The following is a 288,358-nucleotide window of genomic DNA, read 5'->3' on the forward strand; positions in this document are numbered from 1 at the left end:
TAATTAAAGTTTACACATAAATTGTTGTTTTCATACAATTCATTTAATATTTTCTTTTGTTTTATGATTTGCTGGCTGATACAAGGGAATATAGAAAATAAAAAGTCACCTAAAGAACTTATCTTGACAGCATTAACAAAAGATTGTGTGAATTGAAGACCAATGACATTTTAACCCTTATTACAGAACTTTAAGATAACACCCAAGGCTCAAGTGGGACTCTAGGGGCACATTCCTGCAGGAGCCCTTTTGACCTCCATGTAGCCACTGGTCTGCCTAAAGGTGAAGACATTCCTGTGTAATGTTCACACGCACTTCAAGAATCTTCTGACCCTCCTGCTGGGCCACTTCACATGCCACCAGCCCACATCCATCCCAGCCCACCCACTCTGCAGTCATAGTTCGCAGGCGCTGTAGATGCATGTCTTTCATTAATGAGGATGGAAAAAAAAAATTAACATAAAGGGATTCTTATTGTGTGTTCTTTCATGAATATGTTCCTCTATCATTTATTTCACAATGTCTTATTTGTCAGTGGAAACACAGCCTTATTCACACTGATCACACTTGAGTCACTTTATAGCGTGGAAAATTCACGTTCACTCACAGGAAGGTGGCTTACAAAAGAGGTAAAAGAAAGAGCAGAAGCCTGTGGTAGTGCCAGAGCCTAGTCATCTAACCTGCGGCCGTCATTCTTAACATGAATGTATAAAGAGGGAAGCTCATGATGATTTAAGTTGCCCTCAAGCTTGGGTGAGGCAACATCTATTTTAGGGTTTTTAAATTATTAACTTAGTGTGAATTTTTTTATGTTACCAGTGATACAAAGGCTACCCAGACTGCCACACAGTTCTACAAGACTGGGTTTGAAGCCCAGCTCAGTCTTTGTCGGTATGGAGTTTACAGTTTATATCCTATAATACAGTGTCCTCCCTTAGGGTTGGAACAAAGACCCATTTTTCCTTGATTTACCCCTTTCTCCATAGTTTAAAAGTACAAATCAAACAATTCAAATGTGATTAAAGTGCACACCGCAGACTTTCATTTAAGGTATTTGCATACATTTTGGTCACACCATGTAGACATTACAACATTTTTTTTCTACATGTCCCCCATTTCGGGGCTCCATAATTGTTTAGGACATAGCAATTAGTCCTTTGTTGCATATGCCTTACATGCAAAGCCTGCTTGAAGTTTGTGATTCATAGTCATCACCATGTGCTGAGGATCTTCTCAAGTGATGCTCTTCCAAGCCTTTGATAAAGGCATCTTAAGCTCTGGCTTGTTTTGGAGGCTTGTCCTCTTAGGTTTTCTCTTCAGCATATGGAAGGCATGCTCAGCTGGATTTAAAGTGGATGTCTGGCTTGGCATTTCAAGAATTTTTTTTATTTTTTAGCTTTGAAAAACTCCTGTGTTGCCTTAGCAGTATGTTTGGAATCATTATCTTGTTGTAGGATGAAGCATCATCCAATGAGTTTAGTTATTTACTAGAACTTGAGCAGATATGATGTTTTTATACACCTCAGATTTCATTGTGCAACTGCCATCAGCAGTTACATCATTAATGAAGAGACGTGTGTCAGTACCTGTGGCAGCCATACATGCCCAAGCCATAACACCCCCACCACCATATTTAGCTGATGCGGTGGTAAGCTTTGGATCTTGTTTGGTGGTAAGCTTGGTCTCTGTATTTCTGTTGTGATACAAAGTAGGGCGTCAGCAAGCCCCAACCCACAACACAAACACACTAAGAGTCCCGGGTTCAAATAACAGTGTGTTTATTACACACACTCCTCAAGAAAATTAACAAAATGTAACACAAAGTTAATACAAGCACAAGATTCTCTTTTTCTCTCTCCCCACAATACTTCTCACCACTGCCGCAATGCCTCCTCCAACCGAGTGTTGCCCCACATCCTCCCAACTCTGACTTGCCTGGGTAAGGGAGTGTGGTTCCTTTTATTAAGGACTCGGGAGTAATTCAGATGACAGGGTCAAAGCCTGTTGGAAGTATTTCTGGGTCAGGTGAAAGTCCATTTTAACAGGAAGCTTGCCTCCCAGGTGACACCAGAAGGGCTGCTCTGCCGGACTACATCTCCCGTCATGCCCTGCTGGCTTCCTACTGGGCACTGATATCCAGGGCTGCTTCCATCTAGTGTACCGGAGGAGTAAGAAGCCCCCAGTGACATCCTCCCTTTTTAGTGGGCTGTCTGTCCATCCCTTCTGGTCTTTCCTTTTGGGTCTGATGTCCTTCTCCTCCAAGGCCTGGATGCCTATTTGCCTGTTAGGAGCCTCCCGTCCGGGTAAGGAACCATCCCATCTTCTGGCCATGATGCCCGTCTAGCCCATGTGGCATCTACACTGTTCAAGTAGTCTTCTGCAGATAGTAGTCTCTTACACATACTCCTGAAGACTGTTTCTGGACTGCTGGACAGACGTTTTCTTTATCATAGTGGGGATTCTTCTGTCATCAGTAGTGGAGGTCTTCCTTCGCCTATTAGTCCCTTTGCAATTACTGAGCTCACCGGTGCGTTCTTTCTTCTTAATGATATTCCAGATGGTTGGAGCATGCATCTGTGACCATCACCTGGGTGGCATGTCACGCAATAATGACTCAGTCATAATACTCTTCCTCTGTAAAACAATATCAATTTGCTAGTTGTTGCATTTTCAAGAGTTAACAGTAAATGGGCACTCAACTGAAATGTCCACAAAAACTGAGGAAAATTGGATACTGCATGAAAAGAAGGAAAACATGTTTTTACTGTATAGACAAAGGATAGTCTAGTCAAATATTACAAATATTAGAGCCTACACTGTAAAATGTTTCACGTGAAATGGAAAGAGAACAAAGATGAGCAAGGATATGGTTTATTACAATATGCACAGCAGTTAAGTACAAGATTGGAAACCATAAGGAAGAGTCAGGAGGGAATCTTGTAATCAGTTACCATTGTTGTTCACAGGGACATTGAGATTCAGCAAATGCAGTTGTTAAATCTGTCATACTGTCCACCTAGAACTCATGTCGAGACTTGTAATGTGACACCAGCTTTATTAGAACATTTGAACATTAGAAAGGTTGTGACGAGAACAGGCCATTCAGCCCAGCAAGCTTATGTATCCTATTCATCTAGATCAGAGGTTCTTAAACTTATTGGAGTTTTCTGCATTTTGGTCGTGCAGATTTGCAAAGGTTTGCAAAGTGTCCTGTGATGGGTGATCGTGGGCAGTTTAAGCAAATGCCATTGCTCTGCTATGGTATGGTGGTCGTTGACAATTCTCAAATGATAAAAGGGATGATTGCCAGGTGGTGGTTCTAAACGGGGGACAAACCCCTCCAAATCCCCCAAACCACCCCGTCCCCCAGTGGCAAATCTCCAAGGGAAACATTGAAGCATGGAAGGAATAAAAAGTTTATAGACCACTGATATAGATTGTGGAGATATGAAGGTCCATAAAGTCCTGCTCTCTACCATACTACTTGATAAGCTTTTCTGCATGTCTTTGGTGATATAAGAGGAAATCCTGAGAACCAGGTGGAATGCTCAACCAGACAGGAAAAGGACGTCTAAACCAGGCACAATATTCAAAACCAGGGAGCTGGGTAGATGAAGCAGAAATGCTACCCACTGAACTCGATCAGATGTTGTTTTGGAGGTTGTGTAGGATTGACAAGCTTTTATGGGCTGAATGGCCTGTTCTCACCAAAATTTCTTCTAATATTTTAAAGTCCCAGCTACCTAAAATTAGTAAAAGCATACAGGAATTGTAGACATACAGTATGTTCATTTGTAAGTATGCATGGTATCAAAAAGGGAGATCCTCTAATCTGGATGACTCAGCACTTGTCGTGTTTCATATGCAAGACTTATAAGTGTATTGAAAGTGCAGAAATAAAAAATTGCCTCACTGTGTAGTATATGTTACTTTTATTTATGATAGCAAAAGGAGTAAAAGATATAATCACTTAAATTTATAATGGATTACTCTGTAGCTCATCTTGAATAAAAACATCTGATAAATAAATAAATAAATAATAACACCAGAATGTTGCAAGAAACTTTTTAATTTAATGTTGCAAAGCAGCATATGGAAATATGATTAATCTATTTACATTTCTCCTGTCAAGATTCCAAAAACTATATAAAATATTAATGTAAAAAATATTGCAATCTCAGTAACACAGTAATTGTGATTTTTGTTTCATTTTTAGTTCATGTAATCTTAATATATCAAAAAGATTTAAAAAAAGCACAATTGCAGTAACAGAGTAATTTTTTTCATCATCACCACTCCTCAAAGTTTTAAGCCTAATGTTGAACAGTGGCATATATGTTAGTGTATACTGGACTTCATTTCGGAAGCTGAGATCTTAAGAATATATTGTAGGTTTATGGCGTCAGTTTATTCATATGCTAATAAACATGTTACACATGAGTATTACTACCTTAATAAAAAAAAACATTTTTTCTTCCTTATATGAAACATTTATAACTTTAACATGGTGATGGTGAATCCCAGTTTTGTCAAAGAAATACCTGAGAGAATTGTTCAGATCAGTTGGGCTAAGTTTGCTCTACAAAGATATTCCAGTGCAAGCTATCAAACATTCTGATGGAATCAGTGGAAACTACTGTCTTAAACAGACATCTAATAAAGATATAAAGGTTAACCATAAAGCAACAAGTTGACAATAGACACAGAGCAAAACTTGTGTGGCTGTCAAGGTGCATTGTGCAAATACTTTGGTGTTTTTGTAGAATTATTGCATTGGTGTGCAGCACCCATATTATGATTTGCTTTTAGTAAAAGTTACCAACATAGTAAAAATCAATCATGGCACTTAGAAATCAATGAGAACATACGACAGGTCAGAAATCCGTGAAAGTAAACATGCCGCCAAATATATAATGCGAAAAAAAAATGGCCTAAAATGTGAATTACCTCATTAAAGACACTGAAAACCAGACTAGCTCTCAAAACAGTATGACATGGATAATGTGTTTAAATAAATGTTATTCTCAAAACCAGTCAACCTAATTTCAATGAGGTGGCAACACTGGGAACGAGGCAGGAAAAAGCATGGCAGAGAATGCCAGCTCATCGCAAGGCCCACTCACACACACACACCCATCCTCAGAGGGGTTTAATATTAAATCACCAGTTAACCCAACCTTTGGTACCATGAATGTAAGAGTGGAGTAATCCTGAATTTGGAATTAATTTGGTGAATGACAAATATGATATACGTATGACAATTTATAAAAGGTCTGGGTGCTCTGATTTCCTCCCACAGTCCTCAGACATGCAGGTTAGGTGAATTGGCGATCCTAAACTGGTCCTATTGCGCATGTGTGTGTGAGTGTTGGTGGGTGCGTCTGTGTGCGTGTGCATGTGTGTTCGCCCTGTGATCAACTGGTGCCTTGTTCAGGGTTTATTCCTGTCTTGCGCCATATGCTAGCTGAGACAGGTTCCAGCAGACCCCCATGACCCTGTTCAGGACTAAGCAGGTTAGACAATGACTAAATTTATAAAAGCATTAGGTTAATTGAATACAGCTCTAAGAAGAGTATACAGTGCAATATTGGGTTTCAGCCTTTATTTAAATATATAAGCCTTTCAAAAAGCATAGCTACAGATTGGTCTTTTAGCATAAATATAATACAAATAGTAATGACTGCATCAGCAGGAAGCCAGGCAAATTCTGAAACCAGAGTACAATAACTAATATCAGCTCCTAAATACTGGTACAGCTCATAGGAATTTAGTGAGATACTAATCTTCTTTTTGCTTAAAAGTATTCACAGAATATCTAAATGCCCTGTTTTCCTAAGAAAATAATTTATGTTGCCATCGTTGCAAAAGAAAAAAAAAAAGCTGAGTGTGAGAAATGAGCCTAAATGATTGTGCCTAGTGCGATTAATGATCACTTGAAGCATAAAGAGATTTTACATCTTTCACCTCTTGACACACTCTAATAAATGTCATGCAATAAAGATGGCACACAGAAAAATATTGCAGGGCAAAAGTAATTTGTTGAGAAAGAAAAAAGAAAGTGTAGTTTCCCATCAGTTTTACTGCCCTGACACTTCTGGCCAATGATACTTGGCAGTTGTCTGTCACGAGTGATTAGTTCACTTCACTTTACAACAGCTGTTGTTCACCGGGGTCACTTCCACCTAGTGACTGTCAGATCTGGGATTATATGACGGGTCACCCAGGGGTCTTGGTTTGAGTAGACAGGTGTTCTTGTCAGGAAAGCACTGCCTGAATTTTAATGACCTGGACCCCCTGTCGCTACCAGGAAAAAGAAATAACTCAGTTGAAGGTTACATTTCAAAAGAAAAAGAAAACAGTTTGGGGGCAGTACAATTACTATTTTCTTCATTTACATAAAAATGTTATTATTATATATAAACTATTCATTGATACGATCTATGCCAAAGTATTGTTTGGCTTTTTATTTTGTATTAAAACTGTGCCAGAGATGACAAAGGCTAGAATAAGTTTAATTTTGTGAATGAGGTAACATAATATTCTTAAACTCACATAATACAATTCAGTGTTGCAGGGCATTGGTATATGTAATGCTGTACAGGCATCGCCAAAAGTTTTGAGAGTATTAGTTTTCACAAAGTTTGCTGCTTCAGTGTTTTTAGATCTTTTTTCAGATGTTTCTGTGGTATACTGAAGTGTAGTTACAAGTATTTCATAAGTTTCAAAGGCTTTTATTGACAATTCCATTAAGTTTATACAAATAGTCAATATTTGCAGTGTAGTGTTGGTCCTTCTTTTTCAAGACCTCTGCAGTTTCTCAGAATTTGTGAGCTTTTGTTTGTCCACCTGCCTCTTCAGGATTGACCACAAGTTCTCAATGGGATGAAGGACTGGGGAGTTTACTGGCCATGGACCCAAAATTTTGATGATTTGTTCCCCGAGCCACTTAGTTATCATTTTTGCCTTATGGCATGGTGCTCCATAATGCTGTAAAAAGGATTGTTCATCACCAAATTGTTCTTGGATGGTTGAGAGAAGTTGCTCTCGGAGGATGTTTTGGTACCATTCTTTATTCATAGCTGTGTTCTTAGGCAAAATTTTGATTGAGCCCACTCCCTTTGCTGAGGAGCAACCCCACACATGAATGATCTCAGGATACTTCACTGTTGGCATTACACAGGACTGATGGTAGCGCTCACCTTTTCTTCCCCGGACAATCTTTTTTTCTGGATGCCCCAAACAATCGGGAAGGGGATTCATCAGAGAAAATTACTTTACCCCAGTCCTCAGTAGTCCCTGTCCCTGCAGAATATTATTCTGTCCCTGATCTTTTTCTTGGAGAGAAGTGGCTTCTTTACTGCCCTTCTTGACACCAGGCCATCCTTCAAAAGTCTTTGCCTCACTGTGCATGCAGATGCACTCACACCTGCCTGCTGACATTCTTTGTGGTGCCCCAATTTGGCAGCTGAATCAGCTTTAGGAGATGGTCATGGCACTTGCTGAGATTTTTTGGGTACCCTGAAGCCTTCCTCACAACAATTGAACCTCTCTTTTCTACCTCAATCAGCATGACGGAGTGATCTCCAGCCTTGTTCTCCTCTTCACTCGCACCCGTATTAAGGAGAGGATCAGTGAAATGACATCAGCAGGTCCTTTTGTGGCAGGGCAGTGGAAATGGTTTTTTTTTTTGGGATGAAGTTGATTTTTATAGCAAAGAGGGACTTTGCAATTAATTGCAGTTCTTCTGATCACTCTTCATAACATTCTGGAGTATATGCAAAAGGCTATCATAAAAACTGAGGCAGCAAACTTTGTGAAAATTAATATTTATGTATTTCTCAAAAAAAGTTGGGGTCCCCTGCACTATGGCATATGCAGATCCATAGTTAATATCCAAATGTGCCACAACAGCGAACAATATAATACATCTGTCTTTTCTGATGAAGGCATTTGCCATGTCAAAGTAGTCTTGTGTGCACGATGTTGATGGTCAATCAGATCAATCTTTCTTAGCTACACTTGTTCTTCCTGCTTTGAACCTTTTCACCCATTCATAAATGCTTTGTTGAGTCATGCTGTTTTCACTTCCATACTGAGCCAACATTCTTTGGTGAATTTCAGCAGGTTTTACTCCCTCTGCCCAAAGAAATCTCACTATGACATGTTATTCAACCCATAAGCCATTGCAAATGTATCGTACTGCATCAACTTGTGTCTGTTGCAGTTACTGTGTAATTTCCAAATTGCCTTCACTTTTTGATTTACCTGCTGTCATGCACGTGCATCTAAGGATCTCCACCTAGCTTGTACAAGGTATGTAACAACCCACTGGGACAAGAGAGGGCGCTATCGCTAATGGTACTTTCTTCATTTTCCTCTGCAGCAACTCAAAATCACTCGACAAGGACACTTGACCCTGCCCCTTCTGGCACATCGCCTTAAAAGAGCGGGACATCTGAAGGAAAATGTCACTTAACTGATGTACAGCCTGCAAAAATGAGCTCAGGAAGCACAGAGAAGCCTGCATTTGTTTTATGAGACTATTTGACTCTTAATCCTCTTGTTTATTTTCTGTGAGCTCTAACATGGGTCTAATACGTCAAAATGAGAGTCAGTTTCTTTTGCTTTGGCTTCTTAATAAATTGACCAAACTATTGACCAAATCTCTTGTCATTCCTGCACTTGGCCATACCTCGTATATCAGATTGTTTGGTGGGACCATACACACACACAGACATTAGCATTTTATTAGGTAAGAAGACAATGCCGCTATACAGTAAATAATTTCACAAAGTGATTTAATAGCCAATTGCAGTACAGTCCAGTAGGAAGTGAATACATTTGAGGGAGGAAATAAGTAGTGACACAAGTTCTTTTAGTTATTGAAACATTTTAATATAGATATTAAGCACCAAAGTACACTGATCTTTTTGAATGTGCTTGACAAAAAACTCGTCTCAATTCCAGGTTTCCTGTGACATGGACCATAATGACCCTGAGTGGTAAACCTACTACCAGTCAATCTGTCAAAATTTACTCTTCTTAAACGCAACCAAATAATTTTATTTCCTGATTTGTTTAAATCTTAAAAGTAGAGCAAGCCTGATTTTAGTAGCCCCCACATTTTGCTCATCCCTTAGGTAATCTGCTCTAAATCACAGCTGTTCTTCAAAAAGAATTAAGTTAAGGGCTTTCTAACATCTGTCGAACATCTGTTCTTGTCCAGCTTCTACTTCTCAAACCCATGCTCTTTTTCATTTAACACCTGGTCTACACTGCTTTTATTCGCCTCTCTATTTTGAAAATGTCTGTTGAATCTTCACTAATTAGATTTACCTCTTAATTCTCACCTGATGACTCACACCCTCAGTCATCTTTTATTTTCAAGGCTTCTCATTGTGAGAATTATTGCAAAAGCAATTACTAAACAAAAGGATTTAAAATGCATATTAAAAATAAAATAAGAAATGGGAATATTTGTTAGAGAAGGTAGGGTTGAAAACCAATATATTTCTTTTTCAACCTGATGTTTCTGGGAAAGAGGCAGGAACCAGTTCAGGTTGTGATGTGTTACACACACTTCCATCATAAGATGAAAAGTATAATTAAAAAAAGAACTGGTAGTGTGAACATACAGTGGAAATCAGATATTTTATCAGCTGAGAACAGATGGAGGTATGACAACATCAGTGATAGCAAAGGTATGAAAGAAATGTGACCCGACATTTGCACGATAGACATATGCACGTCAACAAAATAGCGTTGATTAAAACGCACTGTCAAAATCGCGCCGACAAAATCACGACAGTTTCATTAAATATCAATTACTAGTTTAAAGCATATATAATAATGTTTATTTTAGAAATCAATATTATGAGACACGGCATGCCATCAGCACGGCACGCAGATAGTCCTTAAGATCACGCCCTGCATATGTAGGAAGAATTGCAGCAAGGGCGTCCCACTCTCTTGGCCTCTCTCGCGATTTTGTCGTGGTGATTTTGTCTATCATGCTTTTGTCGGTGAACCGAAAGAAATCTATAAATGTTCCTCTGTCATAGAAGGGTTAGGCTTATGTAGGCTGTGTGAGGAGTGAGACATTCCTGAAAAAAACTAGAACAGAAATTAGAATGAGCAGGTGGATGTGTGGAGTTTCATGGGGTGAAAACAGGATGAACACTGTATTGAAAGACTTGGATTAGAGACGATGGGTGCAGTACTGAGGAGAAACAGACTATGGTGATTTGGGCATGAGGGGCAGTAAGATGGAGGTGGCGAGGATGAGGCCAAAGAAGTTTCTTCCCAAAGTATGCCCAGGACCTGGGGTCAGATGTATAAAACTTGAGTATGCACAAAAAGAGGCCCAAAATGTGAGTATGAAAGATTCCATGCAAAACTGATTTCTAAAAGAAAACTGGACAGAAGGGCTTGCAGATATTTATGGCAATTCAGACCCATCCTCAAACAACATTTTGGAAAAACTGGGATCAAGTAGAGAAATGCAGCCAAATTCAGCTGAACCAGCTAAATGACGACTCGTGTGCATAATAATTCATAACACCGATCCGTTATTATACTGTGCTTTGATCTGACAAACATATTAAAGCCTTAAAGTGATGAATATGATGTACATTTTAGTTCCTTTTTAAGAGGGCCAATTCTGTGTATTTGCACTGAAGTTTGCATACAGTAACCTAGCTATCTGTTGGCACTTCTCAAGGAACTGGCCAACAGGTCAAGAATATCTCAGTGAAGCTTCACTCCAGACGTTGGCACTTTACGCCTTGCCTTGACCCCCGGGATGAAGAGGAGAGGCGAAACAGTGCCACGCATGCGGTTCTCCAGTCAGTTGCGGAGTGCATTATAGGACTTGATGCGCCAAGAGGAAGGCTGCTGTACCAGCCAATAAAGTTCTGCTGCATCGTGACTGCATATGTGTGAAATAAATTAGCATGGTCCATATGTGGTTGCTTTAGGGTAACAAATACATATATTTAAAAAATGATTGTGAGTTACAAAGGGTAAATTGTGTAGAAATGTGCAAATGGCAGGTTTTAGAAATCTAAACTTATTTTGGCAGGCACATTTTCCTGTTTTTTGGCATTTATATATATTTTCAGCCTTGAATCCATGCAAGGTTGAACATCAAGGGAAAAGTTTTAGTAATTACCTTGAAAACCTGGGTAAACAGTGAAAATAACCATCAAACAGGTGAAGGTGATGAAGATGATTTGGAAATCAAGATTACAAAGAGTTATTACAGACCTTGGATACTTAAAGATGAGAAGTACCTGACTCTTAGGTTGCTCATTGTTAATTTTATCTAAATCATTTACTCCACAAAATGGCCTTCATAGAATTTGGAAAAGGTCTCCTAAATCACAACCTGTTTTCTGTACTTTATTCTTTAATTATCTTTTGCAGTCAATTCAAATTTTTTATAAAATACAAGATACATTTTGGTTAAGCTTTATTTCTGAAGTATATTTTAGGGGAAGTATTGAATATACTCACGTATAAACCCGAAAAATTGATCATAAAATCAGACTCCGACTTATACACCCATTCAAAAATGCAACACTTAATTTTTTTTTTTTGTTACATCTTCTTGCTTCCTTCAATCTCGCATCAGTTTCTCAGACACATCGAATTTTGTTGCAGCAGGAACAAGGACGTTTAATTTAAAACCAGCTTCATATTTTCTTCTGATCGATCACTCTATCATAGATAATGGATGCTTTTACAATAAAGCTGTATGAGGGTGTGAGATACGAAAAACACAAATCTGTGCAAACGTTGCTTCAGAATAGTTCGGGTATTACCATCTGGTCACTTGGCACAATAGAGAGAGAGAGAGAGGTTAGGAGCATGCGCTGATACTGCGCATTGCCGCACCCATATAGACAAAAAATGCAGTGTGCTCCGTGGTTTCTCTCTCAGGTGGGCGTTATCATATCATAATCCCTTGGACAAATAGTGTGAGTTTTCAACTTATATGACCGACATTATAAAATACCAGAAATTACACAGTAAAATCAAGTCCTGACTTATCCGCGGGAGTATATATGATATATCTCTTAAACCTTAACTTCCCAGCATTTAACACAGAGGACAAAGAAACCTTCTGTCCATCTTTTGATCATTTGCCATTTTTCTAAACCCACTGTATTGAGTGATGATGTACCAGCCTAACATCAACAATAGGAGGCAAAAAGCAACAAAAAAATAACCCATCCTTCATTGAACCTCCATGCCTAGATCCATCATATTCTGCATGTACTGAAGCAGCCTTTTCCAACTGTCATTCAAAGGAACCCAGAGCCTTTACTGACAGTAGTAGACACTGTGCAAAAAAGTGCACCTCTATCAGTCTGTCCATCCATCCAGGTACCTTTAACTGAAGACATTTTTCCCATATTGAGTTCCAGTGTGCTGTTGTTTCTTTTTAAAGCCAGTAGAGCATTATATTTAATTGCAACTTTGATTTTCAAGTTGCCAAGATGGGGCAATGTACCCTGTTCTGCTCAAAGTGAGAAGAGTACAAAAAAAAGTACCAGGCTCATCAAGGTGCACTACATGAAAACAAGTACCCTTTCTGAAACAGGTAAAAAAAAAGTTTATGTCACAGATACAGTAACTCTTATTATTGTCTACATAACCAATTTGGAATTTTTTTTGTCCTCCCACCACTCTTTGTTATGGCAGTATGCCTACAGAGGACAAGAAGTAGAAAGAGCAATGTGCACCACTTCCAAAATCATTGGCAGCCACTTCTCCACTCTCGATTCATTCTACTTTTTTAGACTTAAACACAAAGCCTTAAAGATGTTATCTCGTCGATGATATCCAGTCTATTCATCTCTTTTTGCAAAGATTACAATCAAGTCCAAAATTACCGGATTCCATAAACGTTCAGACCTACAAGCCATGAGACTCATGAACTTGATATCCACAGTATCAGACTCATCTACATTGATCTGATGAGTGTATTTAAGTGTGTTTTTGTTAAATTGGTTGGGCACTATTGGAGAATAATATTTGTGTTGACGTTTTATTTGTATGAGTGTCAGCAGATCAAATTCAATGTAACTGCAGTTCAGAGAGCCACATGAACAAAAAGAGCATTATAGGACAGAATATCATGTATATTAAAAATTGAAAAGAAAAACAGAACAGAGGGAAAGGTCCCAGAGGCTGTTTTACATGAGATCTAATGAATTCTTGCCAAGTTCTGAATAAAGGAGAGTTGTTTTTCTACTTTTAAATAATGTAAGACATGACTTTCTTACTCGGTTATAGAGAATGTGTTTAGATTTTCCCCAATGGTCATTGTTAGGGCAATGGAGCAAACTAAATATGTATTTTTCTTACACATTAGTGGTAGTAGTCCAGTAGTTTTGTTGTCACCTGCAAAGAGCACAATGCAATTCTGACTTCCATTTCAATACAGCTTGCAGCATAGAGCATCTCCACTGGCTGGTGCCATGATAGGTGATCTGTATAGGTAGAGATGAGCTGGTATGTATTTGTCAAAACACGGATTGGCTGGCCCAGTACTGGCTCAACTGTGGAATAGCCAATTGGGAGAGGCAGCATGATGGCCGAGGTCTCCAGGACTCTAAACAAATCCAAATTGCATTATGTGATATCATCTCCTGTTGAATTCTGCTCTGTACTTGTAATATTTCTATTGCACTATTCATATTCATATTGTATTGATGATTACTTGTATTCTGCTCTGTGTACAGTATTGTATCATATTTACCTCCTTTTTTTGGACTCCCATTGCACGTCCAACCAACCTGGAAAGAGGTCTCTCTTTGAGCTGCCTTTCCCAAAGTTTCTTCCATTTTTTCCCTACTAGGGTTTTTTTTTTTTTGTGGGAGTTTTTTCTTGTCTTCTTAGAGAGTCAAGGCTGGGGGGCTGTCAAAAGGCAGGGCCTATTAAAGCCCATTGAGGCACATCTTGTGTGATTTTGGGCTATATAAAAATGAATTGTATTGTATTGTATTGTATTTGTGTGAACGAACATCTCTTAACTGGTGCTCCCACTCTCAAACGTGTTCCTGTAAATCCTGCTTCTCAGACTCTCATTATTGACTCAAGTAGCTTTTATACTTTCAGTCTTTGAAGGCAACTCTATCAGTGTGTGTCTTACACCTTTACTAAAGCTCCCTCTCTCAAACACATTCACATGAAGCCTGCTTCTCAGTCTCAGTCGTCACTTTCGAGGCACCTTTCTCACATCATGTCCAGTTTTATACTTTCCGTCTTTGAAGGCGAGTATCTCAGTGTGTGTCATACTCCTTTACTAAATCTCTCCACCAGTGCTCCCTTTCTCGAGCTCATTCACATGAAGCCTGCTTCTCAGACTCAGTCATCATTTTTAAAACGCCTTTCTCACCTCGTGTCCAGTTTTATACTTTAAGTCTTTGAAGGCACCTCTCTCAGGATGCCTCATGCGTCTTTACTCCTCCTCGTGCATCTCTCACTCAAACTTCCACTTTCATCGTGTCACCAAATCCAATCTGACCAATCACACCAAAGCCAAACTGAATCAGATTGCTCAGTGGGACTAGACTATAGTAGATAGTGCCCTTCACAGAGCATATCATGTCAAGTCACTTTACAACCCAAACAACAGTGCAGTCCAAAATAGCAGAATAAATTACATTGTAAGATCATTAATCCATTTATAAATTAGAAGGACACATCAGAGCATTAAAACAATCTACATAAGAACAGGCCATTCAGCCTAACAAATCTCGCTAGTCATATTGAATTAATTCTTCTAAAACAACATTAAGTCAATTTTTGAAATTCCCTGAATATCATATTGTCTATGACACCACTTGGTTAAAATTCCATTTGTCTATGGTTCTCTGTGTAAAGAAAATCTTCCTAACGTTTGTGCAAAATTTACCTTTATAGCAAACACAGAAGAATCTAAGAAAGCATGTAAGAAGTGATGGCTCATGGGCATGGGTTGACAGTACTGTATAGGCTGACCATCAGCATTTGAACCAAAAGGATAGAAAAGTCAAACTGGGGAATAATTATGTGTCACCACAGAATCTGTATTCTGTAAGTATAATGTAAAGTTGATTGACCGACTCAATCACTCATTCACCAACAACAACCCTTTTTCCCATTTAGTTAAAAAGCTGCAATTTGGCAAGAGGGTACATCTAGGTCAGTAGGTATAAGCTAAGAAAGAACAATTCAATATATCAATATTTAGGGTTAAGAAACTCCTACAACAGATAAAGTAAATACCCTAAAATCGCAAAAAAGCTTTGACTGGTTTGATTGAAATTTGGTGACATTATAAATTAATTTCTATTTCTTGATATTTATTAATATTATTAAAAGTACCTACTCTGTGCTGCATTGAGAGTGGGCTTTATGCAAATAAAGGATGTAGTAGAAGTGGTTTACAGGCTGCACAAACAGTGTTCTGGACAGGAAAAATGAGGCATGATCAAGTTTGGAGTCTACAGTCAGATGTGAAATGAAAGGAGAAAGTTTAATAAAGCTCAAGTAAGATGCAAAGCTCAATAGTTAGCAAGTGCGCTAGAAACCTCTAGTGAAGCTGCCAGGTGCTGTGACTGTGAGCAGGTGTTGCTTTGCTGGAAGCAAAAAAGAAGTGAAACAGAAGTACAGATGGAACTGGTGTCCTCCGATCCAAGACAAGCCTTGGCCAAAGGCATCATTTTAATCTTAATGGGTCCCCCACGAGATACTCCATTGTAATCTACATTCACATCTATGGACTTTGAAAGGGGACCGCCACAACCGACCTCTGAAATCATTTACATTTATATCTACGTCTGCTTACTTTGAATGGGAATGCCCCTCTCCCAGTCTCAATTCAAAAGAATTCATTTTCCTGTAAAATTGTGTTTTGCAATGACTATCAATAAAAGTCAAATCACTGGACAAGCAGGAATTGATCTAATGCAAGAATTGTGTTCAGCAAGCAAAGGTGGTATATATATATATATATTGTGAATAAGGTGCTATATACAGTCCCAAGCACTTAAACACAGTCCAAACACTCTTCCCCTGTGGGGCACGTCTTCCCCGTGAACCCCACAGGTATAACACAGTCCCAAAAGTACCTTACTGTCAACACAACAATCTTTCGCTGGCACCACCACTCCTCTCAGGCAACCTCATCCTCTTCCTCCCGATTCTGGCCCTGAGTGGTGGTTGCTGGCTCCTTTTATGGGCCTCCTGAGAGTGCTCCTGGTGCTTGCTCACCTGTTCCCAATTGCACTCCCGTGTGGGGCCGATGATCAGCTGGGCTTAACAATTTCTGCCATGCCCCCAGGCGGCCATCCCAGGTCCCCCCCAGGGTTGAGAAGAACTCCATCTCCAATGAAACCCTGCAGGAAAATGAGGCATCATCATCAACCAGGGAGGCTGCCACCAAGCGTCCCGGGGGAGGTACTGAGGAGACCATGGCTACTCCCCCGGAATATAAGCAGAAGAGACGTTCCGGCCGGGCAGGGGACCCGGCGGCCCATTAGAATATATATACAGCATTGTTAAGATCTTCATCTGTGCATGTAGGGTCTCGGGAACATTCATGGAGAATGTGGAGCATTGTTTGGGTGGGGTCACCACAGGGACATTTAAAGCTTTTTGTGTCCCTTGTTTTGCCCACCTTTGACCTAGCTTGATTAAGCGTGACCCAGTCTTTCCTAGAGAGGGCTGTTCCATTGGGTAGATGCTCTTCAGGTTTAGGTAGAGCTTCATTAGGAGGGCTATGGTCGGTCTCTCACCGCCTCTCAAGCCTACGTATGTGTTGTGGGCTTCTTTGGATTGGGGGGTTCCACTGTGGCGAAGCTCTGACGAGATGGTAGTCGTCAATTTACTTCCTGGTGGTGGTGGAGTGGGTGTCTGGAGTCCATCAGTTGCTTAAACCTTTCTACTCTTGAACTGTTTTTTCAACATATATGGGGAGGTGCGATCCCAGCCATCCTTTGTAAAGCAAGAAGGCACATTGTTCGCAATGTGCCAGTGATGATTCGGCATGCACTATTTAGCTGAGGGTTAATCTTGTTGGCATGGGTTACATTTCATGTTTTCTTGTGTAAACATGACTAAATAAAGAAACCTTAAACCTTATGGGTTGACCTAGCCCACACTGGTGCGCAATATTCTGCAGTTGAATGACAGAGTGCCATGGCTGTTGATCGCAGGGTCTTAGGCTCTGCTCCTCAGGATGTTTTTGCTAGTTTGTGATTATCCCTGCTGGATATATTCTTTTTGAGTTTAAGAATATGTTCTTTAAAAGAGAATGTCCTGTACAGGGTGATGCCTAAGTAAACAGGATGTTTGGTGCTATTCAATACTTCGTTGTTCCATCTGATCTCTAGAGTTATGTTTCCTTGTCTGTTGGTAGGATGGAAGGTACACACCTGTGTCTTCTCTGGGTTGGCATTAAGGAACCATCCTCTTTAATAAAACCCCTGTGTGCATCCAGGTGTCCGTGTGTGTGTGTCTTCTGTTGAAGTGCACATGCGCAGGGCCACACGGCACGTGTTCAGTCTCTTCCTGTACATTCCCTGTTAGGAGAGAGACAGACACACACACAGGCGCGTGCGAGACAGAAAGACACACACAAACGCACAAGCGCGTGCGCGACAGACACACACACACACAGGCGCGCGCGCGACAGACACACACACACAGGCGCGAGCGAGACACACAGACAGACATGCACACACACAGGCGCGCACGAGACAGACAGACACACACACAAAGGCACGTGCGAGACAGGCACACACACACACATGTGAGAGACAGACACACACACACGCAGGCCCGTGAGAGAGAGAGACACACACACACAGGCGCGCGCGTGCATTGTTGCAATGTTACTTTTCTTAGTTGTTTATTAAATTGCAGATTTTTCAAAGGTTCATTTTTTTCCCTGTGCTTAAAACTCATTAAAAAAAAGTGTTTTTAGCGAGCGGGTCGTAAGGCTATAGCTCGAACTCTGTTGTTCAAGGTTTTCTTAGTGTTATTCAATGTTTTTACATTTAGTTTACTATTACACTGTGCATTCAATGGTATAATTAACTATATTTGTGCTTAAAAACTTAAAAAATATATATATTTAACATACAGTTCATACGGTCTGGAACGGATTAATTGTATTAACATACAATCCTATGGGGGAAATTACTTCGGTTCACGACCAAATCAGGTAACAACCAGAGTTTTGGAACAAATTATGGTCGTGAACCGATGTCCTACTGTATTATTGTCGGACAAAATTACAGACATTTTATGGAAATACAAACCAGTATTACTGAGAGAGAAAATTAAAGGCACACAATACAGTGATGCATATTACAGCCACATACAAAGTCCCTTGCCATTTAATATAGACTGTTCATACAAATGTTTATGCACTACTGTTCTAGCGGCCGTTATTGTAACAGGCTTAATGTCTAGTTTAATATAATACTCTGATAGGATGTTGAGGGTATTGGTAAGACTTTTTTGGATATTTTCAAAGGAAACAGACTGGGAGGCAAAGCAGAGATCATCTGCATAAATGAACCTCCTCATGTTGGTGAACAGAGGCTGGTCATTGGTATAGATATTGAACAGAATGGGTGACAGCACTGAACCTTGAGGAAGTTCAATTTTTCTGATTCTTCCAACAACTCTTTTTACCGTCCATTTCTACGTAGAACCTTCTGTTGACAAGTAGTAACTCGATTATATGAACCAATGGAATGTTTTGCATGGTTTTAGCACATTTCAGAAGAAGTTCACTGTGGGCTCACTGTATCATAGGCAGCGGGAAGGTCTACAAACACTGCCTCTGTAATTAGTTTCTGCTCAAATTCATCTTCAATGTATTGAGTTAGTTTTAAGACTTGGCCTTAACAAGATTGACCGGGATGAAAGCTCACTTGGTCTGGTGACATTTGATCCTCAATGGTCGAGGATATGTATGTCAGTATCATACTTTCATATACCTTATATAAGATGCATACAGTGAAATTGGACAGAAACTTTTTGGATCTTCTGGGTTTTTTCCAGGTTTCAGTTGTGCCACAACCATTGTTCTTCTCCGTATCTTCGGGATGTGATATGATGCGGCACAGATTACTGTTGAGTAACAACTGGTGTGCCACCTCATTAGGTGTTACAGTTGCCGTATGTTTGGGAGGTTTCTTAGTAGAGTTTAATTTCCTAATTGTAGCCCAGGCCTTATTGCTACTACTAGTCATGCTACTACTAGTCATCGATGTTCATTATGACTTCCTTCAACTGATCTTTCCTTTCACCACTTAACAAGGTCATTAGGGTTTTCCCGAGCTCTATTGTATTCTCAGCAAAGGGGTCCTCATTATATGCTTGGATGTAATCTCTGTAAAGAGCCTTGCTTTCTTCGTTGAGTCCTAGGATGTACTCTTTCCTACAGCCCCTTGGGATGTTACTTTTGGAACACTCCCAAACAGTATGCTGGAATTCTGTATAGCACTGTGGGATAGGTCTAATATTTAAGATGTTAGCTTCCAGGTCTGCTGTAAATTTCTCTCAGTTGGCTTTCCGAAAGTTAAAGTTTTCAATTGTGTCTAAGTCTTATTATGGGGTAGATATCAATTAGGGTCAGTCAGTGTTGGGATTTAGGTATGGGATTTATGGTGGACTTTTCAAAGTTTAGGTAATGTCTTGATGAGGCAAAAATCAGGTCTGGACAGTACCCTCATTTCCACCGAGCACTTTGGAAGGATGGCTTGTCTTTAGCATTATAGAGAATTGTGAGGTTATTAGTTAATGCCTATTCTTCCACAGCTTCACCATCTTTATTGGTTTGACTGTATACCCAGATGGTATTGTGACCTACTATGAGGTGAGCTTTTGGTTCAAGCTGGACTGCCTGAGGCCAATTAAATGGGGTTGGAGGTGGGTTTTACATCAAGTTGATTTTCATGTGTTCCATTTCCACAGCCGGGATCTCAATACCCTCTTTTGTAAAATCTCTGCTTGCCAGGATGGTGGATTTGTCCCGGACATACTGTATACCGCACTTCCGTGAACTGAGCTTGGATGGAAGATGACAAGGTCCATTCCTTGTATTGTGGGAGGTGCAGAGGTCTTATGGGTCTCCTGTAGGCATATAATGTCAGCACTGAGTGAATTAAAGAGTTGCGCTTTGTTGGCAGACATACCTGCAGCACTGAAGGTAACAACTCTAAACTTGGACATCTTCAGGGCCATGGGTTTATCCTTTAACTACCCCTGGATGAGTGCAGTGGACTGCGTTGTGTAGCAATTGGTCTCCGTCTGGTAGGGCAGATTAACAGGGGCAGAACAGAAGGTTTACTACATGCCCCTGGGCCGTGTAACACAGCTAGTAAAAAATATAAGGTCATGTTATTTTCTAACCTACATCATCCAGACCAGGCTCGTAGGAGCCTATCCCAGCTAGCAAAGGGTGCAAGGCAAGAACAAACTTTGGACAGGGCATCAGTCCGCCACAAGGTGAACCCACATACTTAACCACACACACATACACCAAACACACACTAGGGTCAATATGGCATCACCAGTTCACCTAGCCTGCATGTCTTCAGACAGTGGGAGGAAACTGCTGCACCCAGAGGAAACCTACTCAGAACATACAAACTCCATGAAAGGAGGGCCCAGGACACAAACCCTGGTATCCTTACTGCGAGACAGCAGAGTTAACACTGTGCCAACAAAAATATAAGGTGATGTCACTTTATATAACCGACTGGAATTCAGATTCTCTGATTTTGCGGAAGTGTACAAATTTTGATTCAGATGAGAAAGAGAAAAAGCAATGGCAAACGTGGAAAGTTATACCTGAGACATATTCAAAGAAAACCAATTTATACTGACTCTGTATAGTGGGCTGTGGGGTCCTTTTGAAAGTTTCTCTTTTTGTATGGGGATAGTAAAATGTAAAAAGAGTCATCTCTGTCATCTCAGTAGCTTGGTTCTGTATAACATATCAGCAAATCTGATAAATAATCACCTACTGGAAACTGGCGGCCTTCCAGGAAGATCACTGCCTTGTGGCTTAAGACAGGGTCTGCTTAAATTATTTAGCTTCAGATTTATAAACGCTGACTCAGGTGTGACATTTCCTTAAAAGAAGATCTTGAACTTTTAATAGGAAATGAGGGCTTTCAGACTTTATTGTCCAAGATTTATGTCTTGTTTGTGACAATGCAACATTTGAATTGTTATAATGTTATGATGTGAGCACTTGCAGTTCCTCATGCAGAATGTGACTGAATGCAAGAGAAAACTACTGTACAATGGTCTTATTATATAAGGATTAACATATATAAGGTATTAATTAAAGATTTTATTTTGGGGAATTACTCCTCTTGAATGATTCATTGGCTGAAATTCTTCAATGTTAGTTTGTCATAGTTGTTCTCAGTTCTGTCTTTATTATTCCCTCCACTACCAACTCTACTGCTACTATTGAATACATTTAGTTTTAATAGTTATAGTGGCAAATGAAAAAGTCCAATATGATGGTCAGATAGCCAAAGAGGAGAGGAGAAAATAAACCTCCAGGAGTTCCAATACCAAAAGACGACCCCAGCCCCTTTAGAAATTCTACAAAACATAAATGATTTAAAATAATTCATTTTTGATATGATGCATCCTCAAAAAACTAGCTTCCATCTGTGACTCTGTACTCATGTTCAAGAACTTAATTTAAATTAACAACTGGAATTCATAGTTTCAGACATTTCTGTTATGTCACTTCTTAAGCTGTGTTTGGTTAAACTGAAAAGATTCAATTTCTTCAGTCCTCATCACTGTCCTGCACTGTAGCTCATACCATGTAGTCCCAGAATAAGCATAAATGCTTAGCTCTGGACTTTCTTAAGCACTAATACGGAGACTAAAACTGCACACAGAGCTCCATATGAGGCCCCACAAGTGTGTTGTACATCTTGAAAATAACCTCCCTTGACTCATCACATCATGCTCTGTAACTGGAAATCCTCTCAATCACTTTTGTATCTTGTATGGAGGTGGGCAATGGTATGCTCACTACAACTCCTAGGTTCTTCTTATAAGTGCACTTTACAAATTCAGAAAAGCGATTGTGTACTTATTCATGAACATTGCAATATGTTAAAAGATAGATAGATAGATAGATAGATAGATAGATAGATAGATAGATAGATAGATAGATAGATAGATAGATAGATAGATAGATAGATAGATAGATAGACACTTTATTCATCTCAAAAAAATTGCACACTACAGCCTCCTCAGGAAATCGTCTGTATATCTATCTATATAATATGCTACTGCTACCGTGGCTATTTGCAAACTGTTTGACATCTACTATCCACTTTCGGGGTGATGATTGACCTCCAAGGTTATCCTCTTTTCATTTTTATTTTATTTTATTGTAGAATTAACTCTTGGCAGCGTTCTCATCCCTACCACTTCGCTACTTCCCTACTACTTCGCTGTCACTTCACTTACCTCTTCATATCTTAAATCAACCTTGAGACAGATTGAAGACTTAAGTGCCAGCTTGAGTGAAAAATTAAAGAAAATGTACTAATTGCAACACAAACACTGACTTAATCAGTTTTAACACGAAAAGATGCTGATGAAAGAAGAGAAGAAGCGGGCCGCTAGAGTGGAGAAAAGAAGAGCTGCTCAGGAAGCAGCAAGCGCATCAACCTCTGAGCAAACGAATGCTAAATGTACAGAGAAAGAGCATGAAAACTATGAATGCTCACGTCAAGTGTATTCACTGCACATTATCATGCAGTGCACCATTACTGGTATATATATATATACTGTCTGCATTGGTACTCCACTCAAGCCTGTCAATCAGATGCATCCAGAAGTATTTGTATGTCCTCACCACCTCCATATTTTCACCATCAATGAGAATATGACCTTGAATGACTTTCCAGAAGTCTACAACTTACTGATTTTGAGGTGCAGGTGGCTCACTTTGCATCATTCAACAAGTCCTCCACAAGTGTTCTTATTCATTTTTCTGCCCACCACTAATGCACCTCACTCTGACTGTGTCATAAGAAAAACTCTGCAGATGTCCCGATTCAATAATATATCTAAATTCTGAGGTTTACATGGTAAACAGGATTGGAACCAGTACAGTCTCCTGTGGAATCCTAGTGCTAGTCATGACAATACTTGGTCCTTAAGCCCCAATACACAGTTCTTAAGCCTAAAAAGGCAATAACAAAAATAATTTATAACCACACAATTAGAGTAAACAAAAACAACACGGAAAGCTGTTAATTTTTTTTAGGTTGTGATTTAATTGTTAGTATCTACTTACCTATTACAACAGCACGCTTTAGCTGTCTTTTCAATGTTTCACTCCCTTTGTAATCTATTTATTTTAAACAGAACATGGGTTGAAGTATCTGCATTTGAGTTGTTAACTTGTGGCAGTCATACTTATCTTCTCAAAAAATGATTGTGACCTCACACATGCTGCGTCCGTAATGTACACATCCAAACGCATGTAAGTAGCCTTTGCTTTGGAGCTTCCCCCAGCAAGCATGCCATGTACAACTGGCCAGAGCAGACGTCTCAGTAGCAGTACACTTAGTAACAGTAAAGTAGAAGAATTGTTTTAACATTACACTTTAAAAATTCATCTAAAATTCCTGAAAACCTTTGCCATTTAAATGGATATTTAAAAAAAAAATTAAATTACATTCATATATGCTGCGTGGGAACACTTTGCCAACAGCCACTCATAATGTCCGTTAGTAGTGGACAATGTGTTATTCAGACTGCCTTTTATATCATATTTGTCCTTATGTAAATCTAAAAATACAAAGCATTCTTTGTTTTTCTCCTGTTAAATTACATGAAAAGTGATCCAATATTTTCTAGTGAAAAAACAGAAAATCAATGCTATATCATCTATCTCACCATAGGAATTAAATATATTTGGTATTCTCTATTTCAAAAGTGTACTGTATTTTAAAATGCTATGTTGGTGTGATATAATGGGTTCTGTGAGACTGTGATACAAAGATGTGTGTATGCTGGTTAACTTAGTAGTGTGTACTGTGTGGTAATCCAATGAAGAAGGCAGACCTTCTTTGCACCCCCTATTGTTTGCTGCATTATTAAATATGATGGTACCCTGGACATGATAAAAAGTATAGAAGTGGTAACATTCTCAATCCCTCTTAATTCAATTCAGAATTATAGAGTAAAGTAATACATGATAAATAAAGTGAATTAGATCAATATATATTGCCACCATTGCTTAATATGCAGGACAATTTCATCTTTGTCTTATAATCTATGCACATGCATAACTTTAGTAGTTTGGAGAAAAATGATCAAAAAGGAGCAAGAATGTATCTATGTGGTCAGAGCGTCATAGAAAAAACAAGTGTTTGCTGCCTGATGAAGCAAAGAAACTTTAATTCAGTAGTGACTAAGTAGAGTGTCACAATCTGGACTTTATTTTATATTTTTGTTCAGTCTTTTCCTTGGCCTCTAACAATAATGGAGCTTTTGTTCTGAGGGTTATAGAGGACAAAGAATAAAACCGTCAGATTTTGTTTTTTGATTTTAGAATGTTTTTGAAGCTGTTATTTTTTAAAGACATCTTCATGTTGTATCATTTCATTTTGTTTTTGTTATGGGTGCTGTCATTGTTTGCTGTTTGGTGATGCAAGGTTGACAGGCTGTTGCTATGTAGGACAACTGGGAGTGTCCAATGCTTGACAACTTTACCACGATGGTATAAAGATCAGCGTCATATACTTCATAACAGTCCAAGTTTGTGGATAAATCAAAATAAAACAAATAAACCCCACGTTATTAATGTTAAGATATCTCTGGTTAAAAATGACTTTCTGTTCTTTGACATGTCTCACATTTTGGCTTAGGCGAAGTGAAATATTCTGGTTATTGGCTCTCTTGCTACGTCTCTAGTTCTACCATCTTGTCTCACACCCTGGCCTTTGTTATTTAATTCCTGCCATCCTGGTTACAACCTTGGTTTGTGATTTCTTCTAATTTCATTTTACTTTAACTTCTGCCACCCTGTGCTGTCAGTACTTAGAGAACATAGACAGAACTTGTGGCCTAAATGGACAGATTTGAAAGCATCTTTAATGGACAGAATCCACTGAAGGGCTTATGTTTACAATCTTAAGCAAGAGAGTGAAGGACAGCTTAACATAAATTAAGCTGTGCCTCTTACACATTGTGGAAGAATGAATCCCTTCTACGGTTGACTTCCATTCATTCTGTTTCAGATCATCTATAGATGCAACAGTGGTATAGTCTTGAGATTCCTCCTTTATTAGTATTATAAGTATACAATAAAACCTCTATAATGGTTAAAGGGAAAATGTTAGACCTTTAAGCTGTTTTTAGTCTATGTCTAATATTGCACTTAAAGTACATTTCCTTTATATTAAATAGTATATTTTATTGCAAAAGTGAAATAAGTTTGTAAGATGATTAAAATAGCATTTCTACTCATATCTCCAGCACTGACACAACATTCTTGGGGACTAGTGAACCATCAGATCATGGCTTTGTTGCAATTTATAGTTGATGGCACATTCAACAGGTTTTGTAAAAGGGCACCAGTGAAAGATCTCCTTTACAATCATTGCCATACAGGTGGAAGTTCAAAGTCATTCATCTCAAAATGTGGATATTTATTACTGCTAGTGAAACTGAAAATTAAAAAAATATGCTATATACCGACATATTTGTAATCAGTTGTATTACAATGTGATGCTAGAAATGGTTTCCTTTTTCTGTCAGACAAATTTCATGTTCCTAAACATACCAGCAAGCGTCTCTGGGGAAATAGCAGAAATTTCATGTTGGATGTTTTCCTTTAAATCTCCACAGTGTTGTTGTTCCGATAGACTTTTCCTTTGAACATACCCCAAAGGAAGAAATCTGGTGGTGTCAGATCTGGTGACCATTGTGGCCAAAGCCCCTTTGGAATTACCCTGTTGCCAAAGGACTTAATTTCTGCCATGCTCCTTGCCGATGTGTGACACGTTGGTTGGTATTTATCAATAGCACCTGATGACCCCGATTCTATTGATTTACTAACACAATGTCTGACTTGTATCTCAGAATGGATGAATAGCAACTTTCTTAAGTTAAATAAAGAGAAAACTGAAATCTTAGTGATTGGCAACAATGGATACAATGCGGCTAATAGAAATAAACTGGATACAATAGAATTAAAAGTCAAGAGGTAAAAAGCTTAGGGGTAATTGTTGACTGTAATCTGAATTTTAAATCGCATATTAATCAGATCACTAGGACAGCATTTTTTCACTTAAGAAACATAAGTAAAGTTAGACCTCTTATATCATTGAAAGATGTTGAGAAATTAGTTCACGCATTTGTTTTCAGTCGACTAGATTACTGTAACGCACTCCTCTCAGGACTACCCAAAAAAGACATAAATCGTTTGCAACTAGTGCAGAATGCAGCTGCTAGAATCCTAACTAGGAAAAGAAAATCCGAGCACATCTCTCCAGTTTTGATGTCACTACACTGGTTACCTGTGTCATTCAGGATTGACTTTAAAATTCGTCTTATAGTTTACAAAGCCTTAAATAATCTCGCCCCATCTTATATATCGGAATGTCTGACACCTTATATTCCAAATCGTAACCTCAGATCCTCAAATGAGTGTCTCCTTAGAATTCCAAGAACAAAACTTAAAAGAAGTGGTGAGGCGGCCTTCTGCTGCTATGCACCTAAAATCTGGAATAGCCTGCCAATAGGAATTCGCCAGGCTGATACAGTAGAGCACTTTAAAACACTGCTGAAAACACATTACTTTAACATAGCCTTTTTATAACTTCACTTTAGCTTAATACTGATACTCTGTATGTTCAATTCATCATAATAACTATTCATGGTGGCTCTAAAATCCGTACTGACCCCTACTCTCTCTTCTGTTTCTTTTTCTGGTTTCTTTGTGGTGGTGGCCTGCGCCACCACCACCTACTCAAAGCACCATGATGCTCCAACAATGATGGATGGATTAAAAGCCAGAAGTCTACGTGACCATCATCATCAAGTCCTTCTGTGAAAACCCTAAATCCAAAGAGGACTGTTTCATTTATGTGAGGTAGAATGCCCAGAGGGGACTGGGTGGTCTAATGGTCTGGAATCCCTACAGATTTTATTTTTTTCTCCAGCCCTCTGGAGTTTTTTTTTTTTGTTTTTTCTGTCCACCCTGGCCATTGGACCTTACTCTTATTCTATGTTAATTAATGTTGACTTATTTTATTTTCTTACTGTGTTTTTTATTTTTCTATTCTTTTTTCTGTAAAGCACTTTGAGCTTCTTTTTGTATGAAAATCTGCTATATAAATAAATGTTGTTGTTGTTGTTGCCCATCTTGCTGGAAGTAACCTTCTGTTAACTCACGATCATCCAGTTAATTCTGACATCGATTAAATGAATTGGTGACCCAATAGACTCGCACCATGAAGATGTGCTGCTCAATACTGTACACCACCATCGTGATGAGAAGTCGAGTGACTGAGTGAAGGGGTACAGGTGGTATGCACCAAGAAGTTGCAAATGGAGGTTAAACGTTGTGACAGCTGTCTGGCGCCTACCTCACACAGTGACATCCCGGCTTCTTCGAAGTTCCTTATACTAAGAAGCACGTTGCACGTTGTTTTGTTCAGATTGCTTCATCCTAGCGAGACTTATTACAGAATATACGGGGCCTCTTTTGAGTGAATCTCCTAGTAGACAGACAGACAGACAGACAGACAGACAGATAGATAGATAGATAGATCGATCGATAGATAGATAGATAGATAGATAGATAGATAGATAGATAGATAGATAGATAGATAGATAGATAGATAGATAGATAGATAGATAGATAGATAGATTTTACTTAACTTGCTGCAGGAGATTATTAGTTAGTTTTAAATTTAAATACTAAAGATCTATAAACAGATGTATATTTGTAACCCCTGGCTATGTAATCTAATACAAAACAATTACAGGAGACTGTTCAAATCTGGAAGCCGTAGTTGGAAATAATATACTTTTGCTCAAGTTATTTTCAATCTCTTATGAAATTGCTCCATTGCATTTAAAACACATATGCAGTAGATGAAAGCATCACAGTTTTGTAAACCACCATACGGTCAACCTTGTTCCAGTTCCTCAGTTTGGAATTCCTAGAATTGCTGGGTGATTTCAAAAGTACGTAGCTTTCATGATTTGGAGGTCTTTTCTACATGATTATGAGTATTTTATCACATTAACTCATTTGTCCAATTTTGGAATGTGTTGCTTTTGATTGTCTTGGTGCTGATCATTTTTATCTTTATGACAGTGACATTACTCCTTCAGCACTGTGGGCATTTCTTTGTGGTCAAGTTTGCCTCCTTTTTGTGTCTGATACTGTGAACACATCCAGTTTGATTCATAGTAACATATCCAGTCATGGTCTGTGAACTATTAAAGAAGACATTGTAGTAGGTGCAAGTAGCTCAACAAGGATTCAGTTCATTATCTCCATCCTTGTAATCTATGCTCATCCTTCACATGGATTCATAACAGCCTCAAGTAGCTCAACTGCAGAAGTGAAAATATATGAGAGAGAATGCATTCTTTCTGTCATAATGCCCAGAGTTTAAACACAGTGATATGATCGGTTTCAAAGGCTAACACTAATTTTACATAACTGGTAACTTTAAAGGCAGTATCTCTCACTGTACTGGTGAGGTTAACTTTTTAAGGTGATAGAAGAACGAGAAAAAAAGAAAAAGAACATGTTTCATCTTGACTTGTGAGGTTGGGCATTAAACCAAAAGAAGTGGGAGTTCAGGGTGCTGTGTGTAGATAGGTACAAAACTTGCCCAAACACAAGAAGCAGAGGGTTATGGTGCAAAGAACCTTATAGGAATTGGCTGACATTAAGAGTGGTGTCCCACAGGCGTCAGCGCTAGGGCCACAGCTATTTTTAATATATAGAAATGATTTGGATAGGAATATAAGTAACAAGCTGGTTAAGTTTGCAGATGATACCAAGATAGGTAGTTTGGCAGATAATCTAGGATTTGGACAGCATACAGGTTTGGGCAGATTTGTGGCAGATGAAATTTAATATCAGTAAATGTAAAGTATTACACATAGGAAGTAAAAATGTTAGGTTTGAATACACAATTGGCGGTCGGAAAATCGAGAGTACACCTTATGAGAAGGATTTAGGAGTCATAGTGGACTCTAAGCTATCGACTTCCTGACAGTGTTCAGAAGCCATTAAGAAGGCTAACAGAATGTTAGGTTATATAGCACGATGTGTGGAGTACAAGTCACAGGAGGTTATGCTCAACCTTTATAATGCACTGGTGAGGCCTCATCTTGAGTACTGTGTGCAGTTTTGGTCTCCAGGCTACAAAAAGGACATAGCAGCACTAGAAAAGGTCCAGAGAAGAGCGACTAGGCTGATTCCAGGGCTACAGGGGTTGAATTATGAGGAAAGATTAAAAGAGCTGAGCCTTTACAGTTTAAGCAAAAGAAGATTAAGAGGTGACATGATTGAAGTGTTTAAAATTATGAAGGGAATTAGTACAGTGGATCAAGACTGTTATTTTCAAATGAGTTCATCAAGAACACAGGGACGTAAATTTTGCACAAACGTTAGGAAGTTTATCTTTATACTGAGAACGATAGATACTTGGAATAAACTACCAAGTAGTGTGGTAGACAGTAGGACTTTAGGGACTTTCAAAACTAGACCTGATGTTATTTAAAAAAAGAATTAATTGTATAGGACTGGCTAATTTTGTTGGGCTAAATGGCCTGTTTTTGTCTAGATTGTTCTAATGTTCGAATGAGCCTTTTGCAAAGTTGCCAAACTGGAAAAGAAGAGTTTAGATAGTAGTAGTAGAAAGCACACCTTAAGCCAAGAAGCTAACATGGCAAGTTTTGGTTGGCATAGCTCAGTGCATTGAGTCTTTGGATAAAATCTATTGTTTATCAAATTTAAATACATTTATTTTTAGGTAGCTGATGTTTTTCCCCAAGTGACTACCAAATCTAGGACTAATCCTGCCTTCTAAAGTTTACATTTGAATCCCTTAACAACTAATCCACCACACTGCCTTGTTTTTTCCAAACCTTCTTTTTCCAAGTCAGAGTATGAGGTAACCGGGACTTAGCTATGAGTGAAACAGGTAAGTTTCATAAAATTGGCAATATAATTCATTTTGATGGGGATCTGAAACATAAAACTCACTAAAAAGAGATTTTTTTTTTTTTCGGGGGCACTGGTGGTAAACTTTTTTGGTGTACAAAACAAGGAATATTGCTTCCTAAAGACTTGTCACACTTTTTTTGTGTTTTTTCCCCCCCATAGCGTTATAATACAAGTTATTGCTTGCACACCAGTAAAATCAATTCTTTTTGTACCTATTGTTCTCATCTCCATGGAGGTGCACTGTGCTTTTTAGAAATGTGACATGCTGCATATTTTCCACATGAGGACACACAAAAAAACACCTCATCATGCAAATTATTGTGTTTTCTCCACTGGAAAACTCACTACATGGAAAATGGCTGTACCTAGCAACTGTCCTCTCCTGTTTCTTGATTTCTGCAGATGAGGGTTTCTTTTATGTTTCCCTGTTGTTTGTTTTATATCCTTTTTGTCCATTTTTTAAATCTTTTGTTTACAGTAATATCACTTGTGTTTATTATTTGTATTATTTGCTTTTTATTACATCTATGTATCAGTGCCTTGTTAATGTTCCTTGTGTTTAGCAGGTCATCCCCCAGGAGGCGGGGTCACCCGCCAATCACTGCTAGGAACTGCCCACTGTTATTTAAATCTGGGAGGAGGGAGGAGCAGTTCATTCAAATCCAGTTGGCAGTTTTGGTGAGTTTCTACAGTGTTTTTAGATATTTCTGGATTTTTGACCATCTGCCCTGTGTTTTCACCTTGCTTTGAATTTGTGATTTTTGGAATTGTATTTGCTTGAGATTGCCTTATTGTCTCTAATTTCTGTAGAAATACAACCAGTTTTTTAATAAAATTATATATTTGTCCTTGTTACTAGCCAGGTTTTATGGTTTCCCCATCTAGTGGGCATTACTGGAAGTGTTTTGGGCAATGTGCTTTGGAACTTATTGGGACCCGCACGCTTTGGGACTCTTAAGTCACAACAGTTTCATTTCTGCTGCTGATGCATCTTTAGGACTGATTATTACCAAAGGTTTCATCATAATTGGCAAAGCTGGCATCATTTTACCAGTACAAACATAGCACACATCTGATGGCTCAACAAAATGTCAAAATGTGACAAGAAATTAGTCCAGTGTTTTTTTTTTTCATTACAGGTCTTTATTTCAATCCTAAATGTCAGAAAGATGCATGCAGAATTAATATATGAAAACTCTTTCAGACAGGAAACAAGTTTTTCTTGTGTCAATGGTATAAATTTCACTGGAAAAGAAATGGCGTTCGTTTCATGTTTTTTTGTAAAGCAAAACTTTCACTGCAAATTCAGTTTTTTTTTAATCATTTCACTTATTATTACAGGGAAATATATGTAAAGCAGAAACCAAGCCCAAATGAAAACAAGAATACTCACTCAAATATGGCCACTATGGGGCATACTCATTTGGAGATAGGGAGAATGTGTAAAATCAACACAGACAGCGACTGGGCTAGGATTCAAAGCTGTGTGTTCATTTTAGGGTCTAATCACCTTTCGATTAACTTACTTTTTCTTTTTATGTACACATACTCATTTCTTTTCAAAGAATTTTTGGTAAGACTTAACATTAAGTGTCCATAATTACATTGTAACTACTATGTAATTAGCTGTAAAAGTAAGTGTAACTGTGAGTTATTACTCTGCACTTACTGTGTAATACAAAGTAACGTTATAGTTAATTACTCAGTTGTCATTGTTATTCCACAGTTTATATAATTACAATGTAACAATTTATCACTGATCCAAAAACAAGTGTACTTACATAGTTACATCGTATCTGTACTTTCAAAATGTAATAAAAATATCAGGGTATGTAACTACAACTATGTAACAGATGTGCAATGGTCTGTAAAATTGTAATGGAGAATTGCAGTGATAACTGCATAGGTTTTCAATGATATTTCAAGATCTGTTTTAAATGTAAAAACGCCTTTGCAAAATGGTTAACGCTTTTTTCCAAAATCTAGACAGGCACTTTCTTGAGATGTTTTGCTTAAACAAGCATTTGTCACATTCTCGTAGTTGTTTTACACTATTTATTGTTGAATTTTTTGGGCTATTACTATACCCATCCCTAACATAATACTGCCAAACTTGGATCAGTCAATCAAGGTACACAGGGTCGCACAGCCATTCCAAGCATCACCGGGCACAAGGCAGGAAACAGCCCAGGATGAGGAGCCATCAAATTAGAAGCCCACTGACAAACATACCAGCACTCACGCTCTTACACATATGGCCATGTAACCCAAACTACATGTCCCTGGGTTGTGGCAGTTAAACCCATGAAGAAGACATAGGGACACATGAGTAAAACGTACAAATTTTACACACATATCCATCCATCCATTATCCAACCCGCTATATCCTAACACAGGGTCACGGGGGTCTGCTGGAGCCTCCAGACAGAATTCCATCTCAGGATAATGGATCTGTGAGGCAAAAGTGTTAACTATTTTGCAAAGGTGTTTTCACCATTTAAAACAGATCTTGAAATATCATCAAAAACCTATACAGTTATTACTACAATTCTCCATTACAATTGCCCAGACCATGGAACATCTGTTACAGAGTTGTAGTTACATACCCTGATGTTTTTATTACATTTTGAAAGTACAGATACAAAGTAACTATGGAAGTACACTTGCTTTTGGATCAGTGATAAATTGTTACATTGTAATTATATAAACTGTGGAATAACAATGACAACTGAGTAATTAAGTATAACGTTACTTTGTATTACACAGTAAGTACGGAGTAATAACTTGTAGTTACACTGTACTTATACAGGTAATTACACAGTAGTTACAATGTAATTATGGACACTTAATGTAAAGTGTTACTGAATTTTCCCTTAATTGGTAACAATAAATTCACCTAGCATGAGTATTTATACTGTATGTGTAGGTTGTAATGGATTTCAAACCCATCCAGTGTCTACTCGTGCCCTGAATTTGATGCTGCTATGATAGTCTTGGTTTCTCCACAACCTTTAATGGAAAAATGCTTGTAACAAGGATTATAGAATGCCATCCCATAAAGGACCACATCCTGAATCATGTTTTTGAAAGATGAAAATGAATGGATGGATGATGACATCAATATGGGATAGATATTTCATCTATGAAAAGACCCTGCCTTATTCATTTTGTTTTTTTGCAATGTGCTTGCTACTGACAGACAGATGGGTTGCAGAAATGAATGCATTTTTCATTAACGCAGTTAATTTCAAAGGGATATGACAATGTTGCTGAAGAAAACAAGGGTGCTGAGTGAGTTTCAGAGCAGGTTTGAAATGACCCAATGTATTTCCTCCTCCTTCTTAAATAAACGGTTCATTAGTTAATTACGTGGGATCTGCCCGGATAGGACACAGCTTGTTTTTTAAGTGTAGTGTTTCATTTAGATTAGCTAAGCAGAGAATAGGGGAGAGAAGCTAGAAACCAAATGATGTAATCCCCAGTGGGAGGAAAAGGCTTCAGTTATTGCAAACACTCTGGGAACAAACGCTCACTAGACGTACTAAAATATTTAAAGCCTCTAGACAGGTTCTGAATGCTCTCTCCTGTGTTCCTGCTGTCATGCAGCCTTAATAAGCTTTTACCTTTTCTTCCGGATTGCCGCTGCTTGTTAATGGACTCCCTTAATGTATGAGTGCAAGTGTTCCAAGCTGGATGCTTTATGTGTTTGAGAGATGACTTACAGTACAGTTCCTCCGTCTGGCTTGCACACGAGCCCAGACTTCACCTTTCTCATGGGTGAACTGCACAATGTCCTGTCAGCCTGGCAGCGCCATTCACGTTTTGACCCTGGCTGAATTTCAAGACGGCAGGTTTTAACCGGTAACTCTAAACTCTCGACTGAGCGTTCATTTCCGCGGGTGAACAGGCAGTATTTAATTACCAGATCAATGAGTAATTTTAGCAAGAAAGGAAGGAAGAAGCTAATGAGAACAGTTTTAAATCATGGTAGCAGCAACTTGCGCTATCTTTAGATAAATGAACTGGTGAATGCTGGCTGAAAGACAGCCGGCAGGGCAAAGTAAAATTCAGGGCTTATCTGCAGTATTTCTCTGCTTGAAGCATGTGGCCAAACTGCCACCGTGACATTTCCCTTTAGTCCCAGCTGCCATATACGACTCAGTACTGGGTGAATGCATGCTATCTTATGAAATCATCAAATATGGCATATTTTCACTTATGTTTTACAAGTAAAGAGTTTTAAATGGTTAACTTATTGGAATTTGCAATTTATGAAGATAAAATTAATTCTGAGACATTACCTTGAACTTCATAGCAATTAAAAAATGAGGGTCATTCAACTCACAAAATATGCTTTTAAATTACTTTACAAGCTGAGATAATGATATATCAGGCCTTGATCAGATGACTTTTCTTATTTTATCTACACACCATGCACCAATATAAGATACTTTACAGCTGTAGTTTTATTAGAATTGGAACAATTACGGTCTTTGAATAACATAAGGCAAGGAGTAATGGGTAAAGAAGTGGGCACATGTGGAATCTTAGGAAAAACTACAGTATTACCTACACCTACCTATCATTTGGCTGCCCTCCTTAAAATCTAGAGGGTCCCAGGACTCCACTCTTGGGTACCAACATTCCCAGCATTTGGAACATTTTGCTATTGTCCAACAAGGAAAAATACAAGAGTCCTCTCCAGCTTTAAATCCACTCTAGTAGTAGTAGAAGACCCGAGGGCTCCCTGCTCAAGAAAAAAATCACCTGCCTGTCTTCTACAGTGGAGACTTCCTGATAACAGACTTATAAATAATTAACTTGTTGTTATTCCTTATAAATATCATTCCTTGTTTATGTTTGTCAATGAGGCCCCACTAATCGTAATATTTACCTAACCAAGCCACATTGCCCTCCAAGTCTTGCATCACTTCAAACCTTGTTGTTCTCAGGAACATAGATGACTTCTTTCATTCACCAGGTGATCAGGTGAAGGGAGAGATGGGGAAGCCACCACACAGGCAAGATTGTAGTTCATGATAGTATCACAGCTCCAAGGTGCTCAAGCTCTGTGCCCTCCAAATATGTGGAGTTGTTCAGCAAATATTCAGTTTAGGTTTCTGTCTGGAAAAGGAGTCATGCTTCCTGCTTAAAGGGTAAAAGAATGGTAACCCCAGCAAACTGATTTACTATAGACCTTCATGATATTCATACTTGACACCATGAAAATATTGTACTCAGCCAACTCAGAACCTTAGTGAAAACAGCACTGGACCTCTAAGGTTTGTCCATCAGATATACACTGAGGCAAATACACCATCATACAGGAGGCACTTTCCATTTGCATTCTGAAGTCTTTAATACCTATAACACCAAACTGCTGTTATTGCATGAAAGTGAGGTAAAAGCAGTGCAGATGGATGACCTCTTAGTGCCTTGGGTTGCTGACTTCTTGACAGGCAGACCACAGATTTTAGGCTACGGTGTTGTCTTTCAAAATGGGTGGTCATAATGACAAGAACTCTCAAGGAACCATTCTATCTCCTGTTCTGTTCCTCCTATTCATGTCAGACTTTAAGGACAATTTTGAAACAAACAATCTGCAACTCAACATTAGTAACATCAAGAAGATAATGGCAGCAAAAGCCAACCTCCCTGAGTACTGTGTTCATGAAGGGATTAGAAGTACTCTATGTGCAGTATATAAGAACTTTTAGATACACCTGGACAGAAATCTGGGCTAGGCTGCTAACACAGAAACCATATACAGAAGGGGCCAGAGCCAACTGTGCCCTGAAGAGGCTCTGATCTTTTTACCCAGGACAACATTATCTGCAGATATTCTCTCAGTCTGTGGTTACAAGATTGGTAATTTAGGAGGTATTAGTCTCAGAAAGGTGACACCTACCAACTCAATCAAGAAGGTGGCATGGTTCTGGGCAATGTACTGAGTCTTTTATAGGCAGTGGCAGAGAGAAGGATGGTGGCTAAGTTACTGGATACAGTGAACAATGCTTCATACACACGGTATAACATGCTGGTCAACCTGTGGAGTCAGAAGCTATGAATTTGCCATCCATTTTTTGTCCCGACAGTAGAGGGTGGCAGTAGTTCTGAAAGGAAATGAAATCAGAAGAAAAGGAAAAGTTTAAACTAACTAAGGTCACCTACCAAGAGGCTGATAATCTACAAAACAAGTTCAAAATCGTAGTTGGAGGCATAACAAGAGAGTTGAAAACCAGGATATGAATGTAAGCTGAGCGAAAAGTAAGACAAAAGATGTTGAACTGACACAAACCTGCACAAAATTTGTACAATGCTGACCTTTTATATTGGCCTGGTAATGAAATCATGTGTCACCCACTCCCCGCCCTCCTGTCCAACTATGAAAACAACTGATTAAAACAGAGTCTCAGAAAAACGTTATTTAAATGTAACAATGTTAAAAATGTATCAGATCAAGAAACACCCCAAGCAAAGTTTTAATTGCTTTAAACAAATCACTCTATTATATAAAAAGACGTGATGTTCTTGGAAAGACACTTTGAAGTCCTGCGAGAGGAGAGATCGCATTAGCGCAAACAAACAAAAATTATTACTCAGTGAAATAACAGAACAGTGAAAAGAGATTGAATATATAATTCGGATTTAAACTTTAAGTCAGAGACTGGTAGATCGTCTAATTTTAATTCCATGAGAATTAAAAGATGAGATTGTTGTTGTCCCCGTACAGTCTCGCAGGGACTTTTAACATGAGATTCTTTCAAGTCACGCCCTACTTACAACTATTTTCAAATAAGATCATAGACATCTAACCGTGACATCTCAGTCGTGTAAAGGCTTTTATCAGACACACATCCTATGCTTTCAGCTCTTATAAATACTAGATGACACGTCAACAACTAAGTGAAGAAGAAAGATGACATGGCACGGCAGCAGCAGACCAGCATCTGATCGAGCAAAGAGGAGGTAAAAAAAAAAACCACTGTATTTTTTTCCCATTGTAGCACCGTTTTAGAAGGGGTTTCAGAGAAGTGACCGTGTCTCCTGAGGTGCGTTCAGCCCCCCTCTTCACAACAGTGCATAGTTCTGGTGGGGGCAGGGTGGTTGGAGCGGTTGGCGAACGAAATGAGTAGGGGGCAAGGCCCCTAGTAATAAAAAAGAACAAGAAGTCCAATAATGACATTTCTACTTAGACAAGGTTTGTCTGCCTTTTTAATATCCTACCATTCATATGCTATTATATGCCAATATGTTAAAAACCTAACCTTTCTTGTACTTGCAGATCTACAATTCCACTATTTAATCCTTTGTATTGGACTCTTGTGGTCAGCTTCAATGCCATTGACTCAGTTTCTACTGCCAATCAACCCTGCTATGTATGCATTTCGCTATTTTATACTTCAGTTTAATGTCAGGACATCTGCAGTCCCTTTGCCTCTAGTGGATTTGATTGATCTGTTAACTCACCTTCTGTTGCTTCATACTGCATTTTTGCTTGCTCTCTAAAACAAATACCTGGTGATAATGTTCATGGCAAAAGGTGCAAAGTAAAGTCAAACTTGACCTGCCAGTTTTTAAAAGAAGTCTACCTTTGGGGTTGCAAATGTAGCACTATTCATGATTTTCCATTTGGCAGCATGCAAAAACTCGGTCACCAAAAATTCAATTAACTTCCTCCAGCCTGTTTTAAAAGAGCGAACTATGAAATACATCAATCAATGATTTTTTAGCCACAGCTGTGTCACTGACTGACAGGAATTCCCTCATCAAATCCTGCACAAATATGATTTGTGTGCATGTAAATTGCTTGGCGATAGCCTAGGAAGAAATCAGGACTCCCCTTTTTAATTATATTGATGTACATTGAATAAGCCAGCCTAACAGATTATGACTACAGGGCATGAGGGAGCGAGAGACTGAAAGAGAGTGAGCGTGAAAGAGAGAGAGAAAGAGAGAGCCGCTGCTCACTCCTTTTTATTCATGAGGATCGTTTCTGTGAATTTCTTCAAAGCCATCATACGTGTGGGCTCTTCATTGCTGAGCCAGTAATGTTCATTCAGCAACTCCTTCATTCAGAAACTGCAGACATGCTCTCATTCACAAGCAGCCAGGAAGCCTCCCTCGATTTATGTGAATCAACTGTCACTATGCATTTTTGGCCTTTGCTTAGCAACCCGTGCATTGCAGAGAAGCCAGCCTAGTTTCCGTGGCAGCCTTCATGCTGTTAAACCAAAGCAGAAAATATATCTAAACCTGTTTTTGGCACATCTTTTGTGATTTTTTTCCTTTTTTTAAGAGATAGATGTTAAAGCCAATGATGGAAAGCAAGGATAGGATATGTAAATTGGGAGTTGCCACCGACTCTGACTTCGACTGTGTTTTTAAACGTTGCTGTAAGGTTACCCCAATGAATGAGTTTGCCTTTAGCATGGAACACTGCAGATAGTCGAGTCAGCTGTCATTTCTCACTTGGGTTTGTTTAATGAGCTGTCAAAGACTTCTGTCTCTTTATTTCACCTTATGTGATCTCATTCAGGAGATGATAAGCTGAGTGACCAAATGACATGTCACTGAATATGACCTGGTAAACAAAAAGAGTTTCACTTCCCAACTCTCTTCCCCTCTCAAAAAAATGTCTATCTCCTCCTGGGCCAGCTTTTTTATTTAACACGCTAAAGATAGCACCTTTCTTGAAAATGCTTCAGAAAGCCACCATGACGGCTTCTCGCTGCCGCTTCCATTTTGGGAGCCTTTTGAACCCGACACCTTTGATAGTCATGACCTGGATGAGCCAAACAGATGAAGACAAACACACCAGGCAAGGGGATGGTGAAAAATGCAAGGGCTTTTATTAAAAAAATCAATGTATCCAAAAAAGTGCAGTGCTCCAAAATGTCAATAAATAAAAAAATCCATAAAATAAAGTGCATGGTGGAGGTTAAAATATTCCAATAAATAAATCCATTAAAATGAAGTTAAAAGCCAGAGACAGACTATAAAAAAGTGAGCCCCAATGCTTCCCTTTAAAAACTGGTATCTCCTCCATTTGTCCCATTTGGACCTTTTAGTGTAAGGAGACACATGCCGGCAGAAGCATTAAACTTTCTCCACTGGGCCCCATTCCCTGATGCTCTTCCTTCGGCATATGCAGGGCAACATTATGAGCCCCACATGTCTCTCCCACTGCTCACCTTCGGCCCTTGCAGGGAGATGCCGTCACTCAGGCCACTCCGCCCAAGAAGTGCGTAGTAGGAGCACCCCTATCACTGCCGATGGTTTCCATGGCCCCTGAGGCTCACTCCTGGCCACTTGCCTCACTCGATAAGCTAGGGTGCTCTCTCTCTCTCTCGTTCTCCATTTCTGCTTCCCTTTCCACCCCCTTCTTTCTTTCTCAGTCACTGGCCAGGCTATTTTCCTCTGATCTGCTTTTTATTTTCTCCTTTTCCCTTCCTGCACTCGTGCTTCTCTTTTTAAAGCGGGGATGTGACACAGCTGCGGCAATCAGTAGCTCCCAGCGCCAGTTAAGGTCGTGGGTGATCCTGAACATGAGCACTAAGAGCCATTCGCTCCCGCATCGTGCACAGGAACCGCACTTGCTCCTCTACCTCGCCCCCCACACAAAGACACAAGTGTGCCGATTATTTATTTAAAACCTGCCAAACAGCCATGGACCTCACTTTACCACACCAAGAATTAATGATATTTGAGATGGTTGCTTATCATCTGTGGACGGTGCACACTTCTTTCCTTTCTCATCTCAGAGTGGATGCTTGACTTTGCCTACAGAAGTGTAACCTTTAAATCTTGTGGAAAATGTAGAATCTGGCACAGCACCCCATGGCATCTCCTCACACCTTGGGTAACACCAAATGGAATCCAACTATTAACCAGTGGTTTTACATGATCAAAAACAACAAAACAAAGAAATAAATAGAAGAATTTAAAAATGTAGAAAAACTGGGGGTAATACATGAAACATTTCAGTGCTGATGGAGACAATTTTTAAACGTCTTTCATTAATCATGTCTTGATATTGAATGTATAGCTGAGAAACAGTGTTCTTGTATGTAAGAATGGAATAAGGTGAATACGTTTACCTCAATAAATTTCTCAAGAACAAACTGTAACAGAACTGCAAGAAAGCATGTGTGCAGTTGTGATGAGAAGCTGCAATATACGTCACATATCCCTCCTGTCTTTCCATGTGATCCCATTTCATGCATATGCTTTTATTTATTTATTTATTTTATTTATTTTTGGAGTATGCCAAGTAATTATTTTGCAAGCTCAATTTAGCATCAGGGAAATATTACTTACTATTGTATATCTTCAGTTTATTACTTTGACTAGAAAGAAAGAAAGAAAGAAAGAAAGAAAGAAAGAAAGAAAGAAAGAAAGAAAGAAAATATATGATAAAAAAATCTAAAAGGCACCATATAGATAGATAGATAGATAGATAGATAGATAGATAGATAGATAGATAGATAGATAGATAGATAGATAGATAGATAGATAGATAAGAGTATGAAATGCACCATCTACTACAGTATATAATAAAACACTAAGGTCTGGGTGTTCAGTCCCTCAGAGTAATCTGATTAGTCAGTTTAGCTTGGGTGTGATTGGTCAGTTTGGCTTTGATGATGCAATGAGAGAGGAAATGCTAGTGTGAGATGCACAAGAAGAAATACAGGTGCACGTTGAGAGAGTCACTTTCAAAGATGGAAAAGTCTAAATCTAGAACTGAGGAAAGTAGTACTAGGGTGTTGTGCCGTGTTTGCCATAATGAATGTAGAGAAAAGTCAAGCAAAATGACAGGGCTGGTTCTCAACTGAATAAAGACTTCTGGCTTTGTGGCAGCTTATATGGCAAGAGACTAGAAGGGGCACAGCAACTGGTGGACGCAGAACTGAGTCTTTGGTCCTCTGTGGAATGAGCCCTGGAAAAAAGGAGCATAAAGTTAGTGATAGTGCCATCTCACAGTCTGGGTTGGAAGTGTTAGAGTCAGCAGAGCATTTAAGATGACCCCCTTTAGCTCATCCATACTGGGACGTGTGGACCTACCCGAGAGGTTGTGGATTCGAGAAACAGAACACAACAAAAGAAAGTGCGCAGAAAATTAATGGGACTGAATATTTTTTTTAATCCATAGTAACTTAAAATACATGTCCTCAGTTTGTTATCTGGTTTTGATTAATGAATATTGCTTGCACTCTCTCTAATAAATGATTTCTCAACACATGTCCACAACTTAACGCCTGGCTACCACATATTGCTGTGATGTGCTTTTTAACTTAATACAGCTTGACTTCCACTTCATATTTGGTTAGCATAGCTTACTGGTGCATTCTCTTGACTCAGTGTTTGGTCAGGATGTTTTGCTGTCAAAATGTTATTTGACTTAAAATCTGATTATGCTAGTGTTTATCCTACATTTACAAGTTGTACTACTTAACATCTGATTAGCAGATTAATGCATATCTCTTAACTTGATTTCTGGATAACTTAGAGTATGTTCTTAATGTTTGGTTTGTATAATTTGTTAAAGATTCATCTCTTTTTCGTATCTGGTTAGCATTTCATGCTCTTGAGCCTCACACAAAATTGCAAGCTCTTTCTTTTTAACATTCATGGTTCATCAGAACATTATATGTATGCTGTATCAGACATTTTTAAATACACAGATATATTCTTAACTTAGCATAAGAAAAATAATGAAAGGTTACTTCTCTATGCTTTTTCCTATTTGTGAATATTCAGTTTAATATTCAATTCAATTCTTTTTTAAATAGCCATGTCACAGAAGGTTGACTCAAAATGATACACAATTGCTGGATACAAAGCTGAGTTTATCCCCACAGCGTCAGATTAAAAGCGAACTACAAAAGCTGAAAGAAGAATGGAAGATATTTTCATTTTCACTTCCTCTGAAATGATTCACAGAGGTCAATGAATGCAAAACAACCTTCATCCTTGAGTCAGCTGCTATAAACATGTAGTCCCAAGTGAAAATGTTGGTCTGTTCCTCTTTTTAATATCTGGAAAAACTGGAATCATTGGTTATGGTCTATGATTTGGTCATGTATTATGTCCATGCTGAAATTAAAGCTTTAGACAGATGTCATTTAGTAGAAATATTGTAAGCTATCCCATTTCTTTTCATGTAAAGCATATAGATTTTTCTCCAAATTTAGCATTAAGCCATTTTTTTTTGTATTTTACTTTAGTTTTGAAAACAAGAATATTACAATGGCATGTTACTCAAGGATCAGCCCCTCCAAGTCTGAGATCATGGTTCTCAGCTGGTAAAGAGCGGAATGTCCTTTCCAGGTTGGGGATGAGGTGCTGCTCCAAGTGGTTGATTTCAAGTACCTTGAGGTCTTTTCCATGAGTAAAGGAAGAAGGGAGCAGGAGATGGACGAATGGATTGGAGGAACGTCTGTAGTCTTATGAATGTTGTACTGGTCGGTCATGGTGAAGAGAGAGAACGGGCAAAGCTTGCAGTTTACTAGTCGATCTACATTCCTACCCTTACCTATGTCCACAAGCTTTGGGTAGTGCCAGAATGAACTGTAAGGTTTGTAAACTCTTTTGGGACTCCCCCCAACAGGACGACACGCCGAACAGCGTCCCTTAGTGTAAGCGCCATGTCTGTGGAAGACAGCCTATCAGTTGCCAGGGAAACCGCAGGCTTCTAACGCTGTAGCAGCTCGCAGTGAAAGCAAATCAGAGCCATTGTGTTTGCGCTATAAGTGACTGTCATCAATGGGTGATGCAAGGAGCATTATAAATGCAGGGAACAGTATTACTTGGTCACTAACCTGGCCAGGACCCAGCCTGAACCTTTTTTTTTTTATTTCAGGCATGGTGTGGTTGTAGTTCATGTCATTTACAACAGCAGTAACACATTGTCATTTAACATATTTGCGCTTGTTTCTAATACCCGTTCTTAGGCCACCAATTAAAGGTTCTCTGTATGCCTCTAATTTAGAGATGAGAACTTATATCTCATGTCATGTAGGAGGGTGCTGTACCAGCCAATGAATGTCTGCAGCATCGTGATTGCATATGCATGAGGTTGATTAGCATGGTCCATATATGTTTTTTTCAGGGGTGGAACCCGGGAAGAGTTTGAGGCACGTTCGTGAATGCACATTTACAAGATGATTATGATTTATAAAAGCTGAATTGCACAGAAATGTGTGTACACCAGGTTTTAAAACTCTGATTATTTTTTGGCATACACATTTTCCTGTAATGCACTCCTAACAGCAGTCACTTTATGTTAACAAAGGTGGACCAGAGTAAATAATTTTTCAAAAAATCCTAGAAAAATCTCACGTTCATCATGTTGCATAATCCATATATCAACAGAAAAAAAGAAAAAGAAAATCTGAGCATATCTCATCATTCCTACCATCACTGCATTGGTTATGTGTGTCCTATAAAATTGACTTTAAAATACTACTAATGGTTTAAAAAGCCTTAAATAATCTTATTCCATCCTATATTTTGGACTGCAAGTCCGTCTACACTCCACATCATAACCTTAGATCTTCCTATGGAGGTGTGTTTGTAATTCCAAGAGCCAAGCTTAAAAGAAGAGGTGAGGCAGCCTTTTGCAATTATGCACCCAAAATCTGGAATAATTTACCAATTGAAATTTGCCAGGCTAATACTGGGGAACATTTTAAAAAACTGATTAAAACCCAATATTTTAATTTGACTTTCTCATAACTACATTTTAATTGTATTCCTAATAGACTACATAAGCTTAGAATTATAATATTTTTCAGGGGTCTGCAATCTTTACTAATCTGTATTTTTCTCTGCTTTCTTCTCCGGTTCTTCTGTGTTGATCCATTTGTTTTGCAACCACATCTGATGATGGAATGAAGTTGGGTGCCCGGGCTTTCCATGAGACCAACTGTATCGAATCCTCTCAGACAAACCCAGGAAACAAAAAGGAGTGACTTATAATATAAATACTTTATATTAGGTAGAATGCCCAGTACCCAGGGTTGGGTGGTCTTTGGGCCTTGGAACCCCTGCAGATTTTGTTTTTTTATGTAGCTAAACTGGAGGGATTTTTTTTTGTTTTTTCTGTCCTCCCATCCATCTTATCTTATCACTGGACTCATCCTTAGAGACTTTCTTCATGACTTTGTATATAAAGACACTACTCTTCTAGCTAATATTTATTTGTTTTTTAGATTGTTTAGATTTATTTGTTTTTATATTTTTTCTTTCTTTGTTACTTAACCTTTAATAGTCTTGTCTTATTTTATTTGTTTTTGACATCTTGTAAAGTACTACATTGTTTGTATCAAAATGTGCTATAGAAATAAATGTTGTTGTTAATGTTGTTTTTTGGCATACACATATTTTCACACTTGAATCATGCAAAGTTTTATAAATGAAACCCCAGGACTTTAGTCTACTGTTACAACATTTTACTTAATTTACCTCATTACTCGCCAATAGAAATACAGTAATCCCCTGTTCTATCACGGTTCAGCTATCACGCCCCCACTACATCGCTAATTTATTAATACTATTATTATCATTAGGGGGCTTGGCCCCCTGCTCACTTCGGTCGCCCAACCCCTCGTTTGGTTTACCGAATAAACAATTTAAAGAGATTGTTATTTTCATGGGAATTGTTACATATACATTATTTTCATTTTTACTTTAAAACTTTTGTAAAAACAATATTTGTCCTTTATTCCCTGCCCCGGGCGTGGTTAAATCTCTTTCTCGTGGCACTTATAACGCTCCCTGCATTGTGAAGGAGGGCGTCAGAATGCACGCTAAGCAGAAGTGGACAGATCCACTACTGGCTTTGTGCTGCTTCTGCCAAGATTGCTGTTCTGTTTACTCTGTGCATTCTGAAGGAGGAGGACTGGGGTGTGTGTCTGTATGTGTGTGTGTGACGGCTGAACGCACGCTAAGAAGAAGTGCTCGGATCTGGTCACGTTTGTTTCGCTCAAACCCCACCCCCTCCCCGGAGGCGCGCTATGCTCCTGCCACTTCGTTTTAAGAAGGGGGGGAGCTGAGTGCACGCTAAGGAGAAGTGGACTTTGTGCTGGCTCTGTGCTGCGTCTGCCAAGATGCTTTCTCAGCTTGTCGCTCTGCGCGTCAATCATTTAAAAGCCTGTAGAGCAGCTCACTGCCTTGTCTTGCGTGAAGTTAAAATCCTTATCCCATATCCAAAGTGTGTTTTAATAAGTTTACATTTGTGTAAAGTGTGTGGGATGGGTATTTTAAGGCTTAAACTATAAAAAAAAAATGTGGTCTTTCAATATCGCGGATTTTCACCTATTGCGGGTGGGTCTGGAACGTAACTTCCGCGATAGGCGGGGGATTACTGTAAAAAACATTTTTCTGAAGACTTAGAAAAATGCATATTTACTTTGTAATTACATTTTTCATCCACAAACTGTGTGCTACTAGGGTGGCTCCAAATGTACAAAAAAGGGTTAGGTCAAATAACAAAGACCTCACTCTCAATCGAACACATATGCACATAGTACAAGTTCTGTCCTGGGGATCCTTGTGGCTGTAGGTTTTTGTTCTGACCAGTTTCTCAATCAGTGACTCATCGTACCTCAAGTAAATCTAATTTTTTTAACTATTTGAGCTTATTTTTTTTCTCTTATTCTGCATTTAGAAAAGAGCAGTAGTGCGAGATTTACATTCCTAAGATTTTTATATAATAAATTCATCATTTCCAAAATATTCAGCATTCAGGATCATATTTTGCTCACTTTTAATTGTCATTATTAACATACAATTAAGGAAGAATATCCACAGAAAAATGTAAATTAATAGAAAAGTTAAATCTATGGTAAAAATAAGAGTACTCAAGTGCAGCAGAGATGAGCTTCCACTTCTCATTGCTTTTTTCATAAGAATCATAAGGGAGAGTCAAGAGGCTGATTCACAAAGTGTTGTAGGATTTTTTCTAACTAGAATTGAAAGTCAAATCTTTCAAAATCAAGACATTTTCCCACAAAGGTTTTATATTTCTCTTTACTGCTTGAGTCCTTCATCAATATAAATGGTCTTAAAGGAATATTCCACCCAACCATTATAATTTACTTACCTCAGGTAGTTTGTAGCGATGGCCAAGATAAATTTTTAATATGATGTTGTCATGAGACAGAAGATAACACAATTTCTGATAGAATTGGGAGTCTATAGAGAACAAAGATGGACCACAGCAAACAATTTAAAAAACATCCTAGAAAAATCTGACGTTCATCATGATGCATAATGTCAAGTCATTCAGTCATATACTCACAATTGGCTAAACACATGCATTTTCGTTAAAAGATTGTTAAACACTTTTAGAAAACGCTGAGGAAATGCATCCACATGGGATGGATTTTGGAATCGAAGACCAATGAATTACGGGAACAGGCAGGTCCGTTTGCCATGAAAATATGAGATTAAAATTTTGTTTTGACTAACAGTGCAAACCAGACAGACTAACACATAAAAAAGTATAATTTTTGAGTCTAGTATTTGTTTAAAGTTTGAACGCTTCCCTGCGTGTGTAGCTTTCTTTTAAAGCTCAATCGTGCTGATGTTACATTGCCAAAAAATGTTGGCAACGAGGAGAACAAAAGAAAAATTGTGAAATAAAAAATAATAAAAATTTCATTTTGAATAACAAAACAAAATAGGTCATAATGAAGTCAAACTCGTTTCTAACCATTTCAACCCCACACTAGGTCAGAGGTTAACCTTAAAGTCTTATGTCATCTGAAGAGTTTTGCTCCATTGATCTCAGGTAGAAATGCATTCTTGTCTTAATATTGTGTAACCAAACACTGAAATCTCACATTTCCTTTACCATTCTGTTGTCATTCTTCAGGTGACTTGCTTTGCTATTCTGTTTTTTTTTTGCCTTTCTTTAGGTGATCATTTTTCTTTAGTTTAAATTGGTGACTTGTAAAGCCTAGGACATCAATCAGTATTAGGCTCCAACTGTCTGTCTCACCTCTTACATCACCAAGATGTATTAGAGTGGCTGCCAGGAGTCTCACTGAAGTGTTTTCCCAATGGAAGCCTGTTTATGTGAGCACATCCATGCCCTAGTTTGAGCTCTGCATTATTTGTATATGATTAGTTGTGATTGTCATCAGGGAATTTTTATACAGGTTAATGTTTCTCCATTAAAGGTCTGTAGGTCATCACAATGCAACATATGATTTGACCTCAGTACAGTAAGAAATTAAAGTGCTAATAGAGTTTAGTAACTGCATATATAAACTGTTGACATATATATTTATACAATCACTGCACACAGGGGAAATTCCTTAAGACTGTAAACTAGCAACTATTATCCCATTATATGTAAGGGGAGATCTGGCTGTCAAAAGTAACTATGCCATTCAGCTAAATGTGCAATGAGAGAAAACTAATGGAAGGAATTACTAAGTAAAAAATTGACGGTCACATTAGCCAAAACAGTTATATTAACTAATATGCTGTAATTCTGTGAGGAAGTCGCAAAAGGATATATGATGAGAGAGGAGCATATGATATTATTTGTCTTGATTTTTGTGAAGCTTTTGATAAGTTACCACATCAAACCAAAAGAAGTAGGAATTCAAGGCAAAGTGTGTAGAAGGGTGAAAAATTGGCTCAGTCGCAGAAAACAAAGGGTCATGGTATGAGGAACCTGATCCGAATGAGGTAAAGAGGAGCCCCTCAGAGATCAGTGCTGGACTCATTGCCATTTTTAATTTACATTCTGACCACATCTCTCTGTTTTTAGCTCCGGTATAGAGACCTGTTATCAACATGATCAAACCAACTCTAAAATACATACAGATGTGGCCAGTGGGAGCTTCTGAGCAGCTCCAGGACTGCTTCTGTTGCATTGACTGGACTGTATTTGAAGATGACAATATTGATACATACACCTCTGATGTACTGTTCTATATATAAAGAGCTGCATAGACAATGTCACTATAACCAAACAAATCTGTGCTTTCTCCAACAATAAGCTGTGGATGACAAGAGATTTATGACTTTTGCTAAAGGCTTTCCACTATGATAATAAACAGCAGTACTGTGTTGTCATGTCATAGCTAAAGAGGGACATTAGAAAGCAGCCTACAAGCAGAAAAGTGAGCATTATTTTGACAACTCAGGCCCCCACCATAAATGGCAAGGTATACGTCATATCACTAAATAAAACAATAATACCAACCCAGGTACCAGTAGCAGTAGTTCCTCACTGGCAGAGCAGCTTACCCATTTCTTCAGATTCCATGGGGAGGAGAGACCAGGAACTGTCACAACCACCATTCTTGCTCCAGCTATCAAAATCCAGATACTCAATATACAGTCTGCTTATGTTATACGCACATTCTGGAATATCAATGTATGGAAAGTGGCTGGCCTAGATGGTGTCCCAGGACTGTGCTGCAGAGTTAATGGAGGTATTTACAAATATCTTCACTTGATCTCTATCACAGTGCCATATCCCTACCCTGCCTGAAGACATCTATCTTAGTACCAGTTCCAAAGCAGACTGCAGTAATCTGCTTCAATGATTACATGCCAGTAGCAATAACACCAGTTATCATGAAGTGTCTGGAAAGACTGGTCCTGAAGAACATCAAGCCTACACATCCATTCTAGACCCTCACCAATATGCACATACATCCAATAGTTCAATAGACAATGCCATTTCAGCTGTCCTCCACACTGTACTGCTCCACTTGGAACAGAGAGGAACATATGCAAGGCTGCTGTTTGTGGATTACAAATCCAGCAGACTGCTTTCTAAGATGTCTGACATAGGCCTCCAGCATAGCATCTGCTTGTGGATACAAGACTCTATAATAAACTGGCCACAGTCAGTCAGGATGGTCCCACACCGCTCCACCACTATGTCACTCAACACAGCAGCACCACAAGGCTGTGTGTTGAGCCCATTCCTTTACTCTCTGTATACGTACATATGACAGCATACCAGCCCACAACACCAATACTATCATTAAATTTGCAAACGATACAACAATAGTGGAGCTGATCACTGATGGAGATGATTCTGCCTACAGGGAGGAGGTATGTTGACTGATAGAGTGGTGCATAGATAATAACTTGATACTTAATACCAAAAAAACTTAAGAACTGATCATTTATTTCAGGAAGAAGCAGGATGATCAATGGCCACAGTATATAAACAGTCTATAGTTTTAGATTCTCAGGTACCTACATCTCTGAAGATCTCACATAGTCAATACACACAAAGTCACTGGTTACAAAAGCACAACAGGACTTAACCTCCTGAGAAATCTCAGGAAATGGTTGGCAAAATGGCTCTGCAGAAACATAAAAATAGCACAGAAAATTACAAACACACCTTTGCCTACCTTGAAAGACATCTATACCTCTTGATAGCTGAGGAAGACTACCAGCATCATAACAGACTTGTATCACCCAGCACACAAACTGTTTTAACTTCTCTTCTCAGTGAAGAGATATACTGTAGATCCATTAGTGCACAGAGCAAAAGACTGATGAACAGTTTCTACTCCAAAGCAATTACTACACTAAATTCTGTAATGAAATCACACACCTTATAGACATAATTGTTAAATATCATATTCATCACTATTTATTTATTTGTTCGTTTATTTATTTTTTCTTTACTTATGCAATATTTTAGAACAACATTTACTTCTTTTGCATATGTTGACAATTGTGTAATGTGTGATTGGTCTATATGAGATTATTACATGTGTGGCTTTTAAAACAATAGTTTTGAGCATCACTTAATGTGCTATGCAATGACAATAAAGGAATCCTATCTAATCTTATCTTATCTCATCTTCCCTAGCGATTTGGACAACAAACTGGTTTAGTTTGCAAATAAGAGGAGTGGTAGATAACCTACAGTAAGATGAATTATTGCAATGGGACTTTAATAGCACACATGTTTTGTAGATTTGTGGCACATCAAATTTATTTTAAGTATTACACGTAGGAAGTAAAAATATTAAATTTGAATATACAATGAGAAGTCTGAACATTGAAGATACTGCTGAGGAGAAGGACCTGGGTGCTATAGTGGACTTATCACCATCTACATGAAGAGAATGTACAGAAAAAATCAAGAACACTGATAGGATGTTACATTATATGGTATGTCATGATGTGTGGAGCTCAAGTCAAGGGAGACTATTCTAAACAATTAATGTATAATGCACTGGTGAGGCCTTATCTAGACGATTGTGTGCAGTTTTGGTCTCCATATTGCAAAAAAATACATAACAGCACTTGAAAAAATACAGAAAAATCCAGTAACTAGGTTCATTCCAGAACTGTGAAGTTTAAACTATGAGGAATAATTGAAAGTGCTAAACCTTTTCAGTTTAAGCATACGGAGATTAAGAGGTGACATGACTAGAGCTTTTAAAATAATGAATGAGTTAATAAAGTGGAATCCTAGTTGTTATGTTAATATGAGTTCTTTAACAAGAACACAGGGGCTCAGTTGGAGTCTTATTAAGGGTAAATTTCAAGTTTTTCTTGACTTAGAGAAGTACTGGCATCACATGTTATGTGGTAGAGAGTATGCCTTTAGGGTCTTTCAAAAGTCAATTCTATGTTATTTTTGGGAAATAAAGTAATAAGAGCTTGTTACGCTGAAAGGCTCATTCACATCAAAACTGTGCCAATGTTATAAATAAAATAAAGGGCCATGTATCATTAACCACAATAGACAGCTTGTTTTATAAGCACTCCCTTTGGGTTTTAGTAAGCACACTCTTCATGGCCACCCAGTGCCTCCATAGAGGTTAAAATTGCTTCCGCTATCCTCCAAATGTTGTTGTTGTTCTCCTGTTGGTAAAATTGGAGCAATTTAAATGAAGTATCCATCAGAAAATCTACCTGTTTCTGCCCTTAAAGACGCCCCTGCTTCTGCGAAAAGAACTTTAAATTAAACACTGCCATCCTGATGAAAATCCTAAAATGGAGTCTCCATGCAGGAACTGCTTAAGTCAAGAAGCTGAGTTCACTTCACTAACTCTATGTCATATATAAACATGATTTCTTGTTTGTTATGTGCTGGATGATAGCTTTGTTATTGTGGAGGAGATATTTTGCAATGTTTTGAGCTATTTTTGACTATTTGGACAAAATTTAATTTTAATTTTTCCATTGCCATCATTTGTTAATGTGAAATGTGTAGACGTATGCAGAAGTTGTGCTATGAGTTGCTACTTGTTGGTGAGTAACTTCTATCTAAAACCTTTCTAGAATAGTTAGTTTATTTATTGAGTAGGTTTAGCACTTGAGTGTTGCTTTAATTTTTGACTTCCTTCTGTTCCTGACTTCTCTCTTGATTTGCCCTTGTGTTTTTTGGCATATTATTTATGATTATTTAGGTTCTAAACTTTGCCTGCCCCTCATTACAAGACTCCCTGAGACATCTTCCTAGTCTTCTTGCACCTCATAATAATTTCTTAAGAGATTTTCTCTACACTAGTAAACACCAGATTTCCTAGTGGTTCATGCAAAGATTGGGTTCAAATGTTGGCCTGGCCACAGATTTGATGGAGTTTGCACCTTTTCTGTTTTCTTACACCAATGATTTACTCAATACTTAAATGGTGACTCCCCCATGATTGGAGTGCGTGTAATTCTATTGACTGGCATCCCCATTCAGAGTTAATTTCTACCTTCTATGTAGTGCAGCCATGAAAACAACCCTTTGATTGCATTGGCTGTTTTCAAGTAAATAGAAGAATGGATTTATTAAATCACACATCACCCCTCAGCCCATAAACAGAAGCATAGAAGAAAATATTAACAGTGTGAAAAAATTCCACTGATGAGCTTCAGTTTGACGCGTGTGTGGGCTGCCTACTGGCATTGTGCAGTTTATTTTTACCTGTTTGCTTTTTTCCCCCATAAATGCTAATTACTATTTTTAATCCTTTTCAGAACAGTGTGTGGGCTCTTTGAAGGAAATATGCACAATATGATTCATTTTTAATTTGATCTCTGCTAGAAATGGAGGCAATTCATTTACAGTTTATTAAAAAAAAAGTCTTATGCAATTTTTGAACAGCAGTTTAATACAATTTAGAGAAAGGATGTTGATAAGCTATTTGATAAGCCTTGAATATAAGATTGTAAATTCAGTAATGTATTACATTTGCTTTTTACATTTCCGATTACAACTGAGGAAGATGCAGAATCAGTCACAAGGTAGGAACCCCACCGGATGGGACTGAGGAGAATGTTATACAGATCAGCCTGCGCTCACTTACAACAGCCTGGAGGCTAAAACGTTTCGGTGATAAATGGCACTAGTGCCTGCTTCGTTGTGTCTGTCGATTAATTTTGTAAACCTGTTTGACTTTATTACAGACCCCTATCCCAGGACCAAAAATGGCAAAACAAGAAACTACTCTGGGTGGTAGAATACTGACCTTATAGATATTTTCCAGATTCTACATAAAGCATTACTAGGTCATTGTCTAGCTTAAGAATAGGCTCCCTTGATTCATGCTCTACACAACGTGCTATGTAAGCATTTTAATATAAATATTGTCCATTTTTTTTTCAGTTATGTTTAATTCTGGTTGCAATATCCTATATTAGTCTTGTCACACATGTGTGCATGGGAGGCAGCTAAAGGGCTTGAGTAAGGGCAATTCTGAATCAGACCGGGATATGGCTGAGTGCACTGACTCTTTTTCTCCCTTTCCTGCAGACCATTCATGACAGAATCCACCTGGCTCTCTTGATGTCAATTCTGTGTCTGAGCCTATGGAAGAAGACCTTGCCGGCTCCGGCCCCTTTGATGTCACGTCCGGGCTTGAGCCTATGGCTGAAGACACTTACCAACCCAACCCTTTTGACCTCACTTCCTTTCTTCCACCTTTTCCCTATTCTCTCAGTTCTGTTTTGGACTCAGTTTTCTGCACTTAAGTGCTGTGTAACATTTTTATGATTTTCCAGCCAAGATATCAATTAAACGGGTTGCTGCCCCAAATCTTACTATGACTTGTGATCAAGTTTGTGACAGTCTATATCACAAGAACTACAAGCTCATATGGATTGGCATGATGGCACAATGGTTAGCACTACTGACTTATGGACTCAGCATGGGCATTCACATGTTGTGCTAAATCACTCTCCATTCAGTTTACATGTTCTCTCAATGCTTTTGTTGCATCAAGCCTTCCTCCCATATATGAAAGACATGCTGGTCAGATTAAACAGTGAATCCATAAATACCCCTCTGTAGGTGTTTATGTGAGTAGGCCCTCTAATGAACTGGCACCCTGTCCAGGGCTTGTGCTTGGTGATGCAGAAATAAACTTCAGCCCCCTACCATTCTGAATGGAAATTAAGAAGGTTTGACAATATAATGTAATGTACCATTCATACCGCTTAACTTGTTCGATACTGTATGTAGTATGGGAGAATGTTCAGTAAATAGGTTGACATTTCAGCTTTCAGAGGCATCCTCGAGCATGATTTCTAGTGTGGTGTTTTTTTTTTTTTGTGCAATATTTACAGGGTGCATACTATATTTAGACATAGATTTAACTGCCACACATTGACACATATAAAACTGTTTCAGCTAATGAAAGGAACAAGAGACACTATGTGAGCCACACAGCTAGAACCTTTTGAAATATACACATTTAGAGTCAAGCTAGAAACAAGATTAGAACTGAAGTCCTTGTACAAATCATTGATATAATGAAGACCTTGATGGAAATGTCTAATCTATATATATAAAAGTCAGTGTATGCGTTTGTGTATGTACTGCATGTATCTTCCAGCATCACTTCTGAACGGCTGGAGCGATTTTCATGAAACTTGGTACACATGTTTCTCAATGGTTGACTAATAATACTGTAGGGTGAAATCAGCCACTAACCCACCCCCTTCTAGGTAGGGTGGGGGGGATGATCTCACGGTCTTGTATGCATGTTCTCATCCAGTTGACATTCGGAACGGCCACCAGAGGGGAACTGGAAGTGACTGCCAGCATTCTTTATGTTTGAGCACCACCACTCCCCTGTCGCTTTTGAAATTAAATAGAGTTGGCCGTTTCCGAGAGTCAGCTGGATGATAAAATACATACAAGACCACAAGACAAGCACATTAGTGAGTCTTTATTGTTTGTTAATTTATTTTTAAAGTTGGCAATGCTGGGTATTTCAGCTAGTTATGGATAAAAATAGAGAGAAGAAAAGGTATATATGGAAATGTTGTTTTTATTGAACTACTAGTTGTAAATAATTCTTGCATAAGAACGTAAAAACAGTTGTGACAAGAACAGACCCATCCGCTCAACATATGCTTGTCAGTCCAATTCACTATAACTTTTTGTAAATATGGCCAAGATTTGATAACCCAAAAAGTAAAACTATGAACATTTCTGAGCAGGGATATAGGAGAAGGGTGTATTTCTTAAAAATGTATCAAATGCCTACAGTCTGGTTAATCGGTGTGCCAAGTGCTATTGTGCTAAGTTGATCAAGTGTGTATTTCTGGTGTTTATTCTACAATCACATAGATGATTTCAGCTGTTTTTTTTACTCCATGCCACAATGGCACATTTTCAAGTGACAGTGATGATTGCGTTTTTTGACATCAACAGACTTGTTCATAAAGAGTTTGTTCCTTGTGGACAAAGTGTTAATCAGCAACATTACATTGAACTGTTAAAATAAAAAGAGAACTGGCACGCCTAAAACTGCATTTAGCACCAATGTACCTAAACCCATCGCATTGTCAGTCAGAGTCAGAGACCAAAAACAACGGGGTTGTTGATCTGAACACCTCATAATTACCAAATCTCGCTCCCCTGTGACTTCTTTTTGTTTCCAAAATTAAAACTGAGACTGATGAGAAGAAGATTTGTTACCATGGAAGAAATCTAAGAAAAAATGTAAGAGGCTGTAGATGTGGTAACAAAATATGAGTACAGGAAATGTTAACAGGAATGGGAGAAGCACAGGGACAAGTGTATTGCGTCTAAAGGAGAGTATTTAAGAGGTGACAAAAAGGAACTTGCTAAAGTTTTTTTTTTAACCATTCAGGCATATCAATGGTATGCTATCTAAAGAATACTACTCTATCTGTGCAAAATTTAACCTAAGTTCTCCTGTGCCTTGGTATATGAATTTACTTTAAACTAAGGACAGGACCACACTGCATTAATTCCCCTCATAAGTTTAAACACTTCTATTATGTTACTACTCAATTTCCATTTGATTAAACTGAAATTCATTCAGTCATTTTCTAACCTGCTTAGTCCTGAACAGGATTACCCGGATCTACTGGAGCCTCTCTCAGCTAGCATAGAATGCTAGGCAGGAACAAACACTGGACAGGGCACCAGTCCATCGCAGAGCGAACACACACACACACACACTAGGGCCAATTTAGGATTACCAATTCACCTAACCTGCATGTTTTTGGTCTTTTGGAAGAAACTGAAGCTCCCAGATGAATTAATAAGAAGGCTAATATGATCAGCTAATTAGCTGTGAACCACCCAGTCTCTCTAAGATTGCACAGGTGGTGAACCAGCTGAGGGTAGGGAAGGCTGCAGGGATCTGCTGTATCCGGGTGAACTTCTCCAGGCTGGTGCTAAGGCTGTCCTCCTGGCTTTGCAAGCAATCTTTGCTTCTATTTGGAAGACTGGCGTCATCCCAAATGACTGGCAAACAGGACTTGTCGTCCTTATCTGGAATGGGAAGGGTAATCACCTGGCTTACAGCAACTGCAGGGGGATAACACTGCTCTCAGTGCCAGGTAAGGTCCTTGCCAGGGTTATCCTCAATAGGATCTGTGATCAGCTACTTGCCTACCAGTGACTGGAACAGTCTGGTTTTACAATCCTGAAAATGTTCCTTTCACCATAACCCATTGAATTCAGTGTTTAAGACGATTTTGCAGTCATATCGCTGCAACTTGAATTCCCATTTCTTTTAGTTTGATCACAAGCCCCTTATGTGATACATCATCAAAGGCTTTTTGAAAACGAAACATAATATCATTTGCACCCGTTTCTTCAAATGTTTTCAGTGCTTCCTCATAAAAGGCAAATATGATGTTTGACAATTAATTTATCGGGGTGCTTCACTGTCTGGTTCAAGCTTAGCTGATCGATCATAAAATATGAATGCAATAATGTTTAATCTGCTTTTCTGTAAAAGCTTTTGTTTCTTTATGTTTGGGGATTTTTGGTCATTTAAGCATTGTGATTGTGTTTTCTTTAAAAGATGCCATCTACAATTGGTTCACCGACAAAAGGGAGATAGACATATGCGCCCCGACAAAACCGCGACGGACAAATGAGCGCCGACAAACCCACTAACTGGTTTTTGACAAATGCGAGCCGACAAAATCGGCAAGAGAGGGGGACGCCCTTGCTACAATACTTCCTACATATGCAGGGCGTGATCTTAAAGACTATCTGCGTGCCGTGCTGATGGCATGCCGCGTCTCATAATATTGACTTCTAAAATAAACATTATTATATATGCTTTAAACTAGTAATTCATATTTATTGAAACTTTCGCGATTTTGTCGAGGCGATTTTGTTGGCGTAATTTTGTCGGCGCAATTTTGTTGCCGCAATCTTGTTGGCACGATTTTGACAGCGCGTTTTAATCGCCGCTATTTTGTCGGCGCGCATATGTCTATCGCGCAAATGTCGGGTCACACTACAAATTAATGTCAAAAGATCAGCTAGCAATATTTAAGATAAACTGAAGATTTTCTTATTTGATAGCAGTACAGTCCTATACTCACTTTAATCAAAAGACTTGCATTCTGGGAGTCAGGGTTATTTTTAACATGTATAAAAGGGAAGACTAACCTATGGTTTCTATTCTTCTCCCAGATTAGTTTTTCTCCTGCCATCAGGCAAACAGACAAGTCAGTTAACTTCTAATATTCTGACCCTGCCTCAGCTTTACTTCTCTGTAATTTTGTCCCCAGTAGGGCTAGATTAGTAGTAACATTTTTGACACTGTTTATCTATCTGTCTGAAAAAAAAAATACCAAATGAAACAGCTAACACATAGATTAATTTACAGTGGTTTCAAATTAGGAATCATTTAACAAAATAAACAATTTCTTAGCCAGCTTTGTTCAATATCAAAAGTGAATTGCATGTTTGTCATTCAGATTCTTCTTTGTGTCAACTTTTCACACATATTTGAGTCAATAAAGATTAAATACGTGGGGTGCTTTCCAGTGCACTGCATTATTTACAGTAGTTATTACATAATGGTTTAAGAACAAAAAAAATACCACAGCATTTTTTTCATGAATCTCAGATTAAAAAAATAAATAATTGCCATAACCTGACAGCAGGAAGATGCTTTGCCTCTCAGTTTAAGGTCGCCTAGACAAATAATTTCTCAATGAATCGTAATAACTAGGTTGCTGCAGGGCTGTCACCGCTTTGTTGCTCTGCTTCGTGATTCATTTCTTATTGTTTCATTCTCTTCAAAGGAGCTAATTTAATTTGAAGAGCTTCAGCTGCCAGAGGATGTTCACAGGAAATAGGCTTATGTGGAAACAGAATCAGCTCCAATTTTGGTTAAACTCTTGCATATAGGCAATTTAACATTGCACCTATCAGTAGTATACCTACAGAAGATGGAGAAGTGCTCAAGAGTCTTAAGAGGGCATTAAACTTCACAATGTCATAAACATACTTCCCAGTTGAAAGAGCCAGCTAGCTGTGTTATGTTATTTGTTTTCTCTGTTAAATTCAATATGACCTTTGGTGATCCTGCATGTTGCACACTGTATTTTCTGCCAGGTTCTATTCAAATTATTTTACAGTTCTGTAATAAAGGATTTTTCAGCATTTTGGTGTATTTATGTTATTAAACACAGTCAAACCTTCACGTGGGACATAATGATATATAAAATGAGCAAACATGGTATGATTTAATTAATAACTTTGGAGGGCAAAGTAAAATCTGCCCCGACTTAAAAATAATCTCTTTATTCAATTCAGGGTTAAGCAACACTTTTTAATTATGACATACTTCAAAGTAGCTTCCTTTAACCACTTTTATTTTTATTGTAAATATATTACTATTTTAATAATTATTTTGGTGATGTGCGGTGGGTTGGCACCCTGCCCGGGATTGGTTCCTGCCTTGTGCCCTGTGTTGGCTGGGATTGGCTCCAGCAGACCCCCGTGACCCTGTGTTCGGATTCAGCGGGTTGGAAAATGGATGGATGGATTTTGGTGATGTTTCCGTTTTAGCATTTTGTATACTAATTTTGATCACCATTTTCTATATGTTCAATTGGTGATGGCCATATTAATGTTAGCGAGTACCCGTACGGTCATAACTTAGACCTTCTAATAGCAGTCTGCTTATAAAAGAAGCTGTGAGGCAGCCTTTTGCTTTTACTAGAATACCGGAATACTTTACCAATTGAGATACGCCTGGCAAACACCAGGCAAACACCTAAAAACACACTTTTGTCATTTGTTTTTTTAGAAGCTACATTTCAGTTGTGCTACTATTATACTGTAGATGCATAGAATTAAATTTAAAATAAATTTTAATCTTTTCTTTACTCCACTTTCTTTTCTAGTCTTTCTGTGTTGGCGTATTGCACCACCACCACCCGATTAAAGCAGCTATCTTTTAATGCTCAAATGAAGATGGAACAACCAGTTGTCCACGAGACCCATTGCATTTTTTCTTCTGTGATGAAGCCTCACAACAACTTAACATTTCTGTTGGGTAGAATTCCCACTGGGGGCAGGGTGGTGTTTTTGGCCTTGGCACCCTTGCAAATTTTGTTTATCTCTCCAGCTTAACTGGAGGCTTTATTTTTATTTTTTTTTTTCTGTCCTCCCAGCCACCTGACCCTATCATTGTTCTCATTTTTAGAGACTTAGAATACGATACTATATATAAGAACTCTCCCTATTTACTAATTATGTATATATGAGGTGTGGCAGAAAAGTAATGAGACTGATTTTTTATTTACCAAAGTTTTTATTTTTTTCAAACATCAATGTTATCCCCTTCAAAGTATTTCCCTTGGGCAGCTACACACCGATGGAGACGTTGTTACCACTGTTGGTAGCCGCGCTGGAAGTCTTCAACCGGTATGGTCTTCAGCATGTCCGTTACACTCTTTTGGGTGTTTTCTAAAGTCCTGAAATGACGTCCTTTGAGGACATTTTTCAGTTTAGGAAAAAGGAAAAAGTCACATGGACTGAGGTCAGGTGAATAAGGGGGCTGGGGAACCACAGGAATGCGTTTTTTCGATTGTCCTTCTGCTCAATTGTGAGGTTTTTCGGCACCATTTTGGCACAGACCTTTCGCATGTGCAAATGTTCAGTCAAAATTTGATGAACGGTAAATCTGTTCAAATTTAATTGTTCACTCAACATTCTTAATGTTAAACGACGGTCTGATCTCACAACAGTGTTCACATGTTCGATGTTTTCATTGGTTTTCGAGTTGAAGGCCTCCTGAAAAACTTGAGCTCGGGATAAAGAATGTTCCCCATAGGCCTGTTTTAACTTTTCAAACGTCACACTTGCCGATTCTCCAAGCTTAACACAAAATTTAATGGCACAACGTTGCTCCAAATTCCGCTGTTCCATTTTGCGTGACGCACAACCAAAAACACAACTTCGCTAATAGCAGTCATAAAAATCACGTAGTTAACGGAAGGAGTTGAAACTCGCACTGAGCCATGGGAGGGTACCGATACACGTGCTCTATCAAGGAGAACAGCGCAGCGTTGCCAGATCGCTTGCAGTGTTGCCAGTCTCATTACTTTTCTGCCACACCTCGTATTTATTGTAGCAACGTCCCTGTGAAAGGTTAGAAAATGAAGAAACCCAGCAGAACAATGAGGGAAATGAAGAACAGTTTACTGGTACAGTCAAAAAAAAAAGTACATGAATGTAAAAGGACATCTTTACACTTGAACTATTTACAATTACAGTATCTATGAATCTCTCATTGTTATATCAATCAACGGACTAAAAAAACCTTCCAGTTTCACAACCGTAGCCCACCTCACGTACCCAGCTCAACTCCCTCTCCCTCTCTCTCTCTCTCATCCTACATCTTCTTAGCTGTTCCCCAGACCATCCAGAAATCCTTGTCTCTGTTCCCCGCTTCTCCATTCAGGGTGTCGTCCCTTTTCTTCCCTTTACTGTCAATCAAATCTCTGATGTCATGTCCTTCACTCTGTTATTTGCCTTCCTTGCTCATCAGTCACATTCCCTTTTGGGGTTCAGCCAAGTCAGGACACTACAATATTTTTATGTAAGTTTGCATTGATTTATTTTTGTTATTTATTCATTTTTATTCTTAGGAAACTTAATTTGTTTTTCTTTTCTTGAAATTATTTATTTCACATCTTGTAAAGTATTTTGAACTACATCCTGTGTGTGCTATACAAATAAATTTTGTTGTTGTATGACACTTAAAAACTAGTGATCTAATATGATCAAAGGATATGTGAAGATTCTACAATGAAGGCCTTTGGATGCACGAGGAAAAAGATAAATTGGTTTCATCTACGCCACCTGAGTGAAAGCAGAGCCTTATTTATTTCCACATACAGTATAAATGAGTTTTTTCAAAAGAGTGTAGTACCTAGTTAATCTGAAGCAGGGATTGTTAGAATTTCAGAGGATGAGTGGAAAGCTGCTGTTGATTAAATACACTCTTCTTAAATTTGGTCAAATTCAGCTTCACATTTCTCAGCTCAGAGTATTCAAAATGTATCCAGGTTGAGAACCCAATTGTGGACAATGTCATCGGGCACCTAACTCACTTGGCCAACTATTATGGTAATGTATGATAGCACAGTGTTATCAAATGTGCTTAATTGAGGGTTCATCTATTGCAGCAGCATTTGGGCACAAAACAGAAATCAGCCCTAGACAAGGCACCAGTCCACAATGGGGCCCACACATGCATACACCCTTAGTTGCACTCATAAAGGGGTCAAACAATTAATCTAACCTGCACATCTGTGGGAATTCTGGAGAAAATATGCAGTATCTGAAGGAATACCCATAAAAACTTTGGAAAAAAATGCAAGTTCTGGCAATATCTGGACTAAGAATTCCAACCCAGGATGTATGATGCATGAGATAGCTGCAATACAACATCACATTATTTTACATAGCTGGAAAAAAAGTGAAAAATTTGTTTTGCACTTCATAACACATAATTTACCTGAATATAAGCATATTCAGGACCGGCCAGTACTTGGATGGGAGAACATGTAGTTAAAGCTTGGGTCGCTACTGGAAGAAATGCTAGAGAGGCCAAGAGCGGTGCTTACCCTGTGGTCTGTATGTGGATCTCAAAGCCCCAGTGCAGTGACGGGGACACTGTGCTGTAAAAATGGCAGCATCCTACAGATGAGATGTAAAACTGAGGTCCTGACTCACTGTGGTCATTAAAGTTCCCTGGGCATCCTTCATAAAGTGCAGAGTGTTTCCTGGTGTCCAGGCCAAATTGCCCTCCATGGAAAAGTAATTCAGGTCATTCAGGCCCCCTAATCATCCCCTGTCTCTATTTGGCTGTCTGTCTCATCCCTTAACCAGCTAACAGCTCATGTGTGGTGAGGGTACTGCCATAAAATTGCAGCCATCACATCATCTAGGTGGATGCTGCACATTTTTGGTGGTTGAGGTGGCTCCCCACTCAACGTAAAGCACTTTGAGTAGTGAGAAATTTACTGTTATTATTATTATTAGCCCATCTATCATAACCGAGGGGAAAGCAGATGCCCTCTTTTACTTCAAATTAATAAATAAAAGCAAATTCCCTTTACTAGGAACTACCCAAGATTTGTTTAGATTATTGCAGACATTTATTAATGATGTCTTTGATTAATGAAGTTTAATAAATCTATACTAAATCTTAGGAATTTTATATGATTACTTAATTAATAAATTATTCATTAAATAAAAAATTGTATGTTTTCTTGGAATCAACAATACAATAATACAATAAATGTGTCAAATTTGATTTGATTAAGATGCAGTATTTATGTTCAACTGACTTGTAATTCCCTCATAACATGCAAGTCTCTTTTATTAAGATCACTTTTTCATTAAACAAAATCTGAACAATTAGAGAAAATATAGAGTGATTAACAAGTATAAAGGTAAAGAAATCCAATCCTTCTCACCCTCTTCCAACCTGAGCCAAGGGGTTGTCCACAGAAAATAAGTAGAATTCATACCATGCCATTAGAATAAAAAAGATCAGAAATGACGAAAAACTGTATCACGGAAAAGTTACAAGCCAGAAAATAAACAATTGAGCTGATATAGTCTTTATTTTAATAAATTTTCTAGATGCCCCATTAATCCAAGACACAGACAATTTAAGATTAATTAAATTGAAAAAGGAAAAGACTAATTGTCTATAATAACAAGCTCAATGGCGAGAAGCAAGAAGTAGTTTGCTTACCACGGCACTAAGACAGAACAATTTAAGTGTCAGAGTTAAAAGGGAGCATAGAGAGGTCTAAGAGAAGGAAGAATTGAAATAAACATTTAAGGAAAGAAGAGAAAATAATGTGTGACATTCTGAGACCGAAAAGAAAAAACAGAACATGCCAGGTATACCAAGCGGGCATAAATGGTGGCGTGGATCAAGGGAAGTCCATCACATGGTGTCTACCGAGGGTGGGATAGAGTCCATAAAGAACTCTGAATTGAATTCTGGAGCAGAATCTAACATTAGAAAATACAGAGTAATAAAACCTTGGTTGACCAATGTCATGGCGAGTTGTTGAGTTTGATTTGGTAGTTAGGTCAATACAGAACCCATTCACAAATACATCCATGCTTAGCCAATTTTGGAATAAGCAGTTCACCTCAACAGCACATCTTTCTGGATGCAAGGGGAGCTCTGGAGTACCCAATGCAAAATTCACACAGCCATTGGTACAAGCAAACTACACATAAGCAATTGCATTACTGAAAGTGGACACTAGACTCAAACTGTAAAAATCAACATCAATCGATTAGTTAAAAAATAGGGTATCGATGGTATTCAGTTAAACAGACCTCAATTGACAAGCAGTGACAGACCGTTACGTGGTTGGCAGTTCTCACCATTTCTGACATGACCTTATCTTGTCTTAGCTTTGCTGTGACATATACAAAGTTTATACTGAAAAATGCAGCCATATCCATTAATGAAGTAGAACAAGATGAATTTTATTGAACTTGGGCTTTATTCAGTGCTCAGCATTACATCCTTCAGAGGTATTTAGCAGCAGATTTACAGGTAAGTGAGTATTGAATTAATTTTATAATGCAATATGCCGACTGCAATGCCCAAATCAGGAGTGCTAAGGTGATGGTGCTCCCACACTGTTTGTCTTCCAACTTGATCAGTTCACTTGATTGATTTGTTATGAGGTAACATCTGTTCATTCATTCACTCATTCATTTAGATCTACTCTGTCCTTTTTAGGGGAAATCCTTCATGTGCAAAACATGAAATGATCCTAGATGGCAAAACATTTGTGCACAACCACTCATTTGTGTCATGCCAGTTTAGAGTCACTGCTATAATTGATCTCTATGTCATTAGATTGCAGATCAAAAACTGGAAATAAAACCCACATGAATATAATGGGAATGAACAAACTCTATACAGGTAGTAAATACAGCAAAAAGTGAAAAAAAAAAATCCATCAAAAGCTTGCTTTTTCCAGTATAATATAACAGGAAGATGAACCTATTCTAGAAGCATTGATTTCTATGTGGGAACACATCCAAACTCACTCATAACTGCAAATGTTAACAGTCAACCTAACCTCCATTTCTGTGACAGGTAGAAGGACACTGAAAAACATAAATTAAGCCTATGTGGTGATGGGAAGAACATGACAGCAGCTCATAAATAATGAGCATGGCAAAAATGAAACCAAGATGCCTTTTGTTATTTGGCAACCCTCACAAGCAGTCATTTCAAATTTAAATCTACATTGAAAGTCCAAAGAAGGGATTACATATTTTACTAGAAACAGATTTGACATAACATTCTCGACCAAATCCAATTTACAGGACCTGTTGGGTGTAAGGCAGGAATCAGCCTTGAATGATATGCCAGTTTGTTGCAGGGCTCTCACAAAAGCAACCACATAAGGCCAGTTTGGACTAATTTGGGGATGTGAGTATGGAGGAACGAGCAAAGTCCCGAGAGGAAAACCCACACAGTCATGTAGATAATGTGCAAACTCCACACAGACAATGAATAGGAATGGAATTCCGAGTACTGCATCACCCTGCCGCGCCACTACACATAAATTAAAATAAATTATTTTCAACTTTCATAATTAATTTTTTCTCTTTTAATTACCTTAGAGTAAATAGTCAAAGCTACAGACTGGTCTGAGCAGATTAATTAGCAGGAAAGTACATTAATAAATAAAGCAGATGATTTCAAAACATTATCACCGGTATGGTATTTAATTATTAGAATGCACAGAATGGGATTCGTTTTTGACTTCCACCCTACCAAACTGATGTTACAAAATAATTTCCAAGAAATTTAAGCATGTATGTGTAAACAGTCTGTAAAAGCATCTGCTTGTAGGTAGCACTTAACTAGTTGCCATGGAAACTATGCTAAAAACTGGTCGGAGTGAGAAAGCTAAAAAATTCAGCTTTTTAATCAACCTGCTGTCAAGAATAACATATTGGATGCTACCAGCACCATTTACTATGGTAATGTATCATTTAATTGCATTTACTAGTAACATTAAAGCACAATTAAATTGTTAGTGCAGAAATCTTTGCTTTCGTTTCCAACATTTGTCCATTATGAGACTGTGCTGCACAATAAGATGGAAGCAAATCTAAGATGTTTCGTTCCCCCCCGCCACAAAGGGGTACATGTTAAGTGATTACCCATATGAGTAAGTGTACGTGGGTGTTTGTTTGCCCTGTGATGCACTGGGAGCTAAGCTGTGCCTGTGACTCTGAAGTGCATTAAATGGGTTATAGAATTGAAAGAAAATAGTTTTTTTATGGGGGTTTTCTTATTCCTAAGCTGCAATAATATAAGTTACACTAAATGGGTTCAGCATTTAGATAAACAACCAATTTGAGCATTTAATCAGTGCTAGAGCTGAATCTTCTCACCTTATTTCTTCCTACACAGTTGAAGAGTTAGGCAATAATAAGTAGCATAACTAATTCAGATTTATTCATTGACAAATCCCACACCACATCCCAACCAAGACTGTTTATAAGCAGGTGAGCTTAGTAACTCCAAAGCATGAACTTCAAACTACTGGAGTTTGTGTGACAACACCTCAGTCAGTCTCCCTTTCATTATACAATAATCACTGTCGAGACTGTGTGCACAATAGGAGGGGCCCTCAAGTCAAATCCAAACCCTGAATAAGAGGAGTCTAAACTTACTGAAAAAGGGTGTTTAATTAAAATAAGGGACACAAGGAGTAAACTAGCACCCACATAAACACATAATAAAACCCTGCTGCTGCTCTAAATGCCTACCTCAGCAGGGGTTTAACCCGTCTCTCCTGTACTGTGTTTAGAACACTGGCCCAGATGAACACACCATTAAAAAAAAGGTCTTCCTTCTTTGTCTTTCACATCTTCATACATTTCTCTTCATTCTCTGGTCTCACCTCCTTTAACCTACTCATCTCTTGACTCCTGGCCCAAAGTAGCTTTTAAGATCCAATTATAAACTGCTACTGGGATCAAGTTCACCCACAGAAACTCTAGGAAACTTCCTTCTAGAACTCTATCTAGTGGCCCCAGATAACACCCTGGCACACAAATAGTGGGCTAGGTATGCCCAAGTAGGTCTGTTCACTATAACACATAGGAGGAACCGTGCATACTGTAACACACCACCATCTTTTGATCTATCAGAGAAGGGGACGTCTGTTAAATGAATGGATATTTTCTCCTTTCAGAGCTACCATTAGAACATACATTTAACAAATGAACGGAGACCATTCAGTCCATCAAGTTCGCTTGTTTGGCTAATAGCTAAGCTGTCTCAATATCTCATCGTGATACTTCTTAAAGTTTGTCAGCATACCCCCTTACAATCTTTAACTGAACATGCTCTCTTAATGCATACATTCTAGTGCCTTCTAGAGGTGCTCCGTATGTCTTCATGGACATTTTTTGCACGTAGTACTGGTCTTTATCTGACACCGCATTAAAAATTTAGCAAAAATGATCACAATATACAGTAACAGCAATATAAAAAGGAAGGCAGTTTAAATACAAGGTAAATTAGTCATGTCAACACTGCTGATTGTGATGCTGATGAAAGCTGATCCTGATGGAATTGCGGTGCAATCATATGCAATTGCAGGAGGTAGTTCAACCACACCTCACCCTCTTCTACAAGAAATTTTAAATTGGAAAAACATGATTGAATCCATATATCAATAAATAATCCCAAACTCTTACTTACTTGGTGTTCTTCTGTTCTGTTCCTTTTTGTCTTTCTAATTGAAGGTGAAATAAGTAACTTTTTACAGTTTTTAATTACAGGAAGTAAATTCAGTGAGCAGTGAGTTAACAGGGCAGGCTAGGCCTAGCGATAGTGCAACACCATCTGGAGTGGTGGCTCTGAGATTAAAGATCTGGCCTATATCTGGATGGTTGCTGGTTCAAATCCCTGTTACTGCCAAAAGAGATCTTACAGTGCTGGGCCCATGAGTAAGCCCCTTAACCTGCAGTTGCTCCATGGGTGCTGTACAATGGGTAACCCTGTGCTCTCACCCCAAGGGGTATGCGAAAACTAACAAATTCCTAATACAAGAAATTGCATAAGGCAAAATAAAAAAAAAACTCAGCACAGCTATACAGTAGATCAGGCTGTGCTGTAAATGCCCCTTTTTTATTTATTATTATTTTATCCAATATCAGGTCTAACCCTAATGTAAATAACACATAGTGGAGCTTAGTAGACCCCAGAAGTGTCTTGATATCTGATCAACTCATGAAGCAATTAGTATTGGTGACTTCTAAACAACCTTCGGAGATGCATAGTGATATTAGTGGCTTTGGTTTTCCCACATCATAGTGATTATAATTAGGTTTCATAGTGTATTAAGGATACAAATTAGACTTTTTCATGGTTTATTAAATAATACTCATATTATTTAATTTGTGTGTTTTTATTTTAGGAGAATTTAGATTAGATATAGCCTTTAAGGGAATAAACTGTGTGGCCAAGACTATAACTTAATTGTAAACCTCATAATGGAAAACTACCATTACTTGTGATTGTGTGTGTTTAAGCAGGAGTTTAGAAAAAAATAAATGCAGGCACGTAACAGTTTAGTCACTGACAGAGAGGTGATTACTAATGACAGAATGAGGGGAGAAGCTGCAGAGGCTGAACTGTGAGTGAAGAAAAGTATTTGAAGGACTACTGAGGGAAGTAAAAGTTTTAGAAGACATTATAGACCAACTTTGAGACCACTTTAGAAAAGGGGACTGTTAAATCTGTTCTTCTTTTAAACCATTAGTTAAACAAATTGATGGGAATAACAATGTATTTGAACAGAGTGTTGAACTCTGTGATGCAAATAAACATTGTAATACAGAGAACTCTAGTAAAATATGCAAAGGTAAAGCAAACATTAGGAAGAATTACTGTTATCTATTAGAATGTTTATGTTTAACTTCAGATAAACTAACCAGTGTGTATATGACTATAAAGAGATGTGAAATATACTCCTTTGTGAAATTTTTTGTTTAACTTTTATCTCATAATCAACCTAAAAAAACTTCAGGTTGACAGGACAAAAGACAAAGGAAACTCAGTTGTCCATTTTTGATTGATGTAATTTATTAACAATAGCCATCAAACCACAATATAAAAGAAAGCACCTCTATCAGAGTAATGCAGACCCTATGCAGATTTTGAGAGAAGCAGATGCTATACAGTTTTTAAGAGCGATAGATGACATATGGCTTTTAAAACGGAAAAAGAGATAATATGAGAATACAAAATTCTCATATTAGAAAGAGACAGTTAGGCAATTCTGAACACACATCATGCTATCAGAGTACAGGGGAAAGGTCAAAGGCTGTGCCATGAAATCACATACTTTAAAAGAATGCCTTAGTTGGATTAAGAAAAATGGACTCTTTAAATGACACAGACCTCCCTTTCTCTTTCTCTCTCTCTCTCTGTTATACAGAAGCAAAACTTACGGACACTGATTTGAAGCGTTCAGGTTGTATGTTTTGTTCTACTTTTTATTACTAGCATTTAATTTCTGGTTTCTCTACAAATAAATATAAACAATGATTAAATTAAAGATTTAAATATTACCTCACTGAAATTTGCCTTGTTTATTGATATTATGTGCCCCAGTGTTCTTGTTTGAGTGATTTGTTATTTGTTTAGCTCTTTCAAAGCCAGAGATCAGAGCACTAAAGAATTATGGTAACCTGGCAGGAGAATCTCCTGGGATTGTTAGACTATGTATTGCATATTTGTTCAGGTGCGACCTGTGCTCGATCTGTTAGATTTGCGCAGCCCTTTCAAAGGTAGTTACCTGGGAAGTCCCTGTAGCAGTTCAGCTCTTGAAGTGTGAAGGCATTGATGTCTGTAATGAGAATGAGTGATGAGTGAATGTCACATAGGTATGTAAGCATGTAAATAAATGGTAATAATTTAGGATTTTTTCTATATTAACTGGACTGTCAATATAAAAAGAACCTTAGAGGTTCAAAGATATTTTGTGAACACTTTCACACTATAAAACATATAGGAGACTCTTAGAGTGAAATGAAGACATGATACAGATAGATCATTTATGCAGATAGCCACCCAGTTGATGTCAATTCAGGCTCATCCCATGATATCATAGACCATCCATTCATTTTCAAATCAGATCAATCCAGTTCAGCGTCTTGGAGCCTGGATTCTCTTTTGGGAAACAATGCAAGGTAGATTATGGACCTCATTACAGAATTCTGTGACAAAATACAAATTGATAATGGATATTAGACACCATGGACTCATTCCAGAGGACAAGGTAATTAGCAGAGCGCTTAGACTAAAATAAACTAATCTGACTGTATGAACCACATGCATGGGGACTAGTGAGTCATATACCAATGAGAATAAATTAACCTTAGTTTTATACTCCATCCCTCCCTGTGTGTTCTACAATGATCATGGAGTATGTGCACCAGGAGGTATGTGCCACTATTGGAAAACCAGACCACATTCATACTAGAGTCACCATTTATGTTTGAGGGAACTGGAGAAAAAGCTCACAGACAAAAAGTGGTGGTGCAAATGCTGAACAGACTAGGAAGTGAACCCAGATCACAAGAGCAGTGAGGCAGCGGCACTAAACATGGGGTCGAATATGAAGGTGGGGGGGGTTAAACATAATCTCTTATTTTATGAAATGATAATATTCGATTTTGTATATGGTTTTCAAAGGTAGAAAGTATGATACGTTTCCATGGAAATGGATTGAATTATATTTGAGAGTTTCTGGTGTACACAGAAGGAGAGCAATGTAGTCATCTATTTTTAGAGCCCTTCACAGTAATGTAGTATTGGTTTAATGTGGGCTTGCTATTCTCATTCATTTTGTATAAAAGACATGATACTAGAATTTCAGTAGTCTGGGTCAGAAATTAAGGAATTGAGGTCAATACCACAGTTAAATAAGTGTCACCTATTTTTCTATTCCATTTCATGTTTCAAACATAAAACCCTTAAATGTCTATATGCAGAAAGTAAACACAGCAGAATATTCATGTTTTGTAATCCAGGATTGCAATAGTTACTTTAATAATGTTGTCTATCGTTGGCTTTAACAATAAAATTGTGTTTTATCTGGAATCAAAATTCTTTTAACTAGTTTGAGACCACAAGGACTCAGATATGATTGAAAAGCAAGTTTGTAGCTTGTTTTGTAGAAGGCAGTATGATGAAAAATACTTTTATATTTGATCTCTGATATAACTGATAACTTATTCATACAAGTTTAATGGATAATAAGATACACCGAGAAAGGCACTATATTAGATAGATAGATAAAGATATGTTCCATATAACATTCTGATATACCAATATAAAAACCCTGAATCATGTCGTACAAACCATATACAGTACATAATACGAAAGCTAAAGAGTGTTATCACCGTTATTAAAAAATAGGTGTCCAGATGTCATTAAAATTTTGACTTAATTCAGCTGAAAGGCTGCTCATATCTATCTATCTATCTATCTATCTATCTATCTATCTATCTATCTATCTATCTATCTATCTATCTATCTATCTATCTATCTATCTATCTATCTATCTCATGTAATTTCTGTGGTGCTGCTGTTATGCCACTGCCACCTGTATAAAGCCCTCTGTAGCCGACTTGGATACAGAGAAAAATATGGATCCTAGAACTGTTGATTAGAGTGGTCATATCAAATCTATGATTAACATTGGAAATGTCTTTTCTTCCATGAATGCAATGATATCAATAAAACTGGAATCAACAAAGACAAAAACTTTCTGGGCCACAGGCTGAGTCTTATTCAGATCAGTTTGAAATACAAAGGTGTTCTAGAGAGTTTAAGGATGGGTTTCAGACATGAATGTTGCAGCTGCACTGTGTTTTGTTGCCAGGACTAGGTCTGTATGGGTTAGCTACTAGACAAACGGATGTTCACCTCTTCCTTTAGCTTTTCTCTTTTTTATTTATTTTCCAAATGATGTTATTTTACTTTCCATTCAGTCCTCATTTTTGGCCTTTTTCTGCTATTTTGATTGATTTCAGGGTAACTTCCACATTCTCCACTCAAATGCACTTTCCATATATTAAAATAAATTCTTTATGTTTTGTGTTCAGAATGTGTATATTTGGGAAACGAATTATGCTGTGAATGTAAAATATAACAGAATATGTGCCAAGTTATACAATACATTTCCCAAAGATGTGTTTTTGAATCTGTTTTTTTTCTTCAGAAATGCTGGAAAACTCTGCTTAGAAATGGAAATGTAAATATAATATGGGACAAAAATCTATGGAAGAAATGGTTGTAAAAGGTCACAAAGTATACATTGTGCATTTCATTTTAGGTCTATTGCACCCTTTTATGTTAGTTTAATGCTATTCAGTACATTTTCATGTAACATGTATACTAAATGATAACAGTTCTCAACAAAGACAGCTGCAAATATAACTTTTTAAACCCACTTAATGCCATTGATGATAGTCATGTTTAGAGGGCAATGCGGTCTCCTTCATAGAATATAGCAGTATGTCATGTACAATATACTGGTCCTCCTGGCTGCCATTCTCTAAAACATAACTCTACCGTGCTCCACCTTTATAACCCTTAGTTGCCTTCTCTGATCCTTACCTGGCAACCCTTCATACTATTTATGTATAAGGCTTTGGGCTTCCTACTTGTATGTGAAGGAGAGTCGTAGCTTGTCCTTGTTGTACTATTCCTAATTCTATCTCTTATATCTGTACCAGCTGTGTGCCCTTTTTACATTTGATACTTTGGCCTCTACTGGCCTTTTAAAGACTAGTAGACCGAAAGGTGAGGCTTTCAACAAAACCACAAAAACCAGGCCAGAATCCTAATTGGCCTGTTCCAAAACAGATTTCATCCCTCTGGAGCCTGACCCTGGGAAACTGAGAGGCTTCAGAGCTATTTAGGCCTCAAAATGGAGAAAAGTTCAAAATTGACAAGAAAGTCTCAAAATACAATACAGTACAATGCAATTAATTTTTTGTACACCCCAAAATCACACAAGAAGTGCCTCAATGGGCTTTAACAGGCCCTGCCTCTTGACAGCCCCCCAGCCTTGACTCTCTAAGAAGACAAGAAAAAACTCCCAAAAAAACCCTTGTAGAGAAAAAATCCTCAGGAAAGGCAGTTCAAAGAGAGACCCCTTTCCAGGTAGGTCTTGCATGCAGTGGGTGTCAAAAAGAAGGGGGACAATACAATAAAGTACAATACACAGAACAGAACAAATCATCAATACAGTATAAAAATAAAAATTTTAGAAGTGCAGAGTAGAATTTAACAGTAGATGATATCACATAATATGATTTGGATTTGTTTAGAGTCCTGGAGACCTCATCCATCAAGCTGCCTCCCCCATTTAGCCATTCCACAGCTATAGCGCTAATCCAATGAAAGGACCCCTCTTTCCCATGATTCCTGCGATCCCCCATCAAGGATGACTTTACCTTAGGCAGGCAAAACAACTTGGCAGGTGGGCCGTGGCACCAAGTGCCACATTTGAGTACCGAGAAGAGAAACAGAATAGGTGAGGGTCAGTATCCAATTATAACTATCATGTTACTTATGTTTTAGTGCTAATGACTAACAACAAAGATGCAGTCTGTACAGTAAATTAGCAGCTCTAGTCAGGATATGCTAAACTGAAGTAGTGAGTCTTCAGCCGGGATTTAAAAGCTGAGACCGAAGGGGCATCTCTTATAGTAGCAGGCAGACCATTCCACAGTTTAGGGGCCCTGTAACTAAAAGCTCGACCTCCCACTGTTACTTTATTAATCCTTGGAATCATAAGCAGACCGGCATCTTGAGATCTTAATGTGCGCTCTGGTTTGTAAGTCATGATAAGTTCTGACAAGTAAGCCGGACCTTGGCCATTTAATGCTTTATATGTTAAAAGGAGGATTTTGAAATCCGCCCTAAACTTAACCGGGAGCCAGTGTAAGGATTTAAGAACTGGAGTTATGTATTCATCTTTTCTTGTTCTTGTAATAATTCTTGCAGCAGCATTTTGGATTAACTGGAGGCTGTATAAAGAACAGTTCGAACATCCAGTGAACACCGTATTACAGTGGTCAACCCTACTACAAATAAATGCATGAATTCATTTCTCAGAATCCTGTTTATTTAGAAAGCGCCTTAATTTCCCAACTTTTTTAAGATGGAAGAAACATGATTTGGACAACTTTATAATATGCGCTTTAAAGGACATGCTAGAGTGAAAGATAACTCCTAGATTACGGGCTGATTCAGTAAAATTAATGGTGATTCCAACCGAGTTAAATGATGACAGAATATTGTTGTGATCAGCGCCATTCCCATCAACAATTAACATCTCTGTTTTATCAGTGTTGAAAGAGTAGTTCTCATCCATCCACTCCTTTAATTCATTAACACAACTAATTAAAGACAACATCAGAGAAACTTCATTTGATCTAAATGAAAGGTATAACATGGTGTCATCTGCATATGAGTGAAAATTAAAAATAAATTATGTTTCCTAATGATAGATCCCAGTGGAAGCATGTAAAGTGAAAACAGTAAAGGTCCCAGTACTGAGCCCTGCGGGACACCATATTGAACTTCTGTGTATAATGATGGAGTGCTGTCACCACATTTCTGTACATATTGGAATCGATTTGATAAATAATAACTAAACCATGCAAGCACGGGGCCTGTAAGCACAACATCATTTTCTAGCCTGTGCAGTAAAATAGAATGGTCAATGGTGTCAAATGCTGCACTTAAGTCAAACAACATAATTACAATGGAGTTTCCTTCATCAGAGGATATCAGATATGTCTTACAATAGGGAGAACTATGGACCTTCAATTTGTAGAGGGAGAGGTCCTAGTAAAGTCATAACAAAAGGAAGATTTATTAACATAATTGCAAAAAAAAAAATAACAAAATACTCAAAAAAGAGACAAAAAGGATTTATCTACAGGCAATGCACAACCACAAATACCCAGATCCACAAAACCAGTAAATGTAATACAAAGAAAATCAAACAAAGCAAATATTGACAGAGGCAAATCTCTTCTACACCAAAGTGCATTAAAATGCAATTCCCATCAGCCTTTACAGGATGGGATCAGTTCCTCAACAGAGACTGACAGGTGGCCCATACTCTAGGGGGACCACCCACACAAACACAAGGGACATCGCAGAGCAAATTTAGACACACAGAAACTACATATGAAACAAAACTGACATAGAATACATAATTAGGTACATAAAAAATGATATTAACATAGACAATGACAATCAACGAACTAAAAATGGTCAAAATGCACATAAAAATTTAAGAGCAACCCAAAGGAAATTCTTCCTTACACATAACAACTAGGGCAAAACATACCCAGAGCCTTACTTCTAAATGGCAGTATGGGCTAAGCATGGATGGTTTTTGGGCTTGGTGTACACAGAGTACTGGAGTTTCTTTGTTTAACATTGCAAAACACATCATTATTGCAGATCTCTGCCTGCCACATACCACATATGCATGTAATAGTTCTCCACAGGTGTTTTCTTGCCATTGCTTTTCTTTTTCAGGTTCCAATTGCTAGAATCCCAAATGCTGATCCCTTCCTAGATTCCTGAGTTCCAGGTTACAATATCAGCAGGTCATTCTCATGCCAAGGTGCCAGCTTCATCTCAAAATTACATTTAGCTGTGCTCTAGTGATTGGTTATTACAAATAAAATGCCATATATTTCATAGCAAAACATACTCAAACTTGTTCTGTCTACTAAATTACAGAAAAATGGGTGTAGTATGAGAAATAAACAGTTTTATTGTTCCATGTAAGCAGCTTCAGTAAGGCATTAATTTGTGCTAATGATGGGAGCATCCCTTTTTCTGTCTCACGCACTCCCACTCCCCCTCTCTCTGTATCTGCTGTTTAATCAGCAGGTTCCAGACATTCAGACAACTCGCATCACCATACTCAGAGAATAATAACTGACATTGTTTCCTCCTGCATTCCTTCACAGATGCAGTAACAGCTACATGCATGACTGGACGCACTTTGAGTCATTCATTACCCAGGACCGGATGCGATTTTAGTTATGGCCCCTAGGCTGGTTAAGTTACAATCATTGACCAGGACAAGGTCAGTTACATATTCCTTTAATGGGCAGGTTCAGCACAGCCCACTGGCTCCAAATTTCTCTCAAAAGACTCTTGTCCTATATTTCTTTTTTTTGACCACAATGTACTTTCTCATCACCTTTCTCTTACAGTATTATGTCTTTCTCAATATGCCAGCATCAAGTTAAATCTTACAGTGTTAAAGTAGCCCTTAAATGTGTACATATTGAAGCTGTTTACGTGTTAATCTAACACTAGTGATTTTTTGGGGGAGAAATGAAGGGCTACAAAAAGTTTTATTTCTCTGTCATCTGTATAAATTTGACTTTTTTTCTTTCTTTGCTTTGCCAACAGGCCTTACTCAACTTCAAGGGCTCAGCACAGTCATATTTTGAAATGGAGACTAGAGAAGTACCTGTGCAACTGACAATGTGAGTATATGGGGACCACCAGAGTTTTGTAAGTACCTTTCCATTGGAACAAAAAAAATCTCTGAGCCAAAGTTGCTGTAATCACATGGGAGAAATTATTAGTAGGAGTGGCAGACTTACATTTTTGGGGCCATCAAGCTTGGACTATTATGGGGACTCCTTCATAACCAATCACAAGGTCTGGGTAACCACTGTTATTTTCTTTAATAGGGTTGTTCTGTGACAGATCACTACAGATTTTTTAAAAATTCAACCACAAAATGTAGAGGTGCTAAAAAATCATTCTCATACAATAGACACCTAAACTTTTTAAGAAATGTGGACTAAAGTTGCTTCTGGGGCACCTCCGGTATTAGGGGTTAGGCGTCATTAGTTTCATAGTAGATCTTCCCTTGGTTAGTAGTGATGGAAAAATTAACCAGGACTTGGATGGAGCTTAAAAGGCAAAACTGGCCCATCAAAACTAAAAGACAAAACAAATGTTGTTTTCTGATGATACATAGTAAAGTCTTAATTCAAACTTTTCCTCTAACTTACTCTAATCATTTTTATTTATCCTTTGCCTTTGATCCAATAGTCAAAGTGCTGAAACAGTGCCCTGACATCTTTTAAAGACAAAACGAGATGATCTTACTTGTCATGCAATTTTTGCGTCACAAGACCACCAATGGACATAGCAACTTGTATGCAATATGGCAGCTGTAGCCATGGAAAAATAGTCGCAAAGTTCCAGACAATCATATAAAAGAAAAAAATGGCATCTCTAGAATAATGATAAAATTGATATACATGTGAAATAAATATACACAAATTGCAGAATTTTAATGAATTGGATTTGAGATGTCAAAATTTTTTACTTCCTTTACTTCCTTAGATGTCTTAAGAAAGTCCGGATATCTCTATCAATACTCTCCAACTTCTATAGTTGAAAGGTGTGATGTCCTAACTGTCTGCATAACATTTTGGTATGTCATTTGCTCAGCTCAGAGGCTAGTACAGGCAGCTCAGTATATTGCTGGCACACAGTTACCTTCTTTACAAGATATATAGTATATATCACATACTGTCTTAGAAAAGCTAATGACATTAAAAACCTAAGCAGTTTCACCCAGTCATTTCTCCCTGTTCCAATTCTAGGGAATACCACAAAACCATTAGCACTTGCACCCTTAGGTTCAGGGACAGTTTTTATCCACTAGTTAGAATATTACTTAAATGCCACTAATGCTGTCAACTGCAAGAATGTCTCTTGTGTGTATGTACAAATATATGCAGAAATTAAGGTCTGAGATATGGTTTGCATATTTGTAGCTACAGGTCCAGAAAGGGAGAAAATGAGTCATATATATATATATTGTCACAGGCGGCTGGGGGTGGAGCTCAGCCGGGATGCCTGAGCGGACCAGAGGAGGGCTGGTGCCTCCTCCCGACCACGAGGGGGCGACCGCCCTGGTTTTGTTGGTGGCCTCGGGTAGGGGGCTTGGAAGCCCAACCCTGTAGGGGCCCATGGCCACCGCCAGGCGGTGCCCCGGTGCCTGAAGAACCCTGGAGCCCAGCACTTCCACCACACCAGGAAGTTCTGGGGGAAAGAAGAATGGGGATACCCGGAGGGCTTCCGGGTGCGCAGCCGGCAGTTCCGCCACACGGGGGCATGTCCAAGGAGGAGTGCCGGGAAGCAGCTGGAGCCAATCCAGGGTGGTATAAAAGGGGCCGCCTCCCTGCATTCGAGAGCGGAAGTTGGGTGGAAGAGGACGGAGCTGGAGAGAGGACTGGAGGCAGCCAGAAGAAAGGCATTAGAGACTGTGAAAGGCCCGGACTTTTGGGGGATCGGTGCTGGAGGCACTGGGACGTGCACTAAAGCCTGTAAATATTGTATATAGTGGTCGTGTGAATAAACGTGTGTGTTGGGTGCAAAACGATGTCCGTCTGTCTGTGTCCGGGTCCCATTCCACAATATATATGTCATCTTATGTTTTATTTAATCTGTGATGTATTTATTGTCTATTGTTGGTACTGTACCACTGTCACTACTCCGTGGGGGACATGCAGCTAAGAATTTCATTGTACAATTTACTGTTATGTATGCAAGTAACTCCTCCCCTTTCTGCCCTAAGAGCTATAACAATCTGACATCCCTGAATGGGAGTGTCTCATTGTGACTCGGACTGCACTGAGGCCACATTAGAGAAAAGAGAGAAGGCTATTTATGTTAGATTTTGCCCCCTCGAGTGCCTGTTTTAATTTTCATTTGCCACTACAATTAAAAGGGATGGCCTGGCTGGTACCCCAACTCTTTGCAGAGTCACTCTGACAAAAAAATTTGAACTTGAACTTGAAATACAAGTAAATACGTTAAGAAAAACGAGTAAAAGAGAAACATAGCAAGAAGCTTGTTGGGTTTCCTAAACTCAGCCAGCAGCCATAAATGGTTTCCCAAATGGCTAAACCATATGCAAGTGGAACTGAAAGATTTACTTTGGATTTGTCTTCTTCATTTATTTTGATCATTTACATTTTGCTTTTGTTTTGAGGAAAGAGATGATCTGCTGTGGCAACTCCTAACGGGAGCAGCCGAAAGAAGAAGAAGGCAAAAAATAAACGGTAGTTATGTATCAAAAATACCTCAGGAAAACATAAGGATAAGCAGAAGATTGAATGCAACTTTGATTAAATACCATGCTTACAAATATTAATATCAAAAATAAATTCTGTGACAATAAGGAGGCACAGTGTGGAGTGTTTGTGTGGAGTCTGCACATTCTCCTCGTGTCTGCAAGCATTTTCCCGTGGCTACTTTGGTTTTCCCCCGGTTCTCTTGAGCCTTAATCAGATCAATGAGGTTTAAGTATTATATGTCCGATATGGTGCAGCACATAGAGTTTTAGTACACAAAACAAATTCATAATAAAAAAATAAATATTACTATTTAAAAACTGAAGTGAATTAACTATTCAAAAACATGTAAAAAGTACAATTATTTTTAGTGTAATGCCAGCAGACAACAGTATTTATTGATTTATTGATACCTGCAATATTTAATATGTAAAACATTACATATGGCCATGTTTCTGTGTGTCAACTAAAAAAACAACTGTGGTGATGAAAAAGAACATTTGGTAGTTAACTGTCCAATATTCCTTAAACATTAAGGTAAAGATAAAGTTACCTTACTTGTACACAGGCGTCTACATCTTTGCAGAAATGTTAAAAAGATGTAACGGAAGAATTTAATTACACATCGGAATTCAACCTCACATTGATGTATTGAAATAAGATGCTTACAGCATTTCATTTTGATTAAATATTTTTGCTTGTTTAAATCGAATTCCATTTGACCTCTTCAATCAAAATGTTGTATATCATAATGAAGAAAACATCAACGGTAAAGTTCTTGTATGCAAACTGTGTTCAGTCCTGTCAGTCTTCATTAAAATAGAAATAACTTCTCTCCATTAATCATATTCTTTCAAATCACTGTACAATGCAAAAATTGTCATTTGCCAAAGTAAAAGTTGAATTCTTTAAAACTTACTTGCAAGACAAAATCAACATCAATTCAAGCAAGCCTGACATAACCAAAAATCAAACCTGTCTTTTGCTTGATCAAAAATTGTGAGCCAAGAATCAAAGTCAGAAACAGAATGTAAATACTTGTAGCACTACTATAAATATGTATGAAAGGTTTTTACTTATCTATCTGATATGGATTTATCTAATGCTGCAGTCTGTATCTGATTGCATTTTTTAATTATACAACCATCAGGATGGAGCTCCATACCAACTATTGCCCCGTCTTGACAATGAGGACACAAAATTGTAGTGCCCTGGGAGAAACACTAGGCTGATGAAAACAACACAAGATAATTCTTGATAACTAAACACAGAGACCAGATTTTAAATAAATGCCAAAATATGAATCTTACATTAACAAAAAATAATGTGAATTAAAAATTTTAAATAAAGCAAAAAACAACTACATAAAAATTTTAAACTAGACAAATCATGAAAGTTTTTATATAAGTCTGAAAATCATATCAAGCTGACATCTTATTGATCCCACAACAAATAGTTATGGTCCAGTTTCCATTTATCTCTGACACATGGGTTTCAACTTTGAAGGTTTAGAAGGCCTCTGTGTTTTGTCAGTATATTTTATTTAGCCGCTGTCTACACACACATTTGATCGAAGACCATACTAGAAAAATTCCCAATCCCTGAATACTAGCCAGAACATTCTGAAACAACCCATTATAAGTGATTACAGGATAACTTAATAGTAATTCCTGTTGATAGGGTATGGCATTATTTCATGTTCATTACATAGGGGAAGTCTGCACAGAGTCATTACATTATGGTTCAGTTAAGATAATCCAGCTATCCAGTACAGGTCTAAGGGGGGAATACAGTGTAAGCATTAAGATAATTACAGAGAAAACCTTTGTTTTCTTTTTCCCAAATTGATAGCAGAGTTAAAGATGCTAAGATTTGCACTGGGCATGACGAGGATGGATAGGATTATAAATGAGTACATTAGAGGGTCAGCTCAAGTTGGATGGTCGGGAGATATAGTCAGAGAGGTGAGATTGCATTGGTTTGGTGGTTTGGACATGTGCAGATGAGAGATGCTGGGTATTTCAGGAGAAAGATGTTAAGGATAGAGCTGCCAGGGAAGAGGAAAAGAGGAAGACCTAAGAGAAGTTTCATGGATGTGGTGAGAGAAGACATACAGGTGATGGGTGTAACAGAACATGATGTAGAGGACAGAAAGGTATGGAAGGAGATGATCCGCTGTGGCAACCCTAACGGGAGTAGCCGAAAGAAGAAGCTAATGAAGCACCTTCACTTTGTTGGCCCAACGACATTTTATCTCTGGCACTGCAGCTTCACCTGCTTCAACTCAATTTGTAACTAAGGACAAAACAACCAAAAAACCAACCAAAAAAAAGCTACATTACAGTATAAGCTTTATGACTTTACCGATAGGTGTTTTAAATAAAAAATGTACACTACATGCTTTATGAAGAGTAAATCGTTCAGTGTGAGAAAGTGGTGTCCTTGCCTTACTTTTTATTTTTCATGTGAAGATCACAGGCTGGTCAGTGATGGTCTGATGTGAATATGTCGTTCCAACCATAAAATAATGCTGGATGTGCTTATTTACAATTCTTAAGCTTCATTTAATCTGTTTTTCTACAACCCCAATTCCATAAAAATTGGGATGCTGTGTAAAATGTAAATGAAAACAGAATGCAATGATTTACAAATCTCATAAACCCGTATTTTATTCACAATAGAACATAAAAAACATATCATTTTGAAAGGGAGACATTTTACTATTTTGTGAAATTTTTCAGCTCATCTTGATTTTGATGGCAGCAACATATCTCAAAAACGTTGGGGCAGGGGAAACAAAAGGCTGGAAAAAGAAACAGCTGGAGAAACATTTGGCAACCGATTCAGTTAATTGGCAACAGGTCACTGATATGATTAGGTATAAAAAGAGCATCTTAGGAAGGCAGAGTCTCTCAGAAGTAAAGATGGGCAGAGGTTCACCAATCAGCAAAAACAAACTGTGTCTACAAATTGTGGAACAATTTCAGAATAATGTTCCTCAACATAAAATTGCTACATTTTTAAATATCTCATCATCTGCAGTACATAACATCATCAAAAGATTCCAAGAATCTGGAGAAATCTCTGTTCATCAGGGACAAGGCCAAAAATCAGTATTGGATGCCTGTGATGTTCGGGTCCTCAGGCAGTACAGCATTACAAACAGGCATTATTTTGTCATGCAAATCATAGCATGGACTCAGGAATACTTCCAGAAATCACTTTGTGAACACAGTTCACTGTGCCATCCACAAATGCAGCTTAAAGCTCTATCATGCAAAGATAAGCCATATGTGAACATGATCCAAAAATGATGTTGTCTTCTCTGGGCCAAAGCTTTTTTTTAAATGGACTGAGGCAAAATGGAAAACTGTTCTGTGGTCAGACAAATCAAAATTTGAAATACCTTTTAGAAAACATAGACTCCGTATCCTCCGAACTAAGGGATCATTTGGCTTGTTATCAGCACTCAGTGCATCTCTGATGGTATGGGGGTGCATTAGTGCCTATGGAATTGGCAGCTTGCACATCTGGAAAGTCACCACCAATGCTGAAAATATATACAGGTTTTAGAGCAACATATTCTCCCATCCGGACAACACCTTTTTAGGGAAGGTCTTGCATATTGCAGCATGACAATACTAAACCACATACTGCATCTATTACAACAGCATTGCTTCGTAGCAGACGAGTCCCTGTGCTGAACTGGTCGACCTGAAGTCCAGACCTTTCACCAGTTGAAAATATTTGGCGCATCATGAAACAAAAAAAAATTACAAAGGAGACTCAGACTGGTGAGCATTTTGAATCCTATATCAGACAAGAATGGTACAACATTCCTCTCCAAAAAGTCCAGCAAATGGTCTTCTCAGTTGTCAGATGTTTATGGACTTTTGGGATGGTACAGTGTTCAACCTGGCCCTGTCCCAGCTTTTTTGAGATGTGTTGCTGCCATCAAATTCAAAATGATCTTATTCTTTTCTTAAAATTATATATTTTTTCAGTTTAAGCATTTGATATGTTCTCTGTTCTGTTGTGAATAAAATAAGGGTTTATGAGATTTGCAAATCATTGCATTCTGTTTTTATTTACATTTTACTCAATGTCCTAACTTCTTTGGAATTGGGGTTGTATATACTGTACGCTACTGTGTGGGACTGGTTACAGTTCTCCACAAGGAGAGTTTCAAAAAAGCCTTTCAGGGCACATTCCTATTTCTTTAATGTTTCAAAGCGGCTCTATCTTCTCATTTTCCATACCTTTTTTTTTTTTGGTCCTGGATGGGACTTCATTAGAATGGGTGGCGTTTTTGACCATTCTTTCAGGATGTGGCAAATCTTGGATGTCCATTTTCAGGCTTCTTGATGAGAAGAGATTATTATTCTCTGAAACTTCTAGAGATCTTTAGTCCTTTCCCAATGGTTTTCCATTTGTTCCTAGTAACTCACAGTAGTCAGTATAAATAGTGACATTAGGGCCATAGGTTGGATTTGGCTTTTGTGCTGAGGGGAGCAACAGATAATGCCTTTTTAAATGTATATGCACACACAAATGTGAAGTACAGATAGGTATGTGAAAATATAAGAGGATATATACAGATATGCATAGACATGCAAAAACACTGATGGCATGAACATTTCATATAAAAAACATTATAATTCTTATCACTGTTTTCTAACAGTTATTGCTAACAACAGCTAACTAATACCATGATTACAAGGAAAATAAGATACCTGGCATAAATGTTCACTTTGAACCTATACAGACTTGAGCCATAACTAAGAAGTTACTTTGTGATGTTCCAGGGTGAGTCCCAGTTGTAGCAATTGAAAAGGGCACTGTTGGCTGTCCTTCTTCTGTACTTCCTTTTGATATTTCTCAAAGGTGATAGGCAGTGTGATTCAAAGATGGAAGATCTTTGATTGTCCCTTGATCATAGCATTGCATACCACACTTAGAACCACGGTTTCATCTGAAAATCTACCAATCAGTGTCTAACACAGGTAAATACAGATGACATTGAACTATATGATTTGTTGACTCCTAATGCATCTCATCATTCCCATTTCACCACCCAATTATGGTCGCCCCTATTTATTTGGTCAGGTGAAGAGGCAGTCCCAGGATTCTTTTCCATTTTGTTATAGTTGGTGCTCATTCTCTGCAGGTGATTAAATCCCTGCCACATCCTTAAAAAAAACCCTTTCCTCTGGCTCCAGACTCCATTCCATGACTCCTCTTCCTCTCTGCATCACTAGATTTGTGCTCACAGGCCCTTAACTGCAGAGGCTGCATCTTCCAAGCTGTGTACATATACAGCAAAAGGTTATTTCATTTCTAATTTTCTGCAGTTGAATGTTGCCATATTACTTCTAGAACATGATATGACTAATCAGTTATAAGATTACAAACTCATCTTTCTACCCCGCTGCTTCGTGGAAGTTAGAACAGTCAATTAAATAAACCAATTCTTCCTTAACATATGATGTGTAACATGTAACATGCAAACTTTATTACTGAGAAATACTGAAAAATGTACTGGACATTTCCTCATAAATTTACACAGTGCATTAAGTTCAATATGGAAGTTTCAGCTTGTGAAAGTGAAATAGTTTTGCTGTACGACTTTGAAATCTAGGTCATGAGAAAAACAAAATTCATTTTTAAGGGCTTAAGGGCTGGGGTTATAGTAGAACCAGAGGTTGCCGCTGTGTTCTAATGCCTTCTCTCTTCTTACCTCTGCAGAATGAAACATTGACAGTCGTTCCATCACTGATGTCAATTCCATCATCCAACAAGGACCCACCCTTCCTGCAGGAACCCATATGACTAGAAGTTAGGCCATTTTGAGTTCAGTTCAATTTTGAGCTCCCGTCTAAAATGACATTACCCACAACTTGTTGCTTGTTTTTTCATTATTGCATTTTTCCAATTATACGTAGTCACCAGAGTGGTACCCCTACACTTTGACGTTGTTTGGTCTCCTCTTTACTCACATATAGCTAGATAATTGCCTCTTACTTCTCAATCCATGCCTTTGCACTGTTGGCAGAAAAGCAAATCTAGTTTAGCAAGAAATTTTACATTATCAATGATTTCTGCAAGTACTTCCTAATTTTTTCCCAGACTACTTGAGGACAGTTAAACAGTTTTGCTGCCAATGATCCTGATATCTCTGCTTGATGGTTTCCCACATCTGCATGGTGGTTAAATGTGTTTGTGATGATGAATGTTTAGCAAGCTTCTCTGATAGTATTTTCCAATTCTTAATTCCCACTTTTGAAAAGAGTTTGTTGGTGTTTTTTGAAACAAATATGGTGACAAAACATGGATTCCAGTCAAAAAGAGTGGTTTAACCATGAAAACTTGAATAACAAGAAACAGAGATGCACGATTAGTTTTACCAATTAAATATTTAGGAAAAACAGAAAGCATGCAATATCCGGGGCCTATGTATTTTTCCCTAATGTTGTTAATGCCTCTGAATGCAAGCTTAGCCATGAGTCCAGTTAGTGTAACAGAGGCAGCCATTGTCACAGCTGATAGCTTAAATGAGCTCCAACCTCAGCTGAACTTCCATCAATTTCCTCAGGAAATTTGTTCGTCTCATGAGTAAAGGTGACATCTTCTGTAGCTAATATTCTGCATTTAAAAAAAAAACAATAAATATCCATATTAGTTAAGACACAATGTACCTGCTTAATAAGTGAAAACAGAACAAGAACCACCCAAGACTGTGGGATTATGGGCCTGTAGGATGGAGAGGTGCTTGTGCAAAGCTAAAATGGAAGCTGTTGTTTTAGGATAATAATCAGACATTAGTTTAGCTGTAATTACACCATTCTACTGACTAAAATAAACAAAAATTAGACACAGTACTCATTTTGTTGTGTTCATACAGTAAAAATTATGTTTTCTTTGTCTGGGGCATTTTAACTCTCAGGTACGAGAAGACCCCATTTTTGAGTCATTTTGGATGATATTTTGTGCATGAAATTACACCCTTATGATAAAGAATAAACTTACAGGTATTGTCAGTAAAAATGATCAGAAGGACTTGAAGCTGTGCATGCCACATCATTCAGCCCCAGGGGTTCAATCCCTAAGGGTCATAGTTATTCCTTTTCACAAAACTTTGAAAAAATTGGAATCAGTATTATAGGCATGTGGAATGTTATTTCATGCAATATTGAGGTTGCTGATCACAATTATAATAATATTTTGATATTTCATTTTTTACCTCCCATGAGGTTAAAAATGAAAAACTTCAAATATAAGCATGTGGGGTATCATTTTCCACTAATTCAAGGTCATTGGTTATGAATATGATGTTATTTTTGAGTTTTGATCCTTCTCTAGCGATCTAGCCCTCAACGGATCTCTATCAGAGGGTGAAAAATGACAAATTTCTGTTTCAATCAGGAATATTTTTACTTTAAACATTTAAACTGAAGCACATATTTTAATATTTCAAATACTTGATGAAACTGTTCTTGTTTATTGTGTACTTCTACCTCAGGAAGTAAATCATTACATTTCTTCTGAACACCCAAATCAGGGTGGCTTATGCTAATTCAGACTTTTTTTAATTTTATTGACAAGTTTGGCTATAGTTAAAGTAATTTCAGCTCAGGCCACTGGTGGAAGGTGACTTGTATTGTAACTGTAACTGTAACATGAAGGACTGTGTGTGTGTTCTGCAATGAAATAGCATTAAACCCAGTCCTTGTTTCTGTCTTATGATGCCAGCGATGCGAAGCTGAAGACAGGTTTGAGCTCAGGTGTAATCCTAAAATGATGGGGTGGATAAGAACTATCCCTAGATGGTGTACCAGTCCATTAAACTTTATAAAATATGTAAACTATTGGTTTCTAGCAGGGGCTTTTTTACATTTTGGTTTAGAATGAATTGTTTATAGACTGACTAGATTGTCTGGAGGTGGACCCAGGAAATGTCTGTGAGGGGTTTTCATGTTTTGTTTTTTTTTTCCACAGCCATACTGCATTTTCTTTTTCCTTCCACATCTCAGAGACCAAAGCCTTAGTTTGATTGGCTCTTTTAGTGTGAAGCAGTCTGAGTTGCTCCCTATTAATAAATCAATGTGCTGTGCGATAGGATGATGGCTCCTTTAAGGGCTGATTCTTGTCACGTTCCCATTGTTTCCAGACTAGGCTGTAATATCCCACCATAAATGTAAATGATTAATTAAATATGTGAAAAAAATCATTATTTCCATATATTATTTTTAGAAAATGAAAATGTTCCTCTCAAAAAATGTGCAAAGCAATGAACCAGTACTTGCCCATAGGTCCCATTTAGGACAAAGACATTAGCATTTTTCTCTTGTCATGTAAAAGTGTAGGTTCCCCAGAAAAACATCTGTTAAAGAATAATAGTAAATAACAAAATAATAAACACATAAATAAAATGGAAGTTCCCAGCACAGAAAAAGTTATTCCTGCCTACCACTACAGCAATCATTGACTCTGGAAAGATGAAAAGTAGGCAATTTCGGTACTCTGTAGGAAAACATACATGAGAGCAGATTGGCAATTCTTCCCTGAAGCAAAAATCTGGGCATACGCTGAGCTCAGTGCTCATGATATAGAAATTCATCTCTGGTGCTGCAGTCCATTTCATCCTCTGGATGCTGTTGAACACAAGGGCGTCTCCTCAGCTTGTAGAAAAGGACATGTCCAGCCCTTCTAGCCACATCTCTGAATAAGTGCACAGGACTATGAGGTGATACTGCTTCATTACAACATCCACTCAAATTCAACTCAGCTTCATTCAGTTCCATAGACATCTGATTTTTGAGTCTCATTTTTCCTATACAAGTAATAGATAGATAAATCATGAAGCAGTCAAAATCACTGATTGGAAGAGAAAATGTAAAAAAGAAGATGTCTTGGCTTTCAGCATCCCATAGAATTGTAAGAAACTGTCTATTCTGAGAACAAAGTGCTATACAGCCCTCAGTCAACCCTTTTCATGATCTAGTCTGGAAAATTATTTCTCGGTGTAGTTTCTTTGTCATTCAGTTTTCAATATGCATTGTTACTGTGATGTGTATTTTGAAGACTGTGGAATACTTTTTTAATGCTTATTTATAATTGAATAATTTTGTTAGTAATACTAAAAATGAATCTCTGTTCTAACACTTCCTAGGAAAGACAGATAAGATTTTAATGAAAGGGATCAGGAGAGAAAATTTCAAAATGAGCCAAGTCAGAAAGACACCATGCAGAAATTCAAAAATGGTAAAAGCTAGAGAAAGGCAGATACTTTGTTATCTTTTTGGAACACATCTATAAATTTGGATGTCCAGAAAGTACAATATTCTGACCTTTATGCCACTGCTTACATGACATTACAGGTCACCCACCTCCAGCCATCTTAATTTAGTAACAGAGTAGCAACCACTAACAAAAATGTCCACAAAATTGCAGCACCCATCAAAATTCAAGATATCAATGCAGGAAGAAACAAAATGTTTTAAATATCTTCAGAATGATGTGTCATTAACCAATAAATGAAAAATGTGCATTCTGCATCCTCAAAAACATTACAGAAAATAAGTGTTATCTAAAGGCAAAGGGAAAGGCACAAACATTATTTTTAAAACTAACCATTCATAGCAATCACATTCTCCTGCTGTACCATTTTGTTTTTTCTAAAAGAACTGCCATTTTCAGCAAGATCAATGCAATGTTGCTTAAGTTGGCACTGCACTGTTCAGCTTGTCCAAGATTGTGGAATAACTCCAAACATCTGTCATTCCTTTGTTGTTTTTCAAAGTACAGTTAAAGAATTATGGCTCAATTTTTAACTACAATTTAAGAGTAATGTGTTGGCTGTAGTTATGTGCTATTTTTCTGATACTTAACTTGCTGCCTCATTGATTGACTATGATTATTGTCACACATATTGACCCATGATTTTTTATTTGTTGACTTCCTGGTTATGACTTTTTGCTTGCCACTTGGACTGCAATATATCTCCTGTGATGGATGGCTGGGGCCCTTTCAAAGCCCTGGAGGCCATCGTAGTAGAAGGACTGAGAGAGCAGATATACACATGGCACTGCCTCCCACAGAGCTCTAGATGGCAACTCCCCTAGGTTGCAGTGGCACCTTGGATCCCCACACGGCCCCATGGGAGTTCACTGCAGCCCTGTCGGGTTCCATTGATTCTGCCAGGCAGAGCTATGGAGGTTACAGAGCTCAACTACACTGTGTTTTCACCAAACCTGGGAGTGATTCCAGCCTGGCTAATGAGCTACGTGGAGCACTCCCAGGAACAGAATAAAAAGACCCAGCTGCCACTACTCTGAGAGCCAGAGTCAGGAGGGAGAGGACAGTGCTTTCTGTAGGAGGAGTGGTGGCGACTGAGAGGGAAAGAGAGAAGAAGAAGAAAAAAGACAAGAAAGTGCTGTGAACTGTATACTGCGCTGCTAAGGGGAAGAACAGGAAAACATTCCCCACTTGAATAAAACGTGTGCTGTGTGCTTAAACTTGTGCCTGTTGTGTCTGCTTGTGTCGGGTTAGGGTGGTTGGAGCACCCTGTCTTGTCACACTCCCAATTCCAATTTCCAATTTCATTGTGCTGTCATTACAAGAGAGAACATGGTAAAAAAAAAAACTTTACACTCCAAACCATTTATGGAAAAAATGCTTCTTGTGTCAGTATATGCCAGAGCACACTGAATGTTGTTGTTTTAATCATTTATTTCTTGTTGTATTGTCTGTCTAGAGATCTCTCTTCTTTCGCGGAATAACAGACAGATGTAATATTATGATACTGAGCACTGAGTATGGTGCCATGAACTATGACAACAGCCTTTCTTCCCTATAGTAAGAGGCCTGGAGACACGGCAAGATTGTCAACACTTCAGATTTTGATAATAAGGAATTACAGTTTCAGCCTGTTGTATCTATCTATCTATTAATTTATTTTCTATATTATAGTTTTTTTTTGCTTGTGTTTTGTATATAGTATTTTGGGACATTCAGAGTTTGATCTCCTTGGGCTGTCTTGACTCTTTAGTTATTCAACAATGTTGTGTTACTGCTTTCATTAGAAGCTATCTGGTATATTCAGGTATTTGAGCTAATCGTGTAGATTAAGGCAAGCAAAGCAAACTCTTCAGGGCTCGTTTATAAGATATCAGCTGCAGTTTTCATGGAAGCAAGATGAGCTGGTAAGAAATTTAAACTTTCTGGAAATTTTAATGTTTTTGTGTTTATGAGCTAATCTAGAAAAGAATGGTGATTACTTGTTTGCCATACCAAAGCATTGCTTCCTCCAGCATATTGAGAGTTGTGAATATATCTCATGGACATTCCTGAGCTTATTAAACTATTTTTGTGTGGTCATTGCAATTTCGTATTAATCTCTGCACAGCTGCTCTTATGCTGTTTATAGTTGATCTGCCAGTTATCAGTCATATGTTTCAGGGATCACGTATTGTAAATTGTCATCTTGTTCAGCCTATATAAGATGGTGGCACCAAGCACCATACCTCCAAGTATGGGATTTCTTTCCAGAAGCATCTTTCCAACAGTTCTTTTGCCTCTAATCACCTCTTTTGCTTTTTGGTCTTTGGAACACATTCCTGATGGCTATTTTCAGGTATTTCAACTCTAGCTGGTTCTCCTGACTACATTTTAACATGCTCCTACTATCATTAATCATTCTCATGGTTTTTCCAGGCTCAATTACAACCTTCTACTCTTGTTGTCACCTACATGTTTAGTATGTGTTTATTGGCCCCTAACATTTAGAATGTGAAATGTAAACAAATAGAATCACCAAAAATTACAGTTTTTCTCGATTGGTTTGGCTCATTTCTTGAAACCGAGATGACATTCTCAAAATAACATGGACAGATCTCCAAACCACCTTGCAAATGTTCACAACAGAATGGCATTTCTCATTGATTTCATCAAATTGCAAATGCCTTAGTACATGTCTCAAGTGTCTCAGTGCATCTTTGCAAATGGTTAAGTACAAGTAGCCTGCAGTTAGCACAATAAGCCCACATTTAGCACATTTTCCAAATAAATAGATCTTGCTGATCTAAACTGATTAGTTGATTCTCAGTCTAATGGTTGTTCTCTCCAAAACATGTCAGCATGATTTCATCGTGTAAGTCATCATATGCACAATAGTCTGTTCAATTGTCAAAATTAGTCAAGAACATAATACCATGAACACCATATATGAATTTCTTGGAACATTTGATAAATTCATGACAGTAATTGACAATCAGGTGAAATTAGAACTTGACCAACGAAGGAGGAGTTTCCCACATCTCAGATGACCAACCAAACAGTTTGTTTAGTTACCTGACAGGTGCTGTCTATTGTTGTGAATGCTGCCAAACGTGTATATATAGAGCTTGGCTAGGGCCAGTACCATTTGAACATGGAGGTACCTCACCAAGTAAATCAAGAAGGGCAACCTCCTGCTCGAGGAAGAAGAAGAGGAGGAGGAGGAGGAGGAAGAGGAAGAAGAAGAAGAGGCGGAGGAGGAGGAGTGAGGATGCGTGGTGGTGGAATAGGGGGAAGAGGCCGAGGAGCACGAAGACACCATGCTGTCCCGGATGAGATTCGGGCCACAATTGTAGACCATGTGGTTAACCATCGCCTGACAATGGCAGAGGCTGGGCCGAGTGCAGCCTAATGTGCCTCGCTCTACTGTCTCCTCCATCATCCAAACCTTTCGCAGGGAAAACAGGTATGTACTCAGTCAATGATGGAGTCATTACAGTATACAGTACTGTGCATACTGTAAAGCAAGACATGTATAAACTCTTCATTCCGTGTGTGTGTGTGTAGGCCCACAGTACTGTAATATATTACCTCAATGTGATGTTGCAATATGATGTTACAGTACAGTAACTCATTCTGTAACAAATACGGCATACATTACGAATTGTCATACAGTGTTGTCCTTTGACTTCTACGTCTAGGATTGGACGACAACCTCACATGGGTGGCAGAAGAAAACTTCTCAATGAACAACAAGAACAAGAGATCTGTAACATGGTGATTGCAAATAATGCTCTCACTTTGAGACAGATCCGTGATGCAATCCTTCAAGACAATGCCATATTCCAAAATGTCAACTCTATCAGCATCTCCACAATAGACCGGGTATTGAAGAAGCATCAGATGACCATGAAGCAGATTTACAGGGTACCATTTGAGAGGAATTCTGACAGAGTGAAAGAGCTGCGGTACCAGTATGTGCATGTAAGTCAGTTATTGGTTGTCTATTATAGTAACATTACAGTAAGCAGTGGTTCCCAATTTGTTTGGTTTTCAGTATCCTCTTTACCTTTAGAATCCAGCTTTATCTGACTACAGCATTTTGCCTAAAAACTGCAACAGTGTTTCTCCCTCTTTGTGTCAAATACTCCCTGCAGTGCCTCTGCATAGGCCTGTACCCCAGGTTTGGAACCACTGGAGTAGTGGCCAGTAGCAGGCTATATTGAACTTGTGGAGGAGAACATAGAACAATCCCATGTAATTTTCTATTTCTGTTGTGTATGACTCCTCTATATGACTGATTTGATTTTTTTTACTCTATTGTAGAGAATAATGGCATTGGAAGGGAATGAAACATCTCACATCCTTGTATTTGTCGATGAGGCTGGTTTCAACCTGGCCAAGGGCCGCAGACGTGGCCATAACATCATTGGTCAGCGGGCCACGGTGGATGTCCCAGGCCAGCGAGGGGGCAATTTAACAATGTGTGCTGCCATATCTGAGAATGGTGTGGCCACACACATCCCCAGTTTAGGCCCATATAACACTCAAAAGCTCCTCATTTTCTTGGACCGTCTTTATACACATCTGGTCCCAGAAAATGAGAGAGGTCTCGAAGGGCCTCACCTACCACACTATGTGATCGTGTGGGACAATGTAAATTTCCACCGTGGGCGCTCATCAGGGCCTGGTTCACCACCCATCCAAGGATGCTCATGGAGCTACTACCACCATACTCTCCTTTCCTTAATCCCATTGAGGAATTTTTTTCCGCTTGGAGGTGGAAAGTCTATGAACATCAGGCTCAAGACCAGAGATCCCTGCTCCATGCAATGGATGCTGCATGTGAGGACATTACAGGGGATCAGTGTAGGGGATGGTTGAGACATTCGCGCCGTTTCTTCCCTCGCTGCATCGCAAGGGAAAATATCCGCTGCGATGTGGATGAGAATCTATGGCCAAACAGAGAGCAGCGTGGATGGCCAGGAGGATGAGGATGGTGGCCAGGAGAGGGACGGTGACGACAACAACCAGTGAAAGTTACCTTAGTTGTGAAACTTTATTTACTGTAAGCCCTACTGTAGGCTAGATATAATTTTTCTTGTTTTTTGTTTGTGTTTATATTTTGTACATGTACAGAATACTGTATACATTTTTATGTACTCTAATGTATGGAAGTTACTTTATGTGTGTCAATAAAAATGATTACAATTTCCTTGGAAGTAGGAGTGCAGTGTGTCTGATGTCAAACTTTGGAGGCTGCTCTTACTGTAAAATCCTTTTTTTTTCAGTTTTATACATAATTGTATTCTGTTGGCTAGACCTCTGCCATAGTGACAAAACATCTAGGCATTTTGACTTGCAGTGCTTACACGATGCCAAAGGGACGATGCATTTTGGGGGCACTAACTATTTAAATGGGAAAGGAATTTAGTTTTGACACATGGGTAAACTATTTTGGGAGAGATACGAGCTTTTGCAGGTGATCCATGGTGTTGTGCTAAACCATCCAGGTTATTTTGGAAAAACGCACTAAGTGAATGCAAATGAGCCAACGCAATTGAGAAAGATCTTTGACATTTTGATGGTACTGACTCTTTATATGGGAAAGGAATCTATTTTGAAGCATGTATGAACAGTTTTGGGAAAGATATGACCTTTTGCTAGTGAGCTGTAAAGTTGCGCAGAACTGTAAGACTGTTTGGCCAAATGATCTTATAGTTTTAAGAATGTAATTTCTGTTTCAAGAAATGAGCCAAACCAATCGAGAAAAACTGTAATAAATATGAAATATGTCAACAATCATAAAATCAGTCTCAGATGTTTGCCAAAAAAATGAATACATGAAATAGAAATCATACCTGAAATACCTGAATTTTGTTTTACAGAAACATGAGACAGCATGACAGGAGAACTGAAGCAAAGTTATTCATTTATATATTTATGTGTGTATGTTTAGATATCCAGCAACCTTGGCTGGATCCTGCAAACCCTCTGGATGTCCCGCAGGGCAGCTCAATCAACTGAGTGATCACTTGTGGCTGGCCTGTACACTGGCACTGTGAGTGCTGTGCAGAGTGGAGGCAGGACCTCTGCGTTTTTCCCAGTTGATTCTGTGGTTCGTCAGGAGTGTGTTCTTGCTTCTACTCTGTTCAATGCTTGTATGGGCTCGGTATTGGGCAAGGTAGTGGGGTCTAGCAGCTGTGGGGCATCTCTTGGTGAAGAAAGATTCACAGATCTTGACACTGCTGATGATGCTCTGTCAATGGATGCTCTGATCGGGGTGCTCAAGAGACTGAGTGAGGAGTCTGAGTGTCTGGGCTTGCGAGTGTCCTGAATAAAAACCAAAATCCAGGCCTTTAATGACCTTGGGCACAGCCATCAGCAGTGTGTCTGTTTGCGGATGGAGTGTTGACCTTGTTGAGAGGTTTACTTACCCTGGTAGTGACATTCATGTCTCTGGTGACTCTTCCTGTGAAGTCAGCAGATGGATTAGGAGAACATGGGGGGGTCATGAGGTTGCTGGAAAGGGGTGTGTGGTGCTCCTGATATCTATGCAAAAGGACGATGGTCCAAGTCTTTAGAGTCCTGGTGCTTCCTATCTTACTATATTGTTGTGAGACATGGACGCTATCCAGTGACCTGAGACGAAGACTGAACTCCTTTCATACTGTGTCTCTTCAGAGAATCCTTAGGTACCACTGGCTTGACTTTATGTTGAATGAGCGGTTGTTCATGGAGTGCCGAATGAGGCACATTACCTGCATTGTAAGGGAGCGTCAGTTACGGCACTACATTGTTGAGGACCCAAGTGGCTAGACCAGGCCAAGGGGTCGCCCACATAACACCTGGCTGCGGTAGATAGAGGTTCATTTCCAGAGGGTAGGACTGGACCGCGTGTCTGCCTGGGAGGTTGCCAACTGGGATTGTGAGTTGTTTCGACGAGTAGTGAGTGTGGTAACGCACTGTACCAGTGCATGCTCCCCAACTTGACTTGTTTGGATAGATAGATAGATAGATAGATAGATAGATAGATAGATAGATAGATAGATAGATAGATAGATAGATAGATAGATAGATAGATAGATAGATAGATAGATAGATTTAACAAACATTATTTGTCCCCAGTGTGAAATTTGGCTAAAGAACATTGACTGAATGAATTGATTTCATTCTTCAAATATGAAATGCAAGTGAATGTCCGTCATTAGCCCATCCAGCCATCCTCTAATCCATTTCTCCTAATTTTGTCACTCTAAAATAATGTAAATGGTATGAAAAAGCTGTGTGTTTTAAAGATATCACTAACAGTATGATTGTGAGGCAGACAAAGTTCTTCACAAAAGTCATTAAGGTCAGTTGCACTTCAGGAGAGCCATGTTAATTATAATACATTTAACCAAGCGTATCCCTGCCTGAATTGTAACCCTAGAAGGTGAGTGCTTTGGATAATGAGAAATTATTCAGGCTACAATTTTCAACATGGGTGGCCCACTTAAATCCAATGTTGCTATTAGTGCTCTAATAATTTTTCACATCACTAGCACACCTTTCAAGCTGGTCATCTTGCTTTAATCAAGATGTCTTGCAGAGTACTTATCTCCATTAGCACAAGTTGCTTAGTGTTCTTAATACACACCGTTGGTTCTAAGGGTAACCATGGTAAAGTCATGCCACGGGTCATGGAGCCTGGTTCTTTCACTGTTTTCCAATGCTATCCTTTAATTGTCGTGAAGACTTGCAATGTAGAGATGTCTTGGATAAATATGCTGTATCTTGTATTCAGTTCATAGATTTGCTTCCCCAAGACATTTTTTTGCAGTCCCCTGTCTGCCATCTTCACAGTACATATATATTCAGCTGCTGACCTGCTCTTTCAATCACTTACTGTTTTAAGAAGCTGTGTTTTGAATTATCAGACACATACTCCTGATCTAGTACCTTACCACCCAATGCATATAAGCCATTATTTCTATTTTATAATATACAGTAAGCTGAGTGGCTATATCCCAAGTGCATGGCTTAGGAAAGCTGCCAACCACTAACAGCAGAAGCAAGTTACCTCACACCGTGTCTTTTAAAACCTTCTAAACTCTCATGGGTGGCAGAAATTAAAATATGGAATTATCAGGATTTACTGGAAATTAAAGAAATGCTCACCAAACCACATCCCACCGGTTTACATACTAGCATATGTCTTGTCGGGTATACTCAATGCCTGAATTCCTGGCTTCTTAGAAAAGTAGTTTTGCTTGAAGGTTTAAACTTCTGTCTGTGGAGGAATTAATTGCACTGTCCTTTAGTAAGACACGCCATAGCATCCTGCCTTCAGATGTGTTACTTCCCTTTCATGTTAATGCCTAAGGGCAGCAGGCCAGAAGACACTTTTAACTGAAGAGGAAGGATGAAAAAAGCAACAATGAAAAAATGAGATACGAGGGGAAATAATGTGGGCATGGCCATCTGTTCAACGTGAAGAACTGCAGGAATGTCAATGCCGGATCAGCAAGTAAAAACAGATTATTGACCTATAAAGAGGCAGTTGGTGCTAAAATTATCCATGGCTCATGTTGTTGGACAGAAGAAGCCACTTGATCTACAGCTGGACAGGAAATTACTAGAGGCACAAGAAATTTCCCCATTCAGACAGCTGTCAGGGAGGTGGGTAGATACAGAAACTGAATGCTGTGGATTAACGCCTTGCCTTTAATCAGTTGAGAAAAAAAATCCCAGTGGCCACCTTTTAAAATAAAGGGTGTGAAGAATGCATAAAAAACTTGAATGTTCCTGGATTAAAACTCAAGTGACCTGATAGTGCAAGCAACTTACAGAAATTTAACTCAGAAGAGTAAATTACATGCAAAATGAAAATCAAACCTATATTCAGAATTATTTGAGTCACGAGAGTGTGAGCATGGGTGAGTTTACATGTTGATGGACCAGCGTCTTATTTAAGCTTGGTTCGTGTTTTGAACTCCTGCTTCTGTGCAACCTGCAGGATTCATTCCTTTGAAAAGGTTAATAATTTTTCATTTTGCCTTAACATTTGTTTATGACTTTACTTTTATGATGGTGATGTCATTGTCAAAGCCATTTTTTAAAGTTATTTTTCCTTAGGATCACAATTTTTCTGAGGCTGCTCTTCCTTGTGTGGTCTCTACACATTGCTCCCACTTTTTTAACCACTTTATATTTTTCAGGATCCTTCAGAACTTTCTCTTCAACTTATTTTGTTGAGGGTCCATCTTCATACCAGAGAGTGGAAGATCTTGTAACTGTTATTTAATTCCAGTTGCAAATAAAAACTTGACGCTGTTGCTCCACTCAAAGTCAGAGGCCTAACCTCAGAGCTCAGTAATGGGGCTCTTACTTTTTTGCCTGGAGAAGGGGCCTGAGTTGCCTCGAAAGCTTCCATATTATAATCTTTTTAGTTAGCCAATAAAAGATGTAATTTTGCTTGAGATCTCACTAGGCTCATAAAAGAAATGGAAGAAAGATAAGCTCCAGATTTCCTATGAAATTTTAAAAACATGTCTGGTTAACTATCAGAAATAAATTAAAACCATTATGGCACAATACTTTCCTGATATCATCTCCAAACATTCTCATAGTCCTAAAGTGTTATTTAGTTCAATAAATTCATTGTTAAACTCTCCCTCTACTACATGTCCTAATGCAACTATGGAAAACTGTAAAAATTTCAGAACTTTTCTTTTGATAAAATTGCCATGGTTAGGACTAACATCTTGTCTTCCTCTCAAGACCCTTCTGAGCTGAAAGTATGTTCCAATGTCTTGAATCACTTTTAGCCTGTGTTTCTTTGCAGTCCAACTGATTTAGTAATGCATTTAAGGCTGCCCACCAGGTCAGTGGACATTATTCCATCATGATTTCTGATGGATGTAATACACACAGTAGTGCCTGAAAGAGAATCAATAGCTGCTCAGTAAAAGGTACTCTTCCTTCTTATTTTAAGCATGTTGTACTAGCATCTATTATAGAAAAGCCTAATTTATCCATTCTCCAACCCACTATATCTAAACTACAGGGTCATGGGGGTCTGCTGGAGCCAATCCCAGCCAACATAGGGCACAAGGCAGGAAACAAACCCCAGCCCACCACAGGGTGCACACACACACACCAACCAAGCACAATTTAGAATCGCCAATACACCTAACCTGAATGTCTTTTGACTAGAAACTCATGTAGACAACATGCAAACTCCACACAGGAAGGACCCGGGAAGCGAACCCGGGTCTCCTAACTGCAAGGCAGCAGCGCTACCCACTGCACCACCGTGCTGCCCTAATTTAGATCCCTAAATTCAAAATCATTTTAGACCATAACTAAATTGCCATTTTCATGCAAAGTATTGGAAAAAGTTATTTTTTCTCAGCTTTTCTCGTTCGTAACTAAATATGCCATTTTTGACACTTATCAGTCAAGTTTCAGGGCGCACTATAGTACAGTATCAGCCATCTTTAAAGGTTAATGAATTTGTATTGGCTGCCAATTCTAGATGTTGTGCTGTTTTGATTTTGGAAGACCTAGATGCTGCCTCTGATATAAACAGTACTTTTAAATGTCTCATTACCTCTCCCTCCTTTTACCTGTAAACGTCACATTTCTTTCTGAAACCTTAAAAATATCTGTCCATGTATCCTTACTAGACCCCTCTCTGATCTTTTCCTGTCTTCCCCTATTCCATCAACACTAGATAATCTTGTTGATGACTATAACACATCCCTTCTTTCAGCATTAGATAAAACAGCTCTTTTAAAACATAAGGAGGTTTCTTTTAAATGTTCATCTCCATGGTACAATTCAAAATTACAGTCTATGAAAGCAGCTGGTCAACACCTTGAGAGAATGTCACGTTAACACTGGCCTCACTATGCATATCCAGGGTTTTTCGGACCACCACAGAGCTTACTGGGATGCACCAACTGCAGCCAAAAACACACATTATGGCAGAATAATAGAAAGTGGCCAACTTCACCTACATCTGCCCAATTACCTCTTCTACTGAAGTCTGAAAAGTCCCTCTACTCTTTCCATAATAAAGCTCAAAATAATTCAACTAACATAAATCCATTATCCATTTATATCAGTGGTTCTCAACCTGTGGGGTGGGCCCCCCTAGGGGGGCGCGAAGTAACAAAAAGGGGGGTGCAAAGATGTGAAAAAAAGAAAACAAGAATTAAAAATTTGAAAAAAAACATCTGTTGACACCAAAACAAATTAACTTAAACTACATTCTGATACTAGAACAATAAATATAGAGTTAGATAAATGTCTATAAAAGTTAAGTAGATATAATAAAGTATGCATCTGTATTTCAAAAAAATGTTAGGGGGGTGCGATTAAAACTATTATGAAAACTCGGGTCGCAAATACTTAAAGGTTGAGAAACACTGATTTATATCATACTCTGTCTTCCCACTCCATCCTGCTCCTTTTCTAAATTCTCATCAGTCACATCTACATTTGTTAATGATCTTCTTGTCTACTGGACCCCATCCCCACCACACTTCTTAAATCCTTCCTTCATGCCATAATCCTGACTGTTATGACAACCCTTGACACTGGCTTTGTGCCAATCATTTTTAAAATTGTTTTAGAATCCCATTGTTAAAAAAGTCTGGTCTTGATGCCGACATTCTTAACAATTCTCGGCCTATCTCTTACTTACCTTTTTTGTTAAAAGTTCTTGAGTGTGTTGTAGCCTCTCAACTCACCAATTACGTAACTTCTAATAATTTGATGGAACCCTTTCAGTTTGGTTTCAGGGAAAACTGCTGTTTCATGTAACTAATGATTTGCCTTTGGCAGCAGACTCTGAACAAACCAGCATATTAATTCTGTTAGTTCTTAGTGCAGCATTTGACACTGTCAGACATGACATTTTACTGTCCAGAATGGAGAACATGCTGGGTATCTCTGGCACTGCCTTCCAGTGGTTCAAGTCCTATCTGACCGACAATCAAGAGTTTGTTAGTCTTGGCAACAGCAGGTCCAGCTCAGCACTGGTCACACAAGGAGTTCCTCAGGACTCTGTCCTCGGCCCTCTGCTCTTCTGTATCTGTATGCTTCCCCTTGGCCATATTGTTCGTAGCTATGAACTAAGTTATCATTTTTATGCAAATGGTGCTTAACACTATGGAGCGTAACTCTTTAAAATTAAATTGCAACAAAACTGAGTTCCTGCAAATTGGCACTAAAGTGCAACTTAAGAACTTTTCATTCACTCTTGATGGTGATCTCATCAGACCTTCTTCTAATGCAAGGAATCTTGGTGTCATTTTTGATTCCTCCCTTTGTTCTTTCCAGCTTCTTTACATATCTTTTCTTTGCTCATGCCCGTCCTTTTCTACTGTTGAGAAACTTGTTCATGCTTTTATCACACCCTGCATCTATTATTTTAATTCCCTACTAGAAGATTCCCCTTCAAATCTTAAAACTCTAAATATTCAAAACTCTGCTACAAGAGAAATAGCAACAGCGGGGACATAATATCCATCCTCCTTTGTCTTCATTGACTCCCTGTGTCTTACAGGATTGAATACTGTATAAAATTTTATTAACATCCCATAAACCTTTAAATGGTTTTGCACCAAACTACATCAGTGACTTTCTCTATCACTATGCTCCTGTTCACCACTAAGGTTCTCTGTTTCTGGCACTCTACGGATGACAAGGCCTTCAGCTGTATAGCACCCAGACTAATTAGATCAGCTGATTCCATTCTTTGAAAAAACAACTTAAAACTCCTCTGTTCAGGAAGGCATTTAACTTAACCTGACATTCGGAACCTTCTTTCATTTTACCTCTCTGTCCAGATGTTCCTGTTATTTTGTGTGTGTTATATTACAAATTATGTTGTGTCTAAAAATATTTTTCTAGCATTGAATTATTATTTTACTCTGGTTTATTGTTTTATTCTGTTTAATGGTTTTTATGTCCTGTTTTTATGTTTTAGTGTTCTATGCAGAAAATGTTGTTACATATACACTGCTGTTCTTTCTGAGGGTCTGTGAAGGGCCTTGAGCATGGAGAAGGCTCTATATAAATTATTATCTCTCAATCCTCTTGGATCATCTTATGAATGTGGTGGGTATTTATGGTACTGCTTTATAGTTGTTTAGTTCATAAAAAAAATGAGAGGACTTCTTTAGCGAGGATTAGTAGCTTTTTTTCTTCAGCATCTATTGCCTGTGGGGTTCCTCAGGGTTTCATTTTGGGTCCTGTCTTGTTCTTTTTTGTATATGCTTCCTTTAGGTTATTTTTTTATGGTTGTTGTGCATCATCATAGTCAAATTAGATTTGTTGCTTATAATTACATAACATTGAACAAACTGAATTATAAATCTGACGTGCATTGTATTAATATTTACATATTTCTAAACCTGGGCTATTTGGTGGTAAAGTGTTCACACTTTAAGTGAGTAGTGAACTGGAAAACTTACAACTTTAATTATATGGCTATACTTAATAAATAATTCAGTTACACTAAGCTTTTATTTACAAGGTCTTTTTTATTTTCACTATATTTTTACTCTGGTTCTATTGTTAAATATAGCAACAATGTGTAAATACCATAAAAATGGAAAATATTAGGCTTGGTAATTTTTCTCCTCAGAAAACATTTAATTTAAATAAATAATAAATAGTGACAAATGCAGAACAGGTCCAGCAAATGCGGGTTGTGAAAGCATCCTTGATTGGTGAAAAACAGCCAGGGGAAAAGAACAAAGGCAAGTGAAAGGGCCATGACAAAATTCAGCGTGGGAGAGAATGACCTTTGCTTGCAGGGAGAAAGAGAATGTCTTGGTATGCTAAAGTACAAGTAGGAGTCTGTCTTATGCTATGCCTCGAGGTGCAACAGGCAGAAACATCAAAGTAGATGGGAGAGGCAATGGAGACTGGACAGGAAACTGAGTAGAGTCCTGCTAGAGGGTAGATGGTCGAGCAGATATTGGTGGTGCTTGATTTTCCACTTTGAGAGAGAAAAAGATGACAGAGAGCAAACACGAAACCACAAGTTGTCCTGGGTGATAGATGCCAACACTTCAGTTCCAAGAGTGGAAATAGTGACAGGAAGCCTATCTAACAAAACAACTACATTAGACTAGAAAGAACCCAGAACTTTTCTAGCTAAGGGACAGCAACACACATTTCCTCATGTGAGGGAGGTAGAAGATGCTCCTTTTGTTCAACTCATTCCGGCTCCTCCTCGGAATTCCCAGACATTCCCAATTCGGCTGGTAGATATAATCCTTCAAGCACGTCCTGGGTCTTCCCCTGAGTTTCCTCCAGTAATTGAAATTGTGCCAGATTTTTGCATCCACATCACATTTCTATGTGTTTACCACATGCCTAATGTGTTTTTCCTGGACTATGTGTAGTATTATTTTTGTTTTACATGAATATATATTTCTAGATTCATTAACTATTTATTGTCTTTGTATATATATACCTGCTGTAGCTTTTTTCTTCTTTGAATGAATTGGATATGCAAGTGACCTAACCAAAAACCAACAAATAGCTTCAGTGTGCCGACTTGAAAGAATTTCCTTTTCTTCACCCTGCTGCATCCACCTTTGTGACTGTTTTCATTGACATGGCTTTACATTGTATTTACAGTACTAAGGTGTTGTACCATGTTAGCCATTATGAATGTAGTGAGAAGTCAAGCAAAATGACACCTTTTATTGGCTAACTAAAAAGATTACAATAGGCAAGCTTTCGAGGCAACTCAGGCCTCTTCTTCAGGCAAGATGTACTGAAGAAGGGGACTGAGTTGCCTCGAAAGCTTGCATATTGTAATCTTGTTAGTTTGCCAATAAAAGGTGTCATTTTGGTTGACTTCTCACTACATTTTATTTATATAAATTTGAACACACCACCATGACATTCCGGAATTCACACCACAACTAATGCTGAAAGTAATTATTAAGATAACATAATATCATTTTTCAAGTAAAAGTAGCTGCTTCATTGAGAGAAGCTTCAGTTTTTAAGACATAAATATCAGTAGGTTTTTACTGAAGCTCTTGAGAGGACAGAAAAGACAGTATGGGGTGAAGTGTTAGGGTTTCATGGAGGTTATCATTTAATGACAAATATTCCAGTATTCATCTCAAGCTAAATGCAGTAGAGATGAACACTTTTGTTCCTGAATTGCTCATACAAGTAGTCTGGCTTCAACAGTCACCATAGAAGGAATGAACACCAACTTCTGGTTGGTTTGCTTCTCTTATAACCAGGTGGTGGGATTTCTGGGGTAGACCAGAAGCATCATCACCAGCGTTCCTAGGGCTCCTCCTGTACTCTAGGGCTGGAAGAGGAAGAGTGGTTAGTAGCTGTGTGTCTCCAAACACCAAACAAGAAAGAGCAAACATTGAGTATGGTGGAGAGGCAATGGTATGCATACTCCTTCTCTCTCAAAACATACAGGTAAATGAGTTTGTACATTCTTACATTTCTATCTAAAAATATGTTAAAAAGTTGTTTTCTAAGCAGGCAAATGAAAACAATATAGATAACAAAAAGAGTTCTGTCTTCATTAGGGTGAAAAAGAATGTTCATTCAAGATTAACAAGCTATAAATGATGAGCATAATTGAAATTAAGAAATGAAAACTAAACAAAATTACATCTGTCATTTGAGGAGATGGCGATTGGTTTGAATAAATTAGTTATATAAGATGACAAAAGAAAAATAAAACTATTAAGGAATCAGTAGAATGTATGTAAAATTTACTATATAAACTGTGACCATTTCCATAAAATTGGCTAAATAGATATATTGAATGTGGATGGTGACGCCTTTGTGGTGGCACAGGTAGATTCTCCTTGATATTCCTGGCAGATCATGATCTACTTTGTAAGTTCTCCCCATGTCAGTGTCAGTGGTGAAATTTCTTCTCATATTTTATAAATGAAAATGCTGAATTTCCTTTTGCTTGATATGATTAAGCGAGGGTGAGTAGGCATTCTCGGTGACGTGGCACTGCCCAGTTCAGCGCTGACCAGTGCTTTACACCTAAATCTTCTGAACATAATAATAATATTCTAACAATCATTTCAGTTGTTTATTATGGAGGAATATTTCTGGCAAAATATATATACAAATAAATTAAATGCATTGTGAAATGTGACAATAAATAGATAATAACAAATTGGTGAGTATGCATAAATTATTAAATTGATCATAAAATATGTTTGTTTTTTTTTGTTTTTTTGCTTATTTTGAGCACACCCTCCCGACTTTAATGGGTGAAAATGACAGCTTTTATTTCAAGGCATATTTTATGCTATGTTCAGTGACACTGAAGTAAGAAATAATTATTTATTACATAAAGAAATGAGTAAATTTCATGACTCATTTAATTATTTAAGTTCATGTATCAGTTGGTATGCAGAGTACAGTGAAATTTTTACACGCTTGTCCAACCAACATTGCAACATATCATCACTCTCTATTACCAAGATAAACAAGAATGTATTAAATGCATAATCATTTCAAATGATAGAAAATCAGTAACCTGCTTATCTCATCTTTACCTCTGTTTCTATGGAATTTGTTCAGACAGTTCCTGTTAGAAAATAATGTCACATTAAAAAACCCGCTTGACCCCGTTGTGGAGGTTGTGGAATGCTGGAGCCTACCCTGGCAATGCTAATCACAAGGCAACCCAGGACAGAATGCCGAACCTCTACAATATTGGTAGGTAAATCTAAATAAATGTATCCCAGCAAGGGGATACTCAAGTAGGCCAACTTGGAATGCAACTAGACTCTGGATCCCTACGCCAGCACTGCTAACCAATGCAAGCCAATGACACGCTGGCCAGTATAAGGTTTATCTATTTTACTAGAGATATTTTAAGTTGAAATTCACAACAATGAGTCTTTCATGGTTATTATTTTTATATTCCTCATTGTTTTTAGCATCAGATTGCCGTTCCAAAAGTTCAGTGAGAAGGCCTTTATTTAATAACATAACAAATGAAACAATCTGGGGAAAGTAATTCTTGATTTAGATGAAATAAAATCCAGCAGATGCAGACTCTCCCCTGCTGTCTGTCTGCTTCTAGTTTGGATGTAATGGATAATAATGAAACAGAAGCTTTTGCTCAATTAAGTTAGCCTGCAGCTAATGCAAACAGGGGAAATTGGATTGTACAGGGTGGGCACGACACTAAGATGACGACTTCTTTGAAAGGCTATTTTAGATTCACCTTATAATGTGTGTTACCTGAAGGGGAAGAAAGGCAAATGCTATAAATTTGGAGAGTGTCACTTAGTCATATGCTGTACTTACAATGGTAACCACCAAAAGCTTCATTTTCCAAACCTGCCTCAGGCCTCATTAAGCTGATTCTGATAGCACTACATGGAAACTACGTACACAGCATTCTTCAATTGATTATTCACACATATTTATAGATCTATTTATGCCTCCCTACAGTATCCAGATAGAACTTGTAACATGATCCAAGGGAAGGGCATTTCATATCATTGTGCACGCCCTGTATAGATGATATGACAATAACATCCACTTGACTTGACTTGACTTGACATGTTATGCCTCCTGTGGAAAGATCAGCCTTGACACAGACAGACATGACACCAGATGTCCACAAGACCTGTTTTTATTCGCAGTTCTCACTTCCTCTTACACACGGTGCCTTAACCACCCACAATACTCACTGTCCTTTTCCACTCTTCTCTTCTGCCACCTTCACTTCTCCACACACAAGCTCTGTCTTCTTCCTCCTGACTACGCCAGTGTAAAGGCCAGGCCTGACACAGACAGATGTAGGGCACAGGTTCAAAGCACACAGTGCTTTTATTTTCCTTTTCCCCCTTGTGGAAACGTCTTCCCCATTCCCACAAGCATAACAACACAGTCCCAAACACAGCACAAATAATATTTTCTCTTTTCCTTTTCTTCTTCTTTTCTTCCTCTCCTCTCCGGCAAGCTCAGTCCTTCTCGTCCCGACTCTGGCTCATCTAATGGAATGAGGCGGCCCGTTTTATACTGCCCTGGATGTGCTCCAGGTGCTTTCTCATCGCACTTCCTGGTGTGGTGGAAGTGCTGCATGAGCACCTGAAAGCACTCCGATTGTGCCTAGAATCTCTTCGGGCAGCACTTTCAGTTGTGGCAGAAGTGCTTCAGTCCAGGGCTCCATGATCCTCCAGGTGCCCCCTGGTGGTGGCCATTGGGCCCAACAGGGATGAGCTTCTATGCTGCCCTCTCATGGCCCAGGGAAGGTATTGTCCCTCTCCTGGTCCTTCCAGGCGTCCTGGCTGGGCAGGATCCCCAGCCACCCACCACACTCCATACAATTCAGTAAAATGATTTATTTGTATTTGAAATCTATTTGTAATACCCTCTTTTTCAAATTTAACATTTAAGTGGCCTCAGTCTATTCCAAACAACAATGACGACAAGACAGAAAGCAAGAATAAAACTAAAAATTAAAAAAATATATATATATATATATATATATATATATATTGTGGAGGACTGCCGGCTTCTCATGCCGGTCCTCATCCCCAGGCCGCCAGGAGGAGCTCTCCCGACAGCAGGATAGTGCCCCGAGGTCCAGCAGGGCCTCATGGACTTTGTAGTATTTATACACAGCCTCGCTGGATACCTTGGGGGCCACCAGGAGTGGCTGTGGTGGGGCTTATGGGCTCTTTTGTGCCTTATGACCCGGGGGTACGTCACGGTCATGTGACGGGAAGGAACGACATGCTCCCGGGTTGAAGTAAAGACTGATTGCCCTGACCCGGAAGGAAAAAGGAACTGTGGACTGTTGGGACAGAAACACCTCCGGGTCAGGGGCTATAAAAGGGCGGTGCCTCGCTCCAGACAAGATGCTGAGTTGGGAGGCAGGGTGGCTAAGCGTCTGGGAGTGGAGGATTGTGATTGAGTATTGTTTATTTGGTTTATTGAAGAATAGTGGAGTGGTGGTGCTTTGTGCACATTATTGATATAATAAATATCATTATTTGACTTTTACCTGGTGTCTGACGTGGTGTCTGAGGGTGCAAGGGTGCGAGCAAACACTTAATCTGTCACAATATATATATATATATATATATATATATATATATATATATATCACCTATATACTGTATATATATCACCTATATACTGTATATATCACAGAAATTCAGAAAGAAAACAGGGCATATTTAACATTGGATACAAGTAATATTCACATAAAACGCTGAATAAAGATAAATACAGGATATACAAAGTATTGCAATAGAATAATAGGCATTAAACCAGAATAACATACCACAATACAAAATATTACAAGAAAACCCAGAATAAATAACATAATGTGTGATACAGATACAAATTATTCTGAGCCCCTGGATAGAGAGTGTAAACTGAAAGAAGGGTCAGAAAGTCCAAGTTAGTTAAATGCCTTCCAGAACAAATGAGTTTTAAGTTGTTTTTAAAAGAATGAACTGAGTAGGCTGAACTCATTAATTTTGGTAGGTTGTTGAAAAGTCTAAAGGCTTTGTCTCCCAAAATACACATATTAGTTTGGAGCACAATGAGATTGCCAGAATTGGTGGACCTAAGTGAGTAGACAACAGCATTGTGATAGAAGGGGTTACTGATGTAGATTGGAACTAGACCATTTAATTCTTTATATGTTAGTAACAGAATTTTAGATTCAAATTTTGCAAGACAAAGGAAGCCAGTGAAGGCAGAGCAGAATGGGTGTTACTGTATATGCTCACTGTTGTGGGTCTGTGTAAGAACTCTTACAGCAACTGCAGCTGTGATAAAAGATTTGAAGGAGCACGTGCCAGTAGTCGAGTTACAGTAGTCGATGCAGGATGTAATAAAAACATGAAGACGTTTTTCAGTGTCAGAAAAGGAGAGAAATAATTGAACATGGGTTATGTGGTATATGTGAGTAGAATAAGACAGAAAGGAATCAAAAAGGACCAAGATTCCTAGGAGAAGAAGTCTGATATGATCACCAAAAATGATTGAAAAGGAGCTCATTTTCTTTAACTGAGTATTAGTGCTAATTAAGGTATTGCTGTTTAGTTTTAAAGAGTTTGCTTTCACTCAGTCAAGTTGTGAGCTGAGCAAACTTTGTTGAACTTTCACTTTCGTAACACTGAAGTAGACTGAAAAAACACTGAAAGTAGCCTTGGGTATGGTGCCAGTTTATCACTGGGCAAAATCTCATACACACATAATCCGGAGTCAGTTTAGGTTAGAAAATCAGTTTAACTTAGATATTGTAGACACGGTGGGTGAAACTGGAGTACCAAAAACACAATTCGGTACGCAGAACCGTGTTAACTTTACAGCACACTGGAATTAGAATATGATTTGAACCTAAGACTCGAGCTGCTAGGCAGCATTGCCAACCACCATTTTTACCCCCTAAACAAGCTTTCATTAAAGTTTCTTAATTGCTATGGAAATAATGTATTTACAAGATGGAAGAAATTCCAGATACCTGTATCTCCTAAGTTTTAAGTTGGGCAGCACATTTTAACATTAAAATGTTATTTTTGGGATTGGAGAAAAAAAAACGTATTGTTGCTGATAATCTGCAGTCATCCCAAAATGCAGATTGTATAGTAACACTGAAGCAGAGCACTGGCATCAGAACCACATACAGAAAAACAGAAAAGTTCCTTTGGCTTAATCACTCTTGCTCCACTGTGGTTTGGCATTCATTTAGAAACCTGAATCAACTTGTTCTATTGGTGCACCCATAATTTGCACTGACTTTCAATTTAAAAATCCAAACTTTTCTGTATAGGTAGCAAAGTAGTTAGTGGAATCCCAACTTTTCTTCATATATGCCAAAGTAGTCAGTGCTGCTGCCTTGCAGATAATGGGGACCATGTTTGACAGCTGGTCTGGTTATGTCGAGTTCGCTTGTTCCCCCATATTGTTCTCCAGGCACTTCAGAAAATGCAAACTCCTTGAAGTGTGCAAAGACCACAACCTGGTCTCAGGCCTTGCGCTTGATTTTTTTGAGATGGAGCCCATCTCTCAACAGTATCTACCATTGGATTTAGGTAACTTAGTAAATGGATTAATGGACCAATTCCTTAAAGTCTGAATGGCTGCAGTTATTGAATTCTTCTTGGTCAGCGGCTTGCTGTTTTCTAAATATATCACAAAAGCAAATGCTTAAGAGAAAAACTTTAGTTGACCACCCCTAGGAACTATACATTAGAAGAAAACTAATCACAGTGGTCTTTAGAGAAAAGGGTGTTATACAATCACATATTTTAAAGGGGAATCCTTTTAATGTGCCTCCCCCTGTAGCTGACACAATGACTCTCAGCAGGTATATTTAAGGCATCAGGTAAATTAATCAAGAACACTTCTGTGCAGCCCAGGCACCAACAACTGTATATTACCTGCATCTTCCATTTATTTTGTGAACCCTCTTACAAAAAATGATATACATGTAAAATATACACTCACTAGGCTAGGGATCTGCGTGCGCAATTAGGTTTCCAGTTTTAATCCATTTCACTGTGATTCCCCTCTGTTTGGGCCCTTGAGGAAGGTCTTTAACCAGCAATTGTTCCATCCTGGGTATGACGTTAACCTGCATCCAGCCCTGCAAGTAGGTCCTCCAAATTGCAGTGAAAACTTGGAGGTTGGTGGCAGGACTGGCACTACTGTCACTGTAAAAAAAACCTCACACTTGTCCATTCCATTCAAACTACTGTGGTGCTGAGGTGACACTCGTTGCACTGCTAACTTGGGTCCTAATTAGGGATCCTGATGTGGTTTGCTGTGTGGTGGGTGCAACTCCCAACTTAGTAAATTATTAGGAACACTATACTAATACTGGGTCTGGCCTCCTTTTGCTTCTGTTCTTATGTAGCATGGATTCCACAAGATTTTGGAAACATTTCTTTGAGATTCTGTTCAATGTTGACATGAATGCATCACACAGTTTTTGCAGATTTGTTAGTTTGCACATTCACACTGGAAACATCCTGTTCCACCACATCTTACAGGGGTTTTATTGGATTCAGATCCAGGAACTGGGCAGGCCACTGAAGAACACTGAACTCATTATCATGTTCATGAAACCAGTTTGAGACACCTTGTGACATGGTGTATTATCATGAAAGGAGCCTTTAGAAGATTGGTAAATTGTGGCTATCGACATGGTCAGCAGCAATCCTCAAATAATCCATGGCATTCAAGCACTGATTGATTGGTATTAATGGGCCCAAAGTGACCAAAAAAAAAACAATTCTCCACATAATTACACCACCACTGCAGCCTGGACTGTTGACACAAGACAGGTTGGATTGGTGCTGCTGGCATCAAATTCTGATTATACAATCTGCATGCCTCAGCAGAAATCGAGATTCATTTGACCTGGCTATGTCTTTCTAGTCTTAAGCTGTCTAGTTTTAATACACCTGGGCTCAATGCTGCCTTAGTTTTCCGTTCTTGGCAGACAGGAATGGAAGCAGATGTGGTCTTCTGCTCTGGTAATCCATCCACCTGAAAGTTTGATGTGTTATGTATTTTGAGGTGATTTTCTGCTCACCACAGTTGTAAAGACTAGTTATTTGAGTTACTATAGAATATCTGTCAGCGTGAACACGTCTATACAGTCTCCTCTGACCGCTCCCATCAACAAGGCATTTCCATCCACAGAACTGTAGCTAACTGGATGTCTTTTTGTTTCTTTTCCATTCTGAGTAAACCCTACAGACTGTTGAATGTGAAAACCCCAGGAGATCAGCAGTTCCAGAAATACTCAAACCAGCCAGCCTGGTACTAACAATCACGCTGTGGTCCAAATTACTGAGATTATATTTTTTTCCCCAATTCTGGTGTTTGATGTGAACATTAAATGAAGTTCCTGACTTGTATCTGCCTAACTTTCTGCATTGCACTGCTGCCATATGATTCGCTGGTTCTATAATTGCATGGATAAGCAAGTGTACCGGTATCCCTAATAATTTGCTTAGTGAGTCTATTTTCTAAAATTTACATATACTACTAGAATATATTTTTGAATATTTTATAAAATACTTTAAGGATAATTATAGTATAATATCTGGCAGCATGATGTAACGTATTGTTAGTGATGTTTATTATTTCTGTCAAACTATTTTCCAATATGTTTTCCAAAATAAAATATGTATTTTATATTTAAAAACATAAACAACAATATAAAGTAAGATGTATTTCGGAAAATGATTACAATAAATTTTAAAATACATTGTGTTACTTATGCTATACTGTACAATATAGTTTAGAGTACACATTTTAAGATATTTGTCATTTTTGTGTATTTCAGTACAGTATATTTTTGAAATGTATTAAACATACATTGAGAATATCATCTAATACATTACTTATAGGTTTTCTTATATTAAGATATATACTAAATGAAACTGCACTGTGACTTTGCATAAGTTATAAACCTAAACTGAGTACAATTAAGTTATAAGGTTGTAAATTGAAGCCTGTTTATGCTATTAAACTACCTTCTTAAACTTCTTCACTTCAGTGAGTTACAAGGTGTTCAAAAGAAATTGGAATCTTTGGGAAGACTGTGTTCAGCTTTTTCCTGCTAAAAAGATAAAACATAACAGAATATGTTGCTACCTCATATACAAAATATTTGGAAATATATTTGTTACAATATACTAAGGAGCTACAGCTTCCTCTTGACCCATATCTGGATAAGCATAAAAAGGATGGATGGTTAGATTTAGTTTCTGTATTATTTTTAACTATTTATTAAGAATTTCAAAAACAAATTACATCACTTCATTTATGATGCAATTTTCCCAGCATCGTACCAACTTTTTAATGCCCAATTACTACTCCTTCCACCTTCATGTTTCCAACAAAAATATAAAAGTGCGGAAACTTTTTGAACGTCCCCTGTATTAAGAAAATTACTGTATATGTTTCATTATATTTCAGATATTTCTTAAAATATTTCTACAGTGTATATGAACTATATATATGTTTCTTTATATTGAAAAAATGGTCCCATATTTTTCAGGTATATTACAATATATTTTATATTCATAAGGACCTGCTTATTCAGTATCAGGTTCAGAGGCAGGGCAAGGATCAATGTTAGACATGACATGAGTGCATTGCAGGACACACTCTCATTTGCTCATTCACTCACACACACACACACTCACAAAGGACCTGCATGACTTTGGAATTTGGGATAGAACTAGAGTAGTTGGTGAAAGCTAATGCAAACATGTATTTTGTTTTTTTTGGATTGCTTTGTACTCTGTAGGACTTACTACTTTATGCTATACCAAGTTAAAAAGGGTTGATTGATGTTATGTTATGTTATGTTCTCCATGACCCTAAAATTGATTAAGCAAGTTTGAGGATGTTATATTATAGTTGATTACTTGGTCAAGACAAATGAATTTCTCTTGGCATATAAATAACAGAAAACTGATTAGCATTTGAAATATTAGACACTGTTTTGTCTAGTTAATAATACTTGAAGAGATGCATCATATTATGAGAATAATATCTTTAAACCTGCTTAACCCAATTCAGGGTTAGGAGAGAAAGGAGCATATCCAAGTAACCCTTGGTGTAAGTTAGGAATCAGACCACTCCCCACACACAAGGCTAATTTAATATCGATAAAATAAACCTAAAAGATACATCTTTTAAATATAAAATTGATGTACCTGGAGAAAAAATCCATACAGACATGGGGAGAGGCTGAACATTCTCTACATGCTATTATTAGTTAAAATATTTGGACACAGAATGGTGGGTCCATAAGGGTCCATAAGACCACCCTTACATCATCAATGAGCCCCACATACTGAGAGCAACAGTGCGTTTCACTCCAGAGATACACAGGCATACAAAAAGAGCAGGTATGATCTCCGAAAAGCCATTAAATATGCAAAGTACCAGTACGGCCACAAAGTGAACTCTCAGTTTAACAGCACTGCAGACACTCGTCGGATGTGGCAGGGTATTCAGCTGATCACAGACTACAAACCCTGGACACACATGGCCACAGCTACCGCCGCTTCACTCCCGGATTAGTTGAACATGTTTTTCAGTCGCTTCAAGCTTGCTAACACGGACAGGCCTGTGCGACCCCCCTGCAGCACCAAAGGACTCCAGCCTGAAGTTCTCTGAGGAGGAAGTAAGGAAGACTTTTTCCTGACTCAGTATCCACAAAGCACCTGGCCCAGGTGCAACCAGCTAGCTGCTGTCTTTACGGATATTTGTAACACATCTCTGAGAGTTTCATCTGCCCCTACCTGCTTCAAGCACACAGTCATCATCCCTGTCCCAAAGAAAAATAAAGTAGACTGCCCTAATGATCACCGCCCAGTGGCACTTACTCTCATAGCCATGAAATGCTTTGAGAGGCTGGTGCTAGAACACATCAAGGACATCATACCTGACAGTCTGGACCCCCTCCAGTTTGCCTACCGTTGCAACAGGTCCACAGAGGATGCTTCACACCACCCTGTCTCATCTGGAGAACAAGAATTGTTATGCCAGACTGCTGTTTGTGAACTACAGCTCTGCTTTTAACACCATCATTCCATCCCAGCTCATCGCTAAACTCCTGGATCTGGGGCTTACCTCTTCACTGTGCAACTGGGTACTGGACTTCCTCACCGGCAGACCTCATCAAGTGCATATTGGTGGAAAAACCTCCTCTATCATCACCATCAACACTGGCACACCACAAGGCAACGTGCTGAGCCCACTGCTTTACTCTCTCTACACCCATGACTGCGTAGCTAAGTACAGCTCTAACACCATCCTCAAGTTTGCTGATGATCCGCTGTAATAGGTGTGATCAGCGAGGACGATGAGATGGCCTACAGGGAGGAGGTCAGACTCCTGTCAGAATTGTGTCAGGACAACAACCTCACCCTCAACGTTAGCAAAACTAAAGAGATGATTGCGGATTTCCACAAACAGGCAACAGAGCACAGCCCCATCTACATCGGAGGTGAGGCTGTGGAGCAGGTCAGTAGCTTTAGGTTCCTCGGAGTCACCCTCACTGATGACCTTAAATGGTCAAGTTGCACTGCGAAAGCTCAATAATGCCTCTACTTCCTCAGGAGACTGAGTAAAGCCTGGATGTCCCCCACAACCCTGTGCAGATTCTATAGGTATACTGTGGAATCCATCCTGGGACAGCAACTGCTCAGTTCAGGACTGCAGAGCTCTGCAGCGGGTGGTGAATACAGCACAGCAGATCATGGGCATACAGCTCCCTGCGATCCACGATATCTACACTACACGCTGTCTCAGGAAAGTGAACCGTATCAGGCGGGACCCCAGCCACCCTGCACTGTCACTTTTCACCCTCCTCCCATCGGGGAAGCGACTAAAGTCCATTCGGACGCGCACCTCCAGGTTCAGGAACAGTTTCTACCCAACTGCAATCAGACTCATGAACAATCAGTAACCTTGTGTCACCTTCACTGCTACCTGCACATATACTTCTGCCACTGTCTCTATTTATTCCTAGGATTCTAAATTTATTTATTTACTTATTATATAAATTTATTTATTGTGTGTGGGTTTTTTTTTGTCTATGTTCACTGTCTGCAGGGGCACATGCAAGCAAGCATTTCATTGTACATGGTACCTGTACTTGTACACATGATAATAAAGAATTTAACTTACCATGAAGATTCTAACCCTCTTACTGAACATGCTAAAGTCACAGAGACACACCAATTTTGTTTCATATAGGGCCTTTCTATAGTGAATACGGTCAGGCGTTTGTATAATTATGTCCACATATTTCTGTACGACTAAACCGTGGGCTGGTGAATATGAAGATAAACTATGCCATTGCCACTAGACCATGCTTTCCAGTAAAAAGCAGCATATTGACCCGAACTCATCAGTATCAATTTCTCAGCTTGAACCTGAATCTAAACAGGGTATATCCTGGAAACGGATAGATCTTCTATTCTTTTCTTGCACATCCCTAATGTCTAGGCACCTTAAAGTAGCACTCATTTGTACTGCAACTGAATTGGCCTGGGGCTACCTATCTGCACAGTTCTGTTTTAAAGCTGAACCCTGTTGCTCACCTTAGGAGTCTGTGTGTTGAAAACAGACTAGCCATTAACTAATGGCCAATACATTTATTCCAGTGTCCCTGGGATGACCTTTTTCGAATTCTCCTTGAGTGAGAGGATACTGCTGAGAAGGAGCCAGACATCTTATCTGCATCAACTTATCAAAATAACACAAGGTATGCACTCAGGAATGCTCTGTTCCAGAGCAGCAGTCATTCGGTTTCCAAGAAAGCAGCCCTCTCCGTCAACGTTAACCAAACATCCTCCTCCAGCTCAAAAGCAGTCTGCCTTGTTTTAATTTACGTCTTTCTCTTTCTCTCTCTATCTGTTCATCTCTCTTCTTTTTTCAAAAGGCTTTGAAACTACTCCACTTGCAAAAATGAATTCTAGGGTCAAATGATAAGATGTGTTCATCCAAGCAAACCAAATTTTCTCTGGTAAAATAAAGTCTACCTTTCCAAACTGCAACAGACTTCTGGATCCCTATATGCCCCTTTATGAGATTCTGAACCAAATAAGAGTAGCTGGCATCTATCCGGGCAATGACAAACTCAAAGTGTGAGCGAGTCGTGGATGATACACCACCAATCTCAGTGACAGACGCAAAGTTGGGCACTTTACTGATACTTATGGAAGTCATCTCATCTCAAGTAGAAGGTGAAGGTGGGGTGTAGGTGAATGAATCATGTATCAATCATGTATCGTGTACGATAAGATTGTACCCATGCCATATTAGAGTCTGAACGATTTCCCAAGTAGGCCTATATTACTGTGCATGACAGACTGGCCACAGGGTGTCCAGTGAGACGAACTGTTTAAGAAAATAGAAGCATGCAGGATTCCTAGTTGCAAAGGAGCAGCTAACATATGTAAAATAAATATTGAATGATTGATTTGAAACACAAGGTTGTGATACATCTTACAGTATGCCAGGGATTTGATTTGACATCTGTGGTTTTCTCCTATGTGAATTAAAGTCTGCTTTCAATGTTAATACAAATCTGGAGCTGCAGCCATATGCATCTGGTGATGGGCACTTAATGCTTTATATATACTGAGTTTCTCCAATAGTTTCTCTGTGTCTGAACTGTTTCATTAGAAAAATATGGCTGGGTTAGATAGGGGCAATATTTTTCCAAGTATTTAATTAAGTACTCTGATGACCCAGTAGATATTGGCTTCATATGCTAAGCTGCCTGTATGTAAGTAGATCCAGTTGGTCTGTATGTCATGACACGCACAAACAGCCCACATGTATAACCAGCTCTAAAGACAGAATACCATAAGAAGAGCTCATGCATGCAGTGTAACATAAATTCACACATTCAGCGACCTACTTTCAAACATAAGCATTACAGCAAAACAGTACAAAAAGTGAAAACAAACTATACCTGCCATAGTGGTAATGGTGACAATATGCAGCTCTAGTAAATAGTTACCACAGTGCACATAATCTCTCAGTTTACATATCTCAAGTGCAACACCAAACTCCAACAAATCCAATATGTAGTAAGGCCACACACTGACATCATACGCATTCAAGTGCAGACCTGTTATTTTTTTCTTTTTATTGCACTTTTACACTTTCATTTTGAACTTTTCCCAATCATGCCCAATCATGACCATGCAAGAAACAACAATGAGGAGGTATGGAAAGTCCAGTATTATTGGCTAATTTAAGGTTAGCCACAAATGTTTTATAAATAAAGAAAGAAGATAAATATCAGCAGTGCACTGTTCATAAGACATCATGCTGCATATTGATTTTACCAACTGCTGAGGAGGACTGTGCTAAATTAAAAAAAATCCAACATGGAAGCCTGGGTGTGCTGCTTCTACATCATGGAAAAGAAGCCAGCAGTATGATGCCCCTGTTTCAAAGAATCCTGGTGTGGAAATCCTGTATGTAGAAAATTGTTTTTTTCATCTTACCCTATCCAGCATACACCTGACCGCACAATTGTTAAGGCTGCTACAGAATGATCAGGGTGACAGTTGAATCATGTAATGTATATGTAGATTTATACTTTCCATAATATTGTGTATTGTCATTTTTCAGCTGAAAGTCATTTGATTCTAAACATGGTGTTGCCATTTCAGTTTAGGCAGTTCATAGACAACATATTTTCCAGGCTCTGGGTGGTTGTGAGGCTCTCACTTTACTTAGTGTCTAAATCTATATGGCTGTATTCTGTCAGATGATGATGGGTTTTGTCGGGGGTATCACAACGATCTGATGCCAACTGAAACAAGCATCTGTATCCCATTGATTGATTGATGTTTTATGATGTGAAATGTGCATGAGCTTATATGTATCACAAGTCATTAGCAAAAAAAAAACATACATTATTAATTAAAGAAATTAATTAAATTTCTGCACATATATACTTCAAAAAATATCTGGTGTGGCCCCACCAGTATTTTCATGTCAGAAATGTTATTGGCCAAGAAGATGGGTTATCTCAAATGCTCCTTTAGACATCAGTCGTATTTAGCAAGCTACAAAATTAACTCCATAAAGGCACCATGGTGTGCTGTATTATTCTAAGTTTACTCATCTAACTGCATTTAAATTGTAGCTAAAAATGACTCAATTTAGATTTGTGGTTCATATTTGAGTTTATACTTCCATCCATCCATTATCCAACCCGCTATATCCTAACTACAGGGTCACAGGGGCCTGCTGGAGCCAATCCCAGCCAACACAGGGTGTAAGGCAGGAAACAAACCCTGGGCAGGGCGCCAGCCCACCGCAAGAATTAATACTTGACTGTTTTAACTTAATTTTAAAAGTGATCAAATCCAACATTAGTGTGTGTGCCTCTCACACACAAATTAAAAAAAAAAAATTCAGACAGATGCAACATAATAGGCCACCTGAAACAGAATCATCCTAGCTACAGCACTACTGATCATTATTTTCAGTGCAGGAGTCTGTGAATTCATGATTGTAAGAAAGACAGATAGAAAATTAAAATTCATGGCTATTGCTTTGAGTGCAATTATCACTGCCGTATCTGTATGTGGAAACCCATATATACAATAGAGGAGTGAGGGCTTGTGAAGGAAAGATGTGGAGGCTTTGGTTGCAAGACAGTGGGTTGGCAATTTAAGACTTTTGAGGGGGGGTTTCAACTATTTTTGACAACTTCTGCCAGCACTATTTCCATCAGAACATGTATAGCAATTAGTTGGTATTGACTAGAAGCTGTCAACACAAATATATTTTATATCCACCAACACTCTTGGTAATCTGCACTGGTACTGTCACCTATCTTGAAAGTTGGCCTAAAATAAGTTGAGGAGTAGTGATGAGCAAAAGAGCACTTTTAGTTTGCATACAATTTCTTAGAATTACCTGTAAAATTCAATTAGGATAGATAGATAGATAGATAGATAGATAGATAGATAGATAGATAGATAGATAGATAGATAGATAGATAGATAGATAGATAGATAGATAGATAGATAGATAGATAGATAGATAGATAGATAGATATCATCCAACCTGCTATATCATAATTACAGGGTCACGGGGGTCTGCTGGAGCCAATCCAGCCAACACAGGGCAAAACAAACCCTGGGCAGGGTGCCAGCCCACTGCAGTAGATAGATATGTTGAAGGTAATTCTTGGAACACACATATACACAGACTCAAGAGAACCTTCTTACTCCTCACAGGCAGTTACCAGATGGAATTTAAACCAAACTTGCTGAAGCTGTGAGGCAGCAACACTAGCTACCAAAGTATTCAAAACTGTTTTACAATTATACAATTCAGCAATAATATTAGTTATAATTATAACAGCAAACATATTAATGATTAAAAAATGATGATGATCATAGAATAAATATAACATAGTAAATGGTCTAAAGCTACAAGAGTTTCTTAAAAAATAAGTGTTTCATAATTTTCAATGGTGCCCATCATTCCAAACAGAATGGCAAAAATTCACTTTTCATAGGCGAAAGAGTTTATCGAGTCCCTGATTTGGATCGCACAAGAAATCACCAGTGAAATTTGAAGTTTTAGTCTTCATATTAATGAAGCTCTGGATACCAGGGGCCTCATGTATAATGATTTACGTAGAATTCACACTAAAACATGACATACAGACAAAAGTGGAAATCTGTGTACGCACAAAAATATTCAGAAGCACAAAACAGTGCGTAAGACAACTTCCATGGACTTCCGCTCCATAAATCCCGGACCCCGTGAAATGTAATGAAAAGCCCGTGCACGTGCTTGCCGCCCCACCCCAACTCCTCCGATAATTACGCTCCATTGAAAATGCAAATCAATATAAATAGTCCCTTACGTTCAACGTTTTCTGAAAGACAATGACAAAAGCACGGGAAAAAAAAAAACTTATCAGTAAAGTGGAGGCAAGAAGGAACATACCTTTTGGGGGCTTAGGCAGTGGTATGAGCAGCAGAAGGAACCTGATGGTGCTCCAAATAACAAAAACATGGTCAGATGTCAAAGTTGAGGGAAAAAAAAATAGGGACACAGTGAGGAAAAAAAATTTAACTCAAGACCCATCTCCTCTTCAGCCTCTCATGACCCACCCTTCATCTCAATCAGTGAATGCGGTGTCAGTGTCTGCTTTTTTAAAACAAATACTGCAACATCACTGCATTAATCTTTAGGTAAAAAGGATGAAAGTAATACAATTGCATTCTTATGCACACTATCTGCCATGGTCTTTTTGTGTGTGATCGAGCGGGCGGTGGAGGGGTGCCTTCCCATTAAGATCCGTCTTGTTTTGCATGAGAGAGGTTTTTCTGCCTCCAGTCTTTTGTGGCCACCAACAACAAGAGCACATCCTCATTTCAAAAGGACATCAGAAAAGAGCTGTAAAAGTGAATGGCTCTGTTTGAACAGAGGGGCTCTGCTGTAAGTTCTAATTGGGACCTTTTACATGCCTGACCTGCGCTTGTTAATACGCTCCAATTGACTTCTGAAAACCCTTTCAGCATCAAGCCCTTCTGGAGGCTCACTGGAAGAAGCAAAGGAACTGGGCCTGATTGCCTTTTCTTAGACGTCAGACCCACTGGATGATTTATTTGAACAATTATTACTGGCGAGTCCATCTTTAAACAATGGGGTTGGGCAGCAAGGCCTGCTGGTTAAGGGAGCTAGGAGCAAATGGCCAAGGTCAGAGGGGAAGAACCCAGAACCTGTCACATAACCTGTTTGTGCTTGCATTCAAACCATCCAATAATGCCTTTATTATAAGTAGTGCCTTTCAAAGTGACTGCTGTTATAGCAGTTTTTATTTTTTTAATATAGTGCCGTTCAAGATTGGTTATCAAAGTGGGGTAGAAAGTGAGTTTTGTGAAATGTGATAAATTAAGGAAAATGTTAAAATATTGATTTATTGACCTGATTTATTATGGATATGCATAGTACAGGCATCAGGACAACCTTAAAAATAACCAGAAATAAATTCTATAGGTTTTGGAAAGTGACACAATTATTGGTCAGCATTGATATATTATCTCTGCAAATCTGAATTGCACTGAAATTTAAATAAATTAATAAAGAAAATTATATGTCTGTAAATGAAAAATATAGTCTAAAAAATGTCTAGAAAAGGACACCAGGATGCCATAATTAAAGTTCAGAGTCAAAAAATTTTGAATTGGGCAAAGTAGGAGGTGAAAGCAGTGGGTGAAGTAATTCTCATGGTCATAATAACTCCACATACTACAAGGACTGCTGTCTAGTAGCATCACAAAAATGACCTAATGGACCAAGTTAGTTATGGATATTTAGTTTTCTATTCATTTTTTGTCACCACTCATGAGAAGCAAAAAGGACCACAATATATTGTGTTCCTTTTGTGCTTCTCTAAGATCTCTTTATCATTTCTCTGTGTCATCCATAGGTGTTTTTTTTTTCTCTATTGTTTCCATGAAGGCCTAGTCCAGTACTGGTAATGGCTCCCTGCTGACAGCATCATTTTAAATTCCTGAATTTCACATTTACAATGAGGGGAGTGAGTAGGCTGTCGGGATCTTTAAAAACAATAGACGGAAATGAATAAACAGTCTTTAATTTAAAAGCAGAAGTAATCAATCTTTACATTATATAGTGCCATTCCACAAATCAGTTTTCATTATGAAAAGTAAGCAGGAGTCATCAGGGCCGGTGCATCAGTAGAACAAAGGTCAAGCAGAGGAGCAAATAACCAGTTAGATAAGAATCTCAGGGCTTTCAAAGCATGAAAGGAATGGAGAACAATTGTCCTGTTAGAATGGGATCCAGAAATCTGATGTCATGAATAGTGCAGGAAGGTGAATTTGTTTGAAGGTGCTTTCTCATTCTATTGCGCACAGGGAATTTGCTTGGTAATTTTTGATTAAAACTTTGTGTGTTACTAGAAGTGTGCATAGATAGCTGATCAACACCCTACTTCCCACAACTTTATACACAACAATATAAATGTGGCAGAGTGGCATGTTTTTATCGAAGAATGTAGCAATGATTAAAGGTGATTACCTTTTTACTCATATTTGAATGGAATCTGACATGACTTCTGAGTGCAGAGTGGAAACATAAAACAAAAAAAGAAGGAAGAGCAGAACAGCAGGAAATTTGAAAGTGAGTGCTGAGCAAACAGTAGCACTTATCCCATCTGTTTAAATTGAAGTTAAAAAGTTCACTTGCCGCTGATCTGTGAAGTTGTCGTCTCCCCCAAACTGAGAAGAAAGTTGGCCAGATAGGGAACTCAAAGGCCATTTGCTCATTACATGTGTGTCTAAATAGTCCTCGGGTTTTTCCTCTATAACAAAATTTATTGCGGCAACTTTCCATCAGCTCAGTCAATATCTTTCTCTTCTTTATAGTGCCTTTCATGATGAATACTACCAAAAAGGGCTTTATAAAGTGCAAGGTTTTTACTGCAATTGTACGTATGTCTCATTACATTGCAATTTCAGTGTTGATTGCAGTATTTTATCATTGTTAGATATTTATATAATGCATTCTTTGCTTTTGATGGTGAGCTCAATGATGGATAATATAATATAATATAATATAATATAATATAATATAATATAATATAATATAATATAATATAATATAATATAATATAATATAATATTTAAATAATAAATAATATTAGTAGCTAGCAACCGCTAACCAGATATACCACATGCACTTCAGAACAGGTAATCCACCTGAAGGTAAGCCTGTTTGTGCCCGGCCAGTACTTGTTTGGGAGATGATCTATGGTTAAGCTTGGGTTGCTGCTGGTAGTAGCGTTGGTGAGGCCATTGTGGGTGTTAATCCTGTGGTCTGTGTGTGGATCAAAAATGACCCAGTACAGTGACTGGGACACAGTTTTCAAAAAAGATAATATCCTTCAGATGAGATGTAAAAATCATTTACTGCCTCTCTACGGTAATCAAAGATCCTTGGGCATCTTTTGTAAAGAGTACGGTGTCCTGGCTAAATTGCCAATTATGGACTGGTCATTCTGGCCCCCTAATCCCTCGCTATCACTTATTGGATAACTATTTCTCTCACCCCTTCAACACTTAATAGCTGATGTGTGGTGAGTGTACTGGAGTAAAATGTCTGCCATTGCATCGTCCAGGTGGATGCTGCACATTGGTGGTGGTTGAAGTGGCTCCTCCTTCTCTAAGTATAGCACTTTGAGTGTCTTGAAAAGTGCTACACAAATGCAATGCCTTATTCTTTTAATATAATATAATATAATATAATATAATATAATATAATATAATATAATATAATACGCTACCATGGCTGTTTGTTTGTCTGTCCAGGATTTTAAATCATCTGTAGCTTGCAAACCGCTTGAACTATTGACCTGAAATGTGGTACACTTATACTACGTGACGTCTACTATCCGCTTTGGGGGGGTTATGATTGACTCCCAAGATATTCCTCTTTTTATTTTTATTTTATTGTAGAATCAACTCTTGGCAGCGGTGAGCAGGGTGGCCATGCTGCGCATGCATACAGGCACCGTTCTCATCCCTACCAGCTTCGCTGTCACTTCCCCTACCTCTTCATATCTTAAATCATTCTAGAGGAAAATTGAGGACGTAACTGCCAGCTTCAGTGAAATATTAAGGAAAACGTACTAAGTAATTGCAACACAAACACTGACTTAATCATTTTTAACTCAAAAAGATGCCGACAAAAGAAGAAGCAGGCCGCTAGGTTTGAGAAAAGAAGAGCTGCTCAGGAAGCAGCAAGCGCATCAACCTCTGAGCAAACGAATGCTAAACGTACAGAGAAAGAGTCTGAAAACTATGAATGCTCAAATCAAGTGTATGTGCAGTGCACCATTACTGGTATAATATAATATAATATAATATAATATAATATAATATAATATAATATAATATAATATAATATAATATAATATAATATAATATATTTAGTACAACATTTATATGGAAGTTGCCATCACTTTTCACTGCTCCAGAATCCTGTGCTCATGCCCCATGTCTCATCTCTTTCTATGTAGTGTTTTGATGTGCTCCCTTTGTCTGTGTGAGTTTTCGGACATGTCATGATGAGCACCAGCTTGTGATGCCACATACACACACACTGTAAAAGTTACTACATAAAAAAAAGTTTGATGGCCTTCCTATTTTAAATATGAATAATAAAGTATCTATCTATCTATCTATCTATCTATCTATCTATCTATCTATCTATCTATCTATCTATCTATCTATCTATCTATCTATCTATTATGCATCTTCACTTTGCACTAAAGCAGTGTGGAATAGTCATTAAGTAATTGGACAATAATTGTGAAGGAAGCCAATTCAACCCACAGTAGAAACTCTCTGTGTGAGCCTGAGTGAGCCATTTAAACTGCGACTGCTCATATTAATGAAATATGGGGACAGGCACTTGTGACTTTTAAGTTACTTTTGAGAAAAGCATGGACCCACTGAATGAATGTAAATATTTAACGGCAGACACATATTCCAAAACTTCAGGGTAGTGGATAGACATTTTTGGTTCATAATATAAAAGAAGAGAATTCACATTTACCAAGTTAACAAACCAGTTAGCTTAACTTATATTGAAGATCAGTCCATGATTAATATTAACTTTCTCCAAAACTCCAGTCCCTTCCCTGTTTCATTAGTGTGACATTAGGTAGAATATTTCTTCCTCCGCTTACTTGCATGGATAGTCATTCAACAAACTTTTGCATGTCATTTTTTTTCAAATTGTGCTGACTATGATGGAAAGTGCTCATAATGGGAGGAGCAGTATCAGTAAGACATGGCCTTCTTAGCCTTAGCACAGACAAGCTTCTTATTCCAGCTAGTGCCTTTCGTGGTCAGTTCTTACCCAAACTTTATGTCTTTAAAGATGACTGCAGGACCTTACTTGATTGTATCTTTTCATGCACCAATTCAGGGAAGCCATCATATTATCTAAAATTAATCTTTATTTTACAGAGCAATTTTCAAACAAGCTGCAAGATTTTATCTGCCTATTCACCATTTCACTCTCTTTTGTGCTGATCTTTCAAACCTTTCAATAGGTTGTCAAAATCACCCGCTCCTGGACTATTTCAGGAAACCCGCTATACAGGCATACATACTGCATATGCATTCTCAAATCTGCTTAGCTGTGGGTCTGTCATGGCAGCAAATGTGCAAGGTGAGAAACTGGCAGACAAATTCTTCTTGTATATTCGGGATATTTAAAAATTGTTTTATGAGTGTCTGGATTGAATCCGCTTGTGTCTCATTCCACTTACTAAGAGCTGATGTATATTTTATATTGCCCTATAAAAAGGTCGATAAATTCAGCTTTCTGGAGAATACGTCTTCTCTGATCCCGATCATTACTTTATAGAGCATCTTTAACGGTCTGAAAAGTGTTGCTAGACTTTATCTGATTATGTGTTGTTGCAGGGAATCCTTTGTGCCTTGTTTTTGTTTTATTTTATATTAATTTAATGTTGCCCCCAAGTACAGTACATGGGCATTTAGATGGATAAAATAACCTCACTGCTAGACCGAGGCAGAGCAGAATCACTAGGAAAGCCAGAGAGAGCAGGGCTCGCTTGTTCAACTGCTGTTCATGCTCAGGTTTATCGACCTGCTTACAGAACAATATGTAGCACTGCATGCCCATGAGCAGCATTATTAGCAGAAGAGGTTCATGCACCAATATTCTCCTCTTCAAATTTGAAAGTCCTTGTTTGAACAATTATTGCAATCACCATAATCTCCACCCCAAATGGCTGACTGGTTATCATGTAGGCCTTGGGGCTTCCTTAATGCTCTAAGCATTTTTAATCTCTGCAGTTATTTTTCAATAAAGCAGCTTTAAAACCTTCTTCATGGTGTCTGCATGTAGTCAGTCAGTCATTTTCCAACCTGCTATACCCTAACACAGGGCCACGGGGGTCTGCTGGAGCCAATCCCAGCCAACACAGGGCGCAAGGCAGGAACAAATCTCTGGCAGGGCACCAGCCCACTGCAGGGCACACACACACCCACACACCAGGGACAATTTGGGATTGCCAATGCTCCTAACCCGCATGTCTTTGGAAACACATGCAGACATGGGGAGAACATGCAAACTCCATTCAGGGAGTGAACCGGGAAGTGAACCGAAGTCTCCTTACTGCAAGGCAGCAGCACTACCACTGTGCCGCCCTCTGCATTTAGTGGAAATTAGAAATCCTTAATAAAAACAAAATAACCATACATTCTGCCATGTTCAGGTATGCTGTAATAAATTAATTGCAAAGTTGTGGTCACTACACAAAAATAATTAATTATTTAAAAAAAAAAACTGAAGTTAAGTTGGGATACAGAACTGTTAGGTGCATTTGAAGCTGTGTTTTTTAAGGGACCCATGTTGACCCCACATGTGTACAGTTTAATATATAGTGTCCATATGCTCTGTGAATATTTCTAACTGTTTTGGCTGGCACATATTGCCAGAGTTCTGTTTCAGTTTGCGACTGGAAACTTTTAACGTAGGGCACACACAATGGAGGGAACTGAAAGGCATCAGAATTGATGAGCTTGTTGGGATGAATGGCACATTCTCATTAAAATTATTCTAATGTTCTAAAGACTTGGTCCAGCCCAGTAAGGTGAAGTAAGCATGGTAAGAGAAGTCACTTCTAGTCACATAACCAAAGGTGGGTAGTAACAAGTTACATTTACTGCGTTACATTTACTTGAGTAACTTTTTTAAAAAATTGTACTTCTAAGAGTAGTTTTACTGCACCATACTTTTCACTTTTACTTGAGTACATTTGTGAAGAAGAAACGCTACTCTTACTCCGCTACATTGAGCAACACTCGACTCGTTTCTCCTTTTTCATTTTCACATTACACTATATTTTTGCCAGAGAGAAGACGACAGTGGATCTACTGCATGACTGTTTCACCAATGAGACGTAGCAACAATAATCACATGACTACGTTTCACCAATCAGACTTAGCAACAATAATCACATGACTCCATTTCACAAACCAGATGTAGCCATGCAGTCACATGACTCATTTTTTTATTTTATTATTTGGAAATAGCAGAATTTGCACATTTTTTTATATTTTTGTCTGTCTTATTATAACATTTCTAAAAAATAAATCATTTATTATGTTCAAACAGTTACTCAGTACTTCTTTTCACCAAATACTCTTACTTGAGTCATTTTTTGGATGACTTCTTTTTATTTCTACTTGAGTAATATTATTTTGAAGTAACGCTACTCTTGCTTGAGTACAATTTTGGCTACTCTACCCACCTCTGCACATAACCCAGCATAAACTTATCCCTGGCAGTTTTATTCCAGCAGCTATTAAAAAAGCCAAAGATGTCTCTGCTCATAGAGTACCAACCTTCAACAGAATGGAATAGGCCTGCGTGAAAGATTCTTGCTGTAAGAAAGAAACAAACTCTGATAACCAGCAGAAGCTATGGATTGAAAAGTCAGAAGAGAGTTATAGTAAATCCTACAAGAAGTTTGGAAATATTTACCACAGAGCCACTTGAAAAATTCTGTAGTTGTGTGCCAAAGAGAACTGCATCCATTTTACATTTTAAGGGAAGCCACACTAAATAGAGACTTGCTTTAAAAACATAAGTAATTACTTAGTCTGTTATTTTTTCTTGGCATCAATGCCTATTTCTGTTTTTCTAATGATATAAAGTGTTTGCGTAAGCAAATAATCATTTACTGCACATATCACTAGTTTTAAAAATTATTTTCTTGAGTAGCCTATGACTTTTTTCCAGTGTGGTATGTACATATATGCAGTACTGTGTTTATACATAAAGACTGTGTATTGTGTGTACTGTATTTATACATAAAGAAAGAAAGGCTTTTAGAAGCATCTCCAATTTCATTACAGCTTATTCTTGCTCCCAACTTATACACGTTTTATGTATTATATATTATATATATTACTAGCCATCCCCTGCAGCTCCGCCTGAATAGTAGTGAAACTGCATAGTAGTGGCTCCCCACTCCTGACATCATGCTTCCCCCTCTCCTCCGCCTGCAGCCTCTGTCTTGGATTAGCCTGAATATATCGCTCCTGCAATCGAACTATGATTCTTAGTGTGATGAGAGAAGTCGGAAAATCAACCAGAATGTTCAAACAAGAGTAAGCAGTACTCTTCTTCACTAGCTAAGCCCCTCTGCCCACTGCGTGTCTCTTGGATCTGTGCAAATAATTCGGTACCACAAGTGAACTATGACACTTAGTGCAATGAGAGAAGTCACAAAATCAAGTGGAATGTTCAAGCAAATTATAGAAAAAAAGCCGATCTAAATCTGTTAAGTAGTTCTCTCATGAAAAGTGGAAAGACAGACAAACGTTGGATTTTATATATATGTTATATGTTATATATATTATATATATATATGTATATACAGTAGAACAGAGTAACAGGTTGCTGTAGTGTAGCTGTTAGTGCTGAGGCCTCATAACATCTCAGTTCAATTCCTACTCTCTCTATAAACTAGAGTCTGCATGCTTTCTCCATATCATATGTGAAGAGCATTTCTGTCAAGATGATTGGAGACTAACTTTCATTAAGTGGGTGGGTGTATGAGTGTTCCCTGTGACTGATTACACCTAACTATGTGTCAACCTGGCAATGCCTAATTAACTGGATTTCCCGTTCCTAAATTTCAGGCTGGCCCTGGTATGAAGTTTTTTGGTCATTAGCTTGTCACTAATTGTTTTTTTTTTTTTAATTAATCCAAAAGCAACACATTAAAAACACATCCAGAAATTATATGTATTCGCACATTGTGAGACACCCTCCCTCTAACAAAAATGGTTATCCTATTCCAGTAAATCAGAGTTCAGTCTTTCCGGCTACTGGTAACATTCGGAAATTCTGAATGGCTGTGCTACTTTCTCAGAATGAAAGAAAGCAACTATAATTCCCTGCAGAATTTCTCACAGGAAGCATTTCTTCCTTGTTATTTTCAGAGCTGGGACTATTGATTGACTGAACTGCAACGCAGCAAAAGCAGCGAACTCTGGTTGGACGTTCCTGGAGACTTCTTAAACAGAGCATGGATAGAATTACCCCTTCAAGTGGGAGTAAGTAAAGTCTCTGGTAATAAGAAGAAAAGAAAACTGATTTTCTGGAAAGGGTTTACCTCTCAAGCCTATTACCATCCCGATATTTGTGCACCTAAAACAAAACATTATGGACATTTGTGGATACCAAGGGCTTTTGCCATTTCTCTAAACTAATTTTAAGAAATTGTGCATGTGTGAAATAAATTATAGACACATTCTAGATTGGGCAGCAGTGTGGAGCAGTGGTAGTGCTGTTGCCTCACAGTAAGGAGACCTGAGTTTGCTTCCCGGGTCCTTCCTGCATGGAGTTTGCATGTTCTCCCCATGTCTGCGTGGGTTTCTTCCCTCAGTCCAAAGACATGCAGGTTGGGTGCATTGGCAATCCTAAAATTGTCCCTGGTGTGTGTGTGTGCCCTGCAGTGGGCTGGCTCCCTGCCCGGGGTTTGTTCCTGCCTTGCACCCTGTGCTGTCTGGGATTGGCTCCAGCAGACCCCCGTGACCCTGTGTTAGGATATAGTGGGTTGGACGATGACTGACTGACTGACATTCTAGATTTTCCCTCATTTTATTATTTACTTTATCACTTAACAAAATTGGAAGGGGTGCCTTCTGTCTGGATGTTTATAGAATTACACTTGTTTCACAGAAATATTTTTACTTACCAATCACTTAACTGAATTTTAAAAAATATTTCTACAGTTGGAGTCTTGTATTTTATAATCTAACATCTTAGCCACAAGGGGGGAACACTATCTACCATTCTCCTTGTGCACTTCTTCACCCAAATGATGAAAATGAGTGAAACCCCATCTAACGTAAAACACTACTAAAATATGCAAATCTATGCATGTAAAACAGGAAATATGATTTTACACTATGCTGCTTTAGTGTCTTAAAAGTGATGTTTTGGTGTGTGGAACTGTATGGGAACTGTGTATAATAAATGAATATTACACACAAAAATATTACATGTGTGATTGAACTTGATGGGTAAGCTGGCGCTGGCTTCAGCTTCATGTGACTCTGCAATGGTTTACGCAGGTTTGACATTGTATGTATGTTTTAAGAAGAGTTTTGGAAACAGAGAAAAAGTAAAATCTTGTCTTGTATTTGCGTGGCGTTGAATACCTGCTATCAAATCTGTTTAAACAGCAGAGCATTGGCACATGTTCAGATGGGAAGAAGAAACTCTTCTATGTGCAAAATGTATCAATAATACATGTGTTATTCGTTAAAAAGTAATTATGTTGGAAAGTATATGCAAATACTGTATATTGTACCTATTGGCATTGAAGATTTATCCCACTGCTGACACCAATATATTTCAGACTGGATGTGTCCTTGTAACTGTATCTGTGCTACATTAATTATACACCTGTCATGGATAGGCATGGCTTTAAATGTCTTAACTTTAACTAGTGACCCTTAGTCTCTCTGAGTGAGATTGCACAGTTAACTTAATGATTAGGTTTAGGACTGGGATAGGGTTAAAGTTATAGTAATCTTTTGTGAAGGTGCCTGCTGCAATTGCAGTTTTTCTTTTTGTTTTGCTTGTTTATTTTTTAATGAAACTGAGAATGAGAAATCATTTTAGTTGTTGTTGTCTAGTTTCGTGTTTTGAGTTTTTTACTTTAAAGCCAACTTAGGAATTAGAAGTAAAAATTGAATGAAAGCAATGAGAAACACAAAATGAGTATGGATAAATATGTGCATGCGTGCCTGCTTCTGCTATGACCAGTCATCGATTTAATTACAATTCATATATGTCAACTGTCCAGTCAATCCTGTTTCTGGTTAAAGGGGAAACACAGTAAAAAAAAGTGTTTGATGGAAAACTGCCATGGTCGAGGGAGAAAGCCTTTCTAAAAGCAAACGGACCTACCCTACTATGCTGCTGCTTAAAAGGCATTGGGACTGCAGGAGGAAACACAGGAAATACAAGCAGGTGTGGAAGGGCTTTTGCCACTAGGAAAATGCTGAGACTTAATTGAGAGCAGGTTGTCTTTCCCTTTGAATCTTCCTCAGGAAGCCCTCTCTACATAACTTACACTTACAGTTAATTTTTGTATTACTGGCTGAGATGAGTTTCTCTGAACTTTTTTCAGCTCAGCTCATCTGAAGAAACAGCAAGCTGTCATGTGGGAAAAATGGGTCACCTTTCATGTGAACTTTTTTCAAAATAACAATGAGGCCAAAGAGTGAAGGAAGAGAAATGTTGGCTATGTTGTGATGAGCAGTTACTTTGTTACAGTCTGAAAACATATACAGTAGAACAGCAATTTAGATTTGCCAACAAAAGGAACTATCATTGCTGCCTTAGCTGTTCCTCCTAATGCCAAATGGAATGCTACACATGACGTGGTGTAATATAAAACATGGCTTTATCAGGTGGCACAGGGATACAGCTTTAGTATCCACAGCACAAATTCCAGTCTATGTAAAACTGAACATTCTCTAGATAGCCTCTTACTCCAGGAAACTGTTTAGGTTAGATGGCTGAATTACCCTAAAGTGTCCTGGTGTGGATGAGTGTAGGGGCCTATCTTGCGATACATGAGCATCCCATCAACCAGGAGTTTGCATTATGCAATGCACACAGTTGCAGTTACAGGCTTTGCCACACCACAGACCTGTAAACCTGCTTTTGCTCTAACATCCCTAACAAACCTTAATTGGATTACACTGGCCTGGGGAGGTTATGTTGTGTTAAGCTGAGCTCTTTTTAATAGAATGTTTTGATGTGTTATTAAGAAACATTCTTACTTTCATCTCCGTAGCATATCCCATGTTCACCCTTTTCTTTTCTGAAGATGAGATACTTGTTCATGCTTTTATCACATCCCATATCGGCTACTGTAACTCCCTACTGACAGGTGCCTCTTCTAATCTTTTATCACAGCTCCAGTTGGTTCAAAACTCTGCTGCAAGAGTTCCTACACAGACTTGTAATAGTGAGCAGATCACACACATCCTGCTTTGCCATTACTGGCTCCCTGTGTCTTATAGGATTAAACAGAAAATTCTTTTTACTAACCTATAAAACTTTAAATGGCCTTGCATCAGTAATCTCCTCCATCGTGGTGCTCCTGTCCACCCACTAAGGTCCACCAATTCTGGCACACTTGTCTATCTTGTGCTCCATAAGGGACAGAGCCTTCAGCTGTATAGCACCCAGATTTTGGAATGACATCCTAAAATGAATTCTCAATTTATTCTTTCAAAAAAACTTAAAACTCATCTGCTCAGGTCCAGGTGCTTAGATGGATTTGTATCATAAATTATGTTATTTGTTCTGGGGCTTCTTGTAGTATTTTGGGAAAACCCAAGCAAAATGACACCTTTTATTGGCTAACTAAAAAGATTACAATATGCAAGTTTTCGAAGTATTTTGTATTTTTATCCAGGGTTATTGTCTCTTATTTTCATTCAGATCTTTGTGTTTCCAGTTTTTATCTTTATTTAGCATTTTAAGCAGATAGCATTTGTATCCAATGTTGTATATACCCTGTTGTTCATTTATGTGAAGTGCTTTGAGCATGGCAAAGATGCTATACAAATAAAGTGGATTACTATTATTATTTAGATTCTACAGCCTTGTGCCGTTTAATATACTGTTGCATTTTGCGCCATACTTGTACTATTACTATTGTATTGCTTTGAGGATTACTTGTGTTCTGTTTTATGTATTGTATTGTATTGACGCCATTTTTTTGACATCGACTGTATGCCGAGCCTACCTGGAATGGGGTCTCTCTCTCTCTCTCTGAATTGCCTTTCCCAAGATTTATTTCATTCCCTATAAAGGTTTTTTTGTGGGGGATTTATTTGTCATCTTAGAGAGTTAAGGCTGGGTGGCTGTCAAAAAACAGGACCTGTTAAATCCCATCGCAGCACTCCTTGTGTGATTTGGGCTATACAAAAATAAATTGTAATTATATTGTATTGTTGTAGCACATTGTTTTGTTAGCTTGTGGTGTGTTATGCTATTTTATATTTTGCTATATTGAGGATATGTTAGCTTAGATTAGGTCATGGCATATTGTGTTTTGATGCAGCAAGGTGTGTGATATGTTATATTGTACAAAGTTGTGTTATGTTTTCATAAGAAGGCCAGTATTGTTATTATATAATTTTATATTTTACTGTTTTAAATTAGGTGAGATCACTTTAGATTGTGTTGTGCTGTGTTGTTCTGTTCGATTGCACTATGCTGTGTTATTTATGTGGTGTGCTGAATTATGTCGTTAAATGACGCGTTGCGCCGGCTTCCCCAAGCCTTGACCGGAGGCTGAGCTCTTGCGCATGCGTGCACGACGAGCGGCCAGCCGGTTTATCCTGCACCTCGCCGAGGGTCGAATGGTATATCTTAAAAGGCAAGTTTGTCGCTTATTTTTAAAAAAAAGGAAGACTTTTAAAAAGAAGCTGGTGGACGAAAGTTATGACGCTTGTGGAAAAGGCAAACATCTGCTCTGTCAGGTTTACTTAAGTAATGTATTTGCATAATAAAACGATGTTAAAGTTAAGTAAGACAATTACTGTAGCATTGTTTATTAGTTTGTTTAAGTAGGGGGTTATGCAATGTTCACTTCAATTGATTATAGTAAATGCTACAGAGTTTAGGATTGTTATGGACAGTGTTAAGCTGGGGATTTTGCACAGGTTCACTCCGTAACATTCTGAAACCGGCCCATCCGGCAGCAGGAATCCAGCAGACTGTGGAGCAGCACTTAACCACACTGAGGCAGTTTATAGCATGAGAAATGCTGGAGTATGTAGTTTGGGCATGTAAAAGGCGCTATATATATATATATAAATAATTATTATTACTGCAGTTGCAACTTAACCTAATCAATAGGAAAACCAAGCAAACCTACGGATGAATATGCGTAGAGATTGCAGAAGGCGCGGGCTTCGAAACGAGAAAGCAGGACTGGAATGGCGGCATCGTAGCCCTTAAACACATTAGTGCGGTGCCTGCCGGCGCACTGGGATCCGCTAATAGGGATGTCATGTTCTGACCGTTTAGTAACTTTGGCAGCTCCAAATAAAAGGAGTTAATTGCAGATGAACCCGTCTGCTCGGCGGTGTGTAATGCCGGGAAGCCTGAACAGGGTGCATGCACACTTTTACCGGCGCTCAAGCACAGTCTTAACACAGCAAAATCGCCAGTTTCAGCTTGAGAGGTCATGTCTGTATATGGAGGTAGCTCTTCTCGCGTATGAATTTCTAGGTTTAACTTTAAACACTGTAAGAGTTTATTTAACACTGCCGATTTCGTTGTGTACGGCTCGAGCCAGATGCCACCTTGACCTTACCAAGATTATTCAGAAGGCTGTGACGTTTATTTAGGTATTTATTTATTTTTGGTAATTGGAACAACAGAATTCCATTTATCGAAGTAAATCCCAGACGTAAAAAAAGAAATTCAACTTTAAAGTTCCACAAACCACAAACATACAGAGTTTGATAGACAAAATAGTTATTTATTAATAATTTAAATTTGTACATTCTTAAGAATTCCTGCAACCATTTATACCATAATAAAGACCGTGTGTGTGTGTGTGTGGTCTGGAGGAGGCTTAGAGCAAAGGCTGCACAATCTTCCGGACCGTCTCATCTTATCCAGAGCAGTAAAAAAACAGCTGTTTGGCATTCGTTTACCAGTGACTATACTGCATTTATCATTTGAAAAGATCAGTGAATATCAAGTGGTCTGTTTACACATTTGGTGCCTACATTTTTTTTTTAAACTTACTCCTTGCTTTAGCAAATTTAAATGAATATTAATAGAAACCTCATCCTTTCTTATCCCCTTTTTGTATTAATCCCATGCCGTGCTTAGTGCTTCACACAGAAAAGGAACAATTAAACCAGGGAGCACTGACTGTACAATAATTTCATGCAGCACAACATAACGTGTTCATTCATAAATGGTTTTGTTTACTGTACAAAGTCAGAAGGATCTCTCTGCATTCCATAAATTAAATTATGCCGTGCGTAGCACCTCTGTGGACAGCTGTAAAATTTCAGTTGCAAAAAAGTATGTGTTGCAGGGGTACATGATCCAGTCCAGGAAGATTAAAACAGCAGGAGTAACCTTGAACCAATTACGCCTCTATGCGAAAAGTCCAGAAAAGCTTCCCCATGATAATTAAACTCCGTTCACACAGACACTCAAAAAAAAAAAATTACAATTAAAGTATCCAACTTCTCCGAAACTCTTTTTGGCATGGTGAAACTATGAATATACTTATTTGACACCCAAGACAGCATACATAGAAGGGAAAAGAAAATCAAAATCAGTACCCCCACTTTTTGTTTTTTAAACAGTTCATTAACAAGTGCGATTATGCACTTTAAATATTTTTTTACATCATACATAGTTTTTTTAAACAGACTCCTCCACAAGAACAGAGAATGTCAGTAACAGTGCTGTGAAAGAACCAGTGAGATTTCCCTTCTCCCACTGTAAGTCAGTCTTCACAGAAGACAATCTTAAAAAAAAAATTGCTCTCCACCCAAAGCTGACCCAGCCTTGTAAGAAAGAGTGCTCTTGAAACAGTCCAGGTCGACCAGGGACACTTCTTTGGAATTCTTAGCTTTTTTTGTTTTTCCAGTCCATTGCACACATGCAACTTAAGTTGTGCTTCATTTTAGCCAAGCGCACACCACACTTTCCCCACCCAGCGCCCTCTAGGCGTTCAGACCTTTGGGACAATGGAAAATGCTGTCAGGGTCTAAAAGACAGAAAGAATGAAGACTGAGAGCTTTCCCCCCACCCCCTTCTCTCGTTCTCCGCAACAGCTGCTCCCATAATTCGGCAGCTGAGGCCTTCAGCAAGAACATCCGGCAACTGTTATTTCAGACCAGTCCTGTCAATCATGTCAAGGTTCTTGACATTAGGTGGCCAGTAAAATTTTCAGTGCTGGTAACCAGGTCACTGCTGCAGGGGTTCACGTCGACTCAAGTGGGTCAAGCTGAAAAACATTTTGATTAGTGGGGGTGGTGAAGTACAGAGGCTGAGAGCTGGTCCTGTTGTCACATGGACTGTTCAGCCCTAGGGTTCGTTCAAAGTCCAGCAGCTGACCCATGAAGTTGAAGTTTGGTGAGATATTTGATTTCTTCATTTTCACAATGTCATATGCATCATTCATGGACAAATTGAGTTTCTTCATCAGATAAGCCACAGTGACTGTGACCGACCGGCTGATTCCTGCCAGGCAGTGCACCAAAACGCCACACTTCTTGGTCCGAGCTTCATCTGAGGAAGAAGGAAAAAATAATTAGACTGAATCTGAATTAGGGGGAACATGCATTGTACTCATAGCCACAATTAATACCAAAGTGGTATGCATTTTGCTGCAACGATAACACAGAGGTTTTCTTTCAGATTTACCACACATATTTTTATCTGTTAGAGCATTTCAACCTTCTTAAAATACTAAGACAAAAGCAAAATGGCAGGTCCTTCTCTTTGTTTCATGGTTAATGCTACACCAGCTATCAAGACAGCGTCCAAAGATTTAGAATAATTACTTCCGAAGACAGTTGCCTATAGTGCTAAAACATTCCTGCTCCGGAAAAAAAAAAAAATACGGCAGAAGATGTAATGGTATTGGTATTGAGTGTCTTTGACAGGAACAAAGTTGACTATGAAGGTCTATTAAATTATTCCTCCAACTGTTGTGCCTCTGACAATGGTGCCATTCAGGCATTCAAAAGAGTAAAGGGAAGTCATGGGGGCAGCGCATTAAGAGTAACAGGATGTCAACATTCCCTGAAAATGGGCTCCTTTGTAAAAGGAAATGTGCCAGATTAGCTTCTATGTGGCTTCCAGAAGAAATTCCTTCCTGCTGGGCTCAAATTACGCCTCCCCTCCCTATTTGATGCTACTCTTCCTATTACAATCATATTAAACACAGGCAGAGTGCCCAAAGGAGCAGAAATGCAGTCAAAACAAGTAGCTGAAGCCAGGACTTTGAACCATTAAACAAAACCACAAGAACTTCCCTCTGAAGACAGTTTTACTAAAAGGTACATAAACTGGGCATGTCTGTTTTTGTGATTAAATGTTATAAACTAAGAAAGTCATCAAAACAGAGGAGACATGACAATTGAAACAAGTCCTTCACTTTTCACACACAATAATACATTTACATAGTCATAAGTTCAGATAACAATGTAGAATGCAAATAGAAATTTTGAATAACGGACAAAAATTCTTGGCTGCACTTTTCATTCAAATAAATTAATGAAGAGCAGCACTTCTTTTTTTAACTTAATGCTCCTGAGAGGGCAATTTCATATTTCATAATGTATGACTTTGGTTGTAGGTTTTATATTTTTTTACACCAGATCTTATTTCTGTCTCTGTGCTCTCCATATTAGCGATCAAACTTACTATACTTTACCATCATTTGCCTGGACTATTTACTGCAAAACATTATGCATTATATTCTTTTTCAAATGTTTATGAAATGTTTTATTTAGACAGTTATTATGTGCGAGAAACTGGTAAACTCAAATGACCTCGGAGCACTTTAACTTCACTTACCTATAAATCCAATGGCTTCTGGGAAGAACTGAGAGAGGTTCTGACTCCAATGGTCGGATATTGGGATCTGCTTATACTTGAACTCCCCTGCATTTTCAAACAGGTTGGGCAGATTTGGGGTCACGTTCAGGATGTATTTGATTCCATATTTATCTAAAATGTCCAGGTTTGTTGAGTCTTTAGCGCAGCCAAGGTACAAGTTAGGCAGGATCTCAACTGGGAAAGAAGGCTGGGTGTTGGACAACGGGCTGCCATCAGAGTCAGTAGCACTGTGGGGGTCTCTGTCAATGTCAGATTCGATATCAGAAGAATCAGAGCTGATGCGAAGCCCCCCTAAGCCAAGAACAGGAGCAGAGGGGGAACTGCTACTACAGGAGCTGTCCAGATTTGTCTCGCAGTGTGCAGGGAACTCTGCCTGAAATTTGTTGAATCCTCCTGTAAATGAGAACAGAGAAGAAACATTAAAGAACAAGATCAAAAAATGTTGATATTATAAATGCATGTTTTTAACTGTTTTATAATCACATGCTGTATGAATGGTGCTATGTGCATCCACCTGGCTTAAGGATTAATATGGTCAGCTTGTATGCAATAACTTTGCAAAGATAAAACGGAAGGAATCCTCATAATACATTATCCAGCACTGGTATTCATAAAATTCACATGTCCTGCATTGGTGTTCTTCAACAGCCAAGTGCCTGGCCATTATTTTGAACATATATTTCTCCAGTTAGCTGCTACATTTTGGCACCCAAAAAAAAACAAAAAACTCACAGTGGACATAAGAAATCCGCGAAACTGTAAAACATACCTTCCAGGTAAAATGCCTTGTAGCCCTCATCTTTGAGCCTCCTCAGTAAAAGTCCAAGTACCGAGCCGCCGTCCACATTCTCGTTCCACTCGCTGCTGTACTCATCGTAGAGCACGATCGCGTCGGTCTTGCACCTCCTAGCGAACCGCTCCTTGTCTTCCCCGTTCGCCAGTAAGGATTTTAAGGGTAGGTTGCCCTTCTTAAGGCGCCGGAGCATAAGACTGGGTATCGCCACGTTGATGGCGGTCTCCACATGGGAGGAATCGTACAGTTCCGGTGCTCGACAGTCCATCACCAGCAGGCTGTCATTGCCTGCCTGTAGCTGTTCCTTAAGCCAGCCTGCGGTCTTACACATCGCCATAATCGAATCAAAAAGAACGGGCTTTAATTTATCTAGCATTAGTTTAGCGGTAATAATAAATCACAGGAGTGAAGAGAGGATGATCAAGCAGGTACACCGTGGGTTGATCAATCCACACTCCGTGCAGAAGCCCAAGTTGGGAACTTTAAAATACTAATTCTAGAGTACCGAGCCGAAATCTTGTAGATTTAGCAAAAGTCAGGAGTGTATCTCGCCCACTTGTGCTTTTCCGCCAGGCATGTCAGTGCATTTTATCAATGAGAGACGTTTATTTGAAGAGCCTCCCCGTCGTGGTACAGTTTGTGGTTTAGTCCGTCCTTCCGATTGTCACAATGTTCACCTTTAGCCAGTACAGATCGGGCAAAGTAGGAGGCTTAGCAGGGAGTGCCACGCATTTCGCCTAGTGTAACTCTGCGGCGTGATCTCGCTCAAGTCCTGTTCTGCAGGTGAAAGGCTCGCTCTACCGTATAGATTCACTCCCCGCCTCACAATATGAGCGCCTGATCCACTCGTTCGGCCGCTGAAAGATTCTGAATGGGTAAGAACACACTGTGCCTGAATGGATACATTCTGTCCGCCAGCCAATGAGAGTGCTCGGAAAGTGGTTGCCCTAGAGACGGGGCCGGATGGAACAGGCTGTGTTGATGAATTGTTAATGAGTTTGTCATTCACAAAAACGGAAAGGAATTTCCGCTCCGGATCAGCCGAGTGCAAACAAACAGCAACAGCGGTGCCACTTAAGAGGAAGGACAGCGTGTATTTTTTTTAGTGGAGGGGATCCTTCCTCGCTCTCAAGCCAACCCCCACCCCAGGGCTGAATACACACGGAGATAGCAAGGCCGCTATAAGCGCAGACTGCCACATTCAGCTAATGTAATGCGCCAAACGGCGGCTTCCAGGTTACCCGTCTGTCTTAAACACTCGGAAACACATTTAAAATATTTCAACCGATTTGCGCACTGAGAATATTTGTTTTTTTACTTGTTTTGGTTGCGTTATTAAGATAAATGACAGCCAAAACGATAAAAATAAATTAGAATGGATTTTAGAACGTGTAAGTTTTGTATTTATATAGCTATTGACTGGTCATGCGCAACGGTACTTGAGATATCCATTGATACAAATAAACTTAAGCGCAGACAAAAATAATCTGCATGTGTTTTAACTCTCACCTTTAGTATTCGTAAATAATACAGGTCTAAAACTTAATATCTGAATGCAGTATAAATGTTGTGGTTGGATACGTAGGCATCCTCATGAATGTTAAGAAAACTAAACAGCTATACACGCAACCAGTTGAAAACTTGTATTGTATTACCCCATCCTATATACACACCGTCTGACGGGACGACGCAGACACGTATGCAATATTGCTGTAATATAAACCCACCCGTCCATAGTGTGTGCCCGCTTGATCATTACTTTAATTAACGTTTTGTTGGTCTGGTGTGTTAAAAGTGATTTGCGGAAAGGCCGTTTCGTTATATGCTGAGTTAGGTTTAAAGAGCAAATAAAATTTGAGGACGCTTTTAAACAGCATTCTTCACTGCCATATTACTGCCTCAAAATAATTGCTCAATGATCTGTATATAGGGTGGTCCAGATCTAATTATGCAATTTTCATTATGCTATAACTTATTAAGTTTATTACATAGAAAACCACCCGAAAAATCCCGAACCATCGAGAAGTGTGCGAACTGACGACAAGAAGAATCGTCTTCGCGCCGAACTAGAATCGTCCCGTATAAATCATCCAGACGATCTGGATCTGCATAATTAGATCTGGACCACCCTGTATTGTGATCATCCCGTTTAACATACAAAGCTTATATGTCAGAAAAATGAGAACGTTCGTTTAAAAAATCGCATTAACGAAATTTGGTTCGAGTTATCTATCACTTTATTGGCGCTGTGCCTGTAACATATCGCCGTTTAACATGACTTTTCTGATATAAAGTCACTCACTTCTGTAACATGATTATAATCTACGCTACTGGTTTAACGCTTTTCATGTTTGGTATTTAAAGAATAGTTTTAAATTAAAAAGCGTATGGACCTTAATAATATAAACAAAAATGGTTAAAAAACAAAGCAAAAATGAAAGTGCTACTGAGGAAAAGTTTCAGCAGGTCCAGAAAAATCTCAGCATGCCTCTGCCAGAAATAATAATAATAATAATGCGACCCTGAAGTGGTGAAGGTCAGGTGAAACATGAAATAACGTTGTCAAACCAGCTTAGACCAATGGAAATTCGCAGTGGGCCTTAATAATAATAATAATAATAATAAGAAGAAGAAGAAGAAGAATAACAACAAACGGGTCATTTCTCCTGAATGATTTTGAACATTTCGTTTGTTCCGAATTGATAGAACCCAGGGTATTAGAAAGTTGCCTAACGGAGGCCATAGGCAAGGGATCAGACTGGCATTTTGTGCGGTGCAATGTCCATTTTCAATTCCTCTTCATTTGCCAGCGATACAAATAGACAGACGCCGGCTTTTTTATACAGAAATCTAATTACAATTGAAAGTATGCTTTGTACGCATAAACAAAACCATTTTCTAATTATTGTACTCATAAAAACCTGTACTGACACGAAAAGAAGAGCCGACTAACATTACCAACTGTACAGTACATGGTTTACCATAATTATAAGAATTAACGGATGCAACATAGATGTATGAGTGGAAAAAAACGGGTACAATTGTGACACATGCGCTAAATACACTTGCTAAATGGACTTAAACCATCCGGATGGATTAGGGTGAAAAAAATCCATTTACATATCACTGACCCACAAGGTCCCCCATTTGTCTGAAGGATTTGCCTGACTTACATTCAAGGTACCTTACTTAATAGTGAGAACCAAGCAAGTCAGTGCATTTAAATACGCGAAGTAAACGAGAGCGGTAAAAGAAGTTGAAAATAATGGAGTGGTATGCGAATGTGAAGTGACATTATTAGATAATTAGATTGCACTCGAGTTTCCCGAGATTTCTGTGGAAGCTGGAAGATTGCACAATCCATCGGTGTCAGATAAGACGAGACTGAACGTCTGCCGGGACTTTTTAAACCGTGAGGCGTGGGCTGCAGACTCCGGCAGGCAGGCTGATTGCTTCTATTTTTGTCTCCTCTCCCTGCACGACTCGCTCCGGGGGAAGCGTCAGGTCTGCGCTCTGCGGAGGCGGCTTCTGTTGGAAATGTGTGAAATAGTAAATGTGGGTCATTCTACACTGAGATGAGCTCTTCGGGTGTTCTATTGTCTTTCGCTACCAGCATCTTTCTAGGATTTTTCTATCTTACATAGACGATAAGTTGGAAATTAATTACTTCTGTAATGATGGCTTGAATAGGGATGGTTTTTATGTGTATTTAGAGATGTGGTTTTTATGTTGTGTTCTTTTGTGCAATAATTATGAATACTGTGTCATACAAAAACATATATAATGTGCCTATAATTCAGGCATTTCCTCTAAAAGCTTTATGTACTCACATTTACATGCACATGCACTACAATATCCCATTTTCTTTAGTGTTGAAGGCTCCTCTATTTTTATAAGCATACACAAAAACTAAACAGTATTCTTTTGACAACAGTAATTTGAGAGAGATTAAAAGAATGGGTAAAGGGCATAAAAATGAGGCTTAGGTGACAGTGGAAACAAGACAGTGCTTTCTCATGACAGTTCCTGCCCTAAGCAACTGTCTGCAGCAGCACCTTGGGTAACGGCACTCATTGTGCTCCTAAACTGGTATCCCGCCCGCCTTTCTCATGTCATGATGAAATCCCCTAATCTGCAAGCATTAATATGAAACATTGTCTCCGATGGAAATATAGACTGGCTACTCCAGTCCCCATGGTTACAGTAATGTGGGAACTGATGATTCTATAATATACACCCAGAAATTATCAATGCATCCCATGCTACTCTTGTTTCCATGCTGTTCCACTTAGTCTTTTGTTCTATGCTGGCAGATCAAAATCCATTTCTTTAGCACTGATCACATCCAACTGAACACTGCATCGTTTTGTCTCATATATGTCCTCACAAGATCATACTGACATCATTCAAATGTAGGCCATCATTCTTTGATGTGCTTCTTATCGCCAATATTTTATGACACATTTGAAGATTTCATTCAGTCGTTGCTTAGTCAGATACAGTATCTTGAGGCTTACACAACGTGTGGGCTCCACCAACATAAATGCTTATACATTTTTTTCCTGTCTGAATCAAGCATTATGATGTTTTAAGTCATGCCGGCTTTGGTTCTATAAGTCCTATCACCATTCACAGGGCCACATTCTCATTAAGGTTCTCCTTACTGTAAAATGGGCCAATGTAAGGATAGCTAGAGTGAAAAACACAACAAAACCGGACTGCAGATTCAATGAGTGGTCTTTCATTTCCATATGTTTCAATTATATGTCTATGTTTAACCCTGTAAATTGTGTCTTTCTGTTCACATAAATTGTATTGACATATGATTCTGGAAGGTGCAACAGATACGAAAGAAACTCATTAACTGAACATTTGATGGAGGTGCCTTGTTATTATCTTTGGTTAGACTGGTAGGAGACTGCTCAGGTAATAAAGGCAGTTCAGGATCAATGGGTTCATCAAGACCATTGTCTTAATTCATAACCAAATAGATATTTTTGTTTGGGTCCTTTCACTGAGTTTCAAAGACACCTTTGTTAAAAAAAAACAGTGATGGCCTTACTCCTTATCAGTCTGTATTCACACTTTCCCGCAGCCCTCCATGCACAGCTAATCCTTTAATCTTGCCCTTTAATATTTCAGATTGCTGCCTTTGTCTTCAGCCTGGAACTCTCTTTCACCTTTCCCTTTTTTCTCTCTGGCTGCTTTTCCACCATATCTCCTTTTCTTCCTCACTCTTCCTTGACATGTTTGCTGAAGGTCTCACACTCAAAACATTACTCGTGTGATCTTTTCCATTTAGTGAGTACATTGCTTTTGGTTTTTCAGGTGTAATCTGGTGTTGCCTTACTGTAACTCCAATTGTAAGACCCTCCATTCATCCTTTTACAGAGTACTCTGGTGCACGCTGAAGGTGAAAGTGCAAACTCCATACAGAAGGCAACCCAGCTATGGGCCAGAGTTCAGGGGCTATAATATCAGAGCAACAGCACCAGTCTATTCAGTTCTTCATTGTGTCCTGAAGAGAGCACCAGGACCACCTCATTAGTGTAGTCTATAAATGACTGAGGTCATCTCAAGGTTCACTGTCGTTCTGTGAAAAATCTGCTGTGGATTATTTCAAATCCCATAATAATTATTGCTTCTTACTTAGATTTTTGGAGCAACACCAAGTGTAAGGCACTTTGTACATTTAAGCCAAACACACTTGGCCTGTGTACTTTTTCTACTCATATTAGGAAGCACCAGGAAACAAGACATGATCCAGGCCAGATTGTTTGAACCAGAACCAGACTGGTGCCCTGGTACAATGTGTTTTCACATTGAAATTACAACACTAATGGAGGTATTAGTTGCATATTTTTATTATATGAAATATAAGTGATGGATATTTACATACCAGGTGGGCTGACTCCCTGCCAGGGGTTTGTTTCCTGCCTTGTGCCCTGTGTTGGCTGGGATTGGCTCCAGCAGACCCCCGTGACCCTGTAGTTTGGATATAGTGGGTTGGATAATGGATGGATGGATATTTGCATACCAGCCCACATAGGTGATATGAAGGGCATTATTGAGGTGCTAATTGCTCTTATGGCTGCTTTTCAATTTTAAAAACAATTCCTCTGCATCCTTTAACTCTGTGATGGGCTGGCACCTGGTCCAGAGTTGATTCATGTTTTGAGCTGGATTTTACCAGTATACGCTCTGGTCCTCACAACTTTGAATTGGTCTAAGTGGGTTCCTGAATGCTGTGTCGTGTTATGCTTTTTCCTGCCAACAACAAACAAGTATTACATCTTTTTGATATTTTCTTTTATTCTTTTGTTCTGGATTAAAGTTTGCTGGTCTATTTGAAATCAAACAGAAATAACCCTCTGCAATTTCTCCAAAAAAGCATACACTGCAAAACTAATCAACATGACAGAAGTGAATGTTTAGAGGGGCAGCATGGTGACGCAGTGGTAGTAGTACTGCTGCCTTGCAGTAAGGAGACCAGGGCTTGTGTCCTGGCTCCTCCCTGCATGGAGTTTGAATGTTCTCCCCATGTCGGTATGGATTTCCTCCATGTGCTTCAGTCTCCTCCTACAGTCCAAAGACATGCAGGTTAGATGTTTTGGCGATGCTAAATTGGCCCTAGCATGTATTTGGACTGTGTGTGTGCCTGTGTTTGCCCTGTGGTCAATGGACTAGCGTCCTGTCCAGGATTTGTTCCTGCCTTGTGCTCTGTGGTGGCAGGGATAGGCTCCAGCAAACCCCTACAGCTCTGTTCAGGACAAAACGCATTAGAAAATGACTGAATGACAAATGTTTAGAAATGACACCGGGAGCAATAGTGTTTCAAATACTGTCTTGTTTAAAACATGACATTAACTTGAGGTTACCAAGGCCTCACTAGCACATGTCTCTCTATAAATATAACACCAGGTAATGTCACTTGCAGAAATTCTCAGTTGATTCAGCACTTATGGGGTGTGTTGATAAAGGGGATGAGACAAAGCTTAGCACTCAGGTGGAGAACTTTGTTTCTTGGTGCAAAGAGAATTGTCTGCACCTTAACATCAGCAAAACAAAATAACTGGTTATTGACTTTCACCACACAAAAGAACATCTATGTTTGGTCACAATTCAGGGAGTGAATGTAAAGGTGGTCTGCTCCTAACACAGAAGAACTATATAAGAAAGGGCAGAGTAGACTCTTTTTTCCATTAATATGGGTAGTGACACCTTTCATATCTTCTGCAACTCTGTGATGCCCATTGTAATTTTCTACACTGTGGTGTTCTGGGCTGGTAACATCACTTGAAGTGAGACCCACCGAATCCACAAACTACATAAAAGGGCAGGTTTGGAGCCACTGAAGGTAGTAACAAAGTAGAGAATTAAAACAAAACTGAGTGGCATTATATCTGATACACTAACACTGACGACGTTCAGCCAACAGATCATTCAGCAGAATGCCTGTGTCTGTGTCTGTGTATGTGTGTGAGTAACTATCTATCTATCTATCTATCTATCTATCTATCTATCTATCTATCTATCTATCTATCTATCTATCTATCTATCTATCTATCTATCTATCTATCTATCTATCTATATGTGTTTATTTATTTAAAGAGCTTCTGTAAAAAGCCAAATATCCACCTGGGCACAAATAAAGTCTCCAATAATAACCAGGAGTCAAATAAGCTGCAAAATTTCACAGGTGTTAGGACTGCAGAAATAATGTTCAATTTTTGTTTTATAATTTATTATTTTTATTGCAATTTTGATAATATCAATTTGTCGCTATTTTGTTCTGGTTTTGTCGCCATTTTTTTCCATTATTCTTTTTATGGGTGCAGCCACTTTGTACATTTCTTTAAATAGGTACCAGTATTTTGTGCTTCTTCTTTTCATGGGCATCACCATTTTGTATGTCCGGTTGCTGTGATGCTACCTGATTGCTAGTCACATGATGCTCATGTCATGTTACTCCTAACGTTTTGCTTGCTGTTTACTGTATTTAAAGATGGCCATGCCTATTAAACATTGTTCTAACTTTGCTATAAACAAAAGGATTGACTTAACAATAAGATTGTCTGGTTTTGAATTTGAATTTGATGGTTATGGCTCAATTTCTAGTAACTTTGAATTTAGCAAGTTTCCTTCAAACTAGCCAAACGAACCATTGATCTTGGTGTTTCAACTCTGTCTGGCTGACCTTCCTTCTGTAACATTCATAAAACCTCTTCCACTTGATTATTAAATCCAGTCCATATTGATCTCTATGAAAACGTTTTGCATGGTCATAAAAACATGTGCTTATAGAAACTTTCCAATGAAAAATTTGTGTAAATGAATCCAAAATGGGTTCTGGTGGAAAAGTGGCACTAGATAACCTGCAAGTTCTTTCTAGTTAAGAGTACTGTATAGTGTGAGGACAACACCTCTGTGTTGTGCCCTCTGGGAGCAGCCACATCAGTTTGCTGGTACATCTAAGGACTGGCTTCTACCACTGTCCTTGATAATAACAGGATGTATTTGGGCCATATTCAGATATACATAGCGCTTTTCTCACTACTCAAAGAACTTTTTTTTCATAGTGAGTGGGAAGCCGCTTCAACCACCACTAATGTGTAGCATCCACCTGGATGATGCAATGGCAGCCATTTTTTTGCACCATTCTGCTCACCACACATGATCTGTTAGGTGGTGAAGTAGTGAGAAAGAGCCAATTAGAGAACGGATATTATTAGGGAACCAGAAGGACTAGGTCATGGAGGACAATTTAGCCTGGACAACAGGATATACCCTGCTGTTTACAAAGGATGCCAAGGGATCTTTTATGGCCACAGAGAGTTAGGACCTTAGTTTTATGTCTCATCTGAAGGACGGCACCATTTTTACTGCACAGTGTCTCAATCACTGCACTGAAGCATTGGGATCGACATTCAGACCACAGGGTAAGTGCCCCTGCTGGCCTCACCAACATCTCTTCTACCAGCAAGGTTTTCCTAGATGGACTCTCATCCAAGTGCTGGCTAGGCCCAAACATATGTAGCTTCAGGTGGATGAGCTCTTGCGAAGTGTATGTGGTGATGAGAGATGAATGATCCAAGGGACATAAACCAGTCAACATGCTCCTTTTCACACCTCCTTCTTAGTTGTTTCCATCTGTGCCAGCCAATCCCCTGCTTGTTACCAGTTCCAATTCCAAACACAAGAGGATTTGGACAGTTTTACTTACACATCAGAGAAGCTTTTATTTGTGAATTGTGCAGATTGGAGGGGTCAGTGGAATAAAGTCCTCTGAAACACACTAAAATAATTATTACAGGAGCGTCGCTAGGTTTGAGATTAGACGGAAACCTCACCGCCGGCTGCCAACTTTTCTTTATCTGATCAGCTCTGACTTTGAGGTTGTGCAGAGGTGATGTTCATTAACCCAACATTACACATGTCTGATACACTTTTGAATGCACGCACCATGTCATTTGTGCAAGGCCAGATTTAGTCAAGAGCAAACATGCTATAGCTTGGGGCCTCACAATCTAGAGGGGTCTCTCAACATTTCACATTTTTTTAAATTTGTTACAGTTTTACGTTACTAGAAATCTGTGCATTTCTAATGGAGCAACCTTTCCTCAAGCCCTGCACAGATTTGTTATGCATCTTGCTGATATTCTTGCCAGGTTTAACAGTTACTGTACATGGTTTTATTGTAACAGGAAGACTAGAGAGTGTCCAAAGTGCAATACCTCCTTTGCAGGTGTAATTACACTTTTACGATATTTGAGGCACATGTCTGATATGCAGATATACTCAGAATCTTTACTACACAACTCTTTTTGTGGAAACATTCAACTCTAGTATTTTCCCAATCCAGAGGGATTCTTCTGATTTATGTTGGCCTTTCCTCCATTGGGACTGCAAGGTCCTACTTGGTTGTCATGTCTGTTGTTGTGCTTTGGTGGATTGATTTCCCAGTCCCATTTTGCTCTTTCCAAATTCCAATTTATTGTGGATAATACATTTAAAGCTCATCTTCTAATACTTCCATGGGCTTAATGTGTTTAAATAGTTAACCATAAAAGAGAACAAAACTGCAGACCGAAAACCAAACCCAACAAATACATATCAATTATTGCTAATGAAAAAAAAAACACATCATACAGTATATAGATGGATTACGAATATCCAAGTCAAATACAGATGTTTAATTACAAACATTACACAAGCATATTCAAAACTATACTCTCCTTGGCCTTGAGCCCTGAGGAACACCTGGTGGACTCACCTTTGCCTTCAGGCAACCCTTATTCAGCCAGCCACTGCAGAGACCTATACACTGTTTGTTTAAGAGAGATTAGTCGCCTTTGTTCTCACATTGGTGGTCACGGGGGAGCTGGAGCCTGTCTTGATAGCCATAGATGACAAAGACAGATGGTCGTCTGTTACAGAACGCAGACTCACAAGCAATTTAGCACTGCCCTTCAACCCATTGTCATGTCGGCGGAAAGAAGCTGAAGTCCCTGGAGGGAAAAAAAAAAACATACACACAGGAAAGGATGCAGACTCCACTGGGAGAAAAATCCCCAGTCTGGATTGACACTTGGGAAGCAAGTGCCTCGAGGTGGGAATGTTAATTGATAGATCACCGTGCTGTCAATTAAGTCATTGTCTTATTTTAGTTTTCTTTTTTTTTTAATTCCACAACAGTTGTCTTTCCCAAAATGAGGGGTTGTGATAGAAGCTGAATCATCACGATACAGGCAGCTTAATTACAGTACATAAAATTTCATACAGCATGCATTCTGATTCTGGAGTTGCATGATAATTCTGCGAGGCATCCTGTATATTCAGCACTTGTTTCACTAGGAGTCCTTCATTTCGTTTTGTGCTCTGTTGGCTCAGGGTCCTTTTCTTCTTATCGAAGAAAGGCGCCCCTTTTTAAAAAGACAAGTATCCCTTTTTTTCCTAGCTCACAGCTGTTTTAAAGATGTCTGATGTCACTATGGAACAATGTCAATGGTAAAAACAGCTGTTGCGTGGCGAAGCTCACAAGTGCCTTTCTAGGAGTGCATACTTGCATAACAAAAATCCCAACTCAAGTATGGATTTAAGAGTGAAATGGAAATAAAATAAACAGAATTTAGTAAAAGTCATCTTCCGTTGGCTCCCTCTTTGCACTCTTTTGGAGCTGGGACAAATGGGGCCATATAAGCATTGAAGCAAAAAGGTCATTTTTATTTAATAACACACTGGAGTTTAAAGGAGGGTGTAAAATTAAATCTTTATACTTAAAAGACATACAGGCTTACATACTCCTTAGACCAAAGATGACATGGCAGGGATCTCTCATAAACTTCCTGGACAGTGCCCCTCTTTTCACGTATGCCCCCACATTTTTCTTCAGTCAATTCATGTTGGCCTCTCATAGTCACAATATAGAATTGCTTTTGGTTTCCTGCCTAACTGTATGCCTATCAGCCTGTGATGAAAGCTTGCTAGATATCTCATTTTTGGTTACAGCAAAAGTTAAAATTAAACAACCAGACCGGTGTCTGTCTACATCTTAATACATCTTTAATCATTTCTCAGCATGAGAGACCTCTACATCAACCAGATATCATGGATGGAAGTGAAAGGCTGACCCCAGGAAAAATGAAAACTTCTGCTTGGTGCACATCCATGATAAATTTGGCACAGTTTACCTGTCCTCTTAAAGCATGGACAGCCCTCTTATGAACTGGCATAGCTCTGGACGTCATATGTCCACATTCTACAAAACACCCTGTGCGGTGGCCACACTCCCAAAGTTGTGTTGAAGTGGGAGAAGCACTCTGGTGGTTTTCCCCCTGCACTTTCCACCACTAAAAGTCACTTTTTTTGTTTTTTTTCTTTTTGAGATCTGGAACTCTCTGTAATGGGCTATGGGTCTACTCCCTGTGAAAGGAACTCTATCCTAATAAGATAAATCTGGTTTACTCGATAAATCCTATATCCTCTCAAGCTAATAGATTTTTATATCACTGTAATGGGTAACTGAATTGTATGATGGAGCACAGGACAAATTTATTAAGTGATTCATGGTGGCGCAGATACCACATTTATTCATTGTTCAGTGTAAAGGATGCTGCCATTGAACACAGCTGAGTATCTCATGTTTAAGATATTGTCATTCTTGATTCAAATGGAGCGCATTTGTGTGACAAAGGACATTACCATAGCTTTTCGCATCTCCTCAGGCAAAATTTCCATATTGTAGACAAAAGCATCTTAGAGGTCAATGGCCCTCATTAATAACTAACGCATTTGCTTCCCCTTGGACCTCTTTTCAGCTCCATTTGATTTTCCATTTCTTTAGCCACCCATATGGTGAGGCACTGCAAGGATTTTATTTAGTTTCCATTTTGTTTAACTCAGTTAGCTGGTAATGGTGTCTTAATGTCACCATCAACTTATTACCATTCAAATCTGACATTGTTGCATTCTGATTTTTTTAAAGCAACATTCTCCTGACAATATTTATTTGGCTTTGCTTTGCAGTTAGTAAATCAATGATTTTTCAGTAGGATGGATAATATTTAGAATGCAGGAATAGGAGATCTTTTCCTTCAGAATTGTGAGGCCTCAAACACCACCACCCTTCAGCAGTACACAATTCTGGATATCCTAATAAAGAGTTGTCACTCCTGTTTGTATTATTATACCTAAGTTAAGACAAACCAGTATAATCAGTCTATTACTTCCACAGCAGCTACCGGAGACCTTGAGCTAAACTGATGGCCTTATGAATTAAGTTAACACCTCATCACCATGCATTCTTGGAGATGCAAATGCCCTAATTAGTAATAAATGCCTGCTGTGTGTGACCTCGAGGGTACCATTGTTGAGGTGGCGCCCAGCACAACTGAGATCACCCATTAAGGTACAGTAAGGCCCTTTGTTCCTTACATGTGAATAATCTGAGTTAGTGGGCTGGGGTATCGTCCTCTAGAACAGTAGTCCAAGGCAATAATTTATTAGTATTATTTTATTTAATCTTTCATTTGTAAACAATAAAAGGTGCAGAGCCATGCATTTTAAATGACACAAACTTTCGACTAATGTAAAGATGTAATATGTAAAGTTCATTACAAAACAAATATTTCATTGAAATAAATTATTGTAAATGTAAATTTCCAATGTACTTACACAAAATATGTAAGATATACAGTATTTCCATTAATTCATCAGAAATTCCTAAAAAAATGTTTGTCTCTAATTGGGCATGTTAATAAAAATTTGATTAACAGTAAAAATAAAAAACAACATATTTGGTGTTGCTGTGACGTACATAAATAAACACTGCAGGGGAGCAGACTCCACTTTCCAACCACCACTGTGGATTGTGACCATACAGTCCTGCCAATGTACAGATGTCTGTTTATCTGTAGTGGATCACAGATAATAATATTTGAATTCCATCTGTCTGTTGTGGCCAATGAAAATGTTTCACCAGTAAAAAGGCGTGTGGTTGGTGGCTTTAGTAATATATCACAGTAAAGCCTAAAAGGTAAACACTGAAGTCATAGTCATGGAAGCAAAAGAAGTTGCTGCAAAAATACATCTATTACTCATTTACTATTAGGGAACAGGACCTTAGCAAACATTTCTTTGGGTCTTCATAACACTTACAAAGCATCAAGTGTGTGTTCATCTCTGCGATGTGTGCCCCTAATAAACTTCACTTTGGAGTGGTCTGAGGTTGCTTCATGTTACATATTTAGTATAAGACCTGTGGATCCTTTATATTAACAAGACATTTTACCATCATGTCAATATGCCACACTGCACGGAGATGAATAACCTAACTACTGGTGTTTTATATGTGCAATGAAGACCAAAAGAAGCATTTATTGAAGTCTTCTTACAGCAGATTAAAGGAGTAATAGATGCATTTTTGCAGTATCTAAACCTGGTGATTGAAGTGCTGGAACCTTTCTTGTGGTCCCACAACATACTCCGTAATGTTTTCCTTAGTGATAAAGACAGCCAAACTGGTAAAATGTGTGCAATAAATATAGGAGTATACTCAGTCAGACAGAATTGTACAGACCCTTCATAATTGATACATAAAAAGCAAAGGTGTAAGATATAATGAAGATACTAATGATGATCAACATCTGATGACAGATGTATTTTCTGATAACTTTATCCCTCCATATCTTTTTATTTTGGGAGACTAAGAGATAGGGACCAGCATCTCTGGTTCATGGCTTGTATCTGATTTTGGATAGCCTTACCTGGACAGCACAGTGATGCAGTGATCAGTGTATCTGCCTTACAGCTCCAGAAGCATACGTCTGAATCAGAGCCCCGTTGCTGTCTGTGTTTAGTCTGTATATACACACTGTGTTTTTTGTTTTGTTTTCTGCCATTTTTTCCTAAAACTGAATGACATGAATGAACAATTGATTGGCACCTCTGTATTGCCCAGATGTACGTTATTGTAGAAGTTTGTATAAGTGTGCCCTATCCCGGTTTGTTTGCTGCCTGTTGCTCAGTGCTATCTAATTTGAATTTGGCCTCAAGGGCACTCAGAACTGAATCAAGGCATTTCAGAAATCGATGGATGGATAGCCTTAAATTAATTCTTGTGTATTCATTTTGAATGGTGAATCCTGATGCTCTCGGATGAACCTTGCTTGAAATGTATATATATTGAAGTACATCGGAAAGCGAACAAATAGCACCAGTCAGTCAGAAAGAGCAGCACTGAAATCGTACTGTGAGTCAGAAAGCAAATAGGACCACAAATACGGAAAGCCAGTGAGAAAGAGTAGCACTGAAACTGTACTGGGAAAAATGGCGGGGAGGGGTGCTCTGTTTCTAAGGAGCGTTTGTGTTGAAGTGTGCTGGTATCTAACGGATGCTGGCGATTGGTAACTACAGAGAGAAATGACATACAACCAGTGCTGCGTGTAGGGAAAATGGCGGTGGAAGGATGCTGTCTTTTTAAAGCGAGTCTCTGTTCAAATGTGCTGCCATATAACGGACGTTGGCGAATGAAATATAATACTATCAGTGCGTGTGGGAGTGTGAACTGCGGAAATGCGGGTGTGTGAGCCGGTCACGCGCACTGGGTCGTTCACGTTTTATATCTATATGGCAATCCCCCTTCACCCAATCAAACCAGTCGGCCTTCTCATACTTACACACTTCTGCCATCTGTTGGCAATTTAAAGAAACATGGGTAAAGAGCGACGCACAGGGACCATACGTGCCGCTAGATGGTGCCGCCGTGAAGGTTTGTTGTAACGTGCAGCCATCTTGTCGATGATAAGTACGGGGACATGTGCCGAAGGTGAAAAGGTGCTCTGCCCTTCACCACGAACATTTTTCCAAACCAAACATACCTCATGACCTTCTCCTGGTCATATCCCCGGTTTGTTGCCGATCGGATGCCCGGTGCAGATTTGTATGGCGGACAAACAAACATACATACACACATCGACTCTGCTTTATATATTATATATATATACAGTATATATATATATATATATATATATATATATATATATATATATATATATATAGTTGCAGGAATTCACTGACAGGTTGTTAGATAACTGTGACCCTACAATTGGATTAAGCAGGTTAAGTAAAACGATGGATGGATGCTCAGATTACATCGGATTAGATTAACAGAACGATCCCCCATTTGATCAGAGGTTTGTTTTCATCACTTTAAGGAGAATGTAAAAACCAACAGACTTCCAAACATGGATGTGATCTGCAAATGTGCTAGATTTAGGTATCCACTCTCGTATCTGCGATTTGAACAGAGTAGAAATGTCTTATGTTTTTTGTTAATATTGTCCCATTATTGTACTTACATTTTGTATTTTTTCTAAATTTGAAATTGCTAAAAAAGTATCTGGCAATGACAATATTAGTCTTTTGGCAAAGTTATCATTTAAGTTTTAATTATATTCAGTATATGCAAATTAATAACAAAAGAACATAAGAAATTTGACAAAGAAGAGGAGACCATACTGTCCATAAGCTTGTTTATTTTGCTCATGGGTAAACTAAACCAGTGTCTCATTCAGATACTTCTTAAAGGTTGTCAAGATTTCTGCTATAACTAAAATTGTGTCTGTAATAAGACATTCTGTAATTTTAATTTTAAAGTAAATGCTAATAGTGAAATATAAGCACACTACCGTAAATGGTGGATGACAGTTGAAGTAAAAATATGTATATTCACTATTATACAGAAAACAGTGTCTTAATGAACTTGTAATGAACTAACTCTGTATGGGAAATTGATGGATGATAATAAGATATATGCAGCACATGAAACTGAGAGAATCAGCTAAAATATTGGGTCTCTTGAACAAATTGGCACAGTCCAATATTAACTAGCATAACTCAGTACTATGGAGATTAATTAGGTGTTACATAGTCATATGCAAAAACGTCAAAATCTAACGCCTACAGCCAGCATATTATTTCACTTACCAAAATTCTGCTTACAATTATAATAGTCTGGGTGGTACAAACTACAAGTAAAAGATGAATTTGAAGGCTAGTTCCTCTGGCCTTTACATAATGAACAAAGAATGGGGTAAAAGAAAAAAGAAGAAGTTGCAAGGAATTTCAGTGTAAGAAAATACAAGCACTTCATTATAGGTATGTTAACTGCAAGATACAAAATAGAAAAGAAAATGAAATGCTACAAAAGGTTGAATAACTAAAAATATCATTTAAGGACAAATGCCTCATTACATCCCATGCTGGTTTGTTATCTATGTGAAATTTGAATATTCTCCCTGTGGTTATATGGACTTTTCTTCACACGCCTGGATTTTTCTCCAGTTTTCCAAAGTCATATAGTTTAGGTTAAGCAACAATTAACTGAAACTGAAATCCCAGTCCAGGGTTGTTTCCTGCCTTCTGCCCAGTAATGCCAGGACAGGCTGCTGCCCCCCACCACGAAATGGATGTGAATGTTTGTTACTTTTTGTTTGATGGAGCAAGACATAATGATAAGGTAATTTACAAACAAGAAAGCTTACTATGCAAAGCAAGCCACAAGATTGCAGAGCAGGTAGTGATAAAAGTAATTATATATGAAGTAAAAAAAAAAATAATGATCGTATCTTCTTTAGTGTGTAAAAACTGGTGTTATAAATAATGAGTAACATAAGATATTCTTAAACTCACTTAATCCAGTCCAGAATTGTGTCAGGCTGGAGCCTAGCTGGGAGCACTGGAGGAAAGAAGCCGGAGTCAGCGCTGAGTGAGTTTCCCCACACACTACAACACAGTGCCAGTTTAGAGCTGCCAGTCAGCTAATGGGAAATAAACTGGAGTACGCAAAATAAAAACATGTGCCTGTTTGAGCTCCTGTCACCTATATTTATGGCTTCACAAGTAAATTTTGTGAAGGAAATAAAATGCATAGTCTTTGAATACAATACTGTGAAGATGACAAAAATAATCATTTAGAGCAGGGCTATTCAGTTACAAATTCAGTTGGGCCAGATTTTCAAACCAAGAAATTTGGCTAGGGGGCGGCACGGTGGCGCAGTGGTACCGCTGCTGCCTCGCAGTTAGGAGACCCGGGTTCGCTTCCGGGTCCTCCCTGCGTGGAGTTTGCATGTTCTCCCGTGTCTGCGGGGTTTCCTCCGGCGCCCGGTTTCCTCCCGCAATCCAAAGACATGCAGGTTAGGTGGATTGGCGATTCTAAATTGGCCCTAGTGTGTGCTTGGTGTGTGGGTGTGTTTGTGTGTGTCCTGTGGTGGGTTGGAACCCTGCCCAGGGTTGGTTCCTACCTTGTGCCCTGTGTTGGCTGGGATTGGCTCCAGCAGACCCCCATGACCCTGTATTCGGATTCAGCGGGTTAGAAAATGGATGGATGGATGGAAATTTAGCTAGGCCAGACATATTCAGCAGCCGGTAAGCGGCAGATAATCACAAATTCTAAACCCACACAAATAAATGTATTGAAAATTAAGTAATGTTTATTCATCGTTTCCCTTTTATATTTGGTCACATCTGACACAATCACACCAAAAAGGTAGAATCAGTGGAAGTAGCAATGCTTTTTTTCATCCATCCATTATATCCTAACTACAGGGTCATGGGGGTCTGCTGGAGCCCATCCCATCCAACACAGGGTGCAAGGCAGGAAACAAACAAAGGGTGCCAGTTCACCGCAGGCTTTTTGTCCTCTTTTGAAATAAGAAAATAAACATCTTGGTCATATCTGTCCCAGGCACATCTCAAAGTACACAAAAACAAAATAGTCCACAGTATTAGCGATAACATTTGTTTCCCTTTTGAAATAAAATAAATATTTTGGTCATATATGACCCAGGTACATCACAAAGTGCATTTAGCGGAATCAAAAAGAACATTCGATGCTTTCAAAGCTATCAGTGTACAAGTGATAACAGTGACTAACACACGTGAACACAACGTCTTCTGCACGCTGAGGGAACACAGGTTCATTTAAAATCACCACATGTGTGATTAGGCATGGCTTAGTTACACATCCCACATTATGTTGACATTGTCATGTGTCTCGCTACTGCATGGGCTGCTGGAGGGGAGTCTTGGGGGACAGGACAGGATCAGGTAAATGAGCATGGGAGATGCAGAAAAGTAGAGGGCTACTTTTTTTCGTTTTTGTTTTGGAGGTGTCCCTGTGACCCAGACAAGGAGCGCAGGGCTCTGTTTATGGCGCAGCACACCAAATAAAAAGCCAGACAGCAATGCAGATGCCCTGCATTGTAAAAAATAGTGATAATAATTCTTTACATTTATATAGTGCTTTACTCACTACAGTAGATCCAGGATGTGAATCCATGATCTCCACTTGTTCACCTGCAGGAATTGGGGGTGGACTGTTGCTAGACTACTTGGAGTGTTGCATTCATGGTCTGTACTACTGTAGGAGATTATGTAGGAATTTCTGAAGGCTTGTGAAATGTTTTATTCTCGGTTTCTCTCTGCGTTTCTGGTGGGACCTTGGGCTGGGCCACTTGGAGGTTAATTCTGGACCGTATGTGGCCCACAGGCCGCCATTTGAATGGGTGATGTGATATGCTCAGCAAAGAGTAAAACACTTACTTACAATACAATAGAATTTATTTCTGCATAGCACTCTTCACTAAGTACAGGCCCATAGCGCTATGAACAAGTTCTCAGGTAAAATACAATACTATATTATACTAATTACTAAATACAGAATTAATATATATATACATGTATATATATATATATATACTGTATATATATATATATATATATATATATATATATATATATATATATATATATATATATAAATACAGATTTGTTAAAAGACACAGAAAACAAAGTAGAAACTGATTAACATAAATAGAAACTAACAATATATGTCTATTAATTAATTCATGAACTATGACCAGTTGACATCAGTGGAGATGTCAAATCATACACGACAAAGTCAAAACAAAAAAAAGCTCACTGTCCTGGAGACCTCAAGCAACTGGCTGCTTACCCCCTCCAAGGTTTTCTATACTGGATTTTGTACTGGGATATCTAATCTGATGAGAGAATCTTTCCACCTTATGTTTCTAATACTCATTTATCCAAGATGACTTCTCCATACTCAAGAGAGCAGGCTGTCAGAAGATCAATGGCACCAAGTTCCACATTATTAGAAGAGACAGAATAGAGGAGGGTTAGTAACAGTTTATAAATATTTTATTACTGATATTTCCTGTACAAATGATTAACAAACAGAGATGCATTACGCAGAGATAATCCACAGCTCTACTCAGGGTGTGCTAAACTGATGTAGAGACTGTTCGGCATGGATTTAAAAGTTGAGACTGAGGAGGCATCTCTTACATATGCAGGCACATCATTCCACAGCTTTGGGGCCCTGTAACTAAAAGATCGACCTCTCACTGTTATTTTATTAATTCCTGGAATCACAAGCAGGCTGGCATCTTGAGATCTCACTTTGTGCTCTGATTTGTAAGTAGTAATAAGTTCAGATAAGTAAGTAAGGCCTTGGCCATTTAAAGCTTCACATGCACTTTTGGAAAGGTAACCACAATTATAATAACTTATCATGTTATTTGTTTTGGAAACGTGACCAGCAGGTAGACATAAACACTGAGAGTTAGATTAATATCTGATGGCCACAACAAACTAAAATCTATTTCAACAATCAGCTTTCTTTTTACAGTTTAATATACAATGGTGACACAGAGCAGTGCAATGGTCTGCATTGCTACCTCAGTATGGTATATGAGGCCTGTAAACAAGCATTACAACTGTAAAAATAATTCAGTAACATGACACATAAACGAGCCATCAGAAAGGCAATGAAATTATGACTTACAATAAGTGTCAGTATGCTGGCAGCTGCTGTTTGCAGTTGTTGTAATCTGTGAGTGTATTTAAGGTGAGTACTGCAATATCTGATGAAAAATAAGAATCAAAGTTCATTCAGCTTGCCATGCTACTCTGAATGTCAAGTTAATTATTTCTTCAAGCAAATAGCTTTCTTTTTTTCCTTGAATTAGTTAACAAGAACACTTATCAATACAGAAATTCTTTTTACATTCCTTAAAGATTGAAGCGGAGGCAACTGAACATACTCAGGGACTAATTCAAATTAATGCAAAGGCATCTAGCTATGTTTCCCAATCTTGCTTTTTATTATTATTTATGTATAATTGTAATGTTTTCTTTGCAACTGTAGAAAATTCTTAGGATGCTTGCAATATGTTTAATGTAGCTACAAGCAAGGATAGTGATAGGGTATGGAAATATTTTTCTGCATACTCTTTTGCTATGGCATGGGATGGTAATGTCTCCATTGTGGCATTCTACAACATAAAGACTAATTAATTGATGCTGGCCTGTTTTTTTTTTTCTTCTCTAATTACCATATATCAGGGGTCCTCAATCACGGTCCTGAAGGGCCGCAGTGGCTGCAGGTTTTTGCTCCAACTCAATTGCTTAATAAGAATCATTTATTGCTCAAGTAACATTTCTGCTTCACTTTAGTTGTCTTGCTCGTTAAGATTTTAAACCCTTATTGCTTATTTTAGTCTTAAGCAGCTGTATTCTTAGTTTTAACTGCGCCTAATTAGCAATCACATGCAAATGACAAAAGAGACCAGCATTTCTCTATTTAGCTTGTTACCATTTACACCTGTGTGTATTTATCATGTACTATTGGTACTTGGAAGGAAAGTGAAGAGAAAAAAGTGAAGGACTGAGAATTACTCATCCATTTCAGCTTTCAAATCATTTGGATGATATAATTAGTAAGGGGAAAAAAATCTAGGATTTGAGAATTACCTGACTTTACAGAGTTAAAGCACTAATAAGCCATGCAATTAAATTATTGGCCAGGATTGCTTTCTAATTAAGCAACCGGGCTAGAACAAAAACCTGTAGCCACTGCGGCCTTCCAGGACTGTGATTGAGGACCCCTGCCATATATACTCACGTATATGTCGGGTCTTGAAACCCGAAAAATCGATCATAAAATCAGACCCCAACTTATACGTCTGTTCAAAAATGCAACACTTACATTTTTTTTGTTACATCTTCTTGCTTCCTTCAGTTTCACACAGTTTCTCACACACATCGAATTTTGTTGCAGCAGTGCAGTTACCAATTTCTTTTGCTACTTCAACGACATTTAATTTAAATCCAGCTTCATATGACCTTACGGTATAGGTGTATGAGATACAAAAAACACAAATCAGTGCAAACGTTGCTTCAGAATATTTCTGGTATTACTGTGAGGTCACGTAGGTACAATACATGGAAAAAATAGGCAGTGTGCTCTGTGTTTACTCACTCGGTGGGCGTTAGCATATCATAATCTCTTGGACCAATAATGGGAGTTTTCCGTTTTCGACTTATACGACCAACATTATAAAATACCAGAAATTATACGGCTTTCGAGAAATATTCAATACATCTTGCAGAGCCTATCCTCAGTGAATAGTGCTATAAAAGAATGACAATAATATTTTAAAAGCCACATCCTTAGTTGATCAGAATGTTCCTTGGTCTTCAAGGTGGTATATTTGTCTTGACATGTGTATTTAGCATGAACTCATACCAGACAAGACTTTTTTTGTGAAGTTCAAGAAAAACAACAACAGATATGAAATATAATTTATTTCATATGTCAACAGTAGTAGGAACCTTCAAATTCACTGACAATTGCTCCCTAAATTACTGAGGCCCATACAGACTTGGGAGAGATGCACAGCAGACACAGCGAGATTAAAAGCAGAGAAGAGACATGGAAAAAAAGACACATTTGAAAATAAGCTTTGGAGCACAATACAGACCATCGCTCAATCATCTTTTCGACCACACTTACAGCGGACTCTGTCATTTCTCAATTTTGGAGCCAGATGATCCTCTGGGAACTGGCACTGGAAGTTCAAGTAAGATTAAGTTAAAGAAAGAGCATTCCTAAAAATTACAGTGATAGGACCAAGACTGTTCCAGTGAGAGGCTAAAGTTCCTTTTGTAGCGATCATACTGAGATAAAATAATCTCTTCTGGGTAAAAACATTAATTCCACATGTACCAATTTTATTACACACAAATGGACTCAATATGATTATATAAGTGAGCTATTTGTAATGATAATTGGCATTATTTGACCTTATATCCAAAATTTTTTAAATTTAATTTGGCTTTTCTTCATCCCAAAAAAATCTGTATACATTATGATAACAAAACATCTGCAAATTTCACTATGGGACAGTGGTTCCTGTGTTCAGGCTTTGGGGACCCTTGTGGTTGCAGGTTTTTATTCCAACCGATTTCACAATGAGTATATCATTCTTTAACTGATCTCACTGTTTAATGAACTGTCCTTTTGTTATATTTTTTGTTCACAGAAATTCTAAAATATTTAGATAGATAGATAGATAGATAGATAGATAGATAGATAGATAGATAGATAGATACTTTATTAATCCCAAGGGGAAATTCACATCTCTATCACATTCACATTTCTATCTTTCAATCAATCAATCAATCAATCAACATTTATTTATATAGCACATATTCATACAAAAAAATGTAGCTCAACGTACTTTACAAAATGAATAGAGAAATAGAAGACACAATAAAAGATAAACATAAGTCAACATTAATTAACATAGAATAAGTAAGGTCCGATGGCCAGGGTGGACGGAAAAAAACAAAAAAAAAAAAAAAACTCCAAAGGCTGGAGAAAAAAATTAAATCTGTAGGGGTTCCAGACCAAGAGACCGCCCAGTCCCCTCTGGGCAATCTACCTAACATAAATCAAACAGTCCTTTTTGTATTTAGGGTTTTCATGGAAGGACCTGATGATGATGGTCACGTAGACTTCTGGCTTTCAGTCCATCAATGTTGGTGCATCATGATGCTTTGAGTAGGTGGTGGTGGCGCAGGCCGCCACCACAAAGAAACCGGAAAAAGAAACAGAAGAGAGAGTTGGGGTCAGTATGGATTTTGGAGCCACTGTGAATAATTATTATGAAGAATTGAACATACAGAGTATCAGTATTAAGTTAAAGTGAAGTTATAAAAAGGCCATGTTAAAGTAATGTGTTTTCAGCAGTGTTTTAAAGTGCTCTACTGTATTTGCCTGGCGAATTCCTATTGGCAGGCTATTCTAGATTTTAGGTATAACAGCAGAAGGCCGCCTCACCACTTCTTTTAAGTTTAGCTTTTGGAATTATAAGGAGACACTCATTTGAAGATCTAAGGTTACGATTTGGAATATAACGTGTCAGGCATTCCGATATATAAGATGGAGCGAGATTATTTAAGGCTTTATAAACCATAAGCAGTATTTTAAAGTCAATCCTGAATGACACAGGCAACCAGTGTAGTGACATCAAAACTGGAGAAATGTGTTCAGATTTTCTTTTCCCATTTAGGATTCTAGCAGCTGCATTCTGCACTCGTTGCAAATGATTTATGTCTTTTTTGGGTAGTCCTGAGAGGAGTGCGTTACAGTAATCTAGGCGACTGAAAACAAAAGCGTGAATTAATTTCTCAGCATCTTTCAATGATATAAGAGGTCTAACTTTAGCTATGTTTCTTAAGTGAAATACTTTGCAAAATACGTATATGCTTTTCCTTTTAATTCACTCTTTTTTTGTAGCTTTTGCTCTTTAATTGTATCAATATGCACTGATAGCTGCGCTGATGGAATGACTTTATTGTGATATTCACTTGTCAGCTCTTATTTCTTATTTAGCAGACAAGTGAAGCCATTGGCACCATTAGAATTCCATGTTGTTTGCATCTTTGTCTGCACTGGTTATTGCTAATTATAAGCATTTCAATACAATAAAAGGAAAACTCCACTCAAAAATAATGTTTGTATGTATTACTTATCGGGCGGCATGGTGGTGCAGTGGGTAGCACTGCTGCCTCGCAGTTAGGAGACCCGGATTTGTTTCTCGAGTCCTCCCTGCATGGAGTTTGCATGTTCCCCCCGTGTCTGCGTGGGTTTCCTCCGGGTGCTCCGGTTTCCTCCGACAGTCCAAAGACATGCAGGTTAGGTGCATTGGCGATTCTAAAATATCCCTAGTGTGTGCTTGGTGTGTGGGTGTGTATATGAGTACCCTGCGGTGGGCTGGTGCCCTGCCCGGGGTTTGTTATTCCTGCCTTGCACCCTGTGTTGGCTGGGATTGGCTCCAGCAGACCCCTGTGACCCTGTAGTTAGGATATAGTGGATTGGATAATGGATGGATGGATATTACTTATCCCACACATTTTGCAGCTAAGAAATTTAATCTTATATTTTCATGGAGAACGGACATAACAGAGTGTCTGATACAGCAGGACATAATAGTGACTGATACCAGAGAACAGTGAGATACATCTGTACTGCACATTGCTTACACTTATTTTTTTGGCCATCTCTGAATGTGGTGGGGTGGTTTGCTAGTGGAATGGGGACTTTATTCTGTTTTTGATGTTGACTTACTTTGTCTATCTGTTTGTTTCCCCTTTTTCTCTTTAAAAATAATAAAAACTGTTTTAAATGTCAAAAAATGTCACATTACTTATGTTGCATAATCCATATGTCAAGTCATCATGCTCATAAAATGCATGTATTTTTTTAAAATACCGTTAAATAAAGACCTCTGTAAAATGAAAGAATTCCTTAAACAGGAGGCTGCTGCACTTCCGAACTGATGACCAGCCTCTACCACTCACTCATTAGTCAAGAGTCCTGTCTTCAGTTCAAAAGCACAATCCCGTGTGAAGGAGATTCCTGACAACTTGCTTGTTTAATGGCAGAATCCAATTAAGAGCAGTAGTTGGCCGGGATGAAAACCTACCGTCTCTCAGGGGGCCCATGACTGAACTTAAGACACCCCAGCACTAGGTCACCACACTGTCAAAGAAAGTTAAGTTGGATGCTAGTAATAATGAGAATAATAATAAGTAAAAAATAGTAAGCAGTAGTGGAAAATCATTACCTCTTATTCTCCGAGAACCAATCTAAAATGATGAGAATTTCTAAAATTAAACTGAGGTCAATTGACCTTATTCTTACATTTTTGTTGTTGGTTAGTTACAGACAACAAATTGTTATTTGCATTTCCAGACTTTTAAGCAGTGGTTGATGACAGTGTTTATTAAAATAATGAAGTGCTCAGCTACAAAAGGTTAGAAAGGCTCACCTAAGCTTTATAAGCTGGCCTAGTCTGCAATTAAGTCACAGGCTGGACTCTGCTAATTAGAGTTTGGCTGTAATTGCTCCACTTTTAGAAGATAACAAGGAAATGAAGGCTTCATTACTAGAAAAATGTTAGTATTAGAGAGAATACATACTGACCTGATAGCAGGATCTGAATTATTATACATGTTAAAGAAATGTAATTTTCCCGTAGAAGCAGCATGTGAAAATGTATAATCTACAGATACATTAATAGATATGGAGTGTCAGAGACTAATGACTGACAGGTAGATAACTTACAAGTTAAAGAGTGAGATAGGTAGATAGATAGATAGATAGATAGATAGATAGATAGATAGATAGATAGATAGATAGATAGATAGATAGATAGATAGATATGAAAGACACTATGAAAAAATAATTAAGGTAGATAGATAGATAGATAGATAGATAGATAGATAGATAGATAGATAGATAGATAGATAGATAGATGCCAGTCACTTCAATAGTGACATAAATTGAAATATGTTCAAAAATATAGTTTTGGTCATTTGGGACTTTAACTCACACATGTTGTTAGACAGATAGTGAGTAAGTCATTATTACCAACTTTGTAAATTCTGACTACCTAAATTACCTTAATAAAGAATAACATTGATCAATAAATAGTCAATCAGCTCCTATCAGTGCTACCTCTGCATCTGACTACTGCATTCCAGTTTTTTTACTGATGGACTTTGTCTGTTTAAATCTCTATATACTGTATTATATTATGGGATTTTGCTATTTTTGATTCAGTTTATATTTTTTATTTTGTTATATATAGTATGTTATCTTATTTTGACTTTTTGAATCACAGAGGCCCAATGGTTAGGCCAGCGCTGGATTTGAATCTTGGTGCCAAGTCCCTGTCTGTGTGGAGTTTACAACTTTGTCTGCATGTGATTACCTCATACATTCTAGTGATGTGTATTTTAGGAAACTTGGCTACTCTGAATTGGCCCTGTTTGAGTTACTGTGTGTGCAAAAGCAAATGTATCTTGGGATGAACTGGGGTCTCATTCAAAAAAGATCCAGGCACCGCAATCCTAATCTGATTGGAAAAGGAGCAGATTTCTCAGTTTATTTTCAGCTCACAAATGCTTGGCATCTTTTTATTTGACTTTCAATAATTGGGGCACTGCTAGATGGAGTGATCACACACTAAGCTAGAAATCTTGTGCTTTACAGTTCACTAAGCCACACGTGTCAATTTTCTTCCAGTACCTCCATCTTCCTTCTCGAGGCCTCAGACACATAGTTTGGTTTAGTGACATTTGTAAATATGTCCAGTGAGAGTGTGAATCTGTGAGCCTTGTAGTGGACTGTCCTATGCCGGTCTACCCCTTAGCTCCTCATAACAGGATTACGCGTATCCAAAAAGTGGTTGGAATGATGGATGGATGTAGGCTTTTCCAGTCCTGCATACCTTGAATGTTTACTGATTTGTTTTATCTTTTTTTGCTGTTATGTGCAACTTTTTAACATCCGGACAATATTTCTTCAGTAAAATATGTTAATTTAAGAATGAGGAGCTCCATTTAAGGTAAACATGATGATTTTATTTTACTATATTTTTCTCACCATTCCTAAAGGTACTGTGTGTTTCAGTTCCATTAACAAGGAGATTCATTTTAAGCACCCGCTGAATTAAAGTAACAATTGCCCTGCTCATTTAAATGAGAAAAAAACACTTTAAGTTGCCTAATTATGTTTATGCAAATAGCATCTGACTGCAAAATCCAAACAAATGATTTTGAATAGACATTAACAGGGTATTATGAGGGGCCGTTATAGTCTGAGTCTTAGAGTCTAGGCTGAATTAAATAAATGGGACAGGGTCAGAGTAGCACATATGATCCTTAAGATCGTTCCATCCATCTTTCATTCATTTGCAATTGAATCACCTTAATCCAGTTTTGTTCCTTTAAAAATGTAACATTGTAATAAAAGAGTTAAGAAAGTATGATTATCAAAGAGGAAAATTTCCGTACACACTATTTCTCCTGATTTATATTCCATTGATTAGCATCAAGAAATAAACTGATGGCGAATACAATAAGGTTTTGTGTGGACTCGGGTGGAATGTTGGCCCGTTTTCTGCCAAGTGGATTTTTTTCCAGGTAGTACAGTTTTCTTTCCATATCCTAAAGACATACATGTTATGAGGCCATGTGGCCCTCCTGCCCAGCACTAATGCTATAAAATGGCAATGTGACTTGCTGCTGAGTTTTAATTTTCAATAACTATACTTTAATTACATGAACTGGTACGCTGCTCAGGGCTGATGCCTCTTTTGAACCCAATACTGCAGGATTTGCTCCAGCCTCCAGCAAGCATGAACTGGATTAAGCATATCTGAGAAGGTGTTTTGTAATGTTATATATCAAAACTATTATATTGCTTCTGTATTATGTTAAGATTAAGCTTACTAGCTATACATGGTTTACCTTTTAGGACAGAATATCCCCTTATTCCTTTAGGCCTCACTATGTCTGCCATGCTGCTATGCATCTTCCTCAGAAGCCTAATAAAATTACATGTCCTTTGTGATCTCGTCATATTTCAGAAGCATCCACAGGACACTGGAGTGTGTTGAGTGACAATAAACAATTTCATGTTACCAAACCGGTTTGGATACAACAGAACAGCTGGGTGGTCTGTAATGGCAGCCACTGTTGAGTATAAGAGGCTTTCTCATCCTACCATTGAATGTTAAGTTTCATTTTTCCTGCCTGTGACTCCAAGGATATCAAACTTGCTTTCTCATCTCTCAATCTCTTTAGCATAACAAATTAGTCAATTTGTTGTGACATTAAAAAAACTATATTATTACAATGGAAAAACTCACACGTACTGGATGGGAAGACCCAAAATGTTATCACATAGGAATGATTATTAGAAGAATTCGATATGTGTGCCATTTGTTTCATTTTAGTGTTGCTGCCTGTCAATTCCAAGACTGCTGTATGTGGAGTTTGCAGGGTGGTCCCGCATTGTTCCACATCCTAACGATGTTGGGTTGATTGCCGATTTGTAACTGACTGTGTATGGAGGAGGGATGTGCTGCAGCCCCCTATAACCCTAAACTGAAGTATTGGCTTTAAGCGGATGAAGGATTATGCCCAGCATTGGAGTGCTGTAACATAAGGGTTTTCTTTCTGTTTGAAGCCTCCTGGCCAGGTAGATGAATGGAATTTGCCTCTCTTAAAGGTACATTGGGTAAAGGTACACCTTCCCTTTTATCATCGCAGATTAGTTTAAATACCTAGGGGGTAAACATCACAAGTAAACACAAAGCTCTTTATCAACAAAATTTTGCTGTCTGTATGGAAAAAAATAAGCAAGACTTGCATAGATGGTCAACCCTTCATCTTACTTTTGCTGGAAGAATTAACACTGTTAAGATGAATATCCTTCCTAAGCTTCTCTTTTTATTTCAAAACATTACAATATACATAAATACATCATTTTTTAAGACTCAACCATAATTCAAAACATCCACATATCCAAAGGGCGACCCTACAAAGAACTAAAGTCTTTGGCAGCATAGCTCTACCTAACTTTCAGTTTTATTACTGGGCAGCAAATATACAAGCTATAAAAACCTGGACATGGACACAAATAGACAAACATACACAGGCTTGGTCCACAATAGAAATAAAATCCTGCAGAACTTCTTTAAATTCCTTGTTATGTACCCCAATAAGTACAAGTTATCGCCAATATACCAACAACCCAATTGTGCTTCACTCACTTAGAATATGGAACCAATGTAGGAAGTATTTTAAGATAGAGAAGTTTTTATCTGTGGCACCTCTGCACAAGAACCACCTTTTTCCACCCTCTCAAATGTACTCAGTTTTTAATGTCTGAAAAACATTCAGGATTAAATCACTCAGAGATCTGTACATAGACAACATCTTTGCATCCTACGAACAATTACACTCCAAATTTAACTTTCCAGCAACACATTTCTTTCACTACCTTCTAATTAGAAACTTTGCTAAACAAAACCTGCCCAGTTTCCATCACCTCCCACCTACCTCTATTCTGGAAAAAATATTGCTCAGTCTTGAGGACTCAGACAGCATCTCTGTAATATATAAAAACATTTTACAGTCCCTCCCTTTCAAAGATCCTAGAGTACAGTGGGAAAAACATCTCAGAAAAGAGGTGGAAGGTAACAATGCACAGAATTGACTTAAAATTATATATTTCAATTTCAATTCTTTATTGTTTTGTGTACAAGTACCATGTACTCATTTAAAATTGTCCAAAATGTTTCTAGAGCAAGATCCAACCTGCGAACGCTGCAATCAAGTTCTAGCCTCACTGGGTCACATGTTTTGGGCCTGCACCAAATTAACATCATTAATGACCCAATCTTTGCATGCCTTTCAGACAGCCTTGATGTCACAATCCCTCCTAACTCATTAACAGCTGTGTTTGGTGTTCTTCCAGATGGGCTTAAAGTGGAGAAGGACAAACTGTAATTGCCTTTACTACACAACGGGCATGGAGACTTATCTTGCTCAACTGGAAGAATCCTAACTTGCCTATTTTAAGTCAGTGAGTAATTGATGTTATATATTATTTGAAACTGGAAAAAATCAAATTCTCACTTCGAGGATCTGTGCAGAACTTTATCAAAACCTGGCAGGATCTAATCAATAACATTTTAGAATTGAGGAAGCAGGTTCTCTTCCCTCTTTTACTCTATTTACCTTTATTCATTTATTAATTTATCTATTTACTTATCTTTACTAGCTTAAAGTTTTACTCTGCTGGCCTAGCTCTCTTTCTCAGGGGTGGGGGTTGATTTGTTTCAAACCTATTTTTGTAAAACTTGATTTATTTGTATGGAATGTTATCCATCCATCCATTATCCATTATATCCTAACTACAGGGTCATGGGGGTCTGCTGGAGCCAATCCCAGCCAACACAGGGTGCAAGACAGGAAACAAACCCTGGGCAGGGTGCCAGCCCACCACAGATGGAATGTTATTTGATTTTAATAAAATCAATAAAATCAAAAAAAAAAAAACTGGGCCACACCATAGAATCACAGTTAAATAACTGTGTTGTGATTACTGAACAGCGCTTATCCAACTGGAACCTGAACAGGTTTAGTGGGGATTCCACCCTTAATCAATGGTATGCTTTTAATATAAGCAAATTGCAGTAGAGCAGTAAAAGTCTCCAGAGATGGACACTTCATACAAGAGCATTATTCTCAGTTTCTGTGACTTTGTAGGGACCCCTCCTTTTGGGCCTGTTACTATGCCATTTTCCTTACCTGTGGTGTCTTTATTCTACCTCATCTTTTCTATTAGACTAAGTCACGTGGTACTATATAGGGTGGGCTCCTCTTTAGACATGACTTCACTTGGCTGACTTTTCTCCTATAGACATCTGGTTGTCTTCTGGGGAGTGCTCATCTGCAGCTGCTTATTTTCTCTTCTGGAATTAGCTTTGAGTCCGCTGGAGTTCCCTGTGGGTTTCTTATGGTTTATTACATACTGCTGGTTCTTGCCTTACTGTGACATTATCTATGTTGAAATCTGGCCATTTTCAGTCTTTTTAACATCATTTCTTTACTGCCGTACATGCTGACAGGTATAAACACTACGAGCCTTCTGCTAGCTTTTGTTTAGACATTTCTCTTATTTGTCACCCTCCTATACAGCATGACAAAGGTGTCCACATCTGCACAGTGCTGTGTTTCAACTAATAAATGTCAGTGAGGTGTACATTGTGTTTCCCAAAGCCATACTACCTTATTGAAGTGCTTTGTAAAAAAAAAAAATAACTGAAGCTGTTCTTCAGTCCCAGGTGTAAAGGTTTGACCCTGGTGAAAGTGATAATTTGGGTATTTAAAATTACATACCATTTTGACACTTGGTGGGGTTAAAACTGATTTATGATTTTATTATTTGAAAGTATTATTATAATTATTACTATTAGAAGAACTACAGCACCAATATACACAAAAGAAAACAGGCACAGGAGAAATTGCTCCAAACATGAATGGTGTGCACAAAGTTAAACTGAGCCCTCGAATTTGAATCTAAACAATGAGGTTTTATGTGCCCAGATGGGACCCCTCCTCACTCCAAGTGTAAATCTCACAAATGTCGCCCTCCTCTGTTGAAGCAGTCTCTTTGTTTCTCTACTATAACAGAAGAGCAGCAGATTGGAGCAACAAAGAGACAGCATGGGCAGGGGAAATTTCCATCCATCCTTTCCTTTATCAGTATCCACTTTCTCCATCAGATACTTGACTTCTAATTAAATTCAAAAGCAAGAATGAACTTACACAATGGTCCTACTATTTGTTATTTATTACTACATACAGACCTCACTATGTGTGTCTCGGGAACTGCAGGTCTGACATTGTGGTCAGCAGCACAGGAGCACCGCAGGGGACTGTACTTTCTCCGGTCCTGTTCAGCCTATGTACATCGGACTTCCAATACAACTCGGAGTCCAGCCAAATGCAAAAGTTCGCTGACAACACTGCTATCATGGGCTGCATCAGGAGTGGGCAGAAGGAGGAGAATAGGAACCTAATCAAGGACTTTGTTAAATGGTGTGACTCAAACCACCTACAACTGAACACCAGCAAAACCAAGGAGCTGGTGGTGGATTTTAGGAGACCCCGGTCCTTCCTGGACCCCGTGATCATCAGCGGTGACTGTGTGCAGAGAGTGCAGACCTATAAATACCTGGGAGTGCAGCTGGATGATAAATTGGACTGGACTGCCAATACTAATGCTCTGTGTAAGAGAGGACAGAGCCGACTATACTTCACTAGAAGACTGGCGTACTTCAACATCTGCAATAATATGCTGCAGATGTTTTATCAGATGGTTGTGGCGAATGCCCTCTTCTACTCGGTGGTGTGCTGGGGAGGCAACTTAAAGAAGAGGGATGCCTCACGCCTGGACAAACTGGTGAGGAAGGCAGGCTCTGTTATAGGCATGGAAGCTGGCAATTTTGACATCCATGGTAGAGCGACGGGTGCTTAGCAGGCTCCTGTCAGTCATGGAGAATCCACTGCATCCACTGAACAGTATCATCTCCAGACAGAGGAGAAGCTTCAGCAACAGACTGTGACATCTGCCCTGCTCCACTGACAGATTGAGATCATTCCTACCCCACTCTATGCGACTCTTCAACTCCAACCAAGGGGTGTAAACGTTAAGATTATACGTATATACGTATTTATATAGTAAGTTTATCAGTATGCTGCTGCTGGAGTATGTGAATTTTCCCTTGGGATTAATAAAGTATCTATCTATCTATCTATCTATCTATCTATCTATCTATCTATCTATCTATCTATCTATCTATCTATCTATCTATCTATCTATCTATCTATCTACTACAGTAGAGGGACTGTTTTCCTGTTCCAGCGCAGTCACTGTCATTGTAGTGATTGCCAGTGTGTGTCTCCAGATTCTCAGGTTTTCCTCCCACATGCCATATACATTATTGGTGGTTCTGAATTGGCCTTATGGAAGTCTGAGTGGGGGCATGCAGTATGTGCGAGTGTGCATTGCACTAAACTCCTGCCCCATCCAGAGCTGGTACTGGCCTTTGATGCCGATTGTTCTCAGGTAGGCTTCAGCCACATGTAACACTGTTGTGTCTTAAATAGGTTTGAGAAAACACTGTATGAACATGTACCCTACAATAGACTAACACCCTCGTCACCACTGGTTCTTGCCTTGCACACAATAGTGCGAGTATAGGCTTCAGCTCCACATAACTCTAAAATTGATAAAGAAGTTTCAGTAAATGATGAGTGAATAGAGAGAACCCCACAAATCCTAGGAGCCTCATGCTACTACTACAAATTTGCCCTCTAGATAGAAACTATAAAAATCACAACTGTAGTTACAAAGGCAAATTGTGGAAGGCCTGTCCAGCTTTAATATAGCTAGGGCACTCAGAAAATCACAATTTTTCCTGGTCTCTTCATTTCCAGTTCAAATTCAAATGTATTCTTGCATGTTTGTGACTGAAAGGCTATGAAATGTAAGAAAAGCAGAAATGGTGTGTGTTTAGACAAAATCCTCTCCTCACACTCAAGTCGATGCACTTTCCAGAAGTCTACTATAACGGGGCTCAGGGTGGAACATGTTACCCAAACCGTAACCACACTTCTGTCCTCAGTGAAAAAGTCTACAATCCCCTTGGTCTACCAGAATGTTCATGCAGCTCCACTAGATTGGTAATTACTTTTCACAGTCTCCTGGAAGGGATGTCAGCATGAAGCTGCAAATTCCGATCGTGGAATCCACAGCAGAGCACCATCTAGACATAATGTAATAATGTCTTCTTCTTGATGAAGTCCAGTACCAGTCCTTTCCATTACTTCTCATCCCTTTTTTCTGATTTCCACTTCAGTCAATGAGATGTGTGAGACTTGCCCAGACACCACCAGTCGGAGACCACATCTTTATAAAAAGTCACACGTTTATTACACACAAGAATAAAGTCCCAAACACCACACAATGCACTCAGCAATAAATCTCCCCAATAAACCTTCTCTTACAGTCTTTAGCCACCTCTATTCTTCTCCTGGGAACTTCGTTCAGCTCCCACTCCCGACTCTCGCTCCTCAAGTATCAGGAGGTGGCACCTTTTATTCCCGCCTGGATGTGCTCCAGGTGGCTGGTGACGATCTTCCGGCAGCACTTCCTGGTGTGGCGGAAGTGCTGCCCTTTGCCCCGGAAGCACTCCGGGCATTCCTGGCAGGTTCCTCCACCATCTTGGAAAGTGTGGTGGAAGTAAAGTTCTCCCGAGTTCTAGGAGGCTTAAGGCGCCCCCTGGCGGTGGCCACGGGTCCCAATGAGTTGGAAAGTCTCTCCTCTTCCGCTCCAGGGCAGTTGTGTCCTCCTGACCCGGAAGCTTTTAATGTCTCTATCCAGTCCCTCCAGGCATCCCGGCCAGGTAAGAACTCCAGACATCTGTGACACTGCCCTTCCGCCAGCGAAGACTTGTTGGTCAAAGTGGCCTGTCCCGCGAGGGCATACTTTGTCCGAAACAGGCGTCAATTGTTGTCTCCCAGGGTCTGGTCCTGTAAAAAACAAACAAGACACAGGGGCGAAGTCGTTGCCCTGACATCACTGTTCGGCTGTTCTTTTTCTGAAATAGGGCCAACGTTTCCCCCTTTGACCAGCACCCTGGTCGCCGAAACCTCAGCACCCGCTCCATGTCTCTCGTATCCCCACCTTTGGGTTAATCACTGGGACCGCTCTTTTCTCCACCAACTTCGGGGCTCCCCTCTGCACCCGCAGAGAATGATTTATTTTATTCTGTGAGCTCACAGGCTCACGTCTCCCTTTGTAGGAAGAACCGGCTTTCCCCCTTTGATTCTTCCTATTCCTCTGAGGCTTTCTGACAGCTTGAGTCTTCCTACGGGAAAGGAAAAGACCCCTTGCCATCTGCGCCCCTGCAGAATGACGCGAGACTGATGCTGGCGGTAGAACACTAGGACCCACGGCACTTGTCAGCCGGCGTCTTGGCTCCACCCTTTCCAAACGATCAGCACCTTGTTTCATTTCTGCTGTCGGAGATGCAGCTACTAAGTCCCCGGAACCACGCTATCCTGGGACAGATTCACTCGCGCATCCCTTTTCCTTTACGGTACCGCTTTCCCTCACCTGTACCCCCACGATCTTCCGGCCAAAGATTCCAACGTCGCACCTCTCTTCCTCATGACGCAAGGTCTGACGAAGCGCGACCACCTTCCCCTCCAGCTTGTCTATACAGACTCGAAGGTCGTGTTCTACCTGCTTGACCATCTGCATTAACCAAAGCATTATCCCTGACCGGTCTTGGTCTGCAGGCATAAATACAGCGTCAGTCAATGGAGGACTTACCTTTAAATCGGTCCTACTCACCGGCTGTGCACTCTGGAGCTTTCTTCCGGGTTCCACCGGACCCTCCCCTTGCTCGGGATGGACGTTCGCCGGTCCCATCGTTAACTAATCACCGACGGGAGGACGGCACACACCGTCCAATCCCTCGTCTGTCACGGGACGAAACTTCCGGTCTTTGGCCATCTTGCCTCTCCCGAGGGAACTGCAACTCTCGCTGCCGTCCCTCTGTCTCGGCTGCTGGAGACGTGGCGGATCCTCCCCTTCCTCTAGCAATGCCGTCCCGGCTTCGCGGACAATATATGCACACCCCAGCCAGTGACGCGATTCCAGGCAATCTCCTCCGTACCGTCAGTGGTTGTGCCTACTGTAGTCCCTCCGGCGACGACAAACGCTGGGGAATCCCCTTCTCCTTTGCCTTGGCTGGCATTCCTCAGCCCCCTCAGGTGGAAGACAGCACGCTAGAGAATCTCTGACGGCCACAGGGCGATTCGCGGAACGTCCGCAGTGTGCGTGCAGACCATCTCCCTGCAGGACATGTGTGTAGCCGACTGGGGTACCGGGCAGCTCACAAAAAAATGTATTTTTGGGGTCCCCTGCCTTGGAACAGGCAGAAGGTCCCTGTTCGGGCGCCATTGTGAGACTTGCCCAGACACCACCAGTCGGAGACCACATCTTTATAAAAAGTCACACATTTATTACACACAAGAATAAAGTCCCAAACACCACACAATGCACTCAGCAATAAATCTCCCCAATAAACCTTCTTTAGCCACCTCTATTCTTCTCCTGGAAGCTTCGTCCAGCTCCCACTCCTGACTCTCGCTCCTCGAGTATCAGGAGGTGGCGCCTTTTATTCCCGCCCGGATGTGCTCCAGGTGGCTGGTGACGATCTTCCAGCAGCACTTCCTGGTGTGGCGGAAGTGCTGCCCTTTGCCCCGGAAGCACTCCGGGCGTCCCTGGCAGGTTCCTCTGCCATCTTGCAAAGTATGGCGGAAGTAAAGTTTTCCCGGGTTCTAGGAGGCTTAAGGCACCCCCTGGCGGTGGCCACGGGTCCCAATGAGTTGGAAAGTCTCTCCTCCTCTCCCTTGGTCCTCTCCTGCTCCAGGGCAGTTGTGTCCTCCTGACCCGGAAGCTTTTAATGTCTCTATCCAGTCCCTCCAGGCATCCCGGCCAGGTAAGAACCCCAGGCATCTGTGACAGATGTTACACCAGTTATATTGAGTGCCTTGTGAACAGTGGCAAAAGATTTAAATCTTTTTTCACACTGTCCAATGTGTATTGATGTCTAGAAGAGGGCCTCTTAGTCTGGGGTGATGGTGTGGGCCTCTGCTCCTTGCTCCCTCTTCCAGATTTGGGAGGCTCTTGAACCCGACACCGTTAATAGTCATGACTGGGATTAGCTGGACAAATGAAGACACCTCATGAAGTAAGGGGAAGGTGCAAAGTGCAAAAGTGCTTTTATTAAAAACAAAAAGTATTCAAATAAATAGTGCAGTGCATTGAAATATTTTCAATAAATAAATTGGTTCCAAATGGTCAAAATGTTAGTATTCAGGTTGGAGAGCATTCTAATCAATTAATTGCAGTCTATGGCTGAACATACAGTAATTAATCAATCTTTATAAAGTGACTGAAACTGCACACATTATCACAAAGCATTATGTGACAAATGTAACAAATCTCTCTATTATAAAAGAAAATCCTGAGACAAGACAAGACTTTTGCCATGAGATTTTTTCAAGTCCCATCCTTCTCTCAACCATATTCAACCATGCACACGGTCCTCTCAGCTCTTATAAATTTTTATGTTTTCCTCACTTTAAGATCCCAAATAAAGAAGACTTATGTCCAAATCTTATTGAAGAATTTCATAATGAAGGGTTATCAAGTGAAGAAATGAGTACACGGGCAATTCTAGCACAGACAAACAATGAAGTCAAGTGAATTAATGTGAAAATTATTGATCGGTTACATGGCAAATTGGTTATCAATAGACTATGGTGAAACAGTTGGTGGTGATTGTGCACAAATCACAGAGACAAACATTCAAAAAAGTCGGTTTATTTATTAAAGAGAAAGAAATGAAATTCACTCACAGGCAGTTATACGTTGTGCTGTCACGATGTAAGTCCAAACACGGAATCAAAATTCAATGCAATATTGACTAAAATTTATTTTCAAAAATTGTATTTATGTGTTAATTTCAAAGCCAAACGGAACAAAATCATATAATGCAACAAATATCTCTAATGCAACATCAAACATAATTTACTTTCAAATTATTACGTTTTACTATTTTTAATATGGTTAATTTCTCACTATAATGTAAAATAGTTAGTTCTATTATGCATATGTAACAATTCCCATGAAAATAAAAATCTGTTTAAATTGTATATCCGCATCCCCATACACGACCAGCAGAAACACAAAGTGGCTAGTGCGCAGTGCCTGCCCAGGGGCTGGCGAGTGAAGCGAGCAGGGGGCTGAGCCCCCTAGTATACAAAATAATAAACAATGCACCACTAGCAGATGTGAAAAGAACAATGGAAGAACACCTGATACATTTTAAGCAATGAAGATCAATCACAGCTGTAATACTACAAAACAGTAGTATAGATAGAGATAAAGATAAAGATAGAGATAGATAAATACTTTATTCATCCTCAAGAGGAAATTCACATTCTCCAGCACAGCATACTAATAAAAACAATATTAATTAAAAAGTGATAAAAACGCACACAAGTTAAAAAATTCAAGGTGGGGAGTATGAGGCAGGTATAACAATCTATAATCTTGTATAGTGTTATCTTTCCCCCTCCGGGTGGAATTGAAGAGTTGCATAGTGTAGGGGAGGAACGATCTCCTCAGTCTGTCAGTGGAGCAGGACAGTGATAGCAGTCTGTCAATGAAGCTGCTCCTCTGTCTGGAGATGATACTGTTCAGTGGACACAGTGGATTCTCCATGACTGACAGGTGCCTGCTCAGCGCCCGTCACTCTACCACGGATGTCAAACTGTCCAGCTCCGTGCCTACAATAGAGCCTGCTTTCCTCACCAGTTTGTCCAGTTTTGCCGGTCACATTACAGAACTTCAACAGCAATTCTTCAGTTGTAGAATTCATTAATGTAACGTAAATAAGTGAGGGCAGCCCTATGACCCTCAGTCATGACATTTTGACATCCCCAGCAACTCAGTCATATAGAGCTCTATAACTGACCTCAAGAAAATCAGACACTTTTTGGTAGGGGTAGGCTTGTGTGTGTTTGACGGCTGATGACCAATGTGTGCTCAGCCAGAAGTACAATGCATTTACTGCAGCTTTGAGGAATGAGGAACACAGGCATTGTGGATTGCGCCTTTAGAAGAGATGCTCCATTAGTCTGATTTTGTGCATTTGTCGTACGACAACAGAATGGAAAAAGGAAAACAAAAGGGTCAAGATTACAGCTGAATTCACCATACCTGGAAAGCATTTATACAGGCACAAACACTGTCAGGCAGAACATTAATTGGCTGTCAGCATGTGGTGAGTTCACAATATTTTGAAAATTTGAATCCATGATCAGAGTTGTGTCATTTTTTTCATGTAGCCATTTCATTTGACACCCTTCAAGGGAATAAGATCCATTTATTTCAGTCATTAAGTTTGACATGCTGTCTTTCTGTAAATTGTGTAATGTGCCACTAGCTTAACTAGCAAAACAAGATATCGAGATCATGTAAAGGTTTTTTTTTTTTTTTATAAAACTACAAAGTAACAGAACAAGCTGAAAAAATTCAAACAATGCCAGATAATCAGGAAACTGGATGGCTTTTCACCGTGTCTGCAAGACACAATGATACAGCACTGCTTCTCTTCACTGGTCCCTTTATTTCTTTAACTCCAATCATGATAATTGATTTGCAGGCATTATGATTATTTAGACAGGGTTAAGAGCAAATAACACATGATAGCAAGGGCTGAGGGCAAAAGTTGTTTTGTGTTTATGTGATGGTACAAAGTTATCCTTTCGACCACATACAAGACGCATATATCAATGGATGACTTTCCCCTTGATGTTTACTGTTTTGACTTTTACAGGAGTCTCTTTGGCATTGAAGGGTAAAGTGTGTGAAAGAGGTGAGGAATTGTGTGCTCCATGGAAATGAGACGTGTCCAATAAAATAAATACATAGAGCAAACATGGAAAGAACAGAGATAAGAATGAACAAATGGATGTGTGAAATGTTATGTAGTGAGATGAAGATGAATGCTCAGTTAAAAGCAAGACCTGATGTGGAGATGATAGGTGTTGTGCTGAGGAGAAACTTGGAAATGGGGAATTAAAAGCAGAGGATGAATGGGTAAAGACCTACTTCAAGATGGAGTTGGAAAGGGTGAGGCCCAGGAGGAGGCCAAAGAAGTTGTAGTTGGAAGAGGTATCCGAAGGTATGAAAAGAATAGGTCTTGATACAATAATCTGTCTAATAGTGTGTATGCTGGAACAAAAAGGTTTGGAGGGTGTGGAGTGGAGGGGCAACATGGCCAACCTAAGTAACCCAGAAAATGGCCAAACCGATGATGATGATGCAGTTTCTCTGCCCCACACTAACTTAATTTCACAAACACAAATTTAAAAACTAACTTACAGCAGATCAATTTTGATTTGCTACTCACACAGAAACCTTACAGAAATCAATGTAAATTTGGGTAGAACATGCAAACTGTGCACAATAGGCATCATCTGTGACCTGAAATGGAAAATAAGTCAGTCTGAATGAAATGGTAGATTAAACTAATATAAACTAGGAGAAGAAGAGTTTTAATGGAAAAATGAAACAATAACATTTATATCTATTGCACATTTTCATACAAAACACATAGCTCAAAATCCTTTAAAAGAAAATAATTGCAAGAAAATAAGTTAGAAATAAGCAAGTCAATATACGAATAGATAATAGACAGACAAGTAACAGATAAGGCAGAGTCACTAAGTCTGGACTAAATTGTATAACGCTAAGTCTGATGCTATGGTCAGATGGACAGGGAGGACAGAGAAATAAAAACTCCAGCCAATACGTTGCTAGAGAAATAAATTTGCAATGGTTACAAGGCAAAAAGACCACCCAGCCTCACTGGACATTCTAGAAAACCACAATGTGTTGAACAATTTCCTTATTGTTTTTATGCTTCGCCCTAGAAGACTTGTTACAGTGGGTCTCATCTACAGTTGGAGTGTCCACATTCATTCATGGTCACAGAATACTTTGATTAGGTAGCAGAGGTGCAAAAAATCAGAAGAAAACAGAGAATAGGAGAGGTTAATAATGACTGCAAAATCAAGAAATACTGTATATGATATCACAATACATATATAATTGCTTAGGAGTAGAGTTAAAAAGCAGAAATGAAAGATTCAAGATAAATAAAATAATTTTAAAGGTTTTTAAAATCATTCCCTGATATTAGACTTGCTTACAAGGTCTGACACAAAAAAATAAGACTAATCCTGTAGCTCTGGAACCAAGAGTGGGATGGAAGAAACAAAGAGATGGTTATAGGACATGTTCTACCTTGTCACAGTGGGTGGATGCATGTTCAAATATAGATGTTTTCTTATCCTTGTTTGGAAAATGTCAAACTGCAAGAGTGAACAGCAAGTTACCATCAAGTTTCTTCTGAAACTTTTCCATTATCGACTGAGGTTTATGGTGAAGAGGGCATGTTTTTTGCACGTGTTTTTCAGTAGCACATGTTGGTGCTCTAAGGAACCTGTTTTTTGTTGGCAGAAGATGTGAAAGCAAAAATGACGGAGATCCTCAACAGCCCTTCAGAAAATCATCTACGGAATTGCTTTGAACATTGGCCACATCATATGCAGCTGTGTGTTCAACGGAGAAAGGAACTATTTTGAAGATCATCATAGTTAATTTGTTAAATAAAAAGAGTTACAGGAACAGTTTCATTTTTTTTGTGTGTGTTTTGGACCTTGTATATCTAACGGTAAGACATTCTAGATTTTCAGGGCAAAACAGCCAATGGCTGCCTGCGAACTTCTTGAATGGAATGATAAGCCAGCCAATGATCTGGGAATATAAGGCGACAGGTAGTCCAAACTATAAGAAGGAGCAGATCATTCAGAGCTTTATCTCTATATAAAATCCAACATCTGTCTGTCTGTCTGTCAGCTTTTCACAAGAGAACTATTTAATGGATTTAGATTGGGTTTTTTTCTATTTCTACAACATTCTGGTTGATTTTGCGACTTCTCTCATACCATAGTTCACTTGCGGTACCAATTTGTTTGCGCTAATCTGAGAAACACCCGGCAGGCCGAGGGGAGGAGGAAGCGTGACATCAGGAGTAGGGAGCCGGGCAGGGCCCTCCCCACTGTCCTGTTTCACTACTACGCGGGCAGAGATACGGGGGACAGCTAGTATATAATAAAATTATTTTAAAATCAGTTCTAAAAAACTCAACAAACCAAGGTAATGATGCTAAGACATGACATGTGTTCAGACTTTCTTGTACTGATTGAGTCTCATGCTGCTACATTCTGAACTATTAGGTGGTACTTTTAGGAGTGCATTATGGTTATCTAGTCAGCGAAAAACAAAAGCATGAATTCAGCATCTTGCAGCCATGAAACACAAAGTCACAAAAGCAGCATTAGTTTAAAATGATAAATAATAACGATGCTGCTGATTTAAATAGTAATTATAATGTGATGAATAACAAACAAATGTCAAGAAGGTTCAACTAATAAGAGCACCCCAACCTGTGTCTTAATGCTCTCAAAGGTCCCCCATGTAAAATGTAGCGTACTGCTTTAATTGCGTACACTGGCTATATCAAAAGTCACCTCGTTCTTGTTTTTCTACTATTTACACTGGTTACTAGACAAACGCTGTGCTGATTTCGTAATTTTAGTGTTGACATAAAAAGCCCTTGAATGTCTAGGCTTCAAGTTACTTTGCAGATGTGCTTGTGGTTTATCCTCCCACTCAACCTTTGACAATTTTCACATTCCAGAGCAACTTAAATTCCAAACCCAATTACCACACCCCTGGAGGGCTACAGGTTTCCATGCAGTACCTTTCTGGGTGAGGTTCACCCAACACCCCAGGAGTGCATTCAGGTTTAGCTTAGGAATGTCCTTTATAATTTAACATCAAAGTTTGACTACTTTTAATGCCTATGGCGATATGATTTCCTGCCCCTTTACATCTTGTTGTAGTAGTTGCCAAATGTATTATCATAAAATGAAACTTGGGTGTCCCGAGTTAACCCTGCCAATTCATTGAGTAACTCATGGTGTTGTGCCTCATTCCCTTGTAGCGTAATCTCAGGGGACAGAAGCTTAAAGTGTCATCTCTAATGAGGGAGCCCACGGCATCTTTCAAAGACGGAGCAAACTAATAGGCTGACATATTTTTGTCACTGATAGCAAAAAGCTAATTGTCACAATCATATAAGTTACAATTAATGAAAAAGAAAGTCACGCTGTAAAACCGATAGCATTGCTTCTACTGACATATGATCTGCGAAAAGTCAAAGCTTTGTTTTCTACCTTTATATGATTCAATAGTAAAATTTAAGATTAGCAGACAGATATGATGAGCTAGAATAATAAAATATAACATTCTTAAATGCGGGTAATTCAGTTCACAGTCACTAGGGAGCCTATCCTGACACCATCATGAAAAGGGTAGATGCCAGTAATGAAATAAAGCATAACATAACATTGTCAACCCTGATTTATCTATTTCAGGTTTATAGTCTGTGCCAGAAGCATCAGCAGCAATGCGGAAATCCGCCCTGAAGTGCATGGCAGGCCATTCCAGGGTTCAATCATGGACACACCACAATGAGAGCCATTTTGAGTCACAAATCAAACTAACCAATACGTCTTTGGCGATGTTAAGAGAAAAACTTAAGCAAAATATATAATCTCATTTTCATCATATTATTAGATTATGGGTAAAACCTATATTTGCACTGCTGCCTCACAGATCCTACATTCTGGGTTTGAATCCTACACCTGGCTGTTGTTCATTGTCAGTTTCCATATTCTCCTTCTGCCTATGTGGGTGTACCTCTGGGTACTCTAATTTTCCTCCCACATACTTAAGGATGTGCAGGTTTGGCTAGTTTGGCTCCTATATGAGTGTTTGTATGAGCGAGATTGGGCCTCGCCATGACCTTGCACCCTAATCCAGAGTTGTTGCCTGCAAGGTTAAAACATATAATGTTTTCATTATTGTTATGTGTTTTAGCGGAGTGAGTGATGAAGCAGAGTGAGTCCAGAAATATTTAGAGTGTCAACTGAACAAAACTTAATTTAATTTAAACAACAAAGAAAAGATCAAAACAAAACACACACTCAACAGTGCTACAATTATTGGCTTCTAAATTGCTTTGCTGGAATTCTCAAAGACTTTCTGTGCAGCATGGTGATGTCCAAATGAGAATCCACCATCCTTTTTATACCGGACAGACTACAAAGGACGGGGCTACTTTGGTTCTGTTGCCCTCAAGGGGAGGTTTATATGAGGAGGAAAAGGAGACAAGACTGTTAACTACAGTGTCCCCTCTGGTCCTGGGGTGGTACTACATAATTTATGTGAGCCAGGAAAGCGATCCCCCGGCGCACATGTGTGAAACGTTCCGTATGTCCTGGTGAGGGTGACAGTAGCAAAATGTAGAGCTGAGCCGATCTCTCTACACAATCCTCTGCAATGTCTTCTAACACCCCCAGGACAATGTCCAGATGATCACAGGTCACTTAAGAGAGATAGAATCCCATATAATCCCAAATCTCAAGAAGCATGCTGTACCTTGAGGTGTGCTCTGCATGGAAAGGCACTATATAAAATGAGATAGTAGTGACAAACTCCATTTTTTTTTTACTTATGATGGCCATTTCATTGTTTCCATAAAGATCAAGACTCCTTGATTCGATTCTCATACCCTGCTATTTTTATTTCATTCAAAGTTTGGTGTTCTTTTTTATATCATTTTTATTGTTTCATTAATATGCTAGCTCTGCCGTCTGTGCAGATTGCCTATTTTGCTGTTGCATGCTGTCTCTATGAGTTTTTTCCCAGGTTCTCCAATTTTCTTCCCAAAGATATGCACGTTAGATTCATTGTTCTAAATTCTAAATTGATTCTGAATGTAAGTGGGCCTTAAAAATGACTAGCATCAGCTAGGAGGTACTTCCAGTACTTGGATGGAAGAGCAATCAAAAAAAAAACGATTGGGTTGCTCCTAGAGGAGGTACTGGAAAGACCAGCTAACACACTGACAACCAGCCAACAAGCCAAACCACAGTGCTTACTCTGTGGTCTGAATGTGGATCCCAATGCCCCAGTGAAGTGATGGGATCACTGTGCTGTTAAAATGGTGGTGTGCCTCGGATGAGATGTAAAATCGAGGTCCTGACAGTCTGTGTCATCCTTTGTAAGGAGCAGGGTGTATCCCAATGTCCTGGCTAAACTGTCCACCATGGACTGCTCATTTTGGCCCCCTAATCATCCCCTATCTCTCACCCCTTCACCACCTAACCACTATTGTGTGGTGAGCATACTGGTGCAAAAATGGCTGCCATTGCATCATCCAGGTGGATGCTGCACATTAGAACTATTACGAGGGATGTTCAAAAAGTTTTCACACAAAAGTTTTAATATTTTCGTTGGAAACAGTGAGGGTGGGAGGAGTAGTAATTGGTCATGTCTGAGAGTGTATAATCCCTCTAATTTGGAAAATTGGTGCTTTCACTCTTTTCATCACTACTCAGAGTTCATGATCATAGGTGAAGATGGAAATGTAAATTGAAAGCTTCATCTATGAACCACATCACACTTCACCACCAATAATTGCTGCAATGACTGTTTGTTCGACCTAATAGTCACCGTAATCAAACCCTAAGACACTTCTCCATTTGGGGCAACTGCTCACACCTAAACCGCAGGCTATAATCCATTTTTTTCTGTGAGACAACCATAACACGTAACTTGGTAGTTCTCATTCCTACCACATCACACTGTTCCATTGCACATTTGAGATCACTAGCCAATGAGGCCAAAAGCATAATGTCATCTGGAAACAGCAGAGACACAACCCTTAGGTTTCCACACTGGAAACATTCCAGCTTTGGTTGTGAATAGATATCATATCCATAGAGAGGAGACAAGACACATTCACAATGAGCAGACATGACTTATAGGCAAGTATGCAGACACAAATCTGGCTCTGCCAATGGAGGGATCAAGCAGAACACAGCAGCAGCCACAGAACTACATACTCTTGAAGCATCTCCCATAAAATATTACCCGTCTATACAGCCATAAATTAACAGAGCACATTTACACAGACTTGGCAAATTCCCATGACCCCTCCAGTAATCGATGACATAACAACTTGGCGTAACACAAAAACTATCGGATAATCTCAGCGTTTCTCCATTATTTGCTATAATTGCGTTTTAATTCGCCCCTCGCCTTCACCTAGATTTACAAGACACTATAGAATAATGGAAAATGCAGGCGGAGCGGAAACAGTCTAGTTGGCGCACGTGTGAATAGGCCAGATGCCAGGAGCCTCCCTGACACCATGTCCAAAGAGAGCAGCTGGGAACACTTTTTTAGCCTTTGAACAAATCTGGCAGAGAGCTGCTTTCCTGGAAAAGTCAATAGGAAGATTTAGTGGGGCTCTCTGCAGCTTAACTTTGATTTGTGTCAGGGTTGCTGTAACTTCTTTTTTCCTTCATGAACGCTCATTCAGATTTTTGTGCTCCTGCTCTCTTTTGAGCTCCCTCTCTCACTGGGTCTTTCTGTGACGAATCATCAGCCATAACATTTGAACTTTGCTCTCTTCTGTGTTTCATACCTTTAGTGATCTAATGCTGACATGTCTGCGCCTTTTGTTCCCATGCTGACAATCAGCCCTTGCTGTCTGTTGACACCTTAGTTCCTTTAGGTCTGGGATTCATATTTGCATTTGTAAGTTCCATCCATTGTCTTGTGAGTTGTTTATACTGCTTGTGTTAGCTAATCTTTATGGATGGTGCTATATTGATTTTATGTATCTGTCTTATACACACAACCTTACAAATCAGGGCAGCAGAACATCTAGATGGCAGTTGTAATAACACAAGGCAGCTCAGAATGCTCACATTGAATAAGAAACATCATGGAGCCACACAAATAAATATTAAAAACTAGATAATCCAACAGTTCTTTTGAACGTTTTTTTGAAACACTCTGATTACTCTCAGCATGAAGGACAGCACACTGAATATAAATTCATGGATTGTTTTTCAGGACTCCTCAAAAGAGGCTCAATGTTGCAATAGTAAAAATACAAATATACTTGTACTTGGATGGAAGACCAACCAGAAAAAAGCTTGGGTTGCTGCTAGAAGAGGTACTGGGAAGACCAACAACCAGCCAACAAGCCAGACCACGGTGCTTAGCCTGTGGTCTGAATGTGGATCCCAAAGCCCCAGTGAAGTGATGGGAACACTGTGCTGTTAAAAAGGTGGTGTCCCTCAGATGAGATGTAAAATCAAGGTCCTGACTCACTCTGGCAATTAAGAACCCTGGGCATTCTTTGTAAAGAGCAGGGCATATCTCACTGTCCTGGCTAAACTGTCCATCATGGACTGCTCATTTTAGCCCCCTAATCATCCCCTGTTTCTCAACCCTTCACCACCTAACCGCTATTGTGTGGTGAGCATACTGGTGCAAAAATGGCTGCCGTTGCATAATCCAGGTGGATGCTGCATATTAGTGCATAGCGATTGGAGTAGTGAGAATAGCAGTATATAAATGTAAAGAATTATTACAAGGCATGTTCAAAAAGTTTCCAGACTTTTATATTTTCGTTGGAAACGGTGCAGGCAGAGGAGTAGTAATTGGTTGTGTCTGAGAGTGTCATGTGACTACTTCTGTCTGGCAAGCCGGCTGCCCTTGCAGTTTAGTATAAGAGTTGTCACCCTGTGCTGAAGATGGCTGCGAAACGTATAAATTGCACCAAAGAGGAACAGCATTCTGTCATACGCTTTTTGTGGGCAGAAGGTGTGCCGGGAGCACAAATTCATCTCTGCATGTGTGCTCAGTATGAGGATAAAGTTCTCTCTAGTTGTTTATGAGAGGATTGAAATGTTCGAAAATAGGCGTACTAGTGTGACGGATGCAGAGCACTCCAGATGTCCAGCTACAGCCACGGCCATGATGATGTGAAAGCAGTGGTGCATCAGTGGCTATGTGCGCAGCCAAAAACATTTTTTACTGATGGCATTAAAAAGTTGGTACGATGCTGTGAAAACTGCATCACAAAGGAAGGTGACTATGTAGAAAAGTGATGTAATTTGTTTTTGAAATTTTTGAACATCCCTCATATTATTATTGTTAGAGTGCTTCTACAATAATCATACTGTAATCATAAAGATGGTGTTCTCAAGAAAAGGGCTGCAATCACCTCTCCTAACTCATTGTTCACTTTCTAGTGTTTTCACTGTAGAGATTGGGACACAATTCTTCTTTGCTTTTGTCATTTAGAGCAAAATAAATAAAATGTTATAAATTCCACGCAGGCTGTATGGGCATCCCGGCCAGAGGAGGGGATGGTTCCTTACTTGGATGGGAGGCTCCTAGCAAGCAGACAGGCCGGGGAGGAGAGGGGGATCAGACTCAGAAAAGAGAGTCAGAAAAGATGGACGGACAGCCCACCGGAAAGAGATGATGTCACTGGGGGTTTTTTATTCCCCCAGCATGCTAGATGGCAACGGCCCTGGATATCAGTGCCCAGTGGGAAAACAGGGTGTCACTGGGTACCGCAAGAGATAAGCTCCCTGCTGTAATGGACCGTCATATGACCCGGAAGTGCTTCCATCGTGCAGCGTCACCTGGTACCAGAAGTACTCTCGCATCCTTAATAAAAGGGACCACACTCGCTTACCCATGTGAGTCAGAGCTGGGAAGAAGAAAGGCAACACTCAGCTGGAGGAGGGCTGCACGGTGGTAAGAATTGGAAGGAGAGAGAATTTTGTCTGTAGGAAAACTTGTGCTTTTGTAATAGTTTGTAGTACTATAGAAGGAATAAAGTTAAATAAGCTATCCATTATTTGCACCCGGGACTCTTGGTGTATTTGTGTTGGGGGTTTGGGTCGTTGACGCCCTGGTATCCTTCACAATGTTAATAGTTAATAGACATTAACCTTTTACCTCATGGAGTTTCCTTTCTTTCTCTCTCTCCTCCTCTGCTCACAGCATGCCCATAGCATTCAAACTTACACCTGACCAGATGGGTAGTTGGCACAGTTTGATAAATAGGAGGCTAGATTGTAGGCCTCAGAGCTGCTGCTTCAGTTTACACTCCTGACTCATTCCTTGACTCTGCAACATCACTCCGCCTGTCTGTGCTTCACCTGGAAACCTAAAACAACTGCGTCAGGACACAAAACGTATATCATCAGTAGCTTCAGATGAAGCCTTCATCACAGCACTTACTTTTTTTAGCTCCTGCTCGCTTTAAGCTGGCGCCACATTACAGGTCCAACATGACGATTGTAGTTGCTGACCTTGTTGCCTGAGGATATCAGATTATGTGACAAGAAATTGCAGGTGATGTAAAATTACTTGAGTCTTTGACAGTTTTAAATATTGCAAGCTCACCACATTCTGACAGCTAATCAGATGCTATCTGGCAGTGCTGATGCCTCTATGAAGGCTTTCCAGTGTCAGAGATGGCTGGGGTGGTGACCTGGCCGAGACGCCCAGGAGGACCGGAGGAGGGCTTGCACCTTACCCAGACCATGTGGGGGCGACCACCCTGGTACCTTTGGGGGCCAGCTTTGAAGCTCCACCCTGTAGGGGCCCGTGGTCACTGCCAGGGGGCGCCCCTATGCCTTTGGAGCCATGGACCTCAGCACTTCCACCACACCCGGAAGTGCTGGGGGGAAGAAGAGCGGGGACATCCGGAGTGCTACCGGGGATGCAGCCGGCACTTCCGCCACACTGGGGCGTGTCTGTGGAAGATTGCCGGGAAACTCCTGGAGCACATCCGGGTGATTATAAAAGGGGCCACCTCCCTTCATTCAAGGCTGGAGTCGGGTGGAAGAGGACGAGGTCTGGGAGAGGAAAGACAGGAAAGGCATACTGTGGCTTTGGCCTGGACTGGGGTGATTGGTGCTGCGGCACTGGGTTGGTGCACTTTTATAATTGTAAATAAATGTGTGTTGGAGTTTGATATGATGTCCATCTGTCTGTGTCCTGGCTGCTTCCCACACCAGGCATAGCAGGTTCAGCTGCCATCTCAGCCCCTTTGACTTTTTGCCTTCTTTCATTCTGTCATGGTACGATAAACATGAGACATCAGACAGAAGTGCCTGTTTTCTGTTTGCATGGTCCAAAAAATCCTCAGTCCTTTTACGTTGTGCCAGCATTGTATAAGTTGTGCTTCCAGCTCAACGTTCATTCGCCATCTGCACTCGTGCACATATAGCTCACTCCATGACTTCACAAACATTCTTCATTTAGTTGGGCCAAGTTCTAGACTGGTGGATCTGAGTCCCTGGGGATGTCAGACTACAGAATTGATTGTCACAGGAGTGGACTTCAGATTCTCCATAATTGCCATTGCTGATATAACTGTGTGGTGTGATGGGGCCTTTACCCAACTGATGGCTCCATGTTTGTTGGTGACAGTGAAGGCAAGCTAATAGATCCACTTTTTTACTCACACTGTTGGTGACCGTCTCGCAAACATGTGCCTGTTTGAGAAATAGATAAAAATCGTGCAGTGCTCCAAGTGTCCAAAGTGTTTAATCAAAGTGTCTTACCAAACCTCCTAGCAGCAGGCATGCATTTGACCCATCATGTACATTCCTGTTAACTTCTTTAGTTTGCTGTTAGCCAGCTGACTACAATAAAAGCATTGTTTGGCATGTACGATATTAATTTATAATTATAGGCGAGAAAAAAGCCTCTTTCAGGGTCTATTTTAAAAGATCCAAGGGAAGAAGGAGTTGAGAGGCATACAGCAGCTTTACAGAACTCTACTTCCTCTACCAGCCCAGATAATCCAAACTGGTACAGCAACGGTAACCTGCACCTGCCTTTTCTCGTCATAAAAACCCAACGGTAAAAACAGCCAAATGTCGTTTGACCACTGAAGGTAGAGGATATCAGCAGTGCTGTCACCAAAAACCGAAGTTGCATCAATCAAGCAACTAAACCAACATAAAATGGGATGTCAACTTTTTAAACACCCTTTTACATTGTCTCATACAGTAATTATGTGACAGTGATATATATTTATATATGGTGCTCCCTCAGGATTTGAACAACATCTTATTGTTATCTCTGTGGCGTTTGCTCCTTCTGCCTGTTGTTTTCCTAAAGAAGTGGTGGGCCATTTGACTGGTAGCCCCTAAATGGCTCTCTGTGGGCCTTGTGGTGGACTTTGCCCTGTTTGTACCTGATACAACTGGGATGGGCTCCGATCCTTCAAAAGCCTGGATGGGGTGATGTTGTGTGGTCCTGTTTTATATATACAGCCTTTGGTTGGTGAAAAACAAATGAAAAAATACAATCTTTGCAAGAAACATCTGCCTCTGGTTTGAGACCAAACCAGATCTGACTCTACAAGGGACCTGGCTCAGTTATACTGGCAATTAGCAGCATGCATGAGTACAGTGTTTGATTAGGCTGTCAGATATAACACCCCTGTGAGTGTCAAACAAAACAAAAGTTAAAATCAAATAAACTTTTAAACGATCATCACAAAAAGACAATTAAAAATGTCTCTAAAGCTCCAGCTCAACTGATAATTGAGCCAATTATTTCTCCCGAGTGCTTGCTGTTCCCTGTGATTTGGCGACCCTCTGACTAGACAGTAATAGTGCTCAAAATCTTTGTCATGCTCCATTTCTATTAGTTCTCGTCTATTTATTTCACATCTGGCCCCTCCAATTATTATACAGCTGAAAGGAATTTGTTCAACTTTTCCACTGAGTGACCCCAGACCTGTTCAGATTGAAACAACAGACTTTGCATGTGTGTTTGGAATTGTGCTGTCCAGATCACACAGTGCTTTTGTGAAGAGCCAAATTAGAAAAAGGTAAGGATGCCATACAATTTAAGATATGATGAGTAAAATAACGAACAGTGGAAACAATCAGTTGTAGCGGTCAGGTGCCGCTAAGATTCACACCATCAACATAACGGTGATTTATTTATTTTTGTAGAGGAGATCCCAGGGACGCCCCCAGCTTTGGCCTGACCCACCCACACTCAAAAACAGACACAAAATAGAGCACACTGAAACTAATGACAATTAAGAATATAATGAAATCAAATAATATAAATGAAAATAATAATACCACCCCCGTATCCCTACGGCGATATTACATTAACATTATTATACAAACAACTCCATACAACAAAGTCCATGGAAACAACACTAGATGAAATGAAAGACGATGATAATGAGTCCGGAGATCTGCACGCTGAAATGGAACGAAAAAACAGTCCTACCGCTAGACACTGTAAGGGTGAAGATGGATAGATGGTTCAGGAGTTCTCCTTTTCTTGCGGGGAAGCCAATGAATCCAAAATCAGTCCTCAGCACACAGGTAGACAGACAATCCAGACCCCAAAAACGAATACAATCCAGGACACAGCGATTAAATATGACTTAATTAACAGAAGGCAGTCCGACAGGTAAACGGCACACAAAATACAACAAAAAACACTTTTTTCCCCTTGGACAGCTGCCCTCCTTTTAAACTCCTCTGACCACCTTTGACCCCAACAGCCCCTGCAGGGACTGCTGGGAGATGCAGTTCTAACTAATAGTAGCACTGCTACAGTCACAGTTGTATCTAAGGCATATCATACTACTTATTATCACAATGTTTTTAAAAAACACCAGAATCTAATTCTATATGCTGAATTTCATAGAAAGTGTTAGCAAAATGCATGAAAAAATGCCCAGATCAATAATATAAATTTTGGTTGGCATAGTGGCAAATGGCACAGCTGCCTCATGGTTTCAAATCTTGCATCTGGCCAGTGTCTGTGTGGAGTCAGCACATTCTCCCTGTGTCTCCCTGATTCCTTCAGCTTTCCTTCTCCAACATATGCCAGTTTGATTAATTGGCAACTCTGAAATGGCCCTTCTGTCTTTCTGAATTTTTTCTAATGTTTTAAAAGTCCACATGTGTATATAGTGCTGTGCTGTAATAAGGGATTGCTTTCAAAAACAATATCACAAAAAGGTTTTATTAATCAATAAAGAATAAATGAAATCAATATTTGGTGTAAGAACCCTTTGCCTTATAAACATCGCCAGGTCTCTTAGGCCCAATGCCATGCAGTTTCGAAGGTGTTCTTGCATGATCAGTTGTTTCAAGCTTCTTGGAGAACTTGCCACAATTCCACTGCAGACTTTGGCTGTCCTGCTTTCTTCCATCTTTCAAGTAATCCCAGACTGGCTTGATAAAGTTGAGATCAGGGCTCTATGGGGGCCATAACATTTGTACCATCCTTATTTCGCTGCAGGTATTTTTTTAAGCTTTTGGTTGTGGGTCTGAGGCCATGGTCATGCTGCAGTATGAAGATGGGGTTGATCAGATTCCTCCCTGACGGTATTTCATGATGGATAAGAATCTACCTGTACTTTTCAACAGTGATTGATCAAATCACAATTTCCATTTGTGGAAGCGTATCTGTAGAGCTGTAGGGAATCTCCACCATACTTCATTGTTGCCTGTGGGCATTCATCCATGTACCATTCTCCAGCCCCTTTGCAGCCAAACTGCCTTCTCTTCAAGCCAAAATTTCAAATTTAGACTCATGAGTCCAGAACACCTGCTGCCTTTTTTTGTACACCCAAGTCTTTGTATTTTCATGCATAGTTAAGACGTTTGACTTTATTTCCACCTCAGATGAATGGCTTTTTGATTGCAGCTCTTCCATGATGACTAGGTTTGATACAGTAAGACTTCTTCAGACTTAAGATGAATGTACCAGTTCCAGTGGGTTCTGCCAGTCCTGAGCTTATAGCAGTGCTGGACATTCTGAAGGAAAGTAAACTGATTGTATTTCTTATTTGGTGGACTCACTTTCCATAGTCAATCACTATATTTTCAGTCCTCATCCATGCTTGTTTGTGCAGAAGAGCTTGGGCAGCACATCTGGAAACACCTGTCAGCCGTGAAATTTCTGCTAGTTATATTCCCTCTATACTGCTGTTTCTATTTAAGTTAATCACTTTGCTTCAACTTACACATGATGTCATTGATCATTAGTGCTTAGTTGTTACATTTGCTTAAACAGGCTCGGAGCTAGAGGCCTACAAAGATCACATGTTTTTGAACTGGAAAGTGGTCTATTACTATGTTAGTGTGTTTCTTTGAGGACATTCAAATATCTCATTGTATTGCTTGACATTTTGCAAAAGGAGTGTTTGGAAATGCAAAATCTGCATTTTTCTATTGACACGCTAATCCACAAGACACACAAAAGCCACCTAGGTCAAATATTTTTGTGAACTGTCTGAGTGCTGTAGACTTCTGCACAGTTCTGTAAGTCACTTTGAATGCAAACGTCTTTGTTGTTTGAAAAACTGAATGTGTTGGCAGAACATTTCCACTGGAAATCAGATCGCTGGGGATTAACGTTGCGCTCCACATGAAGTGACTGCATCACATTCTGACGGCACCACCTCTCTTCCCTCTGCACACTCTGTATGCGAGGAAGTTTTGAATTTCTGTCTTTAATTGTATTCTGATCCAACAAGAAACTCCATCAGACTGTACACTCTTTGTCAGCGCTGATGTTATATGTTCACCCTGTGTGTGTGTGTGTGTGTGTGTGCATGGGTGGGTTTGGTTATTCTCCAATTTTCCTCTTATGTCTGTACCATGAAATAAAAGGAAACCTTTCAAAGATACAGGCAGTGGACTGAAAACTAACCCCAAAATCAATTAAGAAAACACTGGACAAAAAATATTTTCACGTTCTGCTTCATGAAAGTTTTCGTTGATTATGATAGATAGCTTCAAGATGAGAACTAATATAATTTCAGATTTGCTGTATCACGTAGCAATTTAGAGAAATATGAAATGAACTTTTACTCAAATTAGTGACATATTGCATTACTTCAGCTGAGCTAGAAATGTTTTGCTGCTGATTTTCGTTTGTACTCAGCAGCAGACGTTAGCAGGGAAGAAGTCCAGGGCTGAATGCAGAAAATGAAATTGTTGCACCCGATGATTTTTGCATGCTTGATGCAGAATAAAGGGGCTATACAGTAAACGCCCCCGCTACATCGCGGATTTATTAATACTATTATTATCATTAGGGGGCTCGGCCCCCTACTCGCTTCGCTCGCCCACCCCCTCGTTTGGTTTACCGGATAAACAATTTAAAGAGATTGTTATTTTTATGGGAATTGTTACATATGCATTGTTTTCATTTTTACTTTAAAACTTTTGTAAAAACAATACTTGTTCTTTATTTCCTGCCCCAGGCGTAGTTAAATCTCATTCTCGCAGCATTTACAGTGGTGTGAAAAACTATTTGCCCCCTTCCTGATTTCTTATTCTTTTGCATGTTTGTCACACCAAATGTTTCTGATCATCAAACACGTTTAACCATTAGTCAAATATAACACAAGTAAACACAAAATGCAGTATTTAAATGATGGTTTTTATTATTTAGGGAGAAAAAAAATCCAAACCTTAAAAAACCTTTTACCAAAAAATGAATGCGTTTGCATGTGTCGAGCATCTGACTGTATAACGGACACGTGAATTATGTGACAGGAGTAGCTTTTGTTTTTTCTTTTAATTTGTTGTTGCGCAGCATTGGTCGCCATTAGGCTATATTATATTATACATGACAACATGAGATTAAACACTTTTTCAGCTATCACTACAAAGTAAATAGGGTAAGTAACGTATAAAATAGTATCAATTTTGGGTGGTATACTCTAGGGTGGTATACTTTAAGATCGGCACCAATGTCAATATGAATTTAAAACTGAGATTCTTGAGGACACTAATAAGAAGAACTGATGTTCAGCCATTATCTGGGTCTACCAGACTGGCAATCTCCTGCCATATTGCCCAGTTCTGCTGCCCACAGTAAGATATTCTTAGCGCTGATACTTGTTCTTCTCATGTTTTCTGGCCTCCTTCTTGATCACATTACTCCCACTTCCATCCCGATGCATATTATTATTTGCCTGTTGCTCCTCATGACTCTTTCTGACTTTTCATCAGGGCTCAATTTCATCGATGAATCAGATTTCTTCATTTGCTGCGAATCTTTCAGTTTTGGATGTTTAGCTTCACAGACCTTGAGTATAGCGGGTGATGTGCGTTGTTTTTCTGTAGGTGCAGCCGTCTTGTTTATGGATGCCATGCTGGTTGTCATCATGTTATGTGTGATGTTTTCCTTTGCACAACATAAGATGGTGGCACACCATGTTGTGTGTCCAAATGTTGGGATAAAAATAAGAAACCTTACAGCGCACTTTGAATTTAGGTAAAATGCTTTGTAGTAATGGTTTTTGAACTCCTCTTTTTGACTTTGTGTTTTGGCTTTGTCTGCTGAGTTTATTTTGTATTTCCATTAAAGACTCATGGCCTGTTTAACAAAAATACTTATCAATCTGCCCCTTTAACTCTCTTCTCTTCTGATCGAAAATAGTATTTGTTCTTTTAGACGTTGCAGTTTTTAATGTCTAGCACTGATACTTGGTACTTCCTCCCTCCCCCAAATTCAATACAAAAGGTGTCATGGTTTGTTTTTGGCTCTGCCCCATGGTTCTCTTCTCTGGACCCTTTCTGTGCAAAAACCAGGCTGTGCTCGGCTCATAGTGATGAATAATATATTTAATATTTAAGGCCTCATACCCAAGAATCTAACTTATGGTGGACCTGACTTGCAGGCAGGGCTAATCCCAAAACAGCAAAGCAAGGCCTGAATATCATTCCGCTTGCATTTAAGGATCTTTAGCATTCTTGTAAAAGTGGAGTTCAGTGCCATTTGTGTTTAGGTTACGTAATGCGTCTGCAAATCTCTCTTTTGAGTTTAAGTTCTGGTTTTCCTTCTCCTTCCTCTGTTTTTCTACTTTTGTCCTTTTTCAGTAACTTCTCCTCTTTGTATTCCTTTCTTAGTGATTTGATAAGCAGTCTTTATTTCATAATTATATTTATAAATTAATTTTGTTGTTCTTGCAATTGTAATATAATTCTTTTTTAATGTAATTTTTGGATTGCTGATTTCTTTCTTTGTCTCATTCTGTTTGCTCCTGTTACTCATCAGATTATGAGTTACGGAAATTGCTTGGTGTCTGAATAATAGTCCTTCTTATTTATCTGTATCTGCGTGAACTATGAAACATGGATCCACACGCAGTGGCCATACCAAAATAAAGTTTTCTTTGAACTTTTTTTTATTCATTTTTCTTAAAGTCAAAAACAACAAGACTCTGCGTCATAAGTAGAAGTTCCATTAGTTGTATTTTGCAAACACAAGAGGAGCTGAACTGATATCATCAATGAAGGCGCTGGCACTTCCCATGGCCGAGTAGAGCAGAGTTCAAGGAGTAGGCACACAGACGAGTGTTTATGTACTCTCCAGGAGTTTTCTGGGTTAAAAGGTCACCCTGACCTGCATTCTTACCCTTTCTGGATGGTTCAGACCCTTCTTGAGAAGTTTAGACCTTGGCTCCGCGTCTCAGATACGCTTCATAAGAGGGACTGTACCGTACTTTCTTATCAGCTACTCTGACTGTCATGTCCTTGTATTATGCTGGAAGTAAACAATAGGGAGGGTATTCTGTTTCACTTTTACAAGTGCAATTCTGTTCCTTCCTGTGATAGAAATGCAGTTCCTCTCATGGAATTGTTTGTTTTCTCAAGGCAGTTCAGTGCCTTCCTAGTATGAAATAACCACCATGGAGGAGCCAGAATGCTTGCCAAACCTGAAAATGAAATAAACAGTTCAGCGGAAATAAACTGCTCAAAAAAATTAAAGGAACACTTGGAAAACACATCAGATCTCAATGGGCATAAAATTCATCCTGGATATCTCTACTGATATATGTTAGGAACGAAAGAATGCCACATCATTTGATGGAAATGAAAATTATCAACCTACAGAGGGCTGAATTCAAAGACACCCTGAAAATCAAAGTGAAAAAATGATGCGGCAGACGAAATTTCATTGCACCAACTCAAAATCATTTTCAGTAGTTTGTATGGCCCCCACGTGGTTGTATGCATGCCTGACAATGTCAGGGCAGGCTCCTAATGAGACAATGGACGGTGTCCTGGCTGATCTCCTCCCAGATCTGGACCAGGGCATCACTGAGCTCCTGGACAGTCTGAGATGCAACCTGGCAGCATTGGATGGACCAAAACATAATGTCCCAGATGTGTTCCATTGGGTTTACGTCAGGCAAGCATGGGGGCCAGTCAATGGTATCGATTCTTTCATCCTCCAGGAACTGCCTGCATACTCTCGCCACATGAGGCAGGGCGTTGTCGTGCACCAGAAGGAACCTAGCACACACCAGCACACCAGCACAGGGTCTGACAATGGGTCCAAGGATTTTATTTTACCTTATGGCAGTCAAGGTACCGTTGTCTAGCTTGTAGAAGCCTATGTGTTCCTCTATGGATATGCCTCCCCAGACTATCACTGGCCCACCACCAAACCGATCTTCCTGAATGATGTTACAGGCAGCATAACATTCTCCAAGGCTTCTCCAGACCCTTTCACATCTGTCACATGTGCTCAGGGTGAACCTGCTCTCATCTGTGAAAAGCACAGGGCACCAGTAGTAGACCTGTCAATTCTAGTATTCTATGGCAAATGCCAATCGAGCTCCATTGTGCCGAGCAGTGAGCACAGGACCCACCAGAGAACATCTGGCCCTCAGGCCACCCTCATGAAGTCAGTTTCTGATTGTTTGGTCAGAGACATTCAAACCAGTGGCCTGCTGGAGGTCATTTTCTAGTGCTCTGACAGTGCTCTCCTGTTCCTCCTTGCCCAAAGGAGCAGATACCGGTCCTGGTGATAGGTTAAGCAGGACCGGTATCTGCAACCCTGTCCAACTCTCCTAGAGTAACTGCCTGTCTCCTGGAATCTCCTCCATGTGCTGGGAGACACAGCAAAACTTCTGGCAATGGCATGTATTGATGTGCCATCCTGGAGAAGTTGGACTACCTGTGCAACCTCTGTAGGGTCCAGGTATCGCCTCATGCTACCAGTAGTGACACTGACCGCAGCCAAATGCAAAACTAGTGAAAAAGCAGCCTGAAAAAATGAGGAGGGTATAATGTCAGTGCCCTCCACCTGTTAAACCATTCCTGTTTTGGGGGTCATCTCATTGTTGCCCCTCTAGTAATTTCATTAACACCAAAGCAGCTGAAACTGATTAACAACCCCCTCTGCTACTTAACTGACCAGATTAATATCCCAGAAGTTTCATTGACTTGATGCTATACTCTGATTCAAAAGATTCCTTTAAGTTATTGAGCAGTATATAAAGGGTCAAAATTTTACCTTTATGGTGCTCAAAGTCCGGGTTTTGGTATACTCACTATAACTCAATTATCTGTTTACAATGTAAATGTAAAGAAGCCAGTTCACTCATTGCCAACCAGCAGAATCGGGACTGGCATGTATTACTTACTGACAACCCAGGACATTTTCCTTGAAGTCTTCAGCCCCAGAAAGAAGCAAAGGAAGAATTAGGAAATGCAATCACCTAACTTGATATCTTATATACCATTGGCTGTGACTCACAAAACGTTTTATGACTTCAAATCATTCTTTTGACTTATAAAGCTGAAAATGTTTGAACTCAACTCTACATTACTGAACACATTGAAATGTTTTACTTGAGACTTTTCTGTGATTGCAAGCTCCCAGGGTAGCTATTGTTTGGTATGTGGAGTTTGCCTTTTCCAACAATGTCTTGTGGGGTTTTCTGGGGTACTTTCCACCCAGTGCTGCCTGCAGATATTAACTGGATGTAACCGGTTTGAAAATGGACAACAGGATACAGAGATGTTTTATCTGGTGCACCACTAAACCTTGGAATGATATAAAAGCATGAGTTAGAGATGCTTTACCAGTCCTTCATGAAACGTATTAACATTTGACTCATTTCTAGCAGCTCACATCGTGCTACAGTGTTTGTTTCTTACAATGATTGTTTTATGTGTATGTATGCCTGTGTCAGTGTAAGCAACCACTAAGCCAGTTTTCCTATCTTGTATTCTTGGCTAATGAAGTGATTCCAATGAAAACAATGGGAGAGATCCAGATAGATAGCACTTTAACTGTCCCAAGGGTGGAGGCTTTTATAGAAACTCAACAAATACATACATATTAGAACAAGCAACAAAAACACACCCCTCAAAAAAAAAAAGATAGGTGAACAACTGCACTTCACTAGATGAACACTTTACAAAGACCATAGACGTTTAGAGGTTTTTGCCTTCACATTTTCCGATGCTCTGATCTTCACAGAGTCAATGGAGGCTCTGATCAGGGCACTTGAGAGACTGAGTGAGGAGTCTGAATGTCTGGGCTTGCGAGTGTCCTGGATAAAAACCAAGATCCAGGCCTTTAATGACCTCTTGGGCACAGCCATCAGCAGTGTGTCTGTTTGTGGAGAGGATGTTGACCTTGTTGAGAGGTTTACTTACCTTGGCAGTGACATTCATGTCTCTGGTAACTTTTCCTGTGAAGTCAGTAGACGGATTGGGAGAGCATGGGGGGTCATGAGGTCCAAGTCTTTAGAGTCTTGGTGCTTCCTGTCTTACTATATGGTTGTGAGACATGGACGCTAACCAGTGACCTGAGATGAAGACTGGACTCCTTCGGTACTGTGTCTCTCCGGAAAATCATTGGGTACTGTTGGTTTGACTTTGTGTTGAACGAATGGTTGCTCATGGAGTCCCGAATGAGGCATATTACCTGCATTGTGAGAGAGTGTCAGTTACAGCACTACGGCCATGTGGCGCGTTTCCCCAAAGGTGATCCGGCTCATAAGATCCTCATTGTTGGGGATCTGAGTGGCTGGACCAGGCCAAGGGGTCGCCCACGTAACACCTAACCGGCAGATAGAGGGTCATTTCCAGGGGTTAGGAATGGACCGTGTATCTCCCTGGGGGGCTTCCAACTGGGATTCTGAGCTTTTTCCACATGTAGTGGGTGCGGCAATGCACTATACCAGTGCATGCTCCCCAACCTAACTTGACTTGATTTTCCATAGTTTTTCCACTTGACTTACAACTTGTTAAGGAAACACTTTCCGCAACCAGGGCTGGTATACTGATAAACATACGAGGGGTGGCAATAGCCCAGGAGTAGGGTGTAGTTATTGAATATACTGCTAGTTATCTTGTGCCTACAAGTCCGGATAATCAGTCCACCGAGTGGCATCGTGCTGAGCTGATTGAGTGTGTTTCTTCAATCGTGCAGGTGAATTTGGTGATTTTTTTTCTCTCCATGTCACCGTGGCAAATTTTTGAGATAATATGATGATCACATTTTTAAACATTGATGGACATGTTCTGTGAGGTTTGTAAACTCTTTTGAGATGCCACCAAATGGGACAACACACCAAAGTGCATCCTGAAGCACGATTGCTGAGTCTGTGGAAGACAGCTTATCAGTTGCCGGGGCAACCACAGGTTCACAACACAGCAGTGCGGCACCACAGAAGCAACTATGAAACGATCGCGGTCACATTATAAGCACCTGTCGTCGATGGGTGATGCAAGGAACATTATAAATTTAGGGAACAGTATTACTTGGCCACTAACCTGGTCACAACCTGGCCTGACTGCTGTGTCTGTGTATAGGAGAGTGGTAGATCCCACTACAATAAATGACCGTGCTGTTCCTGTTTCAAGCTGAATAAAGCTGGTTTTGCTAAAGTACTGTGACTCAGCCTTGTGTTATCGGGTGCAAGACAGGGACTCATTTCATAAAGCATTTGCTCTCCGTGGACAATAATCAGCATTATTACATTACTGTAAACCATCTGGAAAAAAGCATTCAGAGAAGCGATGCACACAAAACTAGATTTTGTACCATGGCAACATACTTGCACACTCTGCGTTGTCAATTAAACCAAAAAACAAAGTGGTTGCTACTTCACAACCCTGCATTCAATAGATCTTGCTCCCACTGATCTCTGTTTAAAATTGAGACTGAAATGCAGTAACACACAGTAACAAAAGGTGAGTACGAGAAATGATTCCAGGAATGGTATGTATGTATTGCATCACAATAAGAGTATCATGAAGGTGATTTAAAAGGGAATTGATGTATATTTTATAATAATCCAGACCCAGAGACTTCCAGTTGTGTTAGACGCGAAGCAGGAATGAACTCTGAATGACAAGGCATTTCTTTACAGGACACACTCATGAAAACACTACACTTATTACAACATTTCCCAATCATGCTAACCTGCATATCTTTGAAACTTGCAAGCAGCCAGAGAAAACCCTTCCATTCCATCATGGAGCCATTAATGGGCTGTCTTTGATGCCCTCACTTCTGTGGTTTCTGTCCGCAGTGTTTTGTGTATTGTATTTACCTCATATTTTGACACACATTGCATGTCCAACTGATCTGGAAGGACATCTCTCTCTCTGGATTGCCTTTCCCGAGATTTATTCCATTTTTTTCTGCTAGGTTTTCTTTTGGGAGTTTTTTCAGGGACTGTTAAGGCCCATTAAGGATTTCCTTGTGTGATTTGAGGCTATAAAAGAAATAAATTATTACTGTTAAAAGTTAGACTTGCAACATCCATCTGGACATACACTGTACTGTGTGAAGGATGAATGCATCCAGGAGAAAACTCTTATAAGAAGATGCTGTTTGGCAGCTGGGTGATGTGTGGATGGCAAGAGGTGCTCATGGCTGGGCATCATTCACAGTTACATTTGGCTCCCTATAGTTTCCCACTTTCCCATTGTCTGTGGCCAGCACATGATTTTATCATATGTGTATGTGTTCGGTACTATGCAACTGGTAACACCTCTGTGTTGTTTTTAAGTTTGAGCTGTACAACACTTCCAGTGACTCTGATGCAAAGGGCAGTATGTAAAACTTAATATGAACTGATCTGAAATTGAATGGCTATCGGTTTATATAGGGCATACACTAAAGTACTGGTTTATCTTGCTTTTCACAGAGTTTTATCTCATTCTTATTCCTTGACTACAGAAGAAGATATTAGATTTCCAGCTCATAATTTGTAAAAAGTTTGTGAAGTGTACTCCTATCTGTGGATTGCCTTGTTCAGCACTTTTCATATCAGCTAAAATCACTGCCATTTTGTTAGATTACAAGTTCACAAAAAGTGAGCTCAGTGTGCTGGAAGATGAATTCTCATCCTCTACACACTTTCATTCTCAGCTGAGCCTTTCATTTTATGATGGTCAATCCAAGTCTTTTATCAACACACCTCATCTTTAACAGTGGTGTTCAGAAATTTTTACTGGAGTTATTGGAGTTGCATCTTAATATAAACATTCTATTTGTTGAAAACTTAATTTTTAAATATAAATGAACATAGCATTTAATAGTATTTTGATACAGATTCCATCTATTAAACTGTGTTAATGCTTTATGTGATCCTCCAGTCTCTGGTTACACCCATTTTTCTTGGTCAGGGTCCCAGGAATTTGGCTGTTTGATCTCTTCTTTATTAATCAAAAGCTAGTTATTACTGCTGAAGAAATTTTTACTTGAGCAACAGTTTTGTGCTTCATTTAGTTACCTCATGTGATAATATTCCAAACCCTTTATTGCTTATCTTAATCTAAAACAACTGCATTCACTGTTTTAATTGTTTGGTAGTCAAAGAACAAGCAAGAAGGAAGTGAAGAGTAATAAGAATGTTAAAGGTTGTAAGTGCCCAAAAGGACAGATGGGCTTCCTAGATGGGCTGGAGGATAATTTCTTGCCTGGATGGGGGGCCAGAATGGAAGGACAGACTAGCTTGCTGGCTCGACGAGGAAACAACTTTATGCAGAATATAATTGTCGGACCAGTGTAAGCCAGAGGCCAGGAGCAGTTCCACCCCTATACAGCAGGTGGCAGTGATCCTCTGGTGGTGTCCCAATTTGGACACCCACATGGGAGCTTGGGAGTATGGAGTCCAGAAGTGCAACCTTGTTAGGGTCCCTGGTGCTTGTAGAAGGTTCTGTCAAGGGAGGACCTCCCTGCTTCCTATATGATCCGGAAATGCTTCCAAGAGGACATGTTGTGGCAGTGGAGGCATTCCTGGGTCTAACTTGAAAAGGAGCCCATTGCCTCTGATCAGGAAATTATAATCGGGAAGCAGGAGACAGCACTTCTGGAGGAATGAAGGAAGTAGAAATGACAGCATTTTGTGTTTCTATTACTGCTCCTTCACAAGAGGTATTATTGGAGAGGTGTGGTGGAGAAATAACTTGAATCCAGAATCATGTTGGGTATTACTGTGTCTGAGGGTTGGGGCTTAGTGGTGCCCCCTGGTGGTTACAAGGCAAACTTTTTATTCTTCTTCTTCTTTTGGCTCCTCCCACTATGGTTTTCCACAGTGGATATCCTTTTTCCATCTATGGTTTTCCACAGTGGATATCCTTTTTCCATATATTCCTATACACTGCATCTTGCTCCATTACACTCATCACTTTAATGTCCTCTCTCACTACATCCATATACTTTCTCTTTTCCTCTTACCTGGAAGCTGCATCCTTAGCATCTTTCTCCCAATATATCCAGCATGTCTCATCTACACATGTCCAAAACAACGCAATATCGCCTCTCTGTCTTTATCTTCCAAGCATCCAACCAGTGCTGACCCTTTAATGTATTAATTTCTAATCCTGTCCATCCTCGTCACAACCAATGTAAATCTTAACGTCTTCAACTCTGCCACCTCCAGATCTGTCTCCTATTTTTGGTCAGTGCCACCGTCTCCAACCCATATATTATCGTCCTGTAGACCTTCCCTTTCACTCTTGCTGATATCCATCTGTAACAAATCATTCCTGACACTCTTCTCCGCCCATTGCACCCTGCCTGCACTCTCTTTTTCACCTCTCTTCCACAATCCCCATTACTCTGTAGTGTTGATCCCAAGTATTTAAACTCCTCCTCCACCAGTTCTGCTCTCTGCACCCTCACCATTCCTCTAACCTCCCTCTCATTCATGCATACTGTATGTATTCTGTCTTGTTCCTACTGACCTTCATTCCTCTCCTCTCTAGAGCATATCTGCACCTCTCCAGGGTCTCACTACAGATCACAGTGTCATTAGCAAATGTCATAGTCCAAGGGGACTCCTGTCTAATCTCATCTGTCAACCTGTTCATCACCATTGCAAATAAGAGAGGGTTCAGTGCTGATCCTTGATTTAATCCCACCTCCACCTTGACTGCATCCGTCACTCCTATCGCAGACCTCACCACTGTCACACTTCCCTCGTACATATCCTGTACAACTCTTATGTACTTCTCTGCCACTCCCGACTTCCTCATACAATACCACAGCTCCTCTTGAAACACCCTGTTATATGCTTTCTCTGAGTCCACAAAGACACAATGCAACTCCTTCTGGCCTTCTCCATACTTCTCCATCAACACCCTCAGAGCAAACATCACATCTGTGGTGCTCTTTCCTGGCATGTAACCATTAGGCTGCTCACTAATCATCACCTCACTTCCTTAAACTAGCTTCCATTACTCTTTCCCATAGCTTAATGCTGTGGCTCATAAATTCTATCACCCTGTAGTTACTATAGCTCTGCACATCCCACCCCCCTTATTCTTAAATATCAGCACCAGTACACTTCTTCTCCACTCCTTAGACATCCTCACACTTTCCAAAATTCCATTAAACAATCTGGTTAAAAACTCCACTGCCATCTCTCCAAAATGCCCCCATGCTTCCACAGGTATGTCACCTGAACCAACAGCCTTTCCATTCTTCATCCTCTTCATAACTGTCCTTAATTCCTCCTTGCTAATCCATTGCAAGGTGAACTATAATACAGCATACAGAGAGTGAATTAGGGATTGATATGAACTTGCATTTTTCTGGTTTATATGTGGCAAGTGGCTGGGGTGGCACCCAGCCAGAATGCCCGGAAGGACCAAAGGAGGGATTACGCCTCCTCCAGACCACAAGGGGGTGACCACCCTGGTGGCTTTGGGCACCACGGGAACTGAGCTTGGAAGTTAAACCCTGTAGGGGCCCGTGGTCACCGCCAGGGGGCGCCCGATGCCTGGAGAACCCTGGTCCTCAGCACTTCCGCCACATCCAGAAGTGGTGGAGGGAAGGGAGTGCTGGCGGAGGTTAATCAGGAGGCACCTGGAGCACATACAGGTGATTATAAAAGGGGCCGCCTCCCTCCATTCGTTGGCTTGAGTCAGGAGCGGAGAAGGATGGAGCTCGGGGGGAGAGAAAAAGAGTCAGCCTGAAGAGAGAGGCATTTTGGTAGAGGCCTGGACTTGGGGAGAGTACTGGGGTTGTGTGTGTCGCTTATTTGTAAATAGAATGTACAATAAACGTGTGTTAGGTGAACTATCGATGTCCACCTGTCTGTGTCCGGGCCATGTTCCACAGTGCAAAAAAGGAGGTACTGAGTGATTTGGATATTGTAGAGGAATAATTGATGCTTAGATTAACTAAGCTGAAATCTAGCAAATCACCAGGACCAGATAACATTTATACGAGAGTACTTAAGCAGGTTGATGAGTAGGTATATAAACTTTTGTCACATATGTTTCTAAACTCTCTGCACACTGGGGAAATTCCAGTGGACATAAAGCTAGCAGACATTAAATCCTTATTTAAAAATGTTGACCAGGCTGATCCAAGTAATTACAGGCTTGTAAGCTTAACATGTATGACAAGTTAACAGAGCAATTATTAAGGAAACAATCGAGCAGCACATGACAAGAAAAGGTGTGTCCACTGGCTTTTGAAAAGATACCACCTGAGAGATTAATATTCAAACTGAAAGAAATTAATTTAAGGTGCCATATATATAGGTTGGTACACAATTGCCATAAGCGCAGGGAACAATGAATTTGGGGAAAGAAACCTTTTCAAAACCTTTTTTAGGGCTGCTGCTATTTTTAATATACAATAGTGATCTAAATAAAAATACAAACAACAAGCTAGTTAAGTATGCAGATGATACCCAACTAGGTGGAAAGGCAGACTCATCTGTTTAATACTGAGGGACTTGGACAACATACAGACCTAGGCAGACTTGTGGCAGATAATATTTAATGTAAGTATTTCAAAGTATTACACATAGGCAGTAGATGTTAGATTTGAATACACAACGGTAGGTCTGAAATTTGAAAGTAAACCTTACCTGGGAGTCGTAGTAAACTTGTCACTATCTATATCTAGAAAGTGTACAGAAGTGGACACGAATGTGCATTTAGATGATAGGTTATGAAATGTGTGGACTACAAGTCCAAAGAGGTTATGAATAAGCTGAATAATGCATTGGTGAAGGCGCACCAGGAGTACTGCATGTAGTTTTAATCTCGGGGCTACAAAAAGACAAAGCAGATTGTAGAAAATCTCCAGAAAAGAGTGACCAGGCTGATTTCACGGCTAAAAGATGCAAGTTAACAGGAAAGATTGAATGAGTTGAGTACTGTTTAAATTATTGAGGAATTATTAAGAAATGAGCACATGGGGAACATGCTGTTATTTTAAAATACATTTTTCATCATGAACCCGGGACACAGTTGAAAACTTGTTAATGGCAACTTTCACACACATATTAGAAAGTTTTTCTTTACATAGAGAACCATAGACTAAATTACAAAGTACTGTGGTGGACAGAAGGACCTCAGGGACCTCCAGATCTCAAGTTTGTGGTATTTTGGAGAATCTAAGTGAATAGAATTGGTGAGCTTGTTAGGGCGAATACCCTGTTCATGTCACACTTTTGTAATGTTCTTCTTTTCTTTACCATCAATGAGTTGCAAATGACAAAGGAGTCAGCAGTTCACCACCTAACTTGTTCCCATGTATACCTGTGTGTGTGTGTCCATCATGAATGTTCTACTTTAATAAAAGAAATAGAAGAATTAAAATAGAAGGACTGAGAGTAACTAGTCTGCTGCAGGCCACAGTTTTTGGAAAAAATCTTCAATGTAAGATTAAAGTCATGTGGCAGAATGAAAGCAGTAACAAATTAAATAATAAATTCTATAAACAGAAAGGATCTATTTCAGATTAAGTCATTGGGTTTGAACAAAAACCTGCAGCCACTCCAGCACATTAGCGACCTCATTTATAAAACTTTATGTGGAATCCAGCATGAAAATATGCACACAAAAAAATAACAGGAAAACATGTATGTCAAAAAAAAAAATGAAAATTAGGTGTATAAAATCTGGCATAGCCACATTTCTAAACAATTTACCCTTTATAAGTTACAATTGAGTGTATATAAACAATGCCACAAACAAGCGCCCTGAAACATCCATATATGGAGCATGCTAATCAACCTCATACATATGCAGTCACTTGATTTGTTGGTAGAGCAGCCAATCCTGACACATCGAGACCCCGCCCCCTGCATTCAAGAGTATCTGACTGTGCTCTGTAAATGAGAGTGCAAGATCATGCGTAGCATTATAGCTCCTCTCCTCCGTGTTCTGGGGACCAGGGCTGGGCAGGCAGCCATTATTACCTGACACATGCACAGATGTGATTGCTGCTAAAAGGAATAATACAGGCCATATGAAAAACTGAGGGTTCAACCAACTACAAAAGCCTCTATTGTAATATGTGTGCAGTCAATTGATTTGGTTATGTTAGGAGAAATGGACTCTGCTGCAAAAGTGCCTCTTTCTGTTGGCAAAAAATGTTATATTTTATTTATGTTCCCATACAAAAACTAGATGTAGTGCCTCGCTAGTTGGTTAATGGCTTCCAGCACAGTTGGCATGATGGAGTGAAGCTTGGCTGAGATATTCCAGACCTGTCGGCCAGTTCACTGAGATGTGACAACAGATAGCCAATATAAACTGACGAATAACCAAAAAAGTTCATCAGTGTAAATCAGCAGCAATGGCTGTCTTAAAAGGAAACTAAAATACAATCATATTCATCACATTTGAAATATTACATGTTTGTCACGTCAAGTTATTTTGTTGGTTCGCCTGCATTTTCCAGTTTATTTAAGGGTTTCTTAGAAATGTTGCGTACTCATGGGTCAGAGTTGTCATAAACATTTGCATGTTCCCCCATCCGGTTTTCTTTCTATAAATCCCAACATTTGCATGGGAAGTTACTTACACACGTTGAGCCTCTTTCTGTGCATATGCAAGCTTACTTTTTTCATTCATTTTATTTCAAGAAAGTAAAATAGTATTGCAATCAAACATAAAATTTGCAGTCCTAATACAACAAATTACTTCAAAATGAGTCTAGAAAAAACAGCAGATATTTAGAAAAAAATGAAAACTGGAAAAAGAACATAACTTGACAAAAGAAGAATTCAGCCCCCACCCAAGAATATGCAATCTTTACAAAACGTGGCCTCAGAAATGAACTTGGGAACCCCGGACCTGTCTTTGGACCAGAGAAGAATGCCTGAATACCAAAATGAAAAGATGTATTAGGTAGTAACATACCACATGATGTACATGTTAGGTATTTATACTCCAAACAGATTATGGTGGGTACTGGGTTTGGGAAATAAAGAATGGAGCTGCACTTGCCATGCATGCTGAATGCACAAATGTCTGTACTGCTGCCTGTACTGTGTGTTTCTTCTATTATCTTTATCATTCTGCTGGTTCCTATGCTAGTCCCAAACAGTACAAACTATGTGTAATAATATGTCTGTATCCTGTCTCATTAGTCAGTAAGTTCAGTAATGTCCCACCACTAAGCTATAGAGAACAAAGTACACTTTATGTGTTTTCGTGCTCTGACAAACTTGGAGTTTTTCCAGCAGGCACTTCTTATCTACTGTTAGCTTCTTCAGTTACAGCTTTAGATGATAATTGTTCTCCTCTTCTCATGTTCAGAATTATGTACTTTTCATCATCCACTTTTATTTTGTTCTTCTTTTACTTCATTTGAGAAGATGTGCAATTTCCAGAAATAGTAGGTTAAGCTTTGATTTCTGTATTAAGTTCAAGTTAGTTTGCCTCAAAATACTTACTGATGTAAAACAAGATGCCTCTTTGCTATTCTGTTAATAATTTCTGTAAAGCTTACCTAACCATTGAGATAAGCTGCAATGGAATGAACAAAGGCCAGGGGATAAAACAGATAAGCAGCAATCAAAAGCATGAAAAATCACATATATATACAGTATATATTATATATATATATATATATACAGTGTAGATAGATAGATAGATAGATAGATAGATAGATAGATAGATAGATAGATAGATAGATAGATAGATAGATAGATAGATAGATAGATAGATAGATAGATACTTTCTTAATCCCAAGGGGAAATTCACATACATATATATCTATATCATATAAAAAAAAATTGAGTCGAGACATGATCATCTCAGACAGACACTTTGAAGTCCCATGAGACTACTTGCACATCACGTCCTAATTACAAACAATTTCTCTGAGACACTTTTAAAGTCTCATGAGACAAGGAAGTGAGACAAAAGGGCCGCTGCTGTACAGGCTTTTAAATGATTGACACACAATGCAACATGCAGAACACGCAGCTCAGTAGCTGATAGCAGCAAGCCAGCAACTGATCCATCTTTAGCGTGCGTTCAGCCCCCTTCTTTACTACGCAAGCGGCAGAGACGCGAAGTGGATAGTATGAAGCTTGCCCCTGGGGGTGGGGGTTGTGAGGTGGGCAAGCGAAGTGAGTAGGGGATACAGCCCCTAGTGTATATACAGGTACATATATTGTCATGCACGAGCGCATCGGGAGCAGTTGACGGATCCGACGCGCATCGCCGAACAGCTGGCCGGAGGACGAAGGCAGCGTACTCACCTCTCTCTCTCGTCTCATAGAAAAGATTAAGCGACGCCGCCATAAACCAGTCCGGAGTAAAAACAGAACAGCACTTCTGGGTTCCCTTCTTCGCTCTGGTCCCCCAATGATGACATCAAGTTTCCCATGCACCACCACGCCTACCCAGCAGCCATCACGCCTGATTTCCGGTCCCTCCTTTTAAAAGTGTCCCTCCAGTCCTCCATTTTGTCTTGTAGTTTGTTCATGATTTTTGTTACTGTGAAACGGCAAAAGACTGTGTTTTCATTTTGTTTTGACAGTATACGGGGCTCACAACCCCAAAACTTTATGCGCTCTGTGTTATCTTTCTTTACAATATATATATATATATATACAGTATATATATACTGTATTGTCAACGGCACCCGGGCACAGACAGGCAGACATCTTGTTTTGCACAACCACCACACGTTTATTTACAGTATATACAATTGTTCTGGTCACAAAGACCCCAGTCCTTCGGTCACACAGACCCACACAAGTGCACAAACCCCTGTCCCAAAGTCCTGGCCTCACGATGCCTTCCTTTGGGCCGCCTTCATCCTCTCCTTCTGCCTTGTCCTCCTTCCACCCGACTCCAGCCTCGAATGTATGAAGGACGGCCCCTTTTAAAGAGTGCCCGGATGAGCAGCAGGTGTTCCCGGCATTCCTCCGTGGTGTGGCGGAAGTGCTGGGGCAACAAGTCTCCAAGACATCGGGGCGCCTCCTGGCGGTGACCACGGGCCCCTATAGGGAAGGGCTTCCATGCCCTTGACCCGTGGCCCCCAAAGCAACCTGGAAGGCGAACCCCACGTGATCCAGGCCGGGCTCTGACCCTCTTCCGGTCCCTCCTGGCGTCCCGGCCGGGTCATGTCCCCTGGCATCCCTGACAGTATATATATTGTAATGAAAGAACCAACAAGCATAAAGATTTGGGGTTTCCGGCCCCGTATACTGAAAAATAATCCACAATTATACAGCACAATTCCAAGGTCAAAGTCGATAAATAAACTCAAACAGTTGACAAAAAAAAATGGCGTTGGAGGAGTATCTAAGGAGGATGGGCCGGAAGTGGAGGAATGCTAGGAAGGAGCCGTGGTGGATGATGGGATCGATGACATTATAAGTGGAGGACGGAGGAAGGGCGGAAGTAATGTAGTGCGGGAACTATAGGAAGCAGAGTCATGGCGGCAGTGCGTCTTTTCTTCTGTGGGAAACAAAGAGAGAAAGGTTAGTAACCCGCCACTCCCTCCTGGCATGTGTCTTTCCAATCGTATTAAGGTCTGTCCGCGGTCCCCTACTCGCGCGTGCGTGACTATATATATATATATATATATATATATATATATATATATATATATATATATATATATATATATATACAGGTAGTCCCCAAGTTATGAACATCCAACATATGACTTACGAATGGGGCCGCAGCTGCTCCTTCATCTGTCTTGGGGACGTGACACAGACTCCTCAGTTACTGCCGCTCAGTCATCTCCGGCCTGGGGACGCTGCAAGCAGTGGCTGGATGGGGAAGGTTTCACTGCTTGAGCAGGGTAGTGTCCCTTGGGCAGCTCTGGATGGTGAATGGGGCGGTGGGGGCCGCACCCCATCCATTCTCAGTGGGCGGCTGGGTGCACGGCAAGTGCTCGTGTGCAGGACGGAGACTTGATGGGGCAGAGGGGGGCGGTTTGCTTCTCGCCCACCACGCTGCTGCAGCTGCTGCTCCTGACTGGACGGAGGCACACACATGTATATAGACAAAGAACACAAATGAAATATGATGCTGAAACCACAAAATTAAAACAAAATGTTAAAAAAAGGAGTTTAAACAAAAAATGTTTTTACAAGAAAAAATAAGCCACCAGCTAAAAGAAAAGAATAGTCATACTGTATAAAATATAAATAATGCATTCATGTGTAGGTGCCACATACAGAAATATAAGAAGCAATAACTTGAATAACTTCAACTTTTTAATATAATAATTACAGTAGTAGTATGGCCATGTGTCCAAAGTACAGTGAAATTCTCCCTTGCATGTCCGACCAATACACAACATGTCGCCAATCTCCAGTGCCATGATAAACATGAATTTATTAAACTAAACATACGGAGAAAACCTGAGCTGTAGTGTCTGGATGCGACATATCACACTATGAAAGGTTTTTGGGGAGCACCCAGGATTTTTTCCACCTTCCTGTATACTTTCTTGCGTGTTTGATTATAATATATGTGAGTCTGCTTAGTTGATATCAGTGTTTGCACACATTCTGAAAAAATGTCCCTATAAATAGAAACTCCACTGTGAGGACATTCCACATTTTTGTACAGCATTACAAAACAAATACATACCAAAACAATTTTAGTTACCATTTATTACCTTGTTTGGTTTTGAGTTATTAGGTTTAATGACATGCCAAGTACTATATACACCACCAAGGGTTCTAAATCTCTACCTTAGTTAAATTTTTATTAGTATTAAAAACAGCAGGTCCTGGCACTGATCCTTGCTGGATACCTCTGTGAAACCATTTATTTTGGAATAAGCTGCATACATCATGAGCCTTCATTTTCTGTGCTTGAGGTAATTTTGCAGCAGATTACTTATTGAACTCTGAATCACCACCTCGGAGAAGTGCACACTGCTCAGGGTGTGCTCGAGTGATGCTTTGAGGTCATTTAAAGTCTAAATGTCCCTTACTGGTCTATCAGCGAACTGAAAGGTACGTTTTTGAGCAGAAATTGGGAGATGCGCATAAAAACCAAAACAAAACAAAAAATAAAAAATAAAGCAGAATGAAACCAAAGCCCAATACAAGAGACAATAATAGTGGTAGAGAGAACAAGAGAGTCAAAATCAAAAGTGTACAAGAGAAAAGAGTACAAAGATAAACTTATATATAGTATAATGTAATAATAATAATAGTTTGGCATCCACAGATTAGATAAGGATTTGCATTCATAGCTGTAAATAATAAGAAACGATGAAAACAAAACAATAGTAGTGTACATGGTGTATTTTCTAAAATGGCAATTAATATTTCATTCTCAAAACGTCCACCTGTTTTTAGGCAATTTCTTTTTCAGGATTTTACTTTTGATTTTGCCTCCTATGCTGCCATTTTGATTCACAAACTCTTCTCATCCTGAATACTCTCTCTTTTGGTCTTTTGAAAAAAAAAATATCTGCATCACTCACAAAAATAAATTAAAACTTATCTGTTATCTTTTTTTTCTGTGAAAATATCAAAGCCGTCATGAAAGGAATCATTGGACTCGCCTCTACACACAACCCCGTCTCCATCATGGCCTTTCTTCCTGCTCTGGAGTGGCCCCACAGTAGAGGCAGTGGACAAGTTTAAGGATACTCACAAGCCCCTTAGGAGATTTTACCAATGTATGACAAAGGCCATCTCACGACTTTCTAAAAATACTGAATTTGGTTCTTAAAAGGTTACCATCTCGGTGGCACGGTGGTGCCGTGGTAGCGCTGCTGCCTCGCAGTTAGGAGACTCGGGTTCGCTTCCCTGGTCCTCCCTGTGTGGACTTTGCATGTTCTCCCCTATGTCTGCGTGGGTTTCCTCCGGGCGCTCCGGTTTCCTCCCACAGTCCAAAGACATGCAGGTTAGGTGGATTGGTGATTCTGAATTGTCCTGTGGTGGGTTGGCACCCTGCCCAGGATTGGTTCCTGCCCTGTGTTGGCTGGGATTGGCTCCAGCAGACCCCCTGTGCTCAGATTCAGCAGGTTGGAAAATGGATGGATGGATGGAAAGGTTACCATCTACTTTAGGGCTACTGGGTGCTCATTTGGGGAAGGACTGAGATAATGTATATGATTGGGGTATAGTTAGGGGGATTGACTTGCCTAATCTGAGTGGCAAATTATTTACTAGATTTGTGTAAAAGTCATCGCCTGTGCTTAAAAAACATGTTCAGACACTATGTACTGCGGTGGGTTGGCACCCTGCCCAGGATTGGTTCCTGCCTTGTGCCCTGTGTTGGCTGGGATTGGCTCCAGCAGACCCCCGTGACCCTGTATTCGGATTCAGCGGGTTAGGAAATGGATGGATGGATGGACACTATGTAAGTGTATCTAGGATCAGAGTTTCTTGGGCAAAAGGTAAATCACTGACTTTGTAACTGCTAAGAATCTAATAGAATGAATGGGGAGGGTATCTTACCTGGGAATGGAAATACTAAAAGAACTGGAAAAGGCGTAAGTAAAAGACAGGAACATTTCAGAACAACAAAAACAGTCAAAGCCCAAACAGAAAACAAGAATTGTTGTCAAAAAGATTAATAAAAGGTTCTAACACTAATGTCCTATTGGAAGCGTCTTTTAATTTTTGCTAACACTAATATGAAACGTTATAAGATATTTGAGAAAGGGGTCCAAGGCATGGATGTCTAGAGCTGTGTTCCACCATCTTTTATAGGCGGGTCAAGATTACAGTATACATCATGTGGCTGTCAACAGCCATAAATGATGTGGCCATACAGACACGTTCACAAAATGGCATCAATCACCCAAAAAAATCCAGAACACCATGCTGTGATAATAAAGATATAATGAATATTATAAAATATTGTAAAAAGTAAATAAAAGTTCCAAACATTACACTTTCAAAATTATATATATATATATATGGATACTCCGGTAAAGTGAAATGCTGTCAACTAATCATAAGTAGGTGGTAAGGTGGCCAGACCTGGAAGACCCAGACGAAGTGGAGAAGGTAGGATTGGCTATGTGATGTCTCAGTTCAGATAAGCTAATCTCTTACCTCTGGAAGATCTCCTTGTAGTGGTCAGAGACATCAAATCTGAATGAACCATTTTCAAGACCTCACCATTAGTAGAAGGTTCAAGGAGTTGTGGCCAAGAGGTAACTGACTTTCAATGTGAATGGAGAAACTATCTATACAGTGTTAGTGTGTCAATATTCACTTTTAACTGTGAGATACTGGTGGGCAAAATGGCAAAAAAGTAGATGAAGTGAAATTTCATAAATAGAAAGAGCATTGTGAGGGCAATAAGAATGACTTTCAGATGGCTGTGAATGTTTTCATCAGTTCAAGAAGGACAGGTAGGATTGTTCTCATCAAACGAGAAGAAACATTTACTTTAAATGAGGATATCCTTAAGAGGTGGAGAAGAGGCCCTTAAATTCTTTTGATGCGCCCTTATTGGATGTATTGGAGTGGGCATTTTTCTCTGGTTGGGATCACAGCAGTGTCATTAAACCTTCATAGTGGAAGCACTGCTAGGGTGGATAAAACACTGATACAAAACACTAAAACACTGCCTATTTTGTATTTATTTTGGTTAACAAAGCATTTTAATACTGTGTGGTAGAGCAGGACAGTGGCTCTTAATGGGGAATAGTAATAAAATTTAAAAAGGTGCACAGCAGTGTTTGTTTCAGTTTCTGATGGATTCCACTTCCTAGTTTCATTTTAAAAAAGGTCAATGGTGTGTTACTCGAATTTAGACTGACAGTTGAATCTTGGGTTCTAAAGGAACCATGCCATTTCCATGGTGTACTGGACCAATTTTGTCCTTGCACAGAAATATGAGGGGTAATGGAATTTTACCAATATTGTTCATACATTTTTTTTGGAAAAAAGCATATTACCATTGTCACAAGAACGAGACATGGACAGATAAAGAGTTGGGGCAGCAACCCGTAAAATGTGATATCCTGGCTGCAAAAGGTTGTTTTTATCAAATAATCAGCACTGAAGTGCATTCAACTGAGTCCAGAACAAGACTGAGGAAACAAAGGAAAAGGGGCAGGTTTTAAAGGGGGAGACAGGAAGTGAGGTCATATGGATCCGGCACGTGGTCTTCCACCATTGGTTCATAGCCGGACGTGACATCAGAGGGACTGGAGCTGGTGTGGCCGACTTCCATTGGCTCAGTCCCGGAAGTGATGTCAGGAGAGCCAAGTGAAATCCCCCGGGGATGGTCTACAGGCAAGGGAGAAAAAGAGTCAGTGCACTCTGCCACACCCCGGCATGCCTCCGAACTGCCTTCACTCAAGCCCTTTAGCTGCCTCCCATGCGCACGTGTGTGACACCATATACAGTATGCCATGGTATCTCATGCTACTACAACATTTTGAACTTCTAATACCTCTTCATTTCATGTTATGCTGGTTTAATGTGGACATACACTCCTTTCTTGTTCCTGATTTTCATGAGTAAGGCATCAAAGTGCAGCCAAGCCTTGGCAAATATTTATTTTGTGAACCTAAATGATGCATCTGTTATTTGCTTCTGCTGTCGTTGTTACTCATTGCTTCCTCAAATTGCAACGTATGATGGATTGAGGATGAGTACTTCCACTTCCAAAACTTAGCAGATAGTTAATCTCCTTGAAAACAGCAGAGTGTTTTCTGCTGGAAGGTGATGAACAGTTGTCCAAAGTGTCCAAAGGCTAGGGGGTGATAATGATATTAACAAGGTAATCTGTTTTGCAATGTTGTTTGCTAAGCTTGTCTACGACTATAATGGTGAAGTGAGAAATTATTTCTTGGGTAAAGATTTTGATTTATTTGAATCTACTGGTAGCTCTACATCTCCATCCTCAACCATGGTGATGAGCTATGAGTAATGACTGAGAGAATGAGATCTCAAGTAAAAGAAGTCCCAATGAGGTTCTTGGGCAGGGTTGCTGCTTTTCTTGGAGAAGGTTAGTCTGGTCTATTTTGTTTAGCACATTACCTCACATGCCTCCTTCTCTTTTCCTTAACATTTTTTTCCCCATCAAGTGACGTTGGTTGGTGGACCATGATCAAGCAACAGCAGATAGACTGCAAAATGTAGATCTGTGTGGAATGGAAGTCTGTCTCACTGGTCAGCAAATAAGCTAAATGGATAAAGAATGAGGAACACCTGATGATGATGATGATGATGATGATGATGATGATGATGATGATGATGAAGAAAACTTTTAGTACCAATTAACATTAAGAACCACACAGTGACTGGTTTCTCGCTGCTTTACAGCTCTGTGTGGATTTCATACCTATATTCTTCTTGGGACTAAATACATTTTTACTGAATGCTCTGGATTCCCTCCTCTGCCAAAGACATCCAGGTCAACATAAATAGAAATCGTCCCTCATGTGGTGTGTTTCTTTGCATGAGCTTGTCCCACATCAGTTCATGTCCAGGTCTGGATACAGTTTTGTGGTCAAAAATAAAAAAAAAACTTCTTTTTAACCCTAAAACAGAAAAGGCTGGATTATGAAACTGACAGATTGAACCACCACCGACTATGTCTTTTATCAAGAGTGTCTCTTGCAAATAGTATAGAATGCATTTATATAGTACAATTTATGTCATGGATAAAATGTGTCCAATGAATACATTTTAGCTGCTTGGATGGGCATTGAGGATGAGGTTTAGGTTAAGTTAGGCACACTTAAGGAAACTTACGCTCCTTCATTCCAGTCAAATGTAGTCCTCATGACTATATCAGCATAGCATTGCTAGTTTCAGAAGATCAGGGTTATGGTTATCAAATCATTTAAAATTTGCCATCAGAGTTTCTAGCTCATTTAGCACTCTGAATTAGGCCCAGTGGGATTTGTCGAGCAAATAACAAATCAAAATATTACTTGCCTGGCAAAATATAATTTTCTAATAATGCACCACATTTAAAGAAACGCTATTTCTGTTTATTTTGCAGTTCTTCATACATCAAAATAAGCAGTTCCTCAGGTTCACTAAATATAATAGCAGGCCTGTGAACATTTCCATCTGCTTACTTAGTGTTTCCAGAACCTGTCAATGGGATTGTTTGCACTTTACACCATTTTTTGCCGTATAGTATTTATGATTGAATTTCACAACTTAGATATAATGAGAAGTCAAGAAAAAATACATGTTTTATTGGGTAACTGAACAAGTTACAATATGCAAGCTTTCAACTTGACTACAGTTTGCCTCGAAAGTTTGAACATCGTAATCTATTCAGTTAGCCAGTAAAAGGTGTCATTTTGTTTGACTTCTCATTGCATCCATAATGGCTAACACGGTACAACACTGTATTAGTACAGACTACTTAGATATAAAATTTTTATACATTTTCTGTGTTTATATAATTTACTGCTCTTGTTTGAAATGGCAATAAGAAATATGTAGCTTACCCACACTAACTTATGCACAAAACCAACTTACTCTATAATAAGTAGGAGACTATATAGCGTAGTGGGTAGGATCACAAACTTTCAATACACCTTCAATCCCCTCATACAATTTACTGTATAAACCACAGTCACTGTATAAAAAGGAATCAATTTATCTTGAAAAAAATAATGTAATCAACCTTTCAGCCTCATATGTCTAAATTAGGAATCATTTATTATGGAAAAAGTAGTTCATGTATATATTTTCCAAACTTGCTTATTCTAATATGTCCTAAGTCTGGGTAGGATGCCATTTCATCTTATGACACACTTACTTATACACAGGCAAACTAGAGATGGCCATTAGCCTCACCTGCACATCTCTGCACATCTTTTTAATGAGAGAGGAAACCAAATTCCTGCATAGTGTGGGGTACAGCCCGGTCACAGACAGGTAGACATAATGTTTTTACACTACACACGTTTATTAACACTATAATATTTACAAAGGTGAGCACAACCCAGTGCAGCAGTACCAATTACCCCTCTAAGTCCAGGCCTTCTCACAACACCTTCAGTTCTCTGGTCCACCTCCACTCCTCTCCTCCAAGACTTCGTCCTTCTTCCACCCGAGTCCAGCCATCGAATGGAGAGAGGCGGCCCCCTTTAACCACACCCGGATGAGCTCCAGGTGCTTCCCGACACTCCTCTGTCAACACTCCCCTGTGTGGCGGAAGTGCTGGCTGCGCACCCAGAAACACTCCGGGTGTCCCCATTCCTCTTCCCCCCAGCACTTTCGGAAGTGCTGAGGTCCAGGGCTCTCTAGGCATTGGGGCACCCCCTGGCGGTGACCACGGGCCCCTCCAGGGTTGAGCTTCCAAGCTCTCTGTCTGTGGTCCCCAAAGCAACCAGGGCGGTCGCCAACTCGTGGTCTGGAGCAGGTGCAAGCCCTCCTCTGGTCCTCCTGGGCATCCTGGCTGGGTAGTAGCCCCAGGCACTTGCCACAATAGAGATAACCCAACTTGAAATAAACAGCACAGTGACTAAACCACGATTTGAACTCAGGTCCCCAGAGGTGTGAAACACTCCACTACCAGACCTAATTAGAACATTAGAACAATCTAGACGAGAATAGGCCATTCAGCCCAACAAGCTCAAGAGTCCTTTTCACTTAATTCTAATTCAAGTTGAGTTTTAAAAGTCCCTAATGTCCTACTGTCTATCATACTACTTAGTATCTTATTCCATGTGTCTATGGTTCTCTGTGTAATGAAAAATCTCCTAATGTTTGTGTGAAATTTACCCTTAACAAGTTTCCAACTGTGTCCCCGTGTTCTTGATGAACTCATTTTAAAATAACAGTTTTGATCCACTGTACTAATTACCTTCATAATTGTAAACAGTTCAATCATGTCACCTCTTAACCTGGAATCAGCCTAGTCGCTCTTCTCCGGACCTTTTCTAGTGCTGCTATGTCTTTTTTGTAGTCTGAAGACCAAAACTGCCCACAGTACTCCAGATGAGGCCTCACCAGTGCATTATAAAGGTTGAGCAGAACCTCCTTGGACTTGTACTCCAAACATTCTGTTAGCCTTCTTAATGGCTTCTGAACACTGTTGGGAAGTTGATAGCTTAGAGTCCACTATGACTCCTAAATCCTTCCCATAAGGTGTACTCTCGATTTTCCGACCGCCCATTGTGTATTCAAACCTAACATTTTTACTTCCTATGTGTAATACTTTACATTTACTGACATTAAATTTCATCTGCCACAAATCTGCCCAAGCCTGTATGCTATCCAGGTCCTTCTGTAATGATATAACGGATTCCAAATTAATCTGCCAATCCACATCTCGGTATCATCTGCAAACTTGTTACTTGTATTTAAATCTAAATCATTTATATATATTAAAAATAGCAGCAGGCCTATCACTGAACCCTGTGAAATACAATTAATATCTTTGTTTAGTGCCTCTCTTTGCATTGTAAAGGCTTTGCTGAAGATCACGATATTTTTAACATATATGACTTATCTGTTCTATTAATCACAATACTGCTAAAGTAAAGTAGAAACAATACATAGCTTGTTTAAATCAATCAGATATCTTTTGTCAATATCCAGAAAGTCGAGAATAATTCTAATTATTACCAAGGGTGATAAGAGTAACTCTCTACTAACAGTGCTTACTGCACTTCTTACTACAGTTAATTTTAAATGTTCGTTGTTCCATTTTCTACTCCTGTTTGTCCTGTTTCGGCATGTGGAGTACCAGAACATTACTTAGAAACAAGTGCCACAAATTACAAAACTGGCGCACAGATATTGTATGTATGCTGATTGTTATTCACATTTACAAGCCTCCTTGCAATTGGAACACTTTAGCTAGGTAGGTGTCCCAAATTTTATCATGAGACCTGTCACTCCTGCACCCAGCCACAATGCCTTATAATAAATGTTAAAGATTAGATATTAATGCTGGCACCGCTTTCAGTGTTGATTGTACCCATTGTTGCCCTGGTAGGCTTTGACTCCCTCCAGCTGAAACAATGGGGTAAGCAGGTTTGGTACCTGGGTTGATGTAGTTATCAATTGTTCACTGTTTTTAACTTTATAAAATATCCAGATATCTTGTTTTTTATTTCTTTGTATTTTTGTTTTTCTTTTGTTTTCTCTGTATTGGTTTTGATGTGAATAGCTGTGTCTATTATGTTATTATTATTTGTTTGATGGAATACTATGCCACTGTAATGTTCTGTTATTCAGAAATAAAACTGAAAATAGAAAAAAAACATTCCATCCATTTTCTAAACACATCTTTTCAACTTCAGGGCTGCAGTGTTACACATTTTATTTTATTCATATGGCTACATACTGTACATTATAATGTGTCCAAAGCACTTATTTTTAATACAGTCTATTGTTTATTACTGAAAGCATTACTATTATATATTCTCTGCATCTTTGTTTTTATTGTTTTCTTAGAGGGAACAAATGATATTGGATGTCATATTGGAGCAGCAGTTAATGCTACTGTAATTCTTAAGTGGCCAGGAGTCAGTTCTAGGGCTGGTCTCTCATGTGTAAATGTCACAGGGGTTGAATGGGCATCCTGACCAGAGAAGGGCATGGTTCCTTACCCAGACGGGAGGCTCCAAGCAGACAAATGGGCATCCCAAACAGGAGAAAGGAAGGAGCCAGACACGGAAGTGATGGCCAGAGGGGATGGACAGACAGCCCATCAGACTCTTTATTCCCCCAGGACACTAGATGGCAGCACCCCTCCATATCGGTGCCCATTTGTGAACCAGCAGGAAATGCTGGGAGATGTAGTCTGGCAACACAGCCCTACTGGATACCATTACTGTGGCAATGAGGCGCTGCACGGAGATGAGCTCAGTAATAAGTGGGAGTTCTGTATGACCAGGAAGGACTTCCATTGGGCAGTGGCCCTGGCACTGGAGCTGGGAGGAAGGAAGACAACACTCAAGTGGAAGAGGGCAGTGCAGTGGTGAGAGGAATTGAGAGGAGAGCTATTGTGGAGAACAATTACTTGTGCTATTGCAACTTTGTGTGTTTAATAAACTATCTTTTATTTGAACCCGGGACTCTGTTTGATCATGTTTGGAGGTTTACAGCTTGCTGACACCCAGGTTTCCATCACACATGCTAAAAGAGCAGTGATCAATCCATGACGAAGAATGAAAGCATTCAATCAAATGACCAGAAATGTTGGAAAGTGGCTTACCTTCATTTTCAAATGTATGTGACGTAAATTAATACGAATAGCTGAGCCAATTTTAACTCCTCGTTTATGTGGCGCACTGCCATGGTTTACAGGTCCCTTGCTTATTTCATTTGTGACATGTTGCTGTTTATGCAAGTGAAGGAATTATAAAAGACTTGGGTAAAGACAAATGAAAGTCTTGCTTGATATTTTTTATTGTCTGATATGATGTATTATTTGATATTCTTCAACCTAAATTATGCTTTCTTTTAAAAACTTTCTAGAAATTGAGCAGATTCCTCTCCATTCAAGCCAAGAAGAAAATTGTTAAGCCCACTTACCAGCAGATGAAGGATTGAAAACTTGTCATAGGTGAGCTTATTGGGACAATAAAAATGCAATAATGTAGCCTAACTGCTTTGTGTTTCACTTTACTATTCTTGGTTTTCAATCAATGTTATTTATATTGTTCACATCTTGAATGCATTGTTGAAATTCAAGTACTTTATAGAAAATAATAATGAAATAATCAAATGCAACAGACTTAGCAGGCATCCATTGCCCCTTGTTAAAGTGTTGTCTACTCTCATAAAAAACAAGATAAAAACTATACAACTGGCCCAGCATTCAAGTTCATTTGGGGACTTAGTTAAGTGTTTTGAAAGTGGGAGGGATTGTTTATTCAAAATTTTAATAATAATGAGCCATGTGCAAAAATAACAATGGCAGTAAGATGTAATCACGTGTCTTAAAAGAGATAGATGATGTTGTTTCTTTCCGTTCGTTACAATGATCAGTTAACTTGCCTGGTACAACTTCAAGCAGCAGGAGAAGTGAGTCGGTGTTGCTTATGTTTGCTCAGGCTGCGAGTCATAAAGGTGAGTTTCTATCTGCTTGTGCCAGTAACTTGTGTTGGAGGTCAGTTTTACCATCAGGAGTGTCTGCAATAGCAAAAGTTAAACCTCTTATATCATTGAAAGATGTTGAGAAATTAGTTCACGTGTTTGTTTTCAGTCGACTACATTACTGTAACGCACTCCTCTCAGGACTACCCAAAAAAGACATAAATCACTTGCAACTAGTGCAGAATGCAGCTGCTAGAATCCTAACTGGGAAAAGAAAATCCGAACACATTTCTCCAGTTTTGATGTCACTACACTGGTTACCTGTTTCATTCAGGATTGACTTTAAAATACTGCTTATGGTTTATAAAGCCTTAAATAATCTCGCTCCATCTTATATATCAGAATGTCTGACACGTTATATTCCAAATCGTAACCTTAGATCTTCAAATGAGTGTCTGCTTAGAATTCCAAGAACAAAACTTAAAAGAAGTGGTGAGGCGGCCTTCTGCTGCTATGCACCTAAAATCTGGAATAGCCTGCCAATAGGAATTCGCCAGGCTAATACAGTAGAGCACTTTAAAACACTGCTGAAAACACATTACTTTAACATGGCTTTCTCACAACTTCATTTTAGTTTAATCCCGATGCTATGTATTTTCAATTAATTATCATTATTATTCATGGTGGCTCCAAAATCAATACTAACCCCTACTCTCTCTTCTGTTCTTTTTCCAGTTTTCTGGGGTGGCAACCTGCTCCACCACCACCTAATCAAAGCACCGTGATGTTCCAACAGTGATGGATTAAAAGCCAGAAGTCTACGTGACCATCATCATCAAGTCCTTCCAAGAGAACCCTAAATACAAAGAGGACTGTTTCATTTATGTTAGGTAGAATGCCTAGAGGGGTTGGACGGTCTCATGGTCTGGAATCCCTACAGATTTTATTTTTTCTCCAGCCGTCTGGAGTTTTTTTTTGTTTTTTCTGTCCTCCCTGGCCATCAGACCTTACTCTTATTCTATGTTAATTGGTGTTCTCTGATTTTAATTCTTACTTTGTCTTTGTTTCTCTTTCCTTCATCATGTAAAGCACTTTGAGCTACATTATCTGTATGAAAATGTGCTATATAAATAAATGCTGTTGTTGTTGTTGTCAGGCCTGTAACAGAGGTAGACATAGAAGTTTAAAAAAAGGTGAGTTTAAAACAGGTTTTTCACAAGGTTTCTCTTATTAAATCCCTCATGGACCCTGTGATCATCAGAGGTGACTGTGTGCAGAGGGTGCAGACCTATAAATATCTGGGAGTGCAGCTATTATAACAAATTGGACTGGACTGCCAATACTGATGCTCTATGTAAGAAAGCTCAGAGCAGAATATACTTTCTGAGAAGGTTGGCATCCTTCAACATCTGCAGTAAGATGCTGCAGATGTTCTACCAGACGGTTGTGGCGAGTGCCCTCTTCTACGGTGGTGTGCTGGGGTGGCAGCATAAAGATGAAAGACGCCTCACGCCTGGACAAACTTGTTAAGAAGGCAGGCTCCATTGTAGGATTAAAGTTGGACAGTTTAACATCTGTGGCAGAGCGACGGGCACTAAGCAAACTCCTGTCAATCATGAAGAATCCACTGCATCCACTTAACAGGATCATCTCCAGGCAGAGGAGTATCTTCAGTGACAGACTTTTGTCACTGTCTTGTTCCACTGACAGACTGAGGAGATCGTTCCTCCCCCAAACTATGCGACTCTTCAATTCCACCTGGGGGAGTAAATGCGAACATTAATTTTATTTTAATTCTTTTCATTTTTATTACTATTTAATTTAATATTGTTACTTTGTATCAGTATACTGCTGCTGGATTATGTGAATTTCCCCTTGGGATTAATAAAGTATCTATCTATCTATCTATCTATCTATCTATCTATCTATCTATCTATCTATCTATCTATCTATCTATCCATTAAAGACAGAATACTTTTTTAAATGGGAGTTTTTTTCAAATGTAAAAAAATTACAACATGCAATATACAAGACCAGTAATGGCGTACTGCATAATAACATGCAGTGAATATACTTGACTTGCACGTTCATAGCTTTCATAGTTTTTGAGATACAGTTGGTTACATTTATTTTCTGTTTCCAGTTGGGGCACAAGCGGGTGAAGTGACTTGCTTAGGGTCACACAGTGTCAGTGGCAGGATTTGAACCCACAACCTTATTAGAGATTAGCCAACTGGGTTACAACAGAGTTTTCCACGAGTGGAGATTAAAGTTATGAAGTTAGAGGATCTAGTAGGCCATAGTGATGGAAAGTGTAATCTTTATGCATTTTAAAAGAAAATGAGCTCTGCGGCCCCACAGTTATCTGCTGCTCCTTATGCAGTCAAGTCCTCGTGAGGCAGTGAGAGGCTCTCTTTTCAGGTCGTCGTGACTGTGGCTTAGCGCTGCTGTTACACTGATTTCTTTTCTGACAGGACTGTGGCGCCCCAAGATCACCTCTGAGGATGTGATTTTGATAGTGGCAACTGCTGTGCCCTCCTTGTGGAGTAGCAGAAATCAAGCCTGCGTGACAGTGAGGGCTTTTAACGTCAAAGATTGATGTCACTCGTGTAATCAAACATTTTGGAAGTGACTCACTCACTCGAACACTGTTAAAGTCAGGTCAAACAAAAGTTATGTTGTGCAATTAAAACCAAATGCTCTAAAATGTTTAGTGACTTTTTTACATTTCCTTACAGTACATGTGGGTCCTTCATAGTATATTCCCCTGCTATTTGCGTGTTTTCATTTTATATCTAATATTGTTCTCACAGTCTAAGAGGATGCATGCTGTTCCTTTCAGGTGAACTCTAGAAATGTGTGTGAGTGTGATAGTGATAGTGGACACTCATGGACCGGCACCCTGTCTAAAATGAGACTGTGTGTGCCAAGCGCTGCTGCTGCCATAGGCTCTAGTGAAGGAACACAATACACTCACTGGTAGGAGGATATTTTAACAAAAGAACACTTACTGAGAAGCAGGAAACCATCTTTAAAGTATGAGTGGAATATTCTTATTATAACAACAGTTTGAGGCAGCAAAGCCATTTCATAAATTGTAAAGGGCAAAAAAATGTGTTGAGTGGCATGCAGCTTGGGGCTAAATATACGAGGCTTCGAATAATGCCTGTTTTGAGGGATGCATTTCTGGACAGTTATGTGTACATTGTATATTAAGGGTCCTCTTTGAAAGAGTGGGCATGCTGTGATTGTTTTTATATTTGGCTCTGTTTTCTTTATATTTACCCATTTCTTCAAGAATATATGGTTGCGAGACATGGACGCTATCCAGTGACAAAGACTGGACTCCTTTGGTACTGTGTCTCTCTGGAAAATCCTTGGGTACTGTTGGTTTGTCTTTGTGTCGAATGAGCGGTTGCTCCTGGAATTCCGAATGAGGCACATTACCCGCATTGTGAGGGAGTGTCAGTTACGCCACTATGGCCACATGGCACAATTCCCCAAAGGATGATCCAGCTCGCAGGATCCTCATTGTTGACGACCCGAGTGGCTGGACCAAGCTAATCGGATGCCCACGTAACTCCTGGCTGCGGCAGATAGAGGGTCATTTCCCGGGAGTGGGACTGGACCGCATGTCTGCTTGGGGGGTTACCAACCAATGGGATCCTGAGCTGTTTTGTCATCCGGTGGGTGCAGCAACTCACTGTACCAGTGCATGCTCCCCAACCTGACCTGACCTTCAAGAACAAGTATTTATGAGTCAGCCCTTTTTACAAAAAAAATCGAAAAACACAGACAAAGCAAACTGGTAGTGAATTACATTTTTTTCCTTTGTTTTTGTTACTAAAAGATATTAATACACAATATGTCATGTCATTTTCTAACCCGCTTAATCCAGATCAAGGTCAAAGGTCTATCACAGTAATGCACAATATATATAAAATAATTTTAAACTGTACTTCAGGGTGCTAGATCATCAGGTTAGGTCAGGTCAAGTTGGGGATAGCACGTTACCACATCCACCACATGACAAAACAGCTCAGGATCCCAGTTGGCAACCTCCCAAGGTCCATTCCCACCCTCCAGAAATGACCCTCTATCTGTCACAGCCAGGTGTTACATGAGCGTCCCCTTGGCCTGATCCAACCACTTGGGTCCTCAATAATGCAGATCGTGTGAGCCAGATCACCCTCTAGGAATCGCACCACATGGCCATAATGCCGTAACTGACGCTCCCTCACAATGCAGGTAATGTGCCTCATTCGGGACTCCACGACACAAAGTCAAACCAGCGGTACCCAAGGATTCTCCGAAGAGACACAGTCCTGAAGGAGTCCAGTCTTCATCTTAGGTCCCAGGATAGCTGATTGCTAAGATGTAGCAAGATTTATATTAGGAAATTAAAGTGTATGCACAGTGGTGAGTCTTTTCTGATAGCTTAATGTAATCAGCAATCATGCACATAGATTTCTGACAATTTCGTGAATATTACAAAGGCAGTAAAAGTAATATCAAAATTTTCAATGAAATTAAAAACTCTGAAATACAAGTGGGCACTAAATTGTGTCTGGGATTAAGATGGCACAAGCCACTGATCCACTGCATACTGATAGGCCTATGAACATCACTGTACCTGTCTTCTTTCTTTCTTTTTCTAGTGCCCACCCTCCTTCCCCCACCCCCATATATGGCATTTCTGCTCCCACAGGTTGCCACAGTTGTTCAGCTCCCCCCTGCCAATATGAGGTTTCTTCTCTCTCTTATGCTCCACCTGGGTCTTGTGCTACCCATTATACCCTGGCAACCCTTCATCCAGTGAGGCAACCCATCACAAGTTATTCAGTTTAATAAGGGATCAATTTTCAAATATAAATTCAAAAAAAGCTAAGCTAAAAAATGGGAGTCTTTCGATTCAAATAAGTTTACCCTGCAAAATTTAATCAAAAATGAATGAATGGTAAGGAAATGAAGCGTTAATAAAGCAGGCAGGCACCCTCAATTTGTCAATATTATGGCACAAACAAATCGGCTTGCCAGGCAGCTCTGTTTTTGCCTTGTGAGAAGAGGAGCGCCTCAGGGTGTGCGCTTAATGCCGGGATATTATCCTGCTTGATTAGAGAGCTCAAAGTGCTTATTATTCCAGGTTGGCCGTTTTACAGGCTCTTAGGAAGCACTACCGTGTAAAAAAAAATGCACTCAAGAGTAAATAGTCCTTATTTTGCAAACAGGAAGAGGCACCACAGAAGACGCCAGTGATTATCCCAAAAGGATTTTAGTAAACAAATGAGGAAGGAGACCCTCAGAGTGCCGAGCAGGAGTGCCAATTAAAGTAAACAGGAAGGCTGCCCTGAGGATTAAATAAAAAAGGACCCACAAAGAGGATAGTGTGGTGACCCAGGGAGTAAGGCCGCCCCTTTCAGGTTATACGCCAGAGGAACGAGCGTACCCTTTGTGGAGCTGCCAGAGCAATCTCTGGGTGGCCTGAACTCTTTATGGCAAGCAAGTGATACTCACTGACGTTAATTTCCGGGACTGTTAAGTTATCGCTGCTAAACAGTGACGTAAAATATTCGTCAATTTATTTGCTGAACCTGCTTTCTTTTCACATGAAATGGCCATGGAGAGAATTGGGCACAAGCCATTAAAGAAAAGCGCAGTAGAAATAATGTGAAGGGCAAGGGCACCACTAAGATGGCATAGAGCAGGGTGAAGATTTGAATGAAACCTGCAAAGATGGGAGAAAGACCCCTATGGACAATAAAAGAGCACTTTGTTGTTTCTGGTGCCTACCAACTGAGACTAAGTTGGTAATGGTACCTCAGGAAACTGGAGGGCAGAGAGCCTGGCCAGAGAGAAGCCAAGTCAGAAGTTTTCTTCTTTTTTGTAAATCTTGTGTGTGTTTGAAGGGGTTGTTATTTCTTTTAATATTTATTGACCTTCCAAGAAAAGGCTAAATTTCCCTCTTGGGACAAATCAATTATAATCTATCTATCTATCTATCTATCTATCTATCTATCTATCTATCCAATACAACTTGGAGTCCTGCCACGTGCAAAAGTTCACTGACGACACTGCTATCGTGGGCTGCATCAGGAGTGGGCAGGAGGAGGAGTATAGGAACCTAATCAAGGACTTTGTTAAATTGTGCGACTCAAACCACCTACAACTGAACACCAGCAAAACCAAGGAGTTGGTGGTGGATTTTAGGAATCCCAGGCCCTTCCCCATGATCATCAGAGGTGACTGTGTGCAGAGTGTGCAGACCTATAAATATCTGGGAGTGCAGCTGGATGATAAATTGGACTGGACTGCCAATACTGATGCTCTGTGCAAGAGAGAACAGCACCGACTATACTTCCTTAGAAGGCTGGCGTCCTTCAACATCTGCAATAAGATGCTGCAGATGTTTTATCAGATGGTTGTGGCGAGTGCCCTCTTCTACGCGGTGGTGTGCTGGGGAGGCAGCATAAGGAAGGATGCCTCACGCCTGGAGAAACTGGTGAGGAAGGCAGGCTCTATTGTAGGCATGGAGCTGGACAGTTTGACATCTGTTGCAGAGCGACGAGAGCTGAGCAGGCTCCTGTCAGTCATGGAGAATCCACTTCATCCACTGAAAAGTATCATCTCCAAACAGAGGAGCAGCTTCAGCAACAGGCTGCTGTCACTATCCTGCTCCATTACAGACTGAGGAGATCGTTCCTCCCCCACACTATGCGACTCTTCAATTCCACCCGGGGGAGTAAACGTTAACATTATACAAAGTTAATGTCTGTTATACCTTCCTTGTACTCTCCACCTTGCATTTTTTAACTTACACTGCATTTTTATCACTATTTAATTAATATAGTTTTTATCAGTATGCTGCTGCTGGAGTATGTGAATTTCCCCTTGGGGATTAATAAAGTATCTATCTATCTATCTATCTATCTATCTATCTATCTATCTATCTATCTATCTATCTATCTATCTATCTTAACTATTTTTATATAGTGTCTTTCATATCTATCTATCTATCTATCTATCTATCTATCTATCTATCTATCTATCTATCTATCTATCTATTTATGAAGGCCTTCAAGCCTGATCAGGTGAAACACAAGTGTGAGAGCTCGAATGTTGAAGCTGCATGAGAGGCCCAGCAATTTAGGGGGACTTGAGAGAATCATTGGAGGAGTTGTACCCTAACACTCCTGACACCAAAAGTGGTTTCAGGGTTTTGCGGGTAAGTGACCACTGGACAGTATAGAGAACCATTGCAATTCAGAGTTAAGATGTGTCTGGGGTCAGGAGCAGAGATGGAGCAGGAGGCAGAGAGGCCAGGGTTGAAGAAGAGAGAGAAGTGTAAAAGGAGTGTGCTGTAGTGGCACCAGAAAGCTGGGCAAGTGGGTAAGCTCTGGCACCTCATAGATGCTGTGGTGGTTCTGAAGAAAAAGCCAGAAAGGATCTAAAAGACAAAGTATGTTAGATGCTGAACCAGGCGATGAAGTACATTGAAGGGGGGAAGTAAATTGAAGTAATTTACCAAATAGACATTTACTAATGTTAAAGTCTAGATAGATAGATAGATAGATAGATAGATAGATAGATAGATAGATAGATAGATAGATAGATAGAGTGATACAAATGCTGGTATAACAGACAATAACTTTGTATAATGTTAACGTTTACCCCCCAGGAGGAACTGAAGAGTCACATAGTGTGGGGGAGGAACGATCTCCTCAGTCTGTCAGTGGAGTGGGAGAGTGACAGCAGTCTGTCACTAAAGCTACTCCTCTGCCTGGAGATGACACTGTTTAGTGGATGCAGTAGATTATTCATGATTGACAGGTCTGCTAAGTCTGCTAAGGCAATAAGTAAAGCCAAAATGGAACCAATAGTCATGGTCAAAAAGAAAGCAGAACCAACAATTGTAGACTCTCACCCTTATTCCTAGCCTTTCTAAATTAGTCTTTGACACTGTTAGAATATTTTGTTCATTAATTGGACAAACTACTGAATGTGCTGCCATCTATTATAACTGTTTTATAGTCGACCTTTGACCTCATATGTCACAATTCATCTGACAATCAACAGGGCTTGTTGCTCCAATAAATATAAGTGGGCCCATGAGGTCAACTCTCAAAATGATGGCACCCAGAGAAAAATAGCAAACATAAGGGTGACACAGCAAAAAGACAAAAATATTCATAATTAAAACAACAATAATTACATATCCAGAAATTATATAGTGTCACACATGGGAGGCAGCTAAAGGGCTTGAGCGAAGGCAGTTCTGAGGCATGCCATGATGTGGCAGAGTGCACTGACTCTTTTTCTCCCTTTCCTGTAGACCCTTCCCGGGAGATTCCACCTGGCTCTCTTGACGTCACTTCCGGGACCGAGCCAATGGAAGGAGACATTGCCGGCTCCGGCCCCTGTGATGTCACGTCCAGGCTCGACCCAATGATTGAAGAACATGGACCCGATCCTTATGACCTCACTTCCTGTCTTCCCCTTTAAAAGCCTGCCCTTTTTCAATTTTCCCTCAGTCTCGTTCTGGACTCAGTTGTATGCACATCAGTGCTGTGTATTTGATAAAAAAGGACTTTGCAGCCAGGATACCATATTATATGGGTGGCTGCCCCAAGCCTTTATCTGTTTATGTCTCGTTCTTGTGACAACAGGTAGACCTTCACTAATCTACCTCTCTATAATCCAGTTCCTTCACTGCTAAAATTTTGACTTTGGTATCGATATAAGCTTTTCGATCTCAGTACCGTAAATTAATTGATTCTGAAGCAATTGGGTCCCCCATGAAGTCAAAGCAATAAGCCATAAGGATGGGGAGAAGGCCCTGTGAACTCTAAATTGCACCACACTTCACACCGCCTCCTCCTTGAACTGTCACCTTATCGTGGTGGAGGGGTTTGCGTGTCCCAATGATCCTAGGAGCTATGTTGTCCGGGGCTTTATGCCCCTGGTAGGGTCACCCAAGGCAAACTGGTCCTAGGTGAGGGATGAGACAAAGAGCGGTTCAACAAACCTCCGATGAAGAGCAAAAACTTTGGACAACGTTTTCCCTTGCCCGGACGCTGGTCACCGGGGCCCCCCTCTGGAGCCAGGCCTGGAGGTGGGGCTCGATGGCGGCGCCTGGTGGCCGGGCCTGCACCCATGGGGCTCAGCCGGGCACAGCCCGAAGAGGTAACGTGGGTCCTCCTCCCCATGGGCTCACCACCTATGGGAGGGGCCAAGGAGGTTGGGTGCAGTGTGAGTTGGGTGGTGGCCGAAGGCGGGACCTTGGCGGTCTGATCCTCGGCTACAGAAACTGGCTCTTGGGACGTGGAATGTCACCTCTCTGAAGGGGAAGGAGCCTGAGCTAGTGCGAGGTCGAGAGGTTCGGCTAGATATAGTCGGACTCACCTCGGCACAGCTTGGACTCTGGAACCAATCTTCTTGAGAGGGGCTGGACTCTCTACCACTCTGGAGTTGCCCCCGGTGAGAGGCGCCGAGCAGGTGTGGGCATACTTATTGCCCCGACTTGGAGCCTGTGCATTGGGGTTTACCCGGTGGGCGAGAGGGTGGCCTCCCTCCGCCGGGGGGGGAAGGGTCCTGACTGTTGTTTGTGCATATGCGAACAGCAGTTTGGAGTATCCACCCTTTTGGAGTCTCTGGAGGGTTGCTAGAGGGCATACCTTCTGGGGATTCCCTCGTTTTGCTGGGAGACTTCAATGCTCACGTGGGCAATGACAGTGAGACCTGGAAGGGCGTGATTGGGAGGAATGGCCCCGATCTGAACCCGGCGGTGTTTTGTTATTGGACTTCTGTGCTCGTCATGGATTGTCCATAACGAACACCATGTTCAAGCATAAGGGTGTTCATATGTGCACTTGGCACCAGGACACCCTAGGCCTCAGGTCGATGATCGACTTTGTGGTCGTGTCGCCGGACTTGCGCCATATGTCTTGGACACTGGGTGAAGAGGGGCGGAGCTGTCAACTGATCACCACCTGGTGGTGAGTTGGCTTCGATGGTGGGGAAGATGCGGTCAGACCTGGTAGGCCCAAGCGTGTTGTGAGGGTCTGCTGGGAACGGCTGGCAGAGTCCCCTGTCAGAAGTAGCTTCAACTCCCACCTCCGGCAGAACTTCAACCCGTCCCGAGGGAGGTGGGGACATTGAGTCGAATGGGCCATGTTCCGTGCCTCTATTGTTGAGGCGGCTGACCGGAGCTGTGGCCGCAAGGTGGTCGGTGCCTGTCGTGGCGGCAATCCCGAACCCGTTGGTGGACACCGCGTGAGGGATGCCGTCAAGCTGAAGAAGGAGTCCTATAGGACTTTTTGTCCTGTGGGTCTCTGGAGGCAGCTGATAGGTACCGGCAGGCCAAGCGGAACGCGCTTCGTTGTTGCTGAGGCAAAACTTCGGGCATGGGAGGAGTTTGGAGAGCCATGGAGAGCGACTTTGGACGGCTTCGAGGAGATTCTGGTCCACCGTCCGGCGTCTCAGGAGGGGAAGCAGTGCAGTGTCAACACCGTATATGGTGGGGATGGTGCGCTGCTGACCTCACTTCGGGGTGGGTCGGTGGGAGGAGTACTTCAAGACCTCCTCAATCCCACTAACATGCCTTCCAATGAGGAAGCAGAGCCTGGGGACTCTGAGGTGGGCTCTCCCATCTCTGGGACTGAAGTCACCGAGGTGGTCAAAAACTCCTTGGTGGCAGGGCCCGGGGTGGATGAGATACCGGAGTTCCTTAAGGCTCTGGATGTTGTAGGACTGTCTTGGTTGACACGTCTCTGCAACATCGCATGGACATCGGGACAGTGCCTCTGGATTGGCAGACGGGGTGGTGGTCCCCTCTTTAAAAGGGGACCGGAGGGTGTGTTCCAACTATAGAGGGATCACACTCCTCAGCCTCCCTGGAAAAGTCTATTCGGGGTTCTGGAGAGGAGGGTCCGTCGGATAGTCGAACCTCGGATTCAGGAGGAACAGTGTGGTTTTAGTCCTGGTCGCGGAACAGTGGACCAGCTCTTCACCCTTAGCAGAGTCCTGGAGGGTGCATGGGAGTTTGCCCACCGGTCTACATGTGTTTTGTGGACTTGGAAAAGGCATTCGACCGTGTCCCTCGGGAATCCTGTGGGGGTGCTCGGGAGTATGGGGTACGGACCCCTGATAAGAGCTGTTCGGTCTCTGTACAACGGTGTCAGAGCTTGGTCCGCATTGCCGGCAGTAAGTCAGCCCGTTTCCAGTGAGAGTTGGACTCCGCCAGGGCTGCCCTTTGTCACCGATTCTGTTCATAACTTTTATGGACAGAATTTCTAGGCGCAACCAGGGTGTTGAAGGGGTCGGTTTGGTGGACTCAGGATTGGGTCACTGCTTTTGCAGATGATGTTGTCCTGTTTGCTTCATCAGGCCGTGATCTTCAGCTCTCTCTGGATCGGTTCGCAGCTGAGTGTGATGCGGCTGGGATGAGAATCAGCACCTCCAAATCCGAGAGCATGGTCCTCAGCCGGAAAAGGGTGGAGTGCCCTCTCAGGGTTGGGGGAGAGATCCTGCCCCAAGTGGAGGAGTTCAAGTATCTCGGGGTCTTGTTCACGAGTGAGGGAAGAATGGAGCGTGAGATCGACAGGCGGATCGGTGCGGCGTCCGCAGTGATGCGGGCTCTGCATCGGTCTGTCGTGGTGAAAAAGGAGCTGAGCCGTAAAGCAAAGCTCTCAATTTACCAGTCGATCTACGCACCTACCCTCACCTATGGTCATGAGCTATGGGAAGTGACCGAAAGAACGAGATCGCGAATACAAGCGGCTGAAATGAGTTTCCTCCGCAGGGTGTCTGGGCTTTCCCTTAAAGATAGGGTGAGAAGCTCAGTCATCCGAGAGGGGCTCAGAGTAGAGCCGCTGCTCCTCCGCATCGAGAGGAGTCAGATGAGGTGGCTCGGGCATCTGATCAGGATGCCTCCTGGACGCCTCCCTGGTGAGGTGTTCGGGCACGTCCAACCAGGAGGAGGCCCCGGGGAAGACCCAGGACACGCTGGAGGGACTATGTCTCCGGCTGGCCTGGGAACGCCTTTGGGATTCTCCCGAAGAGCTGGAAGAAGTGGCGGGGAGAGGGAAGTCTGGGCTTCTCTGCTTAAGCTGCTGCCCCCGCGACCCGACCTCGGATAAGCAGAAGGGGATGGATGGATGGATGGACTTCACACCGCATTTGTCTTCATAGTCGCCTCCCTTGCCAAGCAAAAATCCCTGTGAGGTCGCGATGACTTCAAAACAATAAGTGAGAGTTGTCCCCTGTGAAGACACAAGAGTGTGGAAGCAATAAGGGAGGGTGTTGAGGGGTTCCCCGAGAATCCCCAATTGTGCCGTACTTCGCTCAGCATCACACTCTTTACAGCTGACTCCCTGCAATAATTGGGTGGAGGGGGAAACCCGTGAACTCTCAATAATGGTGCAGTTCACACCACCACATCACTTTTCATACCCACCTCCCAACAATAAGGGGTCGTCCTGATTACTTCTAGATTACTTCAAAGCAAGAGGTGTCAGGTGAGAACAAACCTGATGTTTACTTCTGACATCAGAAATACCAAAAGGTTAGTAATGTACCGTTTTCCATCCAAAACAATTACATTGCTTTATTAAAGGTTCACTTGCTTTTTCATTTAATGTTTCTGTTTCCTTTATTAACCAACTTGTACTGATTTACATGATATTTTTAAAGTTATGATGAGGTGTGCTCCTCCTGTTTAGAAGCAATCCTTCTGTGGTCCGGTATTTTCACTATTCCGGCACTACTGGAACTTGAGAAGTGAGGTGTACCTGGACAAAATGTGTCACAGTGAAAGCACACAAGCTCTTAACAGCAGATGGAGATTCAAGAACAATGACAGCTAGATTTGGATTTAGATTTAGTTGGCCAAGCTCTCTAGGACTGTGACTTTGTTGTTGACTTTATCTGTTTTTGCTGACCGTGGACCCCCAGAGGTTTATTCTCTTCAGGGATGTTGCTGCTTTGTTTTCCTCTCCTCCGTAGTCATCTGTCCATAGTTTAAAAATAATGTTAATGGACCGTTATTGCTGGGCTCCATTTATGTGAACCTTTTTGGAGCTTTTTTGCTATACGATGTGTTCAAAGAAATCTGTGTCTTTATGTGCACTCCTTGTATACAGTAATTAGTAACCTATAATACATTTTATTTATTTATACAAGGCGCCTTTCCGAAAACTCAAGGACACCGAACAAACAATAAATAAATAAAAGACACAATTATAAACAACTGAAAATATCAGAAAATATAAAAATTAAAACCAAACATAACCACTGTAATCATAAAGAAAAAGCCATTTTAAACAGATGCGTTTTAAGTTTACATTTAAAGGTTGAAAATGATTCATTATTTCTAAGCTCGGCAGGTAATGAATTCCAGAGCTTGGGAGCAGAACAGCTGAATGCTCTTCTCCTCATGGAGGTTAGATGAGCGAGAGGGACGGTCAGGTGGATGGAGGAAGAGGATCTAAGGTTACGGGAGGGAATGGCAACATGAAGAAGGTTAGACAGATATGGAGGGGCGAGGTTATGAATGGCCTTAAATGTTAGTAGCAGAATTTTAAAATCAATTCGAAACTGCAAGACCGGAGTAATATGGTATATAGAAGAGGTTCAAGTAATGATGCGAGCTGCAGAATTCTGGACTACCTGAAGCTTATGGAGAGATTTATTAGACAGACCAAAGAGGAGTGAATTGCAGTAGTCCAGACGAGAAGTAACAAGACTGTGAACAAGAATGGCAGTGGTATGGGGAGTGAGGGAGGGGGTTGATGCGATTAATATTACGTAGGTGGAAATAAGCAGACCGGGTGATGTTATTAATGTGAGATTGGAAGAATAGAGTACTGTCGAGGATGACGTATAAAGTGCTAATCGCATTTTACCTTTGGAATTGTATGTCTGTAGTACTAGGGTGTTGTACAGTGTTAGCCCCAGTTTCTGTATTACATTTTGCCTGAAGAAGGGGCCTCGAAAGCTTGCATTTTGTAATCTTTTTAGTCAGCCAATAAAAGATGTCATTTTGCTTGACTTCTTACTACCTTTGAACTTATTAATTTGCTCTGAGCCTGCACTCAGTGCTATACAAAAATAAACTGAATTAAATTGAACTGAACTCATTGGGATGGCTTGGGTTTTTTGTATGATTTTCACTTTTCTGCTGTATTCAGTTTCCCATTCTTTATTCCCTCAATGTCTGTTTCATTACTGTATACAATTTTTAAGATCTTGGACTCCATCACAGTTGTAATGGGATACCAGGAGAACATATTCCATTTATAACATCAGAAGACAAGGAGTCTGACAGATGAGAAGAAACCATTCAGTCCATCCATCTCCTTAATTACCTAACATGCAGGTTCCAGCATCTCATCCAAATGCTCCTTAAAGTCCGTCAAGGTCTCTGCTTCGACTACATGTCTCAGTAGTTTGTTCCAGATTCCCATAAGTCTCCTGGCTTTAATGCCCCTTCCCTTAAATTCCACCAGTAGCCTCAAATGTGCAAATCACTAGCTTTACATAACCTAACCCAAGAAACGTCATGGAAGATCCAGAGTCCATTATGACAGCATTGGGCAAGACAGGAACCAACTGTTTACAGGGGTTGCAGGATTTTGGAGCATGCATCATGGGAAGGTTAGCAACCAGTCCTAAAAAAGTCCAAATTGTTAAAGATGAAACTGTAAATCATTAATGTAACATTGTAGAAGAAGAAAATATCAAGACTATTCAAGACTAGTCTCAGTGGCTACCTCATTTAACTTTATCACATTTATTTAGCTTTTTCTGAATGTCTTAAAGAAACACATCTTCTAGTGCAGTCTCTACTTTACCCGGTGCTTCACAAATAATGGCCTGTGTTAGTGAAATCATTAGTTTTACATAAGCAGGAGACATTTACATCAGAGAGCAACAGAACTCCACATGAGCTCAATGGAAGCGGCACAAAGACATCAGAAGACAGACACTCACTGGCGGCAGACGTCTACTGGACTGATTGAATGGGCCTAATTTATACTTGTCAGGATTTTCACTTGCTTTGAAAACCATCTGCAGGAAGGCTGGGGAACACAAGGTCAATGGTTCATATCCCACAGGGGAAGTGGAACCGGAATCTCACCAGAAGACACTCAAAAAAATCAGAAAAATGACGAGGAGATCTTCCAGTCTGTCCTGTTTATTGGATTAGAAAACAGTTACTCTCATTTGTCTTAGCATCAGGCGACATAGACTGAAATCCTGTGGAGCGCCAACATGATCTAACCTTGCCTTAAGCGACTGTGATCTCTCACTCACATCCTAAGCACTTTAATTTCTCCAAGAGAGTGGGAGAGGAATCAAACACTGTAAACCAGCATGTGCCATCTTAGCGTGCAACCTGTGAGCCAATAATGGTGTTCTTCTTCTTCTACAGGATCTTCTATCTGCATATCGTGAAAGTGACATGACGAGAGAGTCCTCTGATCACACACTGCAGGTGGAGAGTGTCCTTTACTCGCGTAGTGTGACCCTGGCCCATCATGCATATGACTACCTTGATCAGTACGTGTCCAGTGTCCTCCAGTTGTCCAGAGTGACATTACGTGACTGTTACAAGTGCCATATTGTGGTGTTGTTTAAAGACTGCCACCTTACTATGCTACCCCGCCTATCACTTCATTTTGTTAAAAGATGTCCATGATTTGTGCACACCCAAGAAAATCAAGGGAGCCATTTGTTCACTGTAAGGCCCTGTCACATTACAAGATTTTTCTAGTTATTTTCAGATGCAGATTTTATTTACGTTACCCAACACAGAGATGATGATCCTGTTCCATAGAGATCAGAGTCGGTGGCACCATCATGGAAACACCCCTCCACCTGGGACTTGAACCTAGGAATCTGCAGCATTAACCGCTGGACCACTGTGCTGCTCTCTTTGGAGTGCAAACAAATGAAACACACTTAAAGTATCTATAGGACATCAGTTAGTTACCATGAGTTATTAACAGAAAGAGCACCAAAAATATAAGGGTGGTGATAAAGCTCAAATCAAAGATGAGCAGAAAAAATCTACAAGACCCTGAAAATCCCAAAACACGCACAATGAAGTCCTTTATTTTGAATATCGGGTGAAAAGTCAGGGAGCTCAGCAGAAGGCCCAGTCTACAATAAAAGAATTACAGCTCAAGAGTGTAGACGCACAACAGAGTGGGAATTAGTGGTGAGCGAAAATGATTCACGTGAAATGGAATTCACAACGAAACGCAGAATTTCACCTTTCTCCAAAATAAACTTAATGAGATAAATGGGGGTTCACTTTCAGTGGAATCCGTGCCATTCAAACAAGGACAAAGGTTTTTGGTTCTGGCCTGGAAGCGCTTTTAACTCTGTATGCACCTGCTTGTCATTTTAAATAAAGATCTCACCGAATGTGCTCAGATATCGACTTAGGATAAGCAGGTTTTTAGATAATGGTTGGCTGGCAGCAGAGAGAGAGTTTCATGTTCAGCGATAGTGAAATCACCAGCAAAATAAATTTTAGTGTCAGTTTTGCAAGACGTACTTGTTTCACTCATCACTAGTGGGAATATTTCAATAGCAACAGCAACTGTATGTCATATTGACATACTCCGGTATAAAAGTGTTTCATGGGACAGCATTGATAGCGTCCTGCAGTAGCTCATATTTCCATTATTCAGTTTAATGAGCTGCAAAAGGTCGATGACATTTGAATACATTTTACTCTCATAATACCTATTAAGGCTATGATCACAGAGGTTGGAATTGTATTATTATTAGTGTTATGCTACAAAGAATTAAACAATTGGGGTGGCCCTGGTGCACTGATGTACACTGATGTTGTCTTTAATTAGTTGTGTTAGTGAATTAAAGGAGTGCATGGATAAGAACTACGTATCTCCAAAGACCGATAAAACAGAGATGTTAATTGTTGGAGGGAATGACGCTGATCACAATAATATTTGGTCATCATTTAACTCAGTTGGAATCCCCATTAATTTTACTGAATCAGCCCACAATCTAGAAGTTATCTTTCACTCTAGCATATCATTTAAAACACATATTACAAAGTTGTTCAAATCATGTTTCTTCCATCTTCCATCTTCTTCTTCCACAACAGGATTGTGAGAAATTAATTCATGCATTTATTTCTAGTAGGATTGACTACTGCAATGCGGTGTTCACTGGCTGTTCAAACTGTTCTCTATACAGCCTCCAGTTAATCCAAAATGCAGCTGCAAAGATTATTACAAGAACAAGAAAATATGAACACATAACTCCAGTTCTTAAATCCTTTCAATGGCTCCCGGTTAAGTTTAGGGCAGATTTCAAAATTCTCCTGTTATATATAAAGCATTAAATGGCCAAGGTCCGGCTTATTTGTCTGAACTTATCATGACATACAAACCAGAGCGCGCATTAAGATCTCAAGAAGCTGGTCTGCTTATGATTCCAAGGATTAATAAAATAACAGTGGGAGGTCGAGCTTTTAGTTACAGGGCCCCTAAACTGTGGAATAGTCTTCCTGCTACTATAAGAGATGCCCCTTCAGTCTCAGCCTTTAAATCCCGGCTGAAGACTCACTACTTCAGTTTAGCATATCCTGACTAGAGCTGCTGATTAACTGTACATACTGCATCTCTGTTGTTAGTCATTAGCACTATAACATAAGTAACATGATAATTATAATTGGATACTAACCCTCACCTATTCTGTTTCTCTTTTTGGTACTCAAATGTGGCATTTGGTGCCACAGCCCACCTGCCAAGTTGTTTTGCCTGCCTAAGGTAAAGTTATCCCTGATGGAATCGTGGGAAAGAGGGGTCCTTTCATTGGATTGGCGCGATTTCAGCTGTGGAATGGCCAGCTTGATGGCTGAAGTCTCCAGGACTCGAAACAAATCCAAATCATATTATGTGACATCATCTACTGTTACATTCTACTCCGTACTTCTAAAATCTTTATACTGTATTGAGAATTGGTTCTGATCTGTATTGTATTGTATTGTATTGACCCCCTTCTTTTTGACACCCACTGCACGCCCAACCTACCTGGAAAGGGGTCTCTGTTTGAACTGCCTTTCCTAAGGTTTCTTCCATTTTTTTCCTTCCAGGGTTTTTTTGGGGGAGTTTTTTCTTTTCTTCTTATAGAGTCGAGAGGCATGGCCTGTTAAAGCCCATTGTTGCACTTCTTTTGTGATTTTGGGCTATACAAAAAAAATAAATTATAGTGTATTGTATTGTATTGCACTTCACAATAGCAGTCATCATTCCAAATTCTACATCTGGTGCAGTTAGAAAGTGGCATTTGGTTTTGTACCAGAGGGTTGGTTCTGATGGTAATGATAAATAGTTTTCATGCCTTTGGCTCTCTTTGACCTTTAAGGTTTTGAACACGCCATTTCAAAAAGAGAGATAGTCATACCAGCTCACACCTATCTGTTTTGAACATCACAGAAATGGAGCACTACAATTGAGAAGAAACATGGAAGTTCAGTGAGTCATTGCTGTTGTTCGCATGTTTGGCACTTAATTCTGATTGTCACCTGCAAAAATAAAGGCTGGGCCACAACCATTTTCTAGGTCAGTGGAATAACAGTAGATTATGCAAACTCTTTCTATGTTACGCCATATAAGCAGCAGCCTATCTCTCTTCTGCTTAAGGTTTGGGTGGAATAAACAAACATGCACTCCTTCCTTATAACGAAACGTAAACCTCGGGCGACGTTCTGTTTACAGAGCATGAGGTGTATTACTTGGTAACAATTCCAAATAAAACACACCTTAAAATTTTTCAGAGAAAAGCAATAACAATAAACATGCCAAAATGAGGGGTGACAGTGAAGCAAGAATTGTATGAGGCTGAAGTTTCTATTAAATAATAGTAACAAGACTCTATGGAGACTGTGATTCTGTTCCATAGAGATGCGAGGCAATGGTGCTAACAACTGCACCGTCTTACCACCCAACCTGGGTGCTCACCACTCCACTCATAGTATTTGAATCAGCCCAATAAAAAATGTAATCATGTTGATTGCTTAGATGAATATGGAAACTTAGCAACTCATCACCATTGGCAGCAGAACATTTTCAAACTTGCGTAATCCAATTTCAACTTACAGGGCATAAGTAGCGTGAACATCAGGCAGGGTGTCAGTCCTTCACAGGTCCCAGTCACTCATACAAACTCACCGTTTCTCTTTTTGCAGTGGTACTATGAGAATCATAGACATGTGGAATAAGTTAGCAGGTAGTGTGGTAGATAGTAAGACTTTAGGGACTGTCGCGGATGCCTGGGGCGACGACCTGGCCGGGACGCCTTGGGGGACCGGAAGTGGGCGTGTGCCCATCTGGGATCACGTGGGGGCCGCCTTCTTGGTTGCTTTAGGGGCCAGGTTCAGGGCATGGAAGCCCCACCTTGTAGGGACCCGTGGTCACCGCCAGGAGGCGCCCCAATGCCTTGGTGTCTTGTGACCTCAGCACTTCCGCCACACCAGGAGGTGCTGGGGGGAAGATTTAGGAGGACACCCGGAGAGCTGCCGGGAGAACAGCCGGCACTTCCTCCACGCTGGGGCGTGGCCAAGAGGGGAATGCCGGGAACCACCTGGAGCTCGTCCGGGAGTATATAAAAGGGGCCGTCTCCCTTCATTCAAGGCTGGAGTCGGGTGGAAGCAGGACGAGGCAGAAGAGAGTGTGGAGGCGGCCCGAAGAGAAGGCATTGTGTGGCCAGGATTGAGTTGGGGTTTGTGCACTGGACTTTATATTTGTAAATAGTAGTTGTGTAAATAAACGTGTGGTGGTGATGAACAACATGTCCGCCTGTCTGTGTCCGGGTCAAGTCCACAGAACCTTCAAAACTAGACTTGATGTTATTTTAGAAGAATTAAATGGATAGGACTGGCGAGCTTTGTTGGGCTGAATGGCCTCGTCTACGTTGTTTTAATATTGGTAGTGCACAAGGACAAAGCTCTAGTAATACATTCATTTTTTATAGAATTTTGATTGTAACTACAGACAATGTGTTTGAGCCAGCAGACCTGGGAGGCTCAAGTTGTCTCAATGGTTGTTGCGTCTCAAGGCTTTATTATTAACACATTTTCCGGCTTGACACTGGAAAGGAAAATTGAATGGTGTTATCTTTTCCACAGCTCCATAAAGCTTGATAATGACTATTGACCTTTTATAGTTTATATGTATCTCTTTGATGGTGGTCATTTTTTAATTGGACTTAATTTAATTTCACTTCCATTTATTTCTTAAACTATAGGGCCCATCAAATTTTAGTTGTTCCACTGATCAAATCTGCTTCTTCCTCAGAAAAGTTATGTCAAGCTTTTGTCAATGCCAGATCACTCCAGCAAACAGGTATCAGAAGAAGACTGATGAATAACGGGGTGGCATGGAAGTCCACAGAGTGCAACTGCACCACTAACTGGTGAGTTGTCCTAATTAGAAATATATTAGCGAAAGACATGTGTGTGTGTATGGAGCAGTCCACTCTGTACATGCTCAACCACAGCCACTAGATGGCCCATGCATGCACCTCACAGCTCATTACTAAAGTCCTGTGTGCAGCAAACATCATGCTAATGACACAGATGAAAAGACACAATATCAAAACGAAGCAAACACCGCATCTCAACAAAGCGCAAGTGAAACACCTCAGCAACAGACGGCAAGGCTTGAAGTTTTCACTAAAAATATTGTCTATCTGTAGGTATTTTCTCGAGACAAAAATTAGTCGGACTGATATGACAGCGATTCAGCTAAGAGATGGTATCAGCAGTGTCTTCTTACGAAAGTCGGTGAGGCAGCAAACAGAGGTGGGTCCACGTCTTCTGCCCTAAGCTATTCTTAAGAGTTAGTTGATGCCTCTCCAAGGTCCCAATTATAGTAAAACTGCTCGGGAGTCTTCAGGTTGTTTTTTGTCCCAAGGACCACACACAGCTAGTATCGCATATTTATAAAAGTTCTCACTAAATGATCGAGTACTTTATTTTCAGTCCTTACGACCCTTTCCATGAAGAAGTATATGGCCTGAGATCACTGCCACAAGCATGTGCATGTGCCACACATTGTGTGAATGTGTAGATCTAACCCTGCACATTACCACTACATGTACATGTGGCATGGCACACATACAGCCTTTTGGTTGTGATCTCACCCCACATCATCCTTCCTTTTGATATCCACAGGTGGCCTCGACTGTGTAATTCACATTGCAGTGAAATGAACTCCCAAGGAGAACATGCCAAGCAACTTTCACTGAATGTCTGTGCCTCACATGGAATAAAGCCACCAAACTGATAGTACAGCTAGACTAAAAGAAGACTCCAAAACCCAGGGAGGAAACCAGCATTATGTTTGGCACATGCAAAGTCCACTTGGTAATCATGCCAGTCACTCTCTTCAGTGGCCTGCTGCATTTCTGTCTGCCATTCTCATACATCCTGTTAATAAAGAGATGTTGAGAAGTAGCTGGGCTGAAATGATGGGAGGTCTGGCTTGAGCCAAATTAAGCAGCACAGTGGCAACTGCAGCCTCATGGACCCAACATCATCGCTTCAAATCCTTTCATATTCTTTCCATTGGTTCTTCTCCAGCTACTCGATTTTTTACATCCATAAAAAGGAGTAGGGTTAGGGGAAATTGGGCCTATGGGTGAGTGTGAGCTTGAGCGAGTAAAGGATTGGCGTCTTGTGCAGGACTATCTGTCTAGTGCTGTCAATATAGGCTTCTACTCACCATGACCAGGTTTTGAGAATGTTGTGCTGTGTTATGCTGTATAAATCATATTCAGCAGCAGTATGGAGATAAGGTACGGGAATACAAAGTAACCTCTGGCCTGGCAGAGATATTCGTTTAGAGTCACCATGAATGTAGTAGTTCAGGACAAGGAACTATTCTTTAAAAAAATCAATACAAAGTTATGCAAGAATAACAGAAGGTATGTGTTGCTGGCCCAACTTGCTAGACTGCTTTTTATAGGAAGTAGTCGAAAGAGTAAATAATGACAGTGCCTTTTCTAAAAAAAAAAAAAAAACATGATAAACGATTAAAGCAAAAAATATATTTACTAAGTTCTCAGCTCTCAGCAAGGATGCAATAAATGAACGGGGCCTGGACTCCTTTGTTAGCTATTTCAGAAGTATTCTCCTAATTTCCCATTTGTATTAAATATGAAGTCGTTTGTGCACTGCCTCCAGTCCCATGTGAGGTGGTTGCAGGTTCTCCCTGTGTTCACAGGAGTTTCTCACCTTAAGGAACTCCACTTTCCTCCCACTGCTCACAGAGTGCGATGCTCCAGTTTCTTCCTCCTACTTGTCGCTGCCCTTTCCAGTGACTTCAGAGTAGACATGCTTTTATTTATTCATTCATTTATCATAGACATCACTTTGTCATTTCTAGGCCCCTAACAGCCCACCTAATCCAATTCAGGGTCAGATGGGGCTGATAGAATCAGCCCATTAGCGTAGCCAACACAGAGGCAAGCCACCACTCCGTCCACGGGGGGATCAGACAAACTCCACAACCAAGTGTGGGACTCAAACCCAGGATCATGGATTCACTAGGCACTGCCCGCTGTTCCACTGCCCTTTGTATTAATTGCGGTTTCACACCACAGCAAAATTCCTCTTGCCACATACTGGCACCGTGCAATATCTTGCTGCTCTCCACGTACCAAAGCAATGTTAACGGGTTAAGCATTCAGACTTTTCATTCACATTATTTCCATTGTAATTGTCAAGTGGTTAGCTTAATGTATGCATATCCTGCAAAGCACTCTTCAAATGTTATAATATTTAACATAATTAAGGAAATTATAAAAGAGATAACATTGAGCTAATAGAACAATATCAAAGTAAATTAGCATTTGTCTGTTTCACTGGAAGAAAACCAATAATGAAGGCGTATTTATTAGGATTGCAAATCACTGTACCGCATCATTTCCTAATTCCTTCATTAGGAGTTACCAAAGCTCATTTGAAAGTGCGGCCAAACTGGCTTAATAAAATATCTGTTGTGTGTCACCTGCGACAGAGCACCTGGCAGAAACACAGAGATCAGTGCGGGCGTGGAAGACGACATGGAGAAACAAAAGAGAACACTGAAGACGAGGGATGGGAGTGGGGAGGGTGTGACAGTGACACGCTGGCATGTTTACCGAAAGCGATGTGCACGGCAGGACCCTCGTGTGTGCCCTAGCGCTGCTCTCTTCTTCTGCCTGTGAGTGAGCAGAGTGCAAACTCCTTTGGGCTTTTTCCACCTAAGTGGCGAAGTCAGATGCTGGGGGCTTCATAAGGGGAATGAAGCCTCATCAGTTCAGTTCAAGCACAGATTTCATGATAGGTCAGATTTATTTAAGCCTGTGATATTCTCTTTCTTAATGACTTAATGGGTTGTGACAGTCACTTTTGGGACAGGGCCATTTCAGGGATGCAGATGCACCTTGTAGGCTTCCATGGGTAGGCTTATCGTCCAACCACTTTTGATGGTCATCATTGAGTAAAGCAGTCTGCAGAAGACTAAGATGGGCTTCCCACCACTGTGCCACCCACATAGAAAGAAATGAAAACTGAAATGCCCTTCGTCAATTATGAGTAGAAAAGAAATTCTAACTGAGACATCAAGTCCTGATCTGGAATAGTGGATTACGAAAGGGGTGGATTGTCCTTATGGGTATTTTTGTGTCAAAGTGGGTGCAGATAACAGACAAATGCCTTTTTTATCCTTTATTACACTAAAGAACTATTTGGGGTTTACTGAAGTATATTTTAGTCTTCCAGAGAATAAACCAAACACATTTCATACTAAAAAAGATTTGAGCAGAAGGCAGGCAGTTAAGGAGCTCTAAAGCACTAATGCATTTTGATTCCTGGCCTCTGATTAAAAGAACCACCATATCACGTCTGGTCAGCAGGATGAAGTTGTTGATGATACGGCCTTCAGTTTTCTGGGCTGGAGTTCCATTCACATCCTTCTCTAGGACAAAGCCGATGGACACTTGTGTCTGAGTGCCACAGATGTGTCTGCCAATGCCAACATTAGCTCGTATGGGTCATTCCAGAATCATCGTTGTTTATGTGAGGATGAAGAAAATAAAGAAATGCAACAGTTTTTATTTTTTTAATAACTAGGGGGCTCTGATCCCTACTCGCTTCGCTCGACAACACCTGTGCGGGCCCTACACGCTAGTCATTTCCCAGATCTGGTGCTTGCGACAAATCGTGCTGTGCTTTTGGATAAACACGAACAACTCTGTCTTTGATATCTCTGTCTTTTGAAATTGTTATCGCTGACAATTCGCCATATGTTGGTTTATTATATATGCGAGTGTGAATTCTCCATGATCATAAATATAAACCTGACTGAATTGTGGTTTCTTTGAAATTAAACTTGAAGTAGCTTTAATGGGGCGGCACGGTGGCGCAGTGGTAGCGCTGCTGCCTTGCAGTTAGGAGACCCTGGTTCGCTTCCCGGGTCCTCCCTGCGTGGAGTTTGCATGTTCTCCCCGTGTCTGCGTGGGTTTCCTCCGGGTGCTCCGGTTTCCTCCCACAATCCAAAGACATGCAGGTTAGGTGGATTGGCAACTCTAAATTGGCCCTAGTGTGTGCTGGGTGTGTTTGTGTGTGTCCTGCGGTGGGTTGGCACCCTGCCCAGGATTGGTTCCTGCCTTGTGCCCTGTGTTGGCTGGGATTGGCTCCAGCAGACCCCCGTGACCCTGTATTCGGATTCAGCGGGTTAGAAAATGGATGGATGGGTAGCTTTAATGGTTGTGGGACCATAGATTCTCATAGCGTATGGTTCTGAGCATTGAATGATGCAAACGTGAACAGATTATTGTAGATTCAGATATTTTCCTGTAGTGTTTGTGGATTTCACTTTCACCAAATAACAAATCTTTTATTTCTTACGGATACGCCTCTTCATTGAGAAGAAACACTACTTTTCCCTGATGGCAACACAAATTAGACAGTCTACAAGTCTCCAACTTAAACTTTAAAGCTGAACTATTTCTACATACTTCTGTCATATCATCTATGTCCATATATTCGATCTCTTTTCGCTGTTCTGTTATTTCACCAAATAATAATATACGTTTGTGAGCGCTAATGTGATCTTTACTATCAGTTTTTTGAGACTTTCATATTTTAGTACTTTCATAATCTCTAACCTGCTCTGCATGTGTATCGTGCCAATGTTTTCGAACCTCTTTTGCGATGTTCTAATTTGTCTTCTACTCTTTGTCTCGTTTCTTCTTCTACCGTTTATCTTTTTTTTCCGCCCCCGATTGGACCTGAAAAAAAGCAGTAAACAGCGATAAAACTCACTGTTACTTTATAGGTAGACCCTCTTTGCTAGGAGGACTGTTAGACTCATTGACTTGGGACCAAATCCATTCGTGTGCAAATGCAGAAAGCAAACTACTCAGTGCGTATTACTGAATAGGACCCTGACATCGAATTTCAGTTTTGATACAAGTGATCTGGAGATCGAAAACAAAAGTCTGGTACCTGCATCAGCTGGCTTGTCCCCAGTGAATTGTATCAACGACAACGCTTGCCTAGGAGGGCTACACAGACACTTATTGAGCTCTGACTTTGATGCAAATGATCTGGAGTTTGAAAATGAAAATCAGGTACCTGCCTCAGCTGATCAGTCCCCAGGTGATCGTAGTGCTGAACACACTCGTGTAGCTGATGCGCCTATGACAACATTCACCCTGGGAGGACTACACGGACATAGAGACAAACTGGCAACTGGACTTCATCAAGCGACACCGCATGCTAGTGGACATTACGGTTTACTAGCCGCTTGACTACTTCAAGCTGTTTTTTATCCAGAAAGTGCCTTTCAGCTTATGAGTGATGAGACAAACAGCTACAGTTGTGCTTGAAAGTTTGTGAACCCTTTAGAATTTCTATATTTCTACATAAATATGACCTAAAACATCATCAGATTTTCACTCAAGTCCTAAAAGTAGATAAAGAGAAAGCAGTTAAACAAATGAGACAAAAATATTATACTTGGTCATTTATTTATTGAGGAAAATGATCGAATATTACATATTTGTGAGTGGCAAAAGTATGTGAACCTCTAGGATTAGCAGTTAGTTTGAAGGTGAAATTCGAGTCAGCTCTTTTCAATCAATGGGATGACAATCAGGTGAGTGGGCACCCTGTGTTATTTAAAGAACAGGGATCTATCAAAGTCTGCTCTTCACAACACGTTTGTGGAAGTGTATCATGGCACGAACAAAGGAGATTTCTGAGGACCTCTGAAAAAGAGTTGTTGATGCTCATTAGGCTGGAAAAGGTTACAAAACCATCTCTAAAGAGTTTGGACTCAACCAATCCACAGTCAAACAGATTGTGTACAAATGGAGGAAATTCAAGACCATTGTTACCCTCCCCAGGAGTGGTCGACCAACAAAGATCACTCCAAGAGCAAGGTGTGTAATAGTCGGCGAGGTCACAAAGGACTCCAGGGTAACTTGTAAGCAACTGAAGGCATCTCTCACATTGGCTCATGTTCATGTTCAGGAGTCCACCATCAGGAGAACACTGAATAACAATGGTGTGCATGGCAGGGTTGCAAGGAGAAAGCCAATGCTCTCCAAAAACAAATTGCTGCTCGTCTGCAGTTTACTAAAGATCACGTGGACAAACCAGAAGGCTATTGGAAGAATGTTTTGTGGATGGATGAGATCAAAATAGAACTTTTTGGTTTAAATGAAAAGCATTATGTTTGGAGAAAGAAAAACACTGCATTCCAGCATAAGAACCTTATCCCATCTGTGAAACATGGTGGTGGTAGTATTATGATTTGGGTCCGTTTTGCTGCATCTGGGCCAGGACGGCTTGCCTTCATTGATGGAACAATGAATTCTGAATTATATGAGAGAATTCTAAAGGAAAATGTCAGGACATCTGTCCATGAACTGAATCTCTATGCAGCAAGACAACGACCCTAAGCACACAAGTCGTTCTACCAAAGAATGGTTAAAGAAGAATAAAGTTAATGTTTTGGAATGGCCAAGTCAAAGTCCTGACCTTAATTCAATCGAAATGTTGTGGAAGGACCTGAAGCGAGCAGTTATCCTGTTGCCTTAGCATGTCTTATTACAGGCCGAGAAGTTGCAGGGAATGTCAAATCAGATGACTTGTCACATTTTCTGTAGGAGTCTTTGCCCATGTGAAGTTTTTACTTGTACAGTAAGTTCAGATGCAATCTCTGCCCTTTTTCCCATTAAGTTGTGGCAAACAAAAGATGCAACATGAAGTAGCCAAGTCTCTCTTCATTTTTGTTTTGTCCAAAGCACTTCCATTCCTGGTTCCTCGTTGCTACATTAAATACTAAGACATGGAATTGAAGTAGAAACCTTGACAACCTTTAAGAAGATTTTGGATGAGATATTAGGATAGCATAGCTATGAGCTAAACAAACAGGCTTGATGGACTGAATGGTCTCCTCTTGCCTGTCAAACCCCTGATGTTCTTATGTACATTAAATGCATTGTACTTGCAGCTGAGTGGTCATGGGTTGTCAGCTCTCACACACAGTGCCCATCTCTACGACTTCATACCTCTTTTGGGGCAAGTCGCAGACTGCTTGGAGTTGCTGGGGATGTCAGGCTTCACAACTGATGACCTGACTCCCTAAGATTATGGAAATGAAGTCCATGACTGAAACTCAATGGAGATGTCATGTGACATGGCAGGGCCTTTAGGGCTCCAAAAGGGCCTACAAATGGCTGTTCCCTGAGTTCTTGGACGCTAAGATGGCTTAACCAGCTGAAACGTCACCATCCCATTTCTGAAGTAATATTGGTGGTCACGGCAATCAATTTCTTTTTTCATGTCTTTGACATAAGCATATTGATCCTTATTGTTTTTACTGAAATTTCCATTCTTTGTATCAATATCTCCAGTAGTTTTGGAAATAAAAAATTCTAAAGCTCCAAATTAATTCAAAATGACTCAACAGTGAAAACGATTTCAAATGAATCCCGTCTTTTGCCAGCTATTATTCCTTTGTTCAAAGCATTGTTTGCCGCACTGCATGCTTCACAAAGCACACACATTTATGACACCACATGGCTTAAATAAAACATTGCAGCTTTGTCATTTTTTACAATAATTGGTTTTGCTTTCTAGTTCAGGTAAGAATCCACTAGAGTGTGAAACTCTGGACCTGATCCTGAGCTCACCTGAGAAAATGCAGGTTATCCTGACCAGTCCTGAATAATTGAAACAAAGCTGCCAGCCTTCTGTGGTGCCAGTGGAGCTGGGAGGAAGGTGGTGCAGAGGGAAAAAGCTGCAGAAAGACAAGAGCAGAGATATGCTTTTTGACAGAGTTAATGGAAAAGTTAATAGCCTACAGGGCTAGGGGTGGTAGAAAAATTAGGAAACTCCTGTTAAATAATTTTAATAATTCTTTGCAGTTATGTAGCACTTTTCTCACTACTCAAAGCACTTCACATAGTGAAACAGGAGCCACTTCAACCACCACTAACATGTAGCATCCACCTGGATGATGCGGCCGTGGCCATTTTTGCGCCAGTATGCTCACTACACATGAGCTATTAGGTGGTAATGGGGTGAGAGAGATAGATTTAGTTAGCCAATTAGAGACAGGGGATGATTAGTGGGCCAGAATGACTCTTCTGAGATGGGCACTTTAGGCAGGACATCGGGATACCCTTCACTCTTTATGAAGAATGCCCAGGGATCTTTAATGACCACAGAGAGTCAGGATCTGATCCTTTTTCATCGAAATCGATGCCACCATATTTACAGCACAGTATCCCCATCACTGCACTGGGGCATTGGAATCTACATTCCCAATAAAATAACTTGCGTATTAATTTGGTGAAGGACGGGCTCAAGATCCCTTTGTCTAACCGATGCCGCACAAACCATACATGTTTGATAATGTTTGGAAACGCTCTGATTCCGAGTAACTACTCATGTACGGAGAACAAATTTCATGACGGAAAAATGCTCATAAACTGGATTACTCAGGAAGAGAGGTCTCACTGTATATTGGTAACACTACTTTAAGTATTGAGAACATACATCTATGACTCTTATACAGTTATGCAACAAAACCTCAATAAAGGCTGCTTTTAGTCGTACTAGGATTTATTTATAAAGCATCAGTAGAGCGGTTATTCACTTATGTGCAGTGTGGCATATTGACATGCTGCTAAAATTATTTGTGAAGATGAAGGACTTGAAGGTCTTGTATGCAATATCAGTTAGTTCAGTTATGCCAGTTTTGACCATTCCAAAGTGAAGGTATTTCAGTAGGCCATATTGCAGACATGAACAAACACTTAATGGAGGCCGTGTTGGAGTTATTAAGACCAAAAAAAAGTCTTGTTACATACAAGTTAATGAGTGTTGCCGGTATATCTGCTTTTCTTGAGATCTTCTCAATACCGGATAGATAGATAGATAGATAGATAGATAGATAGATAGATAGATAGATAGATAGATAGATAGATAGATAGATAGATATGAAAGGTACTATAAGATAGATAGATAGATAGATAGATAGATAGATAGATAGATAGATAGATAGATAGATAGATAGATAGATAGATAGATAGATACTTTATTAATCCCAATTAATCACATACTCCAGCAGCAGCCTACTGATAAAAACAATATTAAATTAAAGAGTGATAAAAATGCAGGTTAAACAGACAATAACTTTGTATAGTATAATGTTAATGTTTACCACCCAGGCACCAGCGAAGACGCTTAGTTCTCGTATTACCATTAAATCGATTGTGACGCCTTCCAATGTTGATTGCTGCCTGGGATTGGAATAAAGTCTCTCTGAGAGAGTTTGTGCACTGCTGTGATGGAAGGCACAGTGTGTGTGGCAACAATTGCTTCAACAATTGCTGCTATTTGCGGATGACGTGGTTCTGTTGGCTTCATCGGATAGTGACCTCCAGCTCTCACTGGAGCGCTTCGCAGCCAAGTGTGAAGTAGCAGGAATGAGAGTCAGCAACTCTAAATCCGAGGCCATGGTTCTCAGCCAGAAAAAGGAGGAATGCTCTCTCCGGGTTGGGAACACATTACTGCCTCGAGTGGAGGAGTTCAAGTATCTTGGGGTCTTGTTCATGAGTGAGGGAAGAATGGAGCAGGAGGTTGACAGACAGATCGGTGCGGCATCCACAGTAATGCGGGCTCTGCAACAGTCTGTCGTGGTGAAGAGAGAGCAGAGCCAAAAGGCGAGGCTGTTGATTTACCAGTCGATCTACGTTCCTACCCTCACCTATGGCCACGAGCTTTGGGTAGTGACTGAAAGATCAAGATCGCGGATAAAAGCGGCCAAAATGAGTTTTCTCCATAGGGCGGCTGGACTTTCTCTTAGAGATAGGGTGAGGAGTTCAGTTATCCGAGAGAGACTCGGAGTAGAGTCGCTGCTCCTCCGCATTGAGAGGAGTCAGTTGAGGTGGTTTGGACATCTGGTCAGAATGCCCCCTGGACGCCTCCCTGGGGGGGTGTTCCTGCATGTCCCACTGGGAGAAGGCCATGGGGCAGACCCAGGACACGCTGGAGGGATTATATCTCCTGGCTGGCCTGGGAACACCTCGGGGGTCCCCCCAGAGGAGCTGGAGGAGGTGGCCGAGGATAGGGAGGTCTGGGTTTCCCTGCTTAGGCTGCTACCCCCGCGACCCGACATCGGATAAGCGGTGGATAATGGATGGATGGAATGATGGCTTTATGGCAGTGTCGAAGCTAGTGTCGTGTTATATTAGAAGGCTTGTGGGAAACTCTGAGATCAAGAAGGAAAAGATTCATAAGAAAATGAGGCCAAAAGTGAGACTGGTAAGTCTTGAGAACATAATATAACTGGAAATTCTGGACAGTTCTGGACTGGGGCCCCTCTACACAGCACTGTGCATAAATATGAAACCAACCCTGGACAAGGATCTGCTCTCGTACACTGAGTTAGTAATGAATTCCAAGTTAGCTCAACCTCTTTGGGAGACGGGAGGAAAACTGGAGTAGCCAGAGAAGACCCTGTGGCGAGGAATGCAGAAGCAGCAGGCACTAACCCCTGCGCCCTCGCCACTTTCATCTGTTATCTGTTTCTAGATCTTTTTGTGTGGATTCAGGAGGTAAACAGAATGAGTGAAAGGTGGGGATCACCCTGGCCGAGTCCATTGATGCCTAAGAGGACTGAGTGAGAAACTAAAGCACAAAGATTAGGTCCATTCAGACAGGTCTTGAACCCTGGGAGATAACAGTGCTACTCAGTGAAGCATCATTTCACCATTTTCTGTCCCAAAGACGGATTGTCTTTACTTCTTCCTCTCACTAACTTGCAACACCACTTTGCTCTGGCTAATGGCCCCTGCGTCTCATGAGCACAAAGCTGCAATTCATACAACGTGAATGTTTATGCACACTGTAAATCTCTACAATGATGGCATAAATTAGGTAATGCTCAAATGTGATGACCTGCACTGTGAACACCACAGAGAGGCTGAATGTGCTCATTTTTTTGTACTACTTGCCTGACTAAACCTTTATAACGTTTGGCTGAAAAACACAAAACATACACAAAGAAATCCCAAGCCACGGTCATTACCGAAAGCCATTTGAAGAGATAACTGAGAACACGGAAACTGCGACTTCCTTCTGTTAAGACAGACACGCAGGGTGTTAATGAGCCACTCAACGGATGTCAAGGAGACGAGCAGGCAGCTCTGCTGTCCTGATAAGAAGGGAGGCTGCAGTTTAGCACTCGGGGAAAAAAAAAATGCTGTTTTATTGCCGTTTGGCGCTCAGGAAAGAGCCACCAAGTCTGCACACACGATGGGCTCACAAGGGAGAGTCTGGGAAAACTTGTTTAGGAGACGACTCCCCGCTGGGGCCTTACAATTCCATGGGCCTTTTCAAGTTCAGACTCTGTTTAAACAGACGCAGGTAATGGCGGCTCAGGCTCCAGGCCGGCTGACAGGTCAGGTAATGAGGGCTTCAGGGTCAGTGTCTTCTGACTACTCCTTATGGAGAAATCAACAACAACAACAAGTAAGCTTGGTCTAATTATCCCATCTGTTCAGAGCTAGGCCATGGAGAAAAGTTCACAAAAGTCCAGCAATTCGAGACACTTCCATATTCTGTAGTGAAAAAGGGTACTACCTGCCAACAGATGGAGGACATAAAACACAGTCAAGCCCACTTGGTCCACTTCAAGATGGCTTTGCAGGTGTTTTTAAGAACAAGAAAAGCCATTGCTAAGGTCTACTTTACATACAAGTAAATGAGTAAGAGATGCATTTTTGTAGTACTTACACTAAAGCATTGCCAGTATATATGCTTTTCTTGAGCTCTTCTCCATAGTGGCCATTCTACACAGGCCTTCAGGAAGCAGCTTGAGGAGACTGGGAAAAAGACGCTTGCTTTTCGTATTTCCTTTAAATCAGTTTATTACACGGTGTAGAGGCCACAGAGGATGGTTGTGGTTGTGAGGTGGACTTCTTACCCGGCCAGGATGCCATAATGGAATGATGGACTAATACGTGGACGAGGCGCCTTATGACCCTCATTCTGGGTGGGATGCCCAAAGATTACAAGAACTGGCAGCAGAGCACAGCAGGGAGTGGCTCAACACCGCCCCAATCACCCCCAACACTTTAATAGGTGGCAGTGTTTCTCATATAGAATCCCAGTTTGGACACCTGTAGGGCTGCATGGGAGTCGGAGTCTACTTGTAGGGGACCCTGACGGATAATAGAGGGATCTCCCTAGATTTCTCATAAACCATAAGTACTTCCAAATGGCTACATCACATCACCAGAACTACTCTCAATAAAAGAGACAGAAGCTGGGAGTGGAGACGGGCAACACTTGACTGGAGGAGTAGCAGTGCAGAGGAGAGAGAAGCAAGAAGAAAACTCAGTTCATTGTTATGAAAGGTATCTGTGTAATAAAACCCGTATTATTTGAACCTAGGCCTAACCCAGACACAGGGGATGCACAAACCAGTGTGTTTCTACGTGCCGGTCTCAAGCCTGCATAAATGGGGAGGGTTACGTCAGGAAGGGCATCCGGTGTAAAATTTTGCCAAATCAATATGCAGACAACAATACAAATTTCCATACCGGATTGGTCGAGCCCCGGGTTAACAACGACCGCCAGCAGTACTGTTAATCAATAGGGTGCTGGTGGAAATTGGGCTATTGTTGGCCGAAGAAGAAGAAGAAAGAGATAGGACGTGTCCGGAGGCAGGAGGAGAGGAGGAAAGTAAAGAGAGTGAAACTGATAGTAGGAGCTTTAAATGTTGGTAGTATGACTGGTAAGGGGAGAGAGTTAGCAGATATGATGGAGAGAAGGAAGGTTGATATATTGTGTGTGCAAGAGACTAAATGGAAGGGGAGTAAGGCCAGGTGGATTGGAGGTGGATTCAAATTGTTCGATCATGGTGTAAATGGGAGGAGAAATGGGGTAAGAGTTATTCCAAAGGAACAGTATGTCAAGAGTGTTTTGGAGGTGAAAAAAGTTTCAAACAGAGCAATGATTATGAAGCTGAAAACTGGAGGTGTGATGATGAATGTTGTTAGTGCATAAGCACCGCAAGTTGGGTGTGCAATGGGTGAGAAAGAAGATTTTTGGAGTGGGTTGGATGAAGTGATGAACAGTGTACCCAAGGGATAGAAAGTGGTGATTGAAGTGGATTTCAATGGACATGTTGGTGAAGTGAACAGAGGAGATGAGGAGGTGATGGGTAGGTATGATGTCAAGGAGAGGAATGAAGAAGGTCAGAGGATAGTGGATTTTGCCAAAAGGATGGACTTGGCTGTGGTGAGTACGTATTTTAAGAAGAAGGAGGAACATAGGGTTACGTATAAGAGTGGAGGAACATGCACACATGTAGATTACATCCATGCAGAAGAGTTGATCTGAAGGAGATTGAAGACTGCAAAGTGGTGGCAGGGGAAAGTGTAGTTAAGCAGCATAAGAAGGTGGTCTCTAGGATGGCATTGGAGATCAAGAAGAGGAAAAGAGTGAGGGCAGAGCCAAGGATCAAATGGTGGAAGTTGAAAAAGGAAGACTGTAAGGTTGAGTTTAGGGAGGATGTTAGACAGGCACTGGGTGGCAATGAAGAGTTACCAGACAGCTGGGAAACTACAGCAGATGTAGTAAGGGTGACAGCAAGAAGGGTGCTTGGCGTGATATCTGGAAAGAGGAAGGAGGAAAAGGAAACCTGGTGGTGGAATTGGGAAGTACAGGAGAGTATACTGAGGAAGAGGATGGCAAAAAAGAAGTGGGATACTCGGAGAGATACAGAAAGTAGACAAGAGTACAAGGAGATAAGGTGCAAGGTGAAGAGAGAGGTGGCAAAGGTTAAAGAAAAGGCGTATGATGAGTTGTATGACAGGGTGGCCTGGGGATGAGGGCCGGAACACGATGCCAGCAGTCCTCCACAGAGGGAAGTGTGACAGTGGTGAGGTCTGCGGTAGGAGTGACGGATGCATTCAATGTGGAGGTGGGATTATATCAGGGATTGGCTCTTAGTTCTTTCTTATTTGCAATGGTGATAGACAGGTTGACAGAGGAGATTAGACAGGAGTCCCCATGGACTATGATGTTTGATGATGACATTGTGATCTGTAGCGATAGTAGGGAGCAAGTTGAGGAGACCCTGCTGAGGTGGAGATATGCTACAGAGAGGAGAGGAATGAAGGTCAGTAGGAATAAGACAGAATACATGTTTGTAAATGAGAGGGAGGTCAGTGGAATGGTGAGGATGCAGGGAGTAGAGTTGGCAAAGGTGGATGAGTTTAAATACTTGGGATCAACAGTACAGAGTAATGGGGATTGTGGAAGAGAGGTGAAGAAGAGAGTGCAGGCAGGGTGGAATGGGTGGAGAAGAATGTCAGGAGTGATTTGTGACAGACGGGTATCAGCAAGAGGGAAAGGGAAGGTCTACAGGATGGTAGTGAGACCAGCTGTGTTATATGGGTTGAAGACAGTGGCACTGACCAGAAAGCAGGAGACAGAGCTGGAGGTAGCAGAGTTAAAGATGCTAAGATTTGCACTGGGTGTGACGAGGATGGATAGGATTAGAAATGAGTACATTAGTGGGTCAGCTCAAGTTGGACGGTTGGGAGACAAAGTCAGAGAGTCGAGGTTGCATTGGTTTGGACATGTGCAGAGGGGAGATGCTGGGTATATTAAGAGAAGGATGCTAAGGATAGAGCTGCCAGGAAAGAGGAAAAGAGAAAGGCCTAAGAGAAGGTTTATGGATGTGGTGAGAGAGGACATGCAGATGATGGGTGTAACAGAACAAAATGCAGAGGACAGAAAGATATGGAAGAAGATGATCCGCTGTGGCAACCCCTAACGGGAGCGGCTGAAAAAAGATTATTTGAAACTAGGACTGTGTTTATGAGTTAGTGCTTGGGGTTTGGGGCTCTGTGGCGCCACATAGCTTTCACAACAGACCTTCCATTGAAGGGGGTGCTGGGGCCCACCCCAGTAACCCTGCAGGCAAAGCACAAAACAGTCGCTTGCCCATTGTAGTTATTACTAATACTGAAAGAAGCATGTAGACCTTGGGAATTGAGCGCTGACTTTGAATTTGCACTCGTCTCTGAGATCCTTCATAATCTGAATGTTTTAGTCAGTTAGTGAGTGAGTTAGCAGCACTCTATCGAATCTATCGCAGGGCTAGCTCATGCACACACGCCAGTTTAGAATTTCCAGCCCATGTCCAAAGAGACGCAGGAGGAAAAGTCATGGAAACACAGGGACAACACACAAATAGCACATGGAATAGCATTTACTATTGTGAAAAGACTCAGACTACACAGCAAAAGGGTTTGGGGGCAGCCACCCATATACTTGAAATAGGCCGTCAAAAAAGCAAAGAGTAGTTCAATAGGTCTTAGCAGACATTAGTCCAAAACAGAACTGGTGACACAGACAAAACATGGCGGTTTTAAAGCCTGGCAGGGCTTGACGTTATCTGGGCAGGAAACGGAAGTGGTTTCATTGGGCCTGGAACCAGAAATGACGTCATTGGTCCTAGGCAGAATTTCCCATGGTCGGTCTGCAGAGGAAAAAGAGAAAGGATCAGTGCACTCTGCCACCCCTGGTCCGGCACGGAATGATCCTTTTTGGAGCCCTTTAGCAGCATACACGCTAGGAAATGGCCTTGCCGTCTGCAATAAGGAGTTTCTCTTTTGTAAAAGTTTATTTTATTGAATGAGACTTACTTTTATCCAAAGCGATTTTACAAAAGAGGTAAACCTAATCGAGTAACGTTAGGCTAGGGCATGTCTGTTCAGCAAGTGCAGTAGGACAGGCGACTAAAAGGTTAGTTGCCACAAGTGAAACTAATAATTTTACAATCATAGACTTCAAGCGATAAAGCAATTAAACTTTATCTAACAACAAATTGAACAACAATTTAAAATATCACAGTTTATAACTGGCAATATACATCCAATACATAAAAACACTAACAATACCCCTGTTGAGGCCTAGTCGAAAGGTCCCAGGTTCTTCACAGCACAGCTAGTCTGCTCTCCTCCTTGTTTATTGTCTCCTTTACCTCCAGAAAATGCCCATCCTATACAAGGCCAGATGAAGACCCCCACTGGCCCCCGGGTGACTTGGAGCAGGGGTGTCGCACTCCAGTCCTGGTGGGCCACAGTGGCTGCAGGTTTTCATTCTGACCCTTTTCCTAATCAGTGACCAGTTTTCATTGCTAATTAACTCCTTTTCTCTTCATTTTAGTAGCATTGATTTTAAGGATTCAGTCCTCTGAATTTATTCCTTTCTTCATTAAATGGCAGCCAAACAGAAATGAGACGTGAAACGAGCCAACAGATGACCAACTAAACTGGGATTTCAAACTCCAACCAGTTTCACTCTAACCAGTTTCTTAATGAGAGGCCGATTCTAGCTGTTAATTAAACTTCTTTAATTCCACCGGTTACTGCTACTCTCATTCTGCCATAGCAGACATTTCTAAAGCTGTTGATTTTTCTGTCTTTTCTAAGAACACCGTCAAGATGTTTTGGTGACCTGAGAGATCAACCTTACTGAGTCCTTCACCCTTCTTTATTTTCAGATATTGCGTGATGGGCACATATAAGCTGGTCATGTGGTGGCTTATTTTGTGTCTCGTTATTGTTTGGCTGCTAATTAAGGAAAACGAGACAACTAGGGACCCTGAGTCAAGTTAATTAAATAAAGCAAAAGAAGTTAATTAGCAGCAAAAACAGGTCACTAATTAAGAAGATGGTTAGAATGAAATCCTGCAGCCACTGCGGCGCCACAGGACTGACACCCGTGACTTAGAGAGTTGGTCATTCTTTTAACTATTCAGCATGTGCACACTGGCTCATTTAAAGCAGAATGGTGCTTCTCACTTGACTCCCTTGGTAATTTTAAGTCGCAGATACTCAATCCCTTCAAAGGAGGATATTAGTGAAAAGGCCCATTACGGTCACAGGCCCCTGGGCACACACACCAGAGATGCCCTGACGGTAGGGCTGCCCCTGATCCTGCATGACAAAGAGTAGCTGGCTAAGAACTCTACTAGGCCTGACCAAACAGGAATTGACTGTTTAAAGAAGCCATTTTGGACTCACTTCCCAGCCTGCCACACACACGTACAGACCTGTGGTATAGCGGGTCCACAGCTCAGAATGAAAAGGCCAGTTTTTAAACAGACAATCGCCACACTCGCAGCTTAAAGAGGGGGCCTGGTAGTGTGGCCGGAGCGGTGCCCAGGAGTTTTGTGATGCGGGTGCTCCTCACTTAAGTGCACAGGTGAGGCGTCGTCCGCATCCGTAACTGATGCCGGGAGCTACTAATCGCCACACCTGATCCACATCCCCTTTATATATAATAGGAGTGCGAGTGTGGAAAGGGAGAGAAAAGAAGAGAAAAAGAAAAAGGACAGACAGACAGAGACAAAAAAGTGAACGGAGGTTAAGGGAGAGAAACGCTGAAAGCAAAGGAGCCGGTGCGCTAGTGTGAGAGAAAGAGAGAGCGAATGAGAGCAGACTCGCTGGGAGAGGCGACCCCTAGCGGAGTGTTTGTCTTCTACCCCAGGGGCCGATGGTAGGGGTCGATCCTGTTGAGCGTTTGTATGGAGCAGGAATGACTGGGAGAAGGAGTCGGAGATTTGGAGTGGAACCCCAGTGTGAGCGTCCTGGCCATTAATGGAAGCCGAGTCTCAGTCTGGCAGGGGCCAGGGATTGGGAGACCACCAGACCAGTAGAAGTAAGCAGCGTGACTCCCCTGGTGCATATCCTGGATGGGAGAAGCAGAGAAGTCACCAGTAAAAGAAGGCACTGGGCTTTGTTTTAAAAGACTACTTCCAGCCATTGTTTTTAACCTTGTTTTTATGGATCTATTTATATGATTTTTAACCTCCACGTTTTTCACTAGCTGTTAATGGATTATTTATTTAATGACTTATTTGATGCACTGCACTATTTGGACACTGTTTTTGGTTTGCTGATTTTAACAAAAGCACTTTTGCACTTTTTGTGTCTCACTGTCCAGCTCACTGGTGACATTACTGATGGTGTCGGGTTCGAGAGCTCCCCAGAAGCCAGATGGGAGCGTGGAGCTGAACCCGCATCACCACAAGACCCTCTATATGCTTTACACACATGCAGAGGATACAGAAAGTATTCAGAACAACCGCAAATCAGAAAAACATCAATGATTCTTAAATTTACTTTGACTTTCATTGCAATGGGACAGAATAACATCTGAAGCACTTCATCGCTTGGTATCCTCAGTGCCAGAACATCTTTTAATGGTTGTGAGAAGGAATGGCGACATTACAAAGTGGCGAATGCTTTACCATCCCAACGTTTTTTTTGGAATGTGCTACTGGCCTGAAATGTAGGAATGGATGTGTATTAACAAATGAAATGAAGTCGACAAGACAAAACATGAAATAGCTTGGGTTCAAACTGTCTGCAATTAAATAAAAGTCAAAGTAAATGTAGCATTTTTTTTATTTGCATTTTCCATACCATCCCAACTTTTTTTGGAAGGTGTTACAGGCATTGAAGCAACTCAGAGAGGGGCCCTCTGACACGCATGCATGAATATCTGTATTTATATACATATTATGGTGGGCGGCCGGGACGCCCCTTCTACATATGTTCCGGGGAAGCAACCATGGGCGTCTCAGTACCTCCCCCGGGACTCTTGATGGCAGCCTCCCTGGCTGACGATGGTGCCTCAGTTTCCCACAGGGCTCCATGGGAGATGGAGTTCTCCACAACCCTGTGGGGATCTTGGGTGGCCACCAGGGGGTGCTGCATGGATCCCAAAGCCAACCTGGACACCTCTGCAGCCCCTCCTGGAAGTGCAATCAAAAGTAGGTGATCAAGCACCTGGAGCACTTCTGGGTGGGCTCTAAAAGGGGCCGACAACCACCACTCAGGGCCAGAATCGAGAGGATTGCCTGGGAGGAGTGGTGGTGCCAGAGGAAGGATTGTGTTGTGTGGTTTGTGTTGTTACTGTGCTTGGGACTGTGTTGTGGCTGGAGGGTTCACGGGGAAGACGTGCCCTCCAGCTGAAGAAAAATAAAGTCTTCTGGTGTTTTTACACGTGCAGGGTTGGGCGCTATATAGAGTCTAATTCACAATGCATATACAGTATATGTGTGTGTGTGTATATATACTGTATACACTGCTCACAAAAATTAAAGGAACACTTTAAAGAAACACATTAGATACATCAGATCTCAATATGAAGTTGGATATCTATACAAGTAACGACAGGGCAATGTCTTAGGAACAAAAGGATGCCAAGTCTTTTAATGGAAATAAAAGTTTTCTGCCTACAGAGGGCTCAATTGTGTAGACACCCTAAAATCAGAGTGAAATGAAGATGTGGCAGGCTAGTCCATTTTTTTCAAAAACTTAGTTTCTGCTACTCAAAATGCTTTTCAGTATCTTGTGTGGCCCCCACGAGCTTGTATGCATGCTTGACAACGTCGGGGCATGCTCCTAATGAGACAACGGATGGTGTCTTGTGGCATTTCCTCCCAGATCTGTATGAGGGCATCCCTGAGCTGTTGTACAGTCTGAGGAGCAACCTGGCAGCGCCTAATGGACCGAAACATAATGTCCCACAGATGTTCCATTGGGTTTAAGTCAAGGGATCGTGAAGGCCATTCAATTGTTTCAATTCCTTCATCCTCCAGGTACTGCCTACATACTCTTGCAACATGAGGCCGGGCATTGTCGTGCATTAGGAGGAAACCAGGACCTACTGCACCAGCGTCAGGTCTGACAATGGGTTCAAGGATTTCATCTCGATACCTTATGGCAGTCAGAGCACCATTTCCTACGCAGTAGATGTCTGTGCGTCCCTCCATGGATATGCCTCCCCAGCCCATCACTGGCCCACCACCAAACCTGTCATGTTGAACGACGTTGCAGGCAGCATATCATTCTCTGTCTTCTCCAGACTCTTTCACATCTATCACAGCTGCTCAGGGTGAACCTGCCCTCATCTGTGAAAAGCACAGGACGCCAGTGGCTTGTCTCCTAGAATCTCCTCCATGCCCTTGAGACTGTGCAGGGAGACACAGCAAACCTTCTGGCAATGACACATATTGATGTGCCATCCTGGAGAAGTTGGACTACCTGTGCAACCTCTGTAGGGTCCAGGTATCGCCTCATGCTACCAGTAGTGACACTGACTGTAGCCAAATGCAAAACTAGTGAAGAAACAGTCAGAAAAGATGAGGAGGGAAAAATGTCAGTGGCCTCCACCTGTTAAACCATTCCTGTTTTGGGGGTCATCTCATTGTTGCCCCTCTAGTGCATCTGTTGTTAATTTCATTAACACCACAGCAGCTGAAACTGATTAACAACCCCCTCTGCTACTTAACTGACCAGATTAATATCCCAGAAGTTTCATTGACTTTATACTATACTCTGATTAAAAAGTGTTCCTTTAATTCTTTTGAGCAGTATATATATATATATATATATATATATATATATATATATATATATATATATATATATATATACGGTATATAATTATATATATTCATATCATCTGAGGTTTGATTCCTGAGAGGGATGCAGTGGAGTGTGTATGCCTGATGAGCCCAAATAAGGAGGACAAAACACGTGTTGCGTACTCTTTGCATTATTTAACAGTAAACTATGTAGTATATACTACATACTATTTTGGTCGTAAACCAAGTTGTTCGCGTGTCAGGCTGGTCATATATCAAGGGTCGACTGTATATGTGTATACTGTATATATATGTATATATATAGTGTGGAGGACTGCCAGCTTCGTGCTCCGGCCCTCACCCCCAGGCCGCCAGGAGGAGCTATCCCGACAGCAGGATCGTGCCCCGAGTTCCAGCAGGGCCTTATGGACTATGTAGTGTTTTTACACAGCCCTGCTGGATACCTTGGGGGCCAGCAGGAGTCGCTGTAGGGGGGCTGATGGGCTCTTGTGTTCCCTATAACCCGGGAGTACGTCACGGTCACGTGACGGGAAGGAATGGTGTGCTCTCAGGGTGAAGAACAGGACTGTTTGCCCTGACCCGGAAGGAATAAGGAACTGTGGTCTGATTGGACAGGAACGCCTCTGGGTCAGTGTGGTGTTATGGGTCCACAGCTCGTTGAGTAAAGGCCATTTTTAAATAAATAATCAATGTGCTCGCGGCTTAGTGAGGGGACGTTGGGCCATAGTGGGCCGTGGGACGATCCGTAGGGTGTGGGCGTTTCTCACCTAGTGCACAGGTGAGGAACTGCCCACATTCATGATTGTCCCGCGGCTAATGCTGCAGCTGCTGTGGCCCTCGTCATTTTAAAAAGAAGCGCGAGTCGGTTTTAGAGGAAGAAGAAAGAAACGTTCGGAGAGAGAATCGATTGGAGAGAAAGGAAAGGAGAGGACGGAGGTTACAGGGAGCGTGGAAGCAAGCGGTGCAGGAGAGAGACGGACACGCGGAGCGTGTGGTGAGCGCGCGATCGAGCGCTCGTGGGCAGCTGCGAGGAAGCTGGGTGTTAGGCCGACACCCAGGTGTTTGTGTAGATGTCGCTCCCGCTGAGCGATCTGGTAGCGGGAGTGACAAGGTGAAAGCGACGGGCCGCAGAGAGGCCATGGAAAAGGCAGCGGAAGTCGGGAGACTTGGTGGTGGGAATCCCCAATATGAGCGACCTGGCTATTGGGGTAATCAAGTCTCGGGGACTGGGATGAGTGCCATACCGGAGCCAGGGATCGGGAGGTCTCCAGTCTCATGCGTGTGTTGTAGGAGGGCAGCTGCAGAGAGCGTCTTGCCTGCTGCTTGGCCCAAACGGGATTAGCAGGTGAGACGCTAACAGAAGAGCACCAGATTTGTTTGATGGTTTTTAAGACTGCTTCCTAAAAGAAGATTTTAACCTCTCGTTTTTAAGGATGTGTTTTTTTTCTATTTATTGATTTTTAACCTCCACGCGTTCTTTTTATGGATTATTTATTTAATGAATTTGGAAGAACTGCACTATTTATGAACACTTGTTTTGTTGGTTTTTAATAAAAGCACTGTTACACTTTCTGCCTTCCCCTTGCTCAGTAATTTGCCTCCATTGACTAGCTCACTCGGCAACATTATCGACGGTGTTGGGTTCAAGGGTTCCCAAACATCAAAGGGAGTGTGGAGCCAGAACCCACATCGTCACAGTCAGGGGCTATAAAAGGACTATGGGCCAGTCCAGACACTGAGCTGTGCTGGGTGGGAGAGGAGCAAAGTGTCTGGGCAAGGAGGAGAGAGAATATTGTGTTTATTGGTTGGATTTAATAGTTTATGAGTAGTGTGGAAGGTGCTTTGTGCACGGTGGAAAAGAATAAAAAGTCTTGGACTTACCCGGTGTCTGGAGTCATCCCTGAGGGTTCAAGGGAGCACTAACGCCCCCTACTGCCACAATGTATATATGTATATGTACTGTATATGTGTATATATATATATATATGTATATATGTATATGTACTGTATATGTGTATATATATATGTGTATATATGTTGTGGAGCCGACCCGGACACAGACAGGCGGACATGTTGTTTTTCAACCACCACACATTTATTTACAACTATTTACAACAATTATAAATGGTCACTCAGACCCAGTTCGTGCACAATACCCCAAACACTCAGTCCTGGCCACAAATGCCTCTTCTTCGGGCCGCCTCCACTCTCCTCTCGTGCCTCATCCTGCTTCCACCCGACTCCACCTCGAATGAAGGGAGACGGCCCCTTTTATACACTCCCCGGATGAGCTCCAGGTGCTTCCGACACACCCCCGTTGGCCACGCCTACATGTGGCGGAAGTGTCGGCTGCTCTCCCGGCAGCTCCCCGGGTGTCCTCTTAATTCTTTCCCCCAGCACTTCCGCCACACCAGGTAACAGGTCCCCAAGGCATTGGGGCGCCTCCTGGCGGTGACCACGGGCCCCTACAGGGTGGGGCTTCCATGGCCTCAACCCGTGGCCCCCAGAGCAACCAGGAAGGCGGCTCCCACGTGATCCAGGGTGGGCGCAGACCCACATCCAGTCCCTCACGGCGTCCCGGCCGGGTCATTGCCCCTGGCATCCCTGACAATGTTTATGTACTGTATATGTGTATATATATGTGTATATATGTTTATGTACTGTATATGTGTATATATATGTGTATATATGTATATGTACTGTATATGTGTATATATATACTGTATGTATATATATATACAGTGGGATGCAAAAGTTTGGGCAACCTTGTTAATAGTCATTATTTTTCTGTATAAATCGTTGGTTGTTATGATAAAAAATGTCAGTTAAATATATCATATAGGAGACACACACAGTGATATTTGAGAAGTTTATTGGATTTACAGAAAGTGTGCAATAATTGTTCAAACAAAATCAGGCAGGTGCATAAATTTGGACACCACAAAAAAGAAATGAAATCAATATTTAGTAGATCCGCCTTTTGCAGAAATCACAGCCTCTAAACGCTTCCTGTAGGTTCCAATGAGAGTCTGGGTTGTGGTTGAAGGTATTTTGGACCATTCCTCTTTACAAAACATCTCTAGTTCATTCAGGTTTGATGGCTTCCGAGCATGGACAGCTCTCTTTAACTCACACCACAGATTTTCAATTATATTCAGGTCTGGGGACTGAGATGGCCATTCCAGAACGTTGTACTTGTTCCTCTGCATGAATGCCTTAGTGGATTTTGAGCAGTGTTTCGGGTCGTTGTCTTGTTGACAGATCCAGCCCCGGCGCAGCTTCAGCTTTGTCACTGATTCCTGGACATTGGTCTCCAGAATCTGCTGATACTGAGTGGAATCAAAGTTTGACTGCGAGAAGGAAAGCCAGTGCTAACAGAAGCTCGTAGCGGAATTGAAACAATACATTAATGAGATAGGCCTATGTATTATCTAACGTGTAACGGTACAATTATACCAATGTAATGAATAGGAGTAACATGTGAACATTTTAATATATACTAACGGTTAGGGTTATCTACATGGTGTACAATCAGTATAGTAACTTGCTGTATCAAACTTCAAAGTTTTCAAAAAATCCGGGTGATCCAGAATCTTTAGTGATACACACAAAACCAATGCACACTCGTCCCTGCTTTAAAAGCAACAATAAACACCCAAGCGAATGAATTATCAAACTACGGAGACGGACTTCTGCTACACCATACACGTCAACATCCACGATAGTGCACAACAATATCACTGTTGTCTGAGACAGAACAGCACCTGTGTGGGTGAAATGGCAGTATTCAATTACAGCGGTGAAGTCAATCCATTATCCACGTACCCTGTACAACAAACATACTACTCAACGTCAAGCTCAAGGATGTTGCCGTTGGCTCTCCTTTGTCTTTGAGGAGCATGCCGCTGCCGGCCCCCTTTGACAAGCGTGCTTCACATGACACGAGCACGATATCTACTTGTGTGGAGCGTGCGGCTATTAAAACACTCACTTGTATTGTTGTAAGCTAAATGATTTAACTTTTCTATTACATGTAACATGAATAATTGTCCGAATATATATCTACGCGCACAACATCAGCATAACAAAAATCAAGCGTGAAGGTGCCCCCTTCCGTTAGGGCACCGGACCAGAGTCCCGTTTGTCCCCCCCGGCGGCGGGCCTGCCGCAACCTTTTCGGCCTTATGCAGCCAGCTGTCCTACTACCAGTCACTCCCGTTCCTCCATAAAATGTTCAGCGGGAGTGACCACTTCCAACTGCCCCAGCGAGTGTCGGCCAAACACCCCTGCTAGGGCTCAACTGTCCAGCTGCCTGCCTGCCTGCTTGGTGTGTTCATGTTGACTTCCTGGCATTAATCCTCTGCCGGTTTGTTTCGTTATGTTTAATTTTCATCTCCTGGTCCTTCCTCCTTGGCCTTGTAGCCTGCCATATTTAGCCCTGTCAGTACACCAAGTAAAAATCACACAAACAGCACATAGATTTGAACCAAGGACACTGGATCTATTAGGCAGCAATCTTCATCACTGAATCAAGATTATATTATATTATAATTATAATTGTATAATAAGGGAGATTCCCTCGAAAGAGGCCCGAAATATTCTGTAATACTTCTCACTAGGATGAAGCAATCTGAACAAAACAACGTGCAATGTGCTCCTCAGTATATGGAGCTTCAAACAAGCCAGGATGCCCCTGTGTCAGAGCGATGAGGTAGGCACCAGACTGCTGTCGTGACTTTTAGCCTCCATTTGCAACTTCTGGGTGTATACCACCCGTACCCCTTCACTTAGTCCCTCGGCTTCTCATCAGGATGGTGGTGTACAGTATTGAGCAGCGTGTCTTCACGGTGTGAACCCACTGGGTCACCAATTTGTTTAAGCGATGTCAGAATAAATTGGATGATCGTGAGTTAACGGAAAGTTACTTCTAGCAAGATGGAGCAACGCGTCACACATCAACAAGGAGCATGACAGAAACTGAGTCCTTCTTCGGCAGCAGGGTCATTTCAAAGGGGCTTTGGCCACCATGGTTGCCAGATCTGACTCCAGCAGACTTCTTCCTTTGGGGTATGTCGAGTGAATCTCCTTGTATTATACATTATATTAGTGAAACGTGCTGAATTACTGTCCTAAAAGTTAAACATACTTAGCTCTTGATACTTCTTATGTTTAGTAAATAGTTACATAAAAGAAATATTCATCTAAGCATGTTAAAGTAATGCTTACATATGATACGAAGTTTTGAGTATTTGACAACTGTCTCATTTCCTGGCATTTCTCTCGTTTCAATTCTTGCGTTCTGCATCTTGGACTCTTGTCTTGCACACGTATGAGCCATCATGCTTGCCTGCTGGTCCATATCTCTCAGCATTACTTCTTGCTTGTCTATGTGCTTCAGTCTCTCACCTTGTTACCGTTTCTCATGCCTTGTTACTTACGCATCTTCTGAAATTAGCTAGATGCTCAGCAATTCTGCTGCTCTTCTTTTCCTTTCTAATATTATGGTTGTTAGCACTTTTTATTCAATCACTCTGCCATAAACCAATGAACCCAGGTCACTTTGTCATCTATTATGTACTGTGGACGCACTGTTGGCACTGTTGCCCCTTACACCCAACAAACAGACACACAGGACACTGGGTAAAGTATTTTACTACTTTTTCTTCTTTGAATAGTGCCTATAAGCACCACAGCTACAATAAACACAATTAAATACACTAATAATAAACACACAATTCTCTCCTCCATACCTCCCAGCAAGCTCTGTCCTACACCTCCCAACTCCGGCTCGCCTGCTGGGTGTCCTGTATTTCTTTATATAGTCCTTGACCCAGAAGTGCTTCTGCTCTTCCGTCTACTGTATGTGACCTGCCAGCACTTCCGGGTCAGCCCGGAAGTACTTCAGGGTTTCCATCCTTGTGATTCACTAGTACTTCTGGGCTAGGTGAGAACTTTGTCTCCCACCAACTTCCCACAGTGTCCCTTGGTGGCGCCCATGATACCCAGCAGGGCTGTGTTGCTGGACTCCATGTCCCATAGTGCCCTGCATGGATACGGGGCACCGCTACGGTCCAGGGAAGCTGCCATCCAGTGTCTTGGGGGAGGCAGTGTCCCACAAAAGCTGCCTTCCCCTGTCCTTTCATCTCTGGGGCATCCTGACCGGGTTGAGCTGCCGGCCGTTCTCTTACAGTACGTTTAATAAAATTCAAAAATAGGGTGGTGCTTTAATAAGCACATTGTTTTAAGAAGGTAAAGAGCCTTTCATGTTAGGTAGGGAATTATTAGATATAAACAAGAATAAACTCTCTGCTGGTTGCTTACACACACATGAACTTACACTTGATTATGAATTCTGAACGCGTATTTGACGATCTTCTTGATTGTCCGCACACACTTCTCCATCTTTGTAATTCTTGCATTCTGCTTCTATCATGATGTTTTTTGTCACATAATTGGCTTCTGCAATTTGCCTAATGTTCAGCAGATGTCATTGCTCTCTTTTTCTTTCTACCATGCCACTTGCTTATGCGATCACATTACTGTAATAAACACACGAGTGCAGGTCATTTTGCTGATGTTGGTGCTACTTAAAATATTTTTGAATTTCCAGAACAGATCAGGTCATATGCTTTTGATCAAGATCAATATCAAGGTTCTGGCTCCATTATTTCACAAGTAATCACATGACAGACAGAACTTAATATCTGCTCTATAATAAAACACAAAGGTCTGAGTGTCCTGTTCATCTGATTCATCAGTTTGGCTTTGGTGACACGATAATACATTAGAGGAGGTGCAAGTGTGAGACGCACGAGGAAGAGAAGCAGAGTTTTATGAATGCTAAGAGAAATGCTTTCAAAGTTGGCAAGTATAAAACCGGACAGAAGGTAACAAAGGTGCTTTATGGAAACACGTTTGAGAAAGGGAGTGCCAGTGAAGAAAGGTTCACACACACAAGGTACACGTGGATAGACGAGAGAGCAAAACGTTTTAAATTATTCTTTTACATGTATTTGACAGGTACCGCAGCTAGTAGATCATATTAAATAAACACAATATTCTGAAATGCCTACGTAATGCAGTTCAGGGTCATGAAGGGCTGGACCCTATCCTGGTAGCTGCAGACACAAGGTAGGAACCAGCCCTGAAGGCAATGATAGCGTAGTGTAGATTATATTAGGTAATTTATTTAATTGTATTAAAGGTGACTTTAATTATTTTTAAACTTCTTTGGGAATTCAAATTACACCGTGGGTAGCCATGCTGCATCCCTGATCAAGTGTCCTACGTTCAAATCCTTCTCTTGGACACTATCAGTATGGAACTAGCAGGTCCTCTGTCTGCGTGGGATTCCTCTCATGTCTCCAGAGATGTACTGGTCAGGTTAACTGGTGACTGTGAAATGTTCCAAGGGTTTGTGTGCATGGGTGGGTCTCATCCAGGGCTGCTTACTGCCCAGTGCGGTCAGGACAGGCCTTGCCCCAACCCCCACAATGTGACCCTGAATTCATTTAAATGGTTTTGCCTCCATTATGCTAGTTAATTCACATAAAAACATAGAAGCTCTCTGTCCTCCACGGCTGTGAGTGGTTTTCGCAGCTCTTACATTTTGTTTGAAAGACACGATTTTATGATAAAGCAGGCTACTAGGCTGGATAAGAAGCTCGTAATTTGCTTGACAACTGAAGAAGAGGGCACGATCAAACAGGAGAGGTGATTTTCTGGAGGCTTTGATCAGGCCCAGCCTGCTTTGTGTCGGGCAGTTAATAGGATCATCCAGAGACAGGCTGGCCCTGCCATATCACCCTCAGAAAAGACGGCTAAGGTTGCCTGTTTGTCAAATTTGTCTTATCTCAGCCAGGTGTATCTCTGCTTTTAATGAACAAACACAAGGGGGGACGAGGCTTCTGATATCCTTGATCTTGATGAATGATTAACCCCGACATGACAGACTGAGGTTGTCTGTGGAGCTTGCAGTCACTTTCACTGGTCTGAACTTTCCTCATTCTAGGAGGGTGCCTTTTTTTTGTGTGTGTGATATCATGCAGACCCTTCGCACTTCATTTAAAATTTACAACACAGTGCCCTGCCTCAAAAATAATATAAAAATTTCAATTGAAGAGTTTTGAACTGCAGAATGGTACTGTTGAGCAGCACTACCACCGCACGGGCACTTAGACCACATTGATGGACTTTTCACAGTCTATGCTGACTTAAGTAATACAATTAACTTGTGGCTCTAAAGTGGTCTGGGCTAAATGCATACAAGTGAAAAACATGGAACCTCAGACAAAATCTTGGCCTGGAGTAAAATGTGGAGTCATGTGGTGTGACGCTATGTCACATTTACCACAGGCATACTGTAAATACAATGTCAGTTGATGGTCATGGGGGTGCTGCTGCCTGTCCCAGCCGTATCGAGTACAGGACATCAGTCCATCTTAGCACCCTCCTCACACACACACCTACCTGCACTCACTTCTTCTTCTTCTTCTTCTTTCGGCTGCCACAGCGGATCATCTTCTTCCATATCTTTCTGTCCTCAGCATCTTGTTCTGTTACACCCTTCACCTGCATGTCCTCTCTCACCACATCCATAAACCTTCTCTTAGGCCTTTCTCTTTTTCTCTTGCCTGGCAGCTCTATCCTTACCATCCTTCTCCCAATATACTCAGCATCTCTTCTCTGCACATGTCCAAACCAATGCAATCTCGCCTCTCTGACTTTGTCTCCCAACCATCCAATTTGAGCTGACTCACTAATGTACTCATTTCTAATTCTGACCATCCTCGTCACACCCAACACAAATCTTAGCATCTTTAACTCTGCCACCTCCAGCTCTGTCTCCTGCTGTCTGGTCAGTGCCACCATCTCCAACCCATTTAACATAGCCAGTCTCATGACCGTCCTGTAGACTTTCCCTTTCACTCTTGCTGATACCTGTCTGTCACAAATTACTCTTGACACTCTTCTCCACCCATTCCACCTTGCCTGCACTCTCTTTTTCACCTCTCTTCCACAAACCCCATTACTCTGTAATGTTGATCCCAAGTATTTAAATTCATCCACCTTCGCCAACTCTATTCCCTGCATCCTCACCATTCCATTCCTCCCTCTCATTCACACATAATGTATGCATTCTGTCTTGTTCCTACTGACCTTCTTTCCTCCCCTCTCCAGAGCATATCTCCACCTCTCCATGGTCTCACTACAGATCACAATGTCATCAGCAAACATCTTAGTCCACGGGGACTCCTGTCTAATCTTGTCTGTCAGCCTGTTCATCACCATTGCAAATAAGAAAAGGCTCAGAGCCGATTCCTGATGTAATCCCACCTCCACATTGAATGCATCCGTCACTTCTACCGCAGACCTCACCACTGTCACACTTCCCTCGTACATATCCTGTACAAGTCTTACATACTTCTCTGTCACTCCTAACTTCCTCATACAATAAAACAGCTCCTCTCGAGGCATCCTGTCATATGCTTTCTCCAGGTCCACAAAGACGCAATGCAACTCCTTCTGGCCTTCTCTAAACTTCTCCATCAACACCCTCAGAGCAAACATTGCATCTGTGGTGCTCTTTCTTGGCATGAAACCACACTGCTGCTCACCTCACATCATCACCTCCCTTCTTAACCTAGCTTCCACTATTCTTTCCCATAACTTCATGCTGTTGCTCATCAATTTTATCCCCCTGTAGTTACTGCAGTCCTGCACATCCCCTTATTCTTAAATATTGGCACCAGTACACTTCTTCTCCACTCCTCAGGCATCCTCTCACTTTCCAAGTTTCCATTAAACAATCTGGTTAAGAACTCCATTGCCATCTCTCCTAAACACCTCCAAGCATGGGGGTGGGATGCACAAACCAGTGTGTTTCTTCATGCCAGTCCCAAGCCCAGACAAATGTGTATCCAGTGTAAAATTTTGCCAGATCAATACACTCACAAAGGAGATATTTTAAAATCATCCAATACACACACCTCTTTGGGATTTCGATGGAATGCCACACAGACATAGAGAGAACTCAGTGTGATGAGTTTAGATTGGTAGAATAAAGAACCTCAAAGCAGCTGGTTATCTCCTTGAAGGACGAATGTCAATGGCAGCCTCTGGCAAGAGCTATGAAGGTCAATGCATAGTTGATGTTAAGGTAGCAGTGATGCTGTGCTGTCCTGTGTTAAAACAACCATTTTGACAGAAACCTTGGCCACTCCTAACCCCTTACTACATCAGTTGTGATTCTAAATATCACTCATCTCCATACACATCACAATTTCAACATAAAGAGTTTTTAAAACCTAATGTCTTAACAACTCTTTTATTGAATTTTTGTATGAATATGACAGATGAAAATCCCAACTCACTTTGTAATCTAATGAATATAAATGGCCTCCTTGAGTGGAATGAATACATGCTTACTTCAAAGAGTTGCTGGTAATCTCTGGAATACTCTTATGGAGTTAGCAGTGACTCTTTTGAGGAGCTATTTCACTGCTACTTTTGAGCCTAAGGGCTCATTGACACGTTTATATGGGTTAACAACAAGAAAAGGTCAGCCACCAAGAAAACTCCAAGATGACCACTGAAATAGCCCAGAAGCACCTTTTATATTAAAGTGGGTTCAGCGCTCCAAAGGAGCCCATTCTAATGCCCAGCAGGTTTTGCTATTGTGGTGTTCCAGAGATTTGCACATCATCACACTGAAAGAGCCGCTTGTGTGTCAGCGGTGGGATTGGAACTTTTAGCTCAGCACCTATCCTTTTTGCTTCATATATAAAGCTGCATTAGGGCAGCAGCTTCTGGAAGGGGACCAAAAATGGTGAGCAGTTCTCGAGGCATGGAATAAAATTTAAAGTCTTCACTAAGATTCTGTACATAAATGCAAATGCCACAATTTCAGAAAAAAAAAACGCTGCACAAGGAACGTGTGGTTTACCAGTAACACACTTGGTGCTTACTTGTACACAACTCCACAGTATAGGATTATGGAAAAGTGTGGCCTATCATAGATAGATAGATAGATAGATAGATAGATAGATAGATAGATAGATAGATAGATAGATAGATAGATAGATACTATATTAATCCCAAGGGGAAATTCATACTCCAGCAGCAGCATACTGATAAAAAACAATATTAAATTAAAGAGTGATAAAAATGCAGGTAAAACAGACAATAACTTTGTATAATGTTAATGTTTACCCCCCCGGGTAGAATTGAAGAGTCACATAGTGTGGGGGAGGAACGATCTCCTCAGTCTGTCAGTGAAGCAGGACAGTAACAGCAGTCTGTCACTGAAGCTGCTCCTCTGTCTGGAGATGATACTGTTCAGTGGATGCAGTGCATTCTCCATGATTGACAGGAGCCTGCTAAGTGCCCGTCGCTCTGCCACGGATGTCAAACTGTCCAGCTCCGTGCCTACAATAGAGCCTGCCTTCCTCACCAGTTTGTCCAGGTGTGAGGACCTAAGGAAATATAGTCGGCTCTGTTCTTTCTTGCACAGAGCATCAGTATTGGCAGTCCAGTCCAATTTATCATCCAGCTGCACTCCCAGGTATTTATAGGTCTGCACCCTCTGCACACAGTCGCCTCTGATGATCACGGGGTCCAAGAGGGGCCTGGGTCTCCTAAAATCCACCACCAGCTCCTTGGTTTTGCTGGTGTTCAGTTGTAGGTGGTTTGAGTCGCACACTTTAACAAAGTCCTTGATTAGGTTCCTATACTCCTCCTCCTGCCCACTCCTGATGCAGCCCACGATAGCAGTGTCGTCTGCAAACTTTTGCACGTGGCAGGACTCCAAGTTGTATTGGAAGTCCGACGTATATAGGCTGAACAGGACCGGAGAAAGTACAGTCCCCTGCGGCGCTCCTGTGTTGCTGACCACAATGTCAGACCTGCAGTTCCCGAGAGGAACATACTGAGTGACACGGTGGGCAAGATACAATGCAACTTGACGCAAGACACCAGTCATAGGACAGACACCCACAACTGGTCATAGCAGACAACTTTAGAGCTGCCAGTTCTGATTCATACATCTCTAGGGGATTAGAGGAAACTAAGCATCTAAGGAAAAGCCATGTGAGCATGGAGAGAATATTCAAAATACACGTAGATGGTATCGGGAGGCACATATGACGTCTGTACTCTGCAGGTAAGAAGTAGCACTGCTAGTCACTTTGTCGTCAAATACCTGAAAACAGATCGCAAAGGAAGATAGGAATGAAAGTTACATAACAGCTCAAAGCTGCATGTGATAGAGGAGAAGGAGAGGAGGAAGAAAAGAGTTACACATTCCTTTTCTTTTTTTCTTCTCTTATTGCTGCTTGAATGGAAGAAGTAAGAGCAGCAGAGTATTTTCAAATGGAACAGGAGAAAGAGAAAATCAGAATCAAAAAATTGGGATGAGGCAATACTAAACTAGCCAAAAAATTAACACAAGACCACAGTCCAACCCTTAAAGTCAAAATACAAAAGGAAAAACTTTGAGACACATGAAAATTTGTTTTAGGAATATCCAGAAACTTGGATGACTGATACTGTACAGGTGTGCTGCCATCTTAAATAGTAGCAACTCTCTGACGCCATATGTCATATTCTAGGAGTTACAAAAGATGCAGACACAGCACAAAATAGCAGTGCGCATTATAAAAAATGGGAAACAAAATGGCAGGATGATAAGTACAAACATGAAACACACATCCGAAATGAAAACAAAACTATGAAATAAGACAAAAATCAAGTGCTGTAATGTTACATAACACTTATCACCATTCTTTATCTGTACATCTTTGTAGTTACTATTTGTACTCTTAATAACAGAGTTTTCCTCATTGTTGTTAAATTAGCTTTGTCAAAGCCATACTGTATGGAAGAGAATTGGCATGATTGGAGTTCTGGCCACAAATAATGGCTGCCATCTTGCTTAATGTCTTTTGTTATGATGTTCAGTAATTTTTGTCCTGATCCTTTTTACAAACACCTTGTCCCCGAGGATGTAAATCTTCCAATTCACAACAGATGTAGTCAGAAAGTTTGTCCCTGGACTTGCTGGAGTCTCAAAATCAATATTAAAACGCGTTAATATTTAAAGTGTATTTTTTCAAGACAAATCAAGTGAAATGATAAAAATGAACATCCATCTTGATGTAGTCAAAACATTTGTTCCTAGAGGTACCGACTCCTCATAATTAATAAAAATATGTTGATAATTATACTTTTCCAAGGGAAAATTTAAAAAAGTAACTTATATGATCATCTTGATTTAGTCATAAATTTCATCCTTTGGCATTTCAACTCCTCAGGATTAATAACGATATTTGTAAAAAATCTTGTTCAGTCATTTCTCAAAACTTTTTCAGATGATCTCTTAATCTTTCTGTGGCTTCAAAGGCCACTTTTGGTAACAGCTTGTGAACACACTTCCAGTACTTCTCTGATGACATTCAGTAGACCTGATAGAAGGTGTTCTGTGTCTTCCCCACTGACTAGGCCTTGCATTTGTCAACTGATATATTTAAATCCATTTGCTTAGCTGACACATTAAATAAATATGGTAAATATGTTGCATTTCAAATTAAATTTTTTTTCTTCACAAACATGCTATATGTATATTTCCAGCATGGAACTGTCTTCTAAAGTTAATAGTTTTCTATGAATTTAAAATATCTCACCCTCAATGGCATTTTACAATGGAGGCTATGGAGAATGGGGAAAAAAGCTTAAAAACTCACCAAATACATTCCTTTTTAAAGCCAAGACAGTTACAGAGTATTGATCCGGGTCTTGCGATTATATGCACATTGTAAAATAGTTTACACCATATCACTTTTGAACATAAAAACACCAATATTATGTGATTCTGCCATTTTTATCTTCCTGTGTAACCTTTCGTATCTCCAGTGCGCAGTTTCCTTTCAACAGAGCAAATCACCATAAATTGTTTGTGCCAAGTGGTTGGGTTTGTTTTGATTTACTTCCATATTTATGTGAGAACTCACACAAGCAAACAGGAAACATATCCATACCACAAGAAAAATTGCACCAGGAATATGTGATAAAATGACTATTGTTGTCACAGATATGTGTTGGAAACATGGAAGGCATGTTTTCAAGTACTGAAACTTCATCTGTAAGTTTTTCAGCTTTTGTTTTCCGGTGATGTTCTATAACCCATCGCCTCCATTGTAAAGTGCCAGTGCTGGTGAGGTATTTTTTTATATTTATGGAAAACGCTTAACTTTAGAACACAGTTTCGTGTGGCAAATGAATTTGTACCATGTTTGTGAAGAAACAACTTCAACTTGAAAAATACCGAACTTATCATTTGATTCAGTCTGACTCACAAATTCCTAGTTCAAGAGTTTTCACATTTGTACTTTAGAAACAGAGTAGGCTGGTGAAGTTGATCACACACTGGGTCAGTTTCTGGGAATAAATTTGTGACCTTGTGGCTTCCAGCCCAATACCAGCCTTACGTAGCCAATGAATCATCACAGCACTAGAAATTATAGATGTGCATTACAGTAAAAAACAAAGCAATCAATAAGGCTTTTAGCATTTCTTCATCCTGATCGATATATAGAACACATCCAGAATTGTCAAGGCTACAGCCGTATGACCGATTCTCCCTAACTCAAACAAATGGACAAAATCAGGCCATGGCAGTGAAGTTCACCAACGTGAACTGCCTGTCTGCTCAGGGGGATTCATTTGTTTAGGTCATTCCAAAGCTTTGTATTTTCTTTTTATTTTACTATTTTGTTATCAATTTGCTTGTCTTGCTATATGCCCAGCTTTGCTTCAGTTTCAGCTGACAGGATGATGATGTACTGTAATACCACATTCTTTTAACGATTCCCCTGATAAAAAAATGGCACTTCTAATTCCTTCTACAATATCAGGTTGTCCACCATACTTATTCCTTATTATGAGGGCCTCACCAAGAGTCATTAGGTGTCCTCCACACATTACAGGGTCCGTGTTGACCAGAAAATCTCACGTGGGCTCATCTATCTAAAGAATATTGATCCAGAACTACTGACAATCATTCAGGTGCATTTTGGGAAATCAAATGTAAGCACTATTTTTTATTAGTAATTTCCAACATGCTACTTTGCTATGCCAATTTTGTCTAATGCCATTCTGATGGTGTCATGACACTGACCCCTAACCATGGAAAGAGAGGCCAATAGACATCTACAGTATATATTCATCTAGGCTTCTTTGCAATGTCATGGAAACTTTGACACTTTGTGTTTGAAATCATCTTGTTCTTCATCCTTTCCCTCTTCTATGTGGGGTCAATGTGCTTAGTCAGCCTTCTCCATATAGTTTCTGCACCTCCTCGCCAGTCAAGCCTTTTTCCTTCAGATCTTCTCTCACTTTCATCCACCTCCACTTTAGCCTTCCTTGCTTTCTCTTCCCCAGTATTTCCATTCCCATCAATCTTCTGCCCACATATTCATTGTCTCTCCTGTGAAAGAAAAATTAACTGTTTGCACGCTACTAAGGGTTAAAATCTGACAAAGTTGTTTTGCTGTAACGGCAAATTATTCATACAGGTGTCTGTCACAAGACAGGGTGCAGTAAGCTGACCTAGGACATCTTTAGGAACGCATCTATTAGACACAGGAAAGATGACCTTTCCTTCTTTAAGGCCCTATCTGATACGTACACAAAACAGAAACGGTTGGCTAATTTGTGCAATATAAAAGGAATTACTTAGGTAAATGATATTATGCTTGTTTATAAGTAAGGGGAAAGGGGAGGGAGAAAATATAAAAAAGCAGAACTTCACTCTTCTGCCTTGCAACACATGAATCCATGTATTCACCAGTACCTGAATAAAGACTGATTGATTGAACTCTTCCTCGAGGGTTACTTCCACACTTCTCATCACATGTCCAAACCACTTCAAACTACTTTCATTTACTTTCTTAGCCATCTCTGCATCTTTTGTTCTACGTGTGATTGTTCCATTTCTTATTCTGTCCTTTTTTACCTTTGAAATGCCTTTCTAACCCGGTTGAGACCCATGACAGAGTATTAAACCTGTTTATTCCTGAGCAGAGGAGATTGCGTGGTGACCTTATCTGGGTCTTCAAAACTCTCAAAAGACTGATAAAATAGCTCCAGCAGAATTCTGTCAGCTAAACAGTGAATAACATATTTTAGGACACTACAGGAAATTAAGGGGGGAGATTGCAAAGAATTGTTGGATTCTGGAACAAACTACCGAGACGTGTAATTGAAGCAGAAACCTTGACAACCTTTAAGAAGTATCTGGATGAGATACTGGGACAGCTTAGTTTACTTATTTTCCCTCCATAAGTTCAGACAAGTGGACATGGACTTCTTGTTGTCCTTCTATAGCAGTATGATCCAGCCTGTGATCACTTTTAGCTTCACCACCTGGTTTAGTGGCCTGACAAACAAAAATTTAAAAAGTGATTGAGGCAGAGGTAGAGGTTTTGGTAAGTGTGTGTCAGAGGGAAAGGTAAAGAAAAACTGTAAATCATCTCAACTGATGACAGAGGTCCATTATATGCAGAACTTAGCTTCAGTAAATCAGGAAGGCTTTAAAGTCCCACACAAATGGCTCCAAAAATTCTTTTCTTCCCAGTGCCATATGTCCTTTTAATAAGGAAGATAATGAAATAAATCCATAAGTATAGTTTTTCTTATATATCATATTACCATTTTAAGCAGATGACATTGCATTTATATAACACTTTTCAAGACCCTCAAAGCGCCTTACGTAGAGACATGGAGAGCCACTTCAACCACTTTTCAACTGGATAATGTGAGAGGAGCCATTTTTGTGTCAGTACGCTCAGCACACATTAGCTATTAGGTAGTGAAGGGGTGAGAGAGATGGCTAAGTAGAGACAAGTGATGATTAGGGACCAGAATGGTCCAATTTAGCCTGGACATCAAGAAACACCCTTCTCTTTATGAATGATGCCCAGTGAGTCTTTAATGACCACAGAGAGCCTGGACAATGATGTTAATTAATAATTTTTGTTATCACATATTGTTAAAGGAATACTTACCTAAAAATGGCATTTTTTAATATTTTACTTACCCCATGTAGTTTGTAGTGGTGGCTGAGAAAAATGTTTAATCTCCTATTTTATGTGTGGTCCAAAGATAAAAAAAAGTTTGATACAAGTCTATAGCGACCAAGGTTGGACAATGGCAAACAGTATTAAAACATCCATGAAGTAAATCTCACGTTGCTTGTGTCACATAATCCAAAGGTCAGGTTGTGATGGTAGCACAATCGTCAACGGGTCCTTTAATGGCTACGGTGAGCTGGAAGAACCAGTAGGCACTGGTGTTTAGCCAATCATAGCACAGTCTAGAGTCGACAGGTACAGTGCTGAATGTTAAACGAATACCCACAAGACGGTTAATGTTAAGGCGTCTTTCCAGTAACAATTCTATACAATGTGTTCACTTACCGGCTTGGCGGAGTCCTCTTCTTTAGTGGATTATTTGCATTAGTTGGCGGGCAGTTTTCATTCTGCACGCACGTGACTACATAGTCCCATTATGCTGCTAAAAGTTGGCAAGCAGCTGATTTGCAAGTCGAGAGTGACAAAACGGGAAAGGGGGAAAGCAGTCGCAGTGTGGGGATGGTAGTAGTTTTATCTTACTTGTTTGTGGAGTTTATGTTTTGTTGTTGTGTAAGAGTTTAGAAATAAGTGGATGTGTGAAATGCAGGGATGATAATTTGTGTAGGAACAAGGTGAGGATAAGGGGGTGGATCCCCCCCCCCCATAATAGCATGAGCCCATTGCCTTAGGCAAGTAGGTATGAAATGTTTAAAAGGCCTCCGTGCCATTAGTTCGAAAGGACAGTGAGGAGGATAGGTGTCGCTACTGTGTGTATTGGAAAGGTTCTTAATTTCTCCTCATGCTGCTGGCTGTCTTAAAGGTATTTTTTCAATCTTTTTAAGCCAGGATGTCTCCTAGCTTTTGAGAAAGCTTCAGCACAGGGGTGAGAGATAGGTTTTGGCTGCTATAGAGCCCTTGGACCAATTGTTCAACCTTTTTCTTTTTACCATTGTTTTTTGGCAACTTTGTACAGTGTACATTTTATGAGCCCTTGCCTGTAACTACTCTGCATGAATGATTTCAATAACTTATCAAATTTGTCCTGTTTGTTGGATACGACTATTTTGTTTTGCTTGATTGTTGCGTATTATTTTAATGGATTGTTCACGTCTTCATGTCAACTTTTTTTTAATGAAATATGGTTTTTCCTGCAATAAACATCAATGACTTTGATTTCAAAGCATTTTGTGCTTTATTTGTATTTTGGGTCATCTTGAGCACCATCCGGCTATGAACTACTAGCGTGCACTGACTTAAGACTGTGTATCGTGACACAGGTCACCCAGCTGTATGCTCACCCCGTCCCAAACACGTGTCTTTTTACTGAAATATTATTAAGTAAACCGCCTCCGGGAAAACGCTCTCGTGAACTAAAATGGAGGGCACTCAGACACACCTTTTTGTAGGAGAAACAATCTTAGATAGCTAAAGTCTTTCTGTGTGATTTTAATGGTGGGCTATTTGAATCTTCCTCTGCGGCCATTCAGGATCTGGCTAAAATAAGTAAGTTGAAATTTTGTACTCATCATAAACCTTTAAATAATGTTATATAAATGATGTTATGGGGGAGAAGTTCAAGAATTTGCTGCTTATGTCCTAAAAAAGCCTGAAAACTATTTTAATAAATCAGTACCCAGGCCCAAACTAGGGTTGGGGTGCTCCAAGGTTCTATTTCAATGTTACCTGTGAACTTCCTGAAGTAACAGTTTCATCTAAACAGTGATCATTTTAAATTTGTGCTCCTGCACCTAATTGTTTTTAAAATTGAGACACTAATGACAATCGAATTACAGGAAACACAGGCACTAGAGCCGTTTCACAGTAGGTCCCAGATTTCTATCTCTGTGATGCATGTACCACGGCATTGCTACCAGGGCACCACCAAAGCAGGAGCTGTTCATCCACTGCCCTCCTGTCGCTCTTCTCAACGTCATTTTGTTTGTTTATGTATTGGTTGTTTACATTTTGTAAACCACAACTTGAAAGATGATGGAATATATTGCTTGTCATTCTATAACAAATTTCATGTCATTCTTCTTGAATTGAAGTGTAACTTGGGAAAGGAATTCTTATTTATGGCCAGGACTCTCGCCATTGACTTCTGTCCTCCTAGTTTTGACTTTAGTTCTCTTATTTACTGACCTTGTCTCCCTGCTTCACTTACAGCTTCCCTTTATGTAATCCTTTATAATTATCTCCAGATTTGAAAAATATATTTGTTAGCTATTTTTCTTTCAAGGCATGATAACCACCCCTTCTGAAACCACAGAGCTGCCCTGTCCTCACCGTACAACAGCTTATTTACCTCAATGACCCACAGTCCTCCAGGTGCCCCAAGTTTGACAACAAACGGCTGTCCATCTCCCTTCTTTCTTTTGATTACAATATTTTTAATTTTCTGCGAAATCAGTTAAATGCAGAGATCCCAAAGCCAGTGTACCGTGATATGTATTCTACATGCAAGATAATGAAATCTTGTTGATCTTTTTCTTATTGCGCAAAATACAATGTGTTTGCATTTGCAGCCTGAAGCTGACCTCATGGAATGACTGAACACACACATTTATATTAAAACGCAGCAGGCGGTAAGGCAACCCAGTGTCATGTGGTCTGACTGTACTATGGATGCCTTATGCCATTAATTGGCTACAATCGATTTCCATGTATCTTCGTATTACACACTGTGAAGCAGTAGAGAAGCGGCCTCGGGGAAGCTGATTACATTAACATTTCAGTCATTAGATGAGGACAACTGAGGGAGAAGGCAAATGCAGCAGGTTAGATGATTAAAGCTAATCCACTCAGGTGCAACAGAAATGGCAGATGATGTTCCAGGTGTAGATCATTAAACAATCTGCCTGATGTGTGCTTGCCTGGGCTTTCTCCTGCACTGCTAGCACAAATCAGGCCTCCACTGTTGCTAATTAGATTGCATCTCACTCCATTTCAAAGCTTTAACGATGCAACTTGGTGTGTTAATGACGGCTGCTATTTGATGACTAAGAACTCCGCTACAGGAAAAATCCATGATTGTTCTATCAGCATTCATTCACTGAAAGGGCATACATTTAAATGCTGATTTCTGGATTACTGTAATGTTACTGATAAATTAGCAGGTTTTTCCTATGTTAAAAGTTCTGTTTAGTAATGAATCACAAACCCAGTCCCAGAATGTTTTCTAATTACTATTGAATGTATATATATTTTAAATCTTATTATTAAAAATTTAGTGATGCCCTTTTTGAATGTGACTTAGAAGATAAGCATACATCACAATAGCTAACAAGTTTTCACTATTGGAGTCTGATGCTCAAGACTCTGTGCCTCGCAGACTCAAAACTACTCAAAGAGCAGAGTGAGAAATCAGTTAGACGAACACCAAAATTTTGGCAGCGGCACCAAACCTGAACAGCTTCACTAAACCAGACATGTGTACCTTGAGTCAGCTGGTGGTGTTTGCCATGATTCTTGGGTTTAAGCTAAGCTATGAACTAGACCTTGACAGCCTGTAAGCTAATGTCATGCTCAGCTCTTCCCAAATGAGTCCTGGAATAACAATGTTTGGAGGGAGAGCATGGAATCTCTTTAAACAAACCCTTCAACTGGCAGTGTCCGATCTTGTATTTGGAAAGTGATATCTCTTTGGGACTGACTGAAGGTTCTTTAGGAGATTTGGATCTGAATGATTGTGATTTTACAAATGATCATAGCTGCTCCTCTGTTTTCTATTATTATCACTTATTATTTGGCTAATGCCTTTATACGAGGCAACTTTCAACATTTGAGATATAATTAATTACTTTTCTCTTTCTTTTTTTTCATCGGAGCACAAGCAGGTCAACTTGCTCATGGTCACATAGTGTCAGTTGTGGAATTTGAGCCTCCATCTTAGGTTCTAAAGTCTAAAGCCTGAAGCCTCAACCACTAAAAATATTTACTAAAAACTACCAACATGTCATCTGTGCTCATTCTTCTTGAACTCTCCTCCGCCTATGACACACTGAGCCAACAAAGCCTCCTTTCCACCCCCTCTCTGACTCTGACATTGCTAGGACTACCCTCAGCTGGCTTCTTTTGGGCAGATCCTACTGTGTGTCAGAGCATGGAGAAATGACAAAGGTGCCCCAAGGATTGATGCTGGGCCCTCTCCTCTTCTTTTTATACAACACCTCACTGGGTCCTATCATCAAGTCCCATGGTTAGCTGTACCTGTCGTTCTCTCTGGGGGATCACATAATATCAGCAAGAATTTCTGCTTGTCTCACCACCTCTAGCTGAACCTGGCAAAGGAAGACCTTCCCTGTCTATTCAGCACCCCATCTCTGACCAGTTTGGTTTACTATCACTAACACCTGCCTAATCAATATGCAACCTTGAGGTGGTGAGAGATGATCAGCTGTCCTTCAAGAACCATGTTGCTATGGTCTCTTACTCTTACATTTTCAATCTATACAATATATGCAAGAACAGATTGTATCTGACAGAATATGCTGCACAACTGTGGTCTTGATGCAGCTGGACTACTGCAACTCTCTGCTGGCAGGAGCACCGGCATTTGTGCTGCAGATGATTCAAAGTTGATTCAAAGATGAGTCTACTACTGTATATATTGGAGAAACTTCTGCTCTGTGATGCTCCTTCTTGACCATGTCAGTCTGCTGATGCCATCTCTGTGTGGTATCAGATCTCTATTCAGTACTCTCTTCATGTGTAGCTCCTGGCTGATGGAACGAGCTGCCCACCTCCATTTGAAATTCCCTCAATGTGTGTACAGTAATCCCTCGCTATATTGCGCTTCGACTTTCGCGGCTTCACTCTATTGCGGATTTTATATGTGAGCATAACTAAATATATAACGCAGATTTTTCGCTGCTTCACGGGTTCTGCGGACAATGGGTCTTTTTACTTCCTGTACATGCTTCCTCAGTTGGTTTGCCCAGTTGATTTCATACAAGGGACGCTATTGGCGGATGGCTGAGAAGCTAACCAATCAGAGCACGCAGTTAAGTTCCTGTGTGCTGAATGCGATGTTAACCAGGAAGTCTCGTCTCGCTTATTCAGCATCAATGTGTTTCTCTGTGTAAAGAGTTAACTTTTGTGCTCTTTTGTGTTTATCTTTGTACATAGTCAAGCCCTTCATTATGGCTTCAAAACGATCTGCTCCTGCTACTGCTTCAATGTGGCTATGATTCATTTTATTTAAAAAGTAGGAAAGGAATATAAGATCTACGGCCGCAGTGTCCTTTTTAACCAGGGTGCAAAATGAGTTGTAAGTGGATGTAATAAGGCTGTAGTCTGGATGGAATCTGCTTTAGGGATTTGGATTGAAGTCTGCCGGAAGAAGAACAACGGCGGTGATATACAGTTGCCTGAAGAGGCTCCTTTAGAAGAGCTGTAACACTCTCCTTTGTTGTGCAGTAAAACTAAACTCGTCGTTATTGGACAAGTCGTCGTGTCATTGTTGGTGAGTAACTATAATTAATTTTCTACTTTTAGTGTCACTGTACACACATTTACTGTATACAATTTTTCTTGCATTGTAAGTATTTATTGCTGGTGGCCTGTCTATCGTAATGGCTGTAACATATGTGATATCGGAGAAACTTAATATCTTTAAAATAATATTTAGGTTTTACTGTATATAAACAGTGTGTTTACATACATAATTTCAATGAATCTTACCTAATATCTAAGAGAATACAAACGGTTTATGCTGTATAACTGTGCAGGGAATATTTATAAACAGTGTGGGAGAGTTTATAAGGGCTTAAAATACATAAAAATAACCATACAAACATATGGTTTCTACTTGGATTTTCACCTATCGGTAGGGGTGGGGGGGTTGGTTGGGGGGTTTCTGGAACGCAACCCCCGCGATCGAGGAGGGATTACTGTATAGACTTTCTTGTTTGGTGAATGTCTATCCAACTGATATTGGTGGTTAGGTTTAATTACAGAACTGTTTGTTAACTTGCATGTATTTTGTTCTGAGCTGTTCACTTGTGGCAATCAATTCTGTACTCTTGCCCTGTGACACTTGTTCCAAAACAGTCCTGGGACTAATATTTTTTCAGTTTTGATTATGTTAACTTCTTTTGTAAGTTACTTTGGATGAAAGTGTCTACTAAGCAAATACATGTAAAAATACGTTAATTCTTGTGCTAGTTCATTTAGCCTCACAATTAAAAGCAGCCACTCTCGTATTTTGTATCATAAACTTTTGTATTTAGAGTGAACTAATCCTTAACATGAGCAATGGCCCATGTTTCACTGGGCCACATATTCTTGGAAAGACCCATTGGTGCCCTCGTGCAATAAGTGTTTTGCTCATGTTTTAGGCTGGTGGTTAGGCTACACGACTTTCAGTTGGAGAATGCATCATGCTTAACAGCAGTTGTTGTTAAGTCAGATCACACAATTAGGAATCATTGAGGATGCACGATTGTGCGACTTCTAGCAGAGTTTAAAATTTCCAAAACATCACAAGCTCATCACAATTTGACAACAGACTGATGTTCTGCCTGACCGTGCTGCAAGTTACATTAATGTTCTCCACATTTGGTGAGCACATCTATAGCTCTGACCCATCTTTTTGCCCTTTCCATTCTGTCATGGTGCAATTAACACAAGACATTGCACAGGCAAGACAATGTTATCTTTGCATGATCCAATACACTTGTTTTCCTTCTTTAGATTTGGCCAAATAATATGCTGTGTATTTCTACAGTAGTAGTATGCTGATGAAGGCTCACTGGCTGCAATCTTTACTACAGAAAGGTGGCAACAGCTATAACATTGATAAAATCAAAGCTGTTTGACTGTCCACTACTCACTAAGATTTGTGTGAATGAAGGCTATGACTGTTGAGAATCGGTAACCTTGGACATCTCAATGAGCATTTTCTTGTCTTAGATCAATTTGTTCTGTACATTTATTATAAATATTCTTTAAGCTTTGCTTTGAAAGAACTTGCCTGTGTGTGTTTTGGAATAATTCTTTAGTTCAAGAAGCAAACTAATATTTTTATTATTTAAGTGTGTCAAATCACCATTTTAAAGTCTTAGCATTTTGTTAGTGAGTTGGTAAAAGGCGCTGTACCATTGCAAAGTGGCAGGGCATATGACTTCATAAAGGCTCTGATACCAAACTCGTTACAAAGCTTCATCTCTCAGTCCGAGATTAGGGATTTTAACCTTAAACCGAGTTTGTCTTTAGCTCGTATTGCTAGATATTCGGGTTAACTCATAGTCTTACTCTTTTGTTTGGCTCTGGTTATATTCTTGTAATTTTGGTGAAGACTTGTGGCACTTTTACATTTAACTTCACTTATAGTTTAACTTTCTGGATTTTGTCTTTGATAGCAAAACTTCCAGTTTCCAGAAAATGTGAGCGTCCCTTGGCTTGTATGCTCACAATCCACTGTATCAGCTGATAATACAACGAGGGTGGCTGGACTTGAAGGAGTAAGCGCAGTGAGTCTGCGCTTCGGTCCAGTGGAATGGCTATGAGCATTCACAACTGCCATACTAATGTCTAAGAATTACTGGAAAAGTTGTGACATGTGACACGAGCCTGAGAATGAAATTAATCTCCATTCCTATAACAACTTTGTTAGGAGTATCTCACAGTGGAACATGATTGTTTCATGAACAGTGAGTTGTGATAACACACACTTCACAGCTAGCATGTGTCATGTTTGTGTCTTCGGGGTCATCAGCATAGAACAGTGAAGCTTCCAATACTAAAAAGATAACAACAGCTTGACCTTTCAAATTATTAACAAATAACAATTAAATTGTATTGACAGAAAATTAAAAATCACAAGCACAAACAATAGGGAACTAGACAACAGATTATTAATAATATTAATAAAACTATAAGTCTAATTAACAAAACATGTTAAATACTATAAAGACAATTCTCAATCCTTAAATTCAGAGTTCAAAGGGATAAAAAGAGAACTCTAAATCTATATTTCACCAAAATAAATCTATAGTTTACCACAAGTCCAAAAAGAGCTAACAATTAAACAAGACCATGAAAACAATCCGAAAAAAGGAAGGGCCACGATGACAAACCTGAACAGCTACCGATGACCACAGGGCCACTGGCCAGTGGAAGCACACCCTGTCTCAGCAACGGAAGAACAGAACGCTTGCCAAGCCCTTATACTATAATTCAACATAACCATTTAAATAACTGGCAGTAATTGGAGACCTTCCTTAACAACAACAAAAATAAGCTTATTTGGAAAAAAATCCAAAAGCAATAAAAGACTAGAGCTGGAGGCGAAGCTCCAGCAGAACCATGAGAGCATTTTGTTCTAGTCTGGTCAACTGGAAGATTCCTACTATAACACAAAGGGAAAAGGATTTCACTAAGGTTGTGTTCATGTGCTATCGGAGTATTTGGAGCTCCTACTTGTACCTTTCGGCTTTGAATATTGGAGAAAAAACGGGGGTCATTCTTGATTTGTTACTTGGTCTGTATAAAAGGCAATAATTGTAGATAAACTGTATATTTTTTGTGACAATAAAGAGCAAAGTAAATACACTAAATGTGTATCACTTCACTCCAAATTTAATTTGATTGCTTAACCGGCCTTTCTGGCTATGTTAGATTTTTTTTTTTTTTTAATGCAATCGACTAGGGTGAAAGTCACAACTCGAGAGAGTTCAGCTAGTATTGTTTGGCGTGAATTGTCTGACTTGTAGCTCTTTGTTTGCAGGACACTCATGCAGTTCCGAACTAGGAAATGTGTATTTTTCTGCCTGTCTGAATGGCAACTTTGATGAGTTTACAAATAACAGTCCAAGGTATTTCAGATCTGGCAAGCGTTTATCTGTGTCATCAGACATGATATTGTCCCCAACTTACTGAACATGCTGAGCCACTGCTATCGTTTTAGATTTTTTTGGTACCTTTGAGTGATTTCTTCATATTAATCTTCTTTTTTTCTGGGGTCTCTGGAATGAGTAGGCAAAGGGCTAGTTAAGAGCTTCATGGTGAAGCTTTTTCCGAGTTATAGAAGTTGCTCATCAACCGTGCCCCTCAGGTCAGCCTTCAAACTAACCTAGTCCTCATGTCATGTAAGGGAAGTTGCATGCACCCCATTGCGTCCAAGGCAGCATAGCCGCCGAGGTATGGCTTAGGGTGAAGTAGTCATTACAAGATTCCTGTAGATTTTGGTACGCACCCAGGGAGGCATTCAGCAGTAAGTGGTCAAAGAGACCCATACTCTGGGTACAGTGTTATGGTACTGTTCCTATCCCAATCT

General features: G+C 40.1%; 1 protein-coding gene across 1 annotated transcript; it reads right to left on the bottom strand.

The window, feature by feature from the left end:
* Positions 1-133,914: 133,914 nt before the first annotated feature.
* On the bottom strand, positions 133,915-138,444 carry dusp6 (dual specificity phosphatase 6). The gene is made up of 3 exons (XM_039761790.1): positions 137,542-138,444; positions 136,731-137,165; positions 133,915-135,437 (listed from the first exon to the last, which is right to left on the bottom strand). Exons 1-3 carry the CDS (start codon positions 137,939-137,941, stop codon positions 135,130-135,132), a joined length of 1,143 nt encoding a protein of 380 aa, XP_039617724.1. The 5' UTR covers positions 137,942-138,444; the 3' UTR covers positions 133,915-135,129.
* Positions 138,445-288,358: the final 149,914 nt, after the last annotated feature.

Source organism: Polypterus senegalus, chromosome 8 (genome assembly GCF_016835505.1).
Source record: "Polypterus senegalus isolate Bchr_013 chromosome 8, ASM1683550v1, whole genome shotgun sequence".
Taxonomy (NCBI): domain Eukaryota; kingdom Metazoa; phylum Chordata; class Cladistia; order Polypteriformes; family Polypteridae; genus Polypterus; species Polypterus senegalus.

Excerpts from the sequence above, each read along its gene's own strand:
- dusp6 (XM_039761790.1), bottom strand. The coding sequence starts at position 137,941 with ATGCTAGATAAATTAAAGCCCGTTCTTTTTGATTCGATTATGGCGATG. Across the intron at positions 137,166-137,541 it reads CAAGGCATTTTACCTGGAAG|GAGGATTCAACAAATTTCAG; the intron begins GTATGTTTTACA and ends TCTCATTTACAG. Across the intron at positions 135,438-136,730 it reads AGAAGCCATTGGATTTATAG|ATGAAGCTCGGACCAAGAAG; the intron begins GTAAGTGAAGTT and ends CTTCTTCCTCAG.